This window comes from Corythoichthys intestinalis, chromosome 1, assembly GCF_030265065.1.
Source record: "Corythoichthys intestinalis isolate RoL2023-P3 chromosome 1, ASM3026506v1, whole genome shotgun sequence".
Taxonomy (NCBI): domain Eukaryota; kingdom Metazoa; phylum Chordata; class Actinopteri; order Syngnathiformes; family Syngnathidae; genus Corythoichthys; species Corythoichthys intestinalis.
Window position 1 is genome coordinate 41,853,118 of NC_080395.1, and position 239,411 is coordinate 42,092,528.

At 39.3% G+C, this 239,411-nt stretch overlaps 3 protein-coding genes across 11 annotated transcripts; all 3 read right to left on the reverse strand.

Annotated features, from left to right (window-relative positions):
* Nucleotides 1-27,980: 27,980 nt before the first annotated feature.
* On the reverse strand, nt 27,981-34,585 carry LOC130925606 (ammonium transporter Rh type C). The gene is made up of 11 exons (XM_057851340.1): nt 34,315-34,585; nt 32,279-32,471; nt 31,891-32,041; nt 31,280-31,427; nt 31,037-31,203; nt 30,834-30,971; nt 30,544-30,680; nt 29,736-29,860; nt 28,858-28,931; nt 28,674-28,747; nt 27,981-28,524 (listed from the first exon to the last, which is right to left on the reverse strand). Exons 1-11 carry the CDS (start codon nt 34,529-34,531, stop codon nt 28,491-28,493), a joined length of 1,458 nt encoding a protein of 485 aa, XP_057707323.1. The 5' UTR covers nt 34,532-34,585; the 3' UTR covers nt 27,981-28,490.
* Nucleotides 34,586-74,593: 40,008 nt separating this feature from the next.
* fes (FES proto-oncogene, tyrosine kinase) lies at nt 74,594-118,675 on the reverse strand. 6 transcript variants are annotated; one of them, XM_057846456.1, is made up of 19 exons: nt 117,537-118,675; nt 116,214-116,472; nt 109,521-109,694; nt 109,278-109,374; nt 108,944-109,127; nt 102,418-102,555; nt 102,217-102,336; nt 101,988-102,110; nt 93,777-93,966; nt 92,789-92,860; nt 89,393-89,575; nt 89,164-89,286; nt 88,998-89,051; nt 84,090-84,208; nt 83,933-84,027; nt 79,807-79,930; nt 77,290-77,447; nt 74,914-75,036; nt 74,594-74,779 (listed from the first exon to the last, which is right to left on the reverse strand). In XM_057846456.1, exons 2-19 carry the CDS (start codon nt 116,424-116,426, stop codon nt 74,637-74,639), a joined length of 2,433 nt encoding a protein of 810 aa, XP_057702439.1. In that variant the 5' UTR covers nt 116,427-116,472; nt 117,537-118,675; the 3' UTR covers nt 74,594-74,636. The 6 variants fall into 6 exon arrangements, 4 of the variants coding, with proteins under 4 accessions (XP_057702439.1, XP_057702458.1, XP_057702447.1 ...); XM_057846475.1 differs by lacking the exon at nt 117,537-118,675 and adding an exon at nt 115,436-115,627 and having other exon boundaries at nt 116,214-116,356; XM_057846464.1 differs by lacking the exon at nt 117,537-118,675 and having other exon boundaries at nt 89,393-89,572; nt 116,214-117,496.
* A 2,451-nt stretch (nt 118,676-121,126) lies between these two features.
* furina (furin (paired basic amino acid cleaving enzyme) a) lies at nt 121,127-234,243 on the reverse strand. Of its 4 annotated transcripts, none has more exons than XM_057844566.1 (16): nt 234,076-234,243; nt 219,900-220,221; nt 183,421-183,519; nt 175,012-175,107; nt 169,749-169,877; nt 169,486-169,562; nt 156,027-156,115; nt 143,409-143,581; nt 142,341-142,553; nt 138,456-138,556; nt 138,166-138,269; nt 137,838-137,955; nt 135,369-135,548; nt 135,163-135,287; nt 132,902-133,009; nt 121,127-123,984 (listed from the first exon to the last, which is right to left on the reverse strand). In XM_057844566.1, the coding sequence occupies exons 2-16, from the start codon at nt 220,191-220,193 to the stop codon at nt 123,386-123,388; spliced, it is 2,505 nt and encodes an 834-aa protein (XP_057700549.1). In that variant the 5' UTR covers nt 220,194-220,221; nt 234,076-234,243; the 3' UTR covers nt 121,127-123,385. The 4 variants fall into 4 exon arrangements, with proteins under 4 accessions (XP_057700549.1, XP_057700470.1, XP_057700622.1 ...); XM_057844487.1 differs by having other exon boundaries at nt 219,900-220,225; XM_057844639.1 differs by lacking the exon at nt 234,076-234,243 and adding an exon at nt 229,920-230,093.
* Nucleotides 234,244-239,411: the final 5,168 nt, after the last annotated feature.

Genomic DNA, 239,411 nt, shown 5'->3' on the forward strand with positions numbered 1-239,411 from the left:
ATTCATACACTACAATGGAACGTTTACCAACATAAAAGTGTGCATTTCACAACTGTCCCGATAAACTAAATGGTCTTTAAATCATCACAATCATATTAAGTTGTTGACTGCCATAGACAGCGATGGACATCTATCAACGTCTATAACACTGAATCCTGATCACTGAATGAATTTCTATCGCTGTCAATGACAGCTAATCAATAGGGTTCAGAGCGCAACACACAGGAAGCAACAGAGCCGAAGCGGTAAGCAGGCGGCACGTTTGTGTGCGCACAAGGCTGTAGATGATTGCACGGTCATTTATATCTTCCAACTCACTGAGCTTTAGCTCTTGTATTCTTCATTTGCATAAGAAAGCCATCAGGCCCTGTGAACTTCCCCAACCTATTGACCCGGCTCCCCAGACATGAATAGACGCGCTTTGACGCTCCCCAGCCTCTCAAACAGCCTTTAAGTCCCAATCATGGTAATTTAATATATCTTGAGCCTCCGGCTGCTGGGCTAGAGCCCCTCCGCAGTTTGTTTTAGGCATTCACCGATTCCCACCTTATCAGAGCTTTTCCTTATTTGGCGAATTGAAGGGGCTGAGCGGAAGGACAAAAAAACCTTTCAGTAGCGTAATAAGCCACAATTCTATATAATTAGAGCAAGTTTTTGTCCCGTTATTGTGCAGCTTTTGTGATTTAGGCCTTCTGATTGGCCGAGAAAAAAACTGATGACGAGTATGTTTGCCAAAACAATATCCTGTGTTTGGAGGAGAGAAAGAACAAAATCATGTTTGTCACATGATTAGATATGAAGAAATTGTACTGTAAAATTTCAGGGTCCGGAAGGAAGACAGGCAGGTGGATGTTTCGAACACGCCTGGCGCTTGTGGCCCACATTTATTAGACAAAAACAAAAAGTGACAATCAACAAAGCAAAACGAATCAAAACTTCAGTCCTAGGGTCTCACGGCCACGCCGTGGAATGACTCTTGGGGTAGCTCCCGCGACTCAACTCTTATATGGGCAAGCGCTTTGATTGCAAATGCCTCACCTGATGAAGGCAATTGCCTGCAGGTGTGGTCGTCACCTCCCATGGGTGTCGCTGTGGCACTGGGACACCACACAACCCCTCCCTTAGACGGAAACCGGGGTCGTTCTCCGCTTCTTCCAGGGCCGTTCTCCACCGTCTCTCGTTGCAGCGGCTTTTTCCAGGGCAGTTCTCTGCCCTCTCTCGCTGCGGTGTTTTTTTCCAGGGTCGTTCTTCGAACTCTCTCGTGATGGAGGCCTCTTCCGGGCCCGTTCTCAGCACTCTCTCACAGCAGCTTGTTCCGGGGCCGTTCTCCACCCTCTCCCGTGGCGGCTTGTTCCGGGGCTGTTCTCCCGTCTCTCTCGCGGCGGCGCCTTCTTCCGGGGCCATTCTCAGACCTCCCTTGCGGTTATTTTCGCGACACTCTCTGCTCTGCTTTCACGGTGCCTTTCGCCGTAGCTCATGGCACTTCCTCCTAAGGCTCAGGTTTTCGGGCAGCAGGGGACTAGCGTGCCCACATTCTCCAATTGTGTAAACGTCAGGGTCCGGAAGGAGGACAGGCAGGCGGACGCTGTAGATATGCTGGGCTCCTGTGGCCCTCATTTATTTGACAAAAACAAAAAGTTACGCTAAACAAAGCAAAACAAACCAAAGCTTCATCCTAGGGGATCACGGCCACGCCATGGAATGCCTCTTCAGTCCTTGTTTGGGGTAGCTCCCGCGACTTGACTCTGAAATGGGCAAGGGCCTTGATCACAATTGCCTCATCAGGGGTTACCTGATGAGGCAATTGCATGCAGGTGCGGTGGTTGACCTCCCAGGGATGTCGCCGTCCATGGTGTTGAACCACTAGGACGCCACTAATCAACTAATTTGTTGTCATTGACGGCGATAGACATCCAAACCATTTGAACTGTCAGCATGTCTATGTAATGTCGATTAATAATGCATCCCCAGCCGCTCAAACAGTGGATCATTCGTTTGTAATGCATAAATCAAGAACATCATGCTCAAAAGCATGACGATCATGCATGGAAAAATGTGTACACTTAGAAATAGGCAGCAAGAAGCACATGTTGGGATGTAGCCAAGGGTGGAGAGTTGGTCTCAACATTGGTAGGGATGATATAACTGCATAACCTGCATGTCCATTTTTTGCTGGGGATGGGACGTTAATAAGACCAAACAGAATATTGAACGGGGGTCAGGGCCACATTTCTCACGAATATTAACTTAATTCTGTTTTGACTTATACTAAGTTTTATGTGTTTTGGTTCACGTGATAAAACATTCAATTCAAACCTTTGTTTTCAAAAACTACTAAAGAAAAATTTTGAAGCGCAAGTCTTTATTAAAAAAAAAAAAAATGGGGAGCTATCCAAGAATGGGTCCCGGACTGAAACTAAAGTATTGTAATATAAAAGTGATTTGGGGAAAAAAAAAAAATCATGACAAAAAATCTGAGATGTCCAAGGACCGATGTACATCTGAGGCATCCTCTCATGATATTGTGATATGTGATTTCATTTCACAGATTATTTTTTTCATGCCAGTTAATGACCATGTCAGTGTCCCTCTGAAGTGAACCCATTCTTGGGACTTGCACTATGCAGTCACCGCGTTGCATTACGCCAGGTTTCACTAAATCCGGACCTCGGTACCACTTTTCCTGTCGTGTTTTCAATGTCTCCCTCCTCCAACACACCTGAATCAAAATAATCAGGATCATTATCAGGCTTCTGGAGAGGTTGCTGATGACATAATCATTTGATTCAAGTGTGTTAAGGCAGGGAGACGTGGAAAACACGACAGGAAAAGTGTCACCGAGGTCCGGATTTAGTGAACCATGCTTTACGGTAATGCGCATAATGCAAACAATGATCCAAATGAGGGATGGCTATCTTGACTTTGTTGTTCCTTGTGGAGGCTGGCTTGACCGCAGTAGTTTTGCAAATTAGCAGGTTCACACAGATTAATTCTTTGCTAACTCTGATGCAGGTCGGACTTTTATTAGCACAAACATTGTCTTTTTATATAACTTTCAGTGGCTTGTGCTGGCTGAAAAAAACTTGTAATATCCCTCCACTTCGAAGAGGGTGGAGGAGTGGAATGATGTATTTCTGTTGGTGGGGCGGGGTGAGTGTGAGTGTACGTCTGTGTAGCAGGAGGTGGAGGAGGCGAAGGATCAAGTCATCCGCCAATTTTCTGAGGGATTTGAGGGGGAAAAAATGGACTGTCACATTCAGCAAGTGAAAAGGGATAAATGTAAGTCTGAACATAATGAAAATAATTCACTTAGTAATAGTAGGGTCTATTCCATCCTTAAAACAAATGGGAAGGCAATCGAAATTACCCATATAACTGAACTTGTTATGTAATGCAAAAAAGGTGGCTTAAAAGTTGGTGGGGACAATTTGATCATCCTGAAAAGTTGGTAGTGTTGTGTCCCTACTGTCCCTATACAAACCTACGTCCTTGGATGTAGCTTTTTGGGCGGGACTAAAGTGGACACATTTATTTGGCTGAAAAGCCTGATCATGCTTCATGTGCAAACATCATTCAGAATATTCTTGTCCGATCAAGCCCATTCCGATGAAGATCTTTCTCCGAATGAGAGGGGCCGTTAAACAAGCCATTTGCAAGAATTGCACTCAATTATTCATTGAATTACCCTGATATTTCAATAGACATTATGAAAAAAAGTTTTGGGGAAATATTACTTCCAAGATGGTTCTAAGGGTTTAGGCCGAGATTTTCTCATCTTAAAAGTCAATACACAGACAGTTTTAGTTTTGATTCTGGGCTTATAACTGATGTACCACCCTCCACCAATCATCCAATTAGAGATCAGTTCTTTGTCTTCGTCCAGGTTGCATGAGCTCTGTAAACTATGTAAACTAAGGCACTAGGACAAATCATTTTTTTGTCTTGTATAGCCGGACAATATTTTATAACTGTCCGCACTACGTTTAAGGTCCGTTTATAAATGCCCCACAACTGCAAGGGACGCCTGCATTTGCGCAGACTATGCATGAGCAAAAAGGAACAGTCTCGTGTGTGACGTCATCGTCCGCGCGGGTCAACTCTGGACCGGAAGCTCATCGTTTTTCGGCGTTGTTTGATGTCTTCTCCGGACATATTCAAGCATACAATTCACAAGCCCTTTCAGTCGTAAAAAGAGGACCAGGAAGGCCGCGTCTGTACCATTCGCCTCTATTGTTTACGATGCCTTGACGCCACAAATAAAAAATTGGTGATGGCGCGCTCTATGACATCAGTTCTGTTGGCGCCGATTTTTATACGGATAGCCCGACTACACTATATCGGGTAGAGGCTTGCGAAACGTCCGATTCTGAGATTATTCGCGATCCGGCCGTGGAAGATTCGAGAATGATTCACAAAAATCCAAATTCCGATTATTGAATTATACCAGGTAAAGCAGACCTAAAACACAGTCAGCGCAGTCTTCGGGACGCAATGAGGAAAAGACCGAGAGTAAATATCATGTTCAACTCATGCCGCTAGATAAAAAAAAAAACAATAATACTTGACTGCGGCCGACAGCTGCTTCAAACAACGCCCAGTTGCTAGTTGCTACAAACATACGGCCACATACGGCTATAGTAGATATCACATACTGTATATGTAGAACTAGATGCAAAATGACAGACGACGGCTCCAGTAGAACATGTAAAAAGAACTAGATGCTAAATGACAGACTTGCCATTTAGTAGTTGCTGCGTTGTTAACAGCCGCCATCTTAAAGCAGTAGACTTCTCTAGAAGGCTCTGCTGTAGCGAACCTAATTAACTTTTTATCTAAAATACTCCCTAATCGGCAAAATCCTAACTTGACTCCATCTTCAAATGATTAAACATTTTTAAAACTTTGACATGTCGAAAGTAGACAGAAGTGAAATTATGGAATAACAGGAGAATTTTAACAACTTTAACGGTTGATTCACATCATTAAATTAATTGAATGTAGTTTAAAGCCGCTGATACAGAATGGGACTTTGGGAGTATTAATGGGAGTATTTTATTTACTGTTTTAAACTGTTAACATGATACTGAAATATTAGTTTGGTTTAGTCTGAGAGGATTTTTGAACAATTTTGAAACTAATGTACAAAACATTAAAAGCGTGGGGGGGGGGGGGGGGGGGGTCTGTGTTGTTAACATCAATAATCAATTTATAATCGAAACGGAGCCTCTGAATCGTAATCGAATCGTTAGGTGCCAAAAGATTACCACCTCTAATATCGGGTATTCGAAGTTTAAGAAATTACCTGCCTAGCCTATGTAATAAAAAATCCGGACAAGAGGTACATTAGTGTAGCCGACATGCCGTGTAGTAAGATAAATTGAACGTTTAAGGCCATAGTAGGCGTAGGCAACTGAAAGAAGGAAAAAGTTAACGACAGATGACAAAGTTGCACAACTTCACCTCGACGAGTGATGCCTCTTTTGAATTTTCCAATGTCGCGTGTATGGCAACATTACATTTGGAATATGAATACAGTTAGCATGCTTGTGGTACGTTGTTTATCATGTGGGATCGTTGTATATATATTGTCAGTAATTAAAATACATGGAGGAATAAAGTTGTCTTTGTGGATGCTGACAATGCATTACCAAAAGAGATACAGTGAGGAGCAGAAGTATTTGTTCACCCACTTAGAAAAAAGGTAGAAGCCTGAAATTTTAATCATAGATGCATTTCAAATTATTGAGAAATAATGTAAAAGAAATCTGGAACTCACATTGTATGATTTTTAAATAATTTATTTGTAATTTACTGGGGTTCATAAGCATTTGTATCCCTGAAAAAAAACAGTGCTAATATTTAGTGCAGAAGCATTTGTTTGCAATTACAGCGGTTAGAAGCTTCCTATAGTTCTTCACCAGGTTTTCACAAATGGAAACAGGGATTTTGGCCCATTCCTCCACACAAATCTTCTCTAGATCTGTCAGGTTTCGGGGCTGTCGTTAAGAAACACGAAGTTTCAGCTCCGTCCAAAGATTTTCTTTTGGATTGAGGTCTGGAGACTGGCTAGGCCACTCCAGAACCTTGATATGGTTTTTACGATGCCAATGTTTGGTTATTCTGGCTGTCTGTGTCGAGCCACTGTTATGTTGGAAACCCAGTCACGACCCATTTTCAATGCTCTAACTGAGGGAAGGCGGTTATTCCCCATAATCTCACAACACATGGCCCTGGTCATCTTCTCCTTAATACAGTGCAGTCGTCTAGTCCTATATGCAGAAAAACACCCCCAAAGCATGATGCTACCACCCCCATGCTTCACAGTAGGGACAGTGTTCTTGGGATGGTACTTGTAATTCTTCTTCCTCCAAACACTATGAGTGGAATTAGGACCAAAATGTTCCATTTTGATCTCATATGACCACATGACTTTCTCCCATGACTCCTCTGGATCGTCCAAATGGTCATTGGCAAACTTAAAATAGGCCTGGACATGTGTTGGCTTAACAAGGGAACCTTCCGTGCCAAGCATGATTTTAAACTAAGACGTCTTAGTGTATTACCAACAGTAACCTTGGAAATATTGGTCCCAGCTCCTTTCAGGTCATTGGCCAGCTCCTCCTGTGTAGTTCTTGGCTGATTCTTCACCATTCTTAGGATTACTGAGACATTACGAGGAAGATCTCGCATGGAGCCCCAGTCTGAGAGAGACTGACAGTCATGTTTAGCTTCTTCCATTTTCTAATATTTGCTCCGACGGTTGATCTTATATCACCAAGCTGCTTGGCAATTGCCCCGTAACCCTGTCCAGCCATGTAGAGGTCTACAATTCTGTCTCTGATGTCTTTGGACAGCTCTTTGGTCTTGCCCATGGTAGCAGTTTGATTATGACTGACTGTGGGTTGCACAGGTGACAATAATGAGCTCAAATGGGTGGGTGGTTACTCATGGGGAAAAGGTGGGCTTTTTTCAAGCCCACTGACAACACTTTGAGTGTTATAAATTATTGCTAAATCTCATGTAGCTCAGGGTATAAATACTTATGAACCCCAGTAAATTACAAAAAAAATATTTCAAGAAAAAATGATACAATATGAGTTCTAGATTTTTTTAGATTATTTCTCTATGAGTGGAAATGCATCTATGATTGAAATTTCATACCTCTATCTATTTCCTAAGTGGGTGAACTTACAAAATCACAAGGGGTGCAAATACTTCTGCTCCTCACTGTATTTTTTAGCCAGTGTTTTCATATGTTGAGATAGGTACTGTAGTTCCAAATCCGTCATGATGATAGCAACTAACCTGCAGCATGTGAGTTATGTTTATTTTTTATTTTATTTATTTATTTATTTATTTATTTATCTTTTGTGGTAACTTGGCTCTTTTATCTCCCCCAAAAATATTTTCTGACTAAAATAGTATTATTCGTGCATTAAACACCTACCTTAGATTTCTGGTATGTAATAGACATAGATTGTAGACATCACATGCTTGTCACAACGAGGCATGGGCATGGAGGACCCAAAAGCAGGGAAACCAAAGGCGGCAAAAACACAAATGCAGCAAGGCAGGTTGGTGATCAACTCAATAATGTTTAGGTGACAAAACAAGGTACAAACAAAAGACTGAGTATGAAACTTACTGTAGGGCACAGACATGAACAAAGAACAAACGCTTGGAGAGACATTTGGATTGACAATGACCGAACAAGAACAGACAGCATATGGGGGACTTAAATACAGACATGGGGTAATGAGACAATGAGACATAGGTGGTTGATACAAGAGGCAGCGGATTGGTCAAGACAGAGCAGGTCACAACAGGTGACCCCCCCCCCCCCCCCCCCCCATTTTCACCACATATATTTAAACACTCACACTGAAAAAGCACATTATCTCTTTGTAATTTATTATATAAAAAAAGACAACAACGAACGAGTGCAGAAATTAAAAGAAAAATGCTCTAATAACCAGGGGTGAAAGTGGCTAGAATTTTTTTGCCGGAACTCCGCGACATGAAGGTCGCCACAGAGCCACAAATTTAATTTATTTATTTATTTCATTTGGGGGGTCAAACCACTTAAACTACTGAAATGCAAAGACAACTGTTTTAGCGCAGTTACTTCTATAACATATACAAAAACTGATTTTCATTCAAAATTGTATTTTTTAATGATTTGCAAAATAAAAGTTAACAAAAACAGAAATATCCCCAACTTCCATCTCCTATTTTTTCCCCCTCATTTCCTCACATACTAGATGCCAAATCTCAATTTTAACTACTTAAGAACATAGCATGTATATTAAAATTGAAGTTAATGTAAACATTATTGTTATTATTATTATTTTAATAACGAAGATACAAGTAACATACATTCAGAAAAATAAGTACAAATGACTTATATTATGCAGAGCGAAATGGAATATATTTTGAAGATCGCTCAAACATTGACTTTTTTAAATCATGAGGTAATGAATAAGTAGCCTAAAATAAATTAACAAATATAAGTCTAAAGTGCACATTGACACGCTTAAAGTTCTGAACCTCCCCATCGGAGCAAATAAAACTAAATATGATAAATAAGCCTCCTCAACTCTTTCGTTGCTGTTAAAGATTTTATCCATTTTATGTTGCATTGCCCTTTTTTTGTTGCATCAATTCAACAACCTTTTTTTTTCTGTTCCAGAAAACCTGCACATTTGAACCAATCAGAGCTAACTATCTCAGCTGATCACATGTCAGTATGTCAGCCAATTGAATGGATAAATGAGTCCAGGCGCTTTGCTTTGCTGCGTGCATTTGCACATTCATGTGACTCGTCATCGTCAGACTCAGATAACTGCAGCAGCTGGGGAAACCGCCATGCCGTCCGAGGAATAAAATAAATAATAAATCTTGGTGGAAACGGATTACGCTACACAAGCACTTCATTATGCTTGTTGTTAACACTTCTGTATGTAAATCTGATGTTGGTTGTTTTCTTCTTGGAGATGAAATGCATGTGTGGAAGCTTAGCATTTTTATTTTCATTTTTTTTTACATAGTGTTTTGACAGTTGCCATCATATTTTCGGAATCAAAGCACCGTGTTCCGGAACAGCGTTCCCGCCCTGAATCTTATACCGGAACTGCGTTCTGGTCCTGAATCTTATACCAGAACTGTGTTCCTGACTGTTCTGGCCCACTTTCACCGCTACTAATAACTATTCAAAAGCACCAATAAAAAACACTTTATAGACAAATGAATACAATAAATTATAATTGTTATTACAATATGATTAACACCCACCCACACAAACCTATATAAAGACACACAGAACACTTTAAAATGCAACTTTTTTTTTCACCTTGACCTATAACCTTACTCACCTTGTCTTCACTGATGCAAAAGCATCTATTTATTGCACTTTCATATGACAGTTGTTTTGGAAGGTGCACTTCTTTCCTGGACTTGGTGGGCTTGGACTTGGTGCTGATGTGGATATATTCGCTGTAAAAGATGGCCCAGGATGTACAGAGGTACAAGGAAAATATTTCAGAAGAGCATCTACAAAGAGAAGAAAGTGGAATGTTATATTATATTAGTCAAATAGCTGTTGATTGTGAAACCAGAATGACATAACTATAATAGCACCTAAATTCTTGCAGCCTACTGTACCTGTCTATTGGATCCGGCCACTATCTTTGATGGGCGGGTTAAAAGAAAATAAATTCTTGAAGCACGTCAACTACACAGGACTATCCAATAATAATGAATTAAATAATATATGATAGCAAAAAAAATAATTAAATAAATAAATATTTTTTTTACATGGACGTGATCGCCATTTTAATGAATTAATGAGACATTTGATAACAAATGTTAAATGTTAAACAAACTTTGAAGTTATTAATTGCATATTTAATGGTGTATTTATTTAATTAACCTTGGCATTTTTAGGCAATTTTTAATTTTTAGGCATTTTTAAGAACAATTTAACACAAGGTAAAAGTGGTTCACATCACATGAAAATAAGCAAGACAATTTTAGTCCCCCATACACTTTGTCCAAATTTCACTAAAATGGGAGGTAGAGTAAATTTAACTGAAACTAATCCATAGCTGGCTGAATACTGAAAATATTTCTAAAACAACAGCCTGGCTAATGATACAGTATAATTTTGCTTTAGCACTAAGTCATATAAACTCGATGTAAATAACTGCTAGCTTGCAGTTGCACTAAGTATACGTGCTTATGCTGTTGAAAAAAAATCATCTCAACAAACCTCTGCTTTTCTTCACGTTTATGCTCTCTTCTTTCTTTTTCTTCTGACCCGGAGGGCTTTTGTCTTTTCACGAAGTTGACTTGTCACCCTAACGTCGTTCAATTGCGGAGGCTAAAAATAGCGCCTTCAGGTAGCTCGTTGGTCTGCTGGGGGGTGAGACTGTGGTGAAATTATCGCATCACAGGAAAAAGTGAAACGGGCAGAAGGCCCACTAGAAATATGATTTCATTATTATTTAAAGACTTATTACGAACGGTTTTGTTGTTCTTTTGTTCAGTTGTTTTGTATAATTTTTTGAATACTGCTATCAAATATTATTTGAATATTTTTCTTGACACCCTTTTGGACGGTGCTGCGCCCTTAGGCATTTGCCTAGCTCGCCTTATGGGCGGCACGGGTCTGATGGGTGGACAAGAAACACTAGGGCAACACCCTAACAAAAAACCCAAGGCATGACAATGCTGTATGTTCACATGATCATTTCTAATATTAGTGTATAGTTTGTTAGCCTCTGTCTTTTCTGATTGTAATGTAGCAATGGTATAATAATGCAGCTTGACTTTCCATTGCGAATCGCTTATTTGGCAGCTCAATGGTTGTGCTCTCCAATATTTTGATCCTGGTTGCAGTATCATTTTTAGCCACCAATTTTAAATATAGCTCCTTTAAAAAATTATATAAAATTCTCTAAGAAATTCTCTCTCTCATTATTGTAGCATTTAACTAATGAAATAAAAGCCTGACTGACCTGAAACAGGAGAGGTTTAGTCTTATTTGACTTCAGACGGTGAGCCAAAAAAATAAATGTGTGTTTTTGCCCAGTGTGTGTAAACTTAGCTTCAACTGTACATAGAAGTCTTAGGTCTTTGAGTTTAGTTCATGCAAAAGAGAAGCAAAACAAAAGTGCCCAAAGAGTTGGCAGGAAGAGGCACTCATGAATACTTTCCCAACATTTGGGAAACAAAAAACATCCCTGCTGCTGCCATAGCGAATCCCTGCAAGGAAATATTTGTTCACGGAAACAAAGCACACATTTGTTTCTCTTTGCTTTTGCTGCCTAATCAAAGCTTCTAATTAAGACCGTTTCTTTCCACTTTTTGGAGATCAAATACACACAATTATCAGCGCAAACTTTGATGAGGTGGCGTCCCATCTCGTGCATTCTATTCATACATTAGACAATAATCGTCACTCGGCCCAGTTCAGTGCACAGACAGAGAGCATAGTGAGGCCCACTCTACAGAAATGTCCCATTCTCTTCCAATTTAACAACCAAGACACGTCGCTGATGTTTTTTAAGGCCAACAAGAGACCAAACTGAGCTCAATCTGTCACTTGTCCCTGCTGTCACTCTGTAATGCCAGACTAGGAATCATGTTTTGGTGCCACTGACAGGGACTTTAATGATGAAATGTAAATATGTACATTGCTAGCAAACTAGTGTAAAGAAGTTCTAATCTTTCTGATGAGAGCTACATGCAGAAGAGTTCAGAAGAGTGGGCCCCTGTCACCTTGTGTTCATGCTTGCTTCGGTAAGTGTGAAAGTGTTTCAGATGTAGGAGTGGGAACCTCTCGGTACCTCACGATACGATACGATTTGCGATACAAAACTCACGATAACGATGATCTGACGATACGACGATTATCGATACATTAATCAGGGAATCATTCTAGGATATTCTACAAACAACTAATAGGCTGTATTGGCACCATGGAAAAAGTGCTTAGAAAATAGATTTCGTTCCACTGAAATGGATCTACATGACCGCTGCATTATAATATACATACGTTGCTAACTAGTACCAAAAAAAAAGTGCTACTCACGATTTCCAGTCATTTTTTAGTAATTAGCGTTTTTGTGTCGGTCATTTTTTTCCCCGTGGCGCAGTGATATTGATACGGCGGAGTCGTATCGTCAGTGTGTGAAGCCATTTTAGGTCACGTGCACCAATAGGAGACGAGGATTGTTGCTATGGGTTTGGAAAACAAACAACATGGCGGCAACCGTGTGAAGCTACGACACGAGCGAAGATGAACAAAAGATAAGAAAACCGCATTCGAAATGTAGTCAAAAGGCATGGAAACGATGCTATATGCATCTCTCATCTGTCCAAGGGCGAAAAAGGGCAGGAATTTGGCCGAAACGGCATGCAACTTGCGAAGCCTTCGTGGCTACGTCAGACAATGGCTTTCTCTCCAGGCTCCGTCGAAGGATCTTGCTGAAAATGCGTCGACTGGGATTTTTAACGACATTGACTCCAGGTAAGCCACACACACGCCTTTTGTTGTGAATAACTATGGGAGTTGGGGGGCTTCTGGTCAGCTCACATATGAAGTTAAGACTTGCAATGTGAGTTCTGGGCTGTTATTATGATGTTAGATTGTTAACTTTGAGCAAAAAGTTTAGATTGACAGATAACATAGGTTTTTCATAGTATTTAGGTTGTTTAACTGTAGTTCCAAAAACCTATTTGATAATATTATTCAGGAAAAAAATGGCAGAATAGACAAGCCTAGATAATTTGGATTGGAAGATTATGTAAATATGATATGGATGAAACCGTTCACACATGGTTTATGTGTGTGTGCGTGTTTTTCAGAACTGAAACACCCTTCACTGACAGCTACAACTTCTTCTGTGGGACCGTCGTCCATTAAAAGATTAGAGTTGACCAGGATCTGCTGCGAATGGACAAGCTTGTGGAAATATGGCTTTATTGGGACCATGGAAAAAGTGCTTAGAAAATGGATTTCATTCCACTACGCTGGATCTATGCGTTCAATGCATTTTTTCTAAGCCAATACCCTTCTAACTTAGTCACCAGCCAGAAATGTATCTTGATGTGAATACACAAAAAAACAGATCTAGTGTTGCTGTTTTTGCTTGTTTTAAGTGTTATATTAATTCTGGCAACACAAAATCTTTATCAAATGCCATAAACACATCTACCAAACATTTGAAACAAGTATTGGTACCTTAGTATACACATAGGTGAATTCATGTAAATGAAATTAAATGAAATGAAATCAAATGCAAATGTAGCTAATTTCTTGAAGGAAACACTTCAACATTAATGATTTGCACCCAGCACAATGAAATATATATTGAATTAAGCTAAAGGCTTATGTATCATATATTAAAAATATCACAACCTACTATGCAATGAAATACATAAAATAAAAAATGCACACCATGATCATAAATGGCTGAAAATCAACCGAATTGCTACTACACCCTCCTAAATGTGAATCATGGCAAAAATGGAATAAGACAAAAAATTATAGGGTGATCAAAAAATAATGTGCCAAAATCATAAGGTGATACTTAAAAAATAAAAGACATCACAAAAGAAGTGATGGACACGTGTTGAAGATAACTTCCAAGTTTGATTTCATGTTTCACAAGTGCTCAAATGTGAGCACACCCAGCAGCACGGACAAAATCAAGCCACGATGAGAATTCCTCTCAAACTTGTGCATGTCGCAGTTATTGTCTTGATTGCAACTGTTGTTCGATATTTCACATCATCAGTACTTGCTGGACGTGTTGGTATGTTAAAGACAAAGTTCATTATCCATCTTTATGGCACATAACGTATGTTCCACCACTTCCAGCAAATATTGATGACATGAAAGATCGAATAACAGACTATATCAACGCAGGAAGGAGGAATTCTCATGTCAACTTGGATGTTGTCCATGCTGCTGGTGATGGCCATATTTGAATACTATGAAAACATGAAATTGAACATAGTTACTTCCTACATCTATCCAAAGTAGAGTTTTTTTTTTTCTTTAATGTTTTTTGTTTTTGACATGGCATTATGATTTTGGCACAGCCTTTTTTAATCACACTGTATATACACAAAAGGTTGGAATCATTCAAGTATGGTACTGTTGGTACACAACATTTATTTAAACATGGAAGTGTCTCATACTATAAAAATACACATACAAATATTAAAAAAAGGAATTTAAAAAATATATATATAGAAATAAAAAATAGTAAAACTGTACATGACAACATTACTCCTCAAAATCGCTTTCATCAAAGTCATCAGCCCATCCCAGTGTCTTCTGTTTCTTTGGAAACATTCTCGCATGCTTGGCACCGATATAAATCAGTACAAGAAAGTTTTGCAGACATATAGGAACATCTTCCCGTGTCACATTTGGTTGCCTTTCAACTACAGTTGACTACTTGCAAAACAGTATCAGGGGCAGGATTTTTAGTCATCCATGTCACTGCCAACTGCCCATCCTCAATGTCCCACCCATTCCCAATGGGTGAAGGGGCACACATTTTACCTGTCGGACAACGTTTCATAATTGCTGCTTGATAGTTTGCTGTCCTGCAATGTTGGTACAGAGCATCAGTTTTTGGGGGAATAGAATGTTCTGGCAAGATTGACGAGGCCATACAGAAAGATCTGCATTTGGCATCATTTTTGGCATATAACTGGCCAAACAGGTGGCACACGTATTTCCACAACGTGTTAAATGTTTGTAGGTCAAGTTTAAAACTGCTGCCCAGCTTTGCAAACCCAGTCAGGTACTCTTTTTTTAAGACGTGCAAAAGATTTTTTTCCCCCCCTTTGCCATGAAAGGCACAAGCAGAGTCACAACCTGTGAATGTATGGATGCCAATGAGTGCTAAACACACACTAGTGCCAGGAGCTGCAGAGACCTCAGAGACGTCAGTCCTCGTTCTGTTGCCTCCTCCTGTGAAAAAATGCAATTTACACTGTAAATCTATCTGCAGACTTACAGCAATCACTGCCACGTCAGTATCAGGGCTTTTAATGACTACAGCTTGATGTTCTTGAGCCAAAAGGTTTATTTAACCATTGTCACCCATAACAGGTATGCAATAAAAAGTTCTACTGGATTCACTTTCTACACACTGTACATACATTTTATAACAAAGTGGTATTGATATCTGGGCTAAAAATGGTATCGTTACAACACTAGTTTAAATAAGATTTTTGTGAGCATAGGTTAATAACAATTAACCTTGTAGCAAAGGCGTGCGTGTGGCTTACCTGTAGTGAATGTCGTTAAAAATCCCAGTCGACGCATTTTCAGCAATATCCTTCGACGGAGCCTGGGGAGAAAGCCATTGTCTGACGCAACCACGCGGCCCTGCACGTTTTTTCCAAATTTCCTGCCCTTTTTCGCCCTTGGACAGTTGAGGGATGCATATAGCATCGTTTCGATGCCTTTTGACTAAATTTCGAATGCAGTTTTCTTATCTTTTGTTCATCTTCGCCCGTGTCGTAGTTTGACACGGTCGCCGCCATGTTGTTTGTTTTCCAAACCCATAGCAACAATCCTCGTCTCCTATTGGTGCACGTGACCTAAAATGGCTTCACACACTGACGATACGACTCCGCCGTATCAATATCACTGCGCCACGGGGGAAAAAAAGACCGACACAAAAACGCTAATTACTAAAAAATGACTGGAAACCGTGAGTAGCACTTTTTTTTTGGTACTAATTAGCAACGTATGTAAATTACAATGCAGAGGTTATGTAGATCCACTTTAGTGGAACGAACCAACACAATTTTCCCTCAGCCAATACAGCCTATAATAAACAGAAAAACAAGCTTCTGATGTGAATTGGAATGAGTTTATCGCTAGCAGACGTTCAATCCGTTTGAAGTGGGAGGGATGGCAGCGATGGTTCATTCGCTGCCATCCCTCCCACTTCAAACGGATTGAACGTCTATGGCCGTCAGTGGCAGCCAATGCCAGGCAATGAGGTAATTTTGGGCCATTTAAAGTAATTTACCTGTTGATGATTTTCAGTTACTTCTTGTTGATTTTGGGGCATTTTATGGGTCACTTCCTGTTTATTTTGAGTAACAGAACAGGAAGTGACCTGGGAATCACCCAAATAAATGGGCAGTGACTAAAACTCAACAGAATATGACCTGTAAATGCCCAAAAATGAACAGCAAGTAACCTGTAAATGCCCTGAAAATCAGACAGAATGACTGTCAATGCTCTGGTTTCGAATGAACGAACATTCCCAGTCTAAATGGATTGGGTTTTGAGCACCGTCAATGTCAGCCTTAGATTTAACTGAGACACTGTTATGGTGGAAGATTTTGGTAGGAACTTGTTGGTTCCGTTTTTTTTTGTGTGTGTGTCTTTTTCATCTCGATTCTTGGAAAGAGCATATCGATAACCTTTTGGGATACTAAGTATCACGATATATCACCATTTCGATATTTTATCACACCCCTATTCAGATGTGTGTATGAGTGCCTTGCAGTAGTGTGTATGAGAGCATTTCAGTTGTGTGTGAGAGGTAACCCTGAATGATGTCACTGCCGGCCCCTCGTCATGTTTTGTGAGGCTCTGACGAGACGTGACAGGCCAGCTCGCCCTTCGAGTTGCACGAATTTGTTCCATTTTTGCTTCACTGGAGATTTCTTTATTTCAAAAAAGGACAATGGTGTCTTTCTTTCACGTTCGCTATGTTGCCCCCTTCGCTTGCTCTCTCTCTCTCTCTCTCTCTCTCTCTTACATTCACTTACTCACACTGACATACACACCTACACAAAGCCTCACTGGTAGACACACGCACACTTGCTTGCTGCCATGCTCATTTTGATGGTAATTAATGACATCACCCTGCGTGCGGTGCATGGTGGTGTGTGTCGGGTGTGGGGGGGGGTGCATTTGTTTGTTGAGCAAACCGTGGGAACAGGGAGCTCTCCAGGGTGGCGAGTCAGGGCCTCCAACAATACATATGCTGTTGCTTTTCACCCAAACACCCCCATGAGAATCATCAGCCCCATCACCCCCCTTTATTTTCACCCCCCCATGTCTTTATGGCGTTTATTGGCGGTTGTTGTAATGTTGAGTGAGAATTTACCGCCATCTCTCAGTCACCCAGCCTCATGTGACCCTTTTGAAAATTTTGCTCCCTCTCAGATAAACATGAAATGTGCGGCTAAAGGTGTGTTCTTAACACGGTGGCTGCCATCGATGTCCAGTTCTGGGAAGGCTCGTGTTTTAGTACCATTAAAGGCCATAGAGGTCCAATCCATTTTGACTGGGAGGGATGACACCGATCATTCGCTGCCAACTTCCCTAGTCAGAAAGGATTGGACGATCATCGATGTCAATGACAGATAATGAGTTAACTCAAATGTTGCTAATAAAAAACTGAAACTTTCAAACATGTGACATCAGCACTAAATATTGCTTTGAAAAATGAAACAAAAAATTGATGAAAAAGAAATATGTCAATATTTTTACCGAAGTCATCAAATCCCCGCATTTACTATTTGATATCCAAGGGCAGGTGGGGCTGCCAATTAGCTCAACCAACCAGTTTGTATTGCACACTTTTCAAGCTGCTCAGCATCTTTTGAAAACAGGTACGGACCCATAAAAGAGTGCTGCCCGCGTATGAATAGTGATTTTGATGGCACCCCACATGGAAAAGAAATAGAAAAAAACATAGAATTTATATCAATTCCAGGAATAAATCTTTATAAGTCTCATACTATGCTTTCCTCTTGAAAGTGGCCACTTTTGCATTCTTTTCATACAAAATAGTTGAAGGATTTGAGTATGAAACAAGTAAAACTTAAATATGTGCTATAAAAGACTTAATGTAAAGTGTATATATTTTGCAGGGGGATTATGCTTTCTTTATATACTTCATATAGGTTCACTATATGCCATGTGATGCCGTGTGAATGAGGTAGTTAGGTGGTACCACTAAAGGTGTTACCCAAGGACCCAACTGTAGGATGTTATCATGTATACCCCTGCTGGCCTCGAATGCTTTTTACATGTTAAACTGTAAATAGTTTTTAATTATTTTTTTAAAAAAATTATTATTACTGTCTTTTATTTTGCAGAGATATGTTAGGGTGTACAATGAGAGGGGATCCAAATGCAGACAAAGGGGGGGTTGTGGTGAGTAATATTTTATTGGCGAGCACAAGCAACAAGGTGGCGGATGTAGGTCGTTCTGCTCGGGGTAGCTGAGCCGACGTGGGGCATGGAAGCTCGGAAGGAAGGCAGGCATGGAATCCGACAGGGGTGTGCAAAGTCAGGACCTGGGGCGAGAAGATAAACGTCATGAGCCGGGGATCAGATTTATAATCAAGTACGCAAGATGCAACTGACGTGGTAAACAGACTAGTTGATCGGGCGACAAGGTGGTGGCTGGCTTATAAAGATGGCTGTTTGGCATAGCCAGCAGCTGTTGCTGCTCCACCAGTCTGGCGTCCAACCTGCAATAAATAAAAACACTCACACCTGCCCAAGGTGGGCCAGGTCTCAGGAGGGAGGGGCCGAGGCCCTAACAAGGTAATATAACCTTGCATCAGAATTTTTGTCAACTGACTGTTTAGTGAAGCAGAAGTTTATATGCATGTAGCATAGCATAACGAGTCGCTGCTCGACCAGCACCAGGGTTCCTCCCTCCCCACTCGAGCGAACTGCAGTATATAAAAAATGCATTAGGTAAAATTAAACCACGCAAGGGAACCGCATGGTACCCCAAGTCACATAGTCGTCAAGTCACACAGTCGTGCGCTCACTCTCACTTTCGTGACTTTTTGGACTGTCAAACTGTTGCCACGCCAGGACAGCGAGACTCATGAAGCAGTTGCCCCAAGAGGCTCCGCCTGTCTCGGCTTCTGTCACTCTCACACGGTACAATCAGTAACAGCATGCAAAACACAATTGCCCTATTAGAACCCGATTCTGTGTATCAAATGTAACTGCTTAGCGCATTTGGCCATGGTTATCGTCCGTCATCTTGCCATTGTTGATTCTGAATAGGGCGCGTGTTGCACTTCCACTTCCAAGGATGCTCTGCGTGTACCGTCACAGCCTGGAGCATCACAGCTCCACGCTGTGGCACTGCACATAAAAGTAGCAAAATTGCACCCAGCTCTGGTTGCATTCACAAGCGAAGCAGTGTGCGCTTAAAGCTGACAGGGATCCACGATTATCGAGTGGGCCAGAGTTCGTTTGTTTGGTCCGAACTATGAGTTTGGATGCGCGTTCACATTTACATAACGAAGTGGACTATGTGAGAAAAAGAACTCTGGTCCGGTTAAAATGGACCAAATAGTGCTAGTATGAAAGCGCCCTTAGGCGACAAATTCTCATACAAATTTCGTCTAGATTTAGTCGACGGTTACTTAAAATGTTTTCATCTGTAAAATTGAGAATCAAAGTTTTAGTCCAAAAGTAATTAAAGGTTTCCAAAAATTTCAAATGACAATAGACTGACGAGCAGTGTTGTTAATCTTACTGAAAAAAAGTAATTAATTATAGTTACAAATTACTTCTCACAAAAAGTAATTGCGTTAGTAACTCAATTACCTGAATGTAAGAGTAATTAGTTACTTGGCAAAGTAATTGGTGATAATTACTTTTTTTTTTTTCCCCTCAAAAAAAAAAAAAAAAAAAAAAAAAAAAAAAAAAAAAAAAAACATTGGCCACACTATGTGAAGTTTTTTGTGAAGGTTTTTGGTACAATTGGCCCGAGCCCAATTCTTTACCCGAATTTACCCTTTACCCTGAATCAACTGTTAAAAGTTGTTAAAATTGCTCCCATTATTGCATTTGTTCCCTTCTCTCTACTTTCGACATATGAAAGTTTTAAAACTGTTTCATCATTTAAAGATAGATTCAAGTCAAGATTTTGCCGATTTAGAAGTATTTTAGATAAAAAGTTACTTAGGTTCGCTAGGAAGGTTCTCTACAACAGAGCCGTCCTAAAAAGTCTACTGCTTTAAGATGGCGGCTGTCTACTAACGCATTTAGTGCCATGCAGTGTTGTTAATTTTACTTTAAAAAAGTAATTAATTACAGTTACAAATTACTTCTCCCAAAAAGTAATTGCGTTAGTAACTCAGTTACCTGAATGTAAGAGTAATTAGTTACTTGGCAAAGTAACTAGTGATATTTTTTTTTCAAAAAAAAAAAAAAAAAAAAAACAGGTCACACAATGTGAAGCTTAAAGGGTTTGGGGGACAATTGGCCCAAGCCCAATTCTTTACCCTCCACTTAACTAGACACAAGGGTATTGCGATAACTAGCTAGTAACCTTTGCTATGTGTGGAAGTCATTTAAAGTTGTGAATCAATCGTTAAAGTTGTTAAAATTTCTCCCGTTATTGCATTAGTTCCCTTCTGTCTACTTTAAACATGTTTAAGTTTTAAAACTGTTTCATCATTTAAAGATAGATTTAAGATAAGATTTTGCCGATTTAGGAGCATTTTAGATTTTAAAAAATTACTTAGGTTCGCTAGGAAGGATCTCTACATCAGGGCCTTCCTGAGAGGTCTACTGCTTTAAGATGGCGGCTGTTTACAAACGCATGTAGTCCTTAAAACATGTTGGCAATGCAGCAGTGTCTGTCATTTGCATCTAGTTCTGTAATATGATATCTACCGTGTCATGTGGGCGTAGTTTGTCGGCTATGGCTGCAGTCAGGTATTATATTAGCCATCTAGCATCGCGGTTGCAACGGCGTCTTCCCCACTCCTGCTCTGCTCTCGTCCCCGTGAGTCCGTTTCTCTCAGACTTTTTTTTATTTAACCAACTTAGTAACGCATAGTAACGCACGCCTTTCCCGCCTCAGTAACGGTAACGGCGTTGCCAAGATGAGAAAAGTAATTAATTAGATTACTCATTACTGAAAAAAATAACGCCGTTAGTAACGCCGTTTTATTGTAACGCCGTTATTAACAACACTGCTGACGAGCACATCTTGTTGCGTCTACAAGAACAACGGCAACTTTGTGATGATAATACACATTCAGCAGGAAAGCATTACATTATTTTTAATTAAACCTACCTAGAAGCCACAAATGTATGTAAAAAAAAGTTGTCAGATTGTTTAACATCCTCGAGACTTACTGACCAAAAACGCCAGGTGGCTCTGCTTTATACTGGCCAGTGTTATAAGAGGTCGCTCGCCATTCTGAAGCTATTGCTAATGCTAACATTAATGCTCCGCCACTACTAGGATTACATTTAGCGTCTGATGATCACTCAGCACAGACCCTAAAAGGCTAAAGCAATATTGCTTATTCTCTCTTGCCAAGATAAGAAAACAAATCTTACCGTGTTTCCAAACAAGCAGGATGGAGCTGAGCCAAGCTTGAGACACATCCTAAACTCCTGTGTGGAGGGAGAGGCGCAGCACATCTCACATGAGTGACACAACCAAAACACTGCTGCGATGCAAGCTGACATACTTAACGTGCAATATGAACATGTCACACATTGTGAACATATGACAGAAACGATGTCGCATTTTCATCTCGTAGTCGTCTCGTCAGACGAAAATTGGCACTCGTCTCGTTATGTTCTAAGACAAAAACTGGCACTCGGCTTGTTATGTTCTAGTCTCCCAAGCCACGTTTTTAGCTCGTTATCATCACGTCATGAAAAAATTGTTTGTTGACAATATATTTTTATTTTAATCACCGTATGATCATCTGTATATTCCCTAAATAAAAAAGGATTTTGATTGACTCTTAAAGATTTTCTTGGAAAAAAAAAATCCATGTTTGAGCCCAGATGGATGGCACCAATCAGCTCACAAAGGTGATATAATTGCTGGGGCAGGGTGGGATGAAGCCTCAGCCTTTGGAGTTCTTCACTCTCCTCCTTTTCCCATTGCACCTATTCTCTCCAAATCTATACTCCCTGATTATACTCCCCTCCCTCATTGTTCCATTATCCCCCTGCAACAAGAGGCCAATTTGTCCCTCCAGCTTGGCTCCCGCCTCTTCACCCCCCGCTGCGTTATTTAGCTCCTCTCCTGCACTTCAATGGCAGGTAGCGGTCAGAGGACTTCCACGGCATCTCGGCTATTCCTCCGCGTCCCTCCTCCCCTCCACGGCAGCCTTTAATCTGATTACAGGCCTTGTGCAGTCTTTCAGCGGAGGCCGGACCCAGGAGGACAATAGAAGAGCAAGTGGTTTCACAAACATTCTCGGCAGGGCAATGTGATTCTCAAAAGGTCCTCTTGCGGCAAAATTGCTGGAGAGAAACACCTTCTATTTCCTGTCTCAAATTGTTGATTTATGCAGCTGATTGGTTGATTGATTTTTTTCTCCCCTAAGTAAATTTGCTTCCCAAAAAGTCATTTGAAGCTATGATTATTTCTAACTAATATTCATTCATTTCTCTACGGGTGGACCTAATGCATTCTTTATTTGACGATCAATTTAAATTCATTTGAATTCATACGTGCGGAGGATGTGGATATAAAGTCAGAAAATTTCTAAGTTACATTTTTAAGTTATATTATAACCTTTTCATGCATTTTGTTACGCTACAGGCCACTTATTGAACTCATTGGCTGCTACAGAAAGCGCTGGACGTCGAATCCATTTTGACTGGGAGGCAGGCCCAGAGTGGCTAATCGGGAGGACCGGGAAATATCCCGGTGGGCTGGCCTGACGTTTGGCACGGTCGTAATATACATTTTTAATGAAGCTGTCAGTTAAATTAGTTAATAACAGCATTAACGCAACTCCCCTTTGCATGATAAATTGTGGCCCTTTCAGCATCCCGTAGTTTGGAATTCAAGCCCCCGCGACGCGTTCCCAGATCTTGTTGACTTGATCCTCGTAAAGCCTTTTGGGTATGGCCTAAATGGCATGAGGCACGTCTAGGCAGCGTGACAAGCATGAACCCGTCTGGTTGCTTGGCGTGACACATTATGGTTGTTTTTGTGTTTGGATGAAAGTACAGCCATGACCCTACCGGCATGATAGGCAGCTGTCGTGGCCGCGTGAAATCCCCTTGGCCGAAACATAACTTTGTGTTTTTTAGACCAAAATGTGTCACTCTTGTCATTTATTAGGTCATGCACAGATACAGTAAATGAATGTGTATAATGAAAGAATTTCAATGTTTTAGAGCATCACTAAAATCCAGGCACCTCGTACTTCTGTCGTGGCTGCCCCAAGCTAACAATTTTTGGGCACAAAGACAGAGGATTGGGGGAAAATCCATGTTCTCAGGCAAAACTTTGTCATTTTAACCCAAAACATGATGGGTGCGAACTCGCCTGAAATGCACAGATGTTCAAACTGTATAACTGCTTAGAGAGACAGCCGTTTTGGTGCATTAAATCATTTTATCTTTCACATTTTATTTTTTGGGGGGTAATTTTATGTCATAAGCAATATGAAACCACTCATAACTAATACTATATTACATTAAAGTACATACATACAAATTATATACAAGTATAATTTATAATGTAATTGATTTTATATTTATTATGAAGTCTTCATAGGACTTCATAATTTATAATGTAATTTATTTTATATTTATATATTATGAAGTCTATGATACAGTACTCCACAAAAATGTTGAATATTAAGTAAAAGTTGTTCCATTTTGGCAATTTAACATGAAAGATTAACCGACCTAAATTGTATATGTCAATTTGCATGTAATGGCTCATCTCAAGCAGTTCCTCGTACTTTTTCTGATTAAGATTTTTCAGCTTATTATAACCACAAACTTTAAAAAAAAATGGAATATAATGAAAAGCTTCAGTTTTGTACACACTTGCCACATGTGTAATTAACCCTTTAAGGTCTGGGCCTATTTTGTCTTATTTTGCATGCCTTTGAAGTTGCCTTTATATTTCAAAGAAAGAATTGTTTACGATGGCCTGGTTTGGTCCCTTTTTTTGTGACACCTTGAACTTCATGTCCAAACTGTTGTTTCCTTCACTGACCAATTATAAATCATCATTTTGGGCCCAAAAAGACCAAAAATTTCAAAATCGTTTTGTCAAAATTTTTAATATTGATGTCCAATTGACAACCAAACATGCGTAACGAACCGTTTTGAAACTTTGTAATATTTATTCAACATGTTAGGATGAACATTCAAACAAAAAAACTTAGAATAAATAGTCTTATATTTGACAATTCAACATAAACAACAGGTATAGCCATAGGCGTTTTTTGCCTTTATACATGCTCTAGTCAAAACAGGTTATATACAGCAGACCAAACAGTGAAGAACAGTGAAAAAATATACCATCTAACACAAAAAGTGTTTAGAGGCCATCTCTATATGAGTTTAGGTATTGCGGCCCATCACCTGATGATAACTATGTACACACAATCAAGCTTCTTGAACACACATTTATATACACAAATTGAGAAGACTGATTGTGGGAAAAAAAATATATATATAACATTGGGGAAAAAAAATATTTTCAAAAATATTTACAATAAATAAGTTAATTTTTTTTCAGGCATGCCACTCCGAAAAGCAGTTTCGTCCTGGAATTAGACACAGGGCTACATCACACAGCCCACACTTCCATGGGGTGTCGGTCCTCTTTCCACCCTTCCATTTTCATTTCACTTTACTTTCATTGTCACTATAAATGTACACGAAAAAAAAGTCAGTATTTATGAAAATAATAAAGTATAAAATAAAAATATATACAGAAATAAATAATAATGGAAATCTATATGTATGACAATAGAAAGAATACCATAGCTGAATATGTGCTACATCCCTAATCTTCATATAGAAGGAAGACCACAAATTATACTTTGATCCGATATGCACATTTTATTATTATATACACAAACACACACTTATATTGCATCAAAATTAACTTTGTCTTGCAATATCAAAAGAAACTTTCAAAAGAAACTTTTTCAGCAGCATTAAAAAAAAAAAAAAAGTGGGTTGGCTTACCTCTGCTCGTCGGTGGCGTCACCCACGTGTTCAAATCCGTCACTATCTTCACTCGAGGACTCTTCCGAAGAAGACGATGATGACGAATTTGGACCATCCTCTTCCTCACGTTGATCAAAAAGCACAATTGCTTGCGCTAAATTTAGTTATCCGTTCATTCTCAAAGTCACACAAAGTCGCTCGCTCGCTCGATTCAAACGGCCGTCGGTCCCCACCTCGCTGCTTCAGAACACTCCTCCCTCTCGTTCGGTGGAACCTCGCACGGCAGTTATATTTATTTTTAAAAAAAAAAAAACGCATGTTGTGCTTCCACTGTGACTTCGAAAGGGTTCGTTTGATTTGTGTTTTTTTCATGGAGCTTCCGTTTTGAAAAAGGACAAGAAATGATAGAAATATAGACATAAACAAATTATCCAGGCAGCGTTTTAATGTTTTTTTGAGAGGACAATAAAACTATAAAACTTAAATGACAATATCTCACGTTTTAGTTGGTCGATTGACTTCAAATAACAACGAGAGTAAACCGCAACTTCCGCACTTTAAAACGAGACCAACCAACGGCATGTGGGTGACGTAATTAAAACGCGAGGGCGCTTCAAAGACGACGTGCGCTGAGGACGCGCCGGCGCGTCCTTCGACTCTCAAGGGTTAAAAACACCTGCAAAAGGTTCTTGAGCCTTTAAAAAGTCTGTCTAATAAAAACATATAGTACCCTTCCACACAGAACCACTCTTCTTCCGTGCCTCCCTTTTTACTAGTTATTTGGGGAAAATTCCTGTTTAATTCATCTTTACAAGTGTGAAGTTGCCCAACCCGTTTCTAAAGAGGCTTAAATTTGAATAATTTAAGGCAAGCGCATTGATGAACTCATGTGCTAATAGCTGGATTTAAAAATTAAAATATAGAATTTTTGCATTTAAAAAAAAAATGCGAATGCAAGTTTACTAATGACATTACGCGATTCATCGCGATTAAAAAATTTCAGCGCTTGACAGCGCGATTATCATTACAATATTTCAATACGTTAGGTCATGATATAAAGTTGGCCGGTCTGTGGCATGAAACTCTGGGGCTGAAAATGAGTCCCACTCCGGCCCTGCTGGGAGGTCAACATTCGTTTATTCGCTCCTCCCATTTAAAATGGATTTGACTTCTAGTGCCGTCAATAGCACTGAAACACAAGTATTCACGGCCAATCCTCCCAGACTGTACGAATTAGATGTCTCTCGCTGTCAAAAAAAATATATACATATATATATATTTTTTAAATTAATTCATATATAGCTTTATGATTACATAAAAATAAAATAATTATTAACAATAATTAAATATATAATAATAACTGCTAATATTTAAGGTTCTTCAATGACCAAAAATTGTCACTTCCCCTAGAACAGGTTAAATGGCTTAAGTGTCCAAAAAAAAAAGTTTTTGTTTAAATGACCAAAAATAGTCATTTGTCCTGAAAAGGGTTAAAGGTCTCAAAAGTCAACTTTTGAATAGCCGTCCACTGTCCCTGAAAGGCTTAAAATTGAAGCCTATTATTGAACAACAAGAACTGAATATGGAACAATACAGTGTTTGACTGTGGTGACCTTTTATAACAACGGATAGTTAAGCAGATTGACCTGATCAAGATGTTCATGTGACAGGAAGCTTATGTTCTCCCTGTGCATTTAGAGTTCATTAAGTCACACTCCATTGGTCAGAAAACGACCCCACTGACTGACCCGTCCACACTTCGTTACCATCACAATAAAAGCAACAACAGAGACCACAAGCAATGAACTCCAGGTACCAGAATTAGCTGTTTGTTCATTAAAATCATTTATAGAAATGAATGTTTAACCATACATTGATATTTACACGTTACTAATTTGCATTGCTAATATAGTTTTATAAAAAAGAGTAATTGTGAGTTAATTTAAATGTAGTATTATTAGAAATGAATTCTGGAGAAATTGCTTTGGGATGCTTTGCTATCTCTGCCATTGGTCACTTCCTGTAGCTTTTTGGTCACTTTCTGTGAATTTTGGGCTTCCTTTTTAACTCATTTTACGCAATTGAAAGGGACAATAAGTCCAATCCATTTCAACGGGAATGAGCAAATGAACATTCATTCGCCTCTCCTAGTCAAATTAAGATTAAAAGTCTAGCACCGTCAATGGCACCTAAACATGGTCATCTATTACCAGTCCTACCAGTTTAAATGAATGGGATGTTACCTATAGTGGGCAATTAAATAATTTCACTTCCTGTTCATTTAGTCCCTAAATGTAGTCCCAATGTACATTTTGTATCATTTCCTGGTGATGTTAGGGCATTTCTGTGCCAATGCCTATAGAATTTTTGGCCTTTCAGTCCACTTCCTGTTGATTTCGGGCCATTTTTCCCCAATGGAAATTAATGAGGTAATTGGAAATACATAAAAATATGTCTAAATATGTAGATTTTTTTTTTTTTTTTTTGGTCAAATATTTTGTGAAACTATGTTTCCGGCGAAAACTGTATGCAACTTTAGTGTGCCTTGAATTCCTGAATTAAATGTAGAATGATTTATTATTTAGAAAATTTAGATGATATTGCCAATCGGAATTAAGTTTTTTTTTTTTTTTCCCAAAGAACTGTTTTTTTTTTTTACCGCAGTTGTAATAAATGTCTGGGACAAAATCAAAGGAGAGCCTGCATCCCGTGAATTTTTGGAATGTTTCAAAGTTGTAACAGTAAGAATCAGTGACAAAGTTATAACAGTGAGAATCAGTGAAAGCGAGTTAACTGTGTGGCGCACAAAATTAATCAGAAGTGACCGAAAATCTACAGGAAGTGACCCATGGAAGAGTATAGCATCCCCACGTAATTTCTCCAGAAATGGCATTTTCTAGTGTTCGTTACAATGTTTCATGCCTTAACATGTTCATTATATTGACTTCATTTGCACCATGAATCCATCATGAATATGAGCAACTGAGAACAATACTTGAAAATAAGAATAAATCTTTATTTATCATTTACATTAGATTGAAAAACAAAATGAGCACAAATAACAACATTATTACAGCACAAGAGCACACAATACATCAATTATCATCACTAAAACTTATGCCACCTTTGCCAAGGAAGTGACAAAAAAACAATTATAACAATTAAACTCCTAGAGTATGTACACGCTTCTTACAAACATTTTGAGTTTATTTTAAAAGGGTTACGATGACCAAATATTGCTTTTACAAATGCCCTTTGATAAACGCACGACACAATGATTTCAGACCTTTTCTCGCTATCATCGATCCTAAGAGATGTGTTTGCAACACGTACACAAGCACACACACATTTCAAATTACATTCAAAATCTAATTTCACATGTTAAGCATTCCCATGTCAGGTGTTTCTTAGTCTGAAGCAATTATAAGTGTCCATCTTTTGTTTATTATTCGTTTCCCGATCGGTGCAGTTCATGGAGGAGGGTTCGGGGTGGTCCACTGTGTGACTAGCTTTGCTCCACAGAAAAGTTGGACTCCGATCTGAGAGGGGGGAAAAATATAAGTATTCAGATTTCCTGAGAGGAATGTTTTTTTTTTTTGTTTGTTTGTTTGTTTGTTTGTTTGTTTGTTTGTTTGTTTTTTGCTTTTTTGTAAACAAAGCAGCTCAAAATGAAGAAGTGTGACATTACAGCTCTTGGTGCTTGTTGATCATGTGGTTGTTATACTCCAACACTGGAGGGATGCTTTCCTCTTCCTCTGGGACCTATAAAATGCAATTCAGCATCATTTCCTTTTGATTTAGACAACAACGCCTTCATCTACGGTCGGTTCAAGGAGCAATAGCGCTGTCTAGTGGCCAGATAGCACACTCACCTCCCAGTAGACTTCATCCTCGAAGCAGTTGTCGTCGGCGGGGTCGCCCCAGATAGGGATCCTGAGGATGAGACCTGCAAAAACAAAGATCCTTAAATCAAGATCTATTTTGAATTTTATCTTTTTAAAGATTCCAATCCTTAAATGCTCTGAGTCACTTAAAATTTTCAATGTTCTTCTTGATGACTAATTTCAGTGTATTTTATATGCGAGACAAAAGGCAGATGGCAACATTTCATTATGTAACTTTCTGTTTTAGAAATATTTTTTAAATATAATATTTACAATATAATAATATATTTATAATATGATATTTTTTGTGTGTGTTAAATGTGATCTTTTTTTGGACCACTTGCTTTTTTTGTGTGTACTGTAAACCCTAACACATTAAAAAATATATATATATGTATACACAAGATTATAACATAATGTTTTAGCGATGTACTGCATGATTCCTACATTTTTAAACGTACCATTGATTCAAATTGATTATATAGTTACATATTAATATTATTAATTATTACTAATATTATTATATTGATATTAACATATTAATTATATTAAATATTAAGCCATATTCAATTGAATTGACATTATTTTTTTGAAGATTTATAGCTCTGTCAACTACGTAATAATGACATTTGACTATCAAAACCTTGATACTTATGAATAAATCAACCGTTTAGGATTACCGTGTGACATTGACTGTGACAGACCTAGTCAAAATGGACTAGACATCTATCGTTGTCAATGGCGCTGAAACGTGATCATTCACTGACATCCATTCCACTTCAAATAATAATATTCGACCCTACTGTATATTCATTTTGACTACGATGGTGGTTCTTTTCAACTCATATACAAAAAGCAGGACTCACCAACAAGAGCTCCTCCTACAAGCCCAAAGGCGATGGACACACACGTGCCAGCGGCCTGGAAGCCCCCCTGCGTGCCGACAGACCTGTTCTTAAACTTTCCTTCAAAGTCAAAGGTGTCGATAAGTCTGGAGGAACACAAATTGATGTTCAGACACAATATGCGTATGACGACTCCTGGCAATCTTGGTTGTTGTTGCAAAATCAATACAGAGTAGAGCTGGGCGATCAGGCCAAACATAACATCACTTTTTTTCCCACAGCGTCCAATTTTGATATATTTCACTAATTTTAATAAAGAGAATATGACTTTGAGTGTTGTTATGGTTCTTGTCTATAAATGTTCCCAAAGAGTTTGTGTGTGTGAACACTTATTGTTTTGAGAGATACATTAAAATGAACCAATGCCTAGTTTCATTAGCGTGTGAATGCCATTTTCTATTGAATGTTAGCATTAAGCTAGCGGGTGTACAAAAAAAAAAAAAACTTTTATTTTGTATTTCAATGCACAGTGTGCGTAATTTTATCTGTTATTTGTGTTTATTTGTGTTTAGTGTTACATTTTACCTCAACTGGATAACAATAAACTGCCTGAAAAACAGAACATTGGATTCTTTTTTAGGAACTGTTAGCTATCTGCCAAGCTATAGTCATTTAGCACCCACCATGTTTGGTCGATTGAATTAGTCACAACTGATTACCAAGATCGACTTAAAACATTTTTCAAGATCTACGATCTCAATCTCAAAATCGCCCAGCCCTAATACAGTATCAAATTTGTTGTAGTCATGTGAGCTTGCGAGCTGCCTACCCCTGTTCGCTATAGACCGATTCAGTGGCAGCCGCGGCCACAATTGCGCCAGTAAAGCCGCCAAGCATACCCGGCAAGGCATGTAGGTTGTGGACACCGCATGTGTCCTGCAGCTTCAGGTATTTTTCAAAAAATGGCTGGAAAAAGATCAAATAAATCATAGTTAGGTTTCTTATATCAGGTATATGACTGCCAACCCTCCCAGTCCTAATGGACTGGACGGCTATTGCTGCAAATTGTAGCGAACGACTTAAATGCAAAGAAAATGCAAACTTTTTTTTTTTGCTCACCGTGAGAAAAAGATAGCCAAAAGTGGAAATGATGCCAGTGAGGAAGCCCACAATGAGTGCACCGTAGGGCATGATCATGAACTCAGCCGCAGTTCCCATGGCAACGCCGCCAGCCAAGGTGGCATTCTGGATGTGAACCTATCCAGGTGACAAGTTGCGTTAGTGGTGATTTCCCCCTGTAGTGCTCTCCACCTCCAGCTCACCATGTCCAGTTTGCCTCTCTTTTGGGACACGCTGGATATAGCCACCGTGGTGAGGACGGATGACGCCAGGGCGATATACGTGTTGATGGCCGTTCGGTGCTGACCGGCCCCATGGTCTGTGATGGCTGAGTTGAAACTGGGCCAGAACATCCACAGGAACAACGTACCTGTGAGACGAGATGGGTCAGTTTTCATTAGGTGTGACTTGCAAACAGTTTCTGAGGGCGAGGGCGAGACAAGTACCGATCATGGCGAACATATCCGAGTGGTACACGGATCCATTCAGGCGTTTGCTTAGATTGAGCTTTGGTCGGTACAGAACCCAGGAGATAGCCAGACCATAATAACCCCCAAAGGCGTGGATGACCATGGAGCCACCGGCATCTCTGCACTGTTGAAAATTTTTCATCAGCATTATAGATGGAAATCACGTTAATCTGAAATCATCTTTCCCCAGTCAAAATGGGTTGGATTTCAATGTCAATGGCAGCCAGTGAATTAAACGATGATTCGTATCTGGAAAATCTTGGATCACTTATGTTTCAAGATACCTCTGTGTACACTCATTTAACACTGCGTTTAAACCAAATGTTTACTGAACACTCTCCAAACATTGCCATGAACAAAGATAGTAATGCTTACCTTTGACTGACAGGTATTATTTAAACAATCTTTTCATTATTGTAGTTGTAATTTGCATTGGCGTGTAACTAATGAATCATAATGAGAGCTGGTTATCCTGTCTCCCCTAGTGTATACTTGTTCTGTCATTGATGCTGAATGGTGCATTTGACAGCACAAAATCCATCTCAAGAAACATATTGACACAGACGATGCAGATCAGCGAGACTCACGTGTAGAAGGTCGAGGATGATGTATTCCTCCACGGCGAAGAGTGTGACGCCAAACAGGGTGAATACCAACGTCTGGACAGGGCTGACCTTCCCCAGCAGGGCTCCGTAGGCGATCAGAGAGCCGGCGCAGCAAAAGTCAGCATTGATCAAACTGTAAGAAAGATTGAGAAAACACAGTCGTTTAGTTTTTACGCCGCAATATCTTGCCAGACTTGAAGCTCCAGCTTTGAAAAATGACTCTCAATTCCTCTCTGAGTTATGAGCAGAATGAGACTTCTTGACATCACATGACAGAAGCAACCTAAAACAATTATGTTTTTCTCTGAAGTGGAAACTCCAGTTCAAAGTAAAACAACTCAAAGTTTAGTTGAATGACGCTTTCACTCACCTCTCAACTCCGATGGTGATTTTTCCAGTGTCGGGGTTGAGGGCGTGGAACCAACCCTGCATGAGAAGAGCCCACTGCAGGCCGAAGGCGGCGATCAGGAAGTTGAAGCCCACCCCTCCAAAGCTGTAGCGTTTCAGGAAGGTCATCAGGAAACCAAATCCAACAAAGATCATGACATGGACGTCCTGGAAACCTAGAAATAAAAACACATTGTCTACATTGAGTTTGGAGTCACACATGAGTTAATTTAAATTTAAAGTAGAAAATGTGCTTTATGATTTAGGATAATTATTACATCTTATTTTTGTATTTGATATATTTATACATATATAATCAGATTTTATATTGCCTAAGTTAACAAAAATGAACTCCAAATGCTTTACTAAGTGTACTAAGTGTAATAAATACATGACCTAATGATACAAATTTACAGTAATTACACATACAAAACGTCAATGCTATACCTAAATTTATACATGCACTGTATGTTTATATAAATATATGTATGTTTAAAGGGTATTCATTAGGGCTGCAGCTATCGATTAAGTAATCTAATTATCTATCAAGAGTTAGTTCAAATAATCAAGTAATTGGATTAGGAACATTTAATGAATTGCAGAATAAAACAGGCTGGCTAAGATTGCACTTTGCAAAGAGCAGTACATGTGAATACAAACTAAAATTCCCCAGTGTTTCTTCAAACTATGCAGAATTGCACTGTCATTTCACAAGAGCAACAAATGCATCTAAAAGTAAATTAAAATACCTGAGCTTTGCCTCAAACGGTATAAAAAAATATATATAAATGAATGAGGATCTATGTGCAACAAAAGAACAATTGGCTAATTTGCATAGCAAGTCTGCTTGCTTAAATGCTATAAAATGCGAATGTTTAAAAAAAAATTTTTTTTTAACAACGCTCTTAACAAATCATACCCCCACAAAAATCTGCTAAATATACCTTTAAACTAAATTACTAATGCATTAAAAAACATTAGCTCAAGCAAAACTTACCTTGATTTGGTCTAAACAGGGAGCAGCTGGATTCAGCCATGTTAAATGAGTTATGTCATATTCACTGTTGCAACTAGAGGGCAGTGTATCCACCCAAGTCAAAAAAACTGAATGCAAATACTTTCAAAAGAAACCATTACAGCGCCACTTTCATTAAACAAATTTGATTCAAATTTTTTTTTTTTTTCCCTAATCGAATTACTCGAGTTAATCGATTAATCGTTGCAGCACTAGTATTTGTAATCTTGAGAGTAAAATTAGTTAACCCTTTCATTGTTAATCAATTTTGAACCTTAAGACCTTTAAAGGCCAAGTGACTATTTTTGGTCATTATCATTACATTAATTATTCTTGTATGTTTTTTTTTTGTTTTAATCTAATTATAAAAATTAATAAAAGCTAAATTAATGAAATTTAAATGAATGAAAACAGAAATACTCTTTAGCTACAGCCCTAAATAACACTCTGAAGTAGTTTTTTTTTCTCCGTGCTATTTAACTCATTGCATACCATTGACAGCAATAGACGTCCAATTCATTTAAACTGGGTGGAATGGCTGTTCATTCGCCCCTCCGCGTCAAAAGAGATTGGACGTCTAGCACCGTCAATGGCATGCAATGAGTTATATGAGTGCCCAGTAAGTGTAAAAAAAATAATAATAATCATCGTCATAATTCATGCATTGGTAAATTATACTGTATATACATGAGTATACAAATATTTATAGTGTATATGAGTGCCCTGCAAGGGTAAAAACAAGATATTATAATCATACTCATAATTTATGTATTGATTAATTTATCTATACCTACACACTGTTTTATTTATTTATTTATTTTCTTAATGTTCATAGATACACGTATCTTGGCCATCTTTTACCATTTAGAAAAAAAAATTACAAAAATTTAAATAATTGAAAAACATACCATATTGTCAACAGGGAAAAGCCCAACAACAAAAAAAGGACATTACTGGCACAGTGAACAAAAATCATGTAAAATTAAGAATAAAAAAATACTGACTGGGATATCTGAAGTAGAAGTCATTTTCAATATCGCTGGTGATGTTGTTTTCCTCTTTGAATTCCTCCCAGTGAGCGTCAGACTCATCATCGTAGCGGATGAACACTCCAAAAAGGATGACCATCGCAATCTGCCACACGAAGCAGACTACAGGTAGACTGACCCTCACGTTGGTGTTCTTTCGAACGTTGCACATGGCCTCGCAGCAGTTCCCCATGATGACCTGACTCAGTGATGCTAAACTGGCTCTCCCTCTACCGCAGCATCACAGCAGGTATTTATGGAGACCTGAGGAGGGAGGTGTGTCCCACTTCATGTTTTCATCAGCTCATAAACACATGGATAGGTACACACCTCACCTGACAGAGAGGAGGTACACCACTCCTTTAAGTGCAGTGTATATGAATCGAGTTTGGAAACATTCCTAACTAAACAGTGAATTATGAGAGTCCAAACTGGCACTACCACTGTCTATTAATTATTGGCAGTAATACAAAATTTGCATGTTTTTGAAAATAAGCAGTGTGCACTTTCATCCTTGAAAGTGTGAATGTTTATAGGGCAAGGTATTTCAAATATTTTGCATGGGATGTCATAACAATGACTCACAAGGTCATAAAGCATCTTGAAAACTACATGACTGTTGAACGTGTTTTGAGCTTTTAACTTATTCACTGCTATTGACAGTCACCAACATCAAATTCATATTAACTGAGATGGTTAGCATTAGTGATTATGTTGAGCTGCCATTAATAGTGCAGATGTCCAATCCATTTTGACTGGAAGAATGAGCAGAAATCACTCGATCGCTGCCAGCCCCCAGTCAAATTGGATTGGACATCTAACGCCGTCAATGGAAGCCAATGAGTTAAATAATGCGGTGGCATGTCATGTATAATGTACAATTTATCCCAAAAGTGAGTACACCCCTCGCATTCCTGCAGATATTTTAGTGTAGCTTTTCATGGGACAACACTGACAAAATGACACTTTGACACAAGAAAAAGTAGTCTGTGTGCAGCTTATATAATAAAGTTAATTTATTTTCCCCTCCAAATAACTCAAAATATAGCCAATAATATCTAAATCCCTGGCAACAAAAGTGAGTACACCCTTTTGAAAAAACGTACATCCCTAAACGACCAAATTGTGTACTGCTTGTCATTTTCCCTTCAAAATGTCATGTAACTCGTTACAGGAGTGCTGTCAGCATTGCTGCAGAGATTGAAGAGGTGGGGGGTCAACCTGTTAGTGCTCAGACCATATGCTGCACTCTACATCAAATCGGTGTGCATGGCTGTCACCCCAGGAGGAAGACTCTTCTGAAGACGGTACACAAGAAAGCCCGCAAACCGTTTGCTGAAGACATGTCAAAGCACATGGATTACTGGAACCATGTCCTATTGTCTGATGAGAAGGGCGGGCTTTTTTTGTGTACCGTCTTTAGAAGAGGTTTCCTCCTGGGGCGACAGCCATGCACACCAATTTGATGTAGTATGCGGCGTATGGTCTGAGCACTAACGGGCTGACCCCCCCACCTCTTCACTCTCTGCAGCAATGCTGATAGCACTCCTGTAACGAGTCACATGACATTTTGGAGGGAAAATGACAAGCAGTACTCAATTTGGACATTTAGGGATGTACGTAGTTCCCATGCGGTGTACTCCCTTTTGTTGCCAGAGATTTATATATTAATGGCTATATTTTGACTTATTTTGAGGGGAAAATAAATTAACTCTATTATATAAGCTGCACATGACTACTGTCAAAGTATAATTTTGTCAGTGTTGTCCCATAAAAGATATAATTATCTGCAGAAATGTGAGGGGTGTACTCACTTTTGTGATACACTGTAACTATATTGCGCTGTATAATTTGTATATTTACTACAGTGCTCTGAGATACAAGTGTTGTTTGTGTTTATATATCAGTTGCCTAATAACACCCCTTACATAGAGGTGAATTGTCAGCCCGTGTACCTGTTGATTTTCTCCTCGTAGGTACCTTTAATGTAGCGGATAAGTCGTTGTTTTAAACAGATAACAGTTGTGCTTGTGAGTGATCTTTCCTCAAGAACGGCAATAAATACTTGTAGTTTGAAGCCTCTTTTTTGGAGAAAATTTAGTAATTACATTTTACACAATTAATTAATTAAGTAATTACACAATTTATTCTGTTTTAGGTCTGACAACTGTTTTCAGTTCATTTTTAGTGTTGAATCCAAACTGATATCAGTTTTTCTCTATCACGTCAAGGTTTTGGAATCACAATTTAACAAAAAGATTGAAAACAACCAAAACAAAAAAACACTGTACACCCTTGGCCAAAAGTTTTCAAAAGTCTCAAAACTTTTGACCGTGGGTGTGCTTAGCATACTGGTTGTGCTTTGTTTATAAAAATGGTCAGATGTTAACATATTTTGAAATATGGAAAAAAACAGGTTTTGGAATCACGTTTTAACAAAAAGATGTAAAACAAAACAAAAAAAACACTGTACACCCTTGGCCAAAAGTTTTCAAAAGTCTCAAAACTTTTGACCTTGGGTGTGCTTAACATACTGGTTGTGCTTTGTTTATAAAAATGATCAGACGTTAACATATTTTGAAATATGGAAAAAACAAAAACAAAAAACAATGTGCTAGACAAAAATTGAGATCAGTTTTGAGTTCTCTACCCAAAAATGATTTTAAAATAGGAGGCTTTACCTAAAAGAACACCATTTTATTTTTTTCAGTCACGTGTTTAAACAATGGAATACATGTACAAGATATTGTATAAGGATTTTGTATAAGTGCTTTCACGTGTCTACTGAATGCTAGCATGGCACCACGACTAAAAAAGGCGCTCTCCGACACCATCGCGATCTGAAGATTATGTCTGAAGGCTTCGTCACATGTTGGGGAACGTTGGTCTTTGTTTGTGACATTAAGAACATTCCAGATCATATCTGCTTCCTATAAGTGCCCGGTGCATTACATAATAACTCATGGGCCTCTCAGGAGAGTATATCTTCAATTAATTATATATGAAGACTGGTTTTGCTATTACTTGGGCTACATTTTCAATAACTGTTGCGGCACTTACAGTATGGTATGGATGGAGGTGACTCCAGCTTGTGGTATATACAATAAATGAGCTACACGTACGCAAGGTACATGTAAACAGCAAAGTTACAGACGGGGTGGACCTTTTTAGCGAATCTTAGATCTCATGATGAACCTTCACTTTGCAACATGATTCAATCAGCAAGCAGAGTGTGTATGTTTCAAAATATATTTAAGAAAGTCCATCATCTTTGTTTTTAACCTCCACTTTTTCACAATTTTGGCGTATTGTCAAGTCACTTCCTTGTTAACTCACTGGCTGCTATTGACAACACTAGCCGGTCAATCCATTTAGACTGGTAGGAATGAATGGATGAATGAATGAACAAAACAAACTAGACGTCTAGTTCTGTCAATGGCACTCTAAAATGAGCTTAAAATGAGTCCTCCCAGTTTAAATCAGTTGGCTGTCTACCGTTGTCAATGGTGGGAAATGGGTTAATTTTGGGTCACTTCCTTATTAGAGTACTAACAAGTCACTTCCTGTTGATTTTTGGTCACTTCCTGCACAGTTTGGAACATTTTGGGGTCACTTCCTGTGCATTTTGGATCATTTCATGATGATCTCACAATATTTCTTGGTCATTTCCTTTTCATTGGTTACTTCGTGTAGATTTGAAGTCTTTTTCCGAGTCACTGGCTGTTAATATTGAGCATTTTTTTCTCACTGGAAATGAATGGGGCCATTGGAAATAAATGGTGATATTCATGTCAAATCTTGGTTAACCCTTTAACATGTGGGCCTATTTTGTCCAAATTTGCATGCCATAGATGTTACCTTTATATTTCAAAGAAAAAAAATGTTCACAATGGCCAAGTTGGGTCTTTTTCCCCCAATAACCTTTATGTCGAAACTATTGTTTTCTTCACTGACCAATTATACTCAACATTTTGGACCCCAAAAAAACATTCCCCAAATCTTTTGTCAAAATTTGTAATATTGATGTCCCATTGACAACCAAACATGCTTGACATACCGTTTTGAAGCTTGTTAATATTTATTAAACATGTTCACATTACGTCTGTCCTTCTTGACCTCACAATGGCTCCTGGGATATGCAGTATTTCGTGGTGTTTTCGGTTTTGAAAAAGGACAAAAAATGATGGAAATATAGACATAAACACATGGCCCATGCAACGTTTCAGTGCTTATTTAAGTGACAAACAAGTGGCAAGCGGGTGATCTAATTACAGCATGGCGAGGCTTCAAAGGTGATATGCGTAATTTTGTCGCCGCCGACACATTCGGTGTTAAAGGGTTAAACCTATGTTATTTTTGGGGGGAGAAAAAAGGATACAACTTTTGTGCAACTTGATTGACTTGAATTTTTTTTTACGTGTAATTTTTTTTAATTGTATGAAAAATGTCGAATGAGATTAATTTTGAAATTTACTTCTTTTTTCAAAACTACATGTGTTTGCATGTTTTTTTTTTGTTTTTTTTTTTAACACTTTAAAGTTGGAACCATGAGAATTAGTCCAACTGTGCAACTGTGAACTGTGCGTTGTGATGAAAAAGCTGATCGGAAAAAAATACAAATATATGTGGAATGCTTTGCTTTGCAAAGCATCCCTACAATTATTCTATACCTAGCTAGGATTTTTTTTTTCCAAAGGCAGTTCAACGATATTGACCTGGCTAAAATTTCAGTCATGTCCTTGACTTTGGTGTTGTCATTGGGTCATTTCACACATTGTTTTAAATGACTGAAGTGTCTCACATGTTGAAAGGGGGAACTGGCACAAAGCAATACAACATGTCATAGCATTCTTGGTCTTAAAACGTTTGTCTGAGTACTCAGTGTCACTGAACAGAACTTGAGCAATGAGCCTCATACATTTTGTGTACGTAGCAGACTTGGTTAAATATACATGTGCCTGTGCTTGAGTGAGTTCAAGTCAAGGCCCCTATAGAATAAAGTCATCCAAACACAACTAGGCAGACTTTGCTTTGTAAGTATTGTTCAGTGACTACCTGAGAGGTTTCTTTGATTATGATCTTCGTTGGGTTAGCGTACTATAAATACGATGTGAACGAACATTTGAAATAATTTTATTTTATTTATTTATAACCATATATTTTTTTCTTAAATGTTTGGATATATAGGACAAGGTCTGAAACCTGCAGCTCAGAGGCCAGTTGCGGCCTACAATATTTTGCAGGCCACATTTGACATTTAGGTGTAATATTAATATAATACTGTATTAGCCCACACATATTTTGCAATGGAAAATAACATAATAAAGAAATAATATTAAATAAAATTAAGAATTTATTGAAGCATCAATTTTGGGAGTAAAATTGAAATATTCAAATGAAAAAGAAGTAAAAAAAAAAAAAAGAAAAAAAGTAATAAATTATATTATAGTATATAAATATACATTGGTACCTCGACATTAATTCCAGGACCTGGTTTGTATGTCGAAATTTTTATATACCGTATGTTGTATGTCGGTAGGGATATCCCCATAAGAATATATTATAATTCGATTACAAGTAGTCCCCAGGTTAACAATGTACTCGACTTATTTGATTTCGACTTTACGTATGACGCCGGAGTTTCGTCTGCTATTTTGTCTATAGTCGTTTTGTTTTGTTTTTTTGTTTTTTTTTAAGTTGCATAACAGTGTCTTGTGCACCACTTCTCAGCGTTGATGGTAAGTACAGTATATTATTTGTCATTTAATTTGGTTATTTATTAAATTAAAATGGTTGATCTCTAATTGCTATGTATATCTGGTATTTCTTTATACTATATGTGCAGTCCGCTTTCCTTTGTTGCACTAAGACTAGTTTGACGTCACGCCAGCACTACTTTCTATAAGTTTCGAGTGTTGCTTTCACTTTGGGAAGCGGGGGTGAACGCCAGTTAACATTACAACAGGGCAAAGAAAGGGTAAACGGCCCAGGCTCGGCTTGTTCCCCGTTAGCTTGCTATTAGCCCGCTACCTTATTGAGCAGTGTTCGTTTTCACCGCTGCACCTGTGCTGTATTCCTTGTTGAACTGCCCAAGACTTATTTATACCTTATTTCCCTCGGTATTATTGTGCAGCCATTGAGGTTTGTTTTTGTAAGCAAATTTGTCTCTATTGATTTATTTTACAGCATTATTGTACACTCTGTCATGACTGTATTTTCTAATTGTGTGTTCATAGTTTGACAGTGACGAATAAATAAATGTCAGTTGTAAGAAGAACTATGTGATTGATGTTAAGGGAAGGATAAATATCTAATATACTTTATTCTATTGTTATGACATATAATCCAAGTTTTTGGGTAGTTATTTTGAGATTTAGGGGTACTTAAAGGATTAACTCCGATTTACGTGGAAATTCAGGTTATGTTGCCGGCGTAGGAACGGCACTCTATGAAAATTCCTTAACAAATACTGCTGGTACAATTACAAATTGCAACTAGGCCTGCAAGCAGGACTGAATGGGCCCTCGCAGTTTGGCGCAACTTGGACGAACGTCGCGAAAAACAGGGAAATACAGTGAATTTTTGTTTTCGCTGTATTCCCTTGTTTTTATTCCCTTGTTTTTTATTTTCGCGGTGTTCTAAAACCGCGAAAAACGAGGGAATACTGCGAAAACAATGTTCACTGTACTACCCTGCTTTTCCGCGAAAAACGAGGGAATACAGCTAAAAAAAAATTTCACTGCATTACCCCGCAATTCCGGAAAATCGGGGATGCAGTAAAATTTTGTTTCGCTGTATTCCCCTGTTTTTCCGTGAAAACCGCGCAAAGCAAGGGAATAAAGTGTTTTCAGCGGAAATGCAGGGGAATACAGTGATATTTTGCTGCATTCCCTCGTTTTTCGCAGAAAAGTGGGGGAGAACAGTGAAAAATTTTCTCAATGCGGGCGAATACAGGGAAGATTTTTTTCACTGTATTCCCTCGTTTTTCGTGGTTTTCGCCGCGGAAAAGCGGGGGAACATAGTGAAGTTTTTTTTTGCTGTGTTCCCTCGTTTTTCGCAGTTTCCGCGGAAAAGCAGGGAGTACAGTGAAATTTTTTTCGCTGTATTCCTTTGTTTTTCGCGGTTAACGTATTTTTCGCAAAAAAGCAGGGGAATACATTGAAGTTTTTTTCGCTGTATTCCCTTGTTTTTTGTGGTTTAACGGGAAATAAAGTTTTTTTTTTTTGTTGCTGTATTTGTTTTTTGCATTTTTCACAATTTCGTGGAAAAGTGGGGGAATACAGTAAAGATTTTTTTTCGCTATATTGCCTTGTTTTTTACATTTTTGGGCCAATTCGACCATATGTGCCAAATTTCATGCCTCTATAAGATGCCTAAGTCCATGAAAAAAATTTGCTTTCTTTAAATGGGGACCCAAGCGTCGTCAAGGCAACAGACAGACATGTGGACATGGGCCTTAAAATGTAGTATTCAAAAGGTCTTGTAATTACAGTGACCAAACTCAAAAGAACTGAACATGTGCAGTATAAGTAAAAGAGTGACTTTTTGTTGCCACTAGTTGGCGCTGCAGAGTTGATGCAAATGACCCCTAAAAGACCCTTCTAGGTGTAACTTTAACTAAGCATGGAAGGTTTGGCGCAGATATGTTGTATATCTTCCAAGTTATGAATGTAATAATTTGTAGTGAGACAAAATGGCGACGGTCATTTTCACTTTCCTGTTTCCTGTCCTCAGCTTTAATGAAACCATAATATTTTTCATCAGGCACCTGAACACATGCCACACAAGACTCCTCTGATGCAGTTTTGAGGTCAACTGATTTCTTTCCCTTGGAGGAGGAGCCTGGTGCCACTAGGGAGCGCCAGGCCTAATGGGTAAATATTTCAATGCAGTCGTGTTCAGGCTGGGATACCTTTCATACATGGCAGATATGAAAAAGACTGCACCTTGTATCAGGAAGTTAGTCATTTACTGAATATGGCGTGTTGCCATAAAAATGGCAGACTTTGGCACCCCGCCCAGGTCAGGCCCATGTATGAAAACTCACCATTTTGATAACTTAAATTATATGTCTCATGAACGGTCTCACCAATTTTGAGGACCATCCAACTAACTCCCGAGGCACCAAGGTCTCAAATGCGCACCCCGTAAATCGATAAAAATTTCACATTTAATCCAAAATACCAGATTTCTTGTTGAGTTTGGAATATGGGTGCGAGACACTTTTTGGAGCAGTTTTGCACAGCGTATCGACTCCCCAAATTTCATCGCTCTACGTTGGAAAAAAACCTAATAGGAGAGGCCTTTTTGAAAAATGCAAGAGGGCGCCACAGAGACATTTTATTACATTTTTTCGCAACGTTGCAAAAATATCAAAATTTACGCAAAGCCGCATGTATGTGGAACTTTTGGTAAGTTTTCGTGCATGGATTGGACGTCAAGCACCAGCAACAGCAACCAATGAGTTCAATGAGTGCTCTGTAAAGTTAAAAAAAACAAAAAAAATCACGCATGTCTTGAAATGATTATTGAACGTTTTCCAGCGCAGAAATGTTTGTACAAACATGACACACAACTTTCAACAGTTATAATAGTGCTAACACAATATTGAATGAAGTTGCCTTTGAAAACACAACATACGATTCTCCCTCTTATAGTGTATTTATTATATGTATGTATAAGAGTTTAGGTGACAGACTGAACAAAAGGGAGGGCCTCAGGAAGAATGCAAACTATTCATGCTAATAGATGTGGAAATGATACAAAGTCACCTTGAAATATTTCACCGGGACTGGCGTCTCAGAGCATGTGACAGTGGGACCGTATGGAGGTTTCAGATGTTATCTGAAGTTTGGCATTCCAACCTTGTTCTCCATCACATGACTTGCTAAACAACGCAATGGCTGGAGGATGATGCCTCGACAGATATGAGCAGCACCTGTCAGTCAATTTGGAAGTGAGACACGCATCAGTGAAATTGAGCAATTACGAAAACAAATCTCAACCCCGCCTTCCTTTTTGCACTCGAGTCATAAGAGTTATCATTATGTATAATGATGATTAACGTCACGAGGCTTTACTCAAGTCTGTAAAACTGTCAATTAGGCTTTAAATTCTCAATTGTTCTCACCTTGAAACCCTCGTTTCTTATTGTTGCAGTCTCGCTTCCCACTTTTGTAAATTTTAAGAATAGTAAAAATTAGCCTCTAAAACTGGGGTCAGGAATATTTGACTCACAAGCCAGATCTGGCTCTTTTGACGGCTGCATCTGGCTCGCAGACAAATCTTTAATTATTTAAAAAAAAAAAAAAAAAGTTTCGTTATACTCCTTTACGCATTGCGCAAAACGGCGACGGTCACCGGTCATACGCTGGTGTTGTCCAGTAATGAGCAGACGTGAGTTTTGCGGCATATGTTAACTTTTTTAATGGTCCGACTACACTACCGCACTTCAGACTAGATATCATCAAATACTAACCTAGACGTGCTACGTTAGATCCCCCCCAAGTCCCATGCCATTGGCTGCGTGAGCACAGGGTGATAATGGGACATGTTGTCCATATACTACAACCTGCTACTAGAAAGCTGGTTCGCAGTAATTTTAGTGAGAAAGTGGCAAACATACATGTCGTTGTGTCTATCTATCTATTTATCTATCTATCTATCTATCTATCTATCTATCTATCTATCTATCTATCTATCTATCTATCTATCTATCTATCGCATAGGCAACGCAGATGAGGCAGAGACACTGTTCAAGTGGAGTTGCCGTATTTTGCTGTAGAAAATAGCAACCTATGTGCGCATGTCGTGAGACCAGGAAGTAAACTTTTCTCGTTGTTAGTTTCGTTTTCCCGCGTTGTCATCTAATTTCAGAAGCCCTTTTCATAAGATGGCAAAAAGAAAAAAAGACGAGGAGTATCGTACTTTTCAGCAGGACATAAGGACATGAATGCGGAACCATTTTTCTCTCGCTTTAGATGAGTCAACAGACGTAAGCTATTTATCGCAGCTGCGTGATTGGAAGGTTTTGACTACGAAAGGGACAACAAGAGGGGAGGATTTATTCAAGTCCTTCACTGAGTTCGGTAAAGAAAAAGTTTACCGATGCATAAACTTGTTTCGCTGTGCACTGATGGTGCTCTGTGCATAAGTTTCTCAACGCCTGCATGAAGCTTAAACCAAGTATCAACCAGACTACAAAGCCATCAGCAAAACCATGCAGCACCAGAAGTCGCATTAATGGTAAGAAATACTCATCATTGATTAGCAACAGCGTAACTATGTTATTAAAAAGAATTCAGAGACTTAATGTACCTTAAAAGTGTTGAAATGACACAAAATACACACATTACTTGTATTTTTAGTTTTAAACATGTTGTATGGCTATCACGGAATTACATTTAAAAATATGTAGTGTTCATGGCCCTTTCAGCCCAAAAGGTTCCTGACCCCTGCTCCAAAATATGTGTAAAATCTTTTTAAAAATACAGTTTCAAGTGAATATGACACAGTAACAATGATTTCGCCTTGATGTCTGCAAGCCAAAGGCTGGGCTGCACTGTTTGTTATGTATGTGAATGTTTCGCAAAACTAGTGGTAAAAGATCCAGTTAGTGACATTTCCTGTCGTTTGCCTCATATGTTCCTTGTGGAAACTTGGTATGGGTCTGTACCACACACACACACAAAAAATCTGAGTATGAACAATTTGTACAGTATGTAATGTTTATCAGCTGCCCATGATTCACCGAAAATGGATCCACAACAGAATACTTAAGAATTAGTAGGGCGGGAAGTAGGGTGCTGAGGGTCCCGCAGCACCCCTTGGTGTTGGGGAGGAAAATAAGTGTTCTGGGAGATTTTTTTTTTAGGGGGGGGTGGTTGGGGGGATTTAATATACTGTATATGTTGAAAAAGTTTTTTTTGTTGTTATTGATAACACCACCTGACACCTTGCTTGCTACTGGGTCACGTTGAATAAGGCTATATAATTTTGTAATAGAATAGTCTAGAATAATTTTTAATTATTATTATTATTATTAATTTAATTAATTTTTAATAATTTTTTTCTTTACAAATGGTAAATGGTGTTATACTTGTATAGCGCTTTTCTACCTTTCAAGGCGCTCAAAGCGCTTTACACTTAATCACCACCTACTGGTGACACAGACACGAACAGCAACATTTTCTAATATTCAATTTTAAGTCGAAAATGAAGATGATTGTCCTTTGGTGTCTTTAAATACGTAAGACATGTTTGCATTGTGGTCATATTATTGTTTGTTGTTGCTGTTGAGCTGCCCCCATGCAGAGCGCTGTTGGAGATTCGTGCGCAATTTATTTTAGTGTTGTGAAAAGGGGGTGTTAAACCGAGGCTTATTGGCCCTTTCAGTTTTCAAATGTTTTCATGAGTCATTGCGCCGTCTAGCTGCGGGGATTCACATTAGAATACACGGGCACATTTTATTTCCAATACAAAAACTCCAACACACACTGCAGGGGAAATAGAACGCTGTCTTTGTAGTAGCCTAGTAGTAGTACATAAACTATTCAGCATGCGTGTGTACTGCCATTGTGCACACCTTGTACAGAGAAAACGCGCGGACATGACAAATTTGGACTGAAAGTGCTGTTTTTGGATGGGATAAGCTAAAAAAAGATCCTCAGCACCCCCTGTTGTGAGTGACTCCCAGTGTCCCTGTTAAGAATTGTTCTAATGTTTAAGAATTGTTCTAATGTTTTTACTGTGGTGTCTTAACTTCTTCTGAAGTTTATTTTTAGATATACGTTTTTATTGATATTTATTATTGGGTATTATTTTTTATTTCTACTTTGTATTTGAACTCTTCACACTATTGTTTTTATTTTGATGTCTGCATTGAACAGGAGAAAGCTCTCTTATCGGCATTCTATTCTATTGTATTCTATTCTATTCTATTTGAGACCAAGTTCCTAGCTAAATTTACTTAGCCACAAAAGCCCTGTTCTCCATTAAAATGAATAGACCTACAGTGTATCACAAAAGTGATACACTTGCATTTCTGCAGATACTTACGTATATCTTTTCACGGGACAACACTGACAAAATGACACTTTGACACAATGAAAAGTAGTCTCTGTGCAGCTTATGTAATAAAGTTAAATTTGTCCTCTCAAAATAACTCAAAATATAGCCATTAATATCAAAACCCCTGGCAATAAAAGTAAGTACACCCCTATGAAAAAACGTACATCCCTAAATGTCCAAATTGAGTACTCTTGTCATTTTCCCTCCAAAATGTCATGTGACTCGTTACAGAAGTGCTGTCAGCATTGCTGCAGAGAGTGAAGAGGTGGGGGGTCAGCCTGTTAGTGCTCAGACCATACGCCGCACTCTACATCAAATTGGTGTGCATGGCTGTCACCCCAGGAGGAACACAAGAAAAGCCCGCCTTTCTCAGACCATAGGACATGGTTCCAGTAATCCATGTGCTTTGTTGACATGTCTTCAGCAAACTGTTTGCTAGCCATTGAGATATTATATAATGTGTGTAATAGATTGTATGTACAGGATTATACAGTAGAGCGCATACACTTTCCTTACTACGGGAAAAACGGTGATACTGAGAAAGCAAGTGCTGTAACATCAGCACCATCAGACCAGTTGTACATAAATCATTTATAGTCAGTCACTTGATGTAAAACAACTAAATTGTAGGTGTTTTAAGTTAGTTTGTTGCTAATTTGATTGTAAACTTTTGGGGGAGACTTTTTTGTGTCAGAATTTTCCTGTGAATTTCCAATAACAGGGTAATTATTATTATTATTTCAATTCAAAAGCAAATTGATTGTCTTCACACATTATTTTTTTAAATTATTTCTCCTGTCTTTATAATGACATTTTTTTGTTCTAGGGTCAGTGTTTTACCAAAATATGAGTATATTTTCTTAGGGAAATGTTTAACTTTAAAAAATAGTATCAAACCTTTGAGTTCAACACCCTTGTAGAGGGAAAATAAATTCTTAATTAAAAAAAAAAAAAAAAAAATGACTGCACTAAGATACCCTTTGCAAATGGCATTGGCATTACTTCACAGCACCTGAAACATGATGAGCACATTTTTGGCGCTCAGGCTAAAATGCAAATCCTCTCATTGATGTAATTGATTAAATGATTGTTCGGATTAAAGTTACGGCATCGAAGCATTCCAGTTGTTACGAAATGCCTGACGAGAGTGACTAAGCAAGTAAAAATTTGAAGAGGAACATAATAGCCAGATGCCTGGAAGATACCAGAGCATCAGGCAGATGTCTGCTGCCGGCTGAAAGCAAAGTATTGAGATCACTGACGACGATGTGACCCGGTGATAACCTTGCTATGGATCTGAACAGGAGGGTTGCGCCACGTCACATGGTCTCACTCACACACACCCTCATGTTTGTCTCAACCAAACACAGGTGACCCTCCTGTCGCTGTTGTTATTCTTTCTCTCTGCTAAAACAATTAACATGCCATTGTGGCATATCACATGTTGGAAATATCTTAGGATTTTTTTTTTTTTTTAAACTGTTCTGAGACATTTTTTTCTTGCTGTTACCTCAGAAATGATTATTTATTATTATTTTACATTTCAGTGGCAATATGCTTTGTCGTTGCTTTGATTACGGTATATCCTTTAAATTGAGATACATGCAAAGAAATTAGGTGTTGAAAATTATTTTAAAAGTGTTTGCCAAATAATTGCCTTATTGGTAAATAGCACTTTCCCTTGGCGGTACACACAAGAATACACAGTACACAGCAGCAAAAGTAACACAAAAGTGTGTTGTACATTACTTTTGAATGGTACTTTTCAGATTATTATTATTATTATTATTTGAACACTGCAGGTTATAGTCCAGTCTGCTTCATATGTGGATCTTTACAGGCTAACAGTCCACACGTCTTTTAGTATGAATATCCCTGCGGCTTGTAGTTTAGTGTGGCATATATATGAAGGAATACTGTTTCTTGTCAAATTTGGTGGGTGTGGCTTATAGACAGGTCCGCTTTAAAAAAAAAAAAAGTAATGATTTTTTTGAAAAACAGTGTGATTAATTAAACAAGGATCACATGCATTCACACATCTTTTTCACATGTTTTTTTTTTCCTTAAATGTTTTTATTCCATCCAATATACAGGGTGTTCCAAAATATTTGACCGCATTTGGTAGGCCAATAATTTTGACAATTTTTGTTGGAATAACCTCAAATGATCACAGCTTGTGTAGAAACGTTTCAAGTATTTGTGTGTAATGTTTGGCATTTCTATCTTTTCAGGTTAAGAAATGCCGTTCACTTCAAAAGAAAAGGCATTTTGCATGTTAGATTATGCGCGGACTCAGTCACCAAAGACAGTGCAGCAGCAGCGTGCCTTCTTTACAAATTTTGCAAAGAAGGCACCAACTACAATACAAATTAGGACTCGGCATTAAAATTTCAAGAAATTTCAGCGTGTTTGGCACAAGCTCGAATACTTACTCGACGTGTGCAGGGTCACAGGCGGCGCTCATATTTAACATTTATAAAAGTCTGTCATAGACCCAAAAATTTGTGTACTTTTCTTTGTAAATTTAACCAATAAAACTTATTACCTTCAACATAAAGTGTGTTTAGTTTCATTAAGATCCATCGTGTAGTTTCCGAGATATAGAATCGTGTCAACCATTTTGGAATCCCCTGTATATATACAGTACACATAGACAAACTGTAGATATAACGGTGGTCTCAAACTTGGAGCCCACATTCAAAGTCCACTTGTAATATCAGTGTATTTTGCGATGGGCAATTAAAAAAAATGAATAAATTAAAAAAAAAAAAAAAAAAAAAAAAGGATGCTTTTTTTTGTGGGGGATGATTAGATAAATGATAAAGAAAATAGATAAATAAAATATTATGAAAAAAATGAATTACAAAAAGCCATGAGTAATATAAGAATAATAATTAAATAATTATGATAATTATATCCACATAAAAAATAATTTAAAAAAAACTTCAAAACATAAATTAAAACAAAATGCAATAACTTGAAAATAAGGAGAAGAATAAAGGCGTAAATTCAAATAATGTGGCCTATGTGTACTTTGCTCCAGGAATTTAATTCATTTGTTTATTTATTTGTTTTGTTTAATAAATATTTTATCGTCTTCTTTATGATTTTGGACTTTTTATGTGATGTAAAGCACTTTAAAATACCTTGTTAAATTGTGGTGTAAAAAGAAATTTGCTACATACACTCAAAAAATGCACATGCACTATTTTACCTTTTTGTTTTTCATTGTATATACACCTTTGTTTTGTGTTTTTACACATTACTGAATCCATTGTTGTATTTATCATGTAAGAGAATCAATTAAAGGTTGAAGTTCCGCTCTGAGACCCCAATTTGGCCAAATTTCAAAACTGTCCGATATGCACATGTGATGCATTATTGGAAGGATTAAAATTTCAATTTCTTGGGGGAAGAAAATTTTTGAACAGGAGGGCATTAAAAAAAAAAAAAAAAAACAGCGAAACCCTAACCCTGATGAGAGAGCATAATTAAAGACGCCATGATTTTAACGATAAATTATAGCGTACTTACCTTGTTTCGATCCAAAAACTTCATGTAGCATGTATCACCACGTGTTAAGACACAGATGTGAATGGCCATAGCCGGATTTTGGGGGGATTTTATGGGTGAAACATGGTAATATAACAAGGATCGCGATGCAGAAATAGCTGATATAAAGGAGTAGTCGAGATGTTCTTTTTCATATATTTACTCTTTTAAATGTTTTTGTTTTTGTTTTGTTTTTTCTTTGTTCGGATCGATTATTTATCATCTAACGTAATGGGGAAAATGCGACAGTAAAAAAAAAATATATATATATATACAATTCAGCGATAGTTATGAGGTAGATAGCCATGACTTATTTACAGACACAATTTTTTTTCATTGTGACATAATTTGTTTAAAAGTTTAAAATAGTCGAGTGAATTTTTTTTTTTTTTAGTTTTTTTTTTAAAAATGAAATAGTAGACATCAATTAATGATTCTAAGGTAAAAATAATGAATAATGAAAATAATTACCTTCTTTTTAGGGCTGGGTTGAAACAAAAGAAGATGCGCGACGTCTGTAAGCGGGGGTTTCCAGGGTAAAATGGACAAATTAAATATAGTTTGGGGCTTAATGCGCCATGAATGTGCTATGGCAGCATATAGACATATTGTTCTATCGAACACAACAGTTCTTTTGGCTTAAAATACAGCAGTTTATTTTACAGAGGGGTGCAAGAGCAGAAACAGCTTTTTCAGTCTTGTCTGTGTTTTCCGCCATATACATATTAGCTCTTTGTTTTTTACAACTGACTAAACACATTGTTGTATTTATCACATAAGAGAGTCAGTTAAACCTCTTATGAAAAAGCATTGCTTAATAGATATGTAAGGTGATTAAATTAAATAACATTATATTTTAATTATGTATTTTTCATTGTATATACATATCAGCTTTATGTTTTTTTACAAATTACTGAGCCCGTTGTCGTATTTATCACTTAAGAGTCAATTATAACACTTATGAAAAAGCATTGCTTAATATAAACGTAACGTGATTGCACAAATTTTATGACTTTTGTCCCTCAAAGGTTGCCGTACACAGCAAAATCTGCGGAGTTGATAAGTTTGGCGTAAATTATTTTTGAGTTGATTGGTGTTGATTTCGATATGATCACTCTTGGCACGGTGTTAATTAAGTGAGTTGAACACAGACACCCCTGGCGGGGCTAAATGTACTAGCAGAGTTAATCGGCCAAACCCAATTTAAATACACATGGCAGAAAACAAAGCAGGCGCAAAGACCTGTGGGTGAAGTGACACCACGACCGTAAGTAGTGTTGTCTGTAATTGTGCTGGATTGTGTTCGGTTTAAAAAACACATAATGGTGAGCCTGACTTCTTGGAGGGGTGCAAAGTCCCTCTGTTACATCTTGCGAGCACAACAATCGGGTACAATTGCCAGTTCGGCCTATGTTCTGCACTTGGGTCCCGCCCTCATCCAGAATCTTAACAACATCACAATGAATATTTTAAATTAACACTCCTATTGTAAGAAAACAAAAGGTGGTTACACATTTTGCATGTAAAAGGTTTGAATAGGAATTGCTTAACTTGTTCTAGTAGTTCATTAAGTCTTACTTAAATACTGTAATTTAGGCATTTTTCATAAACTACATAACTTAATAGTTACTTAAACAAGTTGTGTGAAACCACTTGAAATAAGGTTCTTGCATAAATACCATGTTTCTTTTTTTTTTTTTTTACTTTTAGCAAAAAATTGTGAATTATACTTAACAAAACCCCTTCATTTCCTTTTATAAGTTGCATATTAGACTCATAGTCTCATACTGTATGTAAAAATGAATTGCAGCTTAGGGTGGTGTTAATTAAACTGCCCGAGATGATTTATGATGCTATAAACTTAACAGTATTTACGATGATGCATCCACACCCAGTAATTTTTTTGATTTAAAGAAAGCCACAGGTACAAGAGCATTGCATAATAAATGTTCTCACACCTGTACTGATGCATCCGCACCCAGTAATTTTTTTGATTTAAAGAAAGCCACAGGTACAAGAGCATTGCATAATAAATGTTCTCACACCTGTACTAATGATACCTGAAAGAGAATTTGATAAAGTCTTAGGACACCCTGTGCAGTTGTGGGCTGTGCATGCCATTGTAAACAGCTATTATGTGTATTTTGAAATGCTGGGAGCGCATGGATTTCATGGCAGTGTTTTGATTCCCCCTTGGGTTCATTCTGTCCTGTGAGTCCTGTGATCACGTGTTGGAATTCGTGTTGATTCAGGAGATACTGATGATACCTTTGAAATATAGTATACATACATAAGTTTACTGTTAACCCATTCGCTGCCATTGTTGCCATTCGACGTCCAATCCATTTTACATACGAGGTCTGCTAATCTATCACTGTCATTGGCAGCAGATGAGCTATGAAATGGGTTGAGGCGGAAGGCAGAAAGTTTTGAAAAAATAGTTTCTAAATTGCATGACAGTCATGATGATGGATAAGTGAGAGGCTACACACCTTCCGCAGCACAACCAATTCTATAGATTAAGAGTTTACAGGAAGCAAGGGTTTCACCAAGCTGGTTTGGTATGCCTACAATGCATTATAGCACAGTACCGTATAGGATTTCTTTGTTTTTACTTAACTTTTACCGTCAAACTAGGAGATTCATGTTGTGGGTATTTCCTTATATCACCCGTGAGGAATATTTTTCACCATTCATCATTATGGCTGTGATACTGGCTTTTTATCTATTTTTGTTTTATTATTCAGACAAAGCAGCTGGACAAAAAGGGGTTTGGGTTGACAGAAAGAATAGAAGAGAAAATAGTGGGATTATTCAATAAATACGCACGCTATTTAGTGTTGTAGCGTTGCTATCACAATATGAATATTCTTACCAGAGGACACCATGGAGGCATACGCGGACATTGAGGGGGTGCCGGAGAGGAACGCCCCAAACTGGTGGCCGAAAATGTCATTGCATGTAATTGACTTTCCTATATATGAATTTAAAATGAAGACTTTGCCAGTAAAATGTTGTCTATAGAAGTTGTAAAGCAATAAAAAAAAATAAAAAACAAATGAGTGAAATGAAAAAAAAAAAAAGGGTCAAAATTATTTTTCGAACGGATCATGTGACTAGCACCTTAGAGACGGTCATTTGCTTTGCCTTGCCAAAACCACCTGAGGACAGAAGATGCAAGGTGGATATACAGTAGGTAATTTTTTCAAACCTAAGCTTTCAAAAGCGACAACAACTGCTGAGCGAGAGCCAAGGACTGAAGATGTGGACCATGAATCGCCAGAGGGCACCGCCAAAATGGTGAGCAGGGTTCAAGTTTGCCCCACTAATGACGTTAACTACAACTACAAAAGAGCCACCACTGGGCGTAACATATTCAATGGAAGACGATCTTGGCCTAAAGCATAGCTGTCCTGAGCAGCCTGATTTAGAATTTCCCTAAAAAAATGATGGGAAACACACAAAAAAACTCTTTCATTTTCATTGTATTAGAAAGGACGTAGCGTCTACTTCTCCACTCTGTAAGACTGTCAGGACTGGACTCAAGGCAGGACTCAAATGCAGAGTTTTCTTGTTTAACAAAAATGTATTTTTTATTTTACAATATGGCACAGCAAATGGTCACTCCACTGTGGGAGGCAAAAATCTTATCGTAAACACAAAGTAACAAATTAACTCAGAAATGCTTACAAAATATTCGCAATCAAAAGGCAGGTTCTTCAACAAAAATTCACTTCACCAGGAAGGCAAAAACACTATCAAAAACAAAGCAGCAAACAAACTCAAAAGCCTTACTAAATTCTTCAGGACTAAGTTCACGTGGTGGCTTTGGCTGTGGACGATAGCAGGCTGGAATGACACGTCAGCGGACGAAGACACTCTGGCACAAAACAAAGGGGAGAGTGACTATATATACACACAGAAGGTAATGGGGAACAGGTGGAACCTATTAGTGATTAGGGAGGACAGGAGGAAGGGCAAGTGCTCTGAAACATGGAGGGAAAGACTTACAAAATAAAGCAGGAAATGACCATGACACGACAAACCTCACCACGGTGTGACAAAGACAGAAAAATGCGCATGCTCGCACATGCACACACACGCATACACACACAGCTGGGATGCCTGCATGTACGAGCATTGGCTAAATTACTATCCGAGCATAGATCTTGTAAGTTAATTTTATTGCTGACACTGAGTTTCGGGGTCTTCCACATGTTTTGTCCCCCTATCACAAAAGTCAAACTCAACCTATGCATGGGGGTTTAGTGGTTGGAGCACCCAGTAACCAGAGGAAAAGACCAGCCATCGGGAATAGGATGATTCAATTTTATGTTGCTTATTACGGTGATCAATACTTTGTGACTTGTTACTCCCACATTAATGTTTGGAGTTGTTATTCCATTACTTTAGAAAAAAGAAATTCACTTTCACACAGCAATTCATATAAACATTTTTTTTCCCCATATAAACATTTCAATGTTGTAATTCCTTTTGGGATTAATTATGCCGTGATGAGTTAAAATCTCTGTCATTAAAAAACAAAGGCATTATTCTTGTTTATGACACCTGTGCAGTTAGATAAAGAACAGAACATTTGTTTTATTTCAGAAGCAAGCGAGGCTCCGTCAGAACATGAGCCGTATGCATATGTAGTCATCATTCTCTGACAACCCCTTCCCAGTTCACAGGATTTGACATTTATTGCTGTCAATGGCAGCCAATGGGTTGATCACTATTGTCTTAGTCCCCCAAAATATATATAATGGTATTTTTTCTGTTTTTACCTTAGGTTCACAAGGGAAAACCCCCGCCTGCCACAATGCTTTTATAAACTAACGAGGACTCAATAATGCCACACCCATACTGTATGTCATCACATTTTCAGAAGACAGGCTGAACAATAGCATATTTAACCATCATTGAACAGTGAGAATATGGAATAGGTGTGTGGCTAGGGAACAGATAATGATATTTCAAAATACAGTGCAGCACTGTTGAAGTAATTTACTCCTGAAAATACGCGGAATGTTCATTATTTTTTTCTCCACCACACCAATGAAATAAAAAAAAAATTACATTTCAACATGTTTCCATTTATAAGCATTTGCGTCTTCTATATGAAAAAAAAAATCTCTAATATTAAGAACACATGAACAAGGAGAAAATAATATGGGTCAAATAAGACATACATACCAAGGGTGGAAACCTCTGGGTAGCTCATGATACGATAAGATTTGCGATACAATGCTCACGATAACAATTATCTTACGATATGGTGGCACAACAATTACTAATACATGGGTCGGGAAATTATTCGACGATACCCTACAACAGTGGTCCCCAACCACCGGGCCGGTACCAGTCCATGGTGCATATGCTCCCGGGCCGCACAAAAAAAAGGGTTTATTCTTTAGAAAAAAAACAAAAAAAGATTTATTAACGGCCGCATTCTGTTAATAATTCATAATTTTTCCGTCAACAACTCGTTAATTCCTCCATTAGTTCGTGAGCGAAACATGGGGGGGCGCCATCTTTTCTGCTTTGAAAAAACCTCATGAGTTGCGGTTGAAGTAAGCAGTGTGTTGACGAAATTGAAACTGCAAAAATCAACCCAGAAGAACCCACGGAATCTCCAAAAATGGATTCAGCATGACGTAGATGAGACGTAAATGAGATTATATGATGGTCCTTATCATTTTGTTGATCATTCGTGGACAAAATTATAAAAATCTGTCAGCCTGTGTTGACGTGAGGTATGGATTGATATGATGGCCACTTCAGTGACCAAAATGAGGTAAAATTACAAATTATATTACACTTGCCGAATGCAGAAGGGCTGCGCGGATTTTGTTGTTACAAGGAAATACTACAAGGTATGTACATATTTACAAAAAGTAGTATGTCATTCTTTTTTATTTCATATATTGATCGCAATAAAACATTATGACAACATGAATCCATTTCTTGTTTCATTTAAAACAATTGGTGCACGAACAAAACAGGTCAATAAACCTCAAGTTAGAGAATTATTGGGGGAAAAAAAGCATACGAGAACGTGATATCAGACAGCAGAGCTCCGGAGCCTAGCCAACTTTCACCCAACATTACGGCCTCCAGACAGGCTTTCTCCCACTGTCCTCAGTAATTCCAGCTCCAATAGCGTATCTTAAAGTTGCTACAGTTAAAAAGCTCGTAGTTGGATCTCAGGATCGAGCTAACAGTCCGTTGCGAGGCGAGCCACCGCCTCCAGCCCAAGCCTCTCGGCCGCCTACAGGTAGAACAATGTAGTCTCAATATACAGTTGGGCAAATAAGTATTTAGTCAACCACCAATTGTGCAAGTTCTCCTACTTGAAAACATTAGAGAGGCCTGTAATTGTCAACATGGGTAAACATCAACTATGAGAGACAGAATGTGGGGAAAAAAAAAAAAAATCACATTGTTTGATTTTTAAAGAATTTATTTCCAAATTAGAGTGGAAAATAAGTATTTGGTCACCTACAAACAAGCAAGATTTCTGGCTGTCAAAGTGGCTAACTTCTTCTAACGAGGTCTAACGAGGGTTACCTGTATTAATGGCACCTGTTTTAACTCATTATCGGTATAAAAGACACCTGTCCACAACTCAGTCAGTCACACTCCAAACTCCACTATGGCCAAGACCAAATAGCTGTCGAAGGACACCAGAGACAAAATTGTAGACCTGCACAAGGCTGGGAAGACTGAATCTCCAATAGGTAAAACGCTTGGTGTAAAGAAATCCACTGTGGGAGCAATTATTAGAAAATGGAAGACATACAAGACCACTGATAATCTCCCTCGATCTGGGGCTCCATGCAAGATCTCACCCCGTGGCGTCAAATTGATAACAAGAACAGTGAGCAAAAAAATCCCAGAACCACACGGGGGGACCTAGTGAATGACCTACAGAGAGCTGGGACCACAGTAACAAAGGCTACTATCAGTAACACAATGCGCCGCCAGGGATTCAAATCCTGCACTGCCAAACGTGTCCCCCTGCTGAAGAAAGTACACGTCCAGGCCCGTCTGCAGTTCACTACAGAGCATTTGGATGATCCAGAAGAGGACTGGGAGAATGTGTTATGGTCAGATGAAACCAAAATAGAACTTTTTAGTAGAAACGCAGGTTCCCGTGTTTGGAGAAAAAAAGAATACTGAATTGCACCATACCCACTGTGAAGCATGGGGGTGGAAACATCATGCTTTGGGGCTGTTTTTCTGCAAAGGGACCAGGACGACTGATCTGTGGAAAGGAAAGAATGAATGGGGCCATGTATCGAGAGATTTTGAGTGAAAATCTTCCATCAGCAAGGGCATTGAAGATGAGACGTGGCTGGGTCTTTCAGCATGACAATGATCCCAAACACACAGCCAGGGCAACAAATGAGTGGCATCGTAAGAAGCATTTCAAGGTCCTGGAGTGGCCTAGCCAGTCTCCAGATCCAGCCCCATAGAAAATCTGTGGAGGGAGATGAAAGTCCGTGTTGCCCAACGACAGCCCGAAAACATCACTGCTCTAGAGGAGATCTGCATGGAGGAATGGGCCAAAATACCAGCAACAGTGTGTGAAAAGCTTGTGAAGAGTTACAGAAAACGTTTGGCCTCCGTTATTGCCAACAAAGGGTACATAACTAAGTATTGACATGAACTTTTGGTATCGACCAAATAATCATTTTCCACCATTAATTGCAAATAAATTCTTTAAAAATTAAACAATGTGATTTTCTGTTTTTTTCCCACATTCTGTCGCTCATGGTTGAGGTTTACCCATGTTGACAATTACAGGCCTTTCTAATATTTTCAAGTGGGAGAACTTGCACAATTAGTGGTTGACTAAATACTTATTTGCCCCACTGTATGTCCATCAACGACGTACAGTAAGTGTTGCTGTGAGGCACATCAATTTATCTTCCATTGTCTGACAGCGTTTTCCACCTGTACACAAACGAACAAAAAACTTGTAACACTCGCATTTATGCGTTCACATAATTGTGCCATCTACATGTACTGATTAGCAACAGGCTAGCAGCAGATAATAGTTGTAGTAAGTAATATTAAAGATCATCATGATTCTAATCATCACCGTAATAACAATATCAAAGGCAACAAGCCGTTTCATGCGCAAGATTTTAGCTTTAGTATTTTTTTGAGCACCAGACACAGGTGCAGGTACTGGAATGCCTCGGAGCTTTTCAGGTTCCTGATGGCGTTTCCATCCACTGCCGCAGTCAATGAAATACGGTAATATTTTACTTGTGGTCCCCCTCGGCCATTTTTTAATGTCATCCAATGTCGAGATGGCAGCAGGCTGTGGTACTTCCAAAACAAATCCAAAATTTTTAAGGGTTTTTAGTAAGTGATGCCACTCCAGCGCCATTGAGGTCAATGGTAAAAAAAAATTGAAAACGTAAGTCCCTTGCAGAAATGCGGAAGTAAAGCGGAAGTACCTCGGAAACTCGTCTATACATATCATTGTTGTTCTCAGATAGACTCAAACAAAAGTTCAAATGTTCATTTCAGGGATGATTTGATTATCCATTAAAAGGCAGAAGACCTCAATTTTCTTAATAAAACACATTGTTGACAGCTTCAAAACTTTACAAATTTTAATTTGTTTTTGCGATGGCACAATACCAACAGATTGAAAAAGATAGCACACGTTGATTGAAAACTTCAGGCACATGTGGAACCAATCTCAGTAGATGATCCACAACTTTTGAATGCAATGTAATTGATAGTAATTAAATGAAAATAAAAACTTTGATGGATTTCCAAAGCAGTAACCTTTTGTTGAAAGGTTACACACAAAACAACATTTAAAAGTTTGCATATACACTGTACACAACCCTGTATTGTGTTTTTTCTGAGGCTATTTATTGTACAATGAATAGAAAAAAAACCCAGAATGGAATCATTTTTATTGTCATCCGTTCATGTGGAAGCACTTCACCTGGTGTGGGCACATTTTTTTTTTTTTTTTATTAATTACATCTTTGATCTTTGGAATGGATCAAATAGTGTCAACCAAGGACAAGGAACTCAAAACAAGTGTCTAAAGGCTTAAGATCTTACACACTTTCTTTACCTTTCCTAATTTGGATTTGAAACACGAACGTGGGGAAACTTTAATCCTTTCATGCACAAATTCAGATAAAAAAAATATATATATATAATTTTTAACCCTTATGGGGCACTCACTGAACTCATTGGCGGTCATTAACAGTGCTAAACATTCATTCATTTGCTCCTCCCAGTCAAAATGGATTAAACGTCCAGCACCGTCAATGGCACTGAAACATGAGAATTTACAACCAGTTGTTCCGGTTTAAAGGAATTGAACGTCTATCGCCATCAAGGGTGTTATGCAATGAGTTAAATAGTATTTGGTTTCAAAATTGTATTACAGTACCGGTATTTATAAATGTATTTACAATTATAATATATACAAAATATGATAATTCATTCATTCATTCATTTTCCATGCCGCTATAATACGATCAAAAAATAGGAAGAAGCAAATAAATTAAAATAATGTAATAATAATTCCCAATTGTTAAGTTTTAGTCACTTGCCAGATAAAGGGTTGAAGGTCTTAAATGCCAATTTTTGAATTGCCGTCCACTGTAGTGACCTCCGTCCCTGAAAGGGTAAACACGAATTTTCTCAAAACCAGGAATTCCAACATAGCCACATTGTGAAAGATGTCCATATTTGATGTCCTCAATAAATGTAGAATAAGATAAAATCTTGATTAGTATTTTTCAGACCCCTTTTAAGTGAGAAATGCTCACCATTTGTAATAGAACAGCTCATGTGAACAGATGATTAATACCAGTAACATTACCTTCTGGTTTTCAAGTAATCTAGGAACCCAGACTTATGCAGTTTGCACACACCTTTATAAAACAATGTAATTGACAATAATTAATTTCCAAACCAAACGTCTAATGTAGTTCCAGAAGCAATTGAGAAATTATAGGTTAAGGATAAACCAAACACATGATACTGATAAACTTTTAAAGTGCATCTAAGTTGAAATTTAAATCATTTGAATGCTACAGTGTGGAATACATAGAGTAGGAAAAACTCAAACAAGAATATTGGAAATAGAAAAATTTCAAAGATAATGAATAAAATAAATTTTAAAAAAATCTCAGCATGTGCGACCATTAATGGATAATTCTATTTTTCACCACACCCTCGAATACAGTGGGGCAAATAAGTATAACGGAGGCCAAACGTTTTCTGGAACTCTTCAAAAGCTTTTCACACACTGTTGCTGGTATTTTGGCCCATTCCTCCATGCAGATCTCCTCTAGAGCAGTGATGTTTTGGGGCTGTCGTTGGGCAACACGGACTTTCAACTCCCTCCTCACCCCTTGGTGTCAAAATTATAATAAGAACGGGGAGCAAAAATCCCAGAACCACATGGGGGGACCTAGAGAATGACCTACAGAGAGCTGGGACCACAGTAACAAAGTAACAAGGAACACAATGTAACACAATGCGCTGCCAGGGACTCAAATCCTGCACTGCCAGACGTGTCCCCCTGCTGAAGAAAGTACACGTCCAGGTCCGTCTGCGGTTCGCAAGAGAGCATTTGGATGATCCAGAAGAGGACTGGGAGAATGTGTTATGGTCAGATGAAACCAAAATAGAACTTTTAGGTAGAAACACAGGTTCTCGTGTTTGGAGGAAAAAGAATACTGAATTGCACACAGGTCTTAACAACACACTCAGGACATTTTTCAATTGAAATGCCTTAAAACTACTGCTGGACATCTGAAAGACAAGGTGCAACAAACTATCTCTCTTCCCCTCTTGCTCTAAAAAATAACTTGCGCACAGCACAAAAGCGCAACCGCCGGGTCGCGCTTCTGTACCTGCCTGTCTCAAAAACAAATTTATGTTCCAGTCTTTTAAAAAGGAGTAAATCTCTCTCCCAGTAACCAGTAGCATCCATCATAACATTGTGCGTGCGTTTGTAACGGCGTCCATGCGGCAGACGTTTTCTTTGCATTAAATTTTCAACAACAAAAAAATTTAGAGGGCAATTGTATTTTTCAAATGATTTTTTTTCTTTGATTGAATTTTTTTTTTTTTTTTTTAATTGAAGCAAGTTTTTTGGGGATTAAATGATTTAGATACAAATGTCCTACTCATAATATGGCCCAAACACAAAAAGGATTGCTTCAATCAAAGAAAACGTTTTCAATAAAAAACTAAGTGTTCAAATTGTGTTTTTCAATCTCAAATATTTTTTCGCATTCAAAAACTTTTTCCATGATTGAAATTTTTCTTTTTTTGATTGATTTTTCTTTTTGAAAATATATATATTTTGAAGCATCTTATTTTTTGATTGAATAATAAAGACAAAAATGTCCAAGCCAAAATGTGGCCTGAGCACAAATCTACATTACTTCAATCAAAAAAGTTGCTTCTATCAGAAAATCGGAGAAAAAAAAGCAAAGAAAAATAACTTTCACGTGTATTTTTTTGAGTTTCAAATTTATTTTTGCATTCATACATTTTTATTTGATTGAAGCAACTTTTTTTTCGGTTGAAAATATATATTTTGATTGAAGCAACTTTTTTTGGGATTGAATAATAAAGACACAAATATAGCTCCATGTGGCTCCGCCCATGGGTTACAATTTTTGAGTGGAGTAACTACATTGGCACGACACCGGCGAGCGTACCATATTCAATGGATGACGATCTTGGCGAAATGTATTGCCTAAGCAGCCTGATTTAGAATTTCCCTCAAGAATGATGGGAAACAAAAAACGCTCATTGTCAACTTATTACTATTGTCAGGGTCCGCGAACGCGGAAACAAGGTTGGACTCACAACAGACACAAAAGGACTGAGGGAAGCGTGCAAGGGTTTATTAAATACAAAACAAAAACACACGCGATCGCGGTAAAAGGGAATAACAAAAGGGGTCCGTGACAAATAGGTCAACGGGGATCAAACACGCGAAAACCTAGCGGAGGGCAGAGAGCCAAAAAGACAAACAAAAATACACTCAATACCTGCACAAGGTAGAGGATCACAAAACTAAGACGTCCGACAAACTCGAAGGCAATTACAAAGCGACTCGAAAGCAGTACGTGTTAATGGCGACCAGCAAGGGAAATATCTCGGCGTCCTTCCAGTGGATCGCCTACGTCTTTATACTGTTGTTGATGAGCAGTGATTAGCTGCAGGTGCGACGTCGGGAACGCCCCACAGCTGGCTCTGCAACAACACAAAATCTGACCAGGAGCAGAACATGACAGTACCCCCCCTCAAAGGGAGCCCCTTGGCGACCCACCTGGTTTCCCGGGACAGCGCGTATGAAAGTCTCGGATGACAGAGGGATCCAGGATCCAGGAGCGGGGGACCCATTGGCGTTCTTCAGGACCATAGCCCTCCCAGTCGACCAGATATTGAACCCCCCTGCCCCTCCTCCTGGAGTCTAAAATGGACCTCACGGTGTAAACTGGGTCACCATCGATCAAGCGTGGAGGTGGAGGAGGAGTTTCTGGGGGGCAAAGCGGACTGGAGGAGACAGGCTTCAGCAGGGAGACGTGGAACACTGGATGGATCTTAAGGGATGGAGGGAGCCTGAGTCTCACGGCCACCGGGTTGATCACCTTGTCCACCTCATATGGTCCAATGAAACGGGGACCCAGCTTCTTTGTAACCCCGGCAATGTTTAAGTCCCTGGTCGAGAGCCATACCTTTTGGCCGGGTCTGTACTGAGGGGCCGGTCTTCTGTAGCGATCAGCCAATTGCTGGTTGCGCACTGCCGTTCTCGAAAGCGCCGCTCGAGCGTCACGCCAGACCTTGTGGGCTCGTCGCAGGTGATGTTGCACGGAAGGAATGGAGATGCACGACTCCTGGGTAGGGAACACAGGAGGCTGGTAGCCATATGCAGTCTTAAATGGGGACATACCTGTGGCCGTGCTGACGAGCGTGTTGTGTGCATACTCCACCCAAGGGATATAGGAGGACCAGGAAGTCGGGTGCTTGTGGCAGACACACCGAAGAGCAGCTGCTAGATCCTGATTGGCCCGCTCGGTCTGGCCATTCGTCTGAGGGTGGTACCCTGACGACAAGCTCGCAGTAGCCCCCATGGCTTTGCAGAAAGCCTTCCATACTCGCGACACGAATTGAGGACCCCTGTCTGACACCAGGTCCGTGGGAATGCCATGGATGCGAAAGACGTGACTCACGAGCAGGTTTGCAGTCTCTAGAGCAGTCGGCAGCTTGGGCAGAGGAATGAAGTGGGCCATCTTTGAAAACCTGTCAACAACTGTCAGCACCACCGTTTTCCCCCGGGAGACAGGAAGGCCAGAGACGAAATCCAAAGCGATGTGAGACCAAGGACGAGACGGGATCGGTAGCGGATGCAGAAGGCCAGAGGGAGACTGATGGGACGACTTGTTGCGGGCACACGCTGAGCAGGCCAGAACAAATGCTCGGATGTCCTCTCTCATCCCAGGCCACCAGAACTTCTGGGAGATCAGGAACAGTGTCCGTGAGACCCCTGGGTGGCAGGCCACCTTTGAGGTGTGTCCCCATTGCAGTACCTCTGCCCTGAGTTCCTGGGAAACAAATAGTCTGTCCTTGGGGCACCCGACTGGTATGTTCCCATCCTGCAAGGAGCTGGCGACCTTCCTCTCCACTTCCCAAAGAAGTGCCCCCACCACACGGACCGCAGGCACAATGGGCTCCGGAACAGACTCCTGGTGGACTGGGCTGAAGATCCTAGACAAGGCATCCGGCTTCGTGTTGCGAGACCCAGGACGGTAAGTTATGGTATAGTTGAAGCGGGTGAGGAAAAGCGCCCAGCGTGCTTGACGGGAGTTCAGTCGTTGAGCTGCCCTGATGTATGCCAGGTTCTTGTGGTCAGTGAAGATTTCAAATGGCTCTGACGTCCCCTCCAGCCAATGCCTCCACACCTGCAACGCCAGAACGATGGCTAGCAGCTCTCTGTTACCAACATCATAGTTTTGTTCAGCAGGACTGAGGCGACGCGAGAAGAAGGCGCAAGGGTGAACCTTCTGGTCGACTGGGGATCGCTGTGACAGGACTGCCCCCACTCCTGAATCCGAGGCATCCACCTCTACAATAAACGGCAAATCATTATCTGGGTGAGTGAGGACCGGTGCACGAGTGAAAGCTTGTTTTAGCGCTACAAAAGCAGCCTCAGTTTCGGGGGTCCATTTGAATGGAATTTTTATGGATGTAAGCCTTGTCAGAGGTTCTGCCTTCTGGCTATAGTTGCGAATGAAGCGCCTATAGAAGTTGGCAAATCCGAGGAACCTCTGCAAGGGCTTCCTTGATGTTGGAGAAGGCCACTCGACCACAGCCTGTATCTTGGCTGGATCTGCTCTCAACTGGCCCTTCTCCACAACGAACCCCAGAAACTGGACCGTCTGGGCGTGGAATTTGCACTTCTCCGCCTTGACATACAACCGGTTCGCGAGCAGCCTCTGTAGAACCAGCCGAACGTGCTGCCTGTGCTCATCGAGGTTTCTGGAAAAAATAAGGATGTCATCCAGGTAAATAAAACAAAACTGGCCGATCATGTCTCTAAGCACATCGTTAATCAAATTTTGGAACACCACAGGCGCATTAGTGAGTCCGAATGGCATAACCAAGTACTCGAAATGGCCAATGGGGGTGTTAAAAGCCGTCTTCCACTCATCCCCTTCCTTTATCCGTACCAAATGGTAAGCGCTGCGCAAGTCAAGTGTGGTAAATACGGACGCGGACTGCAAAGGCGCGAACGCAGAGTCCAGAAGAGGTAGGGGGTACTTGTTCTTAACAGTGATATCGTTCAGGCCCCTATAATCGACACATGGGCGAAGTGTTTTATCTTTCTTTTTGATGAAAAAGAACCCTGCTCCGACAGGAGATTTGGAAGGCCTGATTAGCCCGGCCGCAAGGGATGACGTAATGTACTCATTCAGGGCCTCCTGCTCCGGTTTGGACACCTGATAGAGTTTGGAAGAGGGCAATTTAGAATTGGGAACCAGATCAATCGAACAATCGTAGGGGCGATGTGGTGGAAGCGACTGTGCAAGGTCTTTACTAAAAACCAACTTGAGGTCATGGTATTCACGGGGTATTAAAGACAAGTCAATCGGTTCTGGTTTACGCGTTACAAACTCTCCAGGAGAAGCTGAGGCCGCGCGCAAGCAATGCGAGTGACATTGAACACTCCAATTAATTATTCTGGGGACCTCCCAGTCAATGTCCGGGTTGTGCTGCTTTAGCCACGTTAAACCGAGAACAACCGGAGCTAACTTGGTTGGCATTACAAAAAACGTTCGACGCTCGCAATGGTTACCAGACACAACCAACGTGAGAGCTTCAGTTTCATGCGTTATGGTGGAAATTAAGTCTCCATTAAGGTCCCGTACCTCCCGGGGCTCCTTCAGTTCGATTAAGGAACCACCAAGTGAGTCTACAACCGAATAATCCACAAAGCAGTCGTCAGCTCCCGAATCAACTAAAACAGTTACCTTACAACTGCGATTGTACCCCGTAACAATCCCAGGTAATTGCAGTCTTGTGCTCTTGAGTGGTCTTGCCGTCCTAGCGGTCGTGGGTTGGTACTCACACTGTTGTGGTGGCGTACCCCTTGGAGGGAACTGCCCCGCTGCATGGCTGCCGTCCGAAGTCTGTACCTGGACCAGACGACCTCCTGAGCTTGCACGGAGGTTCGCTGGACAGGAGGCGACGCGATGGCCGGGCTCAGCGCAGTACAGGCATAGTCGCGACAACATGCGTCTGGTGCGCTCTCTTGCATCGAGGGTCTTTCCGCCGAGCTGCATGGGCTCCTCCTGTGTCGATGACTGCCAATCGCGGCCGGGCGAGGGAAGAGCAGCTGGAAGAGAGGTCGCCGTGCGCGCCGCTGAAGTACCTCTCCCAATGTCTGCACTCCCCGGTCGGCCCCGCCACTCCACAACTCTCTCGCGTTCTCGTTCACGAAGTCAATTGTCCAAATTTATAGCCAGTCCAATAAGATTCTCCAAATCCGCCGTTTCATCGCGGGCTGCCAGTTCGTCTTTCACCACCGGATTTAGCCTTCTCCGGAATATACAGCGTAAAGCCGCACCGTCAAAACCGCTCTCTGCTGCTAGAATGCGGAAGGAGACTGAATAGTCAGCGACGGACATTTCGCCCTGATTCATGTCTAGCAGGCGACTCCCAGCCTCTTTGCCCCGAATGGGGTGATCGAAAACCCTCCTCATTTCCTCAATGAAATCAGGAAATGAATTACGAAACTCAGGGTACTGGTTGCTGATCGCCATGGACCATGCTGCCGCTTTACCGGTGAGGAGGCTCATGACGAACGCGACCCGGGATCTATCGGAGGAATATGTGAAGGGTTGTTGGTCAAAGACTAATGAGCACTGATGCAAAAACTGCCCGCACAAGCCGGGTTCCCCACCGTAGCGTGGTGGATGCGGAATATCTGGCTCACGCCAAGGAGCGGAAGCCTGGGCTGAAGGTGTGGTGAGGGGAACGTGCATTGGCGCCGCGGGTGAAGCGGGACCGTGAGCGCAAACCCGGTCTACCCTGGTCTCAAGAGAGCACATATTAACGGTAAGCGCTTTAATCGCTGACATTATCTCATGGAGAACGCGATCGTGCGGGTTAGTATGCTGCCTCGTGTCCGAAGACGCCTGGGCTATGTGCTCGTTGTCTGCGGAGTCCATATTGTGGCCGAGATATTCTGTCAGGGTCCGCGAACGCGGAAACAAGGTTGGACTCACAACAGACACAAAAGGACTGAGGGAAGCGTGCAAGGGTTTATTAAATACAAAACAAAAACACACGCGATCGCGGTAAAAGGGAATAACAAAAGGGGTCCGTGACAAATAGGTCAACGGGGATCAAACACGCGAAAACCTAGCGGAGGGCAGAGAGCCAAAAAGACAAACAAAAATACACTCAATACCTGCACAAGGTAGAGGATCACAAAACTAAGACGTCCGACAAACTCGAAGGCAATTACAAAGGGACTCGAAAGCAGTACGTGTTAATGGCGACCAGCAAGGGAATATCTCGGCGTCCTTCCAGTGGATCGCCTACGTCTTTATACTGTTGTTGATGAGCAGTGATTAGCTGCAGGTGCGACGTCGGGAACGCCCCACAGCTTGCTCTGCAACAACACAAAATCTGACCAGGAGCAGAACATGACAACTATAAATATTCTTGTAAGCAGGGCTGGACTGGGACAAAAAATCGGCCCGGGCATTTTGAGCCGAGACCGGCCCACCAGGTATTGATGGAAAGACAATTAAGCCTATGAATGAAAACAAACTTTCTTGTGACAATGCTTTCACACTGTCTTGTTGGTGTATATATACTTTAACATAAACTTAAACATACACCATCCTTCCAGTCCCAATATTCTATACAGTACTTAGCGGATATCAAAAGGCTGCATGGTCTAGTTGACCTCCTGAACAATGTACAACGTATGATGGGATCCTGAAATTAGGACAGGGATTAATACGGAATAGAGGTGAGACATGATCATTGATGAATGTATTAAAATGAATAAATGACAGATTTAGTGATTTTTTTCATAGACTATTTATTTACTGCATCAATAAAAGTGCAAATAAATATATCGACAGAATAGGCCCTCAAACACGGAGACCTTTAAAAAGTGAAAGGAGACAGAGGAAGATAAGTGATAAAGAATAACACTTTATGGACTTGTATGATCACAGTACTGGTTTCTAGAAAAATCTGGGAAAATAGTTGCATCATATACTCCATATAGTACTTACTTAGGGCAAAATCCTGAACAAACAATGAACAAAGTATGATGGGATCCTGAAAAATAGGACACAGAGTTGAGATGAATATTAAAATGTGTAAATTACAGACTGTAACTATAAAAACACTCAGAGAGCACAGACCTGTTTGTATGTCTGTACCCTCATCTGTTACCTCACTGTGTCAAAAAAAATGTGATAAGCCCCTATTTTTCTCATGTACTGGATCACAGTACCCAGAATATTGGCAGAATTCAAATCATAATGTGTCATTTCATAGCAACTACCCCAGCCATGTCCTGTATTTTTTTTTTTTTTTTTTTTTTTTTTACAAGCAATCTGGGCAATTTTCTTGGAGTTGCATACACATATGCTGAAAATCGCCCTATCCTGCAATGATAAAGAATCCTTCAAAAAAATCCTGGATCAAGACAGTGATCTGGATCACCTCTAAATCTAAATTGAATCATCTCTTCCTTGTCCCAGAGTGGACATTTCCTGAAAATTTGATTAAGATCAGTCCATAACTTTTTGAATTATACCGTACACAAACAAACCAACTTAGCAGAAGTAATTAAGTGATATTTTCACAGACTAATGTACTTACCATATCAATAAACAGTAACCTTGAACCTCCACTGCAGCAACACTTTGCACAGCAACACCAAATGCTTCCTCAAACATGGGAACCTTCAAAGTGAAAGGAGACAGATGTGAAAAAGAATGTCACCTGATGGACTTGCTCTGATGATCACGGTGCTGGTATTTTTACTCAGTTGAATCATGTATTCTATACAGTACTTACTTAGAGGAATCCAAAAGTCTGCATGGAGTGATCGACTTATCATAAATATGGTTTAACTTGGCCAATTGAGACCACTCATAAACTGTCATATAGTTGAGATTTCGCACTTTTGACAGAAGTTTGAATGGAAACTACCAGGCTAGATCTTGCCTGTGTTGTCTTACAAAAAAAAAGTTATGTGCTCGGACGCGCCGGCGCGTCCGCTCGACCTTATAAAGTTTTTAACTACCTAACAAATAGAGATAATACTTAACTAACTAAATTAATAAAATAAAGTTACTTAAGCACTAACATAATTACAACTAGAATAGGATCATAGAAACCGTCCAGCATTAGAGAAACCCCATCATGTTAGTTTGCATGCACAGCTAGCTAAATTGCTTAACGGCCTAATTATAACTACTGGCGGTGTTAAGAGTTAGCGAGCGCAATGAAAATAAACTACACCCACGCTTAATTCATATCTGAACCAGATAGACTGCAGTTCAACACTTCTTACCTGAAGTTCAGATTCCCCTCCACTCGGACCGCCGGCGGCCGCGGGTCTCTCCTCCTGCCTCCCCTTCCCCTCATCCACCTGACGGCCACCCCCGCCATCGTAACTTGCGGTTGCTGCTGTCGCTGAAGAGGAAGCTCCGCCACCGGCAAACATCTGTGTTATTTTAACACATTTAGCGGCATCCGCATAAAGGGCTTGTCTCTTTCTATCTCTAATTTTTTCCGCGCCTCCTTTCCTTTTCTTGTAGTTATCCATTTTGTTTATCTCCTCTCTCTGTATGTCTGATTAATCTGATACCTCTGATCAAGAGGGAGGGGGCATCGGCCCTCGTTTGTAATTGGTCCAGCCCATAACCAATCTTGACTGATGGGCCGATCTACCAGTTTTGTGTACCAATGTGATTAATGCCGTTAGGGGGGGAAAAAATTCAGGACCGGCCCAAAATCGCCATCGGCCCACCGGGCAAATGCCCGGTATGCCCGATGGCCAGTCCAGCGGTGCTTGTAAGTTAATTTTATTGCTGACACTCAGGGTCATCAACATGTTGTGCCCACCCTGCCCCAAAAGTCAAACTCCGCCTATGTTAAAAACCTGACGAAGATGGTGATTTTTTTTTTTGTGTGTGTTACAGTGTTACATTCATAATAATTGTCAACTTAACTTATAAAGACTGGCGAACAGAGGTGGGAGAAGGACCGTCAAGATCAACGGTCGTATTGTCAAGCAGTTCACGGATGCGCACAACGTGCTCATATTTTTCTATAATTTCCATCTTCATTTCAATGGTAAGCCTCACTTTTTTCTTTTTTTACCACCTTCTTTAACATTCTTGGAACCCATGTTGATTTCTCTCACAAGAAAATCAGCAGTCCGCCCATCTTGCGGGAAAACAAAGAAACTGTGGCGCTGTCATTAATCGTCAAATTTCGAGCATTTCGTCATCTATAGAGACAAATGGCAAGTCAAATTTTACGTCGGATGTCGAAAAGATCATGTGTCGAGGTACCACTGTATTTCATTCTTTAAGAACTTTAAAAAATTCACTGGATAATGAACAGTGGCCTGGGAATGGAAGTCGCAACATAATCTTCTATTAAAACCCAAATTTGTGTTGATGTTCACTTGTTCTCTTGCTTTTAATGGCTTTTGATTTTTCATGCACATTTTATGTACCACACTTAGTACACATGTTGTTTGTAACTTTTGAGCTTAAGTCTAAACATCAAATTGTTCCATCTTATTTAATTTTGTTTTCCTTTTTCAGGGGTCAACTCAACTCAACTCAAGCTGACTGCCATTGATGGCGATGGACATCTAATACATTTCAACTGCGAGACTTCAAATGAACTGGACGTCTATTTAGTGAAAAACTCATATAAATTTACAAGAGGATGCTGCAAAGAGCCACATACGGCTCTGGAGCCGCAGCTTGCAAACCCCTGAATATATGTCTGTCGTTGTCAATTGTACTAAAAGAATTCATTTATTCATCAGCTAAGGGGCGGAACTTAGGGGGGTGGGACCGCACCCAGGCCCGGGCCTCTTAGGGGCCGAGGTTGCGAGCGTAAATTGGGCGTGGTTGGGCGAGGGGAGGGTCAAACAGAAAGGTAAGATGATGCAAGGAGCTGTAATATATTGTTTTATGTGTTAAAATACAGTGTATCATAAAAGTGAGTACAACCCTTGCATTTCTGCAGATATTTAAGTATATCTTTTCATGGGAGAACACTGACAAAATGACATTTTGACAGAATGAAAAGTAGTCTGTCTGCAGCTTATGTAATAGAATTTATTTTCCCTTCAAAATGACTCAAAATATAGCCATCAATATCTAAACCCCTGGCAACAAAAGTGAGTACACCCCTTAGAAACTACATCCCTAAATGTCTAAAATGAGTACTGCTTGTCATTTTCCCTCCAAAATGTAATGTGACACGTTAGTGTTACTAGGTCCAGGTGTGCATTGGGAGCAGGTGTGTTCAAATTTGTAGTGCAGGTCTCACACTCTCTCATACTGGTCACTGAGAGTTCCAACATGGCACCACATGGCAAAGAACTCTCTGAGGATCTTAAAAAACGTATTACTGCGCTACCTAAAAATGGCCAAGGCTACAAGAAGATTGCCAACGCCCTTAAACTGAGCTGGAGCACAGTGGCTAAGATCATCCGGCGTTTTAAAGAGCAGGGTCCACTCAGAACAGGCCTCGGGCTGGTCATCCAAAGAAGCTGAGCGCACATGCTGAGTGTCACATCCAAATGCTTTCTATGAAAGATCATCGGAGTGCTGTCAGTATTGCTGCAGAGATTGAAGAGGTGGGGGGTCAGCCTGTTAGTGCTCAGACCATACGCCGCACTCTACATCAAATTGTAGTGCATGGCTGTCATTTCAGGAGGAAGCCTCTTCTGAAGACGGTACACAAGAAAGCCCGCAAACAGTTTGCTGAAGACATGTCAACAAGCACATGGATTACTGGAAACATGTCCTATGGTCTGATGAGACGAAGATTCATTTGTTTGGTTCCGATGGCCTGAAGCATTGGTGGCGACGACCAGGTGAGGAGTACAAAGATAAGTGTGTCAGGAAATGCGGGGATGCCATGCGTTGTTGCGTAAATAAAAGCCCGTCTTTTGTAACGATTTTTCACAGTTAAACAAGACTATAAGATGCATATTCAATAAACATTTATATCTTTTATATTTGTGCGTCTGTCCTATCAGTGGATTTGACATTTAATTTAATCTCCTCGAGTTGGCAGAAAAAAGTTTTCTCAATGTTTAAATTGTCTACATATTTCTATGATTATTATAAATGCATCAATTTGAAGCGTTTCCATACCCCACTCCGAATCGCACGGCATACAGTGTTCTTACGCAGATATTCAGCATCACCGATGGAATACATATATTGTCCCTGGCAAAAGAGCGCACGGACAGGCACACACAATCTGCGCGGTTGTGAGGGCTTGACTTCGGCGGGTTACATTAGTTATGTCCGACTCGATCAGCTGGCACAGGTAACGTAGTCCCTCAGCTGAAAATCTATATCTTTCGTGGAGTACATCGTCCGGGTACGCCAGCGGATTCTGGCGGTCCCGAAATACCCGTGCCCTCAGGAGAGAGCCCCTCACAATCCGCGCGCCAATGTCGTATGGGTCGTCCAAGTACACTGTCATTGTCAGGAGGACACGTCCGCGGAGGAGTGCTGTTTAAATAGAGCGTGGTTAATTGGAATCCTGATGTTAAGCAAGATCTAACTCTGACACGACCAGGTTTGGCGTGTGGCGTGTGTTGCCATGGCAACACTTCTCGGTTCCAACATATCCACCTTTCGTAGTCTCGCATAGCCGCGAACTTACGTCGCACGTGATAAAGTTACTCTCGAAGTTACCCTGCTAAACCAGAAAACCGGCTTCGTAGTATAGGCCACTGGTGTCTTACAAGTGTAATCAGTTGATTGCAGTCAGGTGCTGCTTGTTTTAGCACAAACTTCATTGGTTAAACTGTCGGTACTGGATCAGTTGAAACAAAAACCAGGGCCCACAGCAGCCCTTGAGGACCGGTTTGGAGACCCCTGCCATAATTAATCTTGCCATACAAATAATAAATTTAAATGAATATGCAATAAACATTTCAGGACAAATCCCGGATATATAACCTTCATTGGAAAGTATTAACCAGAGAACAAAACGGTATATACATGATTTAAAAAATATATCAATTTAACTAAACTTTAAAGTAAAACCATTCATTGTATTAATATTTTGCTATATTTCTTCTGAATTAATATTGCTGCTGCGTGTGCATACGTTGTTTTGCAGCTAAAATATTTTTCCTTAGGAGAGTGATAGTAGGACTAGCATACTGTAACTTGACACGATTGCAAACGGACTAGCTGGCACTAACCCTTTGATTGTCATTTATTTCATTTAAAATGTAGCTACCTAGTGGAAAGCAATTGCCAGTATACCAAGCAAGTGACCCTCTTCATCCCTTTTTACTTGCCCTGCACTTGTCTGGGGAACTTCCACCAGCTTATCATTACCCCCTCCCTCTTCTTTTCTCTCTTCCTGCACCGGCTGCAAGTCAGAGCGGCTCCCACTTCCCCTCTCACCATCGCCGGGGTCTGGGCTGCTGTTACCCGACGTGGCCGTTGCAGCTAGACTGCTGCTTACGAAAATATTTGTCAACTTATGACATTTTAATGCTTCGCTCTCCAGTTTCTTAATTTTTTTCTCCCTAACCTTCTCCGCACCACCCTTCTCTTTTCTTTTTTTGCCACCACCATCCATATTGTGCGTTAACGCTCGTCGCTAGTTTGCTTCTACAAAAAACCAATGAAGACTACTGTGTGCGTTCTTCGTTCTTCTATCAGACTGGCGATGAACAGCCAGGTGCATTGCTTCCACCTGTCGGATTGGATGCGAACTGTAGATAATTAGAGGCTAGTGGGGTTAAAAACAGTGATGTATAATGAATGGCGGCCGCCGGCCGTCCAGGGCACCGGCCGTTCTGTGATCCTCCAGAACCCACAGATTACCAGTCCACCCCTGGTCAAGCATGGTGGTGAGAATGTCATGGTCTGGGGCTGCATGAGTGCTGCAGGTGTTGGAGAGTTACATTCCATTGAGGGAAACATGAACTCCAACATGTACTGAGAAATACTACAGCAGAAGATGATCCCCTCTCTCCAGAAGCTGGGTCGCAGGGCAGTGTTCCAGCATGACAACGAGCCCAAACGCACCTCCAAGATGATCACTGCTTTACTGAAGAGGCTGAGGGTAAAGGTGATGGACTGGCCAAGCATGTCTCCAGACTTGAACCCAATAGAAAATATTTGGGGGATACTCAAGCGGAAGGTGGAGGTTGTCAAAGTCTCAAATATCAGGCAGCTCCGCATTGTTGTCACGGATGAGTGGAAGAACATTCCAGTGGCAACCTGTGAAGCTCTGGTCAATTCCATGCCCAGGAGAGTAAAGGCAGTTCTGGATAATAGTGGTGGCCACACAAAATATTGACAGTTGACATGTTGTATGATAATATTGACTACTTTCACTAAGGGGTGCACTCACTTTTGTTGCCAGGGGTTTAGATATTAATGGCTATATTTTGAGTTATTTTGAGGGGAAAATAATTAACTCATTTATATAAGCTACACAGACTACTTTTCATTGTGTCAAAGTGTCATTTTGTCAGTGTTGTCCCATGACAAGATAAATATCTGCAGAAATGTGAGGGGTGTACTCACTTTTGTGATACACTGACTGTACCTCTGCCAACCCCACTACTTGGCCAGTTGTCTGGAGGGGCCTGCAAAAAAATGTACACTTGCACCCCACACACACCGGACGGTCGTCTTGAGGGGCTCGCGAATAATTGTCCAAATGAACCCCCCATCACACACACTTGGAGGGTCCCGTTTATGCTCATCGCACCCGCGCCCTGTACACATTTATTCCGCCACTGCATCAGCTGATCCACCAGTGGAGATATTGAGATATGATTTCATTGTTTGTACCATTTCTTTATTTATTCAGAAACACAGGAAAACATGGGCTTTGTATTATGTCTTATTTTTCCAGATGTCATCTAGATCCACCCTCAGCTTGTGAAAAGATGGCCTATTTCGGGGGTTATGCTGCCAGCAGCTGCTCATAAGCGTGGACACTTCAAGCGGGCAATCCCGTGGAGCTGGCATACGATAGCCTGAAACAGCACAAATTATGTGTATGTGTGTGTGTGTTGGAGTAACAGAATTACATTGAATATAATATTGATGAATTTTTAAAAAATAAATATATAAACAATTTCAACGATTAACTACAGCACTTTTGGCTGACCATTCTCCACCTCCTCTCTGGCTTGTTGGTTGTTCATGCTGCTGTAAGGCACCATTCCCATGGAGAAGACCTCCCACAGCAGCACACCGAAGCTCCAAACGTCACTCTCCGTGGTATAACGCCCTGAAAAAAGGCAGCAGGGGGCAGTGTTGATCAAGACACGAGCACAGAATAGAGAGCACCACACACGTAGGTCTGAATGAAGTTTAACATTACCTCAGGAAAAGGGCCGTTATGGTTGATAACAACATCAATACAAATATATTTCATATATAGCAAGAGAAGGGAAATCAATCTCACGCTTATCTTTTTATTTTAACCATTCATCTTTGGAGATAATGATTGAAATCACCGTAAATATTTTATTGGGGTAAAAAAAATCAAGTTATAATATACAGTGCTGGCCAAAAGTATTGGCACCCATGCAATTTTGTCAGATTAGACTCAGTTTCTCCCAGAAAATGATTGCAATTATAAGTGCTTTGGTAGTAATATTTTCATTTATTTTCCTTGCAATGAAAACACAAAAGAGAATGAAAAAAAATTGATGTTGTTCTCTAATTTTTAATGAAAACCCTTTGACAGATGTGCATATATTCGATGAGTCACTCCAGATTTGGAGGACATGTTGTCTTCAAGAATCTTGAGGGAAAAAAATGTTGCCAAGTGCTGGCCAAAAGTATTGGCACCCCTAAAATTCTGTCAGATAATGCTCAATTTCTCCCAGAAAATGATGGCAATTTTCAATGCTTTGGTAGTAATATCGTCACTTATTTTGCTTGCAATGGAAAAACACAAAAGAGAATGAAAAAAAAATTGAAATCATTATCATTTTACACAAAACTCCTTAAATGGGCCGGACAAAAGTATTGGCACCCTCAGCCTCATGCTTGGTAGCACAACCTTTAGACAAAATAACTGCGAACAACCGCTTCCGGTATCCATCAATGAGTTTCTTACAATGCTCTGCTGGAATTTTAGACCATTCTGTTTTAGCCAACTGCTCCAGGTCGCTGAGATTTGAAGGGTGCCTTCTCCAAACTGTCATTTTCAGACCCCTCCACAGGTGTTCTATGGGATTCAGGTCTCGACTCATTGCTGGCCACTTTAGACGTCTCCAGTGCTTTCTCTCAAACCATTTTCTAGTGCTTTTTGAAGTGTGTTTTGGGTCATTGTCCTGCTGGAAGACCTAAGACCTCTGAGGGAGACCCAGCCTTCTCACACTGGGCCCTACATTATGCTGCAAAATCATAATGCCATGTGCATGATCTAGCAGTCCAGTGCCAGAGGCAGCAAAGCAACCCCAAAACATCACATGTTTTGGCAAACTCCAACCTGGCTTTTTTATGTCACTGGGTTAGAAACGGGGTCTTCCCGGGTATCCTACCATAGAGCCTCTTTTCATTCAGACGTCGACGGATAGTACGGGTTGACACTGTTCTAACCTTGGACTGCAGGACAGCTTGAACTTGTGTGGATTTTAGTTGAGGTTCTTTATCCACCATCCACACAATCTTTCGTTGAAATCGCTCATCAATTTTTCTTTTCCGTCCACATCTAGGGAGATTAGCCACAGTGCCATGGGCTTTACACTTATTGATTAAACTGCACATGGTAGATACAGGAACATTCAAGTTTTTGGAGAGGGACTTGTAGCCTTGTGATTGCCCATGCTTCCTCACATTTTGCTTTTCAAGTTCTCAGACAGTTCTTTGGTCTTCTTTCTTTTCTCCGTGCTCAGTGTGGTACACCCATGGACACAGGACAGGTTGAGTCAACGTTAATCCATTTTAACTGGCTGCAAGTGTGAGTTATTGCCACGACCTGCTATGTGCCACATGTAAGTTAGATTAGAAAATTTTTTAGGTAAAAAGATCATTATTAACTATCCAAACAGTTACAATCAATACATTGTGGCAGCCCGAGTGGGCAGACATAATGGCCTTTCAAAGAAAACCATAACTATAATGTGGCCCATGACAAATATGAGTTTGGCACCACTGGAATACATCATTATTATAGATTTGAGGATGGTCCAGTGGCCAATTCCAGTGCCATTTGAGTCAAGTGTTGATGAACATGATGATAAGTGGCAGCCAATAAGCTAAGATGGATATCGCTAGAACAGAACAGAACAGAACAGAACAGAACAGAACAGAACAGAACAGAACAGAACAGAACAGAACAGAACAGAATAGAATAGAATAGAATAGAATAGAATAGAATAGAATAGAATAGGTCTTTATTGTCATTGTGCTCAAACAGCTTTCCATTGGAGTTCAACCTGAGAATCTGGATATTACTGGTTGCACGTGTATGGCAATTACGCGGATGTAAATAGACAGCGACTGCAGGGCAGAGGTCAATGTGAAATACCGTAGTTGAGCGCTTCGGGAGCCGTCCATTTGATGGGAATCTGTCTGAGGCTGCCCTCCGCTGAATAGACGCCATCATCCTGCTGTCGCGACATCCCAAAATCACTGATCTTTACAACGCGCTGATCTGCCACCAGACAGTTTCTGGCTGCCAGATCTCTGGAAACACACAGACAGGTGTGTGTACACACAAAAAATATGACAGTAGAAGGAAGCAGAAGGAGATATCACATGCTACAAGCTGTCGCAATATACAACACTTAATTGGCAAGATTTATCATATAATCATATAATAACCCGGCATCTCTACAATTAATGTTGTAGGCAACAAATCGTTTTTATTGTGATGCAGGTTAAACCAAACAGTGCCTAAATGCAGCGTTGGGCTGTAAAGGGGTTTTTAACCTTCTCTGCTGACCTGAACATTTAGCTGACCTACATTTTAAGCTTGTATGCAATAGTATTAATTTATTTTCAACATACTTTTTCAGCTTCCAGTTATTTGCGTGTTCATTTTCATTTTGTCCAATCAGAGCTGAGCTTCTATGACTTGCCTTGTCAAGGTTTTCTCCTCAGGGCAGATTAGGAACGCAAAGTTGTACACTGCATAAGTTGTTGACCTGTGGCTGCTAGGTGCTTAGTTTCACTGTAGCCAGAAGCCACTCAGCATTTTGCAAAAGCCACAATTTAAGGTGGTATCTACACTGCTGGCCAAAAGTATTGACACCCCTGCAGTTATGTCAGATAATGCTCAATTTCTCCCAGAAAATGATTTCAATAACAAATGCTTTGGTAGTAATAGCTTCATTTATTTTGCTTGCAATGAAAAAACACAAAACAGAATGGGGAAAAAATCATTATCATTTTCCACAAAACTCCAAAAATGGGCCGGACAAAAGTATTGGCACCCTTTAAAAAATCACGTGATGCTTCTCTAATTTGTGCAATTAACAGCACCTGTTACTTACCTGTTGCACATAACAGGTGGTGCCAATAACTAAATCACACTTGCAGCCACTTAAAATAGATTAAAGTTGACTCAACCTGTCCTGTGTCCTTGTATGTACCACATTGAGCATGTAGAAAAGAAAGAAGACCAAAGAACTGTCTGAGGACTTGAGAAGCAAAATTGTGAAGAAGCATGGGCAATCTTAAGGCTACAAGTCCATCTTCAAAGACCCAAATGTTCCTGTATCTACCGTGCGCAGTGTCATCAATAAGTGTAAAGCCCATGGCACTGTGGCTAACTTCTCTAGATGTGGACGGAAAAGAAAAATTGACAATAGATTTCAACGAAAGATTGTGCGGATGGTGAGTACAGAACCTCGACTAATATCCAAACAAGTTCAAGCTGTCCTGCAGTCCGAGGTTATAATAGTGTCAACTGGTACTATCCGTCGGCGTCTGAACGAAAAGAGGCTCTATGTTAGGATACCCAGGAAGACCCCACTTATTACCCAGAGACATAAAAAAGCCAAGGTGGCTTTTGGGAAAATGTATCAACATAGAGTTTACAGGGAAAAAAACAAGACCTTCAAAGAAAAGAACACGATCCCCACAGACAAACATGGCGAAGGTTCCCTCATATTTTGGGGTTGCTTTGCTGCCTGTGGCACTGGATGCTTGACAGTGTGCATGGCATTATGAAGTCCGAAGTCTACTATTAAATTTAGCCGCATAATGTAGGGCCCAATGTGAGAAAGCTGGGTCTCCCTCAGAGGTCATGGGTCTTCCAGCAGGACAATGACCCAAAACACACTTCAAAAAGCACTAGAAAATGGTTTGAGAGAAAGCACTAGAGAATTCTAAGGTGGCCAGCAATGAGTCCAGACCTAAATCCCATAGAACACCTGTGGAGAGATCTGAAAATGGCAGATTGGAGAAGGCACCCTTCAAATCTCAGAGACCTGGAGCAGTTTGCCAATGAAGAATGGTCTAAAATTCCAGCAGAGCATTGTAAGAAACTCAATGATGGATACCGGAAGTGGTTGTTCACAGTTATTTTGTCTAAAGGTTGTGCTAGCAAGTATTAGGCTGAGTGTGCCAATACTTTTGTATGGCCCATTTTTGGAGTTTTGTGTAAAATGATAATGATTGAAAAAAAAAAAATGTATATATATATATATATATATCTTTTGAGTTTTTTCATTGCAAGCAAAATAAATGAAGATATTACTATCAAAGCATTTGTAATTGCAATCATTTTCTGGGAGAAATTGAGCATTATCTGACAGAATTGCAGGTGTGCCAGTACTTATGGCCAGGAGTGTATGTTTTTCCCAAATGAGGTCTTTGTCATTTGGAAATGTTGGTGTCATTTCATAGCGATTTTCAGACATAAAGCCCTGTCCTGTTTATTTCAGACAGCTGCTCGGGTAGACTTGTTCGGTATGAAATGCATGTAAAACTGGGAAAGAAGTGTTAACAAAATGACAAAAATAACGCCATAGAATATCGTGCTATAAACAGATATATATATATATATATAAAGAGAGAATATTTTAAATACATGCATTACCTGTGAATGCACTTCCTTCTCTCCAGGTACTCCATACCGGCTGCAACATTTTCTGCCATCCTGACCAGCATCTTAGGAGTCTGATTTGGACCATCCTGACGCAAAAAGGACAGCAAATCTCCACCTTGTCAAAATATGAACACACACTGTATTAGTTCAGTGTTTTTGAGTGTGTTTGTTCAAGCAATTGTGTTTGTTTGGGATCAGGCTACACCCTGGTTCATAATGGAGTTACAACAAACATACAGTAGGAATATTGTCAATTTGATTCACAATCTAAAATTCCAATGTCTACACCTTTTGCACAAAAATCTAATGTTGTCAAATGGACTTCGAATTTTGTAATTTTGCTTCAAAGAGACTGTGAAAATATCATGTTAGTATTTGCTATTTTGCATGCTATTTCCATTTGGTGGTGTCATTGTGGATCTTGAGGGTGGATTATTCCATTCATTTTAAACTGTAAACAGAAATTGGATACAGCAATACGCACTGGCAGTTCTAGGAATTTTCTGAAACGGGCCAAGAAGTGGCCACATGTAACCCTCTGGGGCCATCTTTGTTCAGTGTTTGTTTTGGTCAACAAGGCAATATGCAGATTATTCTGCATGTGGCAGTAAAAATATCTTTCCTTGAAACGGTCAAGCAGAGATGAACCAGTGAAGTTTGTACCAATTCGTATTTAATCATACTGTGTGCAAATAAGGATATAACACATGGAAAAATATTTTTTGGGGGAAAAGCCATTTTAAACACCTTAAGTAGTAAGGGTGTAACGGTACACAAAAATCTCGGTTTAGAGGTCACAGTTCGTCTTATTTTCGGTACAGTAAGAAAACAAAATGCAAAATATAAATGTGCTAGTTGTTTATTACACACTTTTGTGCTTTCAACAATAGGAACATTAGCCTATACAAAGCTAGAATTCTGCTCAAAATGTAGCGGGTATTTAAAGATAATGATTCAACAACAATTTGCCTTTCAGACCCCACGTATTGGTCAGCTTTGTTTCTGAAAGAAAGACGAAAAAAGAAGTCCTGTGCTAAAGAGAAAAGCAATTCCAATGACAAAGATTTTAACATATATTTTACAAATGAAATGCCTCAATGAATCATTTTTTTTTCTTATGAACGGTTTTCAAAAGCTTTATTGGTGGATTTTCTCAAAGCGCCACACAGAAATTAATAAATTTAATTGTGTAAGCAGGATCTTATTATTTAATTACAGGTGTTTTAGCTCATTTCAATTTATTTTATTTAAATGGGCTATTATTTATTTTATTATGTGTTTATATTTTACAAATGTGATGTAGTATTCATTGATAGTGTATATTTTATGGTGTATAACTTTAGTTCCTATGTGAATATTAGTTCCTACTGGTTTTGTTGTGGTCGTAGGGTTTTGTATTGAACACGGGGCGGTGTTGGTTATTATTATAGCAGAGAAGACAGCAGTAAATCAACAAAGACAAGTCAACTGTGCCCCGATCTACCACTCAAGAGATCTGATGGATTAAAAAAGTGAGTTACGATTGCATATTAGTTTGAAAATCGACCGGATCCACCGTGTTTTTACACGAGTGACTTCCGGTCTGCCCGATGCTAGCTAGTACTATTGATGCAGGAGGGCCGTGTCTTGCGTCAAATAATAAACTCTGCCGTTCTTTTCTTGTGCGTCGTGTTGAGCCGCTTCTGACACGCGGCCGCACTGCGACTGGTGTGCATTGGCCGATTGACTTTAACGCCCACGTTTCACTGCGTTCTCGCGGCGGCCACGTTGTCGCGCCGTTGACATACTGTCCTACCATGTTGGTCCTCATTATAGTAGAGAAGACGGAGTACATATAATCTACACAAAGAAACTGTAACCCGATCGACTCACAGCTTCGAAAAGTAAGGGTTATTACGTTAGAAACTCGTTCGGTACGCCTCCGTTCCGAACCGAGGACCCCGAACCGAAACGGTTCAATACAAATACATGTACCGTTACACCCTTATTAAGTAGCATCAATATTTAACATACTCTAAAATTGGCCTGAACGATTTTGGAAGAAACTATCATTGCGATTTTTGGGGGGTTGGGATACAGAACATTGCGATATTATATTGCGATATCAAAACTAGAAGAATTTTTCCCAGATAACTCGAATAACTCTGTTTGGGATAGGCATGAACGATAGTGGACTAAAATAACTTTGCGATATATATTGCCAATGTTTATAACCGTCCTGTTGCCCTCATTTTCTGTATACACCCTTTGTCCTCCGGGTCAAATTGACCGGTCTTCACTAATCCCCAGTTTCAACAGTTTAAAACTAGAATGCCCAGTTGAGGCCGATTCGGCCTTTTCCAAGGCAAATACTCATGCTCCAGAATTTTCTGGGACTTTGCCTAATGGGCCATTTTAACCCGAAGACCACCTTTGTGCTTTATTTTTTTGTACGGTTCACATGGCAATGTGAGTTAAAGCAACATTTAACTTGGGCCACTCAAGACAAAGTCATAAAATTTCAGGTTAAAAAAAATATTGTTTACTGTAATTTCTTTTCAGTTTTGACATAGTGGCGATTAGAGGTGGGAATCTTTGGGCACCTAACGACTCGATTACGATGACGATTCAGAGGCTACGATTCGATTATAAATCGATTATTGATGTTTCGTACATTAGTTCCAAAATTGTTCAAAAATCCTCTCAGGCTATACCAAACTACTAATACTTCAGTATCAAGTTAGCAGTTCAAAACAGGAAATAAAATAATTAAAGACCCATTCTGTATCAGCAGCTTTAAGCTACATTCAATTAATTTAATGTTTTAAATCAACCGTTAAAGTTGTTAAAATTGCTCCCATTGTTCCATAATTTCCCTTTTGTCTACTTTCGACATGTGAAAGTTTTAAAACTGTTTCATCATTTAAAGATAGATTCGAGTCAAGATTTTGCTGATTTAGGAGTATTTTAGATTAAAAAGTTAATTAAGTTCGCTACAACAGAGCCTTCCAGAGAAGTCTGCTGCTTTAAGATGGCGGCTGTTTGCTAACGCCGGCAAGTCTGTCATTTCGCATCTAGCTCTCTATACATGTTCTAACGCTGCCGTCGTCTGTCATTTCGCATCGAGTTCTATGTATATGTGATACCTACCGTAGCATTATGCAGCTGTACTAGCAACTGGGCACTGTTTGTAGCGACTGTCGGCCGCAGTCAGGTATTGTTGTTTTTTTTTAATCTAGCGGCATCAGTTGAACATGATATTTACTCTCGTTCCGTTCCTTATTGCGTCCCGAAGACCGCGCTGACTGTGTTTTAAACTGCTTTACTTGACATATTTCAATAATCGGAATTTGGATGTTTGTGAATCGTTCTCGAATCTTCCACGGCCGAATCACGAATAATCTAAGAATCGGAAATTTCGCACGCCTCAGGTGGCGAGTCATTTTGACAGGAGGACAACAGGAGGGTTAACTTTTTTTTTTTTTAAGGTGCACCAGTACAAAATGTAGGCGCACCGACATTTTTCATTGCATCACTTTTAACGCGACACTTTTAATCACTCCCCATGACATTCATATACTGTAATTCATTCATTCATTCATTCATTCATTCACCTTCTGAACCGCTAATCCTCGCGAGTGTCACGGGGTGCTGGAACCTATCACAGCGAACTCCAGGCAGAAGGCAGGGTACACCTTAAACTGGTTGCTAGCCACCCCCAAAAACTGCCCCAGTGGTCCCACCCCTAAAACTGCCACTAGCTATGTAGATTTGGTTGCATCTTTTTGGTTCCATGTGTTGCCTCTCAGCAAATTTGTTTTGCATTTTTCTATAATACTGATAACTGTCTGTGTATTCCCAGAACAATCTTTAAGGACTCAAGTAGTTTCACTATAAATGGTTTGAAAACTCAAATTGTTTAGGAGTTAAAGAATTAGTATACTGTATTGTAAAAATAATTTTATGTCAGAAGGTATTGTTTTAGTTGCAATAGACAGTGGTGCTTTGAGATACGGTTACCTTGTGTTGCCCAAGTTTTTGAGATATGAGCCACGAACAATTTTTGTCTCGTGATACAAGTAAAATTTGACATGCAAGCTCCTTTCAGACCCCTCCATCAATCCTTTTAGCATCATACCTTTAACCAGCTCCATTATGATGTAGATGGGCTGTTTCTGTGTGCACACACCGATTAGCTTTACAATGTTGGGATGATCATACTGCTTCAGGATCCTAAATGTAACACAACAACATATTAAATGAGGTCTGAGGGTGGGGTTTAATATGTTCCTTACCTGGCCTCCATCAGAAATTTGTTCCTGTGTTCTGGTGCCAGATTCTCCTTACAAGCCTTCACTGCCACAGGAGTGTTATTGAAGCGCAGAGTCCCACTGTACACCTCCCCAAAGTTACCCTGACAAGTCCAAAATGAGTTTAAGTGCTGCAAGACGTTCGTGTGAATAATTTATTGACAAGCAAACTTGTGCTCCACTGGTTGTATTTGATGAGGCCATTAATCAGTAGCATTGTTTGAAGATTAACAGAGTTCAGCACTCAGCAACCAATTTCGCAGCTGTATCGACTCATTATACGTTTAATTAAGACATGCGCTTTTAAATAATCTAGCACATAAAAGTATTGTTTACTGTGGGATAAATCAAACGCTTGCATTTAGGAATACTGCATATGTTATGTATGATAACCCTTTATAGGGTACTCATTCAGCTCATTGGCTGCCATTGACGGCGCTACACGTCCAATCCATTTTCACTGGGAAAGGTTGGCTGGCTCTGAAAGATAAGCAATAAGAGCCAGTTCGCCCAGTGAGCATTTAGTTTTAGAGTGTTACTGGGGTCCATAACCATGGAGTACCAAATGGAAGGGAATGAAATACTGTATATAAATATATAATTAAATAAATACTTAAATGTGTCTTTAATTAATTTAAATGGGAATTAAATAAATAAAAGTGTCATTAAATGTGCCATTAATTCATTTAATTCGAGTCCATTTAATGTTAAAACACGCACACAATTATTTCACAATTTAATGAATTATTTCATGGCCAAATGTTGCAGCACTTCTCGAATTTATTTTATCCCTCAAAGACACCCATCAAAGACAGTGGGTGGGATTAACACCTCATTGTTTACACAGCACATCAAGCAAAAGCGAGTCGATTTTAGATAAACGATTGGTGCAGGGCCAGTAAACACGTTCTAAAACACTAAAGGCCAAATTACAGTGGGGTAAATACGTTGCCTGGTATACCAGACTCACCGCTGTTCCAGCAATTGAGTCTGGCCACCATTAAGCGGATAAAATTTCCAGCAAACAGACAGCGGAATGAACCAATCAGCGACGGGCGGGACGAGGGACTTGCGCGCAGAAGTAAACATACGAGGAGAGCGGAGTTTATTCAACATGGCTAGCGCGAGACAGACTGTTGTCAATGACTTGTGTCGATGTGTTTTTGGTAATTTAAAACTGATTTTACCGTGGACTGGAACATATTCTCAACTCTCCTGTTCGCCATCTGTGTTGTTGCGGAGACGACTTCCGACGCCGAAGAGTGACGTTGCTCGTTAAGAACACGTCACGCAAATAAACGAATCTGATTTGTCGATTGATTTTGCTCGAGAGGCCATTAATGGGCTGGGTCCCAGACTATCCTCTCAGTGTTTGAAAAACACAGGGGGAACAGTCTGGCCGTGCCAGGCAAGCAAATACGTTTTTAGTCAACCACTAATTGTGCAAGTTCTCCCACTTGAAAATATTAGAGAGGCCTGTAGTTGTCAACATGGGTAAACCTCAACCATGGGAGACAGAATGTGAAAAAAAAAACTAGAAAATCACATTGTTTGATTTTTAAAGAATTTATTTGCAAATCATGGTGGAAAATAAGTATTTGGTCAATACCTAAAGTTCATCTCATTACTTTGTTATGTACCCTTTGTTGGCAATAACAGAGGCCAAATGTTTTCTGTAACTCTTCACAAGCTTCTCACACACTGTTGCTGGTATTTTGGCCCATTCGTCCATGCAGATCTCCTCTAAAGCAGTGATGTTTTGGGGGTGTCGTTGGGCAACACGGACTTTCAACTCCCTCCACAGATTTTCTAAGGGGTTGACATCTGGAGACTGGCTAGGCCACTCCAGGACCTTGAAATGCTTCTTACGAAGCAACTCCTTTGTTGCCCTGGCTGTGTGTTTTGGGATCATTGTTATACATTACACATTTATACATTTTTTTGAAGTAGCTTAACGGATATAAATTCATTAAGCTACTTCAAAAAAAATGTATAAACGTAACATAATAAGCCAGTACGTTGCCCAGACTCAACTGTAAATGCACACACAACACAGATAAGACTGTCCTCACAGCAAAGCTCGTTTAAAAGTCAGGGCCAACTGGATAAGACATAACAATTCTGGGACGTGCCTCCCAATGAAATCACATTACTGATTTTGCCATTGACACGTACACGCTGAATTTTCCTGCTGAGGCAATTATGGAACTGGTAAACTGGGCTCTGAGTTCGATGGACGGAATATTCTCTACGATGCGGCCTAACTCTGGGCAACGTCCTTGCCCAGTGACCACCTTCACGTCTGGATATGTGGAGGACGCCTGGGGTAAATGGAGGCCGCTATGCCTAACGTCCCTCCTGATAGAGGACGCTGAGGATCTGTACATCTTCGGCACGCTGCTGGCTCTGGCCTTCCTGCTGCTACTTGCTGCTCTCTGGGTTCGTCGCTTCTCGATCAGGATGAAGAACCAACTCCATGACACACTGGAGGTTGTTCGACGCAACGGCGACGAGTTGGCACTGTTAATGAAGGAGCAGGCAATGCTAAGTGACGCCGCTGCACGACTGGCCACAAAAATTGAAGCTGAGCTGCGTGATCATGAGAGACTCGCTCGGGCAAACCGGGCCAGAGATGATGATGACTAATTTCCTAAACCGGGCAAGGGACGCTGACTAGAAATCCTACGGTGGACACAACACATGAGAGCCTCCAAAGCACCCCAGGCCTTCACCCTTCACCTACTTGGATATGAACTGATCCTATATACTTAAATTACTATATGTGAAATCTCCATGGCAATTAATGACTTTTGAACGAAATGTGTTAGACTGTCATTGGACTGATCCAGAGCATGCTGCTTGTGCGACCTTGGTGGCAGGGGGACGGGTCCCGATAAGCTTCTGCTTTTTTTCCGTCTCCTTTGTCATGTCTATTCTCATCTTCTTTGGATAAACAAACATACGCGATGATTTCCTTCTTTCTCTTTCTTCTCTCTCCTTTCTTGTGACATTGATTCTAATGTTGATGATGATGATGATGATGATGACAATGACAATAAATTCAATTCACTCATTGTCATGCTGAAAGACCCAGCCACGTCTCATCTTCAATGCCCTTGCTGATGGAAGGAGATTTTCACTCAAAATTTCTCGATGCATGGCCCCATTCATTCTTTCGTTTACACAGATCAGTCGTCCTGGTCCCTTTGCAGAAAAACAGCCCCAAAGCATGATGTTTTCCACCCCCAATGTTTCACAGTGGGTATGATGTTGTATGGTATTCGTTCGCCTCTAAACACGAGAACCTGTGCTTCTACCCAAAAATTCTATTTTGCTTTCATCTGACCATAACACATTCTCCCAGTCTTCTTCTGGATCATCCAAGTGCTCTCTAGCGAACCACAGACAGGCCTGGACGTGTATTTTCTTCAGCAGGGGGACCCGTCTGGCAGTGCAGGATTTGAGTCCCTGGCGGCGCATTGTGTTACTGATAGTAGCCTTTGTTACTGTGGTCCCAGCTCTCTGTAGGTCATTCACTAGGTCCCCCGTGTGGTTCTGGATTTTTGCTCACCGTTCTTGTTAAACCAGCCTGGTGCAGGTCTACAATTTTGTCTTTGATGTCCTTTGACAGCTCTTTGGTCTTGGCCATAGTGGAGTTTGTAGTGTGACTGACTGAGGTTGTGGACAGGTGTCTTTTATACAGATAATGAGTTAAAACAGGTGCCATTAATACAGGTAACGAGTGGAGCCTCGTTGGACCTCGTTAGACCTCATTAGAAGAAGTTAACCCTCTTGGACAGCCAGAAATCTTTCTTGTTTGTAGGTGACCAACCTATTTTCCAGTCTAATTTGGAAATAAATTCTTTAAAAAATCAAACAATGTGATTTTCTGTTTTTTTTTCTCTCATGGTTGAGGTTTACCCATGTTGACAATTACAGGCCTCTAATCTTTTCAAGTAGGAGAACTTGCACAATTGGTGGTTGACTAAATACTTATTTGCCCCACTGTATATGTCCGGGTCCGGCAAGATATAGCACCGGAGCCTATGTTTTTCCATTCTATCCTATTGTTCAAATTATACCGGCCGCGTCAGCGCTACGGATTGACTGCGGACCATCTCCGACGTGCCGCAGTTCACCAGATGGTTTGGGCTATTTTCTATTTTTGCTGGAGACACAGCTGTCAAAATGTCAAAATTATTTTCCACCATAATTTACAAATAAATTCTTTAAAAATCAAACAATGTGATTTTGTTTTTTTTCCCCACATTTTATCTCTCATGGTTGAGGTTTACCCATGTTGACAATTACAGGCCACTCTAATCTTTTCAAGTGGGAGAACTTGCACAATAAGTGGTTGACTAAATACTTCTTTGCCCCACTGTATGATTATAATTGAAACCTGGCGTTCACGTATTTTTGGTCATCAAAAAAATAAATAAATTAATTTAAAAAATATTTTTAAAAAAAAATCAAATAATTAAAACCTGTGTCCAAATATATGGACATCACATTTTGGGTCATTTTTAGGCCACACTTGTAATACACAAAATCGTGACATTTATTTCATAGCATTTAACTCATTGCTTGCCATGATAACGATAGTCTGACTGTGAATGCCCATGTTTGAGTGCCATTGACAGCATAAGACATCCAAACCATTTTGCCTGGGAGAGGATAGCGCCGATCAGCTTCTTCAAGTCAAATTGGATTGGACGTTCAATGCCGTCAATGGCAGCCAATGAGTTCAATAAGTGTGTTATAAAGGGTTAAAGATATTTTGATCAGAAATAGGTCCCAGTTTCTCAAACTTAGGTGACCCCTGCTCGAATTGCCCAAAGTAAAAAGTGCAACAGGAATGATGTGAAAATATTTTCATCCAATCTTACCTACCCGCCCGATGATGTCTCCTAATATAATACCATCATGTTCCAGGACCCATTTGTCCTATCAAAGACACAAAAAGCAGGAGAGAGAGCCATTTAACAGGCAGCACCTCTTATTTAATGATAATGGACCAGCAAAGTGAACGATCACATGGAGGGAAATGATGCGGCACCTTGAGCACAGGTTTCCTCAGCTGTATATGACACTTGCGAGTGACGTGCTGTCGGGAGGACAGCAAATGATGGATCAGCTGCGGGATGCTGCGGAAGCTCTCCCCATCCAGGCGGTACTCATTCTTCATAGGATCCGAAAGCATTGACGGGGGTAATAAAACACATCAGAAAGAGTGGTTGAAACTTGAGACATAAATTACCAAAATGTTGTCAGGCAACTTCACTCACGTTAATATTCTGAATGAGGAAATGCTTGCAGGAGCCATCCCAGTGGACAGAAAGCACATAACCCTGTTTTTCCTGACTCGTTCTCACCAGAAAATCACCATCACACTGGAGAAGCTGCTGAACCTCCAACCTGGGAACGGCACCGTGGTACCATTCCTGCTGCTCAAGAGGACGATCCTCCTCCTCAGAAAATCACATGGAAAAACATGCACAAGCAGTTTTTTTCCTCCATACTGTGATGAAAAGAGCGTAGCATTAATACTGATATTTTTTCATCACATAAAGCATTAATTAAAAGCACGAGTGTGACACAGCACACTGAGTGCTGAAGGCTGTGCGTGCATGCCCTCTACTGGCTAATTTGTAACCCACAGGTAACACAGGCACCAATAAATTGATTAATAAGCAGTGATACAAAAAAAATAAAACTCTCAATTCATACCGGCCCATGCCGCATAGATGCCAAGTTTCAAGACTTCAATGTCTGGTTCCACAAGAAGAAGACGAACAACAACTACTACCACTATTTGAGTGGCACCTTGACAGGCCTTCCGTCTGTAATGGCAAAGGTCAGGCATATGGAGAAAATAGCTATCTATAAAGATGGGCTATTGGTGCTGATCCAAATGGATATATATAATAGAGTTAATTTATTTTCCCCTCCAAATAACTCAAAATATTGCCATTAATATCGAAACCCCTTGCAACAAAAGTGAGTACACCCCTTAGTAAATACTGTACGTACATCCCTAAATGTCCAAATTGAGTACTGCTTGTCATTTTCCCTCCAAAATATCATGTGACTCGTTACAGGAGCGCTGTCGGCATTGCTGCAGACATTGAAGAGGTGGGGGGTCAGCCTGTTAGTGCTCAAATCAAACGCACTCTTCATCAAATTGGTGTGCATGGCTGTCACCCCAGGAGGAAGCCTCTTCTGAAGACAGTACGCAAGAAAGCCCGCAAACAATTTGCTGAAGACATGTCAACAAAGCACATGGATTACTGGAACCACATCCTATGGTCTGATGAGACAGGCGGGCTTTCTTGTGTACCATCTTCAGAAGAGGCTTCCTCCTAAGGTGACAGCCATGCACACCAGTTTGATGTAGAGTGCGGCATATGGTCTGAGCATTAACAGGCTGACCTCCCACCTCTTCAATCTCTGTAGTAATGCTGACAGCACTTCTGTAACGAGTCACATGACATTTTGGAGGGAAAATGACAAGCAGTACTCAATTTGCACATTTAGGGATGTATGTTTTTTCATAGGGTTGTACTCACTTTTGTTGCCAGGAGTTTAGATATCAATGGCTATATTTTGAGTTATTTGGGAGGAGGAATAAATTAACTCTATAATATAAACTGCACACAGACTACTTTTCCTTGTGTCAAAGTGTCATTTTATCAGTGTTGTCCCATGAAAAGATATATTTTAAATATCTGCAGAAATGCGAGGGGTGTACTCACTTTTGTGATACACTGTAATTTTAATAAGCCATACTTTTTACTTTTACTTGAGTAGATTTGTGAAGAAGAAACGCTACTCTTACTCTGCTACTTTGGGCTACACAAGTCTACTACGAGCTACATTTTTCCTTTTTTTTCTACGTATTAAATGGTAAATGGTGTTATACTTGTATAGCACTTTTCCACCTTTCAAGGCACTCAAAGGTCTTTACACTACATCGCCATCCACCTACTGGTGACGCAGCACCAGGAGCAGTGTGGGGCTCAGTATCTTGCTTAACGATTCTTAGGTGAATTCATCAGGGCAGAGAATCGATCCCACAACCTCTGGGTTAGGGGACAACTACTCTACCACGCCATCCCCATATGGAGTATATTAGATTTTACTCTTTTTTTTTTTCCCAGCGATGGAAACAGTAGCTATACCAGTTTCACCAAAGAGAAGTCTCAATAATAATCGTACGACACCATTATACCAATCAGACGTTTCAGACGCTTGCCGTTCTACGATCACGCCAGCCTGTTCAATCACGTGGTGTCTTTAAAGCACTGTAAAAAAGCATTTGACATAGAGCGCTGCCCTGATCATAATTTGAAAGCGCAGATTTTAACCTCTCTCCCAGTTTTGATTTGCCACCGATTGACCACGGAAAACTGGAGATATGATCCTTTAAATTTCATAATAGCAACAGTGATGGAACTATTCAACTATTCAAACTAGGAACTATTTTTTCCACCAGAGGGCACTCTCGCTCTTTTGACAAATGATGCTTCCTTTCTGTAGATTTTTTTCTCTCGCCAGATTGTTTTTTTTTTTTTTTTTTTTTTTTTTTTTTTTCTTTAGCTGAATGTGGTTATATAATAGGTTATAGTACAGTATAGCATATTGTATGCAGTATATAGTGCAGTTCATATAGCTAACTTTGTGCTGAGAAAAAAATGTCATTGTTTGAAAAGAAAAGAAAAATCAAACATCATAAGCAGCTAGTCACATTACTGAGTATTCTTTTCACCAAATATTTTTTGACTTATAGCCTACGTGACTAAATTTTTTGGATGACCACTTTTACTCTTACTTGAGTGATATTATTTTGAAGTAACGCTACTGTTACTTGAGTACAATTTTTGGCTACTATACCCACCTCTGCCTGTGCTACAAAATCAGCTTACGTTCAGGATCCAAGGTCAGCCTACACTAGACAATTGTAAAAGTTGATGATCAGAGCCATTTGCTGCCGCAGGTTGCGAATCCCTGAGTGGACGTCTGTTGTCATCAATGGCACTGAAAGCGCTAAAAGGACCTCAATATAGTCATGAGCTTATCTTGATATGAAATGATGAACCGCTCTTCGTAATAAAGTAGTTTTGGGTCGGCTATACATGCAATAGGTTTACAATTACACCCTGCTACTGCAGAAAGGGGATTTGGGAGGTATATGACTGTAAACATCGGATGAATACGAATACAAGTAAATGGTAATGTATAATTTAAAGACACAAAAACTAAAAAAAAAAAAATCGAAAAATGCACAAAAACTACTTACTCAAAGAATAATCCCCAAATGATTGTAAATCTAACCAAAAAATTGAATATACCAGATCCAAACTAACCTTTGTGGATTTGATCATTTCCCTTAGGAAAATCAAATGGGTTCTGTTCACAACTTTGTCACATGATGAATTGTTTACTATGTAGAAGTTTTATTGCAGCTGACTCAGAGTCAGCAGCTCTGCTTAGTGTGCTGTATAGCTGGGTCAATATCACTATAAAGTGCCTTTGGTGTCATCTTCCAAATCACTCACCTGTCATGAAATTTAGCAGTAATGTAACTTTGAGGTCTTATTAGAAATGGCTAAACATACACACATACGGCAGTACAATTTGTCCTTTCAAAATTTTCATTTTGATTTCATAAGTGTTTAACCTACATCACTTTTGGCTTGAAACAAACTTTTCATGATCTCATTCCCGAGTAGCTTGAGTGATGACGGGTTGTAATCCTGAAAAGCAGACATAGAACAAGCACGTGAATGTTAATTTATGGATTACTCATATATTGAGTAGGTAATTTATGTTGGTACGTCAGCTCAGAATGAGTTAATAATTTTAGTTGGAAGATTTTAATAGCTTGAAACATTAAAACTAGGACTGAGAAAATTGCTTGATGTTGAAAATGACCATAATCGCTAATGGATTTGCCGGTTCAACACTGTGCACTTTAAAATGTATGATAAATCAAGTAATTTTAGTAAAAGTTCATCGCATTTACTTATTTATTCATTTATTTATTTATTTTTTAATATACATCAGAAGGTATTTGGCAATGACGCAGTAAAATGATGACTTTAGGAAGATTTTATTTTAATGGCGTTGACATTTCTCATATAGCATTAAAAGGCGCAGACTGAAACAATCCAACATTATGCACTTTTTGATACACAGTTTTTAACATGCGCTAGTACTGTAATGTTTTTTGTTTGTTTGTTTTTTAATGTATTTATCTACACATCTCATTTTTTTGTTTGTAAGATGTGCATGTGTGCGATGAGAATGCGTGAATGTGTTTGTGAGCCCTGTTGAGGAAGAATTTCTGTCACCATTAGGAACAGACAGTATTCTATTCTATTCTATTCTATTCTATTCTATTCTATTCTATTCTATTCTATTCTATTCTATTCTATTCTATTCTATTCTATTCTATTCTATTCTATCCAGAGCCACTTGAAAGTGGTTGGATATCATTTAAGAGACGGGGGGAAAAAACTCAGTATGAAGTGATCTTAGCTTATAAAACTTCCCTTCAAGTGCTTTGATCGCCTTCGGAGAGATCTAAGCAGCCCAATGTATTATAATCCCACCAGAATCCATTTGGATGACAGATCAGCTTGAGTACAGAACATTTTCTAAAGAACATACGCTTTTGGACAAAAGTGATTGCGTGTCTTTGTCCAGCTGCAGAGCAGGAGGAGGTTCTCGGGAGCCCAGCTGATCCAACTTTGTCTTTAGAATCAACCTCTGGACCTCCAGCTTGAGCCTCCTGCCTTGGGACAGCGTCACCTGCTGCCGACACTCCTCCAGAGCAAGTCTTTTGCTCAGATGGTAGACTCTGCCCACGATAATGCAATCAAATCAACTCAAAATTGGATCATACAGGACAAAAAAAATAAGTGTAAAGTTTATACATTCTTTATCCTCCGTGGTGAACAACAAATATTACCGGAGCTTACTGTGACTGTCACCATGTAGAATGTTACCAATATTCCTATACCATAATCATATGGCATTTATGTATTCCATTGCAGTTTTAAAAAATGACTAAAATAGAGGAAAACGCAGCGAAATTACTGCTGCACTACACTGCAGGCTACGGAGAGATGATTAAAAAAAAAGATCTTAAACTGCTGAGGACAGTTCGTAACATCGATGCCTTTCTGCCTTTAAGTATTAATTGAAAGAATGAGCAATATAGATATAAGATATAGAGTATCATACACACAAAGTCAGTTTTTAGTGTATTTCGTGAGGAGCTCCAGGGGTTTCCTTCCAAATGACCTGAAGAAGCTTTTCTTATTAAGATGGCTGAAATGATTGGAATGAAAATTCAATTAAGGCAGAATATAGAAATTTGATGATAATGCCTTAATCAAAGACCTGCTAGCCACCATATAATGCATGTCCCCTTTATGTTTCTTGATGAATGGATTTGTTTGTTTCAGCAAATTTGACCAAATCTTAAACAGTTTTGTGCAAATTTGGTTATAATTAAACTTTATAAATAACATATATTTTAAATGATTAATCATTATTATATTTTTTTTTTTCAGAATTTAAAAAATATGTATTTTATTGTAATTTTTTAATGAATAAATAGATTAAATACATTTATACTAGTGATACACTGAAAACAAAATTCTTTTTGCTGAAACCGAAAACTGAATATTGGAAACACTTGGCCGAAAAAGGCCAAAAAATACACATGTATGTAATTCATTTTTGATTGATTTATTTGTTTAAATTATTTTTATTTCAATATTTTCTGATTAATGCCCTTTGCCTTGGCATTGGTTCTACAACCCCGGAGGCTCGAGAAATTTAGTTAGAAAGGTGCCCTATGGGAGGGTACGTTCCCGGCGGCAGTGAGCGGTTTGTGGCAAACTCTGAACACGCACTATTTCAGAGGAGCTGTCGTCATCATAGCATACTGTTCACACACATCACGGCCGATGAAACCTTGCTAAATGCGCTTTTTTTTAGAAGTTTGGGACACTCGAAAATGGCTCTGAGAATAAAAATTAATCTAATACAACTAAAATGACTAAAAACAGAAATACACTGTATGGCCCCCAATAAGACTATAAGGTAGAATTAAAAAAAAAAAAAAAAAAATGTAGTACCTAGTACAGTAGTACCTCTACATTCAAAGTTAATTCGTTCCAGGACCTTGTTTGTAAGTCGAAATGGTCGTATGTCGAGCAGGATTTTTCCATGAGAATACATTATTGTCACGTTCTGCTGCTGGTTGGGTTGTGTTTTGTTGCAGAGCTGATTGTGGGGGCGTTCCCGACGTCGCACCTGCAGCCGATGCACGCTCATCAACACTGCATTTAAGCACGGGAGATCTCAAAGACAGCTGCCGAGATATTTGCCTTGCTGGTCGCTATTTGACATCTCGCATTAGTCGCTTGTCTTTATATTACGTATACTATATTACGCTGCCTAGGATTTTTGTTCGGCTGCTGCCTCCTTTTGAATCTCTACCTTGTGCAGGTATTCGAGTATTGTATTTTATTTGCCTTTTTCGGCTCCGTGCCTGTTATCTTAGTTTACCCTCGAGTTTGTATTTGAGCCCCGTCGACCTACGGCCACGGACCCTTTTTGTTTTTTCCACCTTTCCGCGATCGCGTGTTGTTTTTCGTTGTGAGTAATAAACCTTTGTAAGCCATCCCCGCTTGTTGTCTGCTGCATGGTCCAACCTTGCTTCCGCATTTGCGGACCTAACAGAATATCTCGGCCATAATGATGGACCCTGCAGACAGTGAGTCAGGACAGCACGCTGACCCGCACGATCGTGTGCTAAAAGAGATCATGTCGGCGATAAACGCTCTTACAGTTAATATGTGCTCTCTTGAGGCGCGTGTGGACCGGGTTTGCGCTTACCGCCCCGCTTCACCTGCAACTGCGGCGTCAGCGCACGTTCCCCTCACCACGCCTTCTGCCCCAGCTTCCACTCCGTTGCGTGAGCCAAACATTCCTCACCCGCCACGCTACGGTGGGGAACCTGGTTCATGCGGGCAGTTTTTGCATCAGTGTTCATTAGTTTTTGACCAACAACCCCACACGTACATCTCTGATAGATCCAGAGTCGCGTTCGTCATGAGCCTCCTAACCGGTAAAGCGGCAGCGTGGTCCATGGCGATCAGCAATCAGTACCCCGAGATTCGTAACACGTTTCCTGGTTTTGTTGAGGAAATGAGGAGGGTTTTTGATCACCCCATTCGCGGTAAAGAGGCTGGCAGTCGCCTGCTAGACCTGACTCAGGGAAAACTTTCTGTCGCGGACTATTCGGTTTCTTTCCGCATTCTCGCAGCTGAGAGCGGCTTTGATGACGCGGCTTTACGCTGTGTATTCCGGAGGGGGCTAAATCCACTGGTGAAAGACGAACTGGCCGCCCGCGATGAAGCAGTGGATTTGGAGGATCTTATTGGACTTTCGGTCCGTTTGGACAATCGACTTAGGGAGCGGGAGCGTGAGAGAGGCGTGGAGTGGCGCGGCCGGTCAACAAGTGCAGACATCGGGAGGGCTGTCCCAGCGGCGCGCATGGGGGTCTCCCATCCGGCTTCTCTTCCTTCGTCTGACCCTGAATGGCAGTCCACGACCAGCGAGGAGCCCATGCAGCTCGGAGGGAAGAGACTCACCGCAAGGGAGCGCAACCGACGCATGGCATCGCGGCTCTGCCTGTACTGCGGTGAACCCGGCCACCTCGTCGCTTCCTGTCCAGCGAACCCCCATGCGGGCTGCAGCGGCCGCTTCGCCCAGGTACCGACTTCGGATAGTGGCCACGCAGCGATGCAGTTCCCGTCTAGTGGTACTCCGCCAGGACAATGTGAGTACCAACACATGACCACAAAGTCTGCTAAACAGCTAAAGAACACGAGACTACAACTGTCCGGGATCATTACGGGGAAAAAACGCAGCTGTAAGGTAACTGTTTTAGTCGACTCGGGAGCTGATGACTGCTTCGTGGACTATTCTGTCATTGACTCGCTTGGTGGTTCCTTAATTGAATTGAAGGAGCGCCGAGAGGTGCGGGACCTTAACGGAGACTTGATTTCCACCATAACCCATAAAACGGAGATTTTAACATTGTCGGTGTCTGGTAACCACGTCGAGCGTCGACCGTTTTTTGTCATGCCAACAAAGTTGGCTCCAGTTGTTCTTGGTTTAACATGGCTGAAGCAGCACAACCCAGACATTGACTGGGAGGTTCCTAGGATAAACAATTGGAGTGTTCACTGCCACTCGCATTGCTTGCACGCGGCCTCTTATTCCCCGGGAGCGTCTGTGCCGCGTGAGCCGAAACCAGTAGACTTGTCATTGGTGCCCAATGAATACCACGACCTCAAGCTGGTCTTTAGCAAGGACCTAGCCATGTCGCTTCCACCTCATCGTCCCTATGACTGTTCCATTGATTTGATCCCAAATTCTAAATTGCCCTCCTCCAGGTTGTATCAGGTGTCGAAACCTGAGCAGGAGGCCCTGAACGAATACATAACATCGTCCCTTGCAGCCGGGCTAATCCGACCGTCCAAATCCCCAGTCGGGGCAGGTTTTTTCTTTACCGATAAGAAAGATAAGTCCCTCCGCCCGTGCGTTGATTACCGGGGCCTGAACGACATAACCGTCAAGAACAAGTACCCCCTACCTCTCCTGGACTCGGCATTCGCGCCGTTGCAATCAGCGTCCGTTTTTACCACACTAGACTTGCGCAACGCTTACCATTTGGTGAGGATTAGGGAGGGGGATGAGTGGAAGACAGCGTTTAACACATCCATTGGCCATTTCGAGTATTTAGTCATGCCGTTCGGACTCACTAATGCGCCTGCGGTTTTTCAAAATTTGGTTAATGACGTGCTCAGGGACATGATCGGCCGGTTTTGTTTTGTTTATCTGGACGATATTCTTGTTTTTTCCAGAGACCTTGACGAGCACAAGCAGCATGTTCGGCTGGTCTTACAAAGGCTGCTAGAGAACCGGTTGTACGTGAAAGCTGAGAAGTGCAAGTTCCATGCACAGTCGGTCCAGTTTCTGGGGTTCGTTGTGGAGAAGGGCCAGTTAAAGGCAGATCCAGCTAAAATACAGGCTGTGGTCGAGTGGCCTTCTCCTACATCAAGGAAGCACTTGCAAAGGTTTCTTGGGTTTGCCAACTTCTATAGGCGCTTTATCCGAAACTATAGTCAGAAGGCCGAACCTTTGACGAGGCTTACATCCATAAAAGTACCGTTTCGATGGACCCCAGAGGCTGAGGCTTCTTTTACAGCGCTTAAACGTTCTTTTACTTGTGCTCCTGTTCTAACTCACCCTAACTCCGATTTGCCGTTTATCGTAGAGGTGGATGCCTCGGATTCGGGAGTGGGGGCGGTTCTGTCTCAGCGTTCCCCAGTCGACCAGAGGGTTCACCCCTGTGCCTTCTTCTCGCGTCGCCTCACTCCTGCTGAACGTAACTATGACGTTGGTAACAGAGAGCTGCTAGCCATCGTTCTGGCGCTACAGGCATGGAGGCATTGGTTGGAAGGAACATCGGTGCCATTCGAGATCTTCACGGACCACAAAAACCTGGCGTACATCAGGGCAGCCCAACGCCTGAATTCACGTCAAGCCCGCTGGACCCTGTTTCTCACTCGTTTCAATTTTACCATCACGTACCGTCCTGGGTCTCGAAACACTAAGCCAGACGCCTTGTCCAGGGTTTTCAGTCCAGTCCACCACGAGTCTGTTCCCGAGCCCATTGTGCCAGCGGTCCGTGTTTTGGGTGCTCTTCAGTGGGAGGTGGAGAGGAAAGTCGCCAACTCGTTGCAAGATGGGAACATACCAGCCGGGTGCCCCAAGGATAGACTGTTTGTGTCTCAAGAACTCAAGCCGGAGGTACTACAATGGGGACACGCCTCCAGAGTGGCCTGTCACCCAGGGGTCTCCCGGACACAGTTCCTAATTTCCCAGAAGTTTTGGTGGCCTGGGATGAACGAAGACATCCGGGCGTTCGTTCTCGCCTGCTCTGTCTGTGCCCGCAACAAGTCGTCCCACAGTGCTCCCGCCGGCCTCCTGCGACCACTACCGATTCCATCCCGTCCGTGGTCTCACCTCGCTTTGGATTTCGTCTCTGGGCTTCCTGTGTCCCAGGGAAAGACGGTGGTGCTGACAGTCGTTGACAGGTTCTCGAAGATGGTCCACTTCATTCCTCTGCCCAAATTGCCTTCTTCACTACAGACTGCGAACATACTCGTGAGCCACGTTTTTCGAATTCATGGCATTCCTACTGACTTGGTGTCCGACAGGGGTCCTCAGTTTGTCTCGCGAGTATGGAAGGCCTTCTGCAAAGCAATTGGGGCTACGGCTAGCCTGTCATCAGGGTACCACCCTCAAACTAACGGCCAGACTGAACGGGCAAACCAAGACCTCGCTGCTGCTCTTCGGTGCGTCTGCCACCAGCACCCGTCTTCCTGGTCCACCCATATCCCTTGGGTGGAGTACGCGCACAACACTCTCGTCAGCACTGCCACAGGTATGTCGCCTTTCAAGACCGCTTACGGCTACCAGCCCCCTGTGTTCCCTACCCAGGAGTCGAGCGTCTCCATACCCTCGGTGCAGCACCACCTGCGACGAGCCCATAAAGTTTGGCGGGATGCTCGTGCAGCGCTTTCAAGGACGGCAGAGCGCAACCAGCAGTTGGCTGATCGTCACCGGAGACCGGCCCCCCAGTATCAGCCAGGCCAGGAGGTCTGGCTTTCAACAAGGGACTTGAACATTGCTGGGGTCTCGAAGAAGCTGGGTCCCCGCTTCATCGGACCGTATAAAGTTGATAAGGTGGTCAACCCGGTGGCCGTGAGGCTCGCGCTGCCTCCATCCCTCAGGATTCATCCTGTTTTCCATGTCTCGCTGCTGAAGCCGGTCTCCTCCAGCCCGCTTTGCCCTCCGGAACCACCTCCTCCACCTCCGCGTCTGCTCGATGGTGACCCTGTTTATACTGTGAGGTCCATCTTAGATTCCAGGAAGAGGGGCAGGGGGGTTCAATATCTGGTCGACTGGGAGGGCTACGGTCCTGAGGAACGCCAATGGGTCCCCCGCTCCTGGATCCTGGATCCCTCTGTCATCCGCGACTTTCACGCGCGCTGTCCCGGGAAGCCAGGTGGGTCGCCAGGGGGCTCCCTTTGAGGGGGGGGTACTGTCACGTTCTGCTGCTGGTTGGGTTGTGTTTTGTTGCAGAGCTGATTGTGGGGGCGTTCCCGACGTCGCACCTGCAGCCGATGCACGCTCATCAACACTGCATTTAAGCACGGGAGATCTCAAAGACAGCTGCCGAGATATTTGCCTTGCTGGTCGCTATTTGACATCTCGCATTAGTCGCTTGTCTTTATATTACGTATACTATATTACGCTGCCTAGGATTTTTGTTCGGCTGCTGCCTCCTTTTGAATCTCTACCTTGTGCAGGTATTCGAGTATTGTATTTTATTTGCCTTTTTCGGCTCCGTGCCTGTTATCTTAGTTTACCCTCGAGTTTGTATTTGAGCCCCGTCGACCTACGGCCACGGACCCTTTTTGTTTTTTCCACCTTTCCGCGATCGCGTGTTGTTTTTCGTTGTGAGTAATAAACCTTTGTAAGCCATCCCCGCTTGTTGTCTGCTGCATGGTCCAACCTTGCTTCCGCATTTGCGGACCTAACAATTATAATTCCATTAATTCGTTCCACACCCCAAAAACCTACACTAAATCCTTAATAAATACTGCTGGCACTATTACAAATAGCAGTTACACAGAGTAAAACAAATACATTACAAATAAAAACCGGAATAATAATATAATAATCGTAATAATAATAGTAACACATGTAATGATGTAACGAATCAGGTACTAATGTGGCGGATTTGTTTTGCGTGGTGTACCTGAACGCACCGCGTGGCTGAAGTGAAAGGGAAAGAGAGGATTTTTTACTTTCACTTTTCATGTTCCGCTACCGCGGACAGTAGGCATGTTGTGTTGCGGCAAGTTCTGAAATAAATGATTTAAATCTGCCGAAATTGGCAATTTTTGTCGATGTCACATTAATAATAATTGTCACCTTAACATATAAAGACTTGCGAAGAGAGTTCGAAGGAGGACCGTCGAGATCGTAGACGTTCTACAGCCGTGCTGTCGACCAAGTTCACCGACGCGCACACCGCGCCTATATCATTTCCATCTTCATTTCAATGGTAAGCCTCACATTTTTTCCTTTTTTTCACCATCTGCACTAACATTCTTGGAACCCATGGTGATTTCTCTCACAAGAAAATCTGCTGTTTGTCCGTCTTGCGGGGAAAAAAAAAGAAACTGCGGCGCTGTCATAAATCGTCGTATTTCAAGCATGTCGTCAAACAAATGGCGAGTCAAATTTTACGTTGATAAGATTGTGTGTTCAGGTATGTCGAGATACCACTGTATTTACCCCATTGCCATTGACAACGTTAGATTTCCAATTTATTTCAATTGTGAGGACTGGCTGTGAATGCTCATTATTCAGTGCCATTGACGACGCTAGACGTTTCATCCAATCTAATCCATTCTGACTGAAGCCCTCCCAGTCTAAACGGATTCTGACTGGAGCCCTCCCCTCCCAGTCTAAATGGTTTGGACGTCTAGCACCATCAATAGCAGTCAATGTGATAAGAGGGTGGTGACCCAGAAATGTCCCAAAATCAATAGGAAGTGACCAAAAATCTACAGGAGAATGATCACTGACACCCTCCCAGTCAAAATGGATTGGACGTCTAGCGCACAGAATGGCAGCCAATGAGTTCAAAGAGTGCCCTAAACAGGGCTAAAAACCCATTAACTCACTGGTTACTATTGAAGTCCATGGCTGTTCACTCACCTTTGCCCTTTCCTGACCTCTCCATCCTCCGCCTCCAACTCCAGCTCCAGCTGTTCTACTGAAACCTGCTGTGGGATGAGAGAGCGGGTCAAGGCCAGCAGATCCTCCTCAATTGTAGTCAGCCTGGAATAGATAAAAGGATGTTAACATTGAATGGAATCAGAAAAAGGAGATGCAAAAAGACAAAAGAGCATTATATATGTAAATGGTAAGTCCGATATTTATTGACTTGTGCTCAACAGTCTCCAGAGTTAAGTCATTCAACTGGACTTCTTGAGGATCTAAGTTCTCTGTGTTCTCCAAAAGACTGCAATCGAATTCTGCACAAGCAGGAGTCTCCCCCGCAGACCTGTAAATACACACACGCAGGGGTTCACTTAATAATTCTCTGGTCGGCGTGGCGCCGCTTACAAAGAATAAACTCCACTACCTGTTGTGTTGAATGAAGCCGTCGTACTCTGTGAGAGGATCGATGAATGTAATAGCAGTGGACATTTCCCGGTGGATGTGCACCACTTCTTGATGAAGCATGGAGGAAATGTCAAAATATTCCTGAAGGATCTCCTTTCTGCCAAAAAAAGGAGAAGTTAAGAGGCAAACTTGCATCAAGTGTTAAGCATGTTTTAAAACAAATCAATTAAACATAAAAGGAAGGCTTTAAAATCTTATTTTTCCACTTCCCAGAATCAGTACAAATTTCTCACTCCCCCAAAACAATCTTTACCGCTCTAACGCTCAACCTCCTCCCCTCAAAAATCATGCACACACACGCATACACAAAATGCACATACTTAAATTAAAAAAATAAAAAAAACTCACAAAAACTATACGACTCACCCCCACACCAACACCTTTTGCAATATCCAGGCAAAAATCCTGCAGTCACACAAAAACTATATACTAAAAAACACTTAATTCACCCCAAAACTCTTTGAAATGCACAAAAATGCACATGCTACTGGCCACCTGAAAACCGAAACTTCAAATCCTATCACACGCACCAGAAACAGTCCTACATACTAAAAAAAAACAACCTTTTATCTGTACCCAAAATGTAAACAAACCCTAAAAAAATAAAAAAAGAAAAAAAAAATCATTCTCTCACAATAAAACTTTCAGATGCGCCCGAAAATTCTTCACACATCCAAAAATATTTTAATGTTTTCAGTCACCATAGACCCTTTTATTGTTAAAAAATGAGTCCCTTATGAGTAAAAAATGTGTTTTACGCAAACTGCTCTTCCGTGTAATAAGCCTGTCCCTGTCTGCTTCCTGTTCTTTATATTTACATTTTTGTGTGCCCCTCAACTCAGTTGATGGTGATATATGTCCGATCATGTGGCTCTTTTGATCCTCCTGCTGTGAATGTAAATTAGTTTTTCACACGTAGACGTCCAATCCATTTGTCGTAGGAGGGTCTAGCAAATTGTCCACTGCCACATTAAAGGATTACGTGTCTATCGCCATCAATTTCAACAAAAGAGTTTATGGATAGTGAAATCATTTTTATTTTTTTATTTTTTATTTTTTTTAACAGTCCAAAAATTAACAGTTCCAACCAAAACACAAAAATAACATCCATACACATTGATTTTGCTCATTCAATTAATATTTTCCCTGACAAACACCCAAAAAATTCGCTCTTATTGACTTTTTGGTAGTGGTGAATGAAGTACTGGTACTTACTTTTTATTTATTTATTTATTTATTTATTTATTTTAATTATTAATATTATTAGTTTTTGCCTAAGTAAAGTACAGATACATGAGCAAAATAATTACCTAAAAAGTACAAGTATCTGTAAAAGTACAAGTATCTTAGAAAACATATAAAGAGCAAAAGCTCTTGCTTTCAAATTGACTTTAAAAGTCAAAACGGGTCAAAAGTCAAAGGGCTGTCAAACGATTAAAATTTTGAATTGAGTTAATTATAGCTTAAAAATTAATTAATTGTAATTAATCGCAATTAATCGCAATTCAAACCATCTATAAAATATGCCATATTTTTCTGTAAAGTATTTTTTGGAATGGAAAGATAAGACACAAGATGGATATATATATTCAACATGCGGTACATAAGGACTGTATTTATTTATTATAACAATAACTCAACAAGATGGCATTAACATTATTAACATTCTGTTAAAGCAATCCATGGATAGAAAGACTTGTAGTTCTTAAAAGATAAATGTTAGTACAAGTTATAGAAATTTTATATTAAAACTGCTCTTAATATTTTTGTTTTAATAAAATTTGTAAAATTTTCAATCAAAAAATAAACTAGTAGCCCGCCATTGTTGATGTCAATAATTACTTACACAATGCTCATGGGTACTGAAGCTTATAAAATCAGTCGCACCCAAGTGCCAGCAGAGGGCAGCAATACTCCGCAAAACACAATTAACACGTGTACATTTAACTGTACTGTCATTTAAATCTGTCTGAGCGGGGCATGTGCGTTAATTGCATCAAATATTTTAACGTGATTAATTTTTAAAAATTAATTACCGCCCGTTAACGCGATAATTTTGACAGCCCTAGTAAAAAGTAAACGTATTTTCTGCCAATGAATAAATGTGATATGTATGATATACAGTATACTGTATATATTTAAAAGAAAGAACCAGAAAATTCATTGATTGCTCAATTTTATTAAAAATTGTGCAGAATGGGGGAGTGCAGTAAAATTGACTGCACTGTAAACAAAAGCTTAAAAGCTCAAAAAATGCCAACATTTTAGATCTTAATGACAGATTGCAAGCTAGTATCAGGTGCATACCCCCACTTACTGCACAAAAATGTGCAGCAACCCATCTGAAGGCGAGCTGTTGCTTTTTATTGGTGAATATACTGTTCACCTGCCTAATCTTGCTAGTACTCATGTTGCCGCCTGCCGTGCTCAATTATTATCGATTGCGACAGAGACATGAAAACAAAACTATCAATTCACAATAAGGAAAAACAAACAAACAAAAGTAACGTATAATCCAGACGACAATTTGAAAAGTAGTGGAGTAAAATGTACAGATACTTGTAAATGCCGTAAAAGTAAAAAGAACCACTTCTTATTTGTACTCAAGTAAAGATGCACAAAAAAAAGTACTTTAACACAATAACTAAGTACTTTTACTTCATTACATTCCACCACAGCTTTTTGGAGCCCATCTGGTGCCAGGCTAGAAAAAATATTTTTCATCAGTAATATAATTTGTACAGGTTAGTACATGGTACACATTAGTAATCTGTACACACAGTTTAGTAATCTGTTGGTACAGATTAGTAAACAGGACCCACAGTCTCGTAATATGTGATACAGTTTACCAATCTTTCAGTAAATTCAGTAATCTGTACTCATCATGTAGTAATCTGTGGGTAAAGATTAATGAACTGTCGGTACAGATTACTAAATCACTTTCTGTTAATTTTTGGGTGAAAAATAATGAAGACCAACAGAGATTATCTTGCAGGTCCAAAAAGTTTTTTTTTTGCGGATCCAAATTGAAATTCTAAGGAGCCCCTCTAGTGCCAGGAGAGGAAAATTCATTGGTATTTGTACCCACATTTGACTAATCTATGCATTATTTAAGAAAATTTAATATTAACTCATTATTGGCTGCGATGATAAATGTCCAATCCAATTTGACTGGGAGGAAAGGCACCAAGTGATCAAATTTGTTGCCAGCCCCTGTCAGTTCAGATGTATTCGACATCCTTGCTAATGTCAGCAAACGAGTTTTTTTTTTTTTTTTTTAAATCCAGCCACACAAGGGTACATACTAGTCCTTCTAAAAAAATAGCATATTGTGATAAAGTTCATTATTTTCTGTAATGTACTGATAAACATTAGACTTTCATATATTTTAGATTCATTACAGACAACTGAAGTAGTTCAAGTCTTTTATTGTTTGAATATTGATGATTTTGGCAAAAAAGTCAAGAAAAACCAAAAATCCCTATCTAAAAAAAATTGCATATTTCATCCAACCAATACAAAAAAGTGTTTTTTAATACAAGAAAAGTCAACCTTCAATTAATTATATCAGCTATGCCCTCGTTACTTGGTCGGTAATCCTTTTGCAGAAATGACTGCTTCAATGCGGCGTGGCATGGAAGCAATCAGCCTGTGACACTGCTGAGGTGTTATGGAGGCCCAGGATGCTTCGATAGCGGCCTTAAGATCATCCACAGTGTTGGGTCTGGTGTCTCTCAACTTCCTCTTCACAATATCCCACAGATTCTCTATGGGGTTCAGGTCAGGAGAGTTGGCAGGCCAATTGAGCACAGTAATGCCATGGTCAGTAAACCATTTACCAGTGGCTTTGGCACTGTGAGCAGGTGCCAGGTCATGCTGAAAAATGAAATCTTCATCTCCATAAAGCTTTTCAGCAGATGGAAGCATGGAGTGCTCCAAAATCTCCTGATAGCTAGCTGCAATGACCCTGCCCTTGATAAAACACAGTAGACCAACACCAGCAGCTGACAAGGCACACCAGACCATCACTGACTGTGGGTACTTGACACTGGACTTCAGGCATTTTGGCATTTCCTTCTCCCCAGTCTTCCTCCAAACTCTGGCACCTTGATTTCCGAATGACATGCAAAATTTTATTTCATCTAAAAACAACGTACTTTGGACCACTGAGCAACAGTCCAGTGCTGCTTCTCTGTAGCCCAGGTCAGGCGCTTCTGCCGCTGTTTCAGGTTCAAAAGATGCTTGGCCTGGAAAATGCGGCACCTGTAGCCCATTTCCAGCACATGACTTTGCATGGTGGCTCTGGATGTTTCTACTCCAGACTCAGTCCACTGTTTCTGCAGGTCTGGAATCTTTCTCAGGGTGCAGTCACCTCTTCTGGTTGTGCAGCGTTTCCTGCCACACTTTTTCCTTCCCACAGACTTCCCACTGAGGTGCCTTGATACAGCCCTCTGGGAACAGAATATTCGCTCAAAATTTCTTTCTGTGTCTTAGACTCTTGCTTGAGGGTGTCACTGGACTGGCCTTCTCGACAGCAGTCAGGTCGGCAGTCTTGCCCACGATTGCAGTTTTGAGTAGGGGTGTGACAAAATATCGAAATGGTGATATATCGTGATACTTTGTATCCCAAAAGGTTATCGATATGCTTCTGCCAAGAATCGAGATATCGTTTTAAAAAGGTGTCAATGTTTAAAAAAAAAAAAAAAAAAAAAGGGAACCAACAAGTTATCAAAATCTTCCACCATAATATAACCCCTAGCAAAAAGTATGCAATCAACAGTCTCGGACGAGCACTCACTCAGACATTTTATCACGTACAACAAACTCAGATAAAAAGTTTGAAAAAAATAATGAATTATTTCAAAAGTGCAACTCTTTAGCATTCAGAAACACTAAAAGAAATGAATAAAAAAAACATTGTGGTGGTCAGTAAATGTTAATTTTATAGAGCAGGTGCAGGGAAATATTTATGGAATCACTCCATTCTGAGGGAAAAAAATATGGAATCATGAGAAACAAACGAAGAAATAACAATCAAAACACATCTCTAGTATTTAGTAGCACCACCTCTGGCTTTTATGACAGCTTGCAGTCTCTGAGGCATGGACTTGATGAGTGATAAACAGTATTCTTCATCAATTTGGTGCCAACTCTCTTTTTAATTGCAGTTGCCAGATCATCCATGCAGGTCGGAGCCTTGATGTGGACCATTTTCCACCACATGTTATTAATAGGGTTCGGATCTGGGCTATTTTGAGGCCATGACATTGACTTGATGAGTCTTTCTCCAAGGAAGGCTTTAACAGTTTTAGCTCTGTGCCATGATGCATTGTCATCTTGGAAAATGAAAAACATATTTTCAATTGAAATGATAAAAAAGCTGTCAATAATTTCAATGTAAACTTGTGCATTTATTGAAGATTTAACCACAGCCATCTCCTCAGTGCCTTTGCCTGACATGCAGCCCCATATCATCAAGGACTGAGGGAATTTTGATGTCTTCTTCAGGCAGTCATCTTTGTAAATCTCACTGGAACGGTACCAAACAAAAGTTCCAGCATCATCACCTTGTCAAAAGTCAAGAATCTGCATTGGACAAGGTGTCAGGAGTCAAGAATCTGCATTGGACAAGGTGTCAAAAGTCAACAATCTGCATTGGACAAGGTGATGATGCTGGAACTTTTGTTTGGTGCTGTTCCAGTGAGACCTTAAATGGCCCAAAATTACCTGAATGCCTGGCATTGACTGCCTTTGACTGCCATTGACAGCCATAGACGTTCAATCTGTTTGAAGTGGGAGGGATGGCAGCGAATGAACGAAAGTTCATTCGCTGCCACCCTCCCAGTTCAAATGGATTGGACGTCTACTAGTGATAAACTGATTCCAATTTACACTAGAAGCTTGTTTTTCTGTTAATTAGTTTTTTGTAAAATATCCTAGAATGATTTCCTGACCAATGTATCGATAATCGTTGTATCGTCATATCGTCAGATCGTCGTTATCGTGAGCTTTGTATCGCAAATCGTATCGTATCGTGAGGTACCAAGAGGTTCCCACTCCTAGTTTTGAGTAATGAACCAGGCTGGAAGTTTTTAAAAGCCTCAGGAATCTTTCACAGGGGTTTTGAGTTAATTTGTTGATTCAGATTATTAGGTTAGCAGCTTCTTTAGAGTACCTTTTCATGATATGCTAATTTTTTGAGATAGGGGTTTTTGTTTTTTCTTGACTTTTTTGCCAAAATCATCAAAATTCAAACAATAAAAGGCTTGAACTACTACAGTTTTGTGTAATGAATCTAAAATATATGGAAGTCTAATGTTTATCAGTACATTATGGAAAATAATGAACTTTATCACATTATGCTAATTTTTTTTGAGAAGGACTAGTATTTTCTATTAAAGGGCTCTGCTCTAATTCAGGGAATGATGCAAACAGGACTGTACATTTGCTGCAAACAAGGCAGAGGAGAATCATAAATATCTTACAAGATGAGCACCATCTCCTGCTGCAAAGCCTGCAGTGCATTTAACATGGCAGGCTGCATGTGAGCCTGGTGTTGTTGCTGGTAGACTTGAGTGGCACGAACACTCAGCACATACTCATTGTGCGCCTCGTGGAGTTTCATTGTGGCCTTGACATAACGCTCTTTCGCCCTGTCACGCTCTTTATCTGTAAGCATACAACATTGCCTTGAAATTATCTGTTCAAACCTGTTCAAAGAAAAATGTGATGTGCATTTTTTTTGTTTGTTTTTTTGCTTGAAAGAGTAAAAGAGTTGAGTTACATTTGAGTGATATTTAGAGAAGTAGAAAAGTTCACCTTTACTGGCTTCCTGGAACTTCCTCTTTGCCTGGGCAGCGTCTCTCGCCGCCTGCCGGTAGCTGCTTTTCAGCCTCTCCAGCTCTGTCTGGGTTACCTGCAGCACAGAACAGCCTATTTTCACACACTCAAAGCAATAAACATCAATCTCAAGATGGGTTTTAAAGGGCATTTGCTGTTTGAAATACACGACTTGTAATTCTCTTTGTTTTATCTTGAGTAGTAGTATTTTCACTCACTCACCTTGCTGAGCTCTTGCCTCAGGAAGCTCCAGTGTTCCGCGTAGGTTTTGCGGAGTTGCTGTTTATCTCGGATGAGCAGTGTGAGTTTGCTGACGGGTCCGTTCAGCAGCTCTTCAGAGCGCCTCCTCATCAACTGGCTCAGAAGGTCAGTCTGAGACACCAGAGTCCCCCAAGACTGATTGGAAGTAAACGAGAGAAGGAGAACTGAGTTTAAGGTGTCAGGGCAGGTAGAACCAGATTGTATTAGAGATACACAGACTATTTTAGACAATTTATACGGCACCCATTGAACACATTGGCTGACATTGACTTCGCGAGATGTGCAATCCTTGATTGGAAGGGCTGACAATGGCACTGAAACATGAGCATTCAAAGCCAGTCCTCCCAGTTTAAATGAATTAGATGTCTATTGCTGTTAGCCACACTATACCGTATTTTTCTGACTATCACAGTTTTTTTTTTCATAGTTTGGCTGGGGGTGCTACTTATACTCAGGAGTGACTTATGTGTGAAATTATTCACACATTATTATATCAGTTATTTTGGTGTTTTGGAGTGACACTGATGGTTTGGTAAACTTGTTAGCATGTTCTTTATGCTATAGTTATCTGAATAACTCTTAATAGCTATGTTACGGTAACATACTGGCCACGTTCGCATTTGGTTGTTCATGCATCATGTAACATTGTCATACTGTACACTTATTCAGCATGTTGTTCTCTATTGTATTTTTATTTTAAATTGTCTTTCAAGATGACATATCTGTTCTATGTGTTGGATTTGATCAAGTAAATTTCCCTCAAAAATGCGACTTATACTCCGGTGCGATTTATATGTTTTTTTCCTCTTCGTTGGGCATTTTATGGCTGGTGCGACTGAGGGGCCGTTTACATGGTGACTCTCCGAGAATACGAAAAATATCAAATTTGCATTTGCAATTGCGTCTCCATTTGAACAATGTCGCAATTCGCATGAAAACGATGTAGTATTCATGCAAGGTCCTAGGGGGCAGTGCAGATTTACAGGGCGACAGCGAATGATGCACTTTGACCCCACCAAGCTCCCTCAGCCCGGAAAAAAACATGCCCGCCCACTCGAAGCAATTTTCCTTTTGTTCAACAAGGCACAAAAATTGAAACATTCAACATATTTAATTTAAAAATAATATTAAAACAGTGAATTAAAGCCGACATTCCGCCATATTTGCTGTTTTTAATGTTTAGTAGCACCGCTGCGCACGCCCAATGTGATGTGTACGAGTGCTGACGCTAACGGCGCGGTCTCGCACCGCGGGAGCCTTTGATATGCATGCCAAGAAAGCCCCCCTCAATCCCCCGCAATCCGATTCTTCCACTTTGGAGGCAGGATTCAGAGTTTTTCGTCTTCACCTTCCATCTTCGCCGACACCATATGCACGCGAGGGGAGTCTGCTACTCAGTCATTGCGTATGGGTCGCAGAGTCGCCTTGTGAACTGCCCCTTATATACCCTACCCACCGACGTCACAAAACCACGTGCTCGCTGTGTGGTTCCGCCCACTTGTCCGTCATTTTGTCTCTGTATTAGCATTGTTTTCAATTGATCGAGGAATTTAAAATGCATTTCATGGAAGACCCGGTGCTTTCTGATGCCGTAAACTCACTGGATGTGTTGCATAAAAGGCGTTATGTGGAAAAGCTTCGTTCTATACAGTCGCCAGATCCATATTTGATGCCCAAATCGATGTTTTTCGACCCACTGTCTTCGCCCTGTCTGCCTGACCTCTGCTACGCTGATATTTACAATTATCTTGTCCACACAAAATCAGCCTATTCCCACGAAAATTTGAAAAACTTCAAGAGCTTGGAGGCTTATAAATACTTCGTTGCTGGTTGGGTGAAACAGGTCCTCGTTCGGCAGGAATCTATCTTGTGCTTGGAAAGGTGCGTTACGAAATTTTCAATTCAAAATCTTTTGTTATTGCTAACATCCACTGTCAAGTCTAATGTATTTCATGTCGTTTGTCAATGGAGTTATGGCTTTTAATGTTTATATGGTTTAGCGATAGCACTCTCACTACATACATACGTGTATGTTGTCGGCGATTAGCCTAGCACTGATCTTAATTGTGGTTATTTGTCAGCCCCGTAGACGAGGCCAGTTTCTTTCACTTGGTACCAGCTAAATATTATTCAAAAAATAACGATGGTGGAAGAAAGGGAAGTCACAAACATCTTGAATTTGAAACTATGTCGTACTACGTTGTATGTTGTCGGCGATTAGCCTCGCAATGATCTTAATTGTGGTTATTTGTCAGCTCCGTAGACGAGGCCAGTTTCTTTCACTTGGTACCAGCTAAATATTATTCAAAAAATAACGATGGTGGAAGAAAGGGAAGTCACAAACATCTTGAATTTGAAACTATGTCGTACTACGTCGTATGTTGTCGGCGATTGGCCTCGCAATGATCTTAATTGTGGTTATTTGTCAGCCCCGTAGACGAGGCCAGTTTCTTTCACTTGGTACCAGCTAAATATTATTCAAAAAATAACGATGGTGGAAGAAAGGGAAGTCACAAACATCTTGAATTTGAAACAATGTCGTACTACGTCGTATGTTGTCGGCGATTAGCCTCGCAATGATCTTAATTGTGGTTATTTGTCAGCCCAAAACCCTCTAAATATATCTTAAATGCATCTTACCGGATATAAAATGACTACTACATAGTCTGTGGTGATTTTTTGGTGCCCAGTTTTCACGTCGAATTGCAGCCGTCCATTTCGCTCTCCTCTTTGGATCCCTTGGAATACGGTAAAACTTCAAGTCTCTCCTTCCATCTTCTCTGTTAGTGCAACCAACAGCCACACACGCCTTCACCATTTTGATTATTAATGTTAAGGAGCAGAAAAACACGCCGTAAATAGGAGAAATGTACGTAGTCGTAACAGGTTAACACTATGTTTTGACGGACAAGTGGGCGGTACCATTCAGGAGAGCGGAGTTGTGACGTCACGTGGGTAGGGTCTATACTCAGGTGCGACTTATAGACCCTACCCACGTGATGTCACAACTCCGCTCTCCTGACTGGTGCCGCCCACTTGTCCGTCAACACATCGTGTTGACCTGTTACGGCTACGTACATTCCTCCTATTTACGGCGTGTTTTTCTGCTCGTTAACATAAATAATCAAAATGGTGAAGGCGTGTGTGGCGGTCGGTTGCAATAACAGAGAAGATAGACGGAGAGACTTGAAGTTCTACCGGATTCCGAGAGACACGGAGAGGAGAGAGCGAGATGGGCTGCTGCAATTCGACGAGAAAACTGGGCTCCAAACGATTACCACAGATTATGTAGTAGTCATTTTATATCTGGTAAGATGCATTTAATATATATTTAGAGGGTTTTGGGCTGACAACCACAATTAAGATCATTGCTAGGCTAATCGCCGACAACATACACGTATGTATGTAGTGAGAGTGCTATCGCTAATCCATATAAACATTAAAAGCCCTAGCTCCATTGACAAATGACATGAAATACATTAGACTTGACAGTGGATGTTAGCAAGAACAAAAGATTTTGAATTGAAAATTTCGTAACTCACCTTCCGAGCACAAGATTCCTGCCGAATTTTCATGTACGAGGACCTGTTTCACCCAACCAGCAACGTAGCATTTATAAGCCTCCAAGCTCTTAAAGTTTTTCAAACTTTCGTGAGAATAGGCTGATTTTGTGTGGACAAGATAGATGTAAATATCAGGGTCAGGCAGAGACGGCGAAGGCAGCCGGTCAAATGAATCATCGATTTAGGCATCAAATATGGATCTGGCGACTGTATAGAACGAAGCTTTTCCACATAACGCCTTTTATGCAACACATCCAGTGAGTTTACGGCATCAGAAAGCACCGGGTCTTCCATGAAATGCATTTTAAATTCCTCGATCAATTGAAAACAATGCTAATACAGAGACAAAATGACGGACAAGTGGGCGGAACCATACAGCGAGCACGTGGTTTTGTGACGTCGGTGGGTAGGGTATATAGTCCGAAAAATACAGTAGGTCAATTAGGCCACATTTGTATACCAAATGTTAACATTGTGTTCTACACAACCAAAAATAAGATGTCCACTTACACCTGGTATTTATGGGGTTATGTTTTCTTTTTAATGACATAAAGTACTCACTTGCCTTATGAAGAGTTAAAGAGTGACATACAAACCTCAAAGTGGGTGTAATACTAATTAGGAACCCAAAGAAATGATAGACAATCGACTGAAAAAATTGATGAATTATTAGATACCCAAGCATGTTTGTTGAGGGATCAGCACGTAATTTAACTTATTACACTGTGTAGTACAGTGATATAAAGACTCTATATAATCCTATTCCGCCTGTAATGTGACTTATACAAAAAAGAAAAATTGGCTTTTTTTTAAGTGATTGTGTTAGGGGTGCAATGATACATCAATCTGTAACGATACATCGTTGTCAGGGGCTCGTATCAAATCGAAATAGGCAGACTCTGTAATATTTACAAATATCGTATCTTTGCAAATAATCAAAATAGTCAATGTACACCTTTAGCTAAAATTTTGGATGTAACAATATCGATCTGACCACTATATTGAGTACCGGTAAATAAAAAAATAAAAAAAAAAACGACAAACATTGTTGAACATGGTCATCTTTTACATATGTTGTTTTGTTAAATAGAGGGTGTTCATTCAAATGAGAGAACAAAAAGATCCAAGTTGCGTTTGATTTTTTTTATTGCTTTAGCTGTTTTTATCATATTATTGTGTTAAATGTGTCTATACTAAAAAAATTAATTAATTGGAAGTCCTGGAGTAAAGTCGAATCATGGCAGACCTTTATATAACATATCTGACAAAATATCGACAAATATCATATCTGTGTCCAAAGAATTAATATCCTATTTTCATGAAATTGGTTATCTATACCCCTGGTTTAAATTAGGAGTGTACCATTATATGAATCTGACCGATACATTGATAATTCTTCGATGAAGATCATCTTTTGTATTTAAAACAAACAAACAAACAAACAAAAAAGGTTTCATTCAAGTATCTTTTTTTTTTTTTTTTTTTAATCAAAATCGCTTTCTACTTTTCATGTTTCTTTTGGTGAAATGTAACTTCATTAAGTTACATCGAATGTGTGAATAATATCGAATTGTAGCAGACTAAAATTTCAGCAAATGCAGTGTCGTTGCCCTATGATTTACACCTCTAATTGGAGCTACAGTGGTTTGAAAAAGTATCTGAACCTTTTGGAATTTGTCACATTTTTGCATAAAATCACCATCAAATGTGATCTGATCTTTGTCAAAATCACACAGATGTAAAAAAAAAAAAAAGTCTGCTTTAACTAAAACCACCCAAAACATTTTATAGGTTTTCATATTTTAATGAGGATAGCATGCAAACAATGACAGAAGGGGGAAAAATAAGTAAGTGAACCCTCTGCCTAAGGAGACTTTAAGAGTGATTGAAACCAATTTTTACCAAACAGAGTTTGGCAATGTTGCTTCTCTCCCAAGGAGTGTCTGTCCACCAAAGATGGCGCCAAGTGTTCCGCGCAGAATACTCAGAGAGGTAAAAAAGAACCCTAGCATAAGTGTCTACTGAAGACTTACAGAAAACACTGGCACAGTCCAATATCTCTGTGCACACATCAGCTATCTGTAAAACTATGGCCAAGAATGGTGTTCATGGAAGGACTCCATGAAGGAAGCCACTACTGTCTAAAAAAAAAAAAAAAAAAAAAATGTGTTGCTCGTTTAATGTTCGCAAAAAAGCACATGGACATTTGATAGAAGTTTTGGCCAAATATTTTGTGGACTGATGAAACCAAAGTTGAATTGTTTGGGAGTAACACACAACACCATGTGTGAAGAAAAAAATGGAAGAGCTCACCAACATCAACGCCTTATCCCCATCGTGAAGCATGGTGAAGGGAGCATCAGGATTTGGGGCTGTTTTGCTTCTTCAGGGCCTGGACAACTTGCAATCATTAATGGAAGAATGAATTCAAAAGTTTATCAGGATGTTTTGCAGGAAAACCTGAGGCCGTCTGTCAGACAGTTGAAGCTAAAAAGAGGATGGATGCTGCAACAAGACAATGATCCGAAACACAGAACCAAATCAACTTCAGAATGGTTTCAGAAGAAAAAAATACACGTTCTGGAGCAGCCAAGTCAAAGTCCAGACTTGAACCCCATTGAGATGCTGTGGCATGACCTAAAGACAGCGATTCATGCCAGACATCCCAGGAATCTGACTGAACTACAGCAATTTTGTCGAGAAGAATGGCCCAAGACTAGTACTGATTGGTGTGCTGGACTTAACTGCCGCTACAGGAAGCATCTGGTTGAAATTATTGCTGCTTGGGGGGGAGCAGAAAATATTAAATGTTATGGTTCACTTACTTATCCCCCCCCTTCTGTCATTGTATTCATACTATCCTCATTAAAATATGAAAACCTATAAATGTGCGGGTGGTTTTAGTTAAAGCAGACCCTGTTTTTTCATCTGTGTGATTTTGACAAAGATCAGATCACATGTGACGATTTTATGCAGAAATTTGAGAAATTCCAATAGGTTCAGATACTTTTTCATACCACTGTATACATGTACCGAGTTATGATAATCTATTTCTCATTTCTGAATTGGCTGCTAAATAGTATTGCCTGACCTTGTTTAGCTGGCTGATGTGGTCCGTTCCAACTCCGGGCTGCTTGTCCACCATGGCGGCCATGTGGTGCAACTGCACGGCAAACTCCCTCTCACTTTTTGCCCTCTGGCCCATCCACTTTTTCATGACTTCCATCATGTGAATCTCAGAGTCCAACAGCCTGAGGACCGCCATGTGAGCCCCAGGGCACTGCAAGTCCTCCCCGAAGCCCATTTCTGGCCTTCAAGGGGCAAATTCTTTCGACCTAAAATTGTGTTCGCTACACAAGTGAGACAGACAGAAACAATGTGGTTGAAGTTGTTGAAGCAGCTGCACTGGCCAAAGATAAGTTACTTCCCTGCTTCGTGTTCGTGTGAGGTACCACTTCCTCATTTGACGTTGGTTTTGTTTGCAAATCTTATTTCACTTTGAATTCAGGATATATTTATTGGCCAAGTATCACTAATCTCAGTCAATCCAGATTGGATTTCCATCGCAGACAGTGGTGGCAAATGATTGAGGATATACAAAGCACCTTTCAATATAATTAAATAAAAACAATTACTTGACTTCAACTTTACAAAGTTGCATGTAGGCCGAGTAGGGAGCAAGTTTACAAACGAGCTGAACATTGCTTTTTATAGTATTATTAACAGCTCGAGATGCTCGTCTTTTATTGAGAGCTATTGTTGCATAAAAACAATGGTTTGCTTTATAGCCCGGTGCAGAGCCACTCTCACTTCATTATTTGGATTTATGAGACGGTTGGTGTAAAGTCATTGGATTAATTACACAAGCAAGCCATCCCCCAGTCTCACTACAGTGAATGAGGTGAATAATGTAGTGTGTCGCAAGCTGCTTTGAGGGAACAATGTGGATCAAGTTTAAATCATTGTCTACAAAAATTAATTGATGTTGTTCTCTAATTAATTTTTAATGAAAACCCTTTGACAGATGTGCATATATTTGATGAGTCATTCCAGATTTGGAGGACATGTTGTCTTTAAGAATCTTGAGAAAAAAAATTGTTGCTACATACTAGTACACTGTTGGCCAAAAGTATTGGCACCCCTGCAATTCTGTCAGATAATACTCAATTGCTCCCAGAAAATTATTGCAATTTTCAATGCTTTGCGAGTAATATCTTCATTTATTTTGCATACAATGAAAAAACACAAATGAGAAGAAAAAATTTTTAAAAAACAATCGTTATTATTTTACACAAAACTCCAAAAATGGGCCGGACAAAAGTATTGGCACGCTCAGCTTAATACTTGGTAGCACAACCTTTTGACAAGATAACTGCGAACAACCGCTTCCGGTATCCATCAATGAGTTTCTTACAATGCTCTGCTGGAATTTTAGACCATTCTTCTTTGACCAACTGCTCCAGGACTCTGAGATTTGAAGGGTGCCTCTTCCAAACTGACATTTTCAGATCTCTCCACAGGTGTTCTATGGCAGGGGTCCCCATCTGCCGGGCCGCGGACCGGTCCGTGGCACATTTGCTACCGGGCCGCACAGAAACAGTAATTTATTAACGACCGCATTCCGGCCGAATTAACCCTGTGCCCCTGTTTAACACACCAATATCCCTGTCTACTCCAGATATCTAACAGTACGTCTTGTTTTGTGTATATAATACAGCTATGGGCGCTTGTCTTCGATAATAACGTATTATTAGGCCGCGGGCGCAGCACATTTGTTCCCGGAAATAATTAGTCCCCACACGAGCGAAGATGACTGGAAAACGGACATCTTTGGAGATATTTTTCACGGCGAAAAGGGCACCTGAAGAGCCAGAAGATGATCCTACAACCTCGAAGACTCACAAACTGGGAAGTAGAGGATTCGTGACCCGTTTGTCAATAAACCGAGGGATTCAAGCATGTCTGTGCAACAGGAGGATCAGCTTGTAGAGATCACAAATGACGGCGACCTTAAACGTACATTTGAGACAACAATAACTCTACCGTGGTTCTGAATTTAAGGTCATTCTAGAATATCCTGACATCTCTACGAGAGCATTGAAACTCTTTACAATTTTACAATCTCTACAATTTCCAACATCGTATCTATGTGAAGCGGGCTTCTGAATTAATGCTTAATGACAGAAGTCGTTAATGGTGAAAGAGCTTTGTGCAGTTATTGTGTGCAGCTAACATGGCAGGATGTATCTGTGGAGAACTTTTCTACATGTTCAACATTCTACATGATCTACATGTTTCTACATGATCATGTACATCATCAAACGTAAGTTAATATTCCTTTTTTTAAAGACAGTTTGTAGTGTACACTTTGGAATCACTGCATTTGTGGCCATGTTTAATTAACGTTACGCGCATGCGCAGAACCACATTGTTGCAATTTTTGATGGGTTGCAAAATTTGTCAGAACACCGGTCCGTGAAAAAAAGACCCAAATAACACCTGTCCGTGGTGCAAAAAAGGTTGGGGACCCCTGTTCTATGGGATTCAAGTCGGGACTCATTGCTGGCCACTTTAGAAGTCTCCAGTGCTTTCTCTCAAACCATTTTCTATTGCTTTTTGAAGTGTGTTTTGGGTCATCATCATGATGGAAGACCCATGACCTCTGAGGGAGACCCAGCTTTGTCACACTGGGCCCTACATTATGCTGCAAAATTTGTTGGTAGTCTTCAGACTTCATAAATCCATGCATATGGTCAAGCTGGGCCAGAGGCAGCAATGCAACCCCAAAACATCAGGAAACCTCCACCATGTTTGACTTTGGGGCCGTATTCTTTTCTTTGAAGGCCTCATTTCCCCCCCCCCTGTAAACTCTATGTTGATGCATTTTCCCAAAAAGCTCTACTTATGTCTCATCTAACCAGAGAACATTCTTCCAAAACGTTTTTTGGCTTTCTCAGGTATGTTTTAGCAAACTCCAGCCTGGCTTTTTTATGTCTCTGGGTCAAAATTGGGGTTTTCCTGGGTATCCTACCATACAGTCCCTTTTCATTCAGATGCCGACGGATAGTACGGGTTGACACTGTTGTACCCTCGGATGCAGGAAAGCTTGAACTTGTTTGGATGTTAGTCGAGGTTCTTTATCCACCATCCTCACAATCTTTCGTTGAAATCTCTCATCAATTTTTCTTTACCGTCTACATCTAGGGATGCAAGCCACAGTGCCATGGGCTTTACACTTATTGATGACACTGTGCACGGTAGACACAGGAACATTCAGGTCTTTGGAGATGGACTTGTAGCTTTGAGATTGCCCATGCTTCTTCACAATATTACTTCGCAAGTCCTCAAACAGTTCTTTGGTCTTCTTTTTTTCTCCATGCTCAATGTGGTACACACAAGGACACAGGACAGAGGTTGAGTCAACTTTAATCCATTTTAACTGGCTGCACGTGTGATTTAGTTATTGCCACAGGTAAGTAACAGGTGCTGTTAAATACACAAATTAGAGAAGCTTCACATGATTTTTCAAAGGGTGCCAATAGTTTTGTCCGGCCCGTTTTTGGAGTTTTGTGTAAAATGCCAATGATTTTTTCCCCCCATCCTCTTCTGAGTTTTTTTAATTGCAAGCAAAATAAATGAAGATATTACTACCAAAGCATTTGTAATTGTATGATTGCAACCATATGCATGGCATTATAAAGTCTGAAGACTACCAACAAATTTTGCAGCATAATATAAGATCCAGTGTGAGAAAGCTGGGTTTCTCTCAGAAGTTATGGGTCTTCCACTATGACGATGACCCAAACCCCACTTCAAAAAGCACTAGAAAATGGTTTGAGAGAAAGCACTGGAGACTTCTGTAGTGGTCAGCAATGAGTCCAGACCTGGATCCCATAGAACACCTGTGGAGAGATCTGAACATGGCAGTTTGGAGAAGGCACCCTTCAAATCTCAGAAACCTGGAGCAGTTGGTCAAAGAAGAATGGTCTAAATTCTAAGAAACTCATTGATGGATACCGGAAGCGGTTGTTCGCAGTTATTTTGTCTAAAGGTTGTGCTACCAATTATTGGGCTGAAGGTGCCAATACTTTTGTCCAGCCCATTTTTGGAGTTTTGTTTAAAATGATAATGATTGATTTTTGGTTTTTTTTTCCATTCTCGTTTGTGTTTTTTCTTTCATTCTTGTTTGTGTTTTTTCATTGTAAGCGAAATAAATGAAGATATTACTCCCAAAGCATTGAAAATTGCAATCATTTTCTGGGAAAAATTGAGCGTTATCTGACAAAATTGCAGGGGTGCCAATACTTTTGGCCAGTCGCGTATTTCTCAATAGTTAAACTGGCAAAAGGCATGATTAGCTTACCTTTTTGATCAATAGAAAATCTTTTTCAGAGGGCTTGATTAGCTCACCTTTCTGATCAGTAGAAAAGATTTTATAATCTATTTGATATTTATAATACTTAACATAATTATAGCAACAGGGCAGTAAATATGGACTAATCTTAGCCTTTTCTCTTGAGTAGCTGATGACTCTTTAGCTCGCTGATACTGCTGCTGGCCAAAATGACAAATTTATAAAGTCTGGGTTGCAAGAGATTGAGGGAGACATTCAATCAAGGCTAACTTTGTAACAAAATCATGAAAAATTGAAGAGCGGACGTAAAATAGCTCTGGCTTTAGAAAACTGAAGTCCAGTATTCTTTTTCTTCTACTTCTAGTATATAAGCTTTCGTGCATGCTTTAGGACACCCGCTCCCTTAATAATTTGAAAACTATTTGTATAGACACATGTTCGTAAAGTTACAAGAGACAAGATATAAAACCAGTGCCAAATACTGGTATTTAAATTTAACGGTTTTGAGATTCAGTTTGAAGAAAAAAAAAAGGCATTTTAGGGGGTACTCCAGATTTGGAATGTAAAAAAAATGAAGAATGGGACGTGTAATGTCCTCAATTTTTAAACAACCCATCATGCAGTTGCGAGGTGGAATCAAGTAAAACGCCTTCAAATTTGCATAGATCTTTATTTTAGTAGAATCTATAATTGACATCAATTAAATAAAAAGAAAACAAGAGCAAACAATCTTTAAATTACAAGAAAACTACACTGCACCATTCTTATAGTACAAAAATAGGCCTTATTTAGAGTTGTGTCCCAAGTAAGCCAAGTCATTCGTGTACAGTATTCATAGTTACATGTTTAAGGTACTGCAAAAAGTCGACGGGGTCAACTGAGACACCCCTGAACGCATCATATGTATACTGACCAAGCTCGTCAACACACAGAATCGATTTCAGAGCCCTTAAATTTGAGTTGATGGGGTACATTCTTGCGGCTTCCTTCACAGCAGCTCAACAATACAGAATGTCGCAACATAGATGAAACAACTGCACACATGCGCACACACACTAAAGTGATAAGGACTTGATGAGTGATTAAGAATTGATAAGCCAAACATCTTTAAGATGAGACAAAATGATTGTCTTTGGTTCTACCAACATATTGCTCCTTTTAAACCCCCTTTACTTAATCGGACGCTGCTAGCAACCACCCCATTATAATTCTAAAAAGTTGTTCTTGGAAACCATTTTGGTGCCGCATTATCTCATTCTGTTTTTATACGCTTCATGCAATGCCAGAAGTCTTTTATCCCAAGCCGCGTGGCATTTCTAAATTAGTACCCTACTTAAAGCCGAAATGTCAGTAGGCACTAATGTTGATCCACGATCAGTCCAGTGCAGCCACATTAGGGACAAACACCTCCGTAATCACATCCGCGCCTGCATGTTAGCCAGAGAGACTTTCCGGGAGGGCTTCTCGACACAAGTGGTTAGGTTTAAATGGATTTATTTTCTGCGCCTGCCTCTTGCTCTCTAAACAGGGAAATTGATTGTCAGCGTCAGAACAAAAAGACTTAACCTAAAGAGGAACCGTCGAGGAAGCATGCGAGTGCAAACAACATTTAGATGGCAATCTGGATCGAAACGTAAATACGCCAAACGGAAGCGAAAAGTCAGTCTTTTGGACTGTCCAATTTCCAAAACTAGGTTTGAATGCCTTTTCTGTGAAAGTTGATGAATATATCCAGTTTAATTTGTTGATGGGTGAAACCACACTGAATGATGAGAGGTAGATATATAAAGGGTGAGCAGCTGCGGTTTTGTATGCACATCATCACCATCATGACAACCTCTTACAGAAGAGTTTGAGTGCCAGATGGTGGGGCTGGGGCAATCAATTCAGCCAATCTAGTAAAAAGATCAATGGATTTAAATTTGTGACAATATTCAATCACAAGATGCTTAATTCAAATGCAGTGCGGAACAGACTTTAAAATGTTCGAGGTGGGACTAAAACATAAACCAGTCAGAACTACATTGAGAAAAATGTCGCCTCAGAAGACAAACATTTCTTTCACGATAAATGACGCAGAAACGTACATTAGTGTCACTACTAATTTGAGGCGTGTGAAATTTGTCTTTGTAGTGTTAATATGCCCAGACCAACGGAACGTATTGATGTATCGGTAATGAGCCCGATCCTTCAGCAGATGAATCACAAGTAATAGCTGCTCCAGTGCTGCGGGGTTGATCGAGTACATTTTTACTATTACACCTTGACGAGTGATCGCTGCAGGGGTTACAGACATTTGCGGCTTGTATATTTCCCACACAACTCGATCCCGACAGCTGTGGGGAAACCACGTGTGGCTCGCATTGCAGTAGAGACAGCCCCTGTCACAATGGCTGATAAGTAACAGGGAAAAACAATAATTATAAGATATGAAACTAGAAAGGCATTTGGGATGTTGATGCTTGATAATCAAGTCCAAATTGTTTCTTTCTCACTAGTTTGGAACAGATTTGACACTCCCTTGCAGGATGTAAAAGTTGGCACGCTTGTGTTCCTCGAAACAATCTCATCCGGCTACTGCACAGAGACTGATAGAAAAAGGAAGGAGGAAGAGAAGCAAACCAGTAATTGCCTTTTTAGTGAAACAATAGGAGCTGAGAAGAGGGCTGCAAAGACACACAGCAAAAGGAGGTGGAGGAAGACGCACCCAAAGGGGGAAGCGGCTTCTTGTCAGGTCTCTTAAAGGGGAAGTTGAGGATGATGGGAAGCCGCTTAAATGGGAGGCGGACGTCGGTCGGGATGTGATGAGAGATAAAATCGGAGAAGAGTGTGAAAGCCAAAAAGACAGCCCTGATTAGCCAACAGTTGGTGGGGATGATTTTTAAAAAGCAGGGTGGAAAAGGAATGTATTAAAGAGCACTTTGTGTTTTAATGAAGGCAGTTCTCTCATTTTGGACGTCAAACTCTTCGTTTTCGGAATCTGTATTGACGGTGTCGTCCCCCCACACCGTCGGAATGCCGTGATACGACACCACCCTGTTCCTGCCCAGGCTGAAGCCACCGGTGCCAGATTCCATGGACTGGAACTTGATGAGGGCGCCTGAGCGTAACTGCAGCAGGAGGAAGACACCGGCGAAGACTGCAACGATGGCCATGCAGCTGAGAATGGCCACTGTCACGGGCAACTGGGTGGTGGGCTGGGGCTGCACCCCAGTGTTCCCCTGGTCCACCATGAAGCTGCCGGGGGACTCGCGAGAGTACTGGGCGATGCGATCGCACGTGCCAGTGATTGTGTTGAGCGATCTGTGAGGAGTGCAGGATAGGCAGGCGTCGAGACTGAGTGCACTGCACGTTAGGCAGGGTTGCGGGCACGGCAGGCAGGCCGGGACGGAGGCCGGCGAAATGTTGTTGCCCACGGTGTAGTTGACTGGTATAGAACCCACAGCAAAGCCTCTTGGACATTCTGTAACACAGCCTTGCATGTAGAGGTAGAAGCCTGAATCGCACTCTGCAACACACAGAAAAGCACAGTACAGTGATGCCTTGTTTTCACGAAGCAGAGGCGGAGCTTATTTACATTAGAAAAACATTTTTTTTATGTTCAATGTATTTATTCAGATTTTGCATTGGAAAGATACATACAACGCATGTTTTTCCCCTTTTCCCCCATAAGTATTATTCTTTATTAAATGCTTCAATGAGGGAGTCCTCTCAAACCCACTCTTGCTGCTTAGAGCAGTACACAACGCACTACCACTGGTGTTTAACAAGCTAAACGACCCGGCGCCTTTGAAAGGTAGCGTTCCCAAGCTTCTCTTCTGTAAGATCAAAGCAGCACCCTTGTCACTTACCGTTAACTTTAACAAGCTGCAGCTGAGCAAAAAAAGCAGCAGGAGTGAGAGTCAGCGGCTGTACGTGATCAGATCGGGACGTCTCAATAAAAATACTGTATTCATTTTTTATTGAAAAAAAAATCCGCGATGGACTGAGGGAGCGATGTTTGAAGAGCGAAGTAGCGTGGGATCACTGAAAACTCAACAACAAGCTCCACTGTGATTTTTGGCTTAGTATGAAACCATGCGCGACCAGTGTTGTTAATAACGGCGTTAGAATATAACGGCGTTACTAACGGCGTTATTTTTTTCAGTAATGAGTAATCTAATTAATTACTTTTCTCATCTTGGCAACGCCGTTACTGAGGCGGAAAAGGCGTGCGTTACTATGCGTTATTAAGTTGGTTGAATAAAAAAAGTCTGAGAGAAACGGACTCACGGAGATGAGAGAGCAGAGCAGGAGTGGGGAAGACACCGTTGCAACCGCGATGCTAGGTGGCTCCAATAACACCTGACTCTAGCCATAGCCGACAAACTACGCCCACATGACACGGTAGATATCATATTATAGAACTAGATGCAAATGACAGACACAGCTGCATTGGCAACATGTTTTAAGGACTACGTGCGTTAGTAAACAGCCGCCATCTTAAAGCAGTAGACTTCTCAGGAAAGCTCTGATGTAGAGATCATTCCTAGCGAACGTAAGTAACTTTTTTTTTTTTTTTTTTTAAATCTAAAATGCTCCTAAATCGGCAAAATCTTAACTTAAATCTATTGTTAAATGATGAAACAGTTTTAAAACTTACACATGTTTAAAGTAGACAGAAGGGAACTAATGCAATAACGGGAGCAATTTTAACAACTTTAACGGTTGATTCACAACTTTAAATGACTTCCATACATTGCAAAGGTTAATATCTAGTTATCGCAATACCCTTGTGTCTAGTTAAGTGGAGGGTAAAGAATTGGGCTAGGGCCAGTTGTCCCCCAAACCCTTTAAACTTCACATTGTGTGACCTGTTTTTTTTTTTTTTTTTTTGAGGGAAAAAAAAAAATTATCACTAGTTACTTTGCCAAGTAACTAATTACTCTTACATTCAGGTAACTGAGTTACTAACGCAATTACTTTTTGGGAGAAGTAATTTGTAACTGTAATTAATTACTTTTTTAAAGTAAAATTAACAACACTGTGCGTGACACATACACATACATACTCATCGACAGGAATAGATGATAATGGTCGAATCAGAGTTGCTCTGAAAAATTTACTGTTTTTACATTGATCAGCCCATTACATTTGCATAACACCACTTTAAACACTCATTAAGGAAACCCATAACAACCTTCACAGTGTTCTCATGGTTTAAATGTTATTTCATAAATTAACCCACTGGCTTTCATTGATGGCGATCAAGGTCCAAATCATTTGGGGTTCTGTTGTGTCACTCATGACATTCATGTAATTTGTGGAGGTGCAACTAAAGCCGTTCCCAATCCTAAAATCAGGAATTAGGCTCATTTTCAAAGGATTGGATTTGAGTAAAAAGATTGTTTTGATCAAAATTAATCAATCAATAGACGCCTAGAAACCTCTGTTTCGCAAGCTGGGATGCTCTTTAAGGCAATTAAATATTCAAATTGTATTGAGAACAAAGAAGGTATCAAAAACTAAAAATTTCAAGTGTATTTAGTACAACATGGCAGAGTTTTTAATTTCATTTAAAAAAAATATTTTTTTTTATTTTTACAAGTGCAGTTAAGCACTTACAAGTGGGATGGAAAAATATCTGAACTTTTGGGAATTTCTCACATTTCTGCATAAAATCACCATCAAATGTGATCTTTGTCAAAAACAGATTAAAAAACTCTCTGCTTTAAATAAAACCACCCAAAACATTTATAGTTTTTTATATTTTAATGTGTATGCAAACAATGACAGAAGGGGGAAAAATAAGTAAGTGAACCATCACATTTAATATTTTGTGGCCGCCCCCTTTGGCAGCAATATCTTCAACCTTCAATCTGAACCTAAATAATTGATAGGCGAAATGATTAATGCAAAATAAATCTGTGTTGACCTATACTAATTTTCACACTGAAAATTTATAACATCTTATAATTTTTGTTAAATCTAGTCAAATAATTTTCTCCATCTTTTTTTGAGTGTCAAAGGCTAGTTAACAGATTAATGCCTCAGATTCTTCCACTTTAAGTAAATATTACTATTTGTTCGTATTGAGCCTATCCATCTAAAAGTTGGTCATTTTTTTACCTAAATCAAGAAAATTTCTTTTTTTATTTCAAGAAATCTCAGTGAGTAAAATCGACTAGAAGCAATGTAGCAGTAGCAAAATTAGTGGAGTGTTCCCCACCACCACAACATTGACGTCTTGTTACATTACTTACAGTTGCTGCTGCTGCTGCTGCTGGCGAAAAATAACTTATAATATCCCTCGTCTTTGAAGGGGGCGGGGGAGGTGGCATGCTGTATTTTTGTCTGGCTGTGAATGGGTGTGTGTGTGTGTGGGGGGGGGGGGGGGGGCTCAAGTCCTCAGCCAATCAAGCGTGCGTTTGAGGGGAGAAAAATGGACTGGCACATTTAGTGAGTGAAAAGGGGTCAGTGTAAGTCTGAACATAATGAAAGTACTGTAATTCACTTAATAATGGTAACATCAATTCTATCCTTACAACATATAGGAAGACAATCCAAATGACCTATATAACTGAAGTCATTATATGATGCCAATAACGTTGCTTAAAAGTTGGTGGGGATAATTTGAGCATCCTGTAAAGTTGGTAGTGTTATGTCCCTACTGTCCCTATGCAAACCTACGGCCTCGCATATAAATGTTTGGGTGGTTTTAGTTAACAGAAACGATTCTGTTCATAATTTTTATAGATAGAATTTCTAAGCGCAGCAGAAGCGTTGAGGGGTTCCAATTTGGTGACCTCAGCATTGCATCTCTGCTTTTAGCAGATGATGTGGTGCTTTTGGCTTCATCAGGCCATGACCTCCAACTTTCACTGGAGCGGTTCGCAGCTGAGTGTGAAGCGGTTGGGATGAAGATCAGCACCTCCAAATCCGAGACCATGGTCCTCAGTCGGAAAAGGATGGAGTGCCCTCTCCGGGTCGAGGATGAAATCCTGCCCCAAGTGGAGGAGTTCAAGTACCTTGGGGTCTTGTTCACGACTAAGGGTGGGAGGGACCGAGAGATCAACAGGCAAATTGGTGCAGCGTCTGCAGTAATGCGAACTCTGCACCGGTCCGTAGTGGTGAAGAAGGAGCTGAGCCGAAAAGGCAAAGCTCTTGATTTACCAGTAGATCTACGTTCTTACCCTAGCTGTGGGTAGTGACCGAAAGAACAAGATCCCGGATACAAGCGGCCGAAATAAGTTTCCTCCGCAGGGTGTCCAATTTCTCCTTTAGAGATAGGGTGAGAAGCTCGGTCATCCGGGAGGGACTCGCCGTTGAGCCGCTACTCCTCCGCGTTGAGAGGAGCCAGCTGAGGTGGCTCGGGCATCTGGTTAGTATGCCTCCTGGACGCCTCCCTGGAAAGGTATGTCCCACCGGCGGGAGGCCCAGGGAAGACCCAGGACACGCCTGAGAGACTATGTCTCTCGGCTGGCCTGGGAACGCCTTGGGATCCCGCCGGAGGAGCTGGTTGAAGTGGCTGGGGAGAGGGAAGTCTGGGCTTCATTGCTAAAACTGCTGCCCCGCGACCTGACCTCGGAGCAAGTGGAAGATGACGGTATGGTATGGTATAGTACAGTACGGTTCTAGTTAAAGCAGACACTGTATTTTGATCTGTGTAATTTTGGCAAAGATTTAATCACATTTGATGATGATTTTATGCAGAAATGTGAGAAATTCCAAAAGGTTCAGATACTTTTTCATACCACTGTATAATTTCTTGCACAGTATGAACTTATTCTATTTTAAAATCTTCACTTGCTACAGAAATGTTCCAATATTTTATTTTTTGCTTATTTTTTTCCCAATACTAATAATTTTATTTTACTTGGTTTAAAGTACTGCTGCAGAAGACATTATTATTTTAACAAAAATAATAAATAGAATAACTTCTTCTTTCATTGACAAGGCATTGGATTGGGATCTGGTACTGGAAAACTCTTAAACAATTGATTCAAAACAGAATTTAAAGATTTTTGATTGGGACATTCCTGGGTGTAACGATACATCGATCTGAATCGATATATTGGTTAAGCACTATCAATCAGAAATCGATCAAAAGGCAATAAATGAAAACTAAATCGCTCCATATAATTTTCATTCAAGTGACAAATGTTTTGAGAAACAAAATTCTCAAAATTGTTTTATTGCTTCAGGTGAAATGTACCTGATTGTGCTAATGTGTGTATTATTGTATTAAATCAATCCATGGTCCTTGAATCAAATTCTGACAAATAGCTGCAAATATCTTATCCTTATCCAAAAAATCAATATCGTATCGAATCATCATGCATTGGTGATTTACACCCCGATGAATGAGTATGAAAATATCATGATGGCATCTGGACAAAATGACTACTTAGCCTTCCATGAGCTGTCCAGTGCTGCTCCCAAGCTCATATAAACATGAAGGTTGTGCAGAAAGGGCCTTCAGTGTAAAAAGCATGCCAAATAAATCATGCACTGTAGCAAGATCTTCAAAGGTGGATTTATCTTCATACAGCTCTTGATCTTTAGATTGTGTTTGAAGTCCACTGACAGTGTATGGTATATTGGCTCAACTTTCGTGTGTACAATCATCGTCTTATAAAACAAATGAAAGTAACCAAAGGACCAAACTAATGCGTCTAAAAACATTGCAACTTGTTGTTGAGAGAAGTACAATGCCTTTGAGTATATTAGATACCACTCGACTGCACAATAACAATTAGGTGAACCAGTACATAGTTCCTGCTCGCGTGCCTGAAAGTAGGTCCTTATCCATGTCTGCCTCTAGGGGACAGACTGTCACTGTGTAGCTGGTTCTATTCATCCATCTTCAATGAAGTTAAATAAGTCTGCAATATGGGATTGATGAGAAAATTCTGAAGAATGGCTTTAAAACTATCTGGAATAGCTTGTGAATTATCATGGGTCAGTGTCAGTGATGGTGATAGACGTCCAATCCATTTTGACTGGGACTCAAAATTTATAGGACACTTATCGCGGTCAATAGCAGGCTATTTGTGATTTATAAAACAACATTAAAGCCGGAACAACATTAGGAAAGTTGTTCTGTCTACTTAAATTTGAATGTTGTAGGTGGTTATATACAGTGGGGAGAACAAGTACTTGATAATTGGCAGTGTATCAAATACTTGTTCTCCCCACTGTACATAGCTAACATAGCTCTTTGGTCAACTAGAAACATTTCATTTTTAACACTAGAACAGTCAGTGGCAGCCAGTGAGTTATCTAGACTACGGGTATAAGAGTTTACACATGGGGCAGTTAAAAAACTTTTTTTGTTGTTGTCTTTTAATACTCATATTTTGAAAGGATTTGTGGTAATGCAAAGGTGGTTGGTGCATAGCGTGATATATTGATTTATTCTTTCAATGCCATTGGTCTGAAAGACCCTGTAAAAACTTCTTTTAGACTGCTCAGAGAAGGGGGGAGGGCTAAAAGTCTATCTCACTTAGGTTAAGTCTACACTAGTAAGGATAATGGCCTTAAACGTGTAGTTAGTTAGACTATATGGCATGTCAGCTACACTAATGTACCTCTTCTTCATATATGTTCTTGCACAGGGTAGGTAGCCGTGTAATCTTATAAACTACGGACCTGCTGCTTTAGAGACTAGTGTCTCCGTATAAAAATCGGATACAAAGGAAGTGACGCCATGGAGAGCGCCTTCGCGATTTTTAGTGTGGCATTATGGCACTGTAAACATGGGAGGCGAACGATAAAGACGTGACATTCCTGCTACCCCTTTCTTTTACACAGCCATTGTTTACAGTTTCCCCCCACAAGTCTAGAACAGGGATCGGGAACCTATTTCTCGCAAGCCATATCTGGTTATTGTTATAAGTGCATCAAGCTCTCTGCCTACCCGAAATTTTAAATGTGGAACTGGCTGGCTCGCTTGACAAGAACGAGCTGTGATGAACTGATGGTGCATTCACACATTTTTCTTTGACCTTCAAACGTCGTGATAATATGCTAGAATTCGGTGCCCATTGGTGATCCTCTCATTGCAGATTGCACAGAGGGGCATGGAGCCTTATTACGGAGCTCGTCTTTCTCGTTAAGTCTCAGCTCAGCCAGCAGCAACTCAATGCCGACCAAACTGGAGTGTATAAAAAATGCGTAAGGGAAAATTAAACCATGAAAGCAGAACTGTATGTTACCCCAAGTCACAGAGGGGTGCCATCAGTTTCATTTTCATGACTTTTTCGTCTGTCAAAATTGTCGCCACTTCCAGGAGCGTGAGACTCACAAAAAGGCTGCCCTGAGAGGCTCCACCTGTCTCGGCCACTGTTATGTACGTTAAGTCCCCTGGCTGTGTTCTGCACTTCCAGGAAATATACGCAGCGCCACACCATGTTTCTATTTTTTATTTTCCAAGTAGTGAGTGCTCCAACTGAGTAGCAATTGTAACATTCCAAGTAACGATGTCAGGCTTTCTGTGTTGTTTTCCAAAGATTATTTAAGATTATTTCAATCACAACTCGGCGACTGCTCGGAAAATCCGAGCGTGCCCTCACACTCGCTCCGCGTGATGCGTTCAAATGTGTTCACGAAAAAAGCAGTGCTCACAAAATGTAGTTCCCGACCCTTGGTCTAGAGGGTGTAGTAATCTCGAAATTTCCCGCCAGCAAGCAGTGAATTTCCAGTTCAGAGGTAAACCGTGCGGACGATGACATAACACATGAGGCTGCTCCTGGTTGGTGTTTGCGCATCTTAAACGTAGTGCGGACAGGTAAACAAAAAAGTCTGCAAAATAACCGGGAGAAAGTTGCTACTCAGTAATCGTGGACATATAACAATGAAATTTGATAGGTATATTCCAGGGATGTACACATCGATCCTGAGAGCCTAACTTTTTTTTTTTTTTGGTCACAGGGCTGATTAATTAATTCCGAGCTTGTTGTTGCCTGTATGTTCCGAGATATGCAGTAAAGGCGATGCGGCTTTCGGGTATGTTTATCATGTTATTGGGCTAATGCAGTACTTCTCAAATAGTGGGGCGATGCCAGGGATGGCGCATGTAAGCTCTGGGAACATGTTTTTTTTTTTTTTTTGCCGTACTAGAATAAAGTGTACTTGCACATCCACTCAGTGGGTGGCAGTGGCGCTCTCATTTTCAGAGTGCGCACAGTATTTTTGAACCGAGCAAGAGCACACAGAAAAGAGATATGAAGAAGAGCTGTGCGCCGTTTTTGAAAGCAGTTTTCCGACTGGACTCACGCAGCAACCCACTGTCTTCTCCGGTTCTCACGTGTCCGCCCGAGAAGTGCCATTTTCGGCTTGGGATCGTCACGACGACCGCCCTTACCTACCGTTCTCCCTCGGCCACCGAGAATGCGCTTTTTCGGGCAGTTTGCCTTTGACTTTTAATAAAGTGGGAGAAGAGGAAGAGACACTGTTTACTGTGTCTAAAAATGATTATAGCGTACAGCCGGAAGCCAGATCAATTAAGACGCCACTTAAAGACATTAGACCCCAATCTCATTGATAAGCCGCTTGATTGTTTCTCAGCGAAAACATGGCGAATATTGCCAACAATCATCCCGCTTTGTCCGTGTTATATCAGTAAACCAGTGAGCACTGTTAGCATGCTCAGTGCTAAATAACCCCACACCATTGCAAATGAGGTGATACTGTGAGCAGCGAAAATAAAAACTGTCCTTCTGTCCAAAGACACTCTTCCTTTTGTCCAAAGACACTCTTTTTTTTCTTTTTCTTTCTTCGATTCAGTTTTGTTTTTTCGGTCAAATTTTTTTGGCATACTGTCCTCATGAGTTAATGTTTGTAAACAATTTGATTTTTTCTTTTTTATTATTTACTGATTTTATTACATTTTATTTTTCAGTATCAAATGGTCAAAAATGTACCTTGAGTGTATTTTTACAATTTGGATGTGACTTTATTTTAAATTCAGGCAAATTGATGCGCATTAAGTCTTCTCTGTTACAAACAAAACAATGTTAATAAAGTTATACTTTATTCTAAGTTCATTTATATTACTGTTTTTTCTTTGGCAGAAAAAATGACACAATGTTAGGCAGATGTGTACTACTAATAATAATTTTATAGAGCAAATGATACTATTTACATTGCTGGCAGAGAGTTTGGGGGGCGCAAAATATTTACGTCTTCCTTGGGGGGGGGCGTACCAGAAAATAATTGAGAAGCACTGGGCTAATGATACTTTTAGGGAGCAATCCATTTTGACTGAGATGGTCTAGCAGCGGTTGAATGCCATCAGTGGCAGCCGATGGGTTAAAGACAAGCTTGTGAGCAAAAAGCTGAGCAAACTTAACATGTTTCATATTTCCCCCCCATTTTAAAAAGACATGCTCATCACTTGTCACATTCAGTTTTCATATGAGCACTGGGAAAAGACGGTATCTTACCAAGGCATGTCTGTTTGAGGTCCAACGTCTTGCAGTTGCCATTTCCAGGCTGAGAATCATCAAGGGGGCCCGTGCCATACAGCACCAGGATGAACTGGGTTAGAGTGCCTGAGAAGAGAGATGAGCCAGGAGATATTTTTATATTTATTTATTTAAAGCTTTCATGAAAAGAAAAAAATGTGTCCATGGAAAAAAAGTAGGCCTGTCAATCAGAGAGGCTAAAGCTCCCGAGGGTAGACTTTGTTCAAGCACATTCTTTAGAAGGCTTTCAGATTTTCACCATGAAGTGACAGAAAATGACATATTGAAAAGAGCAGCAATTTTTAAACAAGCGGATGTCTCTTTGTGTCTAATAAGAGTATTTGTATGTGCAAAAAGAGTATGGGGTTCTTAAGAGGTTCATCTTGACTGCAAGTCTCTTCTGTAAGAACTCCTGACTGAGGACAGAGAAGGCAGATTTCAAATCTGCCCTCTTTTTTCCGCCACTGAATAAAACAGGAACTTGATCAAGTTATCAAAAATACAAAAAGCTCACCAACTTTATTCCACTAGTTCAAGTTTTAATTTCCTTATTTATAACCCAGAGTTTTACACCTTTGGTCAAAGGTTTTGAGGCACTTTCTCATTCAAATTAATGGTTAAAAGTCTCCAAATTTATGACTGCGGGTATAGATCTCAGTAACATATCAAATAGGTCAAAGTGCCGTTAATTTTTACGATTACTCCACTAATCAGTTTATATAAATCATGTTATTTACTATTTATAATACAGAAATCAGAAAATATTACCCTTTATTTTTTTAAGAAAATTTGAAATAAAAAATTTGTAATAGTTTAAAATGGATATAGAGAATAGCATTTCACCTGTTTTCAAATTCCATGTTTAAAATATATATGGCGAAAAACACAGACAAGTGTGAAAAAGCAGTTTCTGCTCTTCCACTCCTCTTTAAAACAAACTGCTGTATTTTAAGCCAAAAGAACTGTTGCGTTTGATGGAACAATATGTCTATATGTTGCCATAGCAGTTTCATGGCGCATTAAGCCCCCGAACTATTTTTAATTAGTCCGTTTTACCCTGGAGACCCCCGTTTACAGACGCCATGCAACCGCTTTTGTTTCAACCCAGCCATAAATAGAAGGGAAGTAATTACATTTTTTATTTGAAATGTCTGTCATTTTTAGGTTAGAATAATTAATTGGTAACTAATATTTAGTTAAAAAAAATAAAAAAAGACGACTTAAAAAATTATTCACTCGCATATTTTAAACTTTTAAACAAATTATGTAACAATGAAAAAAATGGCGTCTGTAAATAGGTCACAGATACCTACTTAATAATTATCGCTGAAATGTTTTTTTTTTTTTTTTTTTGGTCCTGTTGCTTAATTGTATTTTTTTTTTTTTTTTTTTTTGTCCTATCGCATTTTCCCTGATATTTTAGATGAATAATTGAGCCAAAGAAAATTGAATAAAAAAAGTTTAAAAGGGAAAATATATGAAAAAGAAAATCTCAAACACTCCTTGATGTTTGCCATGATGTCTGTGATGTCTTGTTATATTACCATGTTTCACCCATTAAATCCCCCCAAAATCCGACTGAGGCCATTCACAGATGTGTCTTGACACTCTGTGATACATGCTACATGGAAGTTTTTGATCGAAAAGAGGTAACTATGCGATAATAGCTCGCTAAAATCATTGTGTCTTTAATTAGGCTCTCTCATGCGCTCGCCTCCAGTTAGGGTTTCGCTGTTAACAAAAAAAAATAATAAAAAAAAAAATATATATATTTTTTAAATACCCTCCTCTTCAAACATTTTCTTCCAATGATATATTACACATGCATATAGGACAATTTTGAAATTTGGCCAAACTGAAGGTGTCAGAGCGGAACTTCGAGTCACCTGAGTGTTTTCCGCCATATATTTTAATTGAATCAAGAAAAGGTCATAAATATGTTTTATTCCATTTTAAAAAAATGTTTAAAGTTTAAATACAACATTTACTAAAAAAGAGGATTTGGACAATTCTGAGGTCAACAATGTCTCTAAATATTTAATCAAGAAAGAAATTATTTGATTTAATAATTGATTAGTTAGTATAGTATCCTATGAGATATTGTGAGAAACTTCAAGTGGCCAAGAGCTGTTGCCAAAAAGAAAAAAATAATCATTTAACAAACACACAAAATGTGACCAACATCGAGTTATGATTCAAACATAACAAACATGCAGTGGCATCTTGCAGAAAGCCTTTACCATAGTCACTGGCCCCCGCTACGTTCTCAATCTCGAGCGTCCACGACCCGGAGGGGTTCTCATCCCAGGAGTGGGTGGTCATGAAAGCCCAGTCTTTAAAACCCTCTGATGAGTAGTCATGAGGCCTGCAGGGAAACATCACACGGGCGTGTAAACAAACAGAACCGAGCAATTTGTGTCAGTGTGTACGCTGTGTGTTGATGTACCTGGGATGTAGCAGTGTGGAACGCGTGCCGGCAGGACTAATGAGGTGGATGGCCAGGTTCCCCCTCCGGTTGTACGACAGGGTGAGCCGAGCTTGGACGTGTTCCAGCAAGGTCACGTGATTGAGGCTATTAAAGCAGGCATCCACGCTCTTGTTAACTGACAAGTGTCCCCCGATGTTTCTGTCAAAAGATTCACGGATGTCACAAAATGGCAATGCTCATAAGCGGTGTATTTTTTGTGTGTTTAAACAATATTTTCTCCATGATCAGAGTTCCAAGAAATTTGTGAATTACGTACTGATTCCTTCTTTATTTGGGGTACATCATTTGATAAAGCTCATGCAGTGTACCATCAGAACCATTACAGGCTTCCCCCTGATCTTGGGATCAGGAGGCTACTTAACTCCTGACCAGTGTGATAGTCTGCAAGGGCAAAGAGTTTGCAGCTTTGGAAAGGATTACAGTTTCACCACCTGTAGCGACCGTGTGTTCTGTGCTAGCTCAAAACTGCTTAAAAGGAAAAGCAAACTACCATCTCAGCGGAAAGAATCTTGTTTATAATTAAAAATAAAAACAGAAAAAACTTTTTTTTTTATATGTAGTGGAGAGAAAAACGTCAATAAAAGCCAATATTAGCCAAAACGGGAGTAGACATTTTACCTGTCCAGGTATTATTCTCGTGATTTCATGAATACAAGTACCCATTATCACATGCACCTGTGCCTGAATCTTTCAGTGTGTATGTGCATAATTGATGTCACAAAATGGCCATCCTCATAAGTGCTGTATTTTTTGTGTGTGTCTAAACAACATTTTCTCCATGATCAGAGTTCCAAGAAATTTGCGAATTACATACTTACACTTTGTCATTCATATGTAGGCCAATCATACCAAGTGTTGTCTTTCCTTTTTTATATTGCAATTAATTTCCATTTTCTAGAAACCAATTTCATATTTTCATTATACTGGGCTAGAGATTGTGATATTGCATACTAACATTACTGTAATGCAAATTCTTCTGCCCTATTTAAACAGCATCAGTGACAGGACAGAATCACTAACCGCTTTCTTGCTTTTTAGTCAGTCTATATGAGGCTAAAAGCTAACATTTGAATGGAATCAACTGCCCTTGCTACTGATCCCAGATGCTGAAACAGTCTGCTGTGAGCATTCGAGGGCTATGGATGCTCACACCCACACAGCGAAACTGCAACAAGTGCATAATATCGAGGTGAAATGTCAGGCTGTTTACCGTAGATTAAAAGCGTCCAAGGAGAAAATGCATTCAATATTAGTGTTGCTTTCTTCCACATAGTGGACTTGTTATATTGCTTCAAAAACTGACTAAAACTGCTGCAGTGGGGGGGGGAAACAAAGTATGCACACTGATTAACCACCATCTTAGACAAACGAAAAAAAGAAAATTGGATTCAGCACCCAAAAATTATGTAAAAAGATGTGTTTGCATCAATGCGACATTTTTTAGCTGACCAGGATACGTAAATGCACTTAAAGATAACCCGTGAACATAAAATGGAGTTGTTGTTCCTTTCAAGAGAACTGTTGAGAACTTTTAACGGTTTTCATGACCATATGAAATATGAGCAGGATGCACAAAGGGGTGCGCAAAAAGCGCTGGTCAGACTTGTCATTATGTATTTCCGCACCAAGCATAATGCGTTCAGGTGAATATCCAGTCAAAAAGTCCAAGTCAGCTATCACAGTACATCCCAGGAGGGCCATTTTCAAATTTCAAAAGAAAAGCTTAACTTGAAGTTGACCCTTGTCGCACAATGCGTGATATTTCTGCAAATTTTATGTGGTGGATGACTTGACTTGACCCCAGTCCAGCATTTAAGAAAGGGCTTCTAAGCATGTGACAATGTATATATATTTTTTTACACTATTTGCAAAGTATGGCGAGTACTATTAGCTGTTCAATCACTCATTAAGGACCTGTTTCTACTATGCAGGAACTACGCAAGTTGCTAACACAATGACCACAGTTGGTGTTTGCGCTATCTGTTGGAAATCCGAGATGTGTCAAAAAACTGTACTAAATACAGTGCCATTATCTCAAATTTGGCATTCAGAATGCTGTTGATCCGGTTGGCTTGGACTGGCAAAACATGTGCACAACAGTGCATCAAAAAAAAAAGAAAAGATCTAAAAACTGACAGTTCGTTAATGTTATGTCAGGAATCTAGAGTGACAAACAGCTTCGTGCTGCTTGCTTTGGTCACAATGATTGAAATGTTGTGAAATGACTTTAACTAGGCTGTTAATACATGAAATACTGTTTTGAAAAAAATAAATGTTTTAATGCTTTATGTTTGCATGGGTTACCTCTGTCTGATATTGGACATTGAGGTGAAGAAACTGGAAATACTTTTTCACTACACAGTAGAGAATAAACTACTCTCAATAGTTTAAAAATGTACGCTAATAATGGGTGGGTGTTGCACAAACTTTGGCTCGTTGACCATGGTGATCACACATTTGCGTTGTGGCCCCACGTTCGTCCATGTCTTTGCCAAGGCTACGATTTCACTTGCATCAAGTAGGCCATATCCATATGAATGGCTGACTGCAGGAAATGAGAGAAAAGAGGAGAAAGCCATGACAGATGTTCTTCTGGTAGAAATATCCACACGCACGCCACTTAAAAAAAACCTGATATTTTGATCAGATTTTAGGCCTTGCATTTCAATGAAGTATAAAAATATGCATTAAGAATATAATAGTGACAAGAACACAAAAATAATGTAGGGAAATGAACTTGTAAAAAGGTATGTACCTTTGCGTCCGACCCCGTTGATATTCCAGTCATTGGTGATCAGGTGGCCAGGGTGAGAAGTTTGCACAACCAGGTGCTGCATGTCCCTCCAGGTCAAATTTTTACTGCAATAAAATGCAAACAAGCACACACACGCACATGATTGGCTGACATTCTCAACTCACTATGACTTAACACAAGTCATTTTTAGGTTACTATATACTGTCAAATTTGCTCAAATGTCATGTAACGGTTTTAGATGAAAAATTGCAGGCGATGTGAGATTTTAAAAATGACTGATGATAACGTACTTTGCCTCAAGCGCTAGAGCAATGATCCCAGCAGCCAGTGGGGCTGAGGCAGAGGTTCCTGTGTGGGAGTCTGTGCATTTGGCCTTCAAGTCTGTTGTGATCTGGAAAAAAAAATGGCTTACTTCATTCACTGCAGCCCCAGGTATACAGTGCCTTGCAAAAGTATTCGGCCCCCTTGAATCTTGCAACCTTTCGCCACATTTCAGGCTTCAAACATAAAGATATGAAATTTATTTTTTTTTGTCAAGAATCAACAACAAGTGGGACACAATCGTGAAGTGGAACAACATTTATAGGATAATTTAAACTTTTTTAACAAATAAAAAACTGAAAAGTGGGGCGTGCAATATTATTCGGCCCCCTTGCGTTAATACTTTGTAGCGCCACCTTTTGCTCCAATGACAGCTGCAAGTCGCTTGGGGTATGTTTCTATCAGTTTTGCACATCGAGAGACTGACATTCTTGCCCATTCTTCCTTGCAAAACAGCTCGAACTCAGTGAGGTTGGATGGACAGTGTTTGTGAACAGCAGTCTTCAGCTCTTTTCACAGATTCTCAATTGGATTCAGGTCTGGACTTTGACTTGGCCATTCTAACACCTGGATACGTTTATTTTTGAACCATTCCATTGTAGATTTGGCTTTATGTTTTGGATCATTGTCCTGTTGGAAGATAAATCTCCGTCCCAGTCTCAGGTCTTGTGCAGATCCCAACAGGTTTTCTTCCAGAATGTTCCTGTATTTGGCTGCATCCATCTTCCCGTCAATTTTAACCATCTTCCCTGTCCCTGCTGAAGAAAAGCAGGCCCAAACCATGATGCTGCCACCACCATGTTTGACAGTGGGGATGGTGTGTTCAGGGTAATGAGCTGTGTTGCTTTTACGCCAAACATATCGTTTTGCATTGTGGCCAAAAAGTTCAATTTTGGTTTCATCTGACCAGAGCACCTTCTTCCACATGTTTGGTGTGTCTCCCAGGTGGCTTGTGGCAAACTTTAAACGAGACTTTTTATGGATATCTTTGAGAAATGGCTTTCTTCTTGCCACTCTTCCATAAAGGCCAGATTTGTGCAGTGTACGACTGATTGTTGTCCTATGGACAGACTCTCCCACCTCAGCTGTAGATCTCTGCAGTTCATCCAGAGTGATCATGGGCCTCTTGGCTGCATCTCTGATCAGTTTTCTCCTTGTTTGAGAAGAAAGTCTGGAAGGACGGCCGGGTCTTGGTAGATTTGCAGTGGTCTGATGCTCCTTCCATTTCAATATGATGGCTTGCACAGTGCTCTTTGAGATGTTTAAAGCTTGGGAAATCTTTTTGTATCCAAATCCGGCTTTAAACTTCTCCACAACACTATCTCGGACCTGCCTGGTGTGTTCCTTGGTTTTCATAATGCTCTCTGCACTTTAAAAAGAACCCTGAGACTATCACAGAGCAGGTGCATTTATACGGAGACTTGATTACACACAGGTGGATTCTATTTATCATCATCGGTCATTTAGGACAACATTGGATCATTCAGAGATCCTCACTGAACTTCTGGAGTGAGTTTGCTGCACTGAAAGTAAAGGGGCCGAATAATATTGCACGCCCCACTTTTCAGTTTTTTATTTGTTAAAAAAGTTTAAATTATCCAATACATGTTGTTCCACTTCACGATTGTGTCCCACTTGTTGTTGATTCTTGACAAAAAAATTAAATTTCATATCTTTATGTTTGAAGCCTGAAATGTGGCAAAAGGTTGCAAGATTCAAGGGGGCCGAATACTTTTGCAAGGCACTGTATGTAAAGTGTGGTAGTCAGTAAAGGGAAAATGTTTATATTTAAAATAGCATTTAACTGAAATAGACTTCCAATCCATTTGGACCGGGAGGGGCTGGCAGTCATCGTTTGATCACTTCCAGCCCTCCAAGTCCCAACAGATTGGACGGCTATAGCATTCCATGTGGCTGTTAGACTGTATAACTGGCTGATTCTTTGTTTGCGGACATGAATGTTAAGCAGGCAGCCAGGAGAACTTCCAGCAGCTTATTATTTATAATCATTTTAATGGGCCCAAAGTGAAAATGGATGAAAAAAAAAAAGGACAGATCACAAAAAGAGGATCCGAAAGTCGTAGCGCGACAGACAAGTTAATCAACAACCAATTATCTTGCAACAACTGTACTTAGAAAATCATTTTCTCCCTCCTTGTCCTTGAACATAATTTTACCAATCATGTCATCATCAATTGTTTTAACAAGACTGCACGCTACTTATGTTAAGCTTTATAGTTCCCCGTCAGGCTTTTAGTGATATTAACAGTTAGTCTTGAAGACCCAAAGACATTTTGAACCGTGGATTAACTGCAGAATGGCCAACACACTTGCATATAGTTCCATATTGGCAAAATCTCAATGCTACAGCTGCTTCTGTTTCAAAGGTTTAGTTCATGTTCCTTCTGTGGCAACACATGCCAACATTGACTTATTCAAAGCCATTGACAGCCATACAAAATCAAATCCATTCGAAGTAGTTGATCATGTTTCAGTGCCGTTGATGGCAATAGACGTCAAATTTATTTAGAATGTTACCCAGAGATTGGACCGACGTCTAGCGCTCTCAACAGCAGGCAATAAGTTAATTCGTGAATTAACAATGGAGCAGTTCCAAATGTTTGTTGATCTATTTCCTTAGTTTCACCATTTTTCCATCATTGAAAAATGTTTCATTTTAATTTGGTATTTGGTAGAGCAAAAGTATGGTAAATGGACTATATCTCAACCAATAGAGATCGGTAGATAGAGCAAGAGAGATGTAGGGAGAGAGAAATAGGTAGAAGTATAGAGATCAGTAGACAGAGTTCAGACATAGATAATTCGATTGATAGAGAAATATGAACAAATAAATGAAATATAAAAAACTAAATATCCAAGTTACTAAGTTGAACAGGGTGCAATTCACATTTATTTATTTTACGGCTGTCAAAATTATCACGTTAACAGGCGGTAATTAATTTTTTAAATTAATCACGTTAAAATATTTGACACAACGCGCATGCCCCGCTCAAACAGATTAAAATGACAGTACAGCGTAATCTCCGCTTGTTACTTGTTTTTTTGTGTTTGGCGCCCTCTGCTGGCGCTTGGGTCCAATTGATTTTATGGGTTAGTACCATGAGTGAGCATGGTGTAATTATTGACATCAACAATGGCGAGTTACTAGTTTATTTTTTGATTGAAAATTTTACAAATTTTAATAAAACGAAAACATTAAGAGGGGTTTTAATATAAAATTTCTATAACTTGTACTAACATTTATCTTTTACAAGTCTACAAGTCTTTCTATCCATGGATCGCTTTAAGAGAATGTTAATAATGTTTATGCCATCTTGTTGATTTATTGTTATAATAAACAAATACAGTACTTATGTAACGTATGTTGAATGTATATAGCGGTCTTGTGTCTTATCTTTCCATTCCAACAATAATTTACAGAAAATTATGGCATATTTTATAGATGGTTTGAATTGCGATTAATTACGATTACTTTTTAAGCTGTAATTTACTTGATTAAAAATTTTAATCGTTTGACAGCCCTAATTTATTTTTTTTTGTCTGTGTGTTTTTACAAACCATGACTTTTATAAAACCACGGTAAACATTCAAACTGGAAACTAGCACAAGTGTCAATGTAAAACCAATCCGTTTTTAGAGCAAATCTGCCTAATCTATCACCATCAATGGCTGCTTATAAGTTAACCTCACGTTCTTCTGGATGAATGGGCATAACTGTTTAAGAATGGATGGCCATGCCTTTGATCCATTAATTTTAATGAAAATTTGGAGGCTAAAGATTTAAAGGAGGATTGTAGAATCACAGAAACGGAACAAACATAACCAGAACTTACGATCTGTTTCTCGGTGAGCCCACCCGAACTGTAGGTGGTTGCGAGGGTTGAGGAGCATGCCTCGCTGTACCAAGGGACATTGCCATTTTGGGTGGAGCTGCTGATGGATAGGGTGTAGATGCTGTTGGTGTAGCCGTCACAGTTACAACTGTCCTTATCCCTGCCTCCGTTGCCAGATGCCCACACAAAGATGGATCCCAGACCTCCACGACCCTGTAGGTTGTAAACGACAAGAGAAACACAGGTAATGACCCTATTTGAAATCAAAAGGTGAATTAAGAAAGCTAAATATGATATGCCAAAATCAGTATTAAACTCAATGTTTGAAGTTGAATAATTCATCCTTATGTTATTGAGTAGCACCGTCTTCCATGCATTGAACATGCGCCACCCACTGCCAAATCACAGAGCATCTACTGCTGCAATCATCAAAGTAGTCTGTGTCAGCAGTTTCAAATCAGTTTTTACGGCACATGCCTCGAATCCCACAGTTCATAATGAGTCTGTGTAGCTGCTCGGATGCGTTTCTGCACGTCGTACGTATGTGGGAGCCGGGGGTGGCTTATCAATCTCTTTTTACATGACATCGTTCACTGCAGTCAAACAAGATGGGATACCAAGAACAGGCCTATTTAACAGGCACAAAACCATTGCAAATGATTATTTAAAAATAATTTCTGGCTTTGTGTGGGAAGACAATGTTTTATCAAAAATCGGTCTTCAAGCAAAGATCCATCATTAAAAACCAAAAGAAATTGCTTCGAGACCTTAGTTAAAAAGAGGTTCATCTTTAAAAACTGAGCTTAAAATGAACCTTCATGCATCATTTAATCTCCGGTTCCAATTGAGTTTCTTTCAGTTCAGTTTTAATTGATAATTTTCCTGACTGGTGGCTTTCAGAGCACATTCCCTTCCCTTCATAATTGTCAGGGTCAAATACTGGTTTGTTCCTTCCGCTTTTGTCCTCTCATGCTTGAACAGTTCAATTACAGACTGTTGAAAGAAAGCCGCATATATTCAGTAAATAATTTCTCTCCTACAAATGACAACCCCCGCACATATACACACCTCAGTAACTCCACGCAGAAAGGCCTCTTTGGCCAGTTTGGCAGGTCCATCCACAGTTTTGCCATCGTCCTCTGGACCCCAGCTAGCACTGTAGATGTCAATGTGTTGGGGGTTGAGGCTGAGAGACTGGGCCTCTACCATGTCTGTCACCTCACCATCCAGCATGCGCACACCTGCGTGAGTGTTGTTACACATAAGTGCAGTATCGTACTTTGTTGTGCTTAAATATATGTGCATCCAGTTTGTTTTTCAATAAAATAAAATTTCGGTAAAATTTCTGTTCATCATAAAAGTTTGAAGACTAGAGAATTAAAGATGATATTTTCTGTATTTTTTACCCTTTAAATAAGTAAATCAATATTTGTTTTCTTAAATAATGGTTTTGTTATTTTTTTGTTAAACCGGAATTTTAAAAACCGAATACATTGATCCCTCATTTTTCACAGTTAATGGAGGCCAAAACTCGCTGCGATAAGTGAAAAAAAAAAAAACACACACACGAAGTAGCGCCCCCCCCAACATTGTTTTTTTGTGTGTTCAGTGTATTCATTCAGATTTAGCATTGGAAGGAGATACATATAAGACATGTTTTTTTCATGTTTTCCCCCAAATTATAATTTATAAAAACTTTTATGTGTATATACAATATATTTTAATAAACATTTTTTTAGCACTTCAAATGTAATAATTATGATAACTTTTAAACATGTAACTGTCCCACCGAATTATGTTTAAACAAGAATTTTTTAAAAATGCTTGTCTTTATTAAATGCATCATTAAGTGAGTCCACTCAAATCCGCTCAAGTTGCTGCAATGAGTTGCCGCAGCAACTGTTTGACAAGCTAAACGATGATTGACACATGCGGCGCTTTGAAGTTTCAGTTTCCAAAGCATCTGCGGCATGATCAAACCTTCACGTCTGTCAATCATCGTTAACTTTAATAAGCAATTCCAGTGCACTGCCAGACCAAGAAATGCAGCAGGAGGGAGAGAGAGACTATGTGATCGGATCTGGACAGCTCATCTGTATTTATATTTTTTTAATTGAAAATTTATTTGGAGTCTGAAGCGCGAAGTAGCGAGGAATCACTGTAGTTACTGTTTTTCAGGATTTTTTTTAAACTAAAAAATGTGATAGCAATTCATTAACTTGTGTTAACTAATGGCTTTATTCTTCAAAATGTCTATTAAAACAATAACAATTTTTTTTGCTTAATTTTAATCGCAGCAGCCCTATTTGGCAGAAAAACTGGCCCTTCAAAAGAATCTTTAACTAGGTTGTGGCCTGAAACAAATATGTGTTTGACACCCCAGCTATAGATCACTTGGTAATAGGATGCCAATGTCAAGCCAAGATCTGCAGCAGAGAGCGGTTTAATGAGCTATAACAACACAAAAACATTGTCGAGAAACAGAGAGCAGCTAGACAAAATAGCCGTGTTGGAGTAGAAAATTTGGATGGTTAGTTCTTAACTGCAGTTGCATTTTGACGAAGGTTTGGATTCATTATAGAGCTCACTGATGTCATTCTGCGTTCCATTTTGGGAGCAGTCTGACTTGGAGGCACAAAGCAGTATTACTTATTACTGCAGTGTTGCTTTTTTCCTATCTGTTTTTTTAAGTGCATTTTGTGAGCTCACTGTCTGTCTGTGCCTTATCAGAATACTGTCAGTTTGCAATTTATGTTTACTTGGGCATCTTTTTTAGACATCAATGACCTCACCACCACCATTAATGAAAAATAAATTGCTGTTGAGTTCAAAATGCTTCCGAAAGAACAAGGTCAGCCACTGAAACTCCATTCCTAATACAGAATATTCTATCAGAAAGATGAAAGGACTCAACACAAGCCCACCTATATAAAAGTGATTCAACTGAAACATGAATAATTGAGAAACAAAAATATTTTTACTGGAACAACAGAAGGTTAAGCAGCCATAAAGAAGCATAGATTTAAAAAATAAAGTAAAATAAAAAAAGACATGCAGAAAATGCCTTGTGTGTCCGACACGGTTATGTCCGTGTCTAAATTCTTCAGAATAGACTGTTGGTGGTAAGAAATGAGGAAAAAACAACAACTCTACAACACATATTCCAAAAGGCTTTTGGTGCATTGAATAATTTCACTACTACAGTCGAGAGGAACAGGCACTATCATGGACATACTGTAAAAGCATTCACACTGTGATTGCGTCAACTTCTATGAAAGGTTTGGAAAACTCAGAGGAGCCTCATGTATCCCCAAACCCCCAGCAGATCATAAATAAGCAAGATAACAAGGAAGATTAATACTTTAGGGATCATTTCCCACATCTGTACAGACTTAGCTCAGACTTTGCCATACAAGGGTTATGCTGGGTTATCTGTAAAAACAACAAACAACTTAAAATTACGTCATATTGTCTGCTTTTTATTTATTTATTTATTCATTTATTCATTCATTCATTTGAGAGTTTTTTCAAAAAACATTTCTATTATTAGACTTTCTCTAGCTTGGACTGCTTATGCATTCTCTAGTTTAATGTTCAGTGAATGCGAGGCATGCCATCGCAAGCTGTGCCAGCACAAATTTCATACTTGGACCCCAAACCTGGCAATAATATGTTAGATTCTAAAAAGGATTCATTTTGAAACTGTTTCACAGAGTTTGGAATCCTTTTTTTGTGCCAGGAATAACTTTCAAAGTTAAGACAGGATTGGAGACCACAAAGATTGTCTTTCTCCCGCTTGAGTTAAGAGTTTACAAAGTATAGCGACTGGTAAAAATGAGTTTCATTTCAACTCAACTAGGTCTTAATCTGCTGCTCAAAACAAGACTTCACAGCAATACACTTGTGAATGCTGCTCCAACTATGAGACCACACACAACGCACCTTTCATCTTAACGAGTTTGTACACGATATTCCCACAAGGCACCTAGAATGATCGTAAAGATGAGTGGGATGTCTCTATTTAGTGAGGGGTCCTAATTTGACACGACAGCTGGAAGTGGCACGGAGGCGAGATAAGCAGAGACTAAATGAGAGAACAGGCATGAGGATAAAAGAAGCCCCTGCTGTTTAAAGAAGCAAACTTTAAATCTGGAGAAGCCACATTAGAGGCAATTGAAAACATCCTGCTAACAGATGTGCTAAAAGTCTACTGACTAATTTGTCTCCTGTTAATCATTTTGACATGGCTCCATTTTATTTTACAATGGGAGGAAAAAGAACATTCAACACAAAACCAGTTGTATTAACTAAAAATAACACCCAAAATGCAAAAAAAAGTAATAACTCAGCAGGTTACAAAACGTTATTCATTACTAATTTACAGAGCTGTCACTTGAGCTTATGTGTGCTTTTTGCTTTACTTATAACAGAATGAAATTGATTTTGTCAGTCGGATGTAATTAGTTGCATGTAAAGATCTTCAGTATCTGTCTCTGATGGAGTGTACTTTGCCCATGTGATGCTTTGAGAGCATGTTTGAGGGTCCGCACAAACCTCTCTGCCAAGCCATTGGTTGGTTGGGTGATAGGGAGAAGACTTGATGTGTTGAACCCCATTGGCTTGCAGGAATTCAACCATTTCTTTTGACACAAATTGGGGCCCGTTGTCTGACACGAGTTGTGCAGGGGCTCCGAAACGACTAAACATCTCTCCTAACTTCTCAATTGTCTTTTCCGATGTGGTTGATTTCATGATAGCTACCTCGGGCCACTTACTATGGGCATCCAAAGCAACCAGAAACATCCGATTTTCGAAAGGGCCCGCAAATTCAATTTGAAAGCGGGGCCAAGGGTCCTGAGGAAAATCCCAAGGATGAAGTGGGGCTGCAGGTGGATTGTTGCGAATCTTCTGGCAAGATGAACAATTTCGATCTGTTTATCTAATCCTGGCCACCAAAAATAACTTCTCGCCATTTCATTTTAACAATACCACTTTGACCTGCATGCAGTTCCGGAATTCCGATTGAACAGAAAGTTCCCACCTCATAGCCAAAAAAATTTGAGAGCGGTGTTCTCACACTTGGTTTGTCCTTTAATTACCATGTCCATGACAACTGAGAGCTTGGGGTCGTTCAGAGTTGCACATTTCACTCGCGAAGCAAGCAAATTGGTGCATGTTCAACATTTCGGAAATAGAAAATGTCCACTGAGGTAGGTTCATGTTTTGTGACAGGAAGTGGCAACCTCGTAAGTCCATTAGCACTGCAATGCAAATAAGATTTACGATACTTGATGTCGTATGAGTGACCTGATAACAACAAAGCCCACATCTGAAGACGTGCAGCAGCCAGCGAAGGGATTCCTGCATGAGGTCCCAAAATCGTTGTCAGCGGTCTGTGATCCGTTAACAGAGTAAACTTCCTTCCATACAAACATTGGTGGAACTTCCTCACACCAAAAATAATGCTCAATGCTTCTCGTTCCAAATGAGTATTTTTCTCTTCATAGGGCACTCAGTTAACTCATTGACTGCTCTAGACGACCAATCCATTTTGACTTTGAGGGATGGCAGTGATCATTCGCTGTCAGGCCTCTCCCAGTTCAAAATGGAATAGATGTCTAGTACCGTCAATGGCATTGAAAGAAGAGTATTCTAAGGCAGTCCTTCTTTTCCTTTCGGCTTTTCCCTTCAGGAGTCGCCACAGTGAATCAGTTGCGTGCTTCTAACCTTGTCCTCTGCATCCTCTGCTCTCATATCAACTACCTTCATGTCCTCTTTAACTACATCCATAAACCTCTTTCTTGTCGTCCTCTAGACCTCCTACCTAGCATCTGGAAATTCGGCATCCTTTTGCCATTATATTCAATATCTCTCCTCTCAACATGCCCAAACCATATTAGTCTGGCCTCTCTGACTTTATCTCCAAATCCTCTAACATGCGCTGTTACTCTGATATGCTCATTCCTGATCCTATCGATCCTGGTCGCTCACAAAGAGACCCTACGAATCTTAATCTCTGCCACCTTTCTCCAGACCAAAAAACATCACTGGTTTCACCACAGTTAATAAACACTTCCTTTCACACCTGACACTTTTCTCCACCTGTTCCAGCCTGCCTGCACATGCTTATTTAATCCTTTCCCAAACTCTCAATTGCTCTGGACTGTTTGGCCTAAATACTTAAACTCCTCCACCTTCTTGGTCTCTTCTCTCTGTAGTCTCACTCTTCCACTTGGGTCCCTCTCATTTACACACAGATATTGTGTCTTGCTATGGCTAACCTTCATTCTCCTCCTTTCCAGGGGAAAGCTCCACACCTCTAGTTTCTTCTCCAACTCTTCCCTGCTCTAACCACAGATCACAATGTCATCTGCAAATATCATAATCCATGGAGAGTGCAGTCTAACCTCGTCTGTCATCCTGTCCATTACCGTAGCGAACAAATTGGGACATCAATTGTGTTCAATGGCAGGCAATAAGTTAAATATATATATGTGGCGGAAAACACAGACAAGACTGAAAAAGCAGTTTCTGTTCTTGCACTCCTCTTTGAAAGAAACTGCTGTATTTCAAGCCAAAACAACTGTTGTGTTTGATAGGACAATATGTTTATATGCTGCCATAGCAGATTCATGGTGCATTAAGCCCCCAAACTATTTTTAATTTGCCCGTTTTACCCTGGAAACCCCCGTTTACAGACGTCGCGCAACTGTTTTTATTTCAACCCAGCCATGAAAACAAGGTAATTATATTTAATATTCAAAATGTCTGTCATTTTTTAGCTTAGAATCATTATGTCTAATATTTAGTTTGGGGGGGGGGGGGGAGGGGGGGGGGGACTTTAAAAAATTATCCACTCGGATATTTTAAACTTTTAAACAAATTACGTCACAATGAAAAAAAAAAATGGCATCTGTAAAAACATCACGGCTATCTACCTTATAACTATCGCTAAAATGTATTTTTTTTGTTACTGGTCGCATTTTCCCCAATATGTTAGATCGACATAAATAATATCATAAATAATCGACCCAAACAAACAAAAATTGAAAAAAAAAAACGTTTAAAAGGGTAAATGTATAAAAAATATATATAAGAAAATCTCGACCACCTCTTGATAGCTGCGATTTCTGCATCGCGACCCTTGGTATATTAATACGTTTAACCCATAAAATCCCCCCAAAATCCAGCTGTGGCCATTCACAGCTGTGTCTTAACACACAGTGATACATGCGACATGCAAGTTTTTGGATCGAAACAAGGTAAGTACGCGATAATATCTCGTTAAAGTCATGGCGTCTGTAATTCTGCTCTCGCATGCTCTCACCTTCAGATAGGGTTTTGCTGTTTAAAAAACTTCTTTTTTAAATGCCATCCTGTCCAAATTTTTTCTTCTCCCAGAAAATTGAGATTTTAAGCTTTCCAATGATGTATCACACATGCATATAGGACAATTTTGAAATTTGGCCAAATAGGGGGTCTCAGAGCGGAACTTCAAATCACCTGAGTGTTTTTCGCCATATATATATATTCTTTTAAACTTAAGGAGCAGTTTACATGGCGACTCTGCGACACCAAGATGCAATGACTCTGTTGCGGAATGGCCACGCCTTCATATGGTATCACCGAAAATGGAAGGCGAAGACGCAAAGCATTGAATCCGGACTCCAAAGTGAAAGGATTGCTCCGCATCCATATCAATGGAAAGCTCCCGCGCCGATAACGTCAGCACTCACACACGTCACATTGGGCATGGTCAGCGGTGCTAATAAACATTAAAAACAGCAAATCGGCTTTAATGTACTGTTTTTATAATATTTTTTATTTAAATATGTTGTATGTTTCCATTTTTGTTCCTTGTGGAGCAAAAGAAAAATGCCATTGCTTGGAGTGGGCCTGTATGTTGTCTTCCGGGATGAGGAGGTTGTTGGGGTCAAAGTCCATAATTGGCTCTCGCCTTGTAAATCTGCACTGCCCTGTAGGGCCTGGCATGAATACTACATCGTTTTCACGCGGAATTGCGTCACTGTTTGAATGGAGACGGAACCATATAAATGCATTTTTAGAATTTTTCGTATTCCCGGAGAGTCACCATATAAACGGCCCCTAAATCAGGTTTAGAGTTTACAGTGTATTTCTGCTCATCAGTGTACGTATGTATGTTTTTATTTATTAAATTACTGTTGATCAACATTTTTTAATTTTGAATTTTAATTTAGACTTGTATGCATATGTGGAAATTAGGAATGGGCGATACCAGTGATTTTGGATTCGATCCGATACCAAGTAATACCAAGGCCAAATATTGCGATCCCGATCCGATATCGATACCGGAACTTCATATTATGTATATATTATACATTATACAAAATTATCGCGTTAACGCGCGGTAATTAATTTTTAAAATTAATCACGTTAAAATATTTGACGCAATTAACACACATGTCCCGCTCAGACAGTATTCTGCCTTTTGATAAGTTTTACAGCAAGGCTTTTTGTACATTCTAACAGCGAACTCTTGTGGTCGCTTTGCGACATGGTTTATTGTTGTCTTGCCAGTTTAATATGGCTGCAGGACGTCTCGGGCTGACGCCTATGTTGTAATGTTGTGCTTATATGATCCTTGGACAAGATTTGTCCGTAAGTATGGTTGTTGTAAATAATGTACATATTATGTTAGTAAGCGAAATGTTATATTTTTTGTATGAGACGCTTTTTGTTTATGTTTTGTGAACCTGTATAGCGTGCTAAGCTAACGTTGTTGCTAATGCAATGCTTGTGTACTTTTTTTTTTGTAGTTTTACGACGGTCTAAAGAGGACAATGGTTTGAGGCCATTTTATTAATAAATCAGATGAAAAAGAAAGAAGTCTGATTATTATGGGGTCGTTCACTAGCTGTCTAGCTTTGGAAAAAGACGCTTCGGAGTGAGGACAGCATAGACAGATTTAAATGACAGTAGAGGGAGATGCCCACAACAGTCCTTATGTACCGTATGTTGAATGTATATATCCATCTTGTGTCTTATCTTTCCATTCCAACAATTTATTTTACAGAAAACAAATGATTTACAGAAAAATATGGCATATTTCATAAATGGTTTGAATTGCGATTAATTGCGATTAATTAATTTTTAAGCTGTAATTAACTCGATTAAAAATTTTAATCTTTTGACAACCCTAGTATATATATATATATATATATATATAATATATATACACACATATATATATACACACACACACACACACACACACACACACACACACACACACACACAACCCTCCGTTCTCAGCCATTCTGATTATATCTAATGTACAACTACAGCAAGCACTCAAAAACTATTAAAAGTCCCTTTGTGTCAAACATGCATTGCAATGGAAAAACTGCTGCTTTTAATAACTAGCAAAGCAGTTTCCCTACAAACTCACAAACCAATCCATCAACAACAAAATCTGATGAGTCAGTCTCACTCTTCAACCATGACCCTTGACTTCATATGCACAGAACATTTCCCTGCTACACGTTGTATTTGATCAAATGTTAATCTACTTAAATTAAATATTTTTGATCTAATTAAAGAACGAATTAATAGTAGCATGTTACCGCCCTCTAATGGTAGATCATTAAAAACAAATCCAATAGACCCTACTCACCTACGTCACAAAATGGGCGTGTCGCTGCTTCTGGCCACCATATTGTACCTCTTTTTCAGACTTATTCTCATTGAGTTCAATTAGTCGAGCTAGTTATAGAGCAATTCATGGAAGCCCCGGTGTTATCTGACGCTGTAAACTCATTGGATCCGTTGCATAAAAGGCGTTACGTGGAAAAGCTTCAGTTTATCCATTCGCCAGATCCGTATTTGATGCCTAAATCGATGTTTTTCGACCCGCTGGCTTCGCCTGACATCTAATACCCACACAAAATCAGCCTATTCTCACGAAAGTTTGAAAAACTTTAAGAGCTTGGAGGCTTATAAATGCTACGTTGCTGGTTAGGTGAAACACGTCCTCGTACACGAAAATTCAGCAGGAATCTTGTGCTCGGAAGGTGAGTTACGAAATTTTCAATTCAAAATCTTTTGTTCTTGCTAACATCCACTGTCAAGTCTAATGTATTTCATGTCATTTGTCAATGGAGCTAGGGTTTTTAATGTTTATATGGTTTAGCGATAGCACTAACTACATACATACGTGTATGTTGTCGACGATTAGCCTAGCAATGATCTTAATTGTGGTTGTCAGCCCAAAACCCTCTAAATATATATTAAATGCATCTTACCAGATATAAAATGACTACTACATAATCTGTGGTAGTCGTTTGGAGCCCAGTTTCTCGTCGAATTGCAGCAGTCAATCGCGGCCTCCTCTTCGTGTCTCTCGGAATACGGTAAAAATTCAAGTCTCTCCGTCTATCTTCTCTGTTTTTGCAACCGACCGCCACACACGACTTCACCATTTTGAGTATTAATGTTGACGAGCAGTAAAACGTGCAATAATAGGAAGAATTTACGAAGCGCTAATGCATTTCTATGGCGAGTATGCGGACATCATGGCGCGGGGGCGTGGCTGTGACGTCACGTGAGTAGGGTCTATAAACAAAAATCACTTGCCGTTTTTTGAATTTTATTTTACTAACACAATTTTCAAACAGATTTTGAAATAATTGAAACAGACCTTTAACCAAATAAAAATAAATAGCAACAAAACATAAGAAATCAAGCATTTAATTGTTTGTAACATAAAACAATATGGAAAAAATATATTCACGTGGCACCAACACAGTCACATCAAACTTTGTTGTGACTGTGTTGGTGCCTCGTGAGAGGGGCGGAGGAAAAGCATGCTGATCGACAACGGGATAGAGTTGTAAATGGGGGCGGGAGCAGACGTCAGTGCACTGCTTACATGCATGTAGAACGCGAAAGGGAAAAGTAGTACAAAGAGTGTGCACAAAAATATACCCAAAAAATAGACAAAGAAAATATAATATATTGATTCCAAATATCGATACTTTTGCTTGGGGATCGACGCCTAAAACTTGCTGGCTCGAAATATCGATATTTTGGTATCGTTCCCCCCTATCTTAGTGGAAATCACATTTTTGGACAAACTAAATATTGATATTGTGGCCTACATGACCAAAAGTTCTTTATACAAGTATTTATTTATTTGTAATGTAAATTAACAAAATTCATCACTTGCCCTATAAAGAATTAAAACAAAAAATACAAATCAATTTACGTGACACCAATTTTCTCAGAACAAAAACATAACTAAAGCACAGTCAACATGAAAATTGTAATCATTGATTATAAAAAATAAATAAATAAATAAATAAACAAACAAACAATTATTAAAGGGTAGGAGAAACAAAAAATGTTCCTGTCAATTAGCTTTCATCACCATCATGTGTCTGTCACCACCAACGGATGCATCAATAATAAAGACCGTTTCAAGCAGCCAGGCCTTGTTCTTGTTGTGGTGGTAGTGTACACATCAGAGCAATGTGTTAGGAACATTGTGCAAATATGTTTTCTGTTGACTTGACGTCAACCCAAGTCTGTGATGTGGCATCAAAAATCTCCAAAGCCCTTCTGTTGTTAGTTAAGAGACAACAGCGCTGTCATGTCTGCTCACATCAAGTGACTTTCTTCTCTTAGACAAGACATCTGCACCTACTTTGGTGACCCAGTGGCATTAACGTATATACAAACTAGAAAAATAAAATTAAAAAAAACACTGGTTTCACAAAAAGCAGTGGCAAATACATGACGAGGATATGCCAGGTAGGCCTTGAGCTAGCTTCAGTTTTCTAAACCTTTTATAAATTGCAGCAAAGTTAACCTACATGGAAAGGAAATGTGTTGATATTTTACTTTGAAATTCTTATGAAGCAGCTAATTTTGGAATTTAATCACCAAATTTTGATTTGAATGCATCTGTCTCAAAATTATTCAAATTAGAGGTGAGAAGATATATCATCTGAATTGGTACATCAATCCAAGGCCCCTGTACCAAATTGAAATGAATTGTGGTGCTTTGCAATTTCAGCAAATATCATATCGGTGCAACTTAAAAAAATCTATATTTTATCGTATCATGAAATTGGTGATTTACACGTCTAGTTAAAACTAGGGTTAAAGATATATTGATCTGGATCGATACACTGATCAGTTGGCAACTAGCCAATTAGGTCAAACAAAACGGGAAACATTAATAAATATTGTCATATCTGAAATATGTCATTTCATTATAAATTATTGCTCTCATTCAAAGGTCTGACATGCTAAAGCAACAGAATTACTACTGTAATCTGATCACTTTATTTCACTAACAGGCAATCTAACGCATTAATTTTTCCAAACCACTAATCTAATTAAAGTTAGTTTCCTTCGTGTCAGTGCATTACTAATTTGTGATTGCCTCATAATGTATGTAGAATGAAGTATACTGTAGTCATGTACGAAGAGCATTTTGAAAAGAAAATGCTGCCCATGAATTTGGGAGTGACGTCACATGTCACGTTTTCCCATTGGAGGACCAAAAAAACGGGTCACGTGTATTACCATGCCGTGACCGCCGAGAGTCTCCGGCCATAACTGCTAACTAGCTACCTTGTCAGGACGCGAACAATCAATGAAAGAGGCAGGAGAGATACCACAAACGGCTGCATTTGCTCACTGGAAATACAGCCATTACTTCACATTTTCGTCCAGTAAAGATGACAAAAATATCTCTGTGCGTTGCAAACTTATCGCTGGCTCAAATACCCTGTGGACCGCTAAAAACTCCACATTCAATTCAAGGAACCACTTGGAATTACAGCACAGCGCTGTTCAACTCAAAGCAAAGCCCACAGGTAACGAGAGCACTTCTACACTTGAAAAGGTTCTCACTTCACAGGTATGCCTTATCACAGTTAATCAGTGGATTTTTTTGCCTTTTCAATGGGGTTAGTCACATGAGCTGTTCGAAAAATGATTTGTACCCATTACCCATGAGCTGTTCGAAAAATGATTTGTACCCATTTATGGAATACTTTGAAGGATTCTTGTTCATTTCGGTCATTTTTATGGTTTGTTTATTTGCTTTAGAACTTTTTACAGACAACATTTTAACGGCCAGGTCTTTATTTTAAACGGGAAGTTCAGAATTTTTGACATTAGGTGTTGAGGCAGCAAAGCATAAGAATTGATAAAAAGTAACTGATAGATTACTTTAAGTAAATTAGTTACTTTGATAATAATGAGTAAAGTAAGTAGATTACTTTTTTGAGGCGTAATCAGTAATCAGTTTTTTAATTTATCTGTGACAACACTGAACAGAATAGTCCAAAACAACAAAATTACTTGGTATTCTTTACTGCTTTAGGTGGAATGTAACTTACTGCACTGTTATGTACACATTTAAGAGTACAATAAATCGATTAGAGGCCTTTGAATCGAATCGTGGAGGACTATGAAATGAGGATATATGGTATTGTTGTCCAAATAATCGATATTTCATCATGAAATTGGTGATTTAAACCCTATAAACTATATTGTTATTTTCAGAGTTTTAAGAAGTATCTTTATAATTCAAGGATTTCGGTACTTGGGTTCTTTGAAACAAAGTCATGGCAACTGGTTCCATTGTTAAAAATATCAATAAAAAAAACAACAACTCAATCAATGAGAACGTACCTCCAATCCTGGCATTGTAAGCCACACCGACTCCACAGACTCCATTATTGGCTACCGCTGCCACTTCACCAGCACAGCGTGTTCCATGCCTAAAAACGGGGGTTGAGAAGAAGCACATTTTAAAAGAGTATCTTTCAGATGAGAATATATTTTTTTTAATTTTTTTTTTATCAAACTTGTTTAAGAATAGGTAACACTCATGGTTATTAACATTGCTTGTGACAGAGTGTGCTGCTCAAGAAATGTGGTTAAAGCTGCACACAGCAATGAAAAAAAGAAAAACGAAAAGTTCCTGGCTTTGATTTATTCAAAAAATTCTAAATCCCCATTCATCTTAAAAAGAAAAACCCACAGAAAACAGTAAGTCACTGACTGAATGCATTATACATTATTTACAAGAATTAACCTTGGAGGGGTGAGTGCACAAAATCAGTCAAAGGAAAGGGCAAAACATATCTTCTGAATATAAGATGGATTTTAGTGAATACCATTTTCCATTTCTACACAGTGTCTTTCATTATTCCCAAGCCTCCAATGTAATGTATCTTGCTCCAGGCCCTGCAATGTTCCGGAGTCCAAAACAGAGTGACTGCTCATCACATTCCAGTCAGGTGCATTCCCTTTGTTGGCCAGATGGATACGCACTTCTTATACCATTCAACATCTCACAAACCCCTATTGGCTTTACCATTCTCAGGGTGCAAACACATGTCTGTGTGCCGAATCATAATAAAAGACAAACTATCGGTACTCAATAAACAATATTTTATCCTGCTAAATCAGGTATGGTTGATGGTTGCATGATTGTTAAAAAAATATTTAAAGGAGAAAAGAAGCAATCACTTTTGTATGCAAACTTTGCAGGATGGTAAAAAACTCAGGAAATAAAAATCAAGAAAATAAACCCACACACATCATCTTGGCAAATTTCCAGAACATTTTATCTTTGCACATCCTGAAATCTATTTTGCCAGGTTACTGCTGCAGTTGTATTATATCCTGTATATATGCTTAGGATGTGGCTGATGAGAAGGAGATAAATGACAAGCATTCAAGCGAACCTTTTCAAACTCTGCTTTTGACACATTCATTACCGTCACGACTCACGAGTGTGGGTAGGGGGTTTTATGGAATACAAATGCAGCCAGAGAGAGATGAGGTTTTTAGTTTCTGACTGATTGAGGAAAGAAGAGCTCTTCTCTTCTGTACATTTTCCTAATGTGAATACCATGCATACTTTACTAGTGCTCCCTTAGTACATTTTTTCACTACTGAGAGAGCGAGATCAACAACATTGTCATTTTTTGAATGTTATTTTACTGTACGTTCAGGATAACAACAAGGTGATTTGGTTAACGCTTTAACGAACTAGAGCTGCTCTAAAAATGAAATGTTTTACAATGACAACCCAGTAACTTTGGCATATTACCACTTATAACAGTGAAACTAAGGGAACACATCAACAATCTTCTTACGGTTCTAACAACACTGAAATTAAGATTTTCTTGGCACCAGGGCCGTGCAGAGACCGATGCATTGGCAGGTGCTCATAGATCAAAGGGGCACATGAACAAGTATTTAATACACCTTACAACAAGATAACTTCCATTTTAACCAGCTTTACAGTATAATTGGCTGTGATTGTGACACACTTTAATTGGGACGGGGGAATAGAGAATAGAAATCAACACTGTCATCAACACTCAGTCTTAGCCTCTTTTCCTTTAATCTCCAAATCAAAATTCCTTCCTCAACTTTTTGTTCATCTGAAAACAAACCACATCAGATGGACACTGAGCCACCATCAGCAGTTTTTTCAAAACTATTATTTTATTACTATCCATATTTGACAACTCAAGTACCTAATAATAATGACATAAAATATTATAGAACATTAACATTGTAATTGTGTTTATAATTGTTGTATTTTATACCCGAATATCCTTGCAAACTGTGTTATTCTTACCTATTGTGCCATTCACCCAGCTGATGAGGGATGCCTTCAGCAGCCTCATCCAGCTCCTTTTTATTGTTTTTTTCTAAATTTTTTTATCCGTCAACCTCCTTTCCTTACGAAGCACGTCTACATAATGAAATATAAATCCTAAGTTTATAAATCCTAAGTTTAAAAAAATCAGAATGCACGGTGGCTGTTATTTTTATAGCTTTTTTAATGTTCTTTCTTAATAACTGTGGAGGTAGATTTGTGTCTTTATTATTCAATCAAAAAAAAAAAAGTTGCTTCAATCAAAATATTTTCAATTAAAAAAAATTGTGTTTGAAAGCAAAAATAAATTTGAGAGGAACAACATGGTGCTTCAATCAAAAAACATATTTTCAAAGAAAAAATTCATATGCTAAAAAAATAAAAAATTTTTGATTGAAGTGCAAAAAGTTTTGTACTCACATTTTTTTTGGGGGGGGGGATGTGCAAAATGTTTTGAGCACTTTTTTTTTTTTTTGAAGTGGAAGAAGTTTTGAACGCAATTTTTTTTTTCTATTGAATCATTCCAAGACAAATGTTGCACTTCGCTATTCGTCAGACATGTTTGAGTGTAGGAGTGGGAACCTCTTAGTACCTCACGAAACGATACGATTTGCGATACAAAGCTCACGATGACGATGATCTGACGGTATGGCGATACAACGATTATCGATACATTTGTAGAATATCCTAGAATGATTTTCTGACCAACAACTAATAAACAGAAAAACAAGCTTCTGCTGTGAATTGGAATCAGTTTATCACTAGTAGACGTCCAATCCATTTGAAATGAGAGGCTGCCATCCCTCCCACTTCAAATGGATTGAACGTCTATGGCCGTCAGTGGCAGCCAATGCCAGGCAATGAGGTAATTTTGGTCCATTTGAGGTCATTTACCTGTTGATCTTCAGTTACTTCCTGTTGATTTGGGGGTATTTTATCATTACGTATTTAGTTGATTTTGAGTTACAGAACAGGAAGTGACCGGGGAATCACCCAAATGAATAGGCAGTGACTCAAACTCAACAGGAAATTACCTATAAATGCCCTCAAATGAACCGCAAGTTACCTGTAAATGCCTTTAAAAAACCCCAGTCGAAAGGATTTGGCGTCGTGCACCATCAATGCAGCCTTAGAGTTAACAGAGACATTATTATGGTGGAAGATTTTGGTAGCAACTTGTTGGTTCATTTTTTTTTAATTTTTTTTTTCCTAAAGACATTGACACTTTTTTTAAACGATATCTCGATTCTTGGCAGGAGCATATCGATAACCTTTTGAGATACAAAGTATCACGATATATCATCATTTCGATATTTTGTCACACCCCTATTTTAGTGACAAGTGGCTACACCAATGGCTTATTTCTGAAAAGCTTGAAGAAGCAAGAATCATGCCCACCACTCTTCGGGTCAACCTGAGCCGTCAGCTCGAGCCCCGGCTGAAAATAGCGCCTCTCAGGTGGACGACGGGCTCTGTGCGAGGTGCGCGCGCCTCCATTCCAGAACACGGGAAACCTCAACCACACAGCTGCCGGTGGCACCACCGCCTCGCACAGACTGCGCGCTCGCTGGCCTGACGACTGGCTATTGGGGTCCCGCCGGAATGCCGCGATGCGGAAGCTATGGGGCTTTTACTCCCCGCACCATCATGGAGGCCGGTAGGGTGGCCGGCGAGTGGCCCGACACTTAGCACTTAGTGGCATGATAATTGTGTTCATATTACACTACATCATCAAACTAAACAAATAAGGCACAGATGGAGTGGAGGCATTATTGTTCAACAGTTATGGCAAAAACAGAGGTACTAACAACAGGGTCACTGATGCATTTGCATTTGTTTATAATGATTCAGATTATAATCTTCAGTGTTGCAAAAAAGAAATTAAAAAAAAGAAATGGGTGGCATCAACGACAGAAGCCACAAAACTCACTCAGAAATCATTATGTATAAGTGATGTATTACTGTACATCCATAGCAGTGCCAGCTAATGATTGAAAGACACTAAACAAATGTTGAAATAACCAATATCTGAGTTTCTGCCTACCATAAACACACACACACACAGACACACACCCACACAATAAATATAAAGCAAACTAGACTGTCAAACAAGTTCTGTTCTTCCAGGAAATGAAGCACTCTTTATTCATGTATTTTCCATTGTGTAATAAATCAGGATGCGCCTGACAAAGTGGCATTAATAAAGAGACTGTGATTAGAAAGACCCAATTCACTAAACCCTACGGCAAGGTCTACTCCAAACAGTGAGACAAACTTGTGTTACATTAAAAGATATATGTGGGCCCAAGGCCAACAACACAATCAGTATTCATATCAGCAACTTGCAAAACCATTATCTACGTTCAAGCGCGTAACTGAAATTCAGCTCCAGAGATTTGCTACGGAAAAGCTACAGTCAGACAAATGTATTTGAAACTGTCTGTCTGAGAAAGGACATTTGTAAAGGACAAACACAATTATTGCCAGAAAAGCAGGTTGAAGCTTTGGTCATTGTTTAGACTTCACAACAATTGCTTAATTTGCTAAAATGGATGGACACTTGTTAGTTTATTAAATAAAGTTGGCTTGTTTTTTATGGTAAGGAAATTGATATCAAATGATGCAGTGATAGTGCTAGTAAACTTTGCTTCATTTCTGTTTTTAATGGCCCTTGTCAGATTTTGCACTTAAACCTGTCCCAATTTGCCTCATAGAGAAAATTATACATCTTCTAAAACCAACATTTAATTATTACAAAAATCCCGGAGGCTATTTAAGCTTTGGTTTATGATGCTAGCCAGCCGTTAATCTCCCAGTTTTACAAATGTGAAAATAAACTTGTTTACCAATGGAGTTTGATGTTTATAGAGCTGCGAGAACATGAATAAAGTATAGCTAGAACAAGTTTATGGTCAACTAAAAATAAGTAACCCGTGCACTCGACTACAGAATTAGGAGAATTAACAATGTTTTCTGGGATCCATCAAGAGAAAACATGGCAATAAAACATGACTGAAGGATATAGGTCTTTTAAACCATTGTTGGCATCCACCGCAATGAATCTGGAAATTATGAGCCAAGTAATTCAGGAATAACTACATTCAGAAAATGCCAATTCGTGACCCATCTTGATGGTACACGAAGGAAACTTTTGAAAAAAACATTTCGACAGCATGCTGTCTTGGATAAATAGTAGTGTGAATGGTCACATTGCTACCCTGCCATCCTTACTGCAGCCCGTATGTCGAGAAAGAAAGACAGCTTTATGGAGGGTGAACAGAGTTGGGCTTTCTGAACGGGAACAGACATTTTCAGTCTAACTCACACCTTTCAGAGTTTTCCTGGCCACTGGTTGTTTACACACACATCTGCACCAACCCCACTGTAAGCCAAGAGACAGGAATGCACCAAGCCTCTCATTTGGTATTGCCACGAGGCAGGCATGGGGAGCTGGGTGGCAACAGATAAGGGTTGAGATTAGCCAGGGTTAGAGAGAGGTGCAGCAAGAGAGAAACATCAATAGTAAGTGTCTTAGTTGGGCTCTGGGCCACTATGAGCCGCAAGAGGCGCTTAAGTCTGCCTTGGCAAGAACTGTCAAAGTATGCTGCTACTTCAGAGCTTTGTCCACGTTCCTATATTTAGACTTTGTCAATAAAGGTTACTAAACCATTTCCACCTAATTATTAAACAAACCTTGATGTTTAGAAAGAGTGCAAAAATGCTTTAAGGCAGTGTTTCTCAAACCTTGTACAGCGAGTATCACCTCAAACAGGGTCCCCCCAGGATTGATCAATCTAAATTCAAGACTTTTAGACCTTTTTTAATGCCATTTCAACTGAAAATTAATACTTTTTTCGCATCCATTATTTAGATAATATTGAATTATATTAAAAAAATAAAGCACTGAACATCAAATTTAACCTCAATTACTAAGTGTGTTTGACAAAAGAATGCACATTTACTGAAGATACAATTAAAACATTTAAATATAAGGTCTTTCAGAATTTTTTTTCCCAGGATAAAATGGATTTAACACTTTGCAATACAACAGGTTTCCCTTTTAAGAGGACCTAGTCAAGGTGGTAGGTAGGAAATTGTCAAGTTGGCCACCTTAAAGAGCATATGACACGAGAAAAAAAAGTCTTAAATTTCCCCAATAGCTATATAAATGGCTTGAGAAGGACCAGTCAGCCCGTCGAGGGGGAACTATTCACAACGAGGAAAACGCGACAAAGAGAGCGGCAAAATGTCATTGTTTCTGTCTCTTTACGTCAATATTTTTACAGGATATTCTTTTTATCCAAGTATTTTCCCCAATTGCTAAATAAATGGCATGGTCTTGACAAATAACAGTCTTGTGCTGAATGGAATATGAAATAATAAAAATGCATTTATTCAGGACGACTTGGCAAAATTACTCCATAATGGTCAAAACTGTCGACTTCACCTTTACTATCGCACCTCCCAAACGATATTTTAGGACACCTAAATCGGACATATGTAATTTCCCTTCCCCGGCTTCGGAGAATGTAAACAAACCAGAAGGCGTGACAGCTAGCCGACATGCTAACCCGAACCGAGTGATGTTTCAAAGTCTTCGAAGCGGAAAATCACACATAACTATCCTGGATTATTTGACATGACGACCCGGTCGTCGATTGTCTTCGCGGATCGGCAAACCGCCCTGCGGAGAGCAATTTACAGTTCGTTCCCCGGAGGAGGGTGGCTGGAGTTGTTGTGCAGCTAACGTGCTGCTGCTAATGAGCATTAGGAGAGCTTTTTACATGCCTATCAATGATCAAACGTAAGTAGTCCTTCATTTAAAGGAAGTTTGTAGTGTTTACTTTGTAATTACTGTATTCGTATTTGACATAATACAAAACAAGATGTTTACTCACTTCCTCGTAAGTCCAATGGTCCCACAGTAAATATCCACGGTGAATGGGAACCTTTTGAAACTCCAAAAAGGCGCATACTCCCTCATACAGAATGATTTTTCTGCAGCCGTTTGGCTGGCGTGATGCAAAAAATAAATGTATTAATCCGCAAAATCAGCTGAATCCTTCGTCCTCATACACAACAGTACACTGTAGCGTGAAGAGGACGTCTTCTACCGTACACGTCACAGCGCCCTCCTCCTCAATGCAAGACCGAAGCCAGAAGTCACTCATTTTCATGGCGCGGGATTCAAAAAACTAAATAAAAATAGCGATCGCTTCCACACACATCCAAGCGGCCCATATCATTCAGGGGCATAAAATACCGCGTGTATTATGAAATAAACATGTTTTTTTCGTGTCACAGGCACTTTAACTGTGAAGTGCTTGCAATTGGCAGTGAAAGTTTAAAAAACAGCCACTAAATAGCAGTAGTTTACCATTAATTACCACAAAATAAAAAAGCTACACATGACCATTTCCCTTGGTAATTGTTTTTTTCTAATCACATTACAAGAAGTATAAAAAAACACATGTTAATCCTTTGTTAGCTATTGAAGACATTTCTTTTAATCAGATAGAGAAAATCCATACTCTTATTTAATCAAGAAAAACATTTAAATATACCAGGAGGTGTTTTACCATCACCTATATTATAATTTGCCTGTCACCATGCCATGTTATTCAGATCAATGTTAGTACGTTACCCCGCACTTGTTCCAATAATATACAGTGTCAACCGTGTTGTGTATCTGAGAGTGATAGCTAATCTACGACTCCGGTTTATCCATGCTAAGGCTAGTGCACCTGCCAATACCCCATTGAACATGGCTAACTCTGGAGTTAAAACTGCGAAATTCACATTCATTCAAAAGGCAAACCGTGCAGACATACATTATTGTATCTAACACATTTTAATTAGAGAAATTGGCAACTTACTTTGAAATGTTAAGCAGGTCCACTGCCTTCGCATGACCCATAAACTGCAACCCAAAATATCTGGATGCGACTTGGTCGCCGATCCAATACCTCACATGCTGGTCCAACTGTTTGGACTTGGTTGACTTGTTGAGGCTTTCGTCGAACATAACAACTAAGGCATCTGAGCAGTTCCTTGCGTTAGCACACAGTACTGTGCGATTGCCTGCTGTTATGACGTTGATGCTAATGATGCTAACGGCGCGCACGCACGAGGTGCAGCGCATCGTAAAAATTCTACGCGCCATCTCATATCATTGGATTAAAAAAAAAAAAAAAAAGCTTCGTCACGGGTATAATTTAGGTTGCAGTGAGATGTTCTTGAAAATTAAAACCACTGTGAAAAAATTCCAGACTTACAACAGCTAATTTAATGCTTTTAATACCTTTAATAATGGAAAACTAAATTCAATGCTTTTTTAATACTTTTAATAACCCGCGGGTACCCTGTCACAGAATGCTTTGCATTCGGTTCACCACGACCAGGGCTTACATCAGCTCAGTTGCTGCCATTGACGTTGTCAGATGTCCTACCCATTTTGACCTGCACCAGCAGGCAATGAGTTAAAATTAGTTAATGTAACAGGCCAAAATGTTCAGAAGAAACAAGAAGTGGTTTTAGTTGCTTTTACAAGTTACAGTTTAAGCATTAACAGGGCACAAATATTTTAGAAAAAAATTAATGAATTGGTAATGCGTTAAATGGTATTAAACCAAAAAGTAATTCCTAAATATTTGAAGAAACAGTTCTTAACCCTTTAAAGACCAAGTGACTATTTTTGATAATAATAATAATTACATCATATAACTGTTTTTCAACAGTGTTTCAACAATATAAGGCATTAACTATGTACAAATCTATATTAACCCTTTCCTGCACAATTTAAATTTTTTTTTTTTTTTTTTTTTTTTAAAACCTTACAAGGCACTCATTGAACTAATTGGCTGCCATTAACGGTGCGAGAGGTCCAATCCGTATTGACCCTTTTATAATTATAACAATTACACTGTTCAACAAATTCAGGGATGCATCTGGGAAATTAAAAAAAGGGACCAGTTGGCCCCCTTGTGTCTGAAAAGGGGGCCAAATTCTAAAATAGATGGGGCCCGATTTAACTAGATTGCCGAAGTATACAAAACTGATTGAAATAAACCAAAATACATTCATTGGAGCATATTTCTAAATTGCAAATGAAAAACCATTATTTGAGTCAAATCTATTTTTCTAATATATCAAAAAACCATTTTAATTCAAGTCAAAGAATTTTCATACCTTAGCCACGTGTATTTCTTCAACCACTCTTTCTGAAAGACGTGATCATATTTTTTTGTATCACCATTGTCATTATCACCAACGTTCGTAATAGGTTCGTTTTCTTCATCAAAATAATCCATATTGTCAGTTTTCTTGGGTTTCTCTGATGGCGGCAACATTTCACTATCCAAAGTTTCGTCTGCTTTCGAATCATTCCCATTATCCACTAAATTCGAATCATTAACAGCAGTCTGCTACAATGAATTGTCACTACCCTCCGCAAAATTATTCAATTGTTTCTTAAAAAACGAGAATATGTTTGCTTGCTGCCTGTTTTTAATGTCTTTTAGAGTTTTACTCCTGTTCTCACGCTTCATATTGCTAGAGCATAGCCGACAACAGCCGACTATGATTCATCTTCGTACTTACTCGTGATTGGCTGTGCTACGTCGACCCGCTTGCTCCATCCGCTCTCTCCATTGGCTCTTATGCCTTTCCCCCGCGGAAGTGTTAGCTTTCGTTATGAAAAACATTCGAATATATCGGACAGGCATTAGGAAACGTTACGAAATGTTAGGATTTCTTTAGGATACATCAGGATATGTTAGTATGTCATATGTGGCGCAGATCATGTAGCAATATGCGCCAATCGTAATAGACTTGCGCCGGTGCTGGCCCAGTGGAGTTACAAAGTTGCGCCAGTGGCTGTCAAAATGCATAAATGGCGCAAGGGCGCGGCCCAGATGCACCCCTGCAAATTGTTTCATTCAAATTCTTTCATTCAATTCAAAACACCTGCAAAAGGTTCCGGAGCCTTTCAAAAGTCAGTCTAATATATAAGGTGAAATTATTAATAGTACACCAAAAATAAAATGGTATCTCTACACAGAACCCGTGCTTCAGCCATTGATTTCAGAATAGGCAGCGGACATGAAAACCACTGTTGCCCCGTGCCTCCCTTTTTACAAATTATTTGGGGAAAATTCATGTTTAATTCATCTTTCCAAGTATAAAGTTGCCCATCTCTTGTTTCTAATAAGGCTTAAATTTTACTGAGGTAAGGTAAGCACATTGGTCATCTTCTGTGCTGTTAGGTGAATTTAAAAATTAAAAGAATAATTTCTGCATTTTAAAAAATGCCACAAATCGCAAGTTAACTATTGACAGCATGCGATTATTCGTGATTAAAAAATTTAATAGCTTGACAGCATGAATATTGTAACAATATTTCAATACGGTTGGTCATGAATCATGATATAAAGTAGGCCGGTCTGACGCATGAAACTCCCGGACTGAAAATGAGTCCCACTCCGGCCTTGCCTGGCACAGCCAGACTATTCTCCCTGTATACAAACACTGTGAGAAATAGTCTGGGACCCAGCCCATTAACGGCCTCTCGAGCAAGATACAAAATCAACCGTCCAATCAGATTCGTTTATTTGCATGACGTGTTCTTGATGAGTAACGTCACTCTTGCGCGCCGAAAGTAGTCTCTACAACAACAAGGATGGCGAACAGGAGAGCCAAGAATACGTTCCAATCCGCGGTAAAACCAGTTTTAAATTAGCAAAAACACATCGAAACAAGTCATTGACAACAGTCAACATGGCTCGCGCTAGCCATGTTGAATAAACTTTTCCATTCTCTGCTCACGCTAATTACTTGTCGCTTTAACAACGTCACGTCTGCCCGTCGCTGATTGGTCCACTCCGCTGCCTGTTTGCTGTGGCTTGCTCCGCCCTCGGAATTTGATCCGCCGGACGGTCGCCAGACTCAATCGCTGGAACAGCGGTGAGTCTGGTATACCAGGCAAACGCCGGCCCTGATGTTGACCATTGTTATTGTATTTCAAATTCTATTCTGTTAAATACTATCATTGGTAAATTCAGAATCAAATTTTAAATAAAAAATACAAAATAAAATGAAAATGAATTAAAACAGAAACTCTGGTTTTGGACCCCAATAACACTCTTAAGTTATTTTTTTTTCTATTATAAATTCATAGTATTTATTGAGTGCCCAACTTTAAATGTGATTTTTTTTTTTTGTTTAAGTTGAATACAACTGATCTGTATGTAATTAATGCCCAATGGTGGATTAGAAAAGGTTATTTAAAACTTAAGTCAGTCAATTTTTTGTGTACCAATAGAGGGAATTTGTGTACCACTGGTGGTACTCGATCTACACTTTGAGAACCACTGCATTAAGACCTCAAAGTGTGAAACACTTCTAGGTTTACACAATTTGTGCTTATACTGAAAATAGAAGCAAGTAGCAGCGTGCAGTGCTAAGAAACAAATAAACAAAAAGGAAATCAATGAATTCAGCTATAGAGAAGTAAATGTTCTACAATATACTGTAAATACACACCAATTAGTGTAGCCTAGGTTAGAGTAATGATTCCCCAGGCAAGAGCAAGGAATCATTTCCTCATTTTTAATGGTTTTTGCATATCATTTTCACTGCAAATATATTTTACTGTAAGTTTTAGGTGAATACATTAACAAATACAAGTTGTGTTGCAAGGCTACATGTTATCACAGCGTGGTTCAGCTTGAGTTGTGTTGTGAGTCAGCATCACTCACAGCGTGTTTCCCAATTGTAAAATAGGTTTGGACATCAAAAGAACCTTGGTTTTTGTTGACTTATACAGTTTGCGGTGTCACCGGGAAAAAAATCCCTATCCTAAAGTCAATGCTCTGCTTAACATGTTTTGATAAAAAAAAATAATTAAAAAAAAAGCTGATCATTTGATTCAGGTATGTTAGAGGGAGACATGGAAAACAAGCTGGATAGGCGCTCTAGAGGACCAGACTTAGACACACAACCCTGGACTAAAACGTGTTTGGTAAAACCGACCATTTCTGATTACAAAAAAATGGAGTAAAGCTAGAAACAAACTTTTTTGTTAAAGAATCTACTCGAAGACTTTCCATGTCTAATGCCCGTCCATCTTAAAACATTATCTTTGTCTATCACCAATAATCTCAGTGAGTTTCAAGTGAAAGAAAAAAATAACCTCAGGCAAGGGCAAGTCAGAAGTACAGATGACGGACTATAAGCAGGTTCCTTTAGAGCAAAGGGATTGACTTTCTTTCATTAATTCTGATGACTTAATTCAATCAATTCTCTGCAAGACATTGTCATGGTGGTAAACAACCTCTAATACCACCTGCAGTGGCCACTTCAATAAATCTGTTTCTTCACACAGCTCCTTTATCCGAGGGCAGATTTACTCATCTTACAAAAGCTATAGGGTATTAACGTGCTCATGGCACAGAGAAATAAAAAGGTCAGTGCAATTATGGAAATGAGGGCTGAGCTCATTATTGGCAGTAACTGTATTTTGGGAAATTATAAGGCTTTTAAACAAATCATTATTAAAATTACTAATGCAGTAGCCAAGTATAAATGACAATAAAAAGTGCTACAATCAGAATTAAATAACAGTTGTATATACCGTAATTTTCGGACTATAAGCCGCTACTTTTTTCCTTCATTTTGAATTCTGCGGCTTATAGTCCAGTGCGGCTTATTTGAAGATTTATTTGGGTTAATAGGTAACAATTTATTACAAAGCGCCATCATAACATTGTCATAAGACCGTCATTCATACTTATGACATGACAGTATCATGGGCATTACTGAATGCTTATGTTGTGAAGTGACATCCGGCAAATTATGTCAATAACTCAATTTATGTCCAGCTTGGATCTTTTACATCCATTCAAAAGTGAGATAATTTGCCGGATACCACTTAATGACATCTGTTATAAGCATTCATAAATGCTCATGACAGTGTCATGTCATAATTATGACGGTCTTATGGCACCACTGTCTAATAAAGTGTTACCAAATACCATAACAAGCAATTAATGAAACAACTGGAACAGTAACTGAAGAAATTATTAGCACAGGACATGAATTTTGACTGTATATACATCTGTAGCACTGCAATGCATGCTCGGAGGCATGTTGGACAACAACAGTGTTGACAGCAGGTGGCAGAAGAGGTTGACTGTTTGACAGTGATGGCCAAATTAAACTTCTTGAAGCAATGAAGCTTTGCAGCCAATTGGTTTAAAGTAATAGGTATGACACCGATGTCAAATAAAGTATTACTGGTTAATATCCTTTTCGTGTAAATATCCCATAATACATACATACATACATACATACTACAGGAGAGCTGCGGCTTATAGTCCAGTGCAGCTTAACTATGAACACATGCCGTTTTCGTGCCAAATTCGGTGGGGGGTGGCTTATACTCAGGTGCGCCTTATAGTGCGAAAATTAGCGTACCTGTTGTCATTCAGCTGTGTATATCTTGGTTGAGGGTCTGGGTCCCCATCGTTAACATCATAGCTGGCATCTGGGTCCTGTGACAAAACATGCACCAAAGTCAAACTTTAGAGACTTGAAAATTGCAAACTACTTGACTGTGTTAATGCTAAATATTAAAACGATTAACCTTTTCCAATAAGCACATACACAACACAAGAAAAGTGGGAGACAGTGTTAAGAATTTGAAATTGTGACTATTCCTTTTAAACATTTATACTCACATAGTTCTGACTCAGGTCAGGATGGGTCTTCTCTATTCCATCATCAAGGATGGACACCACGACTCCTTTACCTGTGTAGCCCAAATTCCATGCGGCTCTGGCATTCAAGTCACGGTGGTTGTCATTGTACTGAGGGACAGGAAAAATAAAATCTGTAAGACTGTTGTCCCTCAAGACTTGATTTAATTGGATTGAGAAAAAAAAAAAAAATTTTTTTGAAGACAATTTTTCACACAAACATGCAGTATTCATTCTTGGTTAAAGAAAATTAATGGGAGATTCGAAAAGGAAAACTACAAAAAAAAAAAATTGTACAATTAGCCAGTATTGAAAGTGTTGAGAGCAACACCCGAAGCTACAATGTGCAATTTACATGGCTTATCATTTTCTATGACATTTGAATTTGACTTTTATCAAGATCAATGGGTTTTAAATTATAGGGTCAAAATTAATAACAGCAATGATATGTACTGTATTTTTCGGACTATAAGTTGCAGCTTTTTTCATAGTTTGGCTGGGGGTGCGACTTATACTTAGGAGCGGCTTATGTGTGAAATTATTAACACATTATGATATCATTTCACATGTCAGTTTGGTGTTTTGGAGTGACACTGATGGTTTGGTAAACTTGTTAGCATGTTCTTTATGCTATAGTTATCTGAATAACTCTTAATAGCTGCAGCCACGTTCGCGTTCTGCCTTTTTTGGCTATGTGTGTTCAATTGTATTATTGACTTTTTTATATTGAAATGCATGCTTTTAGTCTGTGGCGCTTTCACGCCCAAGTAGGGGTGCACTCGCACTTGTTTAAGAGAAGAAGAGTGCTTACACGGCAGAAGATTGACAGCTACACAGCGTCTGGGCGAGTGGGCGAGAAAGAGAGAGAGAAACACTGCTGCGATCATTGTTTATGCTTGTAAAATATCTCTACAGAGGCAACGCCTGTGTGTATAATCTTTTCTGTTGTTGTTGTGTGTTTTCCACCCGCGATCGGACACTTAGAGCCAGTTGTGTGGTTGTTTGAACGATGTGCTAATGCTAGCGAAGGCATCCTAACCGTCATTGCTGTAATAGCAGCTAATTATCATTTATTTACGTTGATGCGAACCTGTTTGGTATCGAGGACGAAATGGATTAGTATTATTTCTATTTTTAGTTTCACTCTTCAAATGATGGTGTCATGACGACGGCCAAAATAAAGTCAGCAAATTATATGGACATCCAGCATCGTCATTTGGGAGTTTAGCTCTCTGTATAGCCAGGACTGAGCCGTAGCGTCCTGGTGGGGACAGTATATTCGCATTTCGTTGTTCATGCATCATGTAACATTATCATACTGTACACTTATTCAGCATGTTGTTCTCTATTTTATTTTTAGATTAAATTACCTTTCAAGATGACATACTGTATCTGTTCTATATGTTGGATTTTATCGGGTAAATTTCCCCCAAAAAATGCGACTTATACTCCAGTGCGACTTATATAGGTTTTTTTTCCTCTTCGTTGGGCATTTTATGGCTGGTGCGACTTTTACTCAGGTGCGACTTATAGTCCGAAAAATACGGTACTCTTAAATGAAGTTATTTGGCACAGTCAGTTAAAAGGGTCATGGGGCAATGAATGCCAAGATTGAGAGAAAAAAAACAAAAACACAAACTTAACAGATAAAATCTTAATTCAGAAGTTGCTTTTCATATTACCTCGGGCAATCTTTGTGTGATATTAAAAAAGCTTATTTGGGCAAAAACATTTAAGTGTGACAAATACGCAACAACAACAAAACACAAAAGCAGTAAATATTTTTTCAGTGCATTGTTGTTTTTTTAATGGCTTTAGAAAAATGTGTTTATTAAATTGTATTATTCAATTCATAAAACAATCCTGATTCTACAGTGTCAAACCTCATCATTACTAGAGCTGGGGGTCTTTGGGCACCTAACGATTCGATTACGATTACGATTCAGAGGCTCCGATTTGATTATAAAACGATTATTGATGCACCCCCTCCTTTTTTTTTTTTTTTTAAATAAATGTTTTAGTACATTAGTTACAAAATTGTTCAAAAATCCTCTCAGGCTAAACCAAACTATTTCAGTATCAAGTTAGCATATAATAGTAAACAAATATACAAAAATAACAGTAAATAAAATACTAAAGTTCCCATTCTGTATCAGCAGCTTTAAACTACATTCAATTAATTTAATGTTGTGAATCAACTGTTACAGTTGTTAAAATTGCTCCCGTTATTCAATAATTTTCCCTTCTGTCTACTTTTGTCAAAGTTTTAAAACTATTTCATCATTTAAAGATAGATTCAAGACAAGATTCTGCCGATTTAGGAGTATTTTAAAGAAAAAGTTAATTAGGTTCGCTACAACAGCCTTCTAGAGAAGTCACTGCTTTAGTACTGCTTTAAGATGGTGGCTGTTTACTAATGCCGGAAAGTCATTTCGCATCTTGGTTCAATAATACATATTCTAACACCGCCTTCGTCTGTCATTTTGCATCTAGTTCTACATATATATGATATCTACTGTAGCTGTATGTTTGTAGCAACTAGCAACTGGGCGTTGTTTGTAGCGGCTGTCGGCCGCAGTCAGGTATACTTGTTTTTTTATCTAGCGGCATGAGTTGAACATGATATTTACTCTTGGTCCGTTCCTCATTGCGTCCCAAAGACCGCGCTGACTGTGTTTTACTTCCGTTTTACCTGGTGTAATTCAATAATCGGAATTAGGATGTTTGTGAATCGTTCTCGAATCTTCCACGGCCGAATCGCGAATAATCTAAGAATCGGAAATTTCGCACGCCTCTAATCATTACATAGGAAAAAATTGCATTTCAGATACAGTAAGCAGAGTTTTCTCTTTAAAAGGTGCTGCATCTCCTCGCCAACAAAACTGGTGATTATAGTCTTTTAAAGCAATGCAGTAGTTTTAGAGTTCAGTAATGAAGTTGTGTCATGCTGCGTTGTGCCTCTTCTCCTCATTCTCTTTTCAGCTAAGTAAACAAAAAAAATGTTAGTCTCCCCACACATGAATAAAGGAAATGGAAAAGACAGCAGTGGAAGGCACAGAGCTCTTTTGTAGCCACGTTGAAGAGTGTATGTTTACATTTTGATCAAAGCGAGCTGATCCCAGTGGTGAAAAGGATTTCAGAAAAGTAAAGGTGTTGCTCCAGTTTCTATTGACACTAGCAATTTAAGAAGCTTTACAATCTTGTGCTCTGTCATATTTAAAAATAGAAATAAAGATGTTTTTCCCCCACACAAGTTGGGTCTGCATTTCTCTGTATTGTTATTCAATATGTGAGGATACCTTCTATTTAATGTAATAATAATGGTGGTTTGTTTCGCAGAATTCTTAAATTCATACATCTGTTATACAATAAATATGCTTTTTGGTGTCCAATACACTTTAATCGCAACAAAGCAAGCCATAATAAAGTTTGCCTGCGTTTAAATAATCACACTACCAATTGCATTTTGTTATATCACAATGAATCTTCATGTAGTTGACAAATCCAGTTAACAGGAAATCACAAGGGTATTTACTTTTAGGAGCCTGGTGTGTCATTTAATTTCCGTGAAATGTGTATATGTATGTATGTATGTATGTATGTATGTATATATACATACAGTGGGGAGAACAGTTATTTGATACACTGCCAACTTTGGCAGTGTATCAAATACTTGTTCTCCCCACTGTACATACTGGACTGTCTCAGAAAATTAGAATACACAATATTCTAATTTTTTGAGACAGTCCTGTGTATATATACAGGACTGTCTCAGGAAATTAGAATACACAATATTCTAATTTCCTGAGACAGTCAGGAAATTAGAATATTGTGTATTCTGTGTATTCCTGAGACAGTCAGGAAATTAGAATATTGTGTATTCTAATTTCCTGAGACAGTCCTGTATATATACACAGGACTGTCTCAAAAAATTAGAATATTGTGTATTCTAATTTCCTGAGACAGTCCAGTACATACATACATACATACACACACACACACACACACACACAAATGCACCCACACACAAATTATATATGGCGAAAAACACAGACAAGGCTAAAAAAGCAGTTTCTCATAGCAGATTCATGGCGCAATAAGCCCCCGAACTATTCTTAATTTGTCCGTTTTACCGAGGAAACCCCTGTTTACAGATGTCGCGCAACCGCTTTTGTTTCGAATGTAATCGTATTTATTATTCGAAATGTCTGTCATTTTTAGCTTAGAATCATTAATTGATGTCTAATGTTTACTTAAAAAAAATACTTTAAAAAATTATTCACTCGCATATTTTAAACTTTTAAACCAATTACGTCACAATGAAAAAATTGGCGTCTGTAAAAAAGTCACAGATATCGACCTCATAACTATCGCTTAATTCAATTGTATTTTTTCGTTACCGTCGCATTTTCCCCAATATTTTAGATGATAAATAATCGATCCAAACAAAGAAAAATTGAAAAAAATTGTTTAACAGGGTAAATATATAAAAAATATATATAAGAAAATCTCGACCACTCCTTGATGTCTGCGATTTCTGCATCGCGACCCTTCTTATATTACCATGTTTCACCAATAAAATCCCCAAAAATGTGTCTTGACACTCAGTGATACATGCTACATGGAGTTTTTGGATCGGAACAAGGTAGGTACGCGGTAATATCTCGTTAAAGTCTGTAATTCTGCTCTCGTGGGCTCTCACTTCTAGTTGGGGTTTTGCTGTTTGAAAAAAATGTTTTTTTAAAAATGCCCTCCTGTTCAAAATTTTTCTTCCCTCAGAAAATTGAGATTTTAAGCTTTCCAATGATGTATCACACATGCATATACAGTAGGACAATTTTGAAATTTGGCCAAATTGAGGGTCTCAGAGCGGAAATTCAAGTCACCTGAGTGTTTTCTGCCATATATATGTATAAATGAATGATTCAAAGTATCAGGAGTGGGAATTTCGCTTACTTTTCAATTTTTAAAAGCTTGCAAGCCAGAAAAGAAGACATGCTTTGGTGTTAAGTACAAAAGCCCTTCCATTCAGCAAAGTAATATAGACAAGAGATGCTTCCCTCAAAAGGAAACCAAACAGTTTCACATATGCACACGTATGTAAACACGGTGGAAACAACACAGTGCCAAAGTCCTTTGTTGGTATTGATGAGTGAAAAAAATAGCCCAACCAGTATGCAGTAAAAAGAACAAGGCCCACACAGACGAGGACATGCGGTTTAACCAGATCAGGACTGCAACTCACCAAGTACCACTGCTCCTTCAAAAGTGGATCATGAAGTTGCTCAAAGATGTCCCTTTTTTTCCTACGTTTGACCACCTGTTGCTCCGCCCATGTCACCTAAACAAAGAAATGAGCAAACAAAAACAACAGTGAGGGCAACATTAATAACGGAAAAACAATGTGCCAGCAATTGTGTCAGCTGTCAAGTTAATAGATACCCTCATTCTCAGTATGATGACAATTTACAGTGAGAGAAGAACCACAGTGGGATTGTAGCTTCCATTCTACTGAGACCCGCTGTTGAATTCCACAGCAGCATGAGACTAATGTAAAATATATGAATCATTGTGGCGCAAGAGCAATTTAAGATTAAACATTTTATTTGTACAGTTATGACTTAAGAATCAATAAATGTGTATGCTAGTAAGACATATACAGTAAAACCGATGTATTCATTGAAATGTGTCTTAAAAAATGTAACAGAATAATTATGAATTAAAAAAAGAAATTACACAAATGCTCATATGACGATTGATAAATGGTAACCATTTTATTTCAGATCGCTAGAGATAAGAGACTGTACAGCAGTAATGAAAGTCACATTAGCTCCTACACTGACAAGTTGCCAATTCACTGGTACAATCGTGTAATGGAATATAAAATAATTTGTAAAAAGAGCTGCAGATTTTAAGTGTAAGGTTCACGTTAGTATTGAAATCTGGGGTGTGCTTTTACACACATTTTATATGTTCTGGAATGCGTATTTCAAGTTACGGCTGAGCTGAGATGCATATTAGGTTTAAATAAGACAAGTCACTTCCAAAGATAAGCTGATGTTTTACTCATCTGCAGCTTGTTGCTGTCAAATGGTTATTGATGTTTATGTGCCTTCAGACATGGATGCACATCGAGAGGGTTAGAAACAGCACTCAACAAGATTACCATCACCAAGATCATGACTATACCATACATTTTTCTTAGTCATGTTGTCATTCCAGGTCCATGTCCTAAGAACAGATTTTCCCCACATGTATGTAGCTCTTCATGAAGGAAATCTGATCAACCATTCATAAGTACAGCATATACTGTAAATTATAGAACTCTATATCAAATCCTTCCTCTATTCCATAATTTATGTGTGATTAATCAATATTATCATCACAGAGAAACCACTGAAGTGATGCAACTCGCACTCTGTTAATTTAGTGGAATGGAAACAATATGAACCAACTAATATGTTCTTTAATTGTTGTAAAAGACCTTCAATTCCCTGTTTATTCCCGGTTATCTCCTGGTTTGCTGCTATTGTGTCTTATATTTATTTATTTATTTATTTATTTTAGGGCTGTCAAAATTATCGCGTTAATGGGCGGTAATTAATTTTTTTAATTAATCACGTTAAAATATTTGACGCAATTAACGCACATGCCCCGCTCAAACAGATTGAAATGACAGCAGTGTAACGGTCGCTTGTTACTTGTTTTTGGTGTTTGGCGCCCTCTGCTGGCGCTTGGGTCCAAATGATTTTATGGGCTTCAGCACAATGAGTGAGCATGGTGTAAGTATTGACATCAACAACGGCGAGCTACGCGTTGATTTTTTGATTGAAAATTTTACAAATTTTAATAAAACGAAAACATTAAGAGGGGTTTTAATATAAAATTTCTATAACTTGTACTAACATTTATCTTTTAAGAACTACAAGTCTTTCTATCCATGGATCACTTTAAGAGAATGTTAATGCCATCTTGTTGATTTACTGTCTTAATGAACAAATACAGTACTTATGTGCCGTATGTTGAATGTACTGTATATATCCGTCCTGTGTCTTATCTTTCCATTCCAACAATAATTTACAGAAAAATATGGCATATTTTATAGATGGTTTGAATTGCGATTAATTACGATTAATTATTTTTTAAGCTGTTATCTATTTTTTAATTAACTCAGTTAAAAATTTTAATCGTTTGACAGCCCTAATTTTTTTTTTTTAATTAAATTATTCAAATTATTCACCAATTAGTAGTTTCATGCTAGTTATGTATCATACCAAAGTGCCCTCAGCTGTACTTCTCAGTAAAAGCAAAGCAATACATACAATTCAAAGAGAAAGTGTTTCCAGTACTGTGGTTGGGATTTTTTTTAAAAGCAACTGAGAAACACATGGCCATTTCAAGGAAGTCTAATGCGGTTGATTCACACGAATGTGTCACTGTCTGAAAAGACACTTTTAGGCCGATACAGCTATTTTTCTTAAACAGAAAGCCAATAAAAGCTGCCAAAGAGAAATTGCTCTTTGCCCCATTTTAATTCTGCCAATATTAAAAAGACACCACACTAAATTGTGGCAAGCATTTCATTTTTCTATAGAGTCAATTTATACTTCATGCAGGATGCTTGTAATTTTTGGACTACTAATATATATTTTTCCTCCATTTACCCTGCAGTGTTTAAAACGAAGCAGCATATTTATGGGCTTTTTTGGAGAAATTATCTTCCTGTTTTTTTCTCCTTAATAACAAAAAAAAAAACTTGTATTTTTATTCTATTTTGCTTTGCAGCCCAGTGTGTCATGATGTTGCACCTTAGAGTGTGTCTGACAACTGGTGCGAGTGTTCCATCATGGCAACACAGTGCTCCAATGCAAATGCATCTTCGGTTTTGTGTTAGTGTTGCAAAAACTCAAGTTTGTGAGAAGGCCCGCTTTTTCCATGTACTGTAAATACCAGCTCATTGTTAAGGGAAGACCTTTGGTACCACTATAGAAGCACCATTGTTGTCGAACCATGGATTGTTAGACATCTTGGCTGCATGGATGGTTAGACATCTCGGCTGCTACTAGCGGCGACAAAGCTTGCCAGCCGCTTTAGACTCTTGTGGATTTAATAGATGAATAGGCCTCCATCCAATGCTATGTACTGGTACAAAAGAACACATTTAAAAGGAGGGATATCTACTGTTTGCTTAGACAAGAGGATGCTATGCGAGTGCCAATTAGCTGTTTTCAAACAGCACTCGAAGGACTTTATTGTTGACACTCTGTCCGATGTTTGATGAACAGACAATGACAGAAGAATATTTTGAGTCTAGCCCTGTGTGTTTGACAGAATTAAAAACCGATAACCACAGTGTGTGCTACAATAAAGCTGCCATGGTAGCGCATTAGCCCAAGTTAATCAAAGAGGTGAACATAGGGATTTTTAGGAGGACTTTGCCAGTGGAAGCATAGACATCAACGTAAACTGCATTTTATTTTTCTTCTTAATAAATGTAGCAACATTTTTTTTTTTAAGTTTGGTGCTTTGTGGTTTCAGACTAACCTTTTAAATCTCCCTTTAAAAAACTAAATATAAAAATAATTATCCTAAAACATGTATTTTACGTCATTGTGCTGTCCTCGCCAAGGTCCGAGCTAGACAGCAAGCTAAGCTGTCATCCTTCCCCTCTCTCTCGCTCTAACTCAGCTGTGCGACTTCTTCTTGGGAGCAAAGGCGCTCTTCCTCGTGTGTGGGCGTGGGCTCTTCTTTGTGTGCACAACTACAGTGGGGCAAATAAGTATTTCCACTAAATGTGCAAGTTCTCCCACTTGAAAATATGAGCGGCCAATAATTGTCAACATGGGTAAACCTCAACCATGGGAGACAGAATGTGGGAAAAAAAAAAAAAAAACAGAAAATCACACTGTTTGATTTTTAAAGAATTTATTTGCAAATCATGGTGGAAAAAATGTATTTTGTCAATGCCAAAAGCTTATCTCAATACTTTGTTATGTACCCTTTGTTGGCAATAACAGAGGCCAAACGTTTTCTGTAACTCTTCACAAGCTTTTCACACACTGTTGCTGGTATTTCGGCCCATTCCTCCATGCAGATCTCCTCTAGAGCGGTGATGTTTTGGGGCTGTCATTGGGCAACACGGACTTTCAACTCCCTCCACAGTTTTTTTATGGGGTTGAGATCTGGAGACTGGCTAGGCCACTCCAGGACCTTGAAATGCTTCTTACGAAGCCACTCCATTGTTGCCCTCGCTGTGTGTTTGGGATCATTGTCATGCTGAAAGACCCAGCCACGTCTCATCTTCAATGCCCTTGCTGATGGAAGGAGATTTTCACTCAAAATCTCTCGATACATCGCCCAATTCATTCTTTCCTTTACACAGATCAGTCGTCCTGGTCCCTTTGCAGAAAAACAGCCCCAAAGCATGATGTTTCCACCCCCATGCTTCACAGTGGGTATGGTGTTCTTCAGATGCAATTCAGTATTCTTTCTCCTCCAAACACGATAACCTGTGTTTCTACCAAAAAGTTCTATTTTGGGTTCATCTGACCATAACAAATTCTCCCAGTCCTCTTATGGATCATCCATATGCTCTCTAGCAGTTCGCTAGACACGTCTGGCAGTGCAGGATTTGAGTCCCTGGCGGCGCATTGTGTTACTAATAGTAGCTTTTGTTACTGTGGTCCCAGCTTTCTGTAGGTCATTCACTAGGTCCCCCCATGTGGTTCTGGGATTTTTGCTCACCGTTCTTGTTATCATTTTGACGCCATGGGGTGACATCTTGCATGGAGCATGGAGGAAGATTATCAGTGGTCTTGTATGTCTTCCATTTTCTAATAATTGCTCCCACAGTTTATTTCTTTACACCAAGCGTTTTATCTATTGCAGATTCAGTCTTCCCAGCCTGGTGCAGGTCTACAATTTTGTCTCTGGTGTCCTTCGACAGCTCTTTGGTCTTGGCCATAGTGGAGTTTGGAGTGTGACTGACTGAGGGTTGTGGACAGGTGTCTTTTATACCGATAATGAGTTAAAACAGGTGCCATTAATACAGGTAACGAGTGGAGCCTCGTTAGACCTCGTTAGAAGAAGTTAGACCTCTTTGACAGCCAGAAATCTTGCTTGTTTGTGAAATAAATTCATTAAAAATCAAACAATGGGATTCTCTGTTTTTTTTCCACATTCTGTACCCATGTTGACAATTACATGCCTCGCTAATCTTTTCAAGTAGGAGAACTTGCACAATTGGTGGTTGACCAAATACTTATTTGCCCCACTGTACGTTCAGAGAACAGAAGTGGGACTTGTGGTGTGTGGCTCCCTTTACAGCCCACTGCATGCAGAGGACGCACTTAGCATCCCATATTAAGACATGAACTCATGCGGCTTACAGTTAGATGAGGAATATATATATGGATTTTTTTTCTCTGAAAATTTTGTGAAATCTGACTTGTGCGGCTTGTTGTCAGGTGCGCGCTATTGTGTGGAAATGACAACTCATACTCACTTCAACTTCAGTATCAATGATCAAATGTTAAAATCACTACGCAACCAATGCAAAAGGTTATAAAGCTCAGTAGCTAGTAATTGAGAAGGTCTACTCTGTCTTCGATAGGTTCATATTGTAATAGGCCAATATATTCTGTAGGTCTTAAAAGATCAGTCACATTGGATTCAATGGATAGATCTAAAACGGCTGCCGATACAGGGAACTCTTTGAAAACAGCTGGCAGTAACTAAGTTATGAGATACAGAAATTGTTTGATGCCTCACAGTGGTTGTGCACTAAATTATTAAGTTGAGAGTGTCAGTGTCGTCATTTGTTTTTCTTAATATCCTTGTTGGACCACAAAATTAAAGCAAAGCCAGATTTTTATTTATAAATTTTAGCTATTTCTTTAGTCTGTTTTCAGTGAACGCTGTGGCAATTCAGCCCACGTGTGAGTAATTCAACGAAGGGCATAGTAGCTTAGCAATGAAATAAAAATCAAGTAACAGCTGACACCACTGCATTAGTTAGACTACAAAACCACAATTGACAACTACCCCAAAAAATATTTACATTCCTCTCATGAACTATAGCAACAACAAAAAAAGCTGGACTTCAATGGCATTCGGAGGCATGAAGGTGGCAGATAAAGCTCAGCTTTAAGTCCTCATTAGGCCCTATTAGAGGGATTTGAGCCAGTATTTGAGATCTGGGTGACGTCCAGATCTTGATGTCTTTCAACACCAACAAAAAACTCTGGGGAAAAACCTAACTCGAATTACACCTTTGCCATCTGACCAGCTGGCTGTGAATGGGGAAAAATCTTAAACAATAAATTAATGAATTTAAAAAAATAAATAATTAAATAAAAAAATAATTTTAATGTGGAATTTGTTCAAACCATCTTGAACAAACCAACAACAAAAACCATAATAGGGGTACCTTTGTGACCCACTGTGAACTTTACAAGAGGATATATTGGAAGGGTAATGCTTCACATTCTCTGAGGTGCAGTGGGGAACAGAGGAATTCAACAACAGGAAATGGAGGCCCAGTGGTAAAGGAAATCCCAAATAGAGAGGGAGGTGGCTTTTTCTCTAACAAAGACAGCAGACGATTGCTCTTTTTCCCCAGCCTGCACCTGTGTTGCAAAGCCGCAAAACCAAGAAAGCTATTTTTTTTTCATGGGTATTAACCCTATACTGCCAAATGTATCAAATTTTATACAAGCATTTCTGGGCCTCATTGCAATCAAAAACTTTGTTTAAAACCTTATTGTGTTCAATCTCACTTTAGTTATTTTAGTTTTACCACGAGAATTGCATGTAATTCTTAATGTATCATTTATGATACAAATTAGAGACATATTATTAAATATTACTATTCAAAGTTATTTTTCTTTTTATTATGTTTAAGGACCACATGGACCTTTCAAATTTTAAATGAGATCAGAATTTTCTGTTCACTATTTCTGGGGTCAGGCATTAAGCAGCATTATGACGTTGCTTTGTATAGAGCAGGGGTGCCTAAGTCCGATCCTCGAGAGCACCTATCCAGCTTGTTTTCCATGTCTCCCTCCTCCAATACACCTGAATCAAATAATCAGTATCGTTATCGGGCTCCTTCAGAGCTTGCTGATGAGCTGATCAGTTGATTCAGGTGTGTTAAAGGAAGGAGACATGGAAAACAAGCTGGATAGGGGCTCTTGAGGACCTGACTTGGACACCCCTGGCATAGAGTTTAACAACTCATTCAGTGCCATTGAAAGATTTGTCAAATATCTATTTAAACTTGCAAAGGTCATAACCATTAGCTTAGGTTTGGCTGCATGCCACATTCTAAAGTGATAAATCATGAATGATAATCTGAATAAATTAGCCACAAAATGCCCCCCACCTCATAAACAAACTCGACGGAGTAGAGATATTAAAGAAAATTGTTGTCATTTCTATTGTTTGTTTTTTTTTTCTCAGTATTTTTAAATTCCCATAATGACGTATCCCTAATGAACCGTTTATTTTGAATGAATTTAGGAAAAAGATCTTTTGCACCATTCAAAAAGGATCAACGGAATTCATTATTTTGGACACGAATGTTGTAAAAAAAAATTAAAATTTTTTAAATAAATTAATCTCTCATTACAAAATATGAGGCATATTGAAGCTAGGTGACTTCAATTATACACATGTTCATTTATACCAATGGGAAAATATCTGGAAACAGTCTTTCTTTCTGTCTTATGCTTAAATGTTTTTGAAATATTTCCCCACTTTCTTGCGTCATTTCCAGTTAAAAGATATCCCGTTATATAAGTTTTGAAAAATCACTGCGGCCCAAAATACAATTTTGGGATCAACTCAAAAACCTCAAACATCACAAACATCTGCTGGATAACAATTTTATCCACTCAGTGGAAGAAAAAAAAAGCATTATTCAAAGCTAACAACAGTCTCAGACAGAAAGTAGAAATACATATTTACACACCAATGTTCTCGCTGATGTCCTGATTTTACTTTGGCAATTAAATTTACAATGATTAAAATAAGAAATCTACATAACACTTTTAGGCTCTTTCCTACCATTCAAATGACCCATATTCCCTTTGCTATGAATAATAATATCATACTAATTTCTACTCTGTCCTTCCCAGTGGAGTAGGGCAAAGGCTCTTTTTCAAGCTAACCTCAAAATGACTTGCACAGCTACTGGAAAATGCAGAAATACGAAATTCCTATTCCAGTGAAGAAGGCTGAACTGCATCTCAGAGGTCTACAGATCAGTGTTTATGACTTGCAGGCCTCCCCAGGGAAGATTCTGTTCAGCTTCTCTATCAAATTTATGACAACAACCCGTGTGGACAAATTTGACATTTTTGACATACAGCATTTAAGCTACGGATCTGCTTTTGCCCAGACTGCTGTCACTTTTCTGCATGTCACTTCTGCCACATACTTAAAGGCCTATGGATTAATAGACTATTACTACCGATGTAAAAGAAAAAAAAACATACTATAATACAAAAAATAATCTTCTTTCAATAACATAGTTCGCACATAGTATATCAGCATTTTCCCTAATGCTATCAATTAAAGTGTTTTTTTTTCTCAAATGTCATTTAATTATTACTATCATTTACGGTAATTCAAAAGTCAAATATATTACTCTTACCTTGGGATCTCTAAGTAGACGGACATGTGTGTTCCTATGATCAGACAGTGATCGCTTCGCCACCGTACGATGCTTGAAGTGATAAAAGTCACCGAAAACCTGTAAAGCAAATACAGAGTAGTCAAGTACAGCATGCTAAAAATAATGGAGACCTAAAACTCTAGATGGCTATTATGACGGCGCATCAGAAATCCCAAATTTCTCACCTTATTTTTTGACCAGAGAAATTTATTAATAGGTTGATTAGAAAAATTGAGCACATTACTTGGTTGCAACCAGCAGAGGCACTGTTGCTTAAGAAGCAAATTCAGAACATCCAGATAGCGCTATCCCACCGAAAACAAATTTTTAAAATATCAAACTCTTAATGTTCCATAATCAATTTAGGAACATAATTGTTTGGCCGTCTCAAAGAGACAACGACAACACAAATTTTAGGGGAGCAGAATACAACACAAATGATCCACTGTTCATCTTAAAGCAACACTAGGTAACCTTTCATTTTAGTCAATTTTAGAAACACAGGTGGGAAAAAGCGGTAGTGTTTTGCCTCAAGGAAGACTGCATTTCCCATGAGGACCAGCGCACAGTGTCATAAAATCCTGATCTACCGGTTGCCTGCAGATGGATTAAACGAGATTTCCGTTTCCAGCGGCTGTGTGAAGGATGAATAGCAATGAGGCAATGAATCCAGTTGTGGCCAAACAATAGCCTATGATGATATTGAAAAAATAAACATTTGATTTTGTACCGTAGTTCTCCAACGCCCCCCCCCCCCCCCCCCAATCAGCGCTGACGAGTTCAGTTGGGAGGGGCGCGCGTGGTCATGCCAGCGAGTGAAAACCGGGCAAATGTTCACTCTTGAGTGGCCTTTTATCCTGGTAGCCTCCCTTTTTCATTCATTTAACATGAAGGATACTAGATCTAAATAATGTTTTTACAACCACTGACATCAATAGACATCTACTTTTTAATTGGGATGGCTGATATTGAATGATCATGTTTCAGTGCCAATGACGGGTTTGATCGTTGGATTGGATATCTATCAGGTTCAATGGCAGCCAATGAGTCATTTTATGAAATATTAAAAGGTGATTGAGGTAAGAAGGTTGTTGATGTGTTTCCTCTGAGTGTTATAAGTGGCAATACAGCAAAGCTATGTAAGGTCAGTATTAAAACAGCTAATTTTTAAAGCAACTCTGGTTCGTCAATCACTGTCAATAGCAGCTAATGTGTTAATCACTTCTGGGGATGGGGGGAAAAAAAATCAGCGCATTTGAAAATATGTGGAGCTATTTTTAAAAACAGATCTGAAGGCTGATACGTCTTCGTACTTACAGGCACCAAGCTGGTGATCCCTCATGCAGTATTCTGCAATTTGTGTTGCAGCACCTCTTAGGGCCAAAGAAAGCAAATCTCACTACTGAAACGTGCTTAAATCAAAGTAAATGAACCAAATGTACTGTACAAAAAGCCAATCGAAAGTAGAAATGTAAAATCTAAGAGGGATGGTGCAATTTAGTTATGTGTGTTTACTAGCGCTGTTATGTCTGTTGAGATTGTTTGTATACCCATACAAAGAACAAGCTCAAAGGAATGAAGTTAGAAGTACGAGAGTGGAAAAATGTTACGACAGAAGGCATGAGCTTACGGTTCCTCCTGAAGAATATACAGGTCCTTCTAAAAAAAATTAGCATATTGTGATAAAGTTCATTATTTTCTGTAATGTACTGATAAACATTAGACTTTCATATATTGTAGATTCTTTACACACAACTGAAGTAGTTCAAGCCTTTTATTGTTTTAATATTGATGATTTTGGCAAAAAAAAGTCAACAAAAACCAGAAATCCCTATCTCAAAAAATTAGCATATCACGAAAAGGTACTCTAAACAAGCTATTAACCTAATCATCTGAATCAATGAATTAACTCAAAACATCTGAGAAAGATTCCTTAGGCTTTTGAAAACTGCCAGCCTGGTTAATTACTCAAAACCACAATCATGGGCAAGACTGCCGACCTGACTGCTGTCCAGAAGGCCATCATTGACACCCTCAAGCAAGAGGCTAAGACATAGAAAAAAATTTCTGAGCAAATAGGCTGTGCCACAGGCTGATTGCCTCCATGCTACGCCGCATTGAAGCAGCTATTTCTGCAAAAGGACTCCCAATCAAGTATTGAGTGTATAGCTGATATAATTAATTGAAGGTTGACTTTTTTTGTATTAAAAAACACTTTTTGTATTTGTCGGATGAAATATGCTAATTTTTTTAGATAGGGATTTTTGCTTTTTGACTTTTTTCCCAAAATCATCAATATTAAAACAATAAAAGGCTTCAACAACTCCAGTTGTGTGTAATGAATATAAAATATATGAAAGTCTAATATTTATCAGTACATTACAGAAAATAATGAACTTTATCACAATATGCAAACTTTTTGAGAAGGACCTGTAGATGTAGATAGTTGATTGTGATGGTCGAGATAAAATCTTGGGAGGTGGGACTTATCAAAGATATAAAAGGAGGGTGGGTGAGGTCCATTAAGTGATATAATGAAACAATGGAGTCATAAATTCCTTCATTAGACCCATGGGTTTAAAGGCACAGATCATGTGTTGAACAAAATCAGCTGCTGATATTTGAGCATTCTAAATTTTTGGTTACATTGTCCTGCTGTGAACAGTGTTGTTTCTGGACATCACAATCCTTTTTAGGATTACCAACTTGTGTTAGTCCCCTACGCTTGTGAGGATAAATGGAATAAATGGACAAACTTCTGTTATATTCAAGAACCAAAGACAATTTGGTACTGCACTTTAATGTGTGCCCAACAGTTGTGTTATGAAGATATTTATCTGTAGATTCAACAACTTTAATTATCAACAACGTGCATTTTATGTTGATGTGTTGGAGGCAAATTAGCATTGTATCTACACCAGCCTAGAAGAAATGTTCTCAAAAGAAATTAGTTTCTAGGGAAACACACAAACCCACACTAATGCAAGTAGTTACGTACGTGTTCCAGAGATTGCCTCCCATTAGGAACAACTCAACTGTTAACAAAATATTCACACATGCACACTTGCCACATTACACTCAAGAATGTCCATTTCAGCACTGCAGCCCAACCATCATCTGGCAATCAGTACCGATGCTTAAGGGCTAATCATTTTCACCATTTAATCCAGACCACATTGTGTCTGTGGTTTTACTACTTTCCACTTGGCAAGAAAAGCCATTTACAGCAGTTGGAAAATGTAGATTCAGAATTTTAGAGTGACCATTACTGATGCAGTAAGTTCATCACAGATAAAGCAGAAAAGGCTTATCAGTGTCCCTCTGGGTAGCACATGAATGATCAGAGAAACTGTTCCATTGTGTTCATTAAAATTCACATTTGTGCTTGGTATTGTGCAGTTAACTAAACAAATGCACCTTGTGGGAATCCATGTCTTTAAAGGTGTTATGTCTTAGCTGCAGTGAATGTTTACACAATTGTGTTTAACAAAGGAAGACCAAAACACTGTTTGAAGATAAATGGGGGAAAGGATTTTGAGCCTGTAATATAGTGATATGAAGTCGAGTCACGAGTTGCACTTGCAAACTTTGGTTAATTCCATGAAAGGCAGTACATTATTGCGGTTAAAACGGAGCAACGACCCATGACATATTTTACTTGGCATTGGAAACATTAGGCATTTATTCAAGCATGCAGAATGTTTGTGCCTCAGCGACTTCTGATTAATTAAGAAAATGAGACACTGAATTTGCCCTCCAAGCATAGTTGTGTTGTGTATACAATGGATCCAAGCACGTGAAGAGTAAGTAGTCAAAACAGTATGCAGCCTTAAATGCATTCAACAAACCACAGTCAATTTTAATATCACAGCTTATTCATTCCATCGTTTTGTTTCTTTTTTTTGTTTTGTTTTGTTTTTTTTTTTTGTTTTTTTGAAGTTATAACTTGTACTTAAGTTGCATGTTGAATGTTTGGCTTTTTGAGTTTCTTCCAGGGGTGATTGCTCTAAGACTGCAAGGGAAGCACAGCTTCCCATAAAATGTCAAAATATGTGATCAAATGCAAACTGTTGCGCATACAGGTTATTGACGAAATATGCGCTACAAGCGCTCAACTTTTGTTCAGAATCAGCTTCTTTATTACTCGGTTTGATGCGGCTTACTTTTCGTTCATTCGTGTAGCGTCACAGTCTTTTAAACAGTGAAAACCAGACAAGTCATAGCTAAGGGCTGGGTTTGTCCTGCCCAACGGACGCTGTGTGTCTCTGGAAGTCTTTAGGCAGTGACCAGGGCTTGGCTGGCCCAGACGCTCTGCTTCTCTGCATGATGATTGAATGATCTGTCTGAGGCTGAATCCCTTTTTGATTGACAGCGAAATGAGCGAATCAGCGATCTTGTTGGTTAACGTCAGTGGGAAGAATCTTTCAATTTTCATCCCGTTGTTCTGAGTTGAACCGGTGTCTTTACTAATCATTCTAGCGACACTTTCATTGTTAAAACGGCTAGCAAAAAATAATATATATTTTCTATTCCTGGTGTTTTTCTTTTGTAGGTGCTTGTGTTTGTAGACTGATTTCTGTCACTTTAGTTTCTTTCCCTACTAAGCAGCGGGTGCCGCTGAGCCCCTCCACCATCACAAAGCACTCCTTGGCGTACACAATTTCAGCTTCCCATCCTTGAAATACGAGCATCCGCCACTGGTTTCTTCCTAACTACTTCCAACAAACCAAATATGGGTTTCAGAACAGATTAAAGTGCCTGTGACACGAAAAAGCATGTTTATTTCATAATACACGCGGTATTTTATGCCCCTGAATGATATGGACCGCTTGGATGTGTGTGGAAGCGATCGCTATATTTATTTATTTTTTTGAATCCCGCGCCATGAAAATGAGTGACTTCCGGCTTCGGTCTTGCATTGAGGAGGAGGGCGCTGTGACGTGTACGGTAGAAGACGTTCTCTTCACTATACAGTGTACTGTTGTGTATGAGGACGAAGGATTCAGCTGATTTTGTGGATTAATACTTTTATTTTTTGCATCACGCCAGCCAAACGGCTGCAGAAAAATCATTCTGTATGCGGGAGAGGCGTATGCGCCTTTTTGGAGTTTCAAAAGGTTCCCATTCACCGTGGATATTTACTGTGGGACCATTGGACTTACAAGGAAGTGAGTAAACATCTTGTTTTGTATTATGTCAAATACGAATACAGTGATTACAAAGTAAACACTATAAAATTCCTTTAAATAAAGGACTACTTACGTTTGATCATTGATAGGCATGTAAAAAGCTATCCTCATGCTCATTAGCAGTTAGCTGTTAGCGCGTTAGCTACACAACAACTCCAGCCACCCTCCTCCAGGGAACGAACTGTAAATTGCTCTCCGCCGTGCGGTATGCCGATCCGCAAAGAAACTCGACAACCGGGTCGTCATGTCAAATAATCCAGGCTAGTTATGTGTGATTTTCCACTTCGAAGACTTTGAAACATCCCTCGGTTCGGGTTAGCGTGTCGGCTAGCTGTCACTCCTTCTGGTCTGTTTACATTCTCCGAAGCCGGGGAAGGGAAATTACATATGTCCGATTTAGGTGTCATAAAATATTGTTCGGGAGGTGTGACAGTAAAGGTGAAGTCGACTGTTTTGACCATTATGGAGTAATTTTGCCATTTCGTCTTGAATAAATGGATTTTTATTATTTTATATTCCATTTAGCACAAGATTGTTATTTGTCATGACCATGCCATTTATTTAGCAATTGGGGAAAGTACTTGGGTAAAAAGAATATCCTGTAAAAATATTGGGAGTAGAGAGACTGAAACAATGACATTTTGCCGCTCTCTTCGTCGCGTTTTCCTCATTGTGAATAGTTCCCCCTCGACGGGCTGACTGGTCCTCCTCAAGCCATTTATATAGCTATTGGGGAAAAATACTTGGATAAAAAGAATATCCTGTAAAAATATTGGGAGTAGAGAGACTGAAACAATGACATTTTGCAGCTCTCTTCGTCGCGTTTTCCTCGTTCTGAACAATTCCCCCTCAATGGGCTGAATAGTAAAACCGATGAGCCTAGTCTACCGCTGACGTCATCCACCTGTTGGGGACGCTAAAGCCCTATAATGGTAGGCGTGGCTAACCGGCAGATTAAAAGACTAATTTCTCGTCATCTGCGCTTTGCTAAATTGTTGTATATAGTTGAACCGTCTCAAAATATGATTCTAATTCACATAATAATGCCATTTAAGACTTTTTTTCTGGTGTCATATGCTCTTTAAGTAATGAATGTACTGGATGGCTAAGTTACCTTTAGGGATGCATGCTTAAATTGTGGAGATGCACATCCTTTGGGTCAATCTAATTTAAAAGCCTGATGAAACATTAAAATTAAGCTCCTAATTTTTGGCAACAAAGCTTTTAATTTTCTACAAATGACAGTAATGCTCACATGCTTCTATTGTCTCTCAATTTTAGATTATTACCTCAGGCAACAGGATGCTGAACAAAAAACAACACACTAACTTGTAATATCAGAACCAAACGTCAAAGACAGTCATGATTTAAATATAATAGTGGTGGGATTCTATTAAAACTACAGTAATTCATATATGTGTTTTAAAGTACTTATTTTTTAATCAAACAATATTTGTGATAAAAATCTTTAGTTTTTCCATTCGAATGAATTGTGGCCAATTTAAACATCATTCAAGTCAAAACCTTTTCATTAGTTTACCTCATACAGTACACTGATTTGTGCTATTCATAATTAAGTGGAATATGATGAGCTGACAATATTCACAAGGCTCCAACTTGTTCAAGTTTGTATATTCAGATGTGCAGTGATTATTCAGATACAGTTTTTAGCCAATTCCTGCTTGGGGCATCAGAGGTACAGATATGGACTTTTTTTTAGAACATTAGTTACCTGACTGTCATGAATAGTTCCCCATTTTCCGTACACTGTAGGAATGACTGATTTGACTGGTTATGTTTTTTATTCTCTCAATGACTCGAACTATCTTCAATTTGCTATGCTACAGTCAGGAAGTGGCAATGGTGCACCAGTGATATTCATTTGTATTCTGGACATGAAGGGGGTGAACACATCCCACTATAACTATATCTAGGAAGGGGTCTTCAAATGTTTTCAGTAACAACAGAGTCGTTTTTTAAGAGTCTTAAGACTGTGCTAAACACTTGCTAGTTATAAGGAGAAAGTCACTCAACTGTCAAGACTGATTGATTCTCCTAAATGTTCAAATATATTACTCATTATTTAAATGTAACTGATAACTCCTCATGGGCAATGGATTTCATTTTAAATACGACTAGTGACTGACAGATGTAATTACAAAAATGAACCACATCATTTTATGTTACAATGCGGAGTCTCCACGACAAAAGAAAAAGCCTGGACTTAATTATTAAAACATCAAATCATATCAACATGAGTTTCAACAGCTACAGGTTTTAGGTGCATCATTTATTTGGATTTTTGCTCACTATGTCAGACCTTAACCTGGTGGAGTTAATGAGGATGAAATGCATACAGAATTTTGGTACAACTGCTCCAGGACTGTCTTCTCATGGGCCGATGACAATCCTACTCACAGCAAAGTATGTATTTATTAAGAGGTAGTGGGATTGTATGAGCACAGATACTAAACAAAGTAGGCATACACTTGTTTTGCTCCCATTTTTCTTTGCTATCACACAGTGGGTACGGAAAGAATGCAGACCCCCTTAAATGTTTTGTTATATTAAAGCAACACTAGGTAACTTTTCAACCTTTACAAAATATTTTCACAATATTTGTGATAATATGTCGACTGACAACTAGTTGAATGAGACCTCTTTTATATCGTGAAGGGGTATGTATCTCTGTCACCGACACTATTTAACTTTGAGGAGGGTAGCAGGAACCCTGCCACACAAAAAGACTACAAATGTGGTGACTGCTTTACGGCATACGTCACTTCTCCCTTTTCGTTGTAAATACGGAAGTCGATGTGAACGCTTCCACGCGAATTCTGCAAAGATGGCAGAGTAACAAAAGAGACAAAAGTTTTTGTCTGAGGAAACACGAAAAAGAAAAAGGATGAAAAGACACTCAAGAATTGACACTGGCCCAGCTTTCACTCGCTGGCGTTCGGGTGGGGGAATACAGTACAAAATCAAACGTTTTCTATTTTCAACATCATCATATGCTACTGTTTAGCCACAATTGCATTTATTACTTCATTAATATTCATCCTTTACACAGCCGCCGGAACCGGAAATGTCATTTAATCAATCTGCAAGCGACGGGTAGATCAACATTTACCAAAACTTAAAAGTTACCTAGTGTTGCTTTAAGCAATTTGCTAAAATCATTTAAGTTCGTTTTTTACCCCACTAATGTGCAAAACGCACAAAAGCATTCAGACCCTTTGCTGTGACTTTCACATATTTAACTCCGGTGCTGTCTACTGATCGCCCATGAGATGGTTCAACACCTTTATCGGAGTCAAGCCATGTTTAATTATACTCATGAGGAGGTAACACTTTACAATAAGGGTCCCTTAATTAACATTAGTTAATGCATTTTTCGTAAGCTTGAGAACGATAAACCGATACGACCGGATATCCGGTTTTACAGGTGAGAGATACAGCTGTATCGATAGCAAAGTTACCATTCGACAGTAATTAGCCATTAAATATTCAATGAACCGATAGTAGCGATAGAATTCGGCTATCGCGAGCACAAGAATCAGCTTCTAATGCCTAGTTCAATGCATTGCTTAATATGCGCTTGTGTCATTCACCACACAGCGCACTTAGATTGTGACCGCAGTCATGGTTGCCTCAACTTCCCATTCATTTCGGCAGAACCGCTAGTAGTCGCCGTCATTACCCGATCATGTCATAACAACGCGAGAGCTAACAAAACGACTGTAACGCACGCTCCGTAGCGTTTTCTTCCCAGCCCAAACCGAAACTAGTAGTGGCAACGAAGCAACATGCTAAAACAATGGACAGTTTGCGCACCACGCCAGCGACGTGCAGCGATTGATTTTCAACGCACCCAGGAAAACAGAAGTCGGACTTGGAAGTGACGAAGGCAGTCAGATCTGTTCGCATGGGACAGAGCCAGTGTGAAGCAGTACAGAGATCGTGAGTTTTTAACCCTGAAAAATAAGCCACTACAATGGTGGAAAGCGCAGCATATTGTTTCCACGAAACGCAGTCTACTTAAACATGAACATGTGGATCAGTTGATCTTCCTCAAGAAAAATCTGCCCTTCAAAAAAGATATAGACAGTGATGAGGAATAAAAAAAATGTGGAAGCACAGGTATAAGTGAATGACTTTGCTGTGTATAAGGTTAAAGTAATGACTATAGACCTGTCTGTCTAAAATGCCATGTTTTTATTCCCCCAGTTATACCAGTGGTAAAGCATAATTATTTATTTATGATAACATTAGGTTTAATTCTTTTTGTCTAGAGCTGCTGCATATAATTAATATTTTTTGCTTGTAAGATGTTTACGTTGAAAGTTTGCACTTAAATTACTTCCCTATTGTGTTCAAAACACCAGGAAATACAGTAATTAAATTACTGCACTTTATTGTTGTCTGTCACTGGAGTTTTATTTTATTATCAATCCCATCCAACAAAATGACGGTCATATAATAAGCTTTATTTTTATTTTTATTTTTTTTCATTAAAAAAAATAAAACATAACATTGGTATGAAATTTTGTTGTTAAATTTAATCTTATCTTTTTCTATATGTTTAAAATACTGTACAAACACACACAACAAATGTTTACTATCGTATCGTTTTCACACTGTCTCGAATCGTATCGTTCTTAAATCGCTCAGCCTTAAAAATGCATAACGAATCGGCTTCATGCCAGAGATTCCCAACCCTAATTTTTAGACAATAAATCATGTTTAAGTAAAATGACAATAATTCATTTAATCCCTTATCTAACATTTATTAATCTATTAATTAACATGAGTTAATGCATTAGTTAATGCATTTTAAGACAATAATGTTTAAGTAGCATTATAATAATTAATATAATTGCTTATCTAACATGTATTAATATATTAATTAACATGAGTTAATGCATTAGTTAATGCATAACCAGACAGTAACTAATAGTTTGCTAAAATTAAAAAAATATATATATATACATATATATAGGCCTATACAGGGTTCGGGTTAGGGCTTGTTAACTTAAGCATTTATAATTTCTTAGTTAAGGGACACATGTACTACACTTTACAATAAGGGTCCAAAAAGTATTCAGTAATGGTTAATAAAGGTTAAGAGGGGGGAACTTAAGCATTTATAATTTCTTATTCAAGGGATACTTGTGCTACACTTTACAATAAGGGTCCACTAACCCTAACCCTACCCCAACCCTAACTCATTCAGTCATGGTTAATTAAGGTTAAGTAATACTTATGAGGTACGTTCGCGTGAAATATTACCATACTTAAGGTTACCTTTATTAACCATTACTGAATTCTTTTTGGAGCCTTATTTTAAAGTGTAGCACATGTATCCCTTAACTAAGACATTATAAATGCTAAGTTAACAAACCCTAACCCTAAACCTAAAACCCTAATCCTATATAGGGCTATATATATTTTCAATTTGACCAATCCATTAGTTACTGTCTGGTTATGCATTAACTAATGCATTAGCTAATGCTTTAACTCATGTTAATTATTATATTAATAAATGTTAGATAAGCAATTATATTAAGTATTGTAATGTTACTTAAACATTAGTTATCGTCTAAAAATGCATTAACTAATGTTAATTAAGGGACCCTTATTGTAAAGTGTTAGTTACTGATGAGGAATGCCAAACATTTACAGTGCATGTCAGAGAAAATGGGAATCATGAGGTCAAAGAAGATAAAGAGCTCAGAGACAGATTTGTGGCAAGGCACAGAACAACTGACTGTTCTTGAATGGTGATGCCCAAGCCGACTTACACTCAATCGATCATCTCTTGAGCGACCTAAAATTGGCTGTCCATCAATGTTAACCATTCAACCTGAAAGAGCTGAAGAGGATTTGCAAGGAGGAAATCAAGTAAAACATGTTTGCTCAAATTTAATATTAAAAACAAAACTTTAAAAATTATGTAAATATGCTGTTATCCCAAGTTATTTACCAATTCCATTTAAGTACTACAAAGAAAATGCTTGTTATGCAATGTCCGCAATTGCTCTGACCTACTTTAAAGTTATACATTGATCTTCAGAGAGAATATAGCAGTGCAGTACTGTACAGAACAACAAGTTTAGGTTTTACAAGGACATATTTAATTTAACAAAAACTACAAATGGGCACAGCCATAATTGTCTGCCAATTGTGAGTCGGAAACAACGTTTTATGATCAGTTCGCTGCAGATCAAAGGTTGCCCCATTAGGGTCATATTAACAGTTGAGGGATTATCTGATTCAAATGTGTTGTAGACTCTCATGCAGATGCCTTAATGAGCTCACCCTCATTAGTGGAGGAATTCAACTGCATTCATTGCTATTTAGCCTGTCAGGGAAAGCGTGTGTGCATGCGCGTGCATGTGTGCGTGCGCCCTTTCTGTGCTCGGGGCATGCAGTAGGGAAGAAGGGGCATCCAAGAAGGAGCACAAGCTAAACTGAGATGGAGGAAATTGAAGAGGGTCAGGCAGGAAGACGGGTTCATCACAAGCGAGGCAGCCCTGTCGCAGAGACACGAAATGTATCATTGCATTTGACATGCCAAGAAATGATGGAAGATTTCTATCTCCGTGGAAAAACTTGTAAAAAAGGGACATTATTTGCGATTGGGGACCATTCCCTGAACTAGATTTTGATAACTACAGACAACTATGTGAATCATAATTCTTAGGTCTTCAAATATATAGTTCAGGAAATGATGAATAATTTAAAAAATATATATTTATAACATATAAACTGAGAATTTTTGCAAGTGATTCTAGAATTTATCCTCAATGGTAAACTGGAATTCACTGTACTGCATTGTTTGAGAGTGGGCTTAAAATTCCCCAGTACAAGGAAAGGCAGAGGATAGTCAAAATGAATTCACTGACATTTCAGTGAAGGCAAATTGCTTTGTGAACCCCAGGGTGGGCTCCTGCTGGATTTTAAGTGCTGGTACTGTGTGCAAGCTAAGATATATCTGAGCTGGACAGAATTATAGTGCTCTGACAAATAAGTGTGCGGCATCTATTATCGTGATACAACTCATGATTAGATTGAAAACTTCAAACAAATAAACTGCCTCCCCCTGACTGATTTTAAGATGGCTTGAAATCCAACATTGGTTCGTAGGCACAGAATATTGTGTAAAGGGGACTGCCGGTGGGACATCACCTAATAAGATTTAAATCTGGTGCCTAATTTTATCCCTCCTTAGAGCAATGATGGAGCAATGTGACTGGACAGGAATAGCAAGTAGGTTCCTCTGACCCTGACAGTGGACCACTAGTGCTATTTGAGGAACCTTCACCTACTTGATTTCCCTAAAAGTCGAGAAATATTCTCTTTTGTCTGTCTATTCACAGCGGGGAAGCCAAACCCCCTTCACCTAAGTTCAATGAACTCTTATGAAGCTCTTCCTGTGGTGCCCAAAATGCCAGGAGGACCCAAACAGCTCCGTTAATGCCATAAGATATAATGATGATAATAAATTACAGTACAGGAAAAAGGTCCCTTCCTTTTGTCAATGTTTTGACAGTAGGGGAAAAAAATGAGCATTGATGCACATACATCCCTAGAATATACCAACCCAATTAAATTCTGATCAGTCAATGAATAACAAAGGACTAGCAATTTATTTCTACAATTAATTGATCCAACAGATCATCATTGTGACAAAAAAAAATCTGGTTTTTGAGGATCGATGTGTATAAATACCTAGAATATACCTACCAAATTTCATTCTGATCCGCCCATGAAGGGCAATAGCAGCAATCTCGATAAGAGTCCTCCCAAAGAAGAACAACACAAATAGAGTAAGCAAGAACTTGAGGCCTCCCTCCGGGCAGTCTAAAACTGTTTGCAAACTTTAGTGTTTTATCATTCTTTTTTTAATAACCATTGGCTTGTCTGAAGAGAAAACGTACGTGGAGGCATTTCTATTTTTAAAATTTTATAGGAAGACTGTTTAGTCTCGCCAAAATCCCTATCCTGCAATCTTCCCAGACTACTGCATACTTTATAACACTAAAGCTATAGAATAGGAGTATCATGGGACAGCTCTTCTAAAACACCTAAACATACTGAAAAGTGTTATTTAAAGTATACTCTCTAGCCATGGAACACATTTGTAAAGAGATGGATCTTTGAATATTGAGTTGACGCACTGAACGAAAAGTACGGCAGATGACAAAAGAGCTAAGTAGATGTACCGCACCTCTCACACAAAGTCAACTGGGTTGGCTCCAGCTCATCTTTGACCGTGAACAGGATAAGTGGTACAAAATAAATCGATTGATGCATGGTGTATGTCAAGGGTACAAATCTTAAAGGAGTGCAATTTTTAAGTGGTCCCACTTCCAGATATTGAGGTCAATCAGGCGACATGTTTTTTTTTCTTCTTGTCATCAGTGTGACAGGAATTCTTTATGAAGCTTGATACTAAAATTTCAGTGGTGTTATTTTTGTTACTCTTACCTCTGAATAAATCAGAAATTATACTTTAAAATTGATACTCTACAGCAGAGGTGGGCAAACTGGTCCTCAAGGGCTGCAGTGGATCTTGGTCTTTGTTACAACTGATCCGGCACAGGAATCTTAACCAATGAGGGGTCCTGGGAAAAAAGAAGCACCTGACTGCAATCAACTTATTGCACTTGTAAGACACCAGATTGGTGAAAAGGAGTCATCTTGATGGGTTGGAACGAAAACCCGAAGCCACTGCGGCCCTTTGTGGAATAGTTTGCCCACCCCTGCTCTACAGGTTTTCATCAAGTGCATCTCAGATGCAAGAATATTGTTTAACAATTTAAAGAAATCAGAAAAACAAACAGAATTTCATTTTTAAGATACGAAAGAGTGGAGAAATCCATCAATAAAAGCCAATATTTCCAAGAAGTAGGCAAAATAGCTGTTGTCGGACATTTTTGAAAGCCACAACTATCTCAGCCAATGAAATTCTCGTATTTCAGATTGTCCCGCTTACTTGTGCCGGATTGGCTACTTATTGTAGTATGCGCGTCGATTGGAGAAACAAGCTTTAATGGAGCCAGGACGTGAGGCTGGTTTCGCCTGTTTTACATGGATAAATCAGAAAAACAGACAAATTATACAGGTACAGAAACATTAAATAGTGTGTGGTTACTTTTTTAAGCTTTTTTTTTTGTTTAATAATTCGTCTCGACTGTGTCAGCTTTTATGTGCTGTACTTGCGTGGATTGACTAACGTCACTTGTCACACACTAGCTGTGCTCGCAAGTTGTGTCACTTTTTGTGTACAAACATTAATTTCTCCATTACCATACTTATAATAATAAATTAGTGATGTGTATGTTTGGATTATTTGAGGCACCATCTTTCACATGAAGGTAATTTATATTAGTTTTTTCCCTTTAAGTAAATGGACAAGCATATTGGTCTTGTCCTAACGGAGCAATAAAGCAAATTTTAGAATTCATTCTTTTACATGCCGATTTTAGCCCTTCACTCTCATTTCAGCAGTGATCAGGGAAAACACCTTTTTTGTGCAATTTAGGTTTCTTCGTACAGCTGGCAAAGTGTCATTTTTGTGCCAACCAAAGTGAAATTTAAAACTTGCACTTGCAGCAGTGATATTAGTGACACCTTAATAGGCTTCCTGTATATTATTGGCATGGAGTCCTAGCATGCGGGTGCTGACACAACAAAAACAGTAAAGAAGCCCTCAAATTACTTACCTCGAGCATGGCAATTTGTGCCTAGTCACAGTAGCACAGCGCAACATACAAAATGAATGGGAGGTTTAATGGCGGACTGCGCTGTGCTAAGTGCAGTGTGAAGAAGCTTTACAAGTTAGAGAGCTAGCAATATGACCAGTATTGAGGACTACTGTTGTATGTGATAATGTCGAGAACATCAGGCCATGTTAACAACTCTGTTCATGCTTTAACATCAGGAACCATCATGCAGCGTATGACATTATGAAACATCATAGGGAGTCTAAACTCATACAAGAGGATGGCTGTCACGTCACAGAAACAGGGCATGAGTGCAAAGCTAGCAAGCCATCGTCTGCTGTCACTTCTTTCTCAAGCCAGCTTTTAGCTGGCAAAAGTAAAACTATAAAACCTATCACAAAGAGGTTACTCGGTGAGCCAGAAGAAAACAGTGACTTAGACCTACTTGATATCAATAGAAAGAGCTGCATCCTACTCAGTGTGCCCTCTTTTTCATTGGAGTGTGCATGTCCTGCGGCACCTTTTATGTCGCACGACCTCGCAGAGGGAAAGATCTTCCTGTAGTCCAGTTTGAACCTCCAACACAGCTGCTGGATTCAGCTCAGTGAATGCACAAACCACACAGCTTCATGGTGGCTGGGAATATTTCAAGAAAGTTGACCGCAGCTATTTCCTACAGTCTGACAACACAATCAACATGGTTGTATATCCCGCAGAGACTCACACTTTATTACCTTTATATGAGTGATTATAAGCATTCGGCTGCATTTAAAATTAATATTACAGGTTTAGGCATGTGCTGGTATGAGATTCTGACAGTATGATAACCTTAATCAAAAATATCACGGTTTCACGGTATCACGATTACAGATCTAAAATGTGTTACTTTGAGATATCTGGGTTTAAAAAAAATTTTTTTTTTAAACTTTTTTCTATTGAAAAGGATTTTTATTTTTCAAAACATATTAACAAATTGGAACATAAATATTATGTTAAGTTAAAATAAATTTTAAAAAATAATAAATATTTCTAAATAAAATTAAAATAAATGCAGTCCTTTAGGTGAGCCTAAACCCGCAGCCAACGCTCAACATTATTACCATCAGAACAAAAATAATTGAATTATTTTCCATAAAAAGCACGTGTGTATGACTCCTTTCATATTTACATTATACACACTCTCTTTCTCAACACAGACAGTTGCAAGAGAGAAAAAAAACACGTTTTACCACCGCTAGACACACTAAACACGCTGAAGTTAACTCTCATAGCTGGTGGGAAACGTTTATGACAGTGTTTACTAACTTCTAATTTTGTATAAATGCGAAATCATATTGGAGGTATTGCCTCCTCGGCAGCCACCCTCTGCAAACATGTTTTACATATTGGTTGGCCCTCCTCTAAGCTGCGGGCGTCTAACATTTCTGTAGCCGAAGTATTCCCATACCAGCGATTCCGTTTTCTTCGATGGGGGAAAAGTTTCACCTCCTCCAGCCATCGTGTAGTACAGCTGACTCACTGACACTGAGCAACAAGCGGTAGGGGAGCTCCAAGCAAAGGATTTCTCCATGCATTTCTGGGACATAAAAAATAGCTAATACCTTAGGGACGGTATGACGGAAAATTTCTGCGATTTTGAAACCTTGACATTTTCATACCGCGGTATACCTTGAAACCGGTAATCGGCACATGCCTATAACAGGTTATTCATTCTGTTTTTCCAATATGAAGAAAATGTTTTAGCATGACTGAGTATGTTAAAAGACAAAAGATACTTTAAGAAACAAGTAGCATCAGTTTTACTTACTGTAAGTGGAACGAGAAAAACAGAGCAGCCTTAAAATAGACAAACAACCTGAACTGGTGCCAGCATTGGGATTAAAAATGTTTCGACCAAGAATGGCTGTGTGCGTGTGAGAGAGATTTAGGGAAAGGAGGGATATTACAGTACTGGGTGATGGTGGACGCTCAACTCAGCACAGGCTATTTTCAAGATACAATAATTGCATATCTCCTGGAGGTGCATTAGAATTAAGTCAGGCATGTTGGCGCTGGACTCTCAGAGAACCCGGTGAGCTACAGTCTTTTCACAATGCCATATAAGACTAGGAGCTAATTGCATATCAGACGAAACCCACTACACAACTGCACTGGGAAAAAGAGCATATCATGGCTACAAACCAAAGTGACCTAAATATATTGCTAAAACCATTACTGAAAAATTACATTTTATACAACATTTGCTCAATCTTCAGGAGCAGAACAAATCATGGTTTCTATTTTTGTACAAACGATCTCATGTTTTTATTAGTTTTAACAATAAACAATTATAGTTAAATTATGGTCTTAGCAAAAGCTTTCAAATGTTTCAGAAGCGGAGAACGAACATTTCTAAACTTTTTAATAGTCTCTTTAGTGGGATGCTTGGCAATCTATGCAATCAACAACCAAGTGAATGGTAAAAAGTATAAATTGACATTGAAAAGTAAAAGTTTTCAAATTGAAGAGGAAAAAAAAACTGCATTATCGGCACAATGTCTTCGTAATAAGCCACAAAGATCATGGGAGAATTGGGAACAGACTGACAATATTGGAAACATTTTGCATACCACATCAATTCTATGTTCAGATGCAAAAAGGAATCACATTAAAAATAATAATTTACACACACACACACATATATATAATATATATATATATATATAATATATATATTAGGGCTGTCAAAATTATCACGTTAACGCGCAGTAATTAATTTTTTTAATTAATCACATTAAAATATTTGACGCAATTAACGCACATGTCCCGCTCAGACAGTATTCTGCCTTTTGGTAAGTTTTACAGCAAGGCTTTTTGTGCTGTCTAACAGCGAACTCTTGTGGTCGCTTTGCGACATGGTTTATTGTTTTCTTGCCAGTTCAATATGGCTGCACGACGTCTCGGGCTGACGCCTACGTTGTAATGTTGTGCTTATTTGATCCTTGGACAAGATTTGTCCGTAAGTATGGTTGTTGTAAAGAATGTACATATTATGTTAGTAAGCGAAATGTTATATTTTTTGTATGAGACGCTTTTTGTTTATGTTTAGTGAACCTGTATAGCATGCTAAGCTAACGTTGTTGCTAATGCAATGCTTGTGTACTTTTTTTTTGGCGTTTTACGACGGTCTAAAGAGGACAATGGTTTGAGGCCATTTTATTAATAAATCAGATGAAAAAGGAAGAAGTCTGATTATTAAGGCATCGTTCACTAGCTGTCTAGCTTTGGAAAAAGTAGACGCTTCAGAGTGAGGACAGCATAGACAGATTTAAATGACAGTAGAGTGAAATGCCCACTACAGTCCTTATGTACCGTATGTTGAATGTATATATCCATCTTGTATCTTATCTTTCCATTCCAACAATTTATTTTACAGTATATATAATTTACAGAATAATATGGCATATTTTATAGCTGGTTTGAATTGCGATTAATTACGATTAATTAATTTTTAAGCTGTAATTAACTCAATTAAAAATTTTAATCGTTTGACAGTCCTAATATATATTTATATATTTGTTTATATATATAATTTTGCCAGAAAAAAACACTTTCTTGACTGTGAAACATGGAGGAGGCTCAGTTGGCTGCTTTTCTGCACCTGACACAGGGTATAATGAAATCGCAAGAATAAGTCATTTAGGGCAAGAAAAGCACTATTGGCCAATCCTAACGTGGCCTTCTTTTTGCTCTGCTCGAAATTCAATTGAACATCAGTGAAAGGAGCTGTAACATGTCACCTGGAGAATGCCCATTTCAAACCAGAGACAAATTGAGTTTTTTTTCACAAAAGGTGGACCAAAATACCAAGAGAATGTCATCTATTTTAGGCAAATGTATTAAAATGATTATTCTGTTAAACAACAACTAAAAAGCAGTGCCTGATATTCAATACATTGTTGTCAGCTTCAAGTTTCTTTCAGTGACTGGTATATTAGCCTTTTCTTTCAATAACAGAGGGGTATTAGATAGTTTTCCCACATGTATTCAAAATATGGACCAGTAAGCTGTATCCTATAACGGCTTGTACACAAGAAGAAAACAAGATGCATGCTGGTAGAGGTTACTTGTTACTCGTCTATTCAAATCCCAATACAAACTCTTCAAAGTACTCTACATAGAAAACAATTCATGGAGTACAATAAGCAGAACTTCCACCATGTGAGAACAGTGCATCAAATGATGTTCATTATTCATAATACACAATAATGATCCCAAAGGCAATCCAATGCACCTTTCCAATCCAAACACTGTGGCAACAAACTGCAGCAGTTGGAAATTGACTAAATAAGGCATCCAATTCCATCAGCAGTACTTCACTATCAGCAACCTCATTATTCATAATATAGAAGATGGGCTCCCTTCTATAACAGGCATCCAGGGATTCAATATAACAGCCATGCTGGTGGGGGTTGGGGGGCACCCTCTGGAAATATTATTCTTTCCTACATCAGGAGTACACTCACACATACTGAAACTATATACTATATAAATGCAGTATTTGTTGCAGTGAGACGAGATCATCTGATGTAGTTTTCACCCCAAATAAAACAGATGATAAATACATCCCTAGGGTAACAAGGAGTTTCTAAAAATTCAAGGCAAAAATAATACTACATCTGGCATATTCCGAAACCATTTCTGTCTTTTTGGCAGGCTACCAAAGACATTACTGGAAAGAACCAAATACAAACAAACAAGAGGCTGTTCTGGGAGCCCAGACCAGCCTGTACGGGGATTGAAATGAAAAGTAGGGACATTCATTCAAGGTGTAATCAAATTGTGGTTTGAAGATTTTTTTTAAAGTTGCATATCTAATAGTATAGTAAAAATTAAAAAGAAAATACTTGACGAGAGCATTAACAGATTAATGTGCCTTTGTGTTCCTAAACTGTCAATTAATTACAGTGCCTCAGGTATTCGGATATCTAGTTTTTGCTGCAGTACTGGGAATGTATTCCCCACAAAAGATGGAGTCTACTGCAACAGGTGAATTCCTGTTTTTTTACCACTTTGCGATACAGATAAGACACGAACTTGTTTTACCCTGGATTCAGCAAAACATTATAGTTTTAAAGTGCCTGTGACACGAAAAAGCATGTTTATTTCATAATACACGTGGTATTTTATGCACCTGAATGAAATGGACCACTTGGGTGTGTGGAGAAGTGATCGATATATTTTTTCAATTTTTTTGAATCCCGCACTACGAAAATGACAGACTTCCGGCGTCGGTCTTGCATTGGGGAAGAGGGCGCTGTGACCTGTACGGGAGAAGGAGTCCTCTTCACTATACAGCCGTACTGTTGTATGAGAAGAACTAAGGATTCAGCTGATTTTGCGGATTAATTCGTTTATTTTTCGCATCACGCCAACCAAACGGCTGCAGAAAAATCTTGCTGGACGAGGGAGTGGCGTGTGAGCCTTTTTGGGGTTACAAAAGGTTCCCATTCACCGGTGGATATTGGCCAAAACAAGCCCTACTACTGTGGGACCGTGGGACTTACGAGGAAGCGAGTAAACATTGTGTTCTGTATTATGTCAAATACTGGGATCATTTTAATATGTAGGTGGCTTAAGTTGCATTTTGTGGCTGACATGCTCCTTGTCCTCTTGGCCGACGACCGTCAGCTTGTCGCACATCCCCCACGCCGGGAGAGCACTATACTCGGCTTATTACCCTCTTCATGTGCCTGGTGTTCTGTCAAATTTTCCAACCGATCAGAAATTGCAACTTTGTGTTAAAAATAGCCGCTAATATAGCGATTACAAAGTAAACACTATAAACTTCCTTTAAATAAAGGACTACTTACGTTTGATCATGTCATGTTAGCTGCATAAGAACTGCAGCCGCCCTCCTATGAGTCTCTCGCCGTTTCCGACTTCGCCGTGTAGTAAAGCATTATTTTGCCATATTCGTGTTAACCATTTGGTAGTTACACGCTCCTCCGACATCGGCCGGTTTGTCCGGCAGTCATTGTCCAGCTGCTTCCCCGCAAACAAGCCCTCTGCCCTCAGCAGGGGAACGACGAGCTCTAACTTGTTCGCCGCCAGGCGGGTTGACAATCGACGAAGACAATCGACAACCCAGTCGTCATGTGAAATGATCCGGGCTAGTTATGTGTGATTTTCCCCTTCGAAGACTTTGAAACATCACTCGGTTCGGGTTAGCATGTCGGCTAGCTGTCATGCCTCTTGGTTTGTTTACATTCTCCGAAGTCGGGGAAGGGAAATGACATAAGCCCGACTTAGGTGGCATAAAATATCATTCGGGAGGTGTGACAGTAAAGGTGAAGTCGACAGTTTTGACCATTATGGAGTAATTTTGCCATGTCGTCCTGAATAAATGCATTTTTATTATTTCATATTCCATTTAGCACAAGACTTTGACTGTTAGACTGTTATTTGTCATGACCATGCCATTTATTTACCAAGTGGGCAAAAGTACTTGGATAAAAAGAATGTCCTGTAAAAATATTGGAGTAGAGAGGCTGAAACAATGACATTTTGCGGCTCTCTTCGTTGTGTTTTCCTTGTTCGGAATAATTCCCCCTCAATGGGCTGAATAGTAAAACCGATGAGCCCATTCTCATGACGTCATCCACCTGTTGGGGACGCTAGAGCCCTATAATGGTAGGCGTGGCTAACCGGCAGATAAAAAAAGACTAATGGCATACCGCAAGCAACACGTTACTTCCGCTCATTAATATTCATGACATTAGCTACTGTTGCTAAGTACAGACAAGCCACCGTTTGTCCCTAATAGGAAATGAATGGAAATCGTGTACGAAGGAGATGTTTACAGAGCTAAACCTAACAATTCTCTCTGAAAATGATGTGCCTGGTGCCAAATTGACTGGCAAAGATGTGGAAGAACATAAAAATGTTCAGTTAAAGAGATGGCTTTAGTGTCGAAGGCTGAAAAAGACGGAAAAAAACGAGTTGACCTAAGCATAGCGTTAGCTTTTTTATCGACGCGACTGACAATGACATTCTGCTGTTTCAACAAGCTATCCTTTACCATCAGCCCTGTCTTTCTTATACAGTATATCCTCTGGTTGTCCTACGTCTCTTACCGTTCTTGGGGGTAATTTAGTTAGCTTTGCTGGAAATGCTACTCAGTGACAGCCAACGAACACTTTTAATTTTTTCATTGATAACACATCTTAATTCTATAATTTATTTACACTTCCCCCTTACTAAAGTTTTTTATATATATATATATATAACAGAAACGGTAACAGTGGCAGTCAGATACCATTGTAATTCTTTTCAGGTCATTCATTGTCAGACAGAAGCAGTACGGCACAACGTTACGCTAAAAAAATAAGTTAATAATATGAAAATGGCTTACCTCTTTGTCCTCTGAAAGACTATGCCAACCCAACATGATGATTACTGCATACGAAATGTGAATGGATTCACCGAGCTGGTGTTAAAGTCCCCGCAAGTTGATTCGGGCTTCACATTTTTTCCTCCCGAGTTTTTGGTTTCCGGAAACGTATGAAGAAAACATCCTTCATGTGTCGTAATGTCTAGAGTCGTGTCTACAAGTTCCAAAAAAGCAATGCGTGATCGCCATGTTCGTTTTTGAAAGATTACCGGAGAAAAGTAGCACAAATTACGCTGTGTCTATGCGAGGGCGGGTCTATAATGTCCCAATTCGGCTTTACTTCCGCTTTACGATGCAACGTCACGGTCTAAAAATAGCCTGCGTGAGGTACGCCATTTCTCGTCATCTGCGCTTTGCTAAATTGTTGTACATAGTCCAATCGCCTCATGATATGATATGATATAATATGATTCTAATTTACATAATAATGCTATTTAACACTTTTTTTTCTCCTGCCGTACGCACTTTAAAGTGTCCACCATGAAATTTAAACTGTGTTGCACTGTATCGCAATTTCACCTATGTGCTACAATTGCAGATTCCTGTTACATATGGGGGAAAACACATTTACAGCCATCATAAAATGCTCTACTCAAATAGTACATTCCACCTGAAGTGCTGCCTCACACAGGCTTTTCAACATTCACTTCGTTGTTTTCATTGCAAAAGGCTTATCAGATCGAGGCTCTGTTCAAATTGCACCTCAAATGACTGCCCCACCTCCCCTAAGGAGTCTCTGTTGATGTATGTGCCTACATTCAAGAGAGGGGCTGGGTCATTACAAGCCTTGTTCAATACTCAAAAAGCTCTGTATCGTAGTTTTGCCAGCCAAGAAGACTGTGACTGTAATAATTGAAGTTCATGTATGCAGAATTTCTTTTCTGCTCGAGTCAATCCAGCAGAAAGTCAGTAGGGGACAGAATCTTCTACAGCAATAACAAAGCTCATTAGCATTAAGAAGATGCCTAACAATAGTCTTATCACACAGCCACTGGGACACATGCGTCACTTCAGTTCAGCCCAGCCCAGCGAATTTGCTTCCTTCCTCGAAGTAATGACTTTGTTACCTCCGCCCAGATTTATGATTTTAGCCTGGGTTCACATTCAGGACTTTCTGAAGGTTGAATAGAAACACCCATGGCAACTAATACCAAGTAAAGACAATATTTTTGTTTGACTTTTATAGTCTTTACCACATTTATTCAAGTTAGTAACAAATCTACTAATGAACGTGTATGTGTATGTATTACTATAAACAGCATAAGAATCACATTGGCGCTTCACAAAAATGTAGCTATTTTGTATTCATACAAATTCTACAAATGCTTTAACCTCCTTTACGCTTGTGCATAAATGCACATTCCTGAATTTTGGAGAGGTGTTGTCCATGTATTTTTGTGTCCCCTCGGCACATCTGGCTCTTATTATGGCTCTGTGACCTGAGTCTAGGTCTGCTTCATCCCATACCCCCTCTCCCCCCAACACTGCGCGGTGGGAGAGCTGAGTAATGAGTGAGTGCCGATACGGTTCCCAGGACCCCTGGCAATACGGGTGCTCACTTCTTTGCTGTCGGCAAGAGACAGCCTCCTGCAGATGAGCTTGTTGTTTTTTCATCTGTTCTTCAGTTGTTGTTTACCAAGGAGCATGAGTAAAGGTTCAGGTCATCACCTGGCTGGTGCGTGAGCATAAATTAGTCATGGACAAAGGTGAATACATTTTCAAAAAGACTAGCTAAATGAAGACTGCAATTAGGGTCGAGAGACTTCTGGTTTTATGCCAATGTTGTACTGAGCAGAATAATGGCGAGTAGAGGCCATACATCTTTAAACTAGTTGGGAAAAATATTGGAAGGAACTCTGTGAGTTGCAGCCAAGGAGTGTATTCATTTCCAATATCTTCAAGGTGTGATTAATAAACACTGTCTAGATTCCCATCCTAGATCGACAAACATTTTGGGGGAATGTTCGGCAAGACTATTACTATACAAGCATTTACATACGATGGCCCTGAAGTGCAAACCACAACCGCAAATCAAAAAACAAAACGGCAAATCCAAAAAACAAAATGGCAAATATAAAAACACAACAATGGCATGTTCACGTTTTTGGTAATGCTTATTTTCGAATACCACAAAAGAAGCGGTAGATTCGTCCAATCCACGATGAGTGTACATTTTTTACTGTTCCCTACCGCTTCCAGCTCCTCAATGTAATTTTGTTATGTGACTTGCCGTTGTGTTATGTGACTTGCAGTTTGGTTTTTGCCGTTTGGCTTTTTGATTTGCCGTTTTTTTTTTTTTTATTTGCCGTTGCGTTTTTTTTAATTTGCCGTTGTGTTTTTTGAATTTGCCGTTGTGTTTTTTTTTTTTTTTTTAATTTGGCCACCGTATGTACAGACCCTAAAGACAATATTTGGCTGGAGGTACAAACATAATAATAAGAAATGCTGCAAACTATCAAAAGAAACATGTTTCATGCATTAATCATTAATATGACTGATGTGCAGCAGGTTTAATGTGCAGTGTGTTGAACTATCTGTAATTTAAACCCACTTTTCCATCTAAATTAGTGGAATGAAAAAGTATGAAGCATCTTACTGGCACCTGTTAAGACCTAGCTTAGACACCCTATGTTTAGAAACAACAGCGGTAAGATGGATCAAACAAAGGTAAGCCTTCAGATGTCTAATTTGGATGAGTTTATCTGGGTTGATTTTTAGTTTTGTTTGTCTGACAAAGCAAGATGCTGCAGAAAAACAAACCTATAATTAATGCCATGTTACTGTTGCATTTTGCATCACAAAAGTTGTTAATATTTGTTCTGTGACTAAGACAAGAGTAATCTAACTATCATTTTCACATGCCCATAACTTCTTTCGTGTCTGGTTTTAGTTATGTCTCAAGATTAAAATCAGCAAAATATTGCAATGTGGTAATCTTTGAGTCGATGTAAAGCTACTTTATACATGGTCTTCAATAAGAATACGGACTTTTACATTCAATCAATCACTTTGGATTTGAGATCAGCACAGCTTTTGAGTAGATTATGGCGCTCGTCACAACAGTTAAAGAACAGCCGAACAGAACAGAATATTGGTACGTCTGCGTTTGGTATAAACAATAATGTGTTGTGATCAGAAGTAGACATCGTGTGTTGCAATCATTACAAAATTGGTTAAGTTCATGACAAATGCCAAACAAAAAAGTTCAAAACTCGCGTCATGCATGATTCAGTGTTGCTTGTGGCACATTTCAGAGTTTTACATTTGCATGTCATGGTTGTATAGCTAACATTTTCTTTTTTTTCCTCAAATTGTCAGTGAACACAATATATTGTGCCTGTACATACTGTAAATATAACTGGCAATATGGGAACTATTAAAAAATGTCTAGCTGCAAATGAGTTAAAACCCTACAAGTTTCTCACGATTTAATAGAAGTTTCAGATTGGGAGAAATACAAATGAGACAACTGAATATCTATGTCTTTCTCTGCAGATTTTGCTGCTTGAATTTATTGCAACTATAACACTCCCAGGTTATTCATGTACTGCTATATGAATCAATGCAATAAATTTGCATTTTCAATGTCTACACTTCAGCTCAATAAAATGAATCAACTGTACTATTCATTCAAATGTTTTATGGCCAATACGGTTTAGGTACATTAATTCAGCTGTATTAGCTCCATGTTGTCTTCACCGAAGTCTCCACTGGAGCAAACCGGATCACTCAATCTCTGCAGTTCATTAACTTTCAAAGAAGAGCAGCTCCATTGCAATGAAGTGAAATGTAGTTCTGGTTCATAAGAGGCCAAAGTGCGGGATAAAAGATTGCTTTCTCAGAATGACCCTTGGACCAAAGACAACGAAGACATTGTCACTGATCAATAATGATGTGGTGCAAGGTTCTCATAAAACACTTAAGGACTGGAACTAACACTTTCGACTGTGAAGACACAGAACTAGGAAAATCTTAAAAGCTGCACCCTTTAAAAGGCACAAACTACAGTGGTAATACATAGCTGTGCAGTCGTTTGATTTAAGTGGCCTGGAGAAGGTTTAGTACTGAGTGGCGCATCAATGATTAATGATTATACTGCATGAGTAAATACACTGACAAAACACACTTTATACTTTAATAAAATATTAAAAGGTGGAAATCTATAGCTGGTAATGTTGTGTTAGATGGTTGACTTGAGTAAGCTGAAAGATAGGTAACATATGTGCACGATGTGTATCTAGTCTTGACTAGTTTGCACTTCCGAATGCAACAATTTTAGCAATGAAACAAGAATACCAAACATTAGCTATAGTAAAGTTTTTAAAACGATTTATTAATTGAATCCAGTTCCCTGCCCCCATATTCTTTTGGAGATATATTTAGTTTGGATGTAATTTATGAAGGAATTTCTAAAGGGTAGTGTATCTTTCCAGTAAAATGAATTACGCTTGGTAGCAATGCAGTAGAAGAGAGGAAACACCTGTGTGGATCGTGCTGAGTGGCTCCTTGCAGCACTCAGTGGGCAAATTTCTTTGCCCATCATCTCTGGTCCAATCATTTTAGATTTATTCCCGACATTTTTTTTTTCTTCAAATACCTTATTCCGCCCCCCCCGAGTTCACAGCTTCAGCTCTCCAGAGTCCAATTATGTATTTCTTCCTGTCAGTCTCTTTTGAAACATGCTGGTTGTGGCCAATATAAAACTTTTTTAACATACAGCATTTCTTAACACAATCAGTACCTTAATCAAAGGAATCCTATTTTTTACCGACTATATACCAAGACACGGAATGCACTGTAACAAGTGCAAAAAAGGATATACATTATTAAATTAACAACTTGCTACACCACACGACACCTGTATCGTATTCAGGCCATTACCGGTAGCTTTAAAGCTGTCAAATGATACAGCTTCAAAGTGTATTTGGTCCAAGTTCTAGCACCTTAGACAATAGCAGGTAAAAAAAAAAAAAAAAAAAAAGGAGACAATGCTTGTGTGAAGTCAGTGCCTTTTCAGCACTTTTAAACACAAGCGGACGCTGAACATCATTTATCTTCCAATAAATTTCATTACAGCTCATAATCGTCATTTGATAGCATGCGTCTTGGCTGCCCAGCTTCCAGTCATGTAGGGCTTTTCTTTCTCCGGTTAGATTTCAACTTCATGTAATTTGCCCGGGACATGCAATGCCCTAAATGTTGGCCCATGACACACAAACAAAATAAAAGGGCAGCAGTTTTTTATATTTTTTAAATCCTTCAGATTTTAGGGGCTGCTAGCTGGGACGACGTTAGAGGTGCACGATAATTATCAGTCCGATAATTAGCCGTCCGATAATAGGAATTATGACATCATCCCAATAAATCCGATAACAATATGCTATCGAGCCTATTAATTTTTTTGGCACTGTGTCGGATTGGGATGTGTGCGTTTGTTTCCACTCCTATTTTGCCAGTATTCAAAGTTTTGTTACTGTTCTAGAGGCCATATTTTTCCTTCACTGAGTTATAAACCTTACTATGGCAATTAGCAAATGTTTGCATTTTACAGTGTTATGTTTACACGTTCTTGAGAGGCCTTTTAGTTATTGATAGGCTTGCTGTTCTATAATTGCCAGGTTAAGAAATTTGTTTCATGGACCAAGACGACAGAAGTCTCCTCTCCTGTTGCACCAAATGTTTTATCTGCTGACAAAGCACAATACCTGTTGGGTGTATGTTTATTTTAGATCAGTGCTCATTGTTCAGGAGAACACATCGTCAATGATATTGACTGATTGATTGTGATTGACTCAAATTATATTTGGAAAAATTAATATGGACACTATTTGAAGTAAAAACTGCTCTTGTCTTTGTTTTGTTCATTATAATAATGCTCATGTCATCATGAAAATTCTGGTTCCGTCGAAGGCAAATCTATGCTTAATCAACCACTGGTATTTTTGACCGACAGGTGTTCAAAAACTCAGGTGAATATACATTGAAAAATTATATGTACATATATTATCAGTTATCGTATCGGTATCGGCCTTGAGGAGCAGGAAGTTATTGATATCGGTATCTGTTTCAAAAAATGGATATTGTGCATCCCTAGATGACGTTGAAATTCTTCTGTCCTCTGGCTGACTTCTTGAATGAATACGAAAGTCAATACGTACAAACAACACGGATGATAGATGACGTTGAAATTCTTCTGTCCTCTGGCTGACTTCTTGAATGAATACGAAAGTCAATACGTACAAACAACACGGATGACAATTTCTTAAAAGATTTTCAAAAGCCCCTTTCACACACGTATCCCAGTAAATTCCTGTGTAAGGTGACGTGGGATTTACTCGCATCATTGATTTCACACATGGAGCGATAACCCAGGAATGACGCGGGACACTTTCACAGACTTGTCCTCTGTTTCTGACTCACGCTCTCTGTACGAGGAGGGCTTATGGCGCGATTTTATAACCCGGACATTACGTCATTTTTGGTCTGCATCGGCTGTCACATTCTTTTGGTCGGATCATGTTTTGTTACAGAGTTGCCAGTTGTGGGAGCGTTCCTGACATCGTACCTGCAGCCAATTGCTGGGCGCCATTCAACACCTTGTACTCTCGAATTTCGTGCATTTGCTAGCTTGTTCGTCTGCCCCCCTTGTTTTGGAAATCATCTACGTTGTGCTGGTATTTAAGTGTATTTGTTTTGTTGTCTTAACGGCTCTCTGCCTACTGCTTAGGTTAGTATTTTTTTTATCCCCGTCAACCTACTGTCACGGAACCAGTGTGTTATTCCCCCCTTTCAGCGATCATGTGTATTTATGTTTGTTTTTAATAAACCTTTGAACACTTCCCTCCGTTGTTTTCTGCTTTGAGGTAAAACCTTGTTTCCACAGTTGCGGACCCTAACAACGGCAACAAAATAAACCACACATTTCTAAAGATGGACAACTGACTGTTTTCCTCGGGTCTACGATCCAGTAGCAATTTAATTTCGTTACGTTTTCAGTTTAATTTTGCCATTTCCAGTTTGCCATGTTGATAACTGTGACGTTCATTTACTGCTTTTTGTCTTAATGCGAAGAAAGAGGAAATGACGATGAGCCCGCCATGATATTTACGTCATCAGCCATCGTGCTGTGACCCGGGAATCAAACGCGTGCTTCGACACACGTCTCGTCTCGAAGAAAGTCCCGGATATACCACTAAGAAGCGACCCGTTGAATGTCCGCGTAATCTCAGTGTCAGTCGACATGGGAAATTGCTTTCACACACAAGGGCTACCCGTTTAAATCCTGGTATTTTAACAGCGTTCAGGTATATGTCAAAGGGGCTAAAGTTAAGTTTTCAAAAAACATTTGGTGGCTTAAAGATTTATTGACACGTTCAGAAGAACGTAGGAGTGTTACAGTTAATGTAAGAATGTTAGTTAGGTGTTTGTAATTATTTGAGGGAAAGTAAAGGGTTAACTATGATTTTTTTTTTTTCCCTTTTTTTTATATGAAGGTATAAATTCTAAATATGAAATGCCTTCTCTTTGTAAGGCCCTGGTATTGTTATACAGGGTGACCCCAAAAAAAGTTTACACTCAGTTGACTGCTTGTTTAAAAGCCATTGAAACATATCTAAATAGGTTGTCATGCTTAAGTGATTCATTAAGGTCACTCAATGCAGCTGGTAATCTCTCGTCTCTACAATTCCTGTGCTTCTGCTGAAAATGAAGAAAACTTTAGCTGTACCTGAATTGCTGCGTGCCGGTCTGACACCTACTGAGATTGCAGCAAATCTGAGAATATCCAGATGTGCAGTCTACAAAGTTAAAAAGAAGCTAAAAGATACTGGAACAGCCTCACGAAAACCTGAGTCTGGAAAACCCGATCTGTGCGGACCAAAAAGTTGATTGACAAGGTGATATGTGGCCACCCCAGAGTCCAGATTTCAATCCCCTGGATTATAGCATATGGGCAACTGAGGAGGACAGTGCCTGTAAGAAGCCACAAACTTCTGTGGCAGCCTTGGAGAGGTCCATTGTTAGATCTTGGGAAAAGATGACAGCATCCTACATAAAGAAGCGTTCCGCAGGCGCCTGGAGGCTGTTGTGACACTTAAGGGAGGACACATTGAAAAATAGAGTGTACTGTACATGTTCTTTACAATAATGTATAATTTGTGATTAAATTGTAATTCTAAGATGAATAAACATGGCATTTAAGTTGGATTATGGCAGTGTAAACTTTTTTGGGGGGCACCCTGTATTGCATTTATGTGCATTATTTTTGTAAAATTACAATGCGACAGTCATTGCATTAAGAGTTTACTAAAACCACCGCTACCTTCTGAAAGGAAAGCTTCTTGTAGGCAAGGTTAAACCATTTATTATGACTGTGAAGGATCAATGTAACCCCCATAAAATATGCTGTTACAAAACCTACAAGTATATACAGTATATAATTTAGAGGCATTATGACATTTCGTTAGTTGGTGGCGCATATGCCTAAAAGAAAGTCATTGGTTAGAGCCGTTAGATACTCAATGCATTCATAATCATAACTACAACTACACTGAGACTAGTCCGGTGAGCACTGAGCATTGTTACTGAGCAGAGCCAGCTTACGGTAAGAATATAAACAAAAAAATAATAGAAAGCAATAATTATTTTATTAGTATGAGCATTTAACAAGTTAATTACTTGTTAAGACAAAGACGTTTGCCTTTGCGTTGACGTGTAGAGCGGTGTCGTCGAGCGAGAGCTCCAGTAAGCAAGGCCTCTCCTCTGCATCTCATATATTAGGCCTAAAAGCTTAGTTGTAATTAAATGTTATTTCCCTAAAGTTATATTTGTTCAAGAGTTCATTAAAAAGCAATCGGGGTTCAGGGAATATTTCATTTTATTGTAGTAGTAATATTGTTGTTATTTTGTATAAATGTGACGCTAAATAGCCGTTAGCATGAAACTAGCACTAATCGCTATGGTAGCGCATATCAGTTGTATTTTCTATAGGTACATTGTGAATGTGAAATGGGAATGTTTGATCAATATGTTCAGTTGGCTGTACAGTTACATGATAAATGATGCAAATATTGAGTAATGCTTGTATTTAAATCAATTGAACAGAATAGGATAGAAATAGTGATTATACATTCTACACTGTGTGTGTAGATTGTTTTTTTTCCTCTTTCCCTTGGACTGAAAAGGATCTTGAATTGTTTTTTTTCCTCTTTCCCTTGGACTGAAAAGGATCTTGAATTCTGAACCCTGTGTGGTTCAGTTGCGGGCCAAAACCCAGGACGACAGTTGACAGGACAGTTCCATAAGACATCGTAAATGAAGTGGGTTGTCGTAGTAACATGAAAGAGAATAATGCTTTTCACATACACACACACAAAGGGGGATTTTTTTTTTGTTTTTTTAAAGAGCACTATTTTTGTTTTTTTCCATTGTTGTTACAATAATAATATTATTTCAAGCATTAAATTTCTTGCTGTTCACCTTCAGGTGTTTACATTTTTTTCGAGGTAAAGTTTCTTAAAGAGAATTATAATACTAAGGGGCTGTGAGATGTCAATAGAACCGTTATGTGGCAAGATAACAAATATTGATAAAGGTAACAAAAAAAAAATCACATTCGTGACCAATTATCGAAAATAGATTGAAAATTATGAACATTTCCGAATGTAGCCCGGAAACAGCCGAATGGGGCTGTGACGTCACAGCCAGGAAACAAAAGGTTGAGGCAGGTGCCATCATTGTTTATCGACGAGAGAGTTGCGGTCGTGTTTTATTAAAAAAAATAATAATAAAAAAAAAAATCGCTAAAATGGTTCAAACCTGTCGTGCTATGTGGTGTACAAATAGCCATTTGTCAAAATGTAGTACCCATGAGTTCCCGAACGCGAGAAAAAGAGCTTGACTACAAAGACAATGAGTAAAGTTCGTCCGTGCAAAAGACGGCTAATTTTGCAGACCCAGCCTCCGGCACAGTTTTGTGTGGTGCGCATTTTACACCTGAAAGCTATTCGAACTATGGACAAATGAAATCGGGTTTTGCTAAGAAATTGTTGCTGAAAGCAGATGCGGTACCCACCATACACGCGCAGCCACCTAAATGTCCCGAGATATCAAGAAAGAGGACGATGACTGGCACTGATGAGACCACCCCACCACCCAAGGCAAAGCAAAGGAGGGGAGCATCCAAGCTCGAAATGGCCAGAATGAGTACTCTTTTATAATAAAAAACATATCACGCAATGGATATAGGACTGGACACATGTATAAATTATAGCTAGTAAAATATATACAACAAATCCTTTAATCCCATTCATATTTGTGTCTGTTGGCAGAGCGAAAACCTATGATAGCACAATAAATGATAATTATTCTAAACATTATTTTGCGGTCACGGTGTCTCAGCTTCACAAAAAGAAATGAAAAAACAAACCATTCGCTGTTTCCCACACGATCTGTTGCCGGTGTTTCATCAGTGTGATTGCTCCCCTCAATGATCGTTTCATTAGGCTGCATTTGCTTTTGTTTGGGATCAAATTGATAACCCAAAACACCAAAGAAAGGTTCATAACTGTCCTCGTCACCATTAGAAGAACGTTCGTTACGTCGGATTCGTCGCTGCAACTAGAAACAAAAATTGTCCGCCATCATCGCCACCATTCAGTACTTTATCAGGACCAAAGCACTGAGTGTTTCCTAGTTGTGACGTCACGCACACAATATGCGAGATTTCCGGGATCTCGGGCGCCGGTCGGTTTAGCTTGACAATCGATGCAAATTTCTATCATTTTCTTGGAGTTGCGATGTGTGTAATTACACGAAGTGGCATGATATGAATCCAAAAGGCATGCATTTATGGATAAATGATGGAATATTAGCATTTCCCCAGGTGTTTTAATACTCTTTAAAGTTGAAAGTTCCAGCTCTCCGAACGAACTTAGACGAATGTAAGTGTAGGTAGGTTGGAGTTTTGACACCACGAAGGGCGCTACATCAAACTAAAACAAAAGCAGCGTGCAATTGTCCTGTGACGTAGTTAACGCCAGATGCTTAGATTTTTCCCTCAACAATAGATTTTCAAACGAGCACTAGTTGTTTAATGAATTTCAACATAATACCATTTCATCATCATCTCTTTTTGGTTCTTTAATCCTTGTCTGGACAGATATGACATTCCTTGCTGAAAGACCATTATGAAACTCATCAAATAAAGTAGAAACATATGGCACCAAAGAGCAGACGTGTAGTTGCTTTGTTACAAAAGTCCAGACACAATCCCTTTGTACATGCTAAACAGGTTACCATAACCGAGCAGCCAAGACAATCAAGATTTTTTAGCATTACTTATCTTTTTCCAGACTTTTTATAATCTTACATCAGCAACAACAGAGACATTTTCACTCTGCAGTATGGTGCTTTGCCTTTTTAAAGGTCTCCAGATGAACAATTAAAAATAGGATTCAAGCAGAATATAAATAAGGTCCCAAACACCTTTGATCATTTTGTCACCATGGATTGTGAAGTTATTCATAGCATCTTACAATGGCGTCCGTGTGGACCAAGTTTGATGCAGACTTTTCCAATAAGTATAAACTGTTTTTATTTCTTCACTTTGTTAAGTACTTACTAAAGCTGAACATATATAGCATGAGTAAAGAAAAAAATGTTAGCCATTAATGTACTGTTAAGTCATTAAATTGCCATGTATGAGTTAGAACCAGAGGTTAATGATGCAAAACAGTATGTTAAATAGTGACACTGCCTTGATCACTAAAGATTCATGAGCTGCGTACAAGGTTGAATAATTGGTACAAAAAAATGCCTCGGGCCTCTATCAGGAAAACCAAGTGTACTCAAAAATGCTAGAAATCTCAAGTCTTTAATGAGACGTCAACCTCAACAGATAACGAGGGAAAAATGCTTTCCCCAGTGTCAGGTGTTTAGATTCCCGCATCGATTTTGATCCTATTCTCCAACAATTCAAGTCATTCATTTTTTATTCACTAATTAAGGTAATTCTAGGCAACTCTTATGTGTGTTGACATATACCCTAAAGCTACATTATGATGTGAATACCACTAGAATGGATCTGCGGCCAAAAATGAATCTTATTTCTGTTTGAGAAGCAGAACAAGTTTAATGATGTGGGCAAGAATAGGTCTTTAAAATGTAAAGCGACCATTTGTAGAAGCAAGCTTGCAGTTAATCTCAATATCAAGCTGTGTGAGTCAGACGATTTTGTAATTGAATCACTTTAACTTTGTTTTAATTATTCACTGTTCCAAAATAGACCTATCATTTTAAAGAGCATTTCAATTCATGAGGATTTCTTTGAAAATCTATGAAAAAGTGAGCATTGAAGTGGCACGAAAAATTTAAAATACCAATGTTTCCGCTAGAATAATCTAGTAAAATAGAACCCAAAGCTCAAACAGAAAAAGGCAAAAGGGGTTGAATTACTGTCAGCTTTTGAGGCATAATAAATAGCCTAGACAGTATATTCAGTGGTTCATGCTTTACTACATGGCAGGTGCTTTACATTGGACTTGTACTTTGATTGATTAGTCCTGACAAAACCTTAGGTCATGAAATGCTACGGCAATCTCATAGAAGTAAATGGATACTAGGGTTTCTCTGTTGAACACTGTAAAAGGTGTTGGTTAAGGGCACAAGACCTTTTCTAAAGCTGTCATCTTGTGTCTGTCTGTACCTTAAGTGTTCATTTGTTTTGTTTTGTTTTTTTATTGTAACAATATGGGGGGACACAAATGTAAAAAGAAAAGGTATACATACCTTGTATTCGTTTACCTTGTAGCTGTATCTATCAAGCATTGAATTGGGATACCCAGGACTTGAACTGTATCTATTCATCTTTGTTGCTTCATTTCTAATTGTGTATCATATTGCCTCTGTAAAGCCCTTTGAGACCTCTGTTGTGATTGTGGGCTATACAAATAAAATTGAATTGAATTGAATTGAATTGAATTCTCAATTATTCTATCACAATATTACGTCCAAAACTAGGGATTAAGAATGAAAGTGTTCACTGCAATTCACTTTTAATTGTATGCCTGACCTCACTACCAATGTTAATGAAACCTCGTAAGGAAAAACGCTAAACAAAATGGATGCAGCAAAACAAATGTGTGAGGTTATTTTTAGATATCAGGCAATTTGTAGAGTAATAAAGTCGACCTTTTAAGAATGAAGAAAGCCAGCCAGCTAGTGTTTGATCACTGCAAAAGTGTTCATTCTATTCTTTATATTTCCAACATATGTACACAACAGTTGCACCATACATACAAGCTATGTCTGACAAAACATGAGCTACATGTAGCCAGAAACCTACTAAAAGGTTAGAAATGTTTGTTTGTTCAAAGGTTCAGTCAACAAGCAGTATTGTTTCAGAAACTCTAATCAAGATGTTGAAGAATACAGTACTAGAACATGAATGATGGTAAACCCTGCTTATCAGTGGTAATAAAAACATGCAAGTCAGAAAATGGCTATTGCTTCCTGGGTCATTGTGCCGAGATCACACCATAACACATCTCACAGAAGTCCACCCAGCCCAAATTCTAATTGCTTCTCATATCCTGCTGCAAAAACCTGAGATAATTGTTTTAGGTGACGTCATATTGTTATATTGTCAAACCACTGGAGCCTCCCAGACTGTGATCTTGTGAGACGTGGTGCTGCTGAAAAGTACCTTTTACAGAATCAAGTCCACATTTTTGAGGTTACGTTTACTAACGCAAAAAAAGCATTGTTTCTTGGCCACATTTTCAGTTTTACAATATGTTGCATTGAAAGTCAAGTGCTGCCTTCCGAAAAGGAAGATGCAGACGCACTATAAAATGGCATGTTGACTAATTAATCTTAATAAACCCATACACAAATATATCCCTATTGCTAAGCGATATGCCGATTAGTGCTTACACCTGATACTGAGCCAACAAGGAACTAATGGAAACTAAAATCTCTTTCGTCTTACTTAATTGTAATTATAGCACTTACAGCATAATAACTCGGCAAAGGTCTAACCACAAGATTGACCTTTTTGTGTTTGGATTGTACAAGTGAACCAAAAGACTTCAGAGGAAATGTTTAACTTACATGTCCATAGTTGATGAAGCCATGTTTATTAGCTATTTTTTCTGCTTCTTCCCGACCTCCAGGTATGTGGACTGCCCATGTGTTGGTGAAGACCTTCTGACCCAGTGCCGGTTCCAGTCCAGAAACCAGCAGGATCATCAGAGAGCATAAAAGCAACTCCACCAGAGTAATTCGACAGCTGCTCGCACAGAGAGATGATGGGCCAGCACCCATGGGCTCTCCAGAAGCAGCACAGTCTCTGTGCATTGCACCTTTCCGCCAGGCCACGGCCGCCCACGGTATTTGTCGGTGCATGGAGAGAAAAGAAAGGGAAGGTCACAGCCTACCTGACAGAAAACAGGGAGGAAAAAGGAACAATAATGAATATGAGCCTGCATTAAGAATATCCTAATATTCAAGATATATTGAAATCTCGATATTAATAGTGCCTCAATTTTGTTGTTTACTTGTTTTTGCAGATGAGCTACTACCAGATATGTAGTGGAGGGACGGACATACAGTGCCCTCCATAATTATTAGATTTATAATAATTATGTGTTTTTTAGCTTCTAATATTTTTTTTTCTGAATAATATGGGACAATGGAAAAAAAGAGAAAAATCCAACCTTCAATACAAGTGCATTTATTCAGTGGGGGAAAAAATCCCACATAAAGACATAATTATTTGACATCAAATAATGTGTCACAATTATTAGCACCCCTTGTGTTAGTACTTTGTACAACCCCCTTTTGCCAACAAAACAGCAGCCAATCTTCTCCTATAATGTTTCACAAGATGGGAAAAGACTGAAAGAGGGATCTTCAGCCATTCCTCTTTGCGGAATCTCTCTAAATCATCCAGAGACCTGGGTCCTCTCCTCTGTACTCTCCTCTTCAGCTCAGCCCTCAGGTTTTCAATGGGGTTGAGGTCTGGGGACTGATATGGCCATGGGAGGAGCTGTTATTTCAAAGCATTCATGATGCAATGCAACCTAACAAGGCTCCCAGGGCCTTTGGAAGCGAAACAGCCCCACAGCATCACTGACCCACCCCCATACTACACAGTGGGTATGAGGTGCTGTTTACACGCCAACAAGCTGTTTGGGAAGCATGCACGGAGAAAACCTTTCCTCACTCACAATCATAAAGTTCGTAGAGTTCGCCAAGCGGTATTGGGACCGTGTGCTTTGGTCAGATGAGACCAAGATTGAGCTTTTTGGCCTCAAACACTCTAAGTGGGTCTGGCGTGCCACGAAAGATGTGCATGCTGAAAAGCACCTCATACCCACTGTGAAGTATGGAGGTGGGTCAGTGATGCTGTGGGGCTGTTTCATTTCCAAAGGCTCTAGGAACCTTGTTAGGTTGCATGGCATCATGAATGCTTTGAAATACCAGGACATTTTAAATCAAAATCTGTTGCCCTCTGCCCAAAAGCTGAAAATGGGTCGTCACTGGGTCTTTCAGCAAGACAATGACCCTAAACATATGGCCAGATCTACACAGAAATGGTTCACCAGACACAAAATCAAGCTCCTCCCATGGCCATCTCAGTCCCCAGACCTCAACCCCATTGAAAACCTGTGGGGTGAGCTGAAGAGGAGAGGACCCAGGTCTCCGGATGATTTAGAGAGATTCTGCAAAGAGGAATAGCTGAAGATCCCTCTTTCTGTCTTTTCCCATCTTGTGAAACATTCTAAGAGAAGATTAGGTGCTGTTTTGTTGGCAAAAGGGGATTGTACAAAGTATTAACACCAGGGGTGCTAATAATTGTGGCACACATTATTTGATGTCAAATAATTATGTCTTTATGTGGGATTTTTTTCCCCACTGAATAAATGCACTTGTATTGAAGGTTGGATTTTTTCTCTTTTTTTCCATTGAGGTGCCGTATTATTTAAAAAAAAAAAAAAAAACTATTAGAAGCTAAAAAACACATAATTATTATAAATCCAATAATTATGGAGGGCACTGTAGGTCATTTCTGCTACAGTGTAATGTTGTTCCTCTGCCGTAGACGCTTATTGCCCGCTATAGTCTGGGAAAATATCAGTCAATTTGCTCAGTATAGACAAGTTTTGGCGGTACTTCCGCTTTACTTCCTTATGTCTGCTCGCAACTTTAGTTTTAGAATTTCTCCATGCACAACAACAGTAGAGAGAGTTACACTTCTCATCAAAATCCCTTAAAACTGACAATTTCGAAAAACCGCATCGATCTGCCATCATCATGACAGGGGAGGACAATATGTTCATGAAGGCAGGTGTGGAACCAAGCTTGTGACACCACAAAGTCCAGGTGTTTTTGTAGCCATGTTGCCGCTGTATTATGGAAGGTATGTTCTTCCTATCCCTGCATTTTCATGTGTCCGGTGCTCCAAAAAAAATTGCTAGTCAGAAGGTGTCGATGGCACAATTATCTCGACGCATAAATGAAAGTGTTACAAGTTTTTTGTTCGTTTGATTACGTGTGGAAAACGCTGTTAGGCATGGGAAGATAAGAAAATGTGCCTCACATGAACACTTACTGTACGTTGATTAGCGGTGCAACGATTTGCGGTTCAAAGCCGAACCGTTTGGTTCGCCCTGTACGGTTCAATACACCTTTATGAACCGCACCTTTTCGGTTTTGCAATTAATGTATTCCGAACGCTTGTGGAATGAATTGATCGAGCTCTGTGTGCCTGTGTGTGACGTGAAGCACCGCTGTGGAGAAACTCCCGCCCCACAAGTAAATGTCGGATCGCTGTCAAGCACCTGTGTAATAGAAGCCGAGTAACGCCCTCTCTCGCTTACGAGCGAAGTGAAAGTGAAACAAGGAAGAAAACAAATAGCTATGGCGAGCGGAGAAGTGAAGTGACCGAATTTTGAGGAAGCACCGGCTTCTTTCAAATCTGCGGTGTGGCAACATTTTGGTTTCCCCGTGGATTACAATGCGGAGGGAGAGAAAATATTGAAGAAAAAAAAATTGCAAGCATTGCTCAGCGCTTGTTCCCCATGCTAATGGCAACACTTTTATAACATGACTCCGGCACCTCAGCCAGCATCACCCCACAGATATCACTTTCTCAGGGTAGGACAACCCCGAAGATGAGACCAGTGAAAACACACGGTGGGCTTCGTTAATTTATTTGCAACACTTGACCCGCGTTACATTGTTCCCTCGCGGACATATTTCTCCAACAACGTAATCCCCGACATTTGTGAAATGGCACGCAAAGCCATCGAAGATGATTTCGCTAAAGCACATAGTTTCGCCCTGAACACTGATAGTTGGAAGTTGGACGTCCCATGCTACAGTGTGCTACTACCTAACTGTGACGGTCCACTATAATTCATACCTGTCAAATTGTACGGTCTCATCGTAATTTGTACAAGTGAGCACTCATTTTTAAATGTGTACGCCGTACATTACGTTCAAAATCTGCACGTTTCTCGTGCATTACGTTTTGTTTTTTTTCATCCATTCGGATTTGGTCATCGTTTCTGCAACGAGACAATGCGTTGGTTGAATAACGCGAGAAAAGTCAGAGACTCTGAGAGGGAAGAGTGTTTGTTGAGACGCTGTAGCAAACGCGATGCTAGGCTAGGTGGCTCCAATATTACCTGACTTAGCCGACAACATACAATCTACGCCTAGATATCTCATGCATATAGAACTACATACGAAATGACAGACTCGGTAGCGTTAGTAAACAGCCGCCATTTTAGAGCAGTAAACTTCTCAGAAAGGCTCTGTTGTAGTAAACCTTACGAGGGAACCTAAGCAACTTTTTATCTAAAATACTCCTAAATCGGCAAAATCTTGACTTGAGTCTATCTTTAAAGGATGAAACAGTTTTAAAATTTTCACATGTCGAAAGTAGACAGAAGGGAACTAATGCAAAAACGGGAGCAAATTTATCAACTTTAACGGTTGATTCACAACATTAAATGACCTCCAAACATAGCAAAGGTGTTTTGGGGTTTTTTGTTTTATTTTTTTTTTTTTTTATGAAAAAAAAACAAAACATAAAAGGTATCACCAGTTACTTTGTCAAGTAACTTTTTTACGACTGTGTGTGTATTTCAGTAGTGAGTCACTACACACTAGCCAAAGAGCTAAGAGGCATTTTAACAGTCGAAAATGTTTACATTTTAAGTGTTTATTTCTTTTTTTTTTTTTTTTTAAAGCAAATTAAAGGCAGTTAAAAAAAAAATAAAAAAAGCAAAACGCAAACCGAAACCGAACCGAAACCGTAATCCCAAAACCGAGGTTCAAACAGAACCGTGGGCTAACTGAACCGTTGCACCCCTAACGTTGATGGAGATATATTGAGACTACGTGTGTTCTACCCGGGGGTGGCCAAGAGGCTGGGGCTGGAAGCGGTGGCTCGCCTCACGGCGGACCATCAGCTCGATCCCGAGATCCAACTAAGAGCTTTTTAGATGCAGCAACTTTAAGATACGCTATTAGAGCTGGAATTACCAAGGACAGCGGGAGAAAGCCCGTCTGGATGCTGCAGACAGTCTGCGTAATGTCGCGTGAAAGTTCGGCGAGGCTTTCAAGCTGCTCCGGAGCTCTGCTGTCTGATATCACATTCTCGTATGCTATTTTTATCTTAATTTTATAAATTGTGATTTATTGATCCGTTTTGCACATGCACTAATCATTTTAAATAAATGTTTTATTGCGATCGATATCTGCAATAAAAAAAGAATTACATACCATTTTTGTTTATATGTACGTTAGGGGTGGGAACCTATTGGTACCCCACAAGACGATTTCTGATATGAAGCTCACGATAACGATCTCACAATATAGCAATACAGCGATTATCGATACATTGGTCAGGAAATCATACTACCAAAAAAAAAAAACTAATAAAACAAAAAACAAGCTATATTCATCCTTCTGCTGTAAGTTTATGTCCAGTCCATTTGAACTGGGAGGGTGGCAGCAAATTAACTCCTCCCACTTCAAACAGGCCCCTCCCACTTCTATAGACATCAGTGGCAGCCAATTAATGCCAGGCAAGGAGGTGATTTTGGGCCATTTTAGGTTGATTTTCAGTCACTTCCTGTTGATTTGGGGGCATTTTATGGGCACTTCCTGTTGATTTTGGGTTACAGAACAGGAAGTGAGCCAGGAATCCCCAAATGAATAATAGGCAGTGACTCAAAAGGAAGTTATCTGTAAATGCCCTAAAATGAACAGAAAGTGACCTGTAAATGCCCTGAAAATCGGAAAAAGTGACTGTCAATGGCTGCCATTGAGTTAACTGAAACACTATTATGTAGTAAGACTTTGGTAGCAACTTGTTGGTTCCTTCTTTTTTTTTTTTTTTTTTTTTTTTCTAAGCATTGATACCTTTTCAAAACGATATCTCGATTCTTGGCATGAGCGTATCGATAACCTTTTGGATGCAAAGTATCACGATATATCACCATTTCGATATATTGTCACACCTCTAATGTACATACCTTGTAATATTTCCTTGTCACAACAAAGTCCTTGTCAGCCCTTCTGCATTCAGCAAATGTAATATAATTTGTAATTTCACCTCATTTTGGTCACTCAAGTGGCCTACGTATCAATCTATACCTCACGTCAACACAGGCTGCCAGCTTGTTATAATTTTGTCAACGAATGATCAAGGAAGTGACAAAAGCAATCATACAAGCTCATCTACGTCGTGCTGAATCCATTTTTGGAGATTCCGTGGGTTCCTCTGGCTTGATTTTGCAGTTTTAACTTTGTCAACACCAGTGTTGTCAGTAACGCGTTACTAAGTACCGCGCTATTGTAATCTGATTACTTTTTTCAGTAACTAGCAATCTAATGTGCTCTTTTTTTTTTAAGCACAAATCTAAAGTTTCCTTAGTGCCTGTGTGTTACTATTTTGTTATTGCCTCATAATGTATGTTGAATTAAGATTACTGTAGTCATGTACGGAGAGCATTTCGAATAGAAATGTTGCTCTTGAGTTGGGAGTGACATCACATGTCACGTTTTCTAATCGGAGGATTAAAAAAAAAAAGGAACCACTTGGAATTACAGCACAGCGCTTTACAACTCAAAACAGCCGGCAGGTAACGAGAGCACTTCTACAGTTTCTAACCAGCCTTTACGTACATTTTATAGTCACATTTTGTAACCATAGGCGGAGTTTGACTTTTGTATGGTGGGGGGAGACATGTTGGGGTTGGGACCATCATTTGTGATTGATTAAATGACGTGTCCCCAAACTTTTGGCCTGTACTGTTTATATTATATATAAATCTTGACACTGTTCGTGTTCAATCCTCGGTTCAAGCTTAGTTGCTGAAGCTTTTGAAAGCTTAGGTCTTGCCTCCTCGGCTGTAGTTTTGGCTAAGCAAAGGACCGTCTCATCACCGTCAGGTGCTAGTCACATGATCGGTTCGAAAAATAATTTGGACCCATTATGAAATACTTTGAAGGATTCTTTTTCATTTCGTTAATTTTTGTTGTTTGTTATATTGCTTTACAACTTTTATAAACAACATTTTAACGGCTAGGTTATAATTTTAAAGGGAGAGCTCAGAATTTTTTACATTAGGACTTTAAGTTAGTGGGAGTTTAGTCGTTGGGAGTTGATTTGAACAAATTCCGTGCAGTTTTTAAGATATTTGTTAGTTTCAGGGCTCTGGAGTGGCTAAGCTAGTGCGAGTCAATGGTGGTTGAAATCAACTACACTTAATAATTAAACCCCCGCTGACTCGAAGAGTGAAAAATTAAATTACATGTGATGACATTTTTCTGTTGTCATTCTTATGTTGAGACAGCAAAGAGAAAAAAAAAAGGTAAAAAACGATAAATTACTTTTAAAGTAACTTAGTTACTTTGATAATAAAGTAATCAGTAAAGTAACTAGATTACTTTTTTTAGGCGTAACCAGTAATTATATTACTTTTTCAAGTAATCTGTGACAACACTGGTCAACACACTGCTTACTTCAACCGCAATTCATGTTGTTCTTTCTAAATTGGAAGTTCGGAGGAGACATTTTCCAAGATGGCGCCACCCATATTTCGCTCAGGAAACTTGTCTATAAAATATAAACGCTGTAATACAAGTGCTGGCTGGACTCTGCAAATCTCATTTCTTATTCCTGCCCTTGCCACTGAAAAAAAAGGTCCAAAAGGAAGCAATGTAATATCAAATAAGTAATTGACTCGTAATAAAGTACTGGAAAATAAGTTCATTCTATTATGTCACTAACCTTACATAGCCGTCAGAAGCGTGCCATAGTAGCCCTTCATATAAATCAAAATTAAGTTGTATATCTGTTTAGGAAAGGTTGGTACATTTTCCCAGTTGTCAGAAAATAAAGATTTTTTAAACATGAATGAGAATTCCCCCTATGATTCAATGAATTAGTTCTAATCTGTGAAAAAAAAATCCTCAAAACATTTGATAGCTGCATTCCAACAAGCAAGTGTAGTTGGGAAATTGCAGGCCAGATACATGACGGGGATAATTTATTGTTTTTATGTGGTTTTGGTCGCTTTAGTGGACAAACATCTCCATTTTAAAACATCTGTATCGCCACAAGGCAAAACAAACAATGGCGTTGAGCAGACATTCAAAGACTGCTAGAATTTAGAGCATATCAGTCGAGCCTTGACCTGATATTGCTTTGAGACACCCAACAGACCCTGCTGGAAGAACATGAAAGCTGGCTTTATTAATGAAAAATAAAGTGCTAAAGTAATCCAGTATCAGGAACATTGGATGTTGAGAGCTAGTCCAACAGTCTGAAGCAGAAGCATATTGGAAAAACACAATCTTTTGGTTACCAATTTAATTATTAAAGTGCATCTAGTATCCCCATTGATATTTGCCTGATTCTGCTGCTTCGAACACACCTGCTCAGATTTACTCCTTCCTGCTTTTAGTGGACAAACTTGTTTACCTTGTTCCAGTCTTCTCAAATGTTATGACATATCACAGCATTCAATACAATGGCTCTGTCTCAAGGGAAGGCTCGCCCAAAGTATTAAATGGCTTTTCTTTATGCTATTATCAGAGCATTCGTCGTTTGTGTCTCACTACTTTGTATTTGTTGAGGCGTGTTAAGAACTGCCCAGACAACTTGTCTATTTATTTCTGCATATGTAGAAGTACTTTGACGTGACTACCTTAACATCAGGGTTTCCTCCTGCCTTACGTTATTTTAGCTTCTGTGTGTGCTGTACATCTTGCTCATATTTTTGCTTAGTAATACCACTGTTTTTACAAGGTAAAAGTACTATAAAGGTTCAATGTCTATTAAGCAACTGTTTTAATGAGTACCGTAATTTCTGGACTATTGTGCGCCCCTGATTATAAGCCTCACCCAGTACATTTTTAAAGGAAAAACCATTTTGTACATACATAAGCCTCTCCTGCCTATAAGCCGCGCGTGCCCACTTAGTAAAATGAGACATTGACAAAGAAATACAGTTTTCAAAAGTTTAATAACACACCTTAACTTTTCGTTCCAAACATCGCCAGCAAACACGGCAGTTATATAGCAGCGGCACGGAAGTTGCATAGCATCAGCATGGCGGTGCAGCACTAATTGTGCTGGTTAATAAAAACATAAAAGTCTTTGTTAGCAATCTTCATCATCCTCCTGTGCATTCAAATCATGAAAGTCTTCACCCTCAGTGTCGGATATGAAGACGCTCAGATGCACTTCGCCAAGCACGCACCTACTCAGTCTGTCCTTCACGTCGCCTTCAATGTCTCCCATAATGAGGCATATTCACTCCCAGCCTGTGCCGTCCTCCTCGCAGCAGACTGGCCCCTCAAAGTCCGATGGCGGACTCTTTCACAGCGCTTCACGATGCTAGGCTCCCCCAAAGCTGCTCTTCGCATGCAAACGATCTCTCGCCGCTCGTCGTCAAAGCGTCCCATACATGGCCAATTTAATTTCTTCTAGCATTTTGCATGATGCAGGTCTGCCAATTCTACTCATGCACAAAGACGAGTGTTCGCCACCTCTGTTCATGCACAATGCACAAAGTTAAACTACCGGTAGTAGTGCAAACTAGCGTCTTCCTCGACACATATATTCCACGTGTCTCACTCCCACATTCCATGCTCGAGCGCCCCTGGCGGCCGTCAGAAAAATACACAAATTGGCCGCATCAGTGCACACGCCGCAGGACCCAAAATGAGAGAAAAAAGTAGTGGCTTGTAGTCCGGAAATTACGGTAATGCTTTGGCCAAACGATTTTATACAATAATAAGTATAATTTCATAATTGCTTTTTGGAAGAAAAAAAGTACAATCTGTTTTCACCTTTCACTCTACAATTATTCTAGGTTATTCAATGACAAAAACTTGTTGACGAAACGAGTGAAATGCTCTTGTTGTTCTGCCAAGGGGAATTATTTTCAGTTTTTTGTCCTCTTTCACAGTTTGACATCTAATCTCTTTTAATGTCTTGCTAGCTGGATTGAGGAAGTTCAAAATCATCTCACCGATACACTTATCTCAACTGCACAGTTGAGCATATATAAAGCCCTCTTAAACAATTTTGACTATTGACTAAATTATGGTATAATGAAAACCTTTACACAGTGAAAATAACATTGATATTAAATGATAACAAAGACTTGAAATGCTAAAAAGTCATAATGAACAATTTAACTTAGTTGTTGGTAAATGCATTGCGAAATAAAGGGCACACAGCCCAAAAGACAGAAAATGTTTACACTACAAAATATAGGATTAATGAACAAGCTATATATGAAAATCTTATACTGATACGTTTAATACCCGTGTGAATACTGTCACTTTTTGTATGGGAGAAAAAAAGAAACCACTGTAAGAGAAAATGACATCATTTAAGAAAACAACTTATATTTATATAGTTTGCTTTCATCAGCTGAGGTTTGATGAAAATGAATGTGTCGACTCTAACTAATAATACACTGTACTCTTTTTTGGGGGGGGGGGGGGACAAAAATCCAAGTTGAACTAAAATTTTAAAAAGCCATATAGGACAGACAGGTTACAAAAACGAAAATGGAAATGAAATCTGGCATTACTTACTCAACTTTGCCCTCCGTCTTTTGGTGCTGTGAGTAAACAAGTTTCCAAACCTCTGTTTGAGGTTAGTATGTGCTGACTTTTTAAGTACAGATGTCTGTGACCTCACCTACAAGCTCAGCCACTCAGTTAACAGCAGGGTTAAAAAGCGCACACACCAACAACTGGTGCGTGGGGGAACTATTTTGCCATTCACTAGAGACTAAGGCAAAGCCCACCACTTCTCTGTGAGTTGTCTCTGGTAGGAGCACAGTAAATTGATACCACATGTCGGACAGTCAACATGTAATGGAGGAAATACCACAAAAAAAAAAAAAAATCATAATTAGAGGGCTAATAATGCTAACTTTACAAACATTGGGACATTTCAAATGAGCTCTTTGGTAAAATATTTACTTTTCTAAGAAGTAGAAAAACCTTAATACATTCTGTTTATCTGACCTTTACTTCCCAAAAGTAGTGGTTAGCGCAAGTGTATGCAAGCAGAATAACTTTTAAACAAATAATTGATTTTTCAAGCTAATAAATTCAGTGTTTTTACAATAGCTCACCAGATCAAAGATTTTAATTTGAATTATAAATGCCATAAAGCGGAAAACACACAAGGCTGAAAAATCAGTTTCTATCCTTGCAACTGCCTTATAGAAACCCTACTGTATTTTAGGCCAAAAGAATTGTTGTGCTTGATAGAACAATATGTCTATAAGCTGACATAGCAGTTTCATGGCGCAATATGCCCCCGGGCTATTTTTAAATTCGGTAGGTGTTAATTGATGTCTAATATTTAGTCTTAACAAGAAAAACGACTTTAAAAAGTTATTCACTCGCTTATTTTTAAGGTTTAAACAAATTACGTCACAATGAAAAAAATTGTGTCTGTAAATAGGTAAGGATTAGTGCTGCTACGATGAATCGATTAACTCGAGTAAAAAATATTAAAATTAAATTTTGTTGCTTTGAGTATTTAATTAAAGTGGCGTTGTAATGGTTTATGTTGAAAGTGTTTAAATTTAGTTTTATTGATTAGGGTGGATACACTGCCCTCTGGTCTGCCTCATTTCACATGGCTGAATCCAACTGCTCCCTGTTAAGATCAACGTAAGCCAACTTTTTGTTCGGGCTAATGCTTTTTAATGCATTCGTAATTTAGTTTATAAGTACATTTAGACATTTTTTGGCGGGAATGTGAGTCTGAACCATTTGTTAAGAGCATTGCAAAAAAGTTACCATTTTATAGCATTTAAGCTAGCAGACTTTTGCTATGTAAGTTAGCCAATTGTTCTTTTGTTGTACATAGATCCTCATTTATTTTTTATACCGTTTGAGGCACAGTTCAGGTATTTTAACTGTTCATGTTCCTTATGCGATTACGCGATTATTCAAACTAACTACTTCATTGGTTAATCGAATACGAAAATAATCGATAGCTGCAGCCCTAGTAGGGATAAAGGATTTTATTATATCAGTTAAAAAATAGTGGCATAGACCATTTCTGATTTATGAAGGAATTTGGAACCTATTATTTGGAAGTGTACTCTTGTTCAATTTTTGTGTTTTTCGTTGAACGTTTTGTAAATCAAATTTGTTTTACTTATTGATTTGATGAATCATTGCAGGCCTAAAATAATCACATTAATTTACCACTCCACTATGGCAACTCTATCTTTAGAGCACAATAAAATACAGACGTAAGGACCCAAACACTGTGTAAACAACTAGGAAAATTCTGAGTTGCAACTTCTTTCCTGGAATCTGACCTGACCAGAAATGGAATGACTCACAACCGTCCATGTTCCTTTATAGTAATGATTCCTGTTCCTGTTGCACAGGCTCATCTTGTCAGATTCAGTAAAATGGAATGCTCTACACTACAGTAATAGCACCAACAGATGAGTTTGGCTTCTCAAACCACATAAACATTCAAAAATACCCATTTATACGTGGGATATTTATATTACATATGAATAGGTTTATTATGGTAGTTATAGTTCTGTTCTATGAAATCTCGCAGACAGACATTCTGTACAAATTCCTGAGAACCATCAATCTATCCATTTTCTGTACCTTCTATCCTTACCGGGTGAGCTGGAGCTTATGCCAGAGCACATTGGGCAGATGTTCACGATGTCTCAACTCAATCTCAACTGTGTTTTACATTAACTTAAACCTCCCTACGACTTGTCCACAAAACACGAACACACATGCTGGTTTAAAAGACTGGTTACACAGCATTCAGGTGAGGAAATGACAACTCATTGAAACATCTAACAATTGAGTATTACAACTTTGTAAAATGTATTTTCAATTACGTTTAATACAAAAATGTATGCATTGACTATGGAATTCAAGTGATTTATCAGAAACGACTCTGATCAATTGACCGCCATACTTAACACAGGATTCACTTTTCTGAAGCGGGACTGTTTTATTTAGAGTTGAGGTCCACCAAATTCCAATCACTGTTGTACATTCACACACGATTGTATCCTGCTTCAAATTGCAGCTCACAGACATGGTAAAACATGTCCATTAGCAGAAGCGGAGGAGTTGACAGACAGAAATTTGTTACAGCGGACTGGCTTCAAATCTCCAATGGTCCAACGAGGGAGTGAAAAGCATTGACATTTTACTGTCCATAACATAAGCATTGCTTGAAATATGTGCCATACATCTTATGGAATCCCACGCAGTATGAACAATCTTCCACCTTCTACATAAAGTAGTATGCCAAGTGACTCGTAAAAGGTAACACCAGCTAGACAAATCTCTTTTGATAATTCTCATGTACACACCTACCATGTCACATGTTTTTAATTTCGGTAGATTCTGAAAATAAACCGCGCAGTGGGAGCATTTTATTGCTTAAGATTTGCAAACTTTTGTGGTCAAAGATGTGCTGTTTGGTTAATAATAAAAATTCTGGACCTACGTCATGTTTTGTCCTGAGTAATGTTTGAATTCCCAGCCTCTATGACTATTGCGCAGTGGGGTCAATTGGCAAAGCCTGCAGAAATGGGTGCAGAAATAACCAATTGATCCACAGTTTATCCAATTGTTATGTAAGTACTGGGTTTAATTTCAGATATACATATATATCGACTACGTTGTCTTTTCAAAAAGATACAATTGTGTGACAGAAAAAAACTGTTCTGTGCACGACACGCACTTAAAATTAACCAAGCATGGGGCTGGGTTGCCATTAAACCAAGGGTCAGCAGTGCCTTCCCATCCCAAATTGACATCAGGCAAAGAAAGACAGTAATTTTGTTGTTGGCATTGAGCAAAATCTCTGCTAATCTGCAAAACATCTTTTCAGGAAGCCACAAATAGAACTGCTGTTTGTTGAGCTGTTAAAATTGTATTACCAAAGCGAGCAAGCCATTTTCAACACTAAATTGGTCGATAAATTGTCAAATTGACTTGCGTTGTGTGTGACCACCACTGAATGTTAATTCGATCAAATAAGTACATGGATTTCTGGTCAACAGTAAAAATAATAATAATAAATAAAACAATTTAAAAATCCTACAACATCAACAATTCTTCTATTTGGGAAATTGAGGATTCAAACAAGTGAATTATTACTATATAAAAACTGAAATAATTGCATTTGGTTTTAGTTTGGCTGTTTAAAACACTAAACAATGTGCGTTTGAGAAACAAACTTCCCAGGCATGTAAATATCTCTACTGGAGATTTGCGACGCATCCGCCGATTGGAGCGCGTTTTCCGCCTCACCTCACGCGTCAAACCCGTGACACCACCACGTAGTCATAATCTGTCACCGATCTGCGTCTACTTAACAAAATTCCCCGTAAACTGGAACGCAAACTTGACTTTGACGGTAGGTTTCCGACGTACTCTTGACTTTACGGACGCCCCCTAATATTAACATTCCCTTGCTAAAGCGTATCGAATTTTACAAATCCAGGGAAGCCGCCGGTCGTCACCCAATCACACCGGGCACGACCGACGTCACCTCGGTGTGTGTGAGCTCCCAGTCCGGAGCCACTGACAGCAAGCCACCCGGCTCCCCAAGATGTCCCACTCAGGTTCGCCGTCCCTTCGGTACCGGAGGAGCCGAAACCCGAACATTTTTCAAAACAAGTCCGAATGTGTCTGTCAGCGCTAACGCAAACTTACGGAGGGTTCAACTTACCAGCTTCGGTTTACATGCTGCTCGATCCGGCGTGTTTGTGTCTCGCACCGAGCGGTGCTAGTAACGACGACGGCGCGGTAAAACCACCGAACATTTGATAAGAGAGAATTGCTGGTTATAAATAGTCATGATAGCCCTCTGTGGTGTGCCACCGGAGTGGTCCACACAAGCCCCAGGAAATACGTCACGGGCCGTGTACTGAGCGGGGACGTTCCGGAGACAGTCAGCCGTAATGCGCGGAGACAGCACCACCTCCCGGTCGTTAGTAGCGTAGCAACGCCAATTCGTTGTGGTTCGCAAGCACACGCCCAGTTAATTCTAAAGTCATCCGGTTTTTAAAAATAGGTTTAATACGTGGCGGGGGAAATGACGAGTTGATGTCATGCGACGTACAGCTTTAGAGAGATGTTATGACAGATCTGCAGTTAATTTGCTACGTACAGTAGAAGTAGTTCTCAATTTTCAGATTAACCTATTCAGGGGCAGTAATGACTACAGTGGGCAGCTATTCAAAAAAAGACACTTAAAGACTTTAATCTTTTGTAGAGCAAGTGACTATTTTTGGTAACCTAAAAAAATACTGTTTTGGACAAAAAAGACCTTTCAGGTTTTCTAGGGGATGTGACTATTTTTGGTCATTAAAAATATATATATTAGAAATTATTAGTATATTCTGTCTTTTTAATTATTGATCATTGGGGTATTTTATATTATTATTTTTACTATTATTATGAAATTAAAATAAAAAACAAGTCAAAACACACCATGATTACGGCCCCAAGTAGGCTCTAAAGTTGTTCTTCTTTGTGTGTGTTTTTTCCAAATTATTTAACTCATTGAAAGTCATTGATGGTGTTAAACATCAAATTCATTTAAACTGGGACTGTAAATGCTCATGTTTCAGTGACAATGACGGCATTAGACGTCCAATCCACTTTGACTGCAGTGTTTGTTCCCATGGGAGGGGATCGCTCCTCCCAGTCAAAATGGATTGGACATCCAGCGCCGATAATGGCAGCCAATGAGTTTAATGAGTATCTTGTAAGGGTTAAAAAAAATCATAATTTGTGCATGAAAGGTTTAATTAGCCCATTGAACCAAGATACATTTTTTATGATAACAAAAAATAATAATAAAATGAATCAAGATAATTTACGAATAAAAAGAATAGCGCCTTGACAAAACTGAACCTCAAGGTCAGTTTCAAGATCATACAAATTTACTGTTTCTCAAAATCAAAAGCCTTTAAACCTGAGAATGGAATTAGATATAATTTGCTGCAATGGTAAATGTAAAATTAAATTATTTTAAGCAAGTAGAATTTTTTTTCAGTTACAAGCGGATCAGCCCATCTATAAGGCAAAATGATTTTTTTTTAAAATCAGTACATATTCAAAAAAAAGTTCAAAGGCAGATGGCCTTGAGGAAGGACAAAGATCTGCACTTTTTCACATCAGTAAAATGAAAATATTTCTGTAATATCACAAGGTAAGGGATAATTGCTACAACAATTCAAATTAAATTATTCATGGAACAGAGTAAAGTTTATATGACTGCACAAATATCATTATGTACAGTCAGACAAACGTTCAGTTTCAAATAAACACTCTTTCATTGTAGGAAAATAATAAAAGCTATTTAAATAATTGATATATTAAAATGTTTAGCACATAATTTACAATTCTGTACCCTATACTAAAAGTTTGAAAATAATAATACAAATAAAATAAATAATAACATTTTCCAAATATTAAATGGTTTGAATGCCAGCCCCACTCTGTGGTGAACAATTCTTCCTGATGTAACTGTATTATTTGACACATTGAATAGTTCAACCTATTTTACATTTAAACCAGAGGAAAAGAGCACCAGTGTACTTTCAGATTGGTCACGTAGCAACCAGCGCCTATGGGTAGACTTGGAACATCGTCCCTAGTTGCTACACAAACTAAGTACATCGTGTAAGCACCTTAAAGTTCAAAAGCGTATGCCATTAAACATTTTTTACAAAGTCGCATTGTTATTTAAAGCTACAGGGAAGAACTGTAGCAACCATGTGAAACAGCAAAGGCATCACATGCTCTATCACATGTATTGTTAAGAGTGGAAATAACAGTTGTGAGTCACAAGCACAAATAGTAGTTTTATCAGGTGGTGTTCTAAAGAAAAATGCAACCTCCATGTTAAACCTTCTTATGCATCATTTTTATACAGTGTATCACTAAAGTGAGTACACCCCTTGCATTTCAGCAGATATTTAACTATATCTTTTCATGGGACAACACTGACAAAATGACACTTTGATACAATGAAAAGTAGTCCGTGTGCAGCTTATATAATAGCGTTGATTTATTTTCCCCTCAAAATATAGCCATTAATATCTAAACCACTGGCAACAAAAGTGAGTACACCCCTTAGTGAAAGTTGTCAATATTAACATACAACATGTCAACTGTCACTATTCTGTGTGGCCACCGCTATTATCCAGAACTGCTTTTACTCTCCTGGGCATGGAGTTGACCAGAGCTTCACAGGTTGCCACTGGAATGCTCTTCCACTCCTCCATGACGACGTTGCGAAGCTGCCAGATATTTGAGACTTTGCGCACCTCCACCTTCCGCTTGAGGATCCCCCAAAGATGTTCTATTCAGTTCAAGTCTGGAGACACGCTTGGCCAGTCCATCACCTTTACCCTCAGCCTCTTCAGTAAAGCAGTAGTCATCTTGGAGGTGTGTTTGGGGTCATTGTCATGCTGGAACACTGCCCTACGACCCAGTTTCTGGAGGGAGGGGATCATGCTCTGCTGCAGTATTTCACAGTTCATGTTGGAGTTCATGTTTCCCTCAATGGAATGTAACTCTCCAACACCTGAAGCACTCATGCAGCCCCAGACCATGACATTCCCACCACCAAGCTTGACTGTAGGCATGACACACTTATCTTTGTACTCTCCACCTGGTCACCGCCACACATGCTTGAGACCATCGGAACCAAACAAATTAATCTTCGTCTCATCAGACCATTGGACATGGTTCCAGTAATTCATGTGCTTTGTTGACATGTCTTCAGCAAACTGTTTGTGGGCTTTCTTGTGTACCGTCTTCAGAAGAGGCTTCCTCCTGGGGTGACATCCATGCACACCAATTTGATGTAGAGTGCGGCGTGTGGTCTGAGCAGTAACAGGCTGACCCTCCACCTCTTCAATCTCTGCAGCAATGCTGACAGCACTCCTGTGACGATCTTTATAAGAAAGCATTTGGATGTGACGCTCAGCACGTGCGCTGAGCTTCTTTGGAAGACCAACCCAAAGCCTGTTTTGAGTGGACCCTGCTCTTTTAAAACGCTGGATGATCTTAGCCAATGTGCTGCAGCTCAGTTTCAGGGTGTTGGCAATCTTCTTGTAGCCTTGGCCATCTTCATGTAGCACAACAATACGTCTTTTAAGATCCTCAGAGAGTTCTTTGCCATGTGGTGCCATGTTGGAACTTTCAGTGACCAGTATGAGAGAGTGTGAAAGCTGCACTACAAATTTGAACACACCTGCTCCCTATGCACACCTGGACCTAATAACACTAACGAGTCACATGACATTTTGGAGGGAAAATGACCAGCAGTACTCAATTTGGACATTTAGGGATGTCGTTTCTAAGAGGTGTACTCACTTTTGTTGCAAGGGGTTTAGAAATTAATGGGTATATTTTGAGGGGGAAATAAATTAACTCTATTATATAAGCTGCACACAGACTACTTTTCATTGTGTCAAAGTGTCATTTTGTCAGTGTTGTCCCATGAAAAGATATACTTAGGTATCTGCAGAAACGCGAGGGGTGTACTCACTTTTGTGATACACTGTACATGGGATTAATTGACAACAGAAGTTAGCATCTTTAATATTACTATTTAACATGCATCTGATTAACAGGTTTTAGTGCCATTTTCTTTGTTGTTTTATATCTCAGGCTTATTTTGTGCTAACACTGATAACACTGATATTTCAAACTATTCATAATGTTTGGAATTATTGCCAAAAATCCAGATTAAAACTATTTTTCCCACCATAGGAAAATGTATTTGGCGAAACTAAGGTTTAACTAGTCATGACTCCAAAAGGTACAAGGTATGTTATTGCCACAATGACAACACTGCTCATCACCAAAAGAACAGCATACGTGCTATTTTGCACAGTGAAATAAGGTAATGGTTTCGCTGTTTTTTTTTTTTTTCCTTCAAATGCAACTGGGATCTTGGACATAACACATAGAAGGAATTATGACCAGCTTTTATCACAAATTGAGATTATGTCCCTATTAAATTGTATTTATGTGCAGCATTTAGTACCTCTACGTATGAATGTCTTTACATACGGAATTTTCAGGTTACGACACGCCTAAAAGGGAAAATATTGCCTCTTGTTAAGGAAGAAATTTCATGATACGAAAGTCAAAAATAGAGTGTGGGCTGCTACTTGAAGCTCCCAGAATTTACTGAACGTGACATACAGTACTTATGGCTGCCCTGCCATTGGCTATTTCCATGTATCTTCCTGGCATCCAATGGACCTATTGCAAAACCATGGCCCCAAATCACAAAAGTCGGACACCAAGCCGTAGAGTTGCATAGGAATACTGTGTGGTCGTGACTTAAACGTCTTTTTTTAAAACTTTAAAATAGCAAAAAAACAATGGATTAACGCTGTGTGTGAGGTACCTGTAATTCTGACACCAGGTGCCCTGAAAGATTGGGGAGAGTATTTTTTTGTGTGCCTTTTCAAAGGCTTAAAACGTTTGGTCACGGACGCACACGAAGGAAAGTTTTACTCACACACACACCTAGCATGTGGCTACGATCAACTCGAATGCACGCCGCACTCTCAACGTTGAGCATTTATTTACGTCGTATTCGTGTTGCACTTGTATGTTTTTGATGTAAGTTGTTTATTTAGCACCTCCACCACCTGGGTAATATTGAGAATCCAACTGAAAGTAAAAGACAGCTTATTCATTGCCACAAAAGCATCGGGAGAAAAATCTGACAGAACACATGACATAACATTACTAAGTAGCTAACGTTATATTTGCCTGGCACCGCCAGACTATTCTCCCTGTATTTTTATAACACTGTGGGAAGAGTCTGCAATCCGTGCAATCAGATTCGTTTCTTTGCGTGAAATGTTCCTAAAGAGCAACGTCACTCTTGCACATTGGAAGTCGTCGCCACAACAACACAGATGGCGAACGAGAGAGCCGAGAATATGTTCCAATCTGTGGTAAATTCAGTTTTAAATGACCAAAAACACATCTAGTTGCTAAAACCAACAATCTGTCTCGCGTTAGCCA

What these genes read in the sequence shown, in the direction of transcription:
- LOC130925606 (XM_057851340.1), bottom strand. Translation starts at nt 34,531, where the DNA reads ATGGGGAACTGCTGCGAGGCCATGTGCAACGTTCGAAAGAACACCAAC. An exon ending in GGATATGTTCGCCATGATCG is followed by an intron (nt 31,204 to 31,279) that starts GTACTTGTCTCG and finishes CTCGTCTCACAG; the next exon opens with GTACGTTGTTCCTGTGGATG. An exon ending in TTGGCTATCTTTTTCTCACG is followed by an intron (nt 30,681 to 30,833) that starts GTGAGCAAAAAA and finishes ATCTTTTTCCAG; the next exon opens with CCATTTTTTGAAAAATACCT.
- fes (XM_057846456.1), bottom strand. Translation starts at nt 116,426, where the DNA reads ATGGGCTTCGGGGAGGACTTGCAGTGCCCTGGGGCTCACATGGCGGTC. An exon ending in TGAGGCAAGAGCTCAGCAAG is followed by an intron (nt 109,375 to 109,520) that starts GTGAGTGAGTGA and finishes TCTGTGCTGCAG; the next exon opens with GTAACCCAGACAGAGCTGGA. An exon ending in TCCCGAAGCGCTCAACTACG is followed by an intron (nt 75,037 to 77,289) that starts GTATTTCACATT and finishes GCCTTTTTTCAG; the next exon opens with GGCGTTATACCACGGAGAGT.
- furina (XM_057844566.1), bottom strand. Translation starts at nt 220,193, where the DNA reads ATGCACCGACAAATACCGTGGGCGGCCGTGGCCTGGCGGAAAGGTGCA. An exon ending in GCTCTAGCGCTTGAGGCAAA is followed by an intron (nt 138,270 to 138,455) that starts GTACGTTATCAT and finishes ATTTTATTGCAG; the next exon opens with TAAAAATTTGACCTGGAGGG. An exon ending in ACCATGGTCAACGAGCCAAA is followed by an intron (nt 135,549 to 137,837) that starts GTTTGTGCAACA and finishes ATCTTTTGACAG; the next exon opens with AAACATCGGGGGACACTTGT.